Consider the following 288,358-nt stretch of genomic DNA (forward strand, 5'->3'; position numbering starts at 1 on the left):
AAAGTTGACAACTCTGCACATAGTGAGCAAAGTTGTCAACTTTCTGCAGTCAACTGCTCTAAACCTCCACCTCCAAACTTCATGTGGCCTTGAGATTAGCTCAACAACACTGAGTAGAGAGCTTTGTGGAATGGGTTTTCATGGCCAAGCAGCTGCATCCAAGCCTTACATCACCAAGAACAATGCAAAGCGTCAGATGCAGTGGTGTAAAGAATGCCAACACTGGACTCTAGAGCAGAGGAGACGTTTTCTCTGGAATGATGAATCATGCTTCTCCATCTGGCAATCTGATGCAAAAATCTGGATTTAGCAGTTGCCAGGTGAACAGTAGTTGTCTGACTGCACTATGCAAAGTTTAAAGTTTATTGGAGGAGGAGTTGCTTTTGGCTAATAAAGGGCTTAGCCCTTTAGTTCCAATGAGGGGAACTCTAATGCTTCAACATACCAAGACATATTGGACAATTCCATGCTCCCAACTGTGTGGGAACAGTTTGTGCTCCTGGAAGAATAGTTAAAAATTCCCAGTGCATATGTGTGTGAAGGCAGACGAGCAAATACTTTCTTGACTTGGTCTTGGTGTTGTGAATAGATATTTTGCCATTTACCACTGACTGGTCTCAGCTGTTTTAAGCTCCACAGTTTCTAAGATTGAAAGGAGCCGCTCATGTGAAGACTCGCTTCTCATCATTTTTATTAATATCCACAAGGTTATGTGCTGTGAATACATCTTACCTGGTAAGACTGGTAATCTGCTTCTGGGAGAAAATTAGGAGTAGAAACAACCTGAACTATGGCACTGCTGTTGTGTGGAAGTATATAGTACAGTTTTTTGGCTACACTAGCACAATTTTCACCCCTTCCCCAAATTTACCTCCACATGACTATGTTCACATTCAGAAATAAAAGTGCATTTGAAGGAGCAAGATTATTGCAAAATAAAAGAAGGGGCCTCAAGATGATCTTGAATATAAAATTGGCCAAATTTAAATCAGATAAGATTTTTGGATTACTCCTTGGAAAAGAGCATCCTCAACAGTTCGCTGTCCCTTTGATACACATGGCTTTTCAATTTTGTATTTATTTTTTGAGAAGGGATCTTGTATAATTATTTTCATTGATGTTTTTATGCACCCTTTAACAAGCACCATTGCTCATAAGTTCTAAATGTTCCCTGACTAAACATCACAGCCTGACATTTGAACATCAGTGAGTCATGGGGTCACAACTAATTCAGACATGTGTGGAAAAAACTGCAGAACACAGAGAAGAAATGCTGGAAAAGTTTTTAGAAAAAACAATCGCTAAAGAGAAGGCAGAGTTGGTGAGTTTTATATGTAGGTAGGCGTTAGAATCAAGTTTTGACAATGTCTTATGATGTGAAGAGAAAACCACTCATGGGACACAGATTGCACATCCTTTTTCTGGTGTCAACTACAAAGTGGTACTACAGCTGTGGCAAAAAACAAAACATCTTCTTCATTAGAAGTTTAGCCAGGGAACATAATTCAGGGAGTGATTAGACATGTTTTGCCCAGAGAAATTAGCAGCGTTATAAAGTACTTTTGATGTGGCAGCGTGGAACCAACAGGATCTAACGCCCAGCTACAGATCAGTAAGATGTTAAGGTCATCAGGTTTGGTATCAGATATGCAGTGAATTTAACAAAGTCAAGAAAACAAGAAGATACTTTATTTATGTGATAAACCTGGTTTACCTGGAAACATGTGAAAAGGTAATTGCTCTTTAAGTCCAAGTTTTTGTGATAATAGGCTTTTATATCACCGTTCAAGTATGAAGGTTTTTAAAAAAAATCAGATGCCAAAGAGCAGATTTAAGTCTTTCTGGCGTGTTTCAGATCATTGTCTTGCTGCATGATTCAACTGTAGAAAATGGCTTAGTGTGGTTCATTGGAGTAATAAAGCCGTAGAAATTACTTTGTAACCTTTTCCAGACTGATGGATGTCACTAACTTTGTTTCCCATCTATTCTTGGGTGTCTTTAGATTGTGGCACGTATATTTTTGGCATGCAGACTGGGGCAGCCAGGGATTAAACCATCAACCTTCCAATTAGTATGTCTGTGTAGGTTCTTAGTGATCCAGACCTATTCTTCAATTATACAAACTTTGAATAATCAGGATCCTGCAACAGAAAACATTCCCTTTAAAAGCCAGAAGGGAAAGAAAAGGAACACACACATTCAAAGAAAGCTCTTAAAACATGTGGTTACCCCAACTGGGCTTTCATCAAATCAGCAAAGATGCACAAGAAAGAAGGTCAGACACCAACTAGTGAGAATCACAATGACAAACAGAACAACACTGTCATTTCTTATGTAGCAGGTTTATCCGAAAAACTCAGCATAATTTGCTCATTACATGACATCCCGGTGTACTTCAGACCCAGCCACACCCTCAGAGACGAACTGTTTGATCTCAAGAGCAAAACACCCAAACATAAACTAAACACCATAGTGTATGCTGTGCAGTGCAGTAAGGAGTGCTCAGACCTCTGCACTGGAGAAACCAGACAACCACTCCATAAATGCATCACACAACACAGAAGAGCCACCATCACAGGACAAGACTGAGCTGTACATCGGCATCTAAAGGTCACTCTTTTGGGGATGTCAGTGTTCACATTTTGGACAGAGAGAACAGATGGTTTGCAAGAGGGGTGAAAGAAGCCATCTATGTCTCTCCACTATTTATGTCCACTGTGAACGACTATTCTTGAACAGAGAGGGTGGTTCACCAGACCAATTGTCTGCCACCTACAATCCAGTTTTCATATCCTTTTCCAGGTGGCTCAACTCAAACTCACATCTTGCGTCAGGTGGTCTCAGTAAGTCACATAATAGGCTGAGGCAAGGTCCCACAACGGTTTCCTCTGTTGATAATGACCTACACCTTTTTTCACACCTCGGCTCATGTGGTGAGCCAGAGGATCAATAGTGAGGGTCAACTCTCACTGGAGCTTAAATACCTGGAACAATCCACGATTTGATTTTAGAACTGAAGAAACTTCTCAGATGGGAGGTCAAATGTCTTCAAGAAACTTAAAGAAGTCCAGACACTTTCTCTCCATATTCCTTAGACTTCCAATTAGTAGATGACCTGTACTGCCTCCTGAGCTACAGCCACCCCAATGCACTGTGTATTCTGATATAGTTCTGTCAGAACCAAATTTTTCAGCAATTTAAGCTATAGTGGCTTGTCTGTTCAGTTCAATTCTTATTTATTTAAACAGCTCAAAATCACAATACAGTTGTAAGGTAGACCCTACAATAATACATACAGAGAAAAACCCAACAATCATATGGCCTCCTGTAAGCAGGCACTTTGGCGACAATGGGAGGGAAAAACTCCCTTTTAACAGAAGAAACCAAGCTCAGGGAGGGGCGGCCATATACCTTGACCGGTTGGGGTCAGAAAAGGAAGACAGGATTAAAGACATGCTGTGGAAGAGAGCCAGAGATTAATAACAAGTATAATTCAGTGTAGAGAGGTCTATTAACACATAGTGTGCGATAATGTGATTGAAGAAGAAACACTCAATGCATCACGGGAATCCCCCAGCAGCCTACACCTATTGCAGTATAACTAAGGGAGGATTCAGGGACAGCTGATCCAGCCCTAACTATATGCTTTAGCAAAAAGGAAAGTTTGAAGCCTGATCTTAAAAGTAGAGATAGTGTCTGTCTCCCGAATCCAAACTGGAAGCTGGTTCCATAGAAGAGGGGCATGAAAACTGAAGGCTCTGCCTCCTATTCTACTTTTAAATACTCTACAACAACAAGTAAGCCTGCAGTGCGAGAGTGAAGTGCTCTGATGGGGTGATATGGTACTACGAGGTCATTTGTTGGATGGACAACAGGGACCAGCCTTTGCTCCCCATGCTTGATCAATGTGCACTTCTGCAACAGCCTGATTCAAATCTGCTAAATGTCCTTTATCACATTTAGATCCCTCTGTTTTCTTTGATTTATTCAATATAGGCAACTTTATACTAAAATTACATATTTATATTAACAGAATACATTAATGACCATATTAATGAAAAAACTAAATGAAATATTCAAATGACATACTTAACATGGCTATGGCTCTAGTTGCTAGTTTATTGGTCAGCTACTAGAGACCTTGCATTGTACAATTTTCCATTAGGTGTGCCTTTCCAGAGTTTTCTTGACCAAGGATGAAATGGACTTTGGCAGCCAATGAATAATACAAATGTTACACAAACCCTTATATGGTGGAATTTTAAGGACATGGAAGATGATTCCTTTTCTCTGGTTAAGCTTTCAAAGGAATAGAGGCCGGTTGTAAAGTGCTACCTCCCTGATAAATATATGAGCTTTGTAAAAAAAAATTAAAGGACTTTCCTGGCATGGAACTGTGAACTGGTCTGTGAAGAAGGCCCAACAAACAGCCCAGAGCTCCAAGCTTCACATGACTGTGAGGCTTCACCTAAATGCTGCTTGAAGGATTAGATCCTCCCTTCCTTGGATCTTTTTCAAACTGAATGAACAAATTAATTTTGAGCCTCATGACTTTCATCTGTACAGAACTGCCCCCCCACCCCCAAAAAGCAACTAAATTTATGACAGAGACCAGTCAGTTTAGTAACTGCAACTCCTTTTGTGAAAAAGTAAAGGTCAGACTGACAATAAATTCAGACAAGACCATTTATTGTCAGAGATAGAATCAGCTTACAGGCAGCTACTTATTACTTAAGGGTAGCTTTGAGGTGTTTGCACTTTGACTTAATCTGGTCTATCACTTTATGCTCTTACCAAATTTTTCCCCTGTTTTCTGTGCAGTGACGCATGCCCTGCGCACATGCCAGTTTGAAACAGATGGGAACACCTCCACAGCATCTGCAAACTAACAAGACTGGTAACACAGAACGGCATAAAACACGAAAGTTGATTCAGAAGGCACACAATTTCAGCTTAGGTGGAAGACTGAGTAGGCTACTCCTAGGCCCATGTTTTTATTTTAAAATATAATTTTGCTGTCGTTTTAAATCCACACACTAGCAGAAATGTCATCATAGAGTAGAAAAAGAAGGTTTCAGTGAGCTACTGCACTGTGGCACAGTCCTGCAGCTACAGCACAATTTGTTTCAAGTTAATTCTACAAAGCAATGGAGATGTAAAGACTCATTGCAGCAGAATATTAATTTACTTTACTTGTAACTTTTTAATTTTCTATTGTGGACAATCAGTTTCATAACAGAACCCTGGACTGTATGGCAGGTCAGCTACATGATTTGATGACATTTAGTGGTTAAAAAGAAGAGTTCTCACTTGGCCAGGATATAAAATTAATTTGTAACAGCTACTTTTAAATACTTGATTCAATAATAACAAATAATGCTGGGTTCTAATTTAAACACAACTTTAGGGAGAACTCAGGAGAATAAGTTTAGTGCGTTGATTGAAAGTGAATGTTCAACAACAATGCAAAGTGAAGGCATAGTAGTTGGATGATCTCTCAGATGTCTCAGTAACTCATATCAGAAGATGATCCAGGAATACTGCACACATGAGAACAAACAGGAAAGGCAGAAGCAAGTGTAAAGTACAAACCCATTTAAGAGGATCGCATAACATCTTTGGAGGTTCTCCAGCATCCCTTTGTTCAACCTTGGCCTCTCTAAGAGTTCCCCCTGCACTGACATGAGTAGCACAGGGGGACAAAACCTTGCAGTCTCAGCAGCCTTCAAGCAGGAAAAGAGAAAGACCACACAGAATCAATCTCCAGCATTACTTCTTTGACCCTGGACAAAAGTGACAAAAACACAAATAGGGGTTGGAAAAGGCAATTAACAGCACATTACACTCCAAAAATTTATTAAGCTGCTCCAATAATAATCACTTTGGCTGTTTGTTTTTTTTCACTCCCCCCGGCCCAACCAATCGCAGCAGATGGCTGTCCCTTCCTGAGCCCGGTTCTGTTAGCGGTTACTTCCTTTTAGAAGGGATTTTTTCTTCCCCACTGTTGCTAAATGCTTGCTCATAGGGAATCATCTGATAGTTGGGGTGGCCAAAACTCTAGGGGAGCTAGCAATTCTACAATTACAATATTTCTACAAACAAACGAATATGGTCTTGGGTTTGCTTAAAATCCATTAGGTAATCTCTCAATATTCAAAGTGGAGCAGCAGACACCTTACCATTACATTGGTCCTTAAATCATACCTAAAACACCATGTTAAAGATAAATTCGATACAAATTGGAAATAAATTGGATATTAATTAAATAAACCTGCTTTAAGCATCAACTTATTTGTAATTCTTTATCAATATATAAATAAAGAATTACAAATTTATAAACATATAAAAATGTATCCCTTTGGGATACTAGTAGACATACCTGTGTTATAAATGATAAAATGTGTGAATGTGTGTGTGAATGGGTGGAGGACTGAACATGTAAAGAGCTTTGGGGTCCTTAGGGACTAAGTAAAGCACTATACAAATACAGGCCATTTTGCCATTTGCCTATGACAGCTAGGATAGACTCCAGCCACCCTGGCAGACTGAACTGAATTTCTTTTATTGAGTACAGAAGCTGAATTACTCTAACGTTTACCAAAGAATTGTTTTACACAAGTGCTAAACTTCAGCTTAAATCTGGCCCATGTACAAAGTTGTTATTGTAGTTCACATGTATTTGCAGTTTCCTTTCCAAGGCCTACAGGGAGGCTTCAATACAAAACACATCCAGGATATCAAGACATTGTTTCTCTTAAATGAGCTGAGAATTTTGCAAATTTATGAACACAAATCAGGTCAGATGTAACTCAGATTTCAACCGCAACCCAGAAGAGATCTTGCATATGAAGAAAGAGCTCTTATATCTTAGGTTATGTGGAAGCAGCTTTTTCATTGTTTATTTTTAAACTTTTCTACTGCTGTCCAGTAACTAACCTTTCTTCATACAGTAAGCTATGGTGGTGGATAATGACACAATAACTTGTTCATTACAGTTAAGGGAATTTTAACTGAAGAATCTATTTCATGGCTGAATCAATCTTTTATGGTGCCAGAGAGCAAATATTTGCTGGAGGATGCATTGTGTCCCTCATATCTTTTAAAAGTAGCCACAACTTGGAATCAGAACTTCTGTATTTTACGCCATCTTTGCTGTTGTAACAGTCATAACTGGCACAGGTTTTTGGACCCAAAGGCCGAACCTGAGAGAGGAACAGGTTTACTTAGCTACTGCAGTTCCCTCCTTTATTGCATACGCCACTTTCTCAGCTCAGCTACTTCAGAGGGGAACAAATGAGGAAAAGGAAACATGTTGACCTTGTGTACAAAGGTTGCATTGGCAATCAGATTGGGCTTAATGGTGATGATATAAAGGCTACTGGTTATGTGACATTGGAACACTAAAAGGTCAGAACTACTGGCCCTTTAAATCAAAAATAAGCTGTCTGACTTTGATGTGATGTATATTTTTTTATTTGATATAAAGTGACTTAACTTTAAAATCCATGGTAAAAAAAATGTTGTCTTTGGCCAACAAATGATAAAAGAATACAGACAGGCAGTACAAAATCAGGAACATGTATGTTTCCATCTGTTCCAGTTTGTCATGTTGATGTTTTAAGTGGTGGTTTAGGGAAATATTTTGCTTGTTTGAAGGTTGAGCCTTTGGCAGAGCCTTTCTTCATTAATTTTCCGGACTTTTAGAAGAACTTTTGTCACCGTTGCACAACAACACATTAATAACGGTAAGGTGCAGAGTGTGTTGATGCATGCTGAATCATCCAGGTAAGTAAATCCCAAAAGGTTGATGTAGGGTTTAAAAACACTACGTCCAGATAAATCAAAAATCAACCTGTTGGGATGTAAGGTGTAAAATGTATCTGGTGTTGTGAGAAGCTATGAATCCACCCCGACCAATTAACACAGACAGGGATTTCTATAAATATATTCTGAAGTCTGTTGTTGCTCATAATGGCTCAAGTTATCCCTGAGGGATAATGGCCATTAGAGGTCGCTGTCACTTTGGTTATTTGAAGGTATATTTGGACTTCAGACACAAGGCCACAAAATTGTAGAAAAACCATGACTTGTAACAGTAAATATCAGTGAGTTGAAAGTAACGTACACTGAGGATCAGGATACTTAAACTCTGTGGTGAGCAAGAATTTTAGTATCTACAGTCTTCTTTTGTAAATCCAGACATGGTGATCCTGGGAAGCTTAAACATCTGACTCTAGTAAAACTAACAGTCATTTTGAATATTATTTATTATTATTATTATTATTATTATTATTATTATTATTAACAACAACAACAACAACAACAATAATAATAATAATAATAATAATAATAATGAGTGTTAATACTGTACCTGCATGGAATGAGCTCTGCTCTCTGTGCCTCTGCCTTCTGTTACCTGTATACATAAAAAAGAACTCAAAGGTAATATGGAAAGGTTATTATTAAACATAGTATTTCCTTTTTTTAGTCTGCTTTCCAGGCTTCTCATCTAAGCAGTAATTTGAAATAATTTCAGTTAATTTTAAGTTTTTGCTTAATCACATGTTCTTGTTTATTAAATTGAATTTATTATCTCTGATATTTGGACAGGTCCCCCTAAGTGACAGCATTTTAGATGTTTTCCAGATTTTATTTTATTTTTTTAATTAAAATTGAGCTTGTTCAGGTAGAATATAGAGAGAAAATGTAGAGCATGTCTTTAAATGACACGATACTAGTTTGTGTCATTGTTACAGTTTATAGCCACAGCAGTTGATAGATTACACCTGGCTCATTAAACAACGGAGAGAATAAAAGCCTCTTGGAGTTGAGCATAGTCGTGTGGCTCAGATAGTGTGATGAAAGCCTAATTTCCATATGCTATTTGCACTTCACACAGCACCTTTAAAGCCCACTGCTCATTGTGGCAGTGATCCAGGCTGTACTCTAGTCTTTACAGAGGCCAAAATGGCCGTTGAACATCAAGAAAGTAGACCTTACTTTGCATCTATGTGACAGCAATGTCACTGTCAGAGACACTGATATGCTGGTGCTTGACATGCCACATGCTTCTGCCTGCTTTCTGGTTGGAACAAGTGATGCATGTTTTTCCTGGTTAAACTGTTGTGACAACTGTCTGTCTACAGTTCAGTTTTTTTATCTACAAGTTTGACCTGAGTGATAACGTAGTGTCAACCACAATGCTGCGAATGTTTACTTGGGTGTAATTGTAGTTTAATCCATCAGGCTATAAATTTCATACTGTTTCTGACATGATGGCTTAGATGAGTTGCTTGACCGTTTACTTTAAGCGATCATAAGTGACAGGTGAGTTTCCACTTCTGCCAGTTTTATTGAGTTGGGGGTGTGGCTTTTGAAGATTGGCTATGGCAACTCGCACCATTGGCTCTATTATCCAGTAGACTTGAAAACATGTTTAGCCTTGTGGGGTACCTCAGGGATCTGTCTTGGGTCCAATTCTCTTTTTACTTTATATATTCCCCCTAGGCCAAATTATTAGGCAAATTCTCTTCCACTGTTTTTACGCTCTACAGACTCCATTGATTCTTTTAAAAAGCAGCTGAAGACATTTTTATAGATACGTTTTCAACTAATTAGTTGTTTTTATGTTGTATTTTATTGTTTTACATCGTTAGGTGTTATATTTTCATTCTTTGTATTGTGAAGTACTTTGTGATTTTCATCTGTGAAAAGGGCAATATAAATAAACTTTACTTACTTACTTACAAATGATTATCTATTGAAAATAGCACACTAGTCTATTTGGCCAAATCCCAGTCTGGGCCCCACACCTCTCCCTTAACACAGCAGGGGTATGAACCATACTCTAGTGTGGAACAATATCTATGCACCGACATATATAAAGACTGCTAATAAATACAATTACATAATTATTGAACTGATTATGACACTCCTTTAAAGAAAAGTTTTGAAAGTTGCCAAAATGTTTTAGTGAAATTAAACAGATTTTGTGAAACACACAAAATTGTTACATATGTCCTTTAAAAAGGAAGATTTGACTATTTTTTCTACAAGTATAGCATCCCAAAGTTAATTCAGCTGTGGATTTGTCAGACCTGAATCATTTGCTTAAACCTCACTGATCTCAGCAGGAAACTGGGCTGAACAGCAGCCAAAGTTTCGAATGGGAATCGTGGGAAACAGCGTAAATAAGGATAAGAGTGACGCACAGGAATATGTTAAATAAAAATGACTTTAAATCACTTGTATTTGTCATCCTACCAGAGGCTATTAACAAAACCTCCTCCTCAAGGAGGTGTGGGGGTCCTTGCAGACCTTGAGGTAGAATTAGCTATGAGGCATGATGGATGGCTTGTGAGCAAGGCAGGCTGAGTCAGTTGAATTTAAAACTGCCATTGACGGAATCGTTATATGAAAAAGTGTGAATCATGCTGAATTCAGAAGTCTTGGAAATTAGTCAGGATTCTTTAATGGCAGTCTTGGTGACTTGGCAGACCACCAGCACGTCATTTAAACAGTGAACTCATATTTCAGAAGGGATATGAATGCACGGGTGTGAGTCACGTGATGATGTACCCCCCAACACACACACACACACACACACACACACACACACACACACACACACACAGGGTGGTGGATTCCTCTCGTCTTATTGCGCAGCATGATACTGCAGCTCCGCAACAGCTCCACACGCCAACCCACCTTGAAACGCTCCCTCCACTGCTGCATTCATGCTGTCCAAGAAAAATGGGAAGATGTAATTAATTACCTTTAAAAAGCTAAAATCAGGAAGTCATCGTTTTGTTCATAAGCACCGATTCCGTCGACTTGCAAAAATTCAGAGTCACGCATAATACAGTCAAAGAGCAGTAAACGCCTTAAAGAAACAGGATTGGTTTCCATCCATTATAAAGGGTAACCACCTGTTGGGTTGTTTCTGTCTGCGGATGTCTGACGTGGTTTTGAATAATAAGTTTTTCCCTTCAGTTTTATCATTGAGATGCTGCACTTACCATATCGGATGGTTTGCCTCTAACTCTATTACAAGTGACCAACATAATATTATTTTCTCCGATACATGCCATTACAGCTGTTAATGTAAGTTCATTCGCACTGAAACAAACAAACCACAAAAAGCCAGCGACGAGCAGCTATTCCTGGGCGCTCCACCGAGCAGAGGTGCAGAACCTCCGAGCCTCACCACATGCCAGGAACGCATCACTCCAACTCGGAAAACGACAGCGCAGGTAACCAATCGGCGTCCGGAGCCCACCCACACCCTTCAATGAAACGGGTGTGGAGGCGGGCTCGTGGATATCTAAAGGCTCGGGCTTGGTTTCACAGCGTCGCCTGCTCTCGTCCCATTGGCGCAGGTGATCCAACTCAGGATGCGAGTGGAGAGCGGAGGAGAGGGGAAGAGAGAGGGGGAAGCGCCGATGGAAAAGTGTCCAGGGCTCGGTTAACAAGAAGACAAGGATACCGGCCCGCTTCAGTTTGTCCTGGGGCACCCGGCGATGAGAGATTCACCGAAAGGGGCACTTTGAGATATGATGAGATTTATTTCTGGTCGGCAATAGTACTATGATTTGGTATGTGGCCACTTTGATAGCAAGTGTATTCAGCACCCGAGGAACGGCCGCTCAAGGTGAGTCGAAGTGCAGTGTGTGTGTCTTTGCTCAAGTTTTCACTTTGGCACGTTCAAACTATGAAACGGCTTTTTATGCTTTTCTTATTAGCTCACTCTGACTGTGTCGGCTCTATGGGAAAATGTCAAAACAAGTTCATACGTGTGTTCATCACCTGAGTGGGTAAAGGATAAGGGACCGGTCCACCGTTAAAAGAAAAAAAAAAAGGAGGAGGATAAAACCTGGTTTAAACATGCTTATTCCTGCCGTAATGTATCTCGGGAATTTGTGGTTATCATTGATAAATGGCACTGCCGAAGTTGTGACGTTTTTGGCTCCAGAGTGACAGATTTTGCAGTCTATTTGGGTTGGCATATTCCTCCCGAGACGCGTGAGTTTGGGCTCTCGCAGCTGTAGCAGCCTGTCTCACTGAGCTCCACGCCGGTCTGCAGCTGCTGAAATCTGAAGGCAGATGTGATTAGTATGGTGCGCTGGTGTAGATGTCATTATAATGCTATGAATGGATTAACCTCTTCCTGGGGAGCGGCTGAAGCTCAGTTGTGGCGGACATTGTCCGCTAGAGGGAGAACTTTGACATTTAGGGGAATTCACACGGTTGTCGTCACTCTTCAGGCTGCTTTTCACGCACTAATGACAAGTTGTGATGACTTCAGATTTCTTGGCTTGTTGACGTCATGGGTGAAAGATCATAACCTTTCCATGGGGCGCTGAGGGACGTCTTCTGAGAGGGTTAAGTGTAGCTGTTACCAAGCTTTATATTCAGAGAGCACATCAGTGTAGGAGGCAGTCTTTTGGTCAAAAAAGGACAAAAAACAGTGAAAAATTATAATTTTCTTAAAGCTAAGTTGACATATTGCTACAGTTTGTTCTGCCTTATCAGCGCTCCAAAGCTTGAGAGTATTCACATAGCACATTGTTACTGTTTGTTCAGTCTGATCAACTCTCCAAAGCTCAAAAGTATCCACATAGCTGTCTGTGAACCAGTTAATTAATTGTCTGAGCTTTAATTCTATATGGCATCATTTCCTTGCCACATATAATTCAGTGGTCTGAAAGTGTGTCATGGAGTCTGAGTCTGTCTCACATCAATGATGTCATGCACAGGGAGGGATATGGCAGGCAAGCAAAGCTGCAATAGCGCTTTAACCTTAAAAATCCCCCACTCATCTTGGAGAGAGAGGAGAGATGCAGGCGACTGGGACAGCATATGTGCTTCGGCATGATTAAATGATAAGGAAGGGATTCTGTCAGCGAGCTGTCCACCACTGTGTTTCAGACTTTTGACACAACAGACACTTGCAGGTTTTTTATTATGTTTATTTTTGCTCACATCATTCTGGCATGTGAGACAGGGCTCCGCTAGCTCCACTGCAAACAGTTATGTAATATGCAGCCTAAAAAGGATACACTTAAGCATCGCCTGCCAAAGGAAGGAGACTTAGAGCGATGTTTTTAAGCGGCTTCCCCAAGCTATTCAATGTCTGGGACAGCTGGCGACTTGTAGAAGGAGGAGCGATGGTGACTGGACTCGCGTTTTGTAAAGACGTCCCCCTTAGGAAGTCTGTCAGGTTATGCATCTGATCCTTGTGCTGTGACGGAGCTCTGCAGCATCCATTTTTGAGCACACAGGCACACTCACTGAGACAAACGGCCCAGCTGGTAGAAGCGGCGCAGGGCAGCATCCTTGCATCAGAGCGCTGCTGTCCCAAGCTGGCGGCTGGCAAGTGGCTCGACTTTCGCCATGTGATAACCTTGGACTTGAACCATTCTCCCTCTCTTTCTCTCCAGCCTTCCTTCCTCTTATTTCATCCTTCCCTTCCCAACATTCTCCCTCCTCTCACTTATCCTGTCTGACTCAGGTTCTCGTCGCCTCCTCTTCCTGCTTTCTCTCTGTACATTTGCTCTGTCGTCTTCCTCTTCCATGCACTCAGATGAACTCGCTCCCCTCCAGGTTTCTAGAGGTCTCTCTCAGCATGGCCGGGTAGCCGAGGGATAGCAACATGGTGGGTTGTGTTAATGGAGGCTCAGGGCACCCTCTGCAGCGACTGTCTGCTGTCATTCACACACACACACACACACCATATGCACACATGTCAACGTTCTACTATCCCCTTGGGGAGCAGTGTGTCTTTAACCAGGATCTGAACATATGCCAACTAACAGGCTGTCTCCCCCAGACTAATAAGCTGTGTGATAAATGCCACTCAATTGCTACATAAATACACACATGCTACGACATGCCAAGAGGGCTGGATAGGAGGTGGGAAGTAGGGGCTGTTTGCTTTGTAAAAAGAGAATTTCCCTGTGCAGTTTTTACCACTTCATGTAATATTCAATTTCACTCATACGTTGATTACTGTGTGCTATTTCAAGCCTTGAGGAGCATTACTGTAGACATGACCTATGTGTAAATAACAGAAGAAGGATGTTGTGCATCCTTAAAGTGCTTGAAAACTTAACCTTAAAAAGAGGCAGCCAACCCTTATCCTACTCCTCACCCTGACCCTAGGTGTGACCTAGGTACCTAGATGCCCCTTTTCTATGACATCATACCCATCATACTCTGAAACAGAGTGTTTAGAGCAGTCTGAAGCTCGTGCTTAAGATCCACAGGGATGCATGCATTCATGGTAAAAATTTTGATAGTGTCGCCACTGCCGAAAGTAATTTTCCATTAATTTGAAACGTAAAAAGTAAAAAACAAATCAAAAAAGTGAGACAAAGACAAAGTTTGTGCCACTGCTAAAGCTTTTAGCCACAGCTACACACTGAGCTAAAATTTGAAACTTTGTTATTTGCTCATGTTTAATATGAGCATCTGTCAATTGAGCAGGACACACATGAGAAAAAAAATAAGGAGAAGCGTAATAGGTCCACTTTTAAGAATGCTTTCATCATTTTTCATGATCTGTGTAGACTGGTTCTAACTCTGATGTGTTTGTGCTCTGTTCAGTTCTTTTGGACTGCTGAGAAAATAAACAGTGTGACCCAATAAACCCACAAACACAGAGACTTGGTTCAGTTTACATTTGGCTTAAAAACTAAGTAAATAAGCCAGCTGCTTTTGCAATAAGCATCCGGGTTATTTTAGCATGAATGTACCGTTGGTGAATCCTGAGGTAGCAATAATTAGCACTTATACACAGTGTATCACTGTAAGTGCTAAATGAATATGAAGATCTTAACGTGATCAGTCAGTAGCAGTTGAAAATGTCTGTGTTTGTGTCCTCTGTGTGCTCTGTCAATTCATTAAGTCCACTAAAAATACAGCGTGAGCCCACAGTAATAATAGCACAACAATCCTGCCCAAGACGTCTCTTTTTCCTTGCATCGGTACCTGTTTGTCATTCTTCAGAACCTGTAATGGATTTGGAGTCTACAGTAATAACATAGTAATAAAGCTCTTAATCACATATCTAGTTGTGCAGGCACCCGTAGAACTTTTTTTATTCATCTTTCTCCATCTCCTGCATTTTTCTTCTGGTCTTTTGTCTCGATCCTTGAATTGGGCAGAGATAGTCAACCCCAGAATGGTTTGTAAAAAAGTTGTGAAAATTGGTGCAATTGCCAATGGATGATATCCTCAGGGATGGATGTGTGGCGAAGTGATTGGCTGTGGCTCACCACCATTTTTCATGTAATTTCCAGTTAATGGCAATCATTATTATGATATTTATAAATAATTGAATCTTCATCACTGTAGTTTCATGTTGCTCAGATACCTGCTCTCTTTGAAAGGAACTTGTCCAACAATCACACTGATCATCTTCTTCAACCTTCAAACAGTAGAACCAGAAGTATGTTTCTGTCTTCTAGTTTGATTTTAAAATCGAATGCACATTTGCAGAGATGCTTATTATAACTGTTGGTCTGTCGGGAAAAAAAGGAGCAAGCTAGGTCAATTTCATGACTGTTTAGTTGATGCTCTTCCACTTATGCTCTGCTATGCTAAACGTAAGTTTTTCATCATCTTACACTGATCTGTAAATGTCTCTTTGTAAAGTGAGAATTAAACTCCTAGTATGTATGCATGCTAGTAAGCGAGCGATGTCGTGCTTTTTGTTTGAGGCAAACATGATAGTGGGTGTAAAGCGCTCCCTTAACTACTGTTGCATCACCCCCATGTCAAGGGTCTCAATGATTGGAACCCACTCAGGGGGACAACAGGAGGAGTGAGTGATTGCTGTTGTGTGTCACCATCACATCGGAGTGTGATAATGTGAGAAAAAGTAATGGACATAGTATGCTTTTTTTTTTTAATGGTCCCAGTTAGTATATCCACATGGAAACACATGGAAAAGCAAACAAATCTTAAAATTAAGGCTTCAAGTTTAAATTAGGGCAAATTTTAGTCATGATCACAATTTTGGCTTCACGTAATCAATATGATCGAGCAACAATGAAAATGTGTGCTCCGCCAATAGAATGCAAAGCAAAAGCAAGTCATGCGCTCCCTCAATCACTGCCTGATGATGTGCCTGCATGTGCCAATCACAGCTGTCCCTGCACCCTGCAGTGTGAAGTTTTCTGGGCTGTCTCTGTGAGTACCACTGTACAAAAGAAAAAAATCAAATGCCTGGGACAGCAGAAGGTAAAGAGCTTTTTCCTCAAAAAGGATCATCTTCCATTGTTTGAAAATACTTTGAATATTTAGAAGTGATGTTACCCAAGAAAAAAAACCATCCACCTCACAAAGATACAGCAGGGAAAACACACGAGTGAGACATGGTGGATACACAGATGGACCAGCAACTACAATGACAGAAGACGCGATTTAAATACACACAGAGAAACACAGGGAGATTACACACAGGTGGTGGACACAGCAGGGAGTAATTAACGAGACGAGACAAGGGAGGTAAAACTGAACACACTCACATGAGACGCAGACCTTCACAATAAAACAGGAAACAAGAAAACACTACACAAGGACGCAGACACGACACTGAGAGACAGACAGAATATAACACATGGAACTCAATGCTAAACATGAGACACAACCAAAGAACAATCCATAAACATGAATAAAAAGAACATAGAATTCAAATAATAACCAACAAATCACAAAGGTAACAAAACGATCATTCATGAGCAAACCAAAACATAATAAACTTGGAACGCCGGGTTGAACCGACCCAGAACCGTGACACCTTTGTTACGCCGCAGTTTGCCAAACCTGCTGGGGGTTTCCCATGAAGTCTTTCTTCTACACTCAGCTTTTTTTTCATTCGCTATGTGTTTATACAGTACACCACTGCATTTAATAAATAGTCATTATTAATCTCTGGCTCGCTTCTCGTTTTTCCACCGCTGTGAATTGGGAGTTTTTCCTTCTCGCTGTTTCCAAAGCTCTTGCTCATAGGGGGTCATCTGGTCTGCACCAGCTGTTCTCAGTCAAATCTTGCAGGATGCATATACAGAGGCCTCTATGGTAGATTCAGTGAAATGAGATTCATCTGGGCCTAAGTTGTGTTACTGACTGAGTGATGTTGTCAGAGCATGTGTATTTTGGGCAAAACTGAGCTGGCACAGAGCGCTGCTGCCTAATTAATTGAACTCACAAACTTTCCTGGTATCCCAGTTTTTTGATGATCCCTACAATATGATCACTTAATGAGCAGTCTCGCTGTAAGTGGGTGGCTGCTTGGCAAAAATAAAGCTGCTGACCAAGAAATGGGAGACTCGTGTCTCATTTGCAGCGTGAATTTAAATCCTGCGGGTGTTCAGCATTTTCTAATTGAAGGACTTGTGTTTTCTGAGTGGGCTGAGAGTTGCTTTTCATTAGGAATGTTCAGATCCGACCTCTTATTGATCCGATTACTGACGTTAATGACCTAATTTCTACACATGCAGTATAAATTGATAGATCACCTGTTCGCATCTTTTCTTATTGTTGGCATTATAAACAGCTTCTTTCATTTATGCAATGTACACTCTAAATACAGAATTTTAGAGTCACATCGAAAAGGGTGAAATATGAATTTACTCTATATTAATAGTCCAGCAAACTAGTTAGTAAATTACTTAATGCAGAGAGTTCTGAGACATAGCGGTGGGCATCACAGACTCAAAACCAAAAGCAGGGGCATTTTCCATCCTTTTCCAATGAGCTACTGTCAGTGATGACATGCTTCCTAACTGAAAGTGTGAATTTCCTGAAACAAGGTGCCAACAGCAGCATCATTCAGTAATAGTGACATAGCATTATATCCCATGACACAGCATAAGTCAAATAGTGTTTACAAATATCCTAGTTAGTGTTTTCCCTGTAAAATGTGAGTAAAAGTATAATATAACTCCTTAACACTTTAACAATAACTAAAGCGCTCTAACCATGTAACTATGCAGGAGCTGCATTTGGGTTGCGCATCATCAGCTGCATGTATTTCCTCCTCGCTAGCCTGGTAGTACTCAACAGTGTTTTTGCCTCAAGTGGTGAAAAAAGCTTGTTGTCTCCACATTTAGCAGCAGCAGTTGTCTTGTATATTTTGTAAAGCATTGTGCGTTATTGGTGGTTGCTGAAGTGGATCCCTTTTTAAGTAATAAATCATCATAGCAAAAGCTGATACGGGACTCTCAGACGTGCCGAGGCTTGAGTTGTTGTAATGCACACCAGGGAATACAAATGCATGGTGTTGCTATAGCAATGATATCACGATATGACACTTTTATATCACATAAAAATGTATACTATAATGTGTATTACTGCAGGGATATGATATGGCACAGCCCAGCTGAGAGGACTGTAACCTACATGTCAAAATAAGGCCCTATGTGTCATTTTAGGTCAGTTTTTACCTGAATATTTGTTGCTTCACTGTGCTCATCAATGCATGGCACAGTCAGGTTTGCCTCCACAGTACTGCATGTTAACAATGTAGCAAAAGGGAAAAGCAAAGGTACATGCAAACAATTATAGCTGAAGTGGGAAACTGAGATGATATCTTTTTCAAGGCTTTTGTGTTATTTTAAAGCTTTAATATGGTAGCAAAGATATGGAGTCATGGAACGGGAACAGAAGCTTCAGAAAGTCTTTGAAGCAAACATTTAGTTTCCTTGAGCCAAATCTCAGTGTGGTTTCATCTTTGCACCCAGATTCATTCTGAAGGCTAGACTCAGCAGCATGGTAAAGTACATGACTGTTTCTTTTCTTTCTTTCTTTTTTTTTAACACAGAATTCTCTTAGCAAATAAATTTGCTTATAAAACATTTGGCCACCACTATTTGACTTTAATCAATTCATCAAAATTCCAATTGCTGTCATTTTCAGGATCTTGAGAAAAGGTCCTGTAAGTTGCCCGCATGGTATACTTCCTGCAACAAGGCTAAAGGCTAATAAATGGTTAGTGAGGACTGTATGAGGCATACAGTGTAAATTAAAATGTACATGTATGCTCTTGTTTTGAATATTTTTTCCCAGTGTGCCCATTATTCAACAAAGGAACAATTCATAAATCATCGTCTTGCATCTTTTTCAGCATTATGTACTGGGTCTATATCAATATGGGTGTCAGTCTCAGAGAGGCCAATAATAGCTGATAATAGTAAATCACCAGTATGTGAATGTAGGTGTGAGTCAGAAGATGCACAGACTGAGCTGTGTGCATGAAAATGGCTCTCTGATGCTAAACACTCAACTTTCTAAAGGTCATGCATCCTGTTAAAATGAGAATGTATCTTAGTGCATAAAAAAAGACGCAGTTTAAAGTTGGCACTTGTCAGTGGATATTTTTAGACTGAATTTTCTGCCTGCCAGCTTCATGTCGAGTTAATGTTCTCAGGCATGTGGTCGTACTCTTTGAAGCTGGATCATTGTCACTCTGGTTTACAGCTATGGACTACCCCCTTGTAAACTTTATCCAGCATTTATTTAAATGTTAGTTTGGCTAGGATGAAAGCAGGTTTTCCTTCTTCATCTTGAACTGAAACACAATAGTAAGAAATACTAATCACATTATTAGGTCCCTGTGATGCCAAAGACCTATAGGATACTGCAAAAGAAATCACATCAGGAGTTTTTCAGTGGAGTTGCCTGTACATGTAAGTCCATCCATCTATCCATCTTCTTCCGCTTTATCCGGGGCCGGGTCGCGGGGGCAGCAGCCTAAGCAGAGAAGCCCAGACCTCCCTCTCCCCAGCCACCTCCTACAGCTTATACGGGGGAACACCAAGGCATTCCCAGGCCAGCCGAGAGATGTAATCTCTCCAGTGTGTCCTGGGTCTGCCCCGGGGCCTCCTCCTGGTGGGACATGCCCGGAACACCTCACCCAGGAGGCGCCCAGAAAGCATCCTTGTCAGATTCCCGAACCACCTCAGCTGGCTCCTTTCGATGTGGAGCAGCAGCGGCTCTACTCTGAGCCCCTCCCGGATGGCCGAACTTCTCACCCTATCTCTAAGGGAGAGGCCAGCCACCCTTCGGAGGAAGCTCATTTCCGCCGCTTGTATCCGCGATCTCGTTCTTTCGGTCACTACCCACAGCTCGTGGCCATAGGTGAGGGTAGGGACGTAGATCGACCGGTAAATTGAGAGCTTCGCTTTTACCAAGACTGTACATTAAGTAATGCATAAAAAATGTATTATGCCACCACCCAGTATCACAGCTTCCCTAAATTAACAGCTTTGGTATGTTTATTTTTCTATAATGGTAAATTGATCCGTTTGTTTAAACTCCTTAATTAATTTGAATTAATTATAATTATTGTTGTTATCAAGTGCTTTTTAAATTTACTGTTTAAAAAAAAGCTGATAAAATAGTATAGCAATATAATTATTTTTGATGAAGTGCAATCTAACGCAGCTCATGGTGAGATTTTTTATAAACTCTTAACTTTAAATCGCATTCTGTTTCACGTGTAAATGCACTGAGCTGCTACTATTTGATTGGTTTATGGTTAATGGGCAGTTGATCAGGTGCACAGGTCTAATAAAGTGGCGGACATGCACAGTATATTGTGCTTTCACCACATACAGACACCTTTCATTTACATAGAGCTTAATGGAAAGTAGCACTCTTGTTGCTTGGGGCAAATGGCACACTTCATAAAAGTCACCAACCTTTAGATGTCAATCAGCTTGTTATTTGGGCCAAGGAGCAGTGACTGACAGCTGCCGTCGTTCCCCCTGAGCTCCCAGCAGCTTCCATTTGGGTTCAGTGAACCCGTCCACTGAGGGTACACAGCCACACGAACTGATGGAAAAGATTGTGCGCTTTATGTGTAGTTGTAAATCGTTTCAGATCCCTGTCAGGTTTGCAGTATGTAAGCAGAACCTCCAGTGCAAGGACAGCACATTTCTGTTTCAGCTCAGTTATCAAAGAAAAGCACCTGATAAACTGACAAATAAAAATAAAAATCAACCCAAAATATTTTAGTTTAGTTCATTTTTGTCTATTCAGTGCAGACACAGTATCAGTGAGACATGAGAGAAGTGGAGCACAGGACAGAAAACACTTTGGGACAAATTTGGCTTCATTTTTGTGCAGTGTATACAGTCTATGGGATAAATAGGCAGAAGTTAATATAATTCATCTTTGGTTTTAGATGAATAAAACTTTATGAACTGTCAAAGACATCCAAGAAGGACCTGTATCCCCCAAATATACATTTACCTGCAGAGAAACTCAGATATCAATATAGTTATCAAGTTTGCCATGATTTTAGGGAGACTGAACTGGGAATGTTTCATATGCACACACTAGTGTTGACTTTCACACCTTTAGTAGCTTTAATAAGCTTGGAATACGTTTATAGTGCTGAAATTGGGACAGGAACAGCTGATTTTCTCTCAGGCTCAGCTGCAAGTGTTTTTCTATTGCACTTGGATTTGTGTGTCCCGTCACTCAGTGTCCTGGGTTTACCACTAATTCTATGTGGGGGATGACAGAGTTTGCTTATCTAGTATTGACTTCCTGTATAATGTTAACTATATATCACTCCTGAAAGAAGCTTGAAAGCTGGCAGAGAAGGATGTTTGAGTCCATCGGCGTAGTTCATAAAATAAAGACACTATCTCACTAAATGTTGTTTGACTCCCACAATGATAACTGCTCTGTTTCACTCCAGACATGCTCCCTTCTAAGTACCTCACAGGTACTCCTCAGATGTGTGACAATAAAAGAAAGTATGGCTATCACAGATAAGCTTGCGCGTGGTATACTGTTCATGATAAAGCTTTTGACTTGGAGCAGCTTTGTAGCACATCTCTGAAAGCCATTGTTCTCCTGTATGTGCACTGAATACACTGTACCAGTGTCTTCTTGCTGACTCATCTTAAAGCTGTCCTGCTAATAATTACCACAGTTCTTCTGCTGCAGTCACGGTACACAAAGTGAGCAATCACAATATACTGCCACTGACCCTTTTGCACGGGATCGTTGGATAAAAACACGAGTACACAACTTGGTATTGGTTTAGTTGTGTGCTATATTTAGAACATGTTCACCACTTCACTTGAACTCAGGTTATTACGTGCCACCAGGCTGAAATTTTTACAAAGCTTGGACTTTCTTTGTTTATTGTTGTTAGTCATTAGTCATTTATGTAGCTTTGTGTGACTTGTGGATCCAGACTAACAAATAAAAAACAACACAAAGTAGACTGTCCTGTTTTCTGTCACTTAAATATTAGTTGATTAATTAAATATATTTATATTTGTATGAACACAAAGCTAACAGCACAGAGCAAAGATGAAAACCAGCACAAAGAGACTTTGAAGCGATTGCCGCAGTGATTCTGCTGCAGCAACATGAACAGGTAGAAACAGAGTCTGCAGCCTGACTTCTCATCCGTTTGTTAGCTGTTGAAGTTCAGGGTTTGGCTGCTGAGCTTTGGCCTGCATCCACTCAGCTAACCTCACTCTGGGTTTTAGCATAGCATGAGTATAATGTGGTTGTTTTTGTTCTGGATACACGTTTGTGCAATAAAATGTAAAAAAAGAAAAGAAAGAAAAAAAGACTGTGCCAATATTCCTCCTCAGACACAAGAAATAAAATCAGCCAATTGTAGGAACTGAAATACTCAGAACCAGTTCTTTACAAAAACCGGTTCTGACCCTTACCAGTTTCATTAGATGGTTTATTTTACCAAAAGATTCAGGCAGTCTCGGAGGCTTGTGTCACTGTCACTGTGGACACACCAATCATTTCTGTGGAAAGACCTTAGCATCAATCTACCACCATCTTTATTCGGGGGTTTCGGTACCTGACAGCAGAAATGATGAAGCCCATCAGATGAAGGGGAAAGACACCTTTTGTCTGATAGGTGAAAGTCGTCTTTCCCTTTGATGAAGCAGTGCTGTGGATTGATTTGAACTTCTTCAGGTGTCCTTCTGCTTGGAGGACTGAAATAAATGTATACCAAAACCCTGGCCGTACACATACCTATCAAAGTGAATTTTCCAACCGCCAATCAAATCACAAGACGGCGTAAAATCAAATTAACTGCCCTACATTGGAGGTGTTCTTGGTCTCTCTTCCTCCTACTTTGCTGGGGACTTTGCTGTCTGCAGACTTTCATTTTCTTTTTTCTGTTATGTCCCTGAGATTATAGGCGTCATTAGCGCTTTGTCCACAGCTGCATGAGTTTGCAGTGGGGTATATGGATGGGCAGATGTACACAGTATAAGGGAGCTCCTGATGGGCAAAAGAACCGTTTTGTTATCAGTGTGTTTTGAGACACTTTGAAAGACAAAGTTTGGGAGCAGAAAAATGAGACCTGCCTCACAAAGTGGATTATCAGTTTTCTCTGTAGCCATCAAGACATTACATAGTTGTCTCTTGCAAACCTGTCACATCCTTCAGCCTCATAAGGTTACTGTGACACTCCACTAAATGATCCTGACAATGTTTAATGTTTGTAATCAATGCATTTTGCGAGGAAAGCCTTCACTTGAGTTAACACTGTTTTTCCTGATCTGCTTAGAGATCTCAGTGTGCATGGTGCACTGGTTCTTTACCTTACACCCCCTGCTAGTTTTACAGACACAAACTTGTGTATGCTGTGAGGGAGAGGAAGTGGTTAGATGGATGAGTGGATAACTTCTACTCATTTTATCAGACAGAGCAGTGCGGCTCATTTGAAGTCAAATACTGTATAGTGTGTTTCTCTGAAAATAAGCTGAATATCAGTGCTGATTTGGAACGGAGCATGTCTAAAAACCATCCTTCATACCAATCCCATTTTCATTTGGGGGCTTTTTATTGCAGCAGTGTGGTTTTTGGTAATGGCTTCCTGCTAACATACATCTTGGTGAGTCCGTATACTCTCTCTGAATCCTGTACTCCATATCACATTTGCCCACCCCCACCATCCTGGCTTCCTCCCCTGTCTCATTTTACAGCGTGGCCTACTGATGCAGCACAGTCAGCTTCCTCCACGCTGACTTCTCTAGACCCATTAAACATTTATTGGATAGGGCCATAAGATACCTCAGTTGTGCTGCCTCACATCTTCACCCTGATACTTATGTGCATTCTAGAGGCATTATTTGACATGGGCCCTGTATAAAATGTATATAACAGGCAAACTGACTACATGCTAGATATGACACGTGACACATCAGCCCTTCACTGCTCCATGGCAACAGTGTTGGTGTATATGGATTGATGGAACTTGACGTGGATCCAAAAAACAAATCAGTAGCTGTAAAATTCAAGATGTAGTTCTCAATTGAAGCAAACTGCTGTTCTGCCTTTCTGGAGTTTTTCCTTCCCACTTTTGCCCAGTGGCTGGTCCGATTGTTGGGTCTTTACCCAAACAACTTGCCTCTTTGATCTTCTGTAGAGGTGAAACATTTCTTCCCATCACAGTCAAATCATTTAAGAAACAATTCTCTCACAGACTGGATCAATCAAGAGCTCTCACAAGATGCTTTGTGTTGATTACTGAAATATAGTACACAACGCAAGGGCAGCTCGGAGAGATGGTCGTCCTTTATTATACCGTTCATTCATATGCAGAGATTGAAAGAATGAAAGGCAGTGAGCTTTTTAGAGAGATGGAGAGAAGAGCTACCTGTGTGCAGAGCAGTGAGAGAACCCTCTGGACCTAAGGTGGGCAGGGAATAGCTGTCATGTCTAAATAGAGACATATAAAGCAGCTGGCACTGTATCTCCTCTACCACCAGACAAAATGTGTTTACTGTGAACATTTGATGGGCACGTTTCGCAGACAATGCAGGATTTGTTTGCTGCATCTTTCAGGAATCCTGGATTATTATCTAACTGGAGTACGTTGTTGCAAATGTTGTATTTGTATTTTTCCTAAATTATCCATTCATAATTTTTGTGTGTAAAATCACAAGACTAAGGGAAAGAAAAAGTTAAAGGTGATTCTTACAGTGATCCTAATGACACGACCTTGTCAGAGCAGCGACAGCCACGCATAACTGCTGAGTAAGCAGGTGCACACATGTGAAGGAGCGACACAGGTGAACAAACTGGAGCTTTAAGCTGGCATTTCGGCAGCTGTACATGAGTACCGTCTATGTGTGGGGGAAATGTTTTCACTTATCTGATGTATCGCAGGGATTATGGAAGTATATGAGATCACACTATTTTTTTTTTAATTGGTAGTGAGTGCTTTTATTTAAATCTTGCCCTTAACTACTTCTTGGCAAGCGTGCTGCTAGCGTCAGTTTCCAGTATGTGGGTCAGCTCAGTGTAATTAAGACAGTCAACATCTGAAACAGATGATGAGACCCAATGTACTCCAGTGGTGTTGTCATCATAGCAGGCCATGTAATGTTGAGCTTGAAAGTCTGTTTTTGCCTTAATGTGTGTTTTTGATTGTAAAAGAGTTTATTTCAGTGATTTGGTTCAATGTAATGTAGCACAACATCACTGTAGTGCTATCTGGATGCTATGAAACTAATTACTAATTGTTTGGTGGGTCAGACAGAAGAGTGGGTTGTATATATACACACAGCAAGAGGAAGCAGTTTAGATAAATATTTAACTTGTTTAAGCTCTGGAATAAACAAACTTGTTACCGAGCAGATTTTCAACTGCTTTGGTTGTCTCCTGCTTTGACTCCTAACACAGACTTTTGTAGGTTTCAGTTACGATACGGGTCCTGACCAAGTGCCAGCACCTGGCAAGAAGAAATAATAATGTGTTGGAACCAGTGTTGCTGTTGTTGCTCAAAAAAAAACCTAATTTATTACACACAACTCTTTAATTTGTAAAGAGTAATGTGTATCTTTATTTATTTATTTACCCACTGCACTATGTGGAGTGCAGTGGGTCTGGGTGGTGTTGCTCCGTCCAAAGCAAATTTCTTCAAAGGGAGACAAAGAAAGACACTTTGACTAATGTAGAGGATCAAATCTGTCACCAAGGCCATTTACTGCACGCCTTCCCCAGTACTTTCAACTGTCCTGTCCTCTTGCCACTATCCATGGCTGTAAGAAGTACTCCCTGTCATAAAGGGAAAACATTACAGCACTCCCTGCCAAGTGCAAAAGATAAAAATGTAAAAACCATGAATTTAGGATGTTAAATTTGTGAATACAATACATAGCATTTCATATGGAGAATAAGAAGGGCGAAAGCAGATCGTTGAGTGAAACAGATGAACCAGAACTGGTTTGTAAAAATGCTGCAACTTCAGTGGTGGAACTGGTTTAGCTTTCATCCGTCAGATACACAACAAAGCACTATTTTTGGTAGCGCATGCTAGCGGGCCGTCGTTATTACCGTGTTTTTTGGAAAATACGTCACACTTAAAATCAATCCTTTGATTTTTCTGAAAGTCGACAGTGGCCCTTATAATCCCGTGTGCCTTATGTATGAATTCTGGTTGTGTTTACTGACCTCGAAACGATTTTATGTACACGGCGCTCAAAAATCTGTCAAATGTTTTAGCACGACTTTGCTAAGCTACGAACCCACACCGCTTGATGGATTGTCGGAGCATTACGGCTATCGTAGGCAGGAGCCTCGCGGAGTGATACATACTGCGCTTCAACATAATGTTACCGTATTGTGTGTGTATAACCTCTTTTTAAGTTTTGTGGATATTATACATGGTTATGCTGAGGATACGTCGGCCAATTTCCACTGGAAATGCCTTTTGGTTAAACTGTCAGCAAGGAATTTGCATTTGAACTGTTACATTTTACAACTTTAATGCACAGAAAAAACAGCTGCTTGTTTAAGTGAAAATACATTGATGGGTTTTTTTTGCACTAATAAAGTTGTGGAGTTGTAAAGTATTTTGTCTAGTGTCAATTATATCGTCATTTATATCGTTATCGCAAATTTTCAAATGTATATCGTGATAAATATTTTTGGTCATATCGCCCTGCTCTAGTCTGGAGCTCAGGCTCACTTGGCTTATGTATTTTAGCAGGACAGTGACTGGAAAGACACCAGCAACAGCACCTCTGAATGACCCGAAACAAAACAAAAAACCATATTAAAAGCAGGACAATCAAAACAACCCCCACCACCCGAAAAACAGAAAGGTTTTGGAATGGGCCAGTCAATTGATTGTGATGTTTTGCCATGACCTCAAACACTGTTTATTCTCAAAAACCTTCCAGTGTGGCTGAATTAAAACGTTTCTGTTAAGAAGAGTGGGCCAAAATTCCCCCACAGTGATGTGAAACATTTATTGCCAGTTATTGCAAATGCTTAATTGCAGTTCTTGTTGCCAAGTGTGGCGAAACCAGTTATTAAGTGTAGGGGACAATCACTTTTTCACAAAGGTGCAGGTAGGTCTGTTTTTTTCCCTTAATATATTAAATCCTTCTTTAAAAACTGCGTTTTCTATTTACTCTGGTTATCTTTGTGTAATATTTAACCTGAAATGTAATATTGGGAAAAACACAGCACCGTATAAGCTGAGTGCTGTTGATTCGCATTCACCTCTAAAACTAGCTTAATGCTCAGTGCTTACACCAGGCCTTAGTGTAATCTTCAGCAGCAGCCAAAAAGAACAGCGAGTGGTTTTGGAGCAGCAGGGCCTCCAGGTTATGTAATGTTAATACAGGGAGAATACACTGAAAAAAGCAGGTTGGATGCAGGTCTGATGATGCTCAGGATCTATTATTACTAAAATCTTTGTCTGTGTGGCCTTGTTGCTCCTGACTTGCTGCAAGAAGTTAATGTGACATCACACAGAGTTACTGAACAGTATGCATCACAGCCGATGAGACCCAATGCACTCCAGTGGTGTTGTCATCATAGCATAATTTTCTCTGATAATAGAAAAAATATATTTTGTTTTATTTAAAGAAGGAAAGAAAACTTACATTTGTGTTTATGTATGCAGTTCAAAGATAGAAACATCTGTTGTGTTGGCCCATCAGCCGGCGTTAAATTGCAGAGGACACCAAGCTCCGGTCAGAGCTGTCGCTACCAGCAGGTGATAAGTGGCTCCCCACACTCCCTAGCAGATCGTTACATGGAGAAACCTTTGGAATACAAGCATGCTGATCCACACAGGTGTGCACACAGGTGTACACATGGGTGTTCACAGACGCGGACTACACCTTTCTTGGCTGTTGCCTCAAAGCACATTGTGCGCTGTCTATCTTGCGTGCGGCACAATATCGTTTATTATTTAGTATCTACTGTTATCTACTGCTAGCTAGTTTATTGTGATGGTGCTGTTTTTTTATTATGTTGCTCTTTTTTTGTTTGCTTTCTCTTCTGTTTTTTTTCTCCATACAGCTGATCCAGGTGTTCTGTTTGTTTTTCTTTCTTTCTTCCCCTTTCTCACCGTCTCTTCTCCCCTCTGGTTTTCTTTCTCTCCCTCTCTTTCTTTCATTCTCTCTCCCTGTCCTGTCCCCCAGTCATGTCTGTCCCGTTTGTAGCAACCGAAAATAAAAACCATAATTATAATAAAGGTCAATCAAATGGACCAATATGGCAAGGCCATGATGATCCACTTGGTAAAATAAATCTGCTTGGCATCTTTCTTGGCCTTAAGACAACAATTCTGATGGCTAAAGATCCAAACGGGACAACAAAAAAATAAATAAATAAAAAAAATAATTTCTGCTACTGCACAGAGAATTAGGAGTTTAATGCGATAAAAGGGATTTACAAAGCAGGATTAACAAGTTTGTTTCACATTCAGAGTGATTGTTTTTGAAAGGGCCTATATCACAAGGATATTTGACTTTGGAGTTTTGTGCACTATCATGGTTCAGAGAGCCTAAAATTACTAATCCTAGATAATTGGCACAACGCTGGTTATCACCTGCTTCGATCGTGAGAGGAGTACAAAACTGCTGTTAGTAAGATGTCCTACATATAGAATGCTCAGCATTTCCAACAGTTCGGTGACCTTTTGTCTGATGAATAGCCAACTGTTGTAAAGTGTAGCTTTGGTACATAGTTAGCAGACTGTTCAGGCCACTCCACCCCACAAAACTGTGTCCACACTACAATCAAACAACAGTGTACAGTAAGCATGCTTTTGGCTATGTTATGTGAGTAAGAATTTACTGATTAAAGATAAAAAACATAATCAATATATATTCAAGTTACAGTACTGTTACTTTTTTGGAGTAACTAATGGAGTCAAAATACAAATTACTGTTACTGTAGACTCATGTCAGCTAAAGAAATCCACTGTAGATGATCATATCTGAAAAAGATTATATCCTATCATTCACCAGGACAGTTTTCCTCCTCTTCATCGTTCAAATGTCAGTCTCACAAACTTATCTGGATTTGTTACATTAATATCATCAAATCACAACAACAGCCGCCTCAAGGCGCTTTATATTGCAAGGTAAAATCCCAACAATAATACAGAGAAAATCCCCAACAATCAGAAAGGGAAGAGGGAAACTATACCTGCTGATCCTACTTCTACTTCTGGTAAATATATAAGCTCATGCTGATTGCGAAGGCACAAACATGTGAACTGAACATAAAATGAACTGAACTGAATTAAAATGTAAAGAAACACAGTAGTATTTCAATGAAGTGGGCAGTGAGGCTCATGTGATATTGTAGACAGCTGTTTAGCTCTGTCTTTATACTCCATGTGCATCTGTGAAAGTGTCATCTGAAAAATGAGAGCTGCTAACTGGCATGACATGATTGTCTTTGTCATTTGCCTTTCTTGTTGTCCGTCAGAACATGGACAGAATGAGTTCTACCAACTTTATGTTGACAATGTGTCATATTTCTATGGAGAAAAAGTTGTTTTATCATAATTATCTTTATCGTTTTATTGCCCAGCCGTAGTAGATATAGCTAGAGCAGCTTTTTAATGACAGCAAAGCGTTTCTGGTGTAGACTATTAGTAAATCTCTAAGCTGTAAGGATTTCTAAAAAGCTGATGACACTCAAGGCAATATAGGGAAGGTCTGGGGTAAACCAAACAAATCTGCGTTTGGAGATGGCTGGTGGGGTGTCACTGGCTGCAGTAAAGAGAAAACCTGATCAAACTTAAAGCATGAAAACTTTAAAGCTACACATCGACAGCATATATGTTGCCTAAATCGGTTTTACATTTTAAATGTGGTTTCCTAATAGTAAATTACAGTAGAATTCAAACATCTTGCAATTAAGTAACATGTTCTGAGTCACACAGGAGCAGTGCTGGTCATTTTGTGTATTTTGCGTGTTTTGTCACACTTCTGTGAGCTTTGGTAACGGGACTGGTTCTTATGTAGGGCTTTTCTACTATACCTGAGCACTTAAAGCACTTTATACAACATGCCTCATTCACCCATTCACACAAGCTCCCTTTTCAATGATCAAGTGCTTTCTAACATTCACACATGGAGTATCTTGCCAAAGGATATTTGGCATGCAGACTGGAGCAGCCATTGATTGAACCACCAGTCTTCTGATTATTAGGTGACCTGCTCTACCTCTACCACTCCCCCTCATTCCTTCGCTGTAAGACTGATATTGTTTTAAGTAATTATTAAAGTATTTGTAGGCTTCAAGAGCTGCATTTATTTTATTTTTTTGTATTTTCATGTGGGGATTTGCTAATTATGGGAGAAGCCCACACGCACTACTGCTGTGTGGGCTGATACACAAGAGCAGGGGTGTCGAATTTATTTGAATCCGTTCCCTGGGCCCTGGCTCCGGAGAAATACCTGGATTCAGATTGGTGTTTGCAAAATGTAGACTCATAACGACTACACCTGTTACACAGCACTTTCGACATTCCTTACATCTGTCTGAGAGGAAATGTCTGACTTTGTTTGAGGAGTTGTCTTAGATGTGGATGCTGAACAGTGTCTTTAACCTGCCTAAGTGTTAATTTCCTACCAAAAACACGGTGGGCTGAAATACATATGTACTTCCTCCAGTGGTGGAATGTGATCCTGACCTGTTTAAAGTTACTTAAAGAGAAAAAGAGTGGAACATGTAACACATGCTGATAGCTGAATAGATGCAAAAATGTCTGTGTATCCCTCTCTTGATGAGAATACACTGCTTCACTTCATTTAGGTTTGTGCCAGGATTAACTTGGGAGTTTTCCATCATTACCCTCCTGAAACAGCAGTTTGATCAGAGAGTTTACATCTTCCCAAACAAAATTGCACCAAAGATCTAGGTTTGCCAGAGGTTGATCACACATTGCAGGCACGAAAACAACAGACAATACAGAAATTATAGCGTAAAGAAATCTGGGGTTTACATAATGAACGTGGTGTTTTCACGATCTGCCTGCTGAAATAGAGACTTGTTTATTAAATTGTCAGTATTTAAAGAGTGAAATAGTCATAGAGCTGTTTGCCCTTGCTTCTTTATGAACATTCTTTAACTTGAATGTCTGCTGATCTACCCTCAGCTGTTTGGCCTTAATTCCTGACGGTCAGCAGGAGGTAAGAGGCTTAAACACACTTCTTTGTCCTCTTCACAGACACTTCACAGACAAATCTATGGACCATTTTATATCCATCTTGCTGTTCCTTGCACAAATGGCACTGTACAAAAAAATTTGCTGTCAAACTGACGTCATGGCTGCTGCTAGCTGCGACTTCAGCTGGCTGTGCAAAAAATAATAACTGCGTGCATAAGTTTGAATTTATTTTGGATTTTCTCTAATCCACACAGGGTTGTATAGGTATAAATAGTATACTCACACTAACATTGCTAAGCGATATTTGGTTAACTGATGTAACTTAGCAAGTTACGCCTCGACCTGATGTCTTTGCAGCCAAAGACTTCAGGTCGAGATGGGATTCTGGTTGGATGTTTCACCAATAGAACTGAGAAAGTTCGATTAAACTGGTTGGTTTCATGTTATCGACCTGGCTTTTAGGTGTAGTCCACAAATTTTCAATAAGGCTGTGATCGGGCTTTGGGAAAGTCAACCCAGAAGCTTAATGTTAGCCTGCTTTAGCTACTCTAAAACCAGTTTTGATGTGTGTTTGGGATCATTGTCCGGCTGAAATGCCTAATTGTGTCCATGTTTCAACCATCTGTTTTATTTGAAGTGAAGTTGAAGAACTTGGAAATCGTCCTCCTTCTTTAGGATTCCCACCCTCTATGATGTTTGACAGTCGCTATAGTGTTTTTAACTACTCCAAACATACTTTCTGTCATTGTTGCCAAACAGTCATTTTCTCGTCAGATAATAAAACCTTTGTCCAGAAGGGATTTGACTTGTCCATTTAGGCAGTCGCACATTGTAGTTGAGCTTGAACTGATGATCTTGGAATCAACACATGACATGCATCAGCGCATCAGTGCCAGGAAAAGTGGACTGGATTTAAAGACATTTTGTAAATGGGAGCCTCATAATCAAAAAAGCTGGCTGAAAGTCTTTGCCAGGTGTGGTCACTTTAACCGGTGGCTTCGGTTGTTTGCGTGGACTGAAAGCAGTATGTATTTGGGATTAAAAGCTTGTCGTAGTCAAACTCGTCAAGCTTTAGGCAATATAAATACTTTCTGCAACACATTCAGTTCATGGTGAACCAGATGCTGCTGCATGCACACTGGAAAGATATTTAAATTCAAATGATGAGGGATGAGAGCCCAAGACCCAGAATTAGGTCAAGTCTCCCATCCTTTGGTAGCATTAGTGTTTTAAGCCACCCTTGTGTATCGGAGGGTTGGAGCACAAGCTGACAAACACCAATGAGCTATGCTTTTCCCCTTAGCTTGTAGATATGACTTTGCAATTGCAGATTTCAGTTTTCCTCCTTTTCCTACATCTTTCTTCCAGTACACAGATTTAGACTGCATTGTTCTTCACTGTTCCTTTCACAACAAATACACTGCAGTTCACATGGTTGTGCACACTTAACTTTATTGTTTTGTGTTTGATGTCAAGCTCTTGTCTGCTCCTATGTTTTGGGTTTTGAAGACATTTCGATACTGTTTTAAAATTTTAACATATTTGTTGGGCATCTAAGGAAAAATATTAAGAGTTAATATACACTATTTGTAAATGCTATTTTAAATGCCACTACCACCAAATAACAATAATAATAATAGAGAGCAATAAAGGATGCATGGGTTTGTACTTTACTCCATCTAACACTTAAGAGTGGGACCACGCCACCAAACACGCTCCTTGCGGTTCTCATCTATATAGGCTCCCCCAGTCCGATAAGCTGTTTATTCTTGTTTACATGCCCCGCCCTACCTCCCCTTATCAATTCTTTATCTTCTTCACTTCTGTTTAGTACATGGGGATCTGCCAGGTCCCTTCGAGGCCTTCCCCAACCAGCAGCTCAATTTATGTCCAAGCCATTCACCTTTACCTACAAAAACACTGTCAAACATAAAATGAGGACGTGAGCCCAGCGAGTGAAATATATATTATATATATATCTTATATCTTCTAACTGACATCCAACCCGTTGGCCATATGCACAGACGACAATCAACATCTCCCCTTCATTTTACAACTTCAAACTCATTTCTCGACCCATGCACCAAAGCTCCCGATGCACAGTTTTTACATGGATGTTAATCTGCACTCTGCAGTTTTTGATTTTGCAGAGTGTTGGCGACTTCTTCTTTGTGTGGTATGCCATTTCATCACTGAGTTACTTCTCAGTTCATCCACACTGCAATAATACCACTTAGAGTTGATGGTGGAATATCTAAAGACATTTTATGAACTGACTTGTTGCAACAGTGGCATCCTATTGAAGTGCTACTCTTAAATTCCTGCGAATTCAGTGAGTTCTGTTGTAGCCATTGGTGGAATATTATATCCCTTGTTGTACAATATGTGCTCCACACTAAATTCTGCCCAAAATGCTTAATTAATTATTTTAATAACATGTAAAATTTGTTCCAAAATTCAATGCAAAAGGTTAAATTTAATGTAATCTGGTCAAATTAAATTTACAGCTTATAGCAAGCACTTTGAATAAATAAACCTTTGATTTGATATATTTCAGTTCCATTGTACTCAAAATAATTGCTTCATGTTTATTAAGGGTTTCTGAGTGTGGGCTTATGGGCTGACTGGCATGATTAATAATGCTTCCATTCATTTCACAGGACTGTCATTTTATTACCACCACAGTATGCTAAGTTCAACTTTCAAATATGATTCAGAAAGAAGGTGCAAGCATAATAGGATGTAGCTAAAAAGAGTTTACGTTGTACTGTGTACAACATTATGTAGACACTTGGAAGGGTGGACAGTTGCTGCTGTTGTGGCAGCGCCAGGAACAAACCAAGGGGAACAGCTGAGAGGCCTGAGTATGCTCACTGTCATCAGAGTTTCAGCTCAGATACTACAGTGTTGAGAATGCATTATTCTTGTATTGTTTATTTATTGCACCTCAGTGATTTTTTTATGCATGGATTCTTTTGTCACCATGTATAAATATAGAAATATAGAAATGTTCCTTTCTGTGAGACTTCATTGTGGCGATAAACCTATTTGTAGTGTCACAGTGTATCATACTGTTAAATGATCTCCAGGAAAAAACAGTTAACCTTTGACTGTCACTTTGCTGTGTACTGGAATATGAACCAGAGAACACCTGTAACACACATATGTTACATTTAGTTTTTTTGCTTTCTTTGCAACTGCAGAAAGAAATTGAATTAAAATGAGTTTAGAAATAATTACATTGAGAATGTCATGCAAGTAATAGGAAGAAAGAAGTGTGCTCTTACAAACTTGTATTTTCCACTGGATTCTGTTTGTAGTACATGGGCAACCTCCAGAGCTAAAAAACTGCAGTTCCTCTTGGTGCCATTGGAGGCTAAATCCAGCTCCCATTCGCTTCTCTATTATAATACCCCACTTTACAGCATTAAAAAGCATGTTTACTGCCTGGTGCAAAAAGCCGTATTGGCCTCTGTGGATAGTTTGCCCCATCATGAAAACTGTTGTTGCAGTGATTTTTTTTTTAAACGTTTATTTATTGTTTTGCAGAACTCATCCATCTGGATACTGGAGTTAGAAACTGACATAGATAGCTGGAACAACTCTATGCCTGCTCGCTTCAATAAATCTTTCCCAAAGCTGCCCTCACTTCCTCCTTCCTATTTCGCTGTACTTACTAGTTCACTAACTGATTTCCATCTGTCCTCCTCTAACTCTCATTTTCTACATTCACCAGCTCCTCAAAGTGCTTCTTCTCAATGCGCTATCTTCACTCATTAGTCCTTTTTTTTAATCACTATCCTTAATCAGTGTAACCTGCTGCACATCCTTTCCTGCCCAATCTCGCTTGCAGTCACCTATCACTTTTAGGTCGCACTTTTTGCATGAAATGTGCACCACCTGTGTGCAACTTTCTCCACTCTTATAAGTCATCCTTTGTTCCTTCGTCTTCTTGAAGTACGTGTTCACCACAGCCATTTAATCCTTTTTTTTTGTTTTTGGGAAATCCACTACTGTCTGGCCTTCTGCATTTCTCTTCTTAGCACCATACCTTTCCAGAACCTCGTTATCACCCCGGTTCTGTTCACCTACACCTCCACTGAAATCTTCTCCAGTCAGAAATCTCTCCTCAAGGAGACACTATCATTTCATCCACAAGTCCTCCTCCTCTTCAGCAAGGTCCAACCTCTGGGGCATATGCACTGACAACATTAAGCATCATAACTTTATTGTCCAACTTCAAACTGAATATCCTGTCTGTCCCTCTATTCACCTACTCCATTTCTCTTCTTGTCTACACCATGGTAGAACTGCTTGAACCCATCTCCAATAATACTGGGATTACTTTCCCACTATATCTACCTTCCTTCTCCCCGTCATATCAGCCACCTCTCTCCTTGTACCAATCATAGTCTACCTACATTTTCCTTAGTCACATTGAAATAAAAAAACAAAACAGTTCACCTTTGTAAGTGATCAGTCAACGTCAGAGTTCTTTGAGATTAGAATAAACATGTACACTTTGCTGACTTGTTGTGTCACCCTTCATTAAACACTATACTTTATAATCTGATTGTGGCTTTGAAGCAACTTACTGTACTCAAGCGTTACAGTCCTCCTGGCAACAATACCCTGAACCCTCCCTTTTTGTTCCACCCTGCCTACACTCTTGGAGCTGTGTGTATGTATGTGTATGCACACCTCAGTGGTTTTACCTTGCCACAGTATCCTCCCCTGGGTCTTTGATTGTAAATGAGCTAAACCCTTACGGTGGTGGTGGGGATTTAACTCACTGTCTGTCTCTTGCTCCTCTCTGTCTCATCAGTTATAAACAGTGAAGTCATACCTTCCAAGGGGGCTGTTTTGTGCTATCTGTGATGATGTCACCAGCAGCCAATCAACACATAGCACTGCTAGAGGTAGTGCGTGTGCAGATGTGTGTGTGTTAGCGAGGGGGTGGGGTTGCAGAGGTGTGGGGTGCACCAATAGGAAAATCACACTCGCTCAGTTATTAGCCAGTTCTTCCAACAAGCATGAGAACACACATCAAACCACGAATCCACAGGCTGCTTCTGATACACACTGACTGCCTCTCAGTCGTGCTGTATAAAGATACTCTGTATGTAGCACATGAATGTGTTATTTAATGCATTCTATGGGAAATGAAAGGCCTATCCTGGTAATAAATCACTCAATGAGATACCCCACGCTGTTTAGGGAAGCCTAGCTCTCCTCATATTTGTTGATTTACATTTCACTTTGTGTTTTATATTTCATTAGTCTGACAGTAACGATTAGGTCTAATTATATGATAAATATCATCTGTTCAGTGCTAAACTTACACAATTAATTGCTTTTCGTAGTGACCTCAGTTCAAGGTGACTGTGGAAGCTTTGCGTGCTTCCCTCCTCCAGCCTTAATATGCATTTGAAAGCTCAGGCTGTTGGCTGAAGACTTAATTTGGGTTAACGCTGTTGAGAATTTATAGCTGGTCTTGAATGAATATTCAATTACTAGATCAATGTGATTTGTTTTGGTGTGTTGCACAACAAACACACATATTGGTAACTGCAAACTAGAGAGGTCTTCAGTCTGATGATGGGGCTGAAGCAGAAAGCATCCTTTTAATATCTGTGTGTTTTTTGCGAGCTGTTTGCCCCGACCTTTTCTTTACTGTTGCACTCGGCACCACTGTCGAAGGAGAGGTGGGCTCATGTGTTATCATTCTGCTTCTGATTCACACGTTCATATTTCTTCTTCTGTTTCCATCGTGACATCTTTCTCCCCCCAAAGAAAGCAACAGAAGGTCAAACTTTTTTGCCAACGTGTCCTTTTCCACATTATTCCACATTGTGCTGCATTGAACAGCTTTGTGGAGATATTTATTTCTTCATTATTTTAATTTTAGCCTGGAAATACAGCTCACTCTCTGCTTGTTTCCACTAACAGTACTTGCACTTCATGATAAATACTCAGCACCTCTGCATGAAACACATTGGTGAATGGTTTCAGGTAAATATGATAAAGCACAGGGCAGCACAGTGGTTAACACTGTTGCCTCACAGCAAGAAGGTCCTGAGTTCAATTCCACCATCAGGTCAGCAGGGTCTTTCTGTGTGGAGTTTGCATGTTCTCCCCGTGTTTGCGTGGGTTCCCTCCGGGTACTCCGGCTTCCTCCCACAGTCCAAAAACATGCAGCTTGTGGGGATAGGTTAATTGAAAAATCTAAATTGCCCATAGGTATGAATGCACAATTTAGAGTGAATGTGAGTGCGAATGGTTGTCCCTCCCTGTGTGTTAGCCCTGCGACAGACTGGCGACCTGTCCAGGGTGTACCCCGCCTCTTGCCCTATGACAACTGGGATAGGCTCCAGCACCCCCTGCTACCCTGAAAAGGATAAGCGGAAGCGAATACATGGATGATAAAGCACAGTTATAATCAGTTGTAATCTTTGGTATTTACAACATATAGAGAGTCTTTACTATAGTCCTTTGTAGGACTACTTTTAAATTAACTAAAAAATGAATAGTGCTGGTGTGGGACCAGGTTGAGCTTTAGGTTGAGACAGTGTATCCACTCACCAAATCACTGGTTTCTAAATATTTCAGCAGTTGATGCTTCAGCTCACAGTAATAACAGTGACTGCATTTTTTTTTTATCAGTGTCTGAAAATATTTTTGCTGACTCACATTTGTAGTAGGTCTTTCTACAGAATACAGTACTAACACTAGTGAGCTGTCCCTTGATTATTTGTACATAGTAGATAAAATCCTGTTGGTTCCATGTGCTCACATTGCCTTCCACTGTTTGATTTCAATAATTAGAAGCGCTACGGGCAGCAGGCTATCAACTGTGCGCAGTAGATTGTGTTTGCCTGCCCGGCTTCCTTACTGGCCACAGAGGAATGAGCAGTGAGTACATCTGATTAGCTGTATTGACTGGTAAAATGCTACCACACCGGGTTTCCGCTCATAAAACCAAGCTACTTGGTAATTAGCCTGGGATCAATGTGAGCGCCTAGCCCACAGACACACAGACTGACTCGGACTGCTCCGGTCCTGAGTGAACAGAGCGAATGCTTAAAGAAAAACCTTAAAGGACCGGGCATTATCGAGCATCAGGGACATTACTGTCACATCACCTCTTTCATGTTTTTGTCTGTTCACATTCTGTCAGTTGAAAAAGATTCTCACAAGATAAATCACATTCATGTGTCTGAAAGCGCTGTTAATCTTGCTGTTATCAACCACCCAGTGGCGTTGGTTGTGTATTGGATTTGCCACCGGTGGTCTTTGCATCTCGAGTGATGGAATTTTTAGCTGAGCCCAGGTTTGTGTTATCACACAAAAACACTCACTTCCTGGGTGGAACTCTGTTTCTAAACAGCTTTTTGCTACATTTCTTGCTAATCTCAACCATCTCTGTCGTGGCGTTTCTGTTAAACCACTGGAATGAGCTTAGCAGGCACCTTTGTTGTTTACTTCAAACTGGCTGATGTCACGATAGCCTCCAGATTGAGAACTTTGTCAGTCAAATGAGCTGGTTGAGACAGATCATCATTAGCCTATTATGGAGCGGAGCGACATTTTTTTTTTTTTTTTTTTTTAAACGAACAGTTGTATTAGAACCAAAACAGGACCATTCAAAATAACAGAAAACTAGAGTTAAGCACAGAACATATGGGGAAAAAAATACTACTATAAACAACTATATCAAGGAACAATGTTGATAGCAGAAAAAAACTAAAGTCTAATAGATACTACTAGAGCCATGACAGCTACTGAGCATCTAACTGCCATGGCTGCCTGAGCTGTAACACTTGCATAAGTTTTGGGCTGTTACATTGTTGTGACAAATAGTGTGCAGGTAGACTATGTTTTATAAATGATCTGGGGCCTGTAGTATGAAGAAAGCTCAGTATATCAATGACTGTTTTTTTCCTTATCTGGCTAAAGGGCAAGTATGAGGAGTTAAAGTGTCTAATAAACTGAAAAACAAGAAGGTATATAAAAGGCTACAATAACTAAACAACTGAAACACATACAGCCTGACCTGTTGTTTTAGAGACAAGTGTAGAAATCTTTGTTGATTTATATGCCAACAGCTATCACATGGACATGTTAATATCCATCTTGGAACCTATCAATGGTGCCATAGTGGAGAAAGGCAGGGTACACCCTAGACCAGCAGTCCACAACCTTTTTTGCACCACAGACCGGTTTGATGTCAGGCAACATTTTCACAGACTGGCCTTTAAGGTGTCACGGATAAATACAACAAAATAAAATGATATGACTGAGACAAAAACGGTGGTATTTTGTAAATATAATAATAAATGCGTCTTTACTGTGTAATCGTGTAACTTTATTAGCAGCGTCCTCCTGAAATGCGCCAACAACATTGAGAGTAACGTCCTCCTCTCTGGCCCTTAATGCTCTCTGATCGCTATGGTAACATGTAAATATTTCTTTCAAAATAAGAGACATGAGTACAACACGGGAAAAGACCCAGGGAAACCGAGTTAACGATAAAAACCATACATTTCACACCTGAGCCTCAACTCTCACGGCCTGGTACCAAATGACTCACGGACCATTACAGATCCCTAGACAGTTCACTAGTCTATAGCAGAGCTAATAAAGAGATAGCTAACCATTCACACCTTTGAACAATTTATAATCATCAGGTAACGCGACTCCACTAAGGGCATTTCCTTGGACTGTGGGAGGAGGCTGTAGTACCCATGCAGACACAGGGAAAACATACAAACTCCACATATAAAAAGTTCTCAGATCGTGGATCTAATTCCAAAGTGGAACTTTACACTCTGTCGGTGTGTAAGCTGGATTCTTACCTGTAACTGTTACCTGTTACTGTTTCCACAGGTGCCCACGGAGTGCGAGAGGAGCCCCAGTTTGTGACAGCACGTGCAGGAGAAAACGTCATCCTGGGATGCGACGTTTCACATCCCTTGAACGGCCAGCCCTATGTGGTGGAGTGGTTCAAGTATGGAATGCCCATCCCTTTCTTCATCAACTTTCGCTTCTACCCTCCTCATGTGGACCCGGAATATGCTGGTAAGATAGTGATTACAGTGAAATTGAGACATCAGTCAGTTGACACCAAGCTAAATCCAGGATTTCACTGACCTGAATGGGTTCACATTTGTTTGATGTTTGGCCACAGACATGAGTTGAATGAGAGGTGAGAGGGATTTTCCCTTGCTTTTGTTTGATTTCATTCCTCTGATCATTACATTGCAGAAATAATTCCCCCTCGTTTGACTTAAATTATTCATCCATTTGTCTCTTATATGATTAAATGGGAGTTTTCCAGGCTGAGAAGGAGTCGGCAGCCATGAATATTTTGGGAACTATAAATAGATTTCCACTTTTTTAGATAGTGGTGGTGAGAGTTATCTCATAAAGTTATCTCAGTGTTTTGTTCTAGAACACAGACAGTTGTACGTAGGCTACGTGAGAAAAAACTGACATTTCGATCTGAGAAATGTGTAAACTAATTAGGAAAGGAGGCAATTAGTGCTGACGTTAGCTAAAATCATAGTGGTTTCTTTCATTTAGACTACCTGATTATTCCAAATTGAAATTTCTGTGTAAAGGGAAATTAACTAAATAAAATGAAGTTTTGCAACATGTCAAGTAAACACTTGTATTATTGGAAGTTTTCTGAAACTTTTCAACTGCAGCTCTCCTGACTTTGTAACAGAATTTAATGTTACATCTATTTAAGTCCCGTGAACATGGAGAGAATTTGTAACCTTTTAAAACCAGCTCTGGTGACAGTTTTGGTGATGTGGCCTGATTTGGTACAAGTACCTCCAGGGAGTAAAGGGTTTAATAATAACTATATGTTTTTCAATGATTATACAGGTCTGCAAAAAAAACCTTTTTTTTTTTTTTTTTTGCAAAACATGAGGAGTTTACAATAAAAAAGCACAACAGCGATGAAAAAAAAGTCAATATTTTATTACAATTAACCATGCATAATCTTTCTTATAATTGAACAAAGAAACAAAAAACAATTCCTTCATGATATATTTAACACTACATGTTCACTCTTTTTGTCTGAGAAAACTTTCTCTCCTCCTTTCGCTTTATTTCCTTTGAGTCTCACACTTAGAAATATTAAATTAATGTTAGAAATCATTATTGGATATGGTTTTTTGACTCAAGTATAGGATACCAGATTTCAGTTTAAAAGGGGAAATTGTACGCTTAATTAAACTAAAAACCTGAGTTTTGCAAGAAAATCTGACGTGATGGAATTTTAAAAATATTTTTCTTGTTTTCAGTGAAACAGTCAAAAAGTCCTATGCAGTTTTTTGGTTGCAGACCTGTGCTATTCACATGTAGTTGTTACCACGAGTATGTTAGAACTCCACAGAGCCCTTTGTCCCCCTGTGTCCACAGTAGAGTGTGCATGGGTGTCTCCAACAATGTATTGTTTGTGAAAAACAGTCATATCGATTAAAAACATGTTTAATATAATGACAAACAATTAACATAGTAGATACAAGTCTACAGATCTGCATCAGATGCAGTGAAAGGTTTCTTTTTAAAGTGTCCTTAACATTCCTTATTCTACCCGTCTCAGGCTGCAGGAGGGGAAAAAAGTAAGATAGACTTGAAGATTGTAGTAAATGTACAGAAGCTTTGTGCAATCTTTCTGTATCCTCATACACTTTGTCTTAACTGATTAGTGTGTGCTAATTCACACTAATGAGACGAGTATCATAAAATATGAAATATTGATTAAATATGTATCCCACACACCTAAATACTACATCTCACTAGCTAATACTTTAACCTTTGTCATGTTTCTTTAATTTTACTACTTCAATTAAGCATGAAATATGAATATGCACCCAGCATATAATAGAAACTTTGTTTCCAAATTATAAACTACTTCTACTGTATATTCTTCTTGCTATATGCAAGTAAACAGACTGATTCTTATAGAGCGCTTTTCTTCATACAGCATGCTACATTCACTTCCTTCTATGCGTTTAAGTTCTTACTAACTAACATTTACACTGCAACGGATGCACTGGAGAGCATCTCATCCAAGGATACTTGGCATGCAGACTGGGGGAGCCAGGGATTGAACCACTAACCTTCTAATCAGTAGATGACCTGCTCTACCTCCCGAGCTACAGCCACCCTGTGTTTAAGTGGAATATGCTGTACTCCAAATGGCAGTAAAGTTCTTAAATATACCCAAGACTGGCAAACGAAAGTCAAACAAAAATTCTAGCCTTAATAGATGTATGATATCTCCCTTCATCAGGTGACACAGTGTCTTGTATGGAGTTAACTTTACTGGAGCTTTAGAGTGTGCTACCGAGACAAGGGGCTGAAGTGGCTGCAAAAAACTATCAGTAAAAGTCTTTCAGGAGAAGCATCTGTGCAGTCATCTGTTCTTTTCCGACCCTGTTTTCCAAGCCTTTGGGCAAAAGGTTTGTTACACCTAACACATTTAAGTCAGTGTAATACAATTCATTTTTATTTATATGTCAACAAATCACTAGAGCAATCGCCTCAAAACAACATGTATTGAATATATTTATATTGTAATAGATAGAAAACCCAAACTATCAAAAGACCCCCTCTGAGCAAGTACTTGGCAACAGTGGGAATGAAAAACACCCCAATAACAGGAAGAAACCTCCAGCAGAACCTGGCTGGATGGACGGCTATCTGGGACAACAGGCTGGGGGTGATGGGAGAAAGACAGAATAAAAGACACTATAGAAGAGAGCCAGCGATTAAAATTCTGGTGCCGTATTGGAGAAGTTCAAGACCAAAGTGGAATGAATTCTGCATAACACTCCCAATTTCCTTAATTGGTAGATTAATTACAGTTAAAATGATTTGCCTCCCTCAATTGTTATACGTTTTTCAAAACTTAGCAATTCATCTTAGTTGAATGTTATAATTCTTTCATTTATTTGGAATTACAAAACTCAAAGGATATAAAAGAGTCGCCTGTGTAAGTGCAAAACAAGTGGAAGGCTGGCTCTACGAGACTTTGTGTGTTATAAGTTAACAAGTATCTCCTACTGGCTAGAGAGTCACCACCTGGTTGGACACAAAGAAAAAGGATTGGCAATCACACTCTCTTGGCACTATTGCAATGTTATCCTATTTGTCTCAAAACCTTCAGTGATGGATGGAGCCTGTATAACCAAGGTGTGTTTGCAGTCATCCTGCAGCTTCAAGAGAAAAACAGCTTGCCAAAGCCAGATTTCTATAGACATCGGAAGGTCAGACACTCAGTAAAGCCATAGCTTAATAATTTAGAAAAAGCAGTGAGACAGATAAATATGGATGGTCTCAAAAAGACTGAAAGAGAGCTGGGAAGAGAAAGGGGGCTAGATAATGTTAAGATATGACTAAAGTTAAAGTTGAACATTTTAAAAGTCTATTTAAAAGTGAAGTTGAATAGAATCACCTATATGTGATAAATAAATAAATCAGAGGCAAATCTGTTTCATTGCTGCATCACATGTGCCAAATGTGAGGACTTTTGACTGGGAATATTTTCCTTGTTTTCAAAGATTTTAAAAGCCAAATAAGACTGAATCCTCTTCTGATCATCACCTCCTGTCTTATGGCCTCCTCTGTGCAAAAAACCTTATGCTTTTCTTCTGGGAAAAAAGGATGTTCCAATTTTTAACATCAGGATAGCAACAATGAGAAAACAGACTGGAGGACTTTGAACAGATTTAGCATCTTTAATATAAAGAGAACAAAACTTCACTGCCTTTAATGCAGCTTGAGGATTTGAGTTGATAGGGAGGGGTGTGGGGGGCAGTGATGTGGGGACTTTGTTAAACAATTGTTCATAGACTGTCCAGTTAAAAACTGAAACATTAATTTCAACTGAAAGGTTCTATATTTTTCATTATATATGCTTCATAATAAAGGTATTTGAAGCAAGAAGACTGGCACTGAGATAACTTGGTTTACTGATGATGATGTAGGCTGACATCAATTGCTTATTGTGATTTTTATTATGTAGTTAAATGTCATGGCCAAAGCATCAGACATACAGAGGCTTACATTGTTTCCTTTTTAGATTGGGACAGTTGCTAAATGGTTGATACATTTGGCTGACCCCAGGGGCGGTCTTTCCTACACGTCCCTCTGTCCTGCCTTCTGAAACAAGCATTGTGCTAGTTTCTTTTTATATACTAAAACAAAGGAAAAAATTGAGTGATAGAATGTTTTTTCTTGTAGATCTTCAGAATTGAATTTATGGACATATAATGATAATTATGCAATAGAAATTGCAGCTTAAACTAGGTAGAGAGAGAGACCAATAAAGAAATACAAGGAAGTGGTTATAAATTACAGTGTTCTCATGGATGATCTCTAAATCTTTTTCCCATGAGAATATTTCCATGCATGCATTTGTCCACTTTCTTCTACTTATCAGGGTAACCGTGGGGCTGGAGCCTATCTAAGGTGAGACAAGGCAAGAGGCAAAGCACACCCTGAACCCAGTCTGTCACAGAGCTAACACATAGAGACAGACAACAATTCATGCCTAAAGCCAATTTAGAAAAATGATGTAATCTAACAAGTATGTCTTTGACTGTGGGAGGAAGCCAGAGTATCGAGAGAGAACACATCATTCACAGGAAACTTCATACAAAAAGGCCTCATTGAGCTGGTGGAACTGAATCAAGGACCTTCTTGTTGTGAGGGTACAGTGCTGACCTCCGAAGCCCCGAGATATCATGGGTCAAAGTTTTGTAGAATGTTTCCGGTACACATGGGAATCTGTAGGATGGAGATATGGATGAAAGATCAATAAGCAAACTGAAAGATCATTTAACAAACCACAAATAATAATTAGTTTATTATCTCTCTCTTTCTCTCCCTCTATGTATATCCTATATATAGGATAATATAAGAGTGTCAAGTTAGCCCCTTATTCCATTTTATTTAACTTAAGGTAACTTGAGTTAAAAAAAAAAGAAAGAAAATTATACATTTTTTAAAATTCATTCCTTTTTTATTATTTAAAATGCTTCCATAGACTCTCGTCGTCTTCTATGTAGGCAACAGAGAGAACTGAACTGAAGCTGTCCTGGCAAACCTGGCAGGCTCGCATTGAGTGATATAATGTCTGGTGATAGTAGAAACAAACAGAGGTTTTGTTCAGTGTCCACGTACCATAGAAATGATAGAAAGTTGGGGTAAAAGAGGATCTGTACAGAAATAACAGTAGAAAAAAGATCAACATGTTTTCTTTTCTCCAAGATTTTCCGTTGAAGGCTCTATTCTTGTATTTAATGGACAGATATGAGCGTAGTATTGATTTTACACCTGCAGCGGTAACAAGGGATCTTGCAGTACCAAAAGCGACCTCATACCAAGTTGAAAATGTGGACCCAAGGCCAGTCCTCTAATCTTATCAAAGTTAATGCCAATCATCATGACTGGAGCTGTGATAGACTGCCATGTGGTGATTGTATGAAACTGATAAAAGAGACAAGAAGTAGGAATAGATTGAGTTAACAAGATAGGATTAGAGGAACAGCTGGACCTCTGTCATTATTACAACGAATCAAAGTCCTGCTGGCTGCTGCTTTTGCTGTCTTCAAAACATTCCTTTTTTATATGTTCATTGCATTGTTGTGGGTGTAGTTTAGGCTCTATTTACTATGTGCCCATAAGATGATTTAACATTCATTTGAATCTCAATGGTGAGCTGTAGACAACATGTTACGCTGTTAAAAATAGTGCTGTCTTCGTGCTGTTGTTAACCACGAGTCAATGCATTTATAACGTAGTTCAATAACTACATTTTCACTGCACACTGAGAACAATCTGTATTTAAAGCCTGCTTCTTTTAAAGTTGCAGTAGTTTTTAGTAACTTTATCACACAAGTACAAAGAGCAAGTGAGAAGCAATGCGGGGGAAAGAATGCAGAGAATCTCTGTATTGATTTGGAGACACCATTCGTTATAAGGCGGACAAATGGAAACATTTCAGAAAAATGTGTCTACTTATGCCCTCACAGCATAAATGATCCATGTCAGTCCCACTCTAAAAGGTCAAGGGTTCAAAGGTTTCCTTTGTTTGCTGTGTTATTTAGCTCTTGTTGTTATGTTAGCTTGCACAGGTGTAGTACTTGTTTCTGGCTGAAACTGTTTGAAATGCTTAATTGCAGCTTTCTGGAATGTCTCCTGAAATGTATGGCTTTTATGAGGAAACCCACAGTGACTACTGTGTGTGATAAGGACATAACTGCTACTGAAAACAGTTAGTGAAGTGTGGATAGAAAACATGGCCAGAGAGAGCACAGTTTTCTTTTAAATGCCACCAAAATCCTCTAGTGACTCTTCATTTGAGTGTGTAGTAATGCTTCAAGGTATGTTGGAATAAATCAGGAATACAAATGACTCCGGCTTCTCTATGACCGCAGTAAAATCTTCCTCTTGTCACCTGTTGAGATTTTTATGGCAGCAATATAAATGAACTACTGGCCTTAGGCAAGTAAATCTACCACCACAGATCTCTTTAATTTTTAGAATATGTATATTCTCAAATAAAAAAAATGGGAGTCAAGTAAAATCTCGATCTCTGATGATGGTTGAAGGTGGGTTCTATACTAACAATGAACTCAGATCCAAGCAGTTCATTTCAATAACACGAGATCCTCGAAAATAAGCACCTGAGTGAGATTTACTTAATGAGAGATAGCTGAAGGACCTTCTTTCTGTGCAGCAACAGTGCTAACCACCAACAATAGAAAAATGAAATATCGCGATAGAATATGGGTAAAACGCGCATGCGCAGTGCCTTTGTTTTCATACGCACACGTCGGAAAAAGCATGGCGGCGACGGAGAAAGAGGAGGGCGAAAGCAAACCGTTGAATGAAATGGATGAACCAGAATTGGTTTGTAAAAATGTTGCAGCTTCAGTGGTGGAACTGGTTTAGCTTTCATCCGTCAGATACACAACAAAGCACTATTTTTGGTAGAGCATGCTAGCGGGCCGTCGGTATTACCGTGTTGTTTGGAAAATACGGCGCACTTAAAATCAATCCTTTGATTTTTCTGAAAGTCGACAGTGTCCCTTATAATCCCGTGTGCCTTATGTATGAATTCTGTTTGTGACCTCGAAACGATTTTATGTGCACGGCGCTCAAAAATCTGTCAAATGTTTCAGTACGACTTTGCTAAGATACGAAGCCGCACCGCTTGATGGATTGTCGGAGCGTTACGGCTATCGTAGGCAGGAGCCTCGCGGAGTGATACGTACTGTGCTTCAACATAATGTTACCGTATTGTGTGTGTATAACCTCTTTTTAAGTTTTGTGGATATTATACATGGTTATGCTGAGGATATGTCGGCCAATTTCCACTGGAAATGCCTTTTGGTTAAACTATCAGCGAGGAATTTGCATTTGCACTGTTAAATTTTTATATAACTTTAATACACATAAAAACAGCTGCTTGTTTAAGTGAAAATACATTGATGTTTTTTTTTTCCACTAATAAAGTTGTGGAGTTGTAAAGTATTTTGTCTAGTGTCAATTATATCGTCAGTTATATCGTTATCGCAAATTTTCAAATGTATATCGTGATAAATATTTTTGGTCATATCGTCCTGCTCTACTGCCCACTAATATTTGGTTAAATGTTGATAAGCAGATTACACCTGGACCATATGTTTTTGGTAGTACTCAACAAGATTCTAGCATTATTCCATCTGGATTTTAGACTCTTCTTGGCTGATTTGATATTAGTTAGTTAGTTAGTTAGTTAGTTTTCTGGCAGGAACTTGACTTCTAAGCATAGTTCACACATTTTCAGTAGGGTTCTGTTCAGGGCTTTGGGAAGCCCATTCCAGAGACTTAATGTTGGCCTACTTAACTATTCCAAAACCAGTTTCTTTGTGCTACTGGGATCATTGTCCTCTTGGAACAGCCAATGTCAAATTGAATCCAGTTGTTTATTAGAAGTGAAGTTGAGGACTTTGGAGGTTGTCCTCCTTCTTTGCTATTTCATCCACATGCAACTGTACAACTGGCAGCAAAACTATGGCGTTATTTTTGTGCCACTACTCTGAGTGCACGTAAAACAAATTTGCAGGTGCAAGTGTTGCATTTAGTGGAGAAATTAATTTTGAGCGAAGAAAAGCTGAATTTGAGTGAACAAAACTCATAGCTGCGTGCAAAAAATGTATTTCAGTGTTTGCTATTATCCACACACACACAATAGCAGCCCCTCTCGCTCAGTTTTTGCATTTGCGCTCGCTCGCAATGTGTTGCTCGCGCTCTCAACATTTCTGCCTGTGCACGTTCAACTCTTTCTGTACACTGTTATATTTGTGCCACAAAACCAGCCAATCACAGACTTGGATGCAAAAAACTCTGATTGGATGATTTGGTCTCCAATCATCTCGAAATGATGAAATGCAATATCTCAGAATCCATTTCGTCCAAAGCTCAAACGAGGCAGTGGCGGAGGAACACAGAGTGGCAGAGTTTCATGCGAGAATGGTGCTGTGTAAACTTCAAATATCTGCTTGATTTATCAAGACATCACATATTTGCAAAAGTGGTCTAACATTTTTTTTTAAATAAATTTCTGCTCAAAATGCAACACTTGCACCTGCAATTTTTTTTTTACATGCGCTTAGAATAGTGGCACAAAAATAACGTCATACAAAACAACACCAGAGCTGATTTACATGGCGTTTCCATGATTGGTATTTGCGACTCATGAATCTGGTAAAGTTGACTAACTCGTATGTCACTGGTGTTGGAAACTTAGCTAACATCAAGTTTGTTTTAATATAGCTTCATGAGTCAAACTTTTATAATTGGAAAGCATGTCCCAGCTATCTTCTTGAAATTTTTCCGCTGTGGCATTTTCAAGCATTTGATATTTTATTTTGAAATCAGTCACTACACATATATAATCTGTAAGGATTTGTAAGTGTTTGAAAAGCTTACTAACTTCTAAAATCTATATAGATAAAATCTGTTAATCCTGGTGCCAGTTTATATTGTAAGCTTATTGCAGATTGATTAACATACATAGGATGAGTGAGGGAAGGACTATGTTTTCAATATAACTTTGCTAGGAAGTTAAGAAGAAAGAAATAACCCATCTTTCTATTTCATATTAAAATCCTAAAAAATGTAAATTCATTAAAAGCAATGTCCAATAGAGTAACCTGGAATTTACCTGCTAACCGTGTTCTCCATTAACTACTGAAATATTGTTCCTCGTGGTTTTTGACATGTGATTTACCTTCACAGGTTACACCCGATTGCCACTTTGGGTTCTCCCTCAGACTATTTTTGCCTGAGAGGCAACCAGGCTGGAATTAAAAGATTTCACAGGAAAATTCCACTTCCTCTCTCACTCCATCACTGCTTCCCAGGCCATAAGAGAGCAAAACCTAATTAGACAATTCTGCCTTAAAATAATCAGAAGTACTTTTATACATGGTTTGCTGCTTAAATATGCAGGGGCTGGGTGTACTACTGCAAACCATGGCCCTGTGGAGGCATGGAGTTCCTCGTTACTGTTTCAGAAGACAATCTGCCAGAGCAGGGTTGCATGGTGATGACATCATCCATGCATCAAATGTAAAAGCCTGGCATAAAGATGGCTCTGATAAAAACATGCTTCAGCCACAGTAAGGCCTCTGTATGGCACCATTATTCTCTTTTGAATGAACAAAGTGTTCATCGTCTTCACTAGAAGTGTTCGTCTTCTAGTGTAGTCAGCCGGATGTCCTGTGCATGCTTTACACTTTAACCATGAGTCTGATTTGACATTTCTGCGCATGTAGTGAAAATTAAGGATTTTGTATCTGACAAACACAAGAAAAATCAGGGAAGTGGTTGGCACTGTGGTGAATGTGCCTGAGTATAACTCATTTAAATATACACTATATGTAGGATATAAATTGCAACAGAATAACCAGATAGTTTTTCTACATGACACCATTAAGACTCATTGCCATGGCATAAATCACCTTACTCAACTTTCCTCTCTTTTGTTACAGTTTACCTTTTATTGTTGTGTTCCACAAGTGTAAAAACTATATATGTATGTCATGTTAGTCATACCTTACTGTATGGGGGTTGTTAAATTGCACTGACTCTGTAAATACTGCACATAATGAAGAAAATGTTGCATAATACATCTTATATAATTCACTTTGGTTACTTTAGTTAACATGAAAGTAGACCGTGCACTATATAGGGACATAGAGTAGACAGAATTTTAATTGCATTAATCTTGCTTAATTAACCTAATTTCTGCTCTGCTTTAAAAGGTTTGGCAGCAGTTTAAAAACATCTAAATATTAATTTTTTAATGAGGATCTTTTGAAAATGACAGCTCACACTGAGTTTGATTTATCCCCAAATTGCTGCATTCATTATTAATTACCAGAAATTATTAAGAAGTTTGTAACTCACTTTAATTGGCAGGACAAATCTACATTTTGTACATATTTGTAAAAATTACCAAAATATTTAGCACCATGACCTGTTAATAATAATTCTACACATGACAGAGTGCCAAAGATTGCACAAAAAGCATCATGCCACAAACTTTGATATTCCTCAAAGAAAAACAAATGTTGCAAATGTTCTGGACTTTTTTTCCCCGTGCAAGTTACCAGCATTAAAGCTGAGTTTTAAATTAATTCCCCTTCTCCTGAATCCAGACTGGAGCCTATGCCAGCTGTGATAGGGCGAGAGGCAGGCTGGATAGGATGCCAGTCTGTAACAGGGCTAACACTGAGAGATAGCCATTTTACGGGCAACGCCATGCATGTCTTTGGACTGTGGGAGAACGCCAGAGTACCCAGAGAGAACACACACAGACAAGAAGAGGACATAAACAGAAGTCTACAAACAAACACCCCAGACTAGGTTTGAACCCAGGACCTTCTCATTGTGAGGTGACAGGGCTAAACACCATACCACTGTGCTAAGGCTGAAGCGCAATGAGGTCATGAGGAATTGTATCAGAGATTGAGCTATTTGAAATGTCTTTCAAAAGGGTGAAATACACAAAGAGAGCTTGGATTGGACAATGCTACTGCAACTTATTTTATTTGAGTGAAACATTTATGTAAATGACAGGCAGAGAGTTGCAAGAGCTAAGAGGTGTAATGCAAGGAGTAGAGGTATTTGAGTTTAAAGCTATATAGTAGATGAGATTAAATAGCAGCACAAGTGAAATGGAAGAGTTACAATTGAGACCTGCTCATCTGTACCACTGACAATGGTACTAACATAAAGACCGAAGGTGGAGCTGGAGGCAGCAGAGCTGAAGATGCTAAGATTGGGATTGAGCGGGGTTGACAGGATTAGAAATGAGTACATGAGAAGAAGAGCTCACGATCTGATAACAAAGTTAGTGCAAGGTGGAGCTGGTGTGCAGAAGAGAAGTAGTGGATATATTGGACAAAGGATGTTGAATATGGAGAGACCAGGCAGGAGGAACAGAGAAAGGCCACAGAGAAGATTCATGGATGTAGTGAAGGTGTCATGACGCGCTGTGAGGCCAGCAGGATAGGACCCAAAATGCAGGACTGAGACAGAATTAAACTTGAAGGCAGCTTTATTGGTGGGTTTACAGATAACAAGACTAAAACTGAGAAGACACTAGGCTGGCAGAACACACAGCATTGAGAGAGATCATGACAAGGAACAGAAGGAAATGCAGACAATAAATACACACAGTGAATCAGGGCAAAGAGGAAACACTTGGGGGATACAGCTGGACATAATCTAACTGACGAGACAGGGGAAGCAAAACTGAACATGATGCACACAGGACATGTGACTATCAGAATAAAACAGGAAGTAGGAAAAAGAGACGCAGACTCAGACACACAGCTTGACGTGGGAATACAATAGCAGACACATGGCAGACGGACATGACAAAGCTGAAAGAATGAGAGAGCCAGGAAGCTGAGACAACAGAGAGTGAGCTGGAGAGTTAGGGACAAGTAAGACAGAGAGGGAGACAGATGCAGAGAGGGAGCGAGAAGGGAACAGAAAAAGAGCGTCATTATAGACAACACACCGGGGATGAAGGGGAGGACACAGCAAGGAGAGACTAAGACAGAGCGGGCACAGAAGGGAACGAAATTAAACAAGAACTAGAAACATAACAAAACCCAAAGACTCTCCAAACTAAACTTTAGTATCTCAATAATCTGCAAGAAATGAACAAAAGACTAAGCAAACTTAAAACCCAGAAGATGGATATGAAGAGTGCTGATGTGCCAAATGAATGAATGATTGAATGAGTGAATACCTGCTTGGGATGATTTTGGAGAGTGTGTGAAAATGTCAGACAGACTAAAATTTGATCTATTTTACATTTTCAAAACTTGCTTAACAGTTTGTAAGCAAATGAAAATATTTCAGCTGTCAAAAAATGTGGAAACCGTACAAGTCAGTTTTTGTGAAGAAAGCGCATGTCTTTGTGACACTCTGCAATCAAATGAAAGGAGCACGTTCATAGTGCAGATCCAGTAGAAGGAGGTGACTCCCAACATCTGGGAGCTGGCTGAAAACTGGCAATTTAGTGGGAGCAACAATTTTAGCTGTGCCTGTAAGTGATAGACACAGCTATCGCACTTGTTGCTCTGCTTCCATGTTATTTTGCAGATTAACAGTGCTTTAGTATCTTTGTTTAGAAATGGCTCTAAACTAAAGTATAGAGAACGTCAGTGTCAGCACTATGTGATCCCTGCATATTTATATCTGAGTCGTTCAAAGGCTGATGTTGCTTTAACATTCATTCGGTGTTCCTCTTCTCTCTTCTCTTCATTCACCTCTCACCTTCTTTCCTTTCCTTCATTTTCCTTATGAAATTCAATCCAACCATCCTTCTCGCCTCCGTGTCCTCTTCCCGCTTCGCCTCTTGGCCAGGCCGGGCCAGTCTGCATGGCAAGTCCTCCCTGCGGATAGAGGATGTGCGTTCAGACGACCACGGCTGGTATGAGTGTAAGGTGCTGATGTTGGAGCAGCAGTATGACACCTTCCACAACGGCAGCTGGGTGCATCTAACTGTTAACGGTAAGAAGCATCTGACATCATGCATTATTCAGGCGGTTCAGTGTAAAGCCCGTGTGAAACAATAACTGAATAGACAGTACAAGTACAAAGTCATACCTTTGTTGTGTATGTGTGAAATATTATTACCTTCTTATATAGACTTTTTGACAGTCTTTGAAGGAATTGCGCTACACTTGTCGATGGAAATCCAAGATTTCAAATTGTTCTTGAGCTGAAGAAAGATGCACACTTAACACAAATTGATACAAATGACTGTCTCTTGACATTCACAAACTCAAACTCAAAGGCAGACAAAGTAACAAAAATGATTCTGCTTTTCTTTATGTCTCAGAAATAAAACAAACAGGTTTAACATAAAAATATGAAAACATTTCTAAAGAGATGCACACTTAATACAAAGACATGTAAAAGAAAATACCAAAGACAGGCAAAGCAAACTGGAACTAAGACTCACATAAAAAACGACTGAAAAAGGCACAATGCAGTCAAAACAACTATGACAAAAGTACAGAGGTACAATGAGACACAAATGGATGAAATGGAAAAACAAATTGAGCAGAAATAGAAACAAACTGAATAGATCAACCCTCAAAGATGCAAAATAATGAATGCAAATCGATAAGTCTTTTAGATTATTATTTCTTAGCCTGTGGATGCACTGAACACATAAAAGAGTGTTTGCATAACAGATGCTGAAATGCCTAATAATGTAGATTCTGTGAATAGGCTGCATGTGCTACATCAACACAAGTGTTAGATGTAAACCTAATAAAGTATTGTAGTACTGTAAACAGGCCACTTTGAAGATATCAATTTTAAATCTTTTATTTTAAAGGTACAGTCAGTCATTCTATTTGATTAGTTCATAGAAGAAAAGATCATATTGTCCCCAAAAATATACCAATAATAGGCATCGGTCGCTCTCAGGAGCTCAGTGAACTCCAGCATGATACTGTGGTAGGATGTGACCTGTGCAACAAGTCCAGTCCTTGCTACTAAATATTCCACAGTCATTTGGTAGAGATATTTTGTGATATTATAAAAATCACAAAACGAGGTCTGTGGATGCTGAGGCACAGAGTTTAAAATCCAGCAAGAAACTTTTTGATGGCTACCAAAAACATCTGGTCAAGGTGACACTTAGCCTGATGTTAGTGAGGGTGTGTGTTTGTACTTTAGACTGTGTTTGTCCTTTTGATCATGTGTGGATTAAAAAAAATCCAAAATAAATGTTATGTTGTGCAGCAATTCTTGTTTTTTAGTCATTAAAGATGTCTGCTTTACAGTTAAAAGAAAATCATTAAAAGCCATTCCTCCAATCATTAGGAGGATGCGTACTCGTATTAATTCCTACTTCTAATTACTTCATGATATATTTTTGTTCTGGTTACAGCCTAATATATACATATGCAGTCCCTTGTTACGTTAATATATATACATATTTATGCACTGATCTATAATTATTTAACGACAACTATCTAAACATATCCATGCATTCTCTTCCACTTATCCTTATCAGGGTTACGGGTGGGGCTAGAGCCAATCCCAGCTGCTATATTTAACATCCTACCTCATCTATATGTTAAAAAACTCAGAAAAGCAGGGCTATGCATTGATTAAAAAAAAAAAAAAGAGGTATATAATATATCGCCTCTCGCCCTATGACAGCTGGGATAGGCTCCAGCGCCCCCCGCGACCCTGAAAAGGATAAGCGGAAGCGAATGGATGGATGGATGGATGGATGGATAATATATAATTAGATATATTAAAAATAAATCAAATCACAGCTGAAAGACAGGGTGAAGGTGGTGTATTAGCAAAACAGCTGGTTAAACTTTGTAAATTTATTCAACCAAGTGATTTCTCAGCTTCTCAACTATTTTGAAAGTTCTGGCTGAGCCTGCAGTAGATCAACTTGCTTGTTTTATTAAAGCAGAGATTGTAGGAGCCGAAGCCATCTGTCCATTATCAGGGTTTTCTTTCCTCACGTGCTAATGGAATTAATGAAAACGTTCTGACATTGCACTTTAACTATTCTACATTAAACATGTTGGCCAAGATGACCAGTAAGAGAAAACCTATTTGTTACAATGATAATTCACAGAAGCTCCTTTTCTTTCTAATGCTAGCTCTGTTTCCACAGCATTGTTAATTTTGACACAAATTTTGATGTAGTTTTAATAGTGTTTTTGCTAACATGTTATTTAGGTGCAATCATAATTTAATAATTTAATCATCTAAATTCTTTTAGTTTCAGTCTAGTCAACTAAATTGCACAAGCCTGTCACAGACAAAACTAAAGTTGATTCAGCTGAATAAAAATATAACGTCTTAGCTTGTCGTGTTTTTACTGATAGTTCCTGCACACGTTTCATAAAGCGTCTCATTTCCCTTGACATTAAATATATAATGTGTCCATATGTTTTCTCTTCTTCCCAAGCACCGATATTTTGTCATGTTTTTGTGAGAAATGGGGAGCATTGGCATTAGCTAAGAGTTGTGACCACAATTTGGCAATAATATAAAGAATAGTTGCAAACAGGTGAGAAACCTTATGACTGTGGTGTTTAAGATCATTATGGAAACACATTTTCACTTTGATTTTAACTGATGTCTCTTTTAATTTTTTATACTAGGCAAGCACCGCCTTGCTTGTCCTGATGGAACGCCACTGGGGTGGATGTGAAAAATGTGTGGGGAACGTTAGAGCATATGTGTTCAAATACCCAGGTTTAAAAAACACATGAATTCCCTGAGCTCCGATACTAGTTATTATCAAAATGCATTGTGCAAAATATTAAGCTAGCAAACTCTCATTTTTGTTTATGTCTGTTTCCATAATGATTAGTCCTTCCCCTTTTTAAGATGGATTTAGCAGTGCTTAGCCTAATGGTGGAGGGAAAAATAATCTAATAGCAGGGAAACGTAGGGCTGGCACTGAACACTTCAAAAGATAAACACTGCAGAAGGTTGCAGGGTTTTGCTAATTATAAGCAATTGAGTAAGCAACTTGATAATATTGCTGAATCAGATTTTCGGTCACATAGCCAGTAAATACATATGTCAAATGTACTGTGCAATAGACATTACATCTCAAATAATATGTAATGAACATTGTGGTGAGAATAAGGCACGGCGGGACCACAGATCATCATTCAGAGCCATCTTTATTGCCCTACTCACCACAACAACACCACACACACCTGAGTCCCCGTGTTTTAACCCAGCGGGCGTGATTACGGGCAGACCACGCCCCACCACAAACATTTTTACAAATGAAGATTTTAGGGTAAAAAAAATTGATTGCACAGCACTTTCTATATCTGTGTCTCTGCTGCCTGTAGTAGCCATAGAGCATCACTAAAATACAGTTCTGCTATAATTCATAGTCTAACAAATCAGTCAGAATTTGCAGAGCTGATATGATTCTTTAGACTACTAGTTTCACCTAGGCAACAGTCCAGAAACCATACATATCCTTCTGTGTCACAAAGATGTAATAGAAAAAAGTTCTCACATTTGAGAAACAGGAGATGTTCTGTTTTCTACTTGTCTAAAGTGATTTGATTTCAGCCATTTGAAAGAGTTAAAACATAAAGCTGTACTGTGATTGTTAATGTTAATGTTGTGGTTCAACTGACAGTATTTGTGGTTTCTGATTGGTTACACTGTGGCTCTTTTGTAAGAACTTGACTTGAAAAAGTTGTGCAGAGCACTGCGTCCCCTCTTGTACATGCAGTGTCACAGATTTGCTGCACTTCTAGAAAAGAATACCTGCGCACAAACCAAGCTGAGTGTTAACACTCACAGGGCTTCACAGATGAGAATATTCTTGCCTTCATGTGGCAGTTCTAGCACTCGTCAACTCACTTAATCAGACAGCATATGAAGATGCTTGTTGCTGTGGTAACAGACAGATCAGATACGGTCCTGCAGCCCCTGTCCCCCACCCCCCAAGTTCAGTCTCATCAGCGTTGCGTTTGTTTTGTCTCGGTTCTTCATCCTCTTTCCCAGCAGTGTTTAGAAGCCTCAGGAACCACACGGCTCCGATCATCGCTGTAGTCAGACAGTCAGTGGTGTACAGGGGACAGCTGACAAGCATGCCAGTTTTCCAGAATATATTGCTAAAACTAAGCTTCACAAAACGGATGTGCTGAAGTTGACTTTGTTACATTTTCTTAGACAGAAAATTTATTAAAGTGGTCAAGCTGTTTGAAAATGAAGTGCTTTTAATGTGTTGAATATACTGCTGAATATGTTACAGTGTTTCCTTTGTTTTTCCACTAAGAAGAAAAAGATAAAGCAGTTTAGGTGTAGCCAGTATTTGTGGAGGTCGTTATGACAACAGTCTTATACAAAAAAAGCCAGGTTATTTTAAAAATAGTACCATGCTATGTGTTATTATGGTATGTGGCTAAAATACCCTGGAAGTTAGAAACACTGACAGAAGACTAATTTCTGCAAAAGTGAGTATACCGAACATTGGTATGTAAGCATGCAGTCACTAGAAGTTGGATGGTGCCTTCGGTGTTTAGACTTCCTAGGGAAGGATATAAGTAGGGAAGGGAATTGATAAGAATTTAGCGATTCTGATTCTATCAACATCAGTTATTGATTCTATTCTTTATGGATTGTTTTACTGATTCTCACTGGGTTCTCGTTGGCTCTGCTTTGAGAGTTACAACCATCACTAAGCAGCATATCAAAGAGATTACATTCATTAAATTATGCTGTGTAGGCAAATGTCTGTACATGTTGGAGGTATTTCCTCTCTTTGTTGTGATCAGTGTTGGGGTGGTTACTCAGAAAAAGTAATGAATTACAAATACGACACAGAACACTTTTCTTTAAAGTAATGCTGTACGTTGCTTAATTACTCAAAGGAGAAGGTCATTTGTTACACTGTTTGTTACATTACTTCCACATTTCTGTAATATGACCTGAAATGCATCATCTCATAATGTTAACGTATAGCAACACAAATCCCTCGCCTAATGAGGACACACATACAGGATCTGTCTCTCAGTAATTAGGTGTGAACACACGGCAAAGATAAAAACTAGCATAAAGGGACTTCAAAGCGATCGCCACAGTGATTCTACTTTAGAAACGTGATCACGTAGAAACATAGTCTGACTGCTCAGCAGTTTGTTACACGTTGAAGTTCAGGGTCTGGCTGTTGGGCTGCGGTCGGCATTCACTCAGCTTTAACATCACTCTGGGTTCTTAGCTAGCTTAGCATTAGCATGCTGTCTGTGCAGATGATTGCAAAGAGCAGAAGTTGTGTTAGCAACATAATGCAGTTTCTGTTCTGGCTGGAGTTTTCACTTTACCATTGCACTGTTGTCATTTTGTGCAATAAAAACAAATATTTAAAGTATTGTAAATATCCATGCTGTGGACTGTGCCACTATTTTCCTCCTCCAGCACATCCACTGAAATCATCTGATAGTAGCACAAGTGCAAGTAGAACCAAGTAATTGAACTACCCGGAACAGGTTCTCTGCAGGAACTGGTCCTCGATTCCCATCAAATACAGTTTTTCTCTATATGCACTCTTGTAATAACTTAACTAACAATTATTGTTGTAGTGTTGATATCTTTAATTAGTTTAAATACCACTCAAAAGACTTTTTGCTTTGCCATTCAGAATAGCCTGATGTGATTAAAAATACAGCAACTGAATTATTATTCATATTTTTAATCTGTTAAGTTGCCGTGCTAGCCAATGTGTGAACACGAGCTAATAGCTTGAAAAATAAGACCTTCCTTTACTTTTGTGGTTGCCTTTTACAGTCATTGGACTGATGTACTATATAAAGGATGTGGAACAGCATTTCCATGCAAATCCAAAGGATCTGAAATTCATGCTCACTCCTGAGAGCTCTGCCTCAAAGCCACTGCAAAAACAGTAAACAATTGCTTTTTCATATAGGGCGAGATACTTTTAGCTTTTTTCCTTAGTAAATAAAGTTAATTACCATCACTTCTCCACCACCTTAAAATATGTTAGGTAAATACGCATAAAGAAAAATAAATAGGAAATGTGAAGATTGGCCCAAATAGTTTATTTGTTCAATGTAGCTGAGTGGTATACACTGACATAATTATGGTCCATTTCTAATTCACATCAAAGAAGTAATATTAGTTTTATTAGTAATGATCTGAAACATTGCTTCATTTATATTTTTTCAGGAAAACCTTTTTTTTCTCCACCCATACCTTTCTTATCATCTCTGTTTCTTTAAATTAAATATTGTTCGAAAAACCCAGCTGCACTTGAGAGGTCAAAGTGCTTTAAACAACATCATTCATCCAAGCACTTTATTTATATGCTTAAGTGCTTTCTATCTAAAATTCAGACACACTCGTGCACTGAACAGACAGCAACTTTGGGTTCAGTATCTTCCCCGAGGATACTAAGGCATGGCTGTAGCAGCCAGGGGTTGAACCACCAACCTTCTGACTAGAAGGGGACCTGCTCTACCTGCTAAGGAATTGCTAGCCTTTAAAAGTAAAGTATTTTTACATAAATTGTTATGATGTTTGATTTAGTAACGCAATAATGTGGGTCCATCAGACCTGCTAATATTGGCTAAATAGCAAAAATATGAACACAATACAGAGGTTAAGTAAAACATTTGATTTTGTCATTAGAGGCTCAGGCTCAAATACAGGCACAGCTTTTCTTTGGTTTATAGCAGAGGTCCCCAACCCCCGAGTCACAGACCGACACCGGGCCACGAGAGTTGAAGATCACGTGTGAAATTTATGTTTTTATTTTTTATCGTTTTTATCATTAACTCTGTTTCCCTGGGTCTTTTCCTGTGTATTATGATTAAATTTTCTTTTTGTTGGTGCCGGTACTGGTTTTATTTTGTTGCATTTATCTGCAACACCTTAAAGGCCTGTCCGTGAAAATAGTCGGACATAAATCGGTCTGTGGTGCAAAAAAGTTTGGGGACCGCTGGTTTATAGTAAATGCAAATCTTCTGACCATCCAACTAAGAAGACACATAGTCAACCCAAAAAACTTAATTAGACAGTGAAGCTGATTGAAGAAGGGTTTTAAGTGTGACCAGTAACTTTATGAAGAACACTCGGGGGGCTTGGTGCTATACTGACCATCTAGATGAAGCAGAACTTCTAATTATAGTTCTTCTGTTTGCACTCAACCTCTCACTGCCAAACATCTGTAGTTTTTGGTTTTCACACTGTGGCCTTCAGTGCCAGCAGGACTGGCACATTAAGACAGAAGTGCTGTTTCTAGATTTCTGGTGAGATGCAAAAAGACAAGTTCCGTAAAATTGCCTCCTTCATTCCTGTGAACTTCTGTCACTTGAGATCGGCATTCCTGAAAGAGTGTATGAGTGGAGACATGAGACATGAGCTGCAAGATGGGAAGTGTTGGTAAAATCAGTTTAATAAGTATGCAAGTTTCTGCTTGAATGATTAAGTGAAATTCTAGGTTACCTAGCAGGGAAAAACATTACCTTGCTTGTATTAAGGCTTTTTTCCAATTAGAAGATTTAAAGTCCTGCACTCTTTGGTCCTTTCAGTCATGGTGAAGCCCAAATGCAGATAAGGTGATACCAAAAAAATAAAATAAAAAAAGGTTCAAATGTTATAGGGTTGGTCTTCAATGCCTCCATCTTGAAAAAGCACACCATTCTGCAGCAGCACTTTGCAGTGCATGCTACATGCCAGACCCAGTATCTCTATTTTTTTGTCTAATGGAGTCTTTCTTATTTTTTTGCTCTTCTTTATCTCTGCCTGTTTGTCCCTCCTTAGTTTTGACATGTCTTTTCCTTTCTCGTCTGTGTGCCAGTTTGCACCCTCGCACAAGCTTTTCAGCACTTCTTAAGGTCCTTGAGGAAAACAGAATGAAGGGGTCACTGTTCCTCCTCCCTGTCAAAAAGCAGATGCACACATGATTACTGGCCAGTGGAGTGTCCTAACCACTCAGACAAAATGCAGCATTAAAAATTGACTCATAGATAGCTACTGTAGTCAGTATACCAATTAGTTATTATAGTAATTAGTTATTGTTAGTGGTTATTGTTAGAAGAGGTAAAACAGTTTATTACACTGCTGTGCCATTTATATTGCATATTGAAATTGATTTGCAACTTACAGCCTTTAAATTTCACTGCTTGTCAGTCGTAGGATTTGTTTACAAAAACAGTTTGTTGACTTTCATCCTGTTTCGCTCCACAATGATATTTGAACAGCATCCTGCTGGACTGCATTGCAGAGCATGGTTGACCTGTGACTACCTCCCTCTTACTAATGCTCTAAAGCACCCCTGCAGAAATAACAGAAAAAGTTGTAATGGGGTAAATGCTCTGTTTCTCCACTGCTCAAACAAAAAACACAACTAAGAACACACAAATATTTTAGAAATGTGTCAAAAAAAATTGCTTAAAACTAAAAATGATTTTTAAATAACAATCTGAATACATGTTTCTGAATTTGTTGGGGACCGCTGCCTTAAGTGATATTATTTTCACGTACTAGTGTATATTACTGTATTTTCATACACACAAGTAAAGCCCAAATTAAAGCGACTGACAGGTTGAGCAAATAACAGCACTGGCAATGAGATTCATGTGTACCTAGCTTAGGTAGCAACTTTGAGTGCCAGCTGCAGTATCCAGCAGTCTTCCATAGCAGTACAGTTGGTCTTATCCACCCTTTATTTTAACCAGTAGTAAGACAACTAGTTACAAGGAAATACAGCTATATAATGAGGTCGGAAGTCTGCGTTTCCATAACTGTAAAATCGGTCTTAGCTGTGTGGCATGGTAAAATGTGAGACGTGGAATTAGCACTATGGCCTGGCTCATAGCTGCAGATGGAATAACATGCTAGAGATTACACATGTAAGCAGATCAGCTTGAGTCCTAAGGTGATTAGATTGAGAATATCAAAAAAGGAATTATGCTCAAACAAAATCTGCATTGAATCATTGACAGCGATATTGACATGTGCACTCGGATAGACTGTAATTGGCATGAGTTCAGTGGGGGCAGGGCAGTTGTAACACAGCTTAACTGTATTTCTGTTGGAGTATGGTGCCAGTTGTCTTGTATGATCATCCCTCCTTATATTCTAGCCAGCAACGGAGCTAAAGAGGATTTTAAAAAATGGTATTAACCAAATGCACCATGTCAGGCACACTGATGTTTAATTCTTAAAAAACAAAAATCACACTTATCAAAACTCTGAAAGGAAGGGTTTTTTTTAAGAGTTTATCTTGCTCAGATGGCTTAGCTGTGTTAAAATATTAATTTATCAACTGTCACTACACTTACTTAATTTAATAAATCATTGTTACTGCAGAAACTGTCAAATCTGCATCTCACTTTTTAACTGAAAGCATTAATACTTTTAAACTGTTCATGCATTTATAGCACTCTTATGAGTGTGTGAGCGTGTTATCTTTCTTGGTATGTCTACCAAATAAGATTTAGAAACTATGACAGCAATTACAGCTTCTCTGTTTTTAAGTCTTGGTCGATCCTCAGTAAGTACCTGTGAAAAGCTATATTCGAGTCTCAACAGCAAGTATACGTGTTGTGTAAGGTTTGGCCTGGGCTTTGGGTGGGCCCCTCATTGACAATCAGACTTTTCTTAAAGCCAAACCTGGTTTTCGTTTGCCCTGAAGGCAGGATTTACGGTGTGCTTCTCAAATGTTTATCCTCCTGGGAGGACTTCTGAAGCTCTGTTAGAGCCATCATTCAGGGCAAGTTTGGATACACAGTTTGATCAGACATCCAAGAAGTTTGGTGCCTTCAAATGTCTTTGACAGTTATCGGGGTCACTGTTCTCCTAGGAACACTTTTATACACAAGCCTTGTCCCAATTTGTCCAAGTTCATTTGCTGACTTCTACAGTAAGTTCTGTGGACTTCATTAATTGGGTTTTGAGACTCTAAATGTGTTTGCTAATGAGACATTTCTAGTTTTAACATTTAGATGTTTTTTTGTAAATGTATTCATCTCCTAATGATAAGGTATTAGGAGATCTGGGAGAAAACTTCCTATTGTCAAGCTGCTCCCAGTCTGCTTCAAGTCTGCAAAAAGTAAAGAGGTCTGCATTCTGAGATAAAACAGAGGTTTAGAGATCAGAACGCCACTAAATGTAAACAGATTTCTCTGAAATACAGTATCACATTTTTTCCCAACTTAACTAACCCTAATCCTTAGTCTGACAGCTAACAATGCAGAATTCTGATGTGTACTGATCTTTGTACAGCAGGTCTTTAGTTGTTTCTTTTCTCTTCCTGTTCATTCCCCAGTTCTTGTTTTTGCTGTGGTAAGCACTCAGTTGGGACTTAAAAAGCAAAAAATATAATTCATATTTGTCATTAGGGTCAAATGCATTAGGATTTTAAAGGATCCTTATAAAAGTTCAGAAGCCGTAAAACTGTAAAAGCTGAAGGAGACAGAAATATGGAAAAAGTGACCGAAAAGACGAACAGTTATTTTGCCGTCTGCCCGCTTTAATCTGCAGTAATGGATTTCTAACTGTAAAAATATTGTGCTTTAAAAACTGTATGTTTATATCTCTGAATTCAGTTAACTGTGTAATGACAAAATGTCAGCTTTGTTGCAGTTTATTTATTTATTTGTAAAACTTAAAGAAGATTACCCAAATAAATACAAAATACCCTGTTTAGGATCATTCCAAAGCATCTCCATGCTAGTGTCCCAGTGCTGTCAACGACTTTGTTTCTCATTTGTTCTTGAGTCTCTTTAGAGCCTATTTCACTTTGTATTTAAGTGATTCGACAGATCTGTCAGTAATCAGGGCTGTGTGTGGCTAGTGCAATTACTTTTTCACATAAGACCAGGTAGATTTACATATTTTTTTCCCTTAATACATGGAAATAAATCTGCATTTTGTACTTACTCAGGCAATCTTTGTCCAACAACAACTTAGAAATTCTTAAATTGTTTTTAAACAGTTCCATGAAAAAGTACTTTCCCCTGTCTTGATTTCTGACTTTTCACCACCACGTTCACTGGTAGCCACTGATTTTATATGACTTTTATTACATCACAATGGATTATTTCTATTCATTCTGTAAAAGAAGGTAGCAGCTAGAGAAAATAGCAGCTATGCAGGTTTTTCTTTGTTTTATTGTGTATGTTTCCTACCTTTATTAATTTTATTGTTCATATTTCCTTTCCAACCTCTGCTCTGTCTCTTCAGCCCCCCCAACTTTCACAGATACACCACCTCAGTACGTGGAGGCCAAGGAGGGGGGGAGCATCACTTTGACCTGTATAGCCTTTGGGAATCCCAAACCCTCAGTCAGCTGGTTGCGGGAAGGTAGTCTCATGGTCAGCAGTGCCAAGTATAAGGTAAATACTTTATATTCGTATCAGCTGTTTATTAAATATGTTACTATAGTCATGCTATGTTTAGACTAACAGTTGCAGGCACTGAGACCACTGTGTTTGTACGAAGCATCTGGCCTCATCATGCAAAGTCTACCAGCAAGGTGCCGACTCGACAGTTAAATATGTAAAAGTTTACTTGTTAGCAAACTGTTGCTTCTTTACACCAGTAGCTGATACGGGGCTACACCATCTTTTAGTTTCAAGTTTTAGTACAATCTGATATTGAATGTTTTTGTAGCTCCACATTTGGTCTCTACCAGTTTTGAGTGAGTGGGGTCTTTCACTTAGCTCAGTTTTCTTAGCATCATATATAAACAAGGAAAAAATGCCAAGGGATACTTCCACAGATGTCTAGTCTTGTAGTCTTAATCATCAGAGCAGAATTCAGAAGTCTAGTGAATATTGCAGACGTTATGGTTTTCTCCCACATGTTCTCTTCACTGTGAGTGTTTGTGTGTAGGGGGGCATGGAGCACACTGGCTGAGAGATGGTGAGAAGAGAAGCTAGTGTCACTCAAGTTGATGGCATCTCATTAGCCTGCAATAAAAGCTTCCCAACAAGCAAAGATGATCAGAAAGGTTGGATGGCAGGGAGCTTAGTGCTGGCTTGCAGGTCTGCTGGAGAGGAATAACATTTAAAACCTCTCTGGTGAAAGTCTGTTGCTGCCTTGAACGTCTCACATTGGTCACTTAAAAGATGTTTTGAGCTGTAACAGCATCTCGGGTCAGGCTGTTGTGACTTAACTTCTCAGGTTGAATAAATGCGTTCGCAGTCTTTAGATTGAGAGATCTACGTTTGAAATGGCAACATTCAATTAACAGACAACTCCTCAGCTTGACTCCTTGTTTCCTTACTACTTTCAACAATCAGAGATTATAAGATTCACTGTGTGTTCCAGCACTGGGAGTTTTTCTCAGTAACAATTATTCCATTCACACATAATGTAACAGAACTTTTATTTTCATTTAAAAAGAAGCCTTTTGTGATCGTTTTGTTGCTGTACAGTAATGAATCCTGCAAGAAGAACGGGAATGACTCCCTCAGTTTAGATCAATTATTTAGGTGACTGAGCTTTGTTCACAGGAGAGTTATACATATAAATTTGTCCCTCTCTCAGGCAGCAGCTTTCTCCCAAGTTTGTCACGATACTTTGGGCTGTTATAGACTGATAACAACCGTAAACCATGAGCATGTGCTAACACAAAGATGTGGGAGAGATTTTAATCTGAATAACAATTTGGTTTTGATATGAGTGGCTGCACTCTGATCTGATTTAGGAGAAAAATCTCTGAAGACAGATCTGGATGGTGAGCAGTGCTTTAATTTAACAAAATAAGTGGTAATGTGGTGTTGTTTGGGTTTCCACTGTGGAAATGGGCTGTTAGATGAAACTCCCAGGGATGGTTGCGGTTGCCTAGATTTCCAGCAGGTGGAGGGGTGCCAAAAATTAGGATATGCTCTCAACTCAAGTCAGCGATTCAGTAGGTTTTATGCAAGACAGCGACGATCTGGAAAAAATAAAGTCATTTTCCAAAAATGGGTTCTGCAGTTATTGCGTCTGATTTACTGACCCTTTTATTTGGTGTTCTGTTATTGCTAAGGTCATTGAGTGTCTGCCCCAAATAAAAAACTTTCACACTGATATTTTCTGTCTTCATGTGGGTCCTCAGATGTCTAACTAAGGAAGCACATAAAATGAAGCTGTATGTGGTCAGGAACCTGGATATTACAGGAATCATACAGGGATATGGGAATAACAAACATGCAATAAATAACAGGGATTGGTCTGCAAGTAGACATACTACCTGGCAGATGATGTTGATTGCAGGCATTTTTTGTTATAACAAACAACTTGCTGCCCTCTGGCCAGGTCTCATTCAGAAAAGACTTTTCACCTGGAAAAATCATTTTTTTCAGAGAGTGTTTCATTTTTTGGATTAACCCATGATTCTATTTTTGTTCTTGGTGACCGCTGAAGTTAAAGTTAATTTAGATAGAAGTTCAAATTAACTGCTCAAGTAAGTGCTTGGAGGCATTTGTAAATGGTTGCCAATTAGCAAGACTTGCTTCTATAAGAGGTTTGGCTGTAAAGGGAAATGTTTAACAGCCACACTGCATAACACAACATACTGCTCGAAGGACTTAAACCTAGCAGACCGAGTCAAAATCAAAGGAAGCTACTTTTTGATCTCGAATGGGTCTAACTCCTTGGCACTTTCACGACCAAATTCAAAGACTTTGATTGATTAGTTGCTTTTAACACTTAGGATTGTCTTGTTTCTGTACTGCGATATAGCACCAAATGACATCAACAGTCGCCTAAAGGCGCTTTATATTGTAAGGTAGACCCTACAATAGTACTTTCAGAGAAAAACCCAACAATCATATGACCCCCTATGAGCAAGCACTTTGGCGACAGTGGGAAGGAAAAACTCCCTTTTAACAGGAAGAAACCTCCGGCAGAACCAGGCTCAGGGAGGGGGCTCATTACAACAAAACTATTTGTCTTCTGGGTTTTATTCAGTACTGACGTTTAAAGTTACATGTTTGTGTGTGCGCTCAGGTGTCCGATGGGAGTTTGACGGTGCTATCCATCACCCGGGAAGATCGGGGGGCCTACATGTGTCGAGCCTTCAGCCCCCAGGGAGAGGCTATTCACACCACACGGCTGCTAGTACAAGGTAAGGAATTTTAAGGATTTCCAATATTGCATCTTCATTCTGTCCTGTGGTCCTTCCCTTGGTGATTTCATTAGGAGTTATGAAAAGTAGATGTTTTTTTTGTATTTTACAGTTTTACAGGGAATGTTTTTAAATAGACGAGTCCAAACATCTCACACCAAAATGAAAGTCAGTCATAATTGTTAAACTTGGTAACATTTTAGGATGTGGAAATATTAGAAACATTGTGGCTCCATAGTGTAGTGGTTTACACATTTGTCTAAAAAGATCCCTGATTTAGTCTTTAAAGAAAACCCAAATCCCATTTAGGGTTGCGTTAGGAAGGGCATGTGGTGTGAAAATCATCCAAATCACACACGCAGAGCTTCCTGCTGAAGCGACTCTTTGGGAACAAGGGAGCAGCCAAAAGTAAAAGTCATCAGTATAACATTGAAGTAGATTAGTGTCAGTGGTAACCAATTTACATAAAAGGTCAGATTTGCTTGAGCCGTGTCCTCCCCGGAAAGCAACATTTAGATTATACTTAGGTAGATTTGTGGCTCCTCCATCTGCTAATTCAAGTTTCAAGTTCAAGACTAACTAGCACAGTAGGGAAATATGGATTCAGAGCTAAGTGACATATCAGGACATTCTAAACAACGATGAGTTTTCTCAGCATAGACCAAACCTGACTAGACTCAAGAGAGCAGGTCATGAAGCTCTAAAACACTGGAAATTGGATCAGCTGTGCCTACAGTATTGGGAAGACAAAAGCGAGCACACCATCAGAATACAAATGATAAGGATGTTTGTAGAATTATTACACAAATGTATCTTTTCAGCCAAATTGTTAGGATGGACTTGCCATTGGTGATGAATCATTTTTCAATAAATTTAGAGCCAGATTGAAGTAAAACTTGCAACTTCACACTGACAAACATCTGTTAGCTCTAGCATATTTTAAAAGTTCACTGAGAAGTGTCAGAACAGGATTTATTAGGCAGTATCAGACATGGGGAATATGCTCCTGCAAGATTGTGATTTGTGATTTTTCCTTTTTTTTTTTGAGAGAAAACATCAGTGTCACACTGTGAGACACTTTCAGTCCAAAAGCACACGTCCCCCTCCGTTACCTGTCACACACAGAAACTAAGCACATTGCAAAACCAGCCAAATTTGTTGGTCATTCATCTCAGAGCCTAAACCTCTGCACCATTTTCTATGCAAAACCATCCCCCACAGCAACAGACAGATAACAGCATACCTTCTGAGCTAACAGTGAGTGTCTATTTGGGTATATTAAACACTTGCATGCTTTGCTTTTCAGTGCTGTTTATGACACATACTTGCCATGTTGATCCTTTCACAATTTCATTGTCATTCTGGGTTGTTTTCTCCTGTCACTGCATATTAGTAGATCATCACATCGCGCAGAAAACTATGGTACATATACTTCTTTTGCTAAAAATAGCACCATTCCATCAGGGAAGCAGGATCAATCCATTTCTGTGGGTATGTGGGGGTAAATGTGGTATCAGCAGGTGGAGTTTGGATGGGCTCCCATAATGGCCAATCACGTCAGCTCCCTTTACTGCCTTTGAAATGCAGCACATGGTTTAATGATGGTCAGTCTATGGCTGCTTTGCTGGAGAAAACTGCTCTGCTCTCATAGATGCAGAGGCATAGCACAAATACATTACGTTGAGAATTTAAAAATATGACTTTGGGGCAGACAGATCTATTATTGAATTTAATTCTCTGTCTGGTTTTAAAGATAAAGTGATATTACTTTATAGAGGCTGGTGTTTTAACTGTGAGTTTGTGATCACGTCAGTGTTTGAATATTGATACATTTCAATGTGTGTAGATTCTACTGGAGAGAGCAGCAACTAAAGAAAGATGAGAATTTCTAGGTTCACTATGTTTAACACGTTGCTTCAGAAATAATCACATAAGTAAATAGCATGTTACCAGATAATATGCAAATATTATAATATCATAATTCAGTTTGCTGACGTGAAAACATATCAGATCACTGTGGCACATCCCCTCTTGTTTTCACTGGTCTCTAAACATCTGGAAACTGAGGCGAGTTGTTGGACTTTTGGGAAAGGAATGTTGCCCCATTCTTGCGTGATAGAGGATTCTAACTCCTCAACACTCCTGGGTCATCTTTGTCATATTTTTCATTTCACGATGCACAAAAACCGTTCAATTGGTGAGACGTCCGGACTACGGGGAGGTCAGTTTGTACCCTGGCTCTTCCACTACAAATCCATGCTCCTGTAATAGATGAAGTATAGTTTTGCATTGTCTTGCAGAAATATAGGAGGTCTCCCAGAAAAGCTGTAATCTGGATGGGCGTATATATTGCTCTAAAACCTGTCTAAACTTTTCAGCATTGATGGTGCCTTTGCAGTTATGGAAGTTGCTCAATTCACTTATGCACATGTTTCTTCATGTACTCGATGCATGGCGTTTGAACTGAGCCCTGATAACAAGCTGGATGGTCCCTCTCCTCTTTTATTCAGGACATTTGGCATGCATGTTCTCCAACAAAAACTCTACATTTCAATTTGTCTGACGAGAGAACTGTTTTTCACTTTGCCTAAGTCCATTTTTAATCGAGTTTGGTTTCTGAAGTTCAAGTTTCTGGATCATGTTCACATATAAGGTCTTCTTTTCACGAAAGACCTTTAACCCTATATTCATGGATGGCACACCAAACCGAGAACACATACAATGATTTCTGGCAGTGTTTCTGATCCCAGTTAGTTATTTCAATCACAGAATCATATATGATCTTAATGCAGTCCTGTCTGCTACTTTTTCAGCTAATTAGCTTTAGTAGCTAGCTACAAAGGTCAATAGGCCAATAGAACTGCATCCCTGCATTGCAATATGGCTTTAATATTTAGACGAAGTAGGTTTTTAAAGCCATGGCTGGAAACTTGAATACGCAAGCAGAACATGAGTAATGATACGCCTGATACTCAACTGTTGATATATACTGAGCACTTGGAAAGCGTGTCTTCTGCCCACCTTTTTGTGCAAACTCACTGACATAACACAAACATGAACTATAGCATACATACATCCACAGACGACTTCTCTCCAACCCACAGGACTGAAAGTATCAGTTGTGAATGTTTATGTAACAGACACCACAGACCTCCCACCCAACCCAACCAAGGGCCCGCGCCCATGCCCTAAAAGTTCACAGCTGTTTTAGGTATTTTGATGTTAAGGTCAAACAGTGACATCTAAATTTGCATTTTGCCGAGATAATTGAGCAGTATCATGCTGCAGGATTAGCAGACATTTTTCTATTCACTGAGACATGCTGCTAGCATTGCTAATAATGTAAAAGTTTGCCCTAATTTAAAATGTGTTCATCTAAATCGGTCTTCTGCCTGGTGTAAAACAGTCACAACCTTTTTGATAGCAGCTGGCTGCTCCCTCAAGCATGCTATCACTTTCATATGAACACACCAGGCTGAGCAGAATTTAAATAGTGTATGATGCAGCAGTGTGTTTAGGAGTGAGACTAGAAAGACAATGCTTAAATTAGTTCAGGGACGTCTTACAAGTACATGGTACATCAGGAGCATGTGAGCTAAGATAAAGAAATAAGAATGAGTGGATGCTTTTTTTTGACTCATGCTCTAAATTAAACGTCAACTTCTGTATCTAAAGCAATTCGTCTGTCTCAGTCCAGGCTCCACCACAAAATCATCAAATATAAACCAAAGGAATCAGTAATTGTCTCTGATGTCTTCCATCATACACACGTCACTTCTCAATGTCGCTGGTATTTTTCTTCTGGAAATGAAAAGTAAATATCCTTTAAATGTGTGACTTTGCAGCAACTTCAGAGGTGATTTGTCTGACCAAAGAGGAAAAATAATAACACTCTAACCACAGCATCCCAGGTCATATAAGTTAAAGATCACTTCCCAACAGTTGAATGGACATGATCTGACCACTACTGAACTGAGGAAATTGAAACTTGATCTCTAATTGAACCATTTTCATTGACTACACACACAGGGAGTGAAGAAAATGAGTGAAGAAGAAATGCTTATTGCAACATAGGAAGCCCCCAACAGCCTAGACCTATTGCAGAGTAACTAAAGGAGGATTCAGATTCACCTGGTCCAGCCCTAACTATATGCTTTATCAAAAAGGAAGGTTTTAAGCCTAATCTTAAAAGTAGAGAGAGCGTGCCTCTCTAATCCAAATTGGGAGCTGGTTCTGCAGTAGAGCGACCTCATGCTGAAGGCTTTGCTTCCCATTCTACTTTTAAAAACTCTGGGAACAACAAGTAAGCCAAAGTATTCTGTTAGGATAATAAGGCACTATGATGATGTGACGATATGACTGATTATTGAAGATTTTGTATGCGTTTTAAATCCAATTCTGGATTTAACAAGAAGCAACTAAACAGAAGTTACAATGTCCCAATTGGTTCTCTTGCTGCAGAATTCTGGGTCAGTTGAAGAGTTTTCAGGGATCCTTTAGAACAATCTAATACGAAATTATACTAGTTAAGTCTCAAAGTAATAAATGCATAAACTAGCTTTCCAGCATCACTCTGAAAAATGATGTTTCTACTTTTAGCCATATGTTGGAAAGAAATGGAGGTAGTCCTGCATATTTGCTTATTGTGCATGTTGAACTACTCCAGGATTCTTCATAATATTACTGGAGGCCTTGGCTTCATGCTGTTCTAGTTCACTTCCCACATAGCTAAACCTATATCATTAACAGCCTATATATGAGCCAGTATACTTGGCTTGTGAGTAACCTGTTGATGGCATAGGCCCTACTACACCAACAACTCGTTTACCTTTCCAGTTGATTTTTCCCCCACTAGAGACCCCAGCGACTGTAGTAAAATGTATTCCAGGGACCAAAAAACACTAAAGTATATTTGAAACTGCTGGATAGGGATAGCATAGATTTGATAAGACTGGAATTCAAATCGGAATTCAAATCATAAGGGAACCTCTTAGTTCCCTTATAGCCTCTGACGGTGAAGTCATCTCTGTGCTCTGAATGTTCAGTGTCATTGATCCCAATATTTTACTATAGAGAACACACTGTTGATATTAAATGAATTGTGCTGCAGTGGCTTGAATTGTATCTACCTGATAAGATTCAAATTTGTGCATGTAAGTGTCTTCTTCATATACTAAACTCAGTCGTGGAGTTCCACAGGGTTCTATAGTTGGACCAATACTTTTTACATTATACTACCCTTAGGCAATATTAACAGAAATCACTGCATATGTTTTCATTGTTATGCTGATGATACGCATCATTATTTATCTATGAAGCCAGATCTCACCCCAACCGGTCGCGGCAGATGACCGCCCCTGGTTCTGCCGGAGGTTTCTTCCTGTTAAAAGGGAGTTTTTCCTTCCCACTGTCGCCAAAGTGCTTGCTCATAGGGGTCATATGATTGTTGGGTTTTTCTCTGTATCTATGAAGCGCCTGGAGGCGACTTTTGTTGTGATTTGGCGCTATATAAATAAAATTGAATTGAATTGAATTGAATTGAATAGATGACCCAAATCATCTTAAAGGCACTAAAGGCATGAATGAGTGGATGAACTCTAATTTCCTACTTCTGATGTCAGAGGCTAATGTACCTGGTCCCCAAAATGTTAAAGAACATCATACTTATTCTGAGTGTTACTACCTTTATGCAAATCTTTCTTTAAGGTGTTTATTTTTCTTTTTTTGACTTATAGATCAACATATAAGTGCACAGGTGTGGTCAGAGATCTGTAAACATAACTGTACAAAACATACAAATAGAATTATTTCACAGTTACTATGATATTATGATTTGTGCATTATTGACACAGCTCTCACCAATACAGCGTTCTTGTGACAGTCCTACTTTGGACCCGAAGATCCCAGATGGTTTTGTGTAACAAATTATCTGAACAAAGAAAAGGACAAAGAAAAAGCACAAATATTGAACAGTGAACAGGATATTACTGATAAGTTTCTCATGGGCCCCTATGAGAAACTAGATCTTGGTTACCGTTAGACTTTTTTTATCAAGTGCACTATGTTACGTTGCAACAATTGTTGTGTATTTTTCATGAAAGGTTGTATAGACATTCAAGTTCATTTAATGAACAACTATAATGACTTTTTTCTAAACTTTATAGAATTCTTAGTTTCTGAATTGGCAGACTCTGCATAAAAAGTTTGCAAAATCAAATATGCAGAACTATCTGCTATGATGACCCCTTATGACTAACTGAACAACTGAATATATGTGTTTTACATTATAGAATTTTTAGTTCCTGAATAAATTTTATGGTATGAAATAGTAACAATTATATGCTAACTGATGAAGGTATGTTTGTGGTTTCTAAAACATCAGAAAAGGACCCTGACTTCTGTAATTGTTCAGATTAACTCCTCTGAGTGTGACTTTACAGATGGAAATGAGTGGCTAACAGACAACATTATGTTATCTTGTTTTTAATATTTTATACTGACCTCATGCGTTCATCAAATCTGTTGGATGAAATGGGTTTTCTCACCTCATATGGTGGTTGTTAGTAGTTTTTATTTATCACAAAACAGGCAGGCACAATGTTCACAGAGATCACGTTTCTCTTTGTGACTAAGCACCAAAACACGGGCCGAGTGATTGTCTGACCCATCCTGTATAATTTATGGTAGAGATGGATTAATAGAAGCCCTCCTGGAAAGCCACTGAGCAGCAGATCAGCTAAAAGACTCCTGTGCCAACAAATCTCCAGCACTCAGCTGGTTCCAAATAGGGCGTGTTGGCACCCACACAAACAGACACTCACTCACACACCCCCACTCAAACACCAACAACACAGTGAGCCAGCACAGGCCTAATCGTGGTTGTCCTGCTAAGGGCCTGGCAGATGGAAATGCTGTGCCTGTTAAAGGATCAGGCTGTGGGCTACAGATCAGAACTAACATATGAGACTAGCAGTTTTAAGTTGCGACACTGGCTCTGAGTGTGTCTGTGTGTTTGCGTGTGTGTGCGCATGTTGGTGATATTCTTTAAAGTCCATCCTTGTATGAAGCCAAGTTATGAACAAAGTGGAAATTCATTCATAAGTGTGTGTGTACACGTGCATCATTAGGAGAAAGTCAAAGGTTATTCCAAAGCAGCTGTTATAGTGTAGATGCTGGGGTGGGGTGGGGTCTCCTTTGTCTGTATTTGATGGTCTGTGTAATATTAGTAGGTTGATTTTAGGGTTTTCATATTACAGGGATTTCAAAGAGAAGGGTTAATTTGCTGGCAAGGTACTGTTCTGTTTCTTCAGCTCTGTCAGCCACTGTCTGTACTCTTTGCAATATAAAGCGCACCTATCAAATGAAATTAATATACTATTATTATGATTGCATTATGCTGCATTATACTATGAATGTGTTACTAAACGTAAAGTTACATAAACAATAAATTGTATTTTCCAGCAAGCAATAGCTCATACTGCTGAAGCTTACAGATCCAATAGAAATGGTTGAAAGAGTCCTTACAGTGCATGTGAAGTGAACAAATAATACATGAATAATTTTTCAGCTGAAATAAAAATACATGTTTTACTAAGAATAATGATGTGTAAAGTAATTCTGCCAAACTACAGGTCGGTTCATGTGTCAGCTTCTCTTTTCTAGAGAAAATAAATAATTTAATTCAGTTTCATTTTTATAATGTCAAATCACATGAACAGTCGCCTTGAGGCGTTTCATGTTGTAAGGTATATAGGTATATAATAATAACTACAATAATGAAGAAGTAGTTTTACTGCAGGTTTTACAATCCCTCATAAACACAAAATAAACTCCATTATTCTGATTCTTTGTGACAGATTTCCAGTTCATTGGGAAACTATGTCAATTAGCTGTTTTGTTTTGCATGAATAAAAAACATAATTAGCCCTGCGTATTGTGGCTCATCAGCAAATAAAGGTGCTCACGTGGGACTGCTGGCAAGTTTCTTTCATTACTCCATTAACCTTTAGTAAATTCTTTGTCTCTATGTAGTTATTTAAAGAGAAAATTCTCTTCAGCATTCAATTCAGTTGCCTTCAGCTTTTTGTCACTTCAGACAAAGTCGACATATTTAAATGAGGTCTTCTACATTAAATGACCCCAGACTTTTTACATTTACATCACATCTTGTTTTGAGTAATATTGTCACATTTTTAAGGACTCATAATAATAAATAACAAATCCTACTACCTACTCCACACCACTACTACTACTATCTAGCAGAAAGCAGTAAATACTGTATTTGCAGATAAAACAGTGTGATTATAGATCTGGTTATGGTCAGAGGGAGGAAATGATTGCAAATCGCAGTGTGACTACATCCATGCTTGCAACGAGGATCCATCTGGCACAGCAAGGATCACTCAATAAATTTTCATAATCCTTCACTGAGTGCAAAATAAGTATGTGACATGGCTCTGAGGTCTGCAGTGACATTAAGAATTCAGAGTAGAGGTGGTGGTGTTAATCCATGCATTAGAGTCTACGGCCAGAAATGTCCCAATGTGACCCCAAACCAGCGCATGCCAACTAATTCCTACATAATCAATATTTGTTCTGTAGACATATGATATATGATTCATGCTTTGTGGTTTTAAGTGCCAGTTAAAAAACTGTAACTGCAGCCTTGGTCAATCCTTAAGTCTTTAATGTGTCTGATGCACATGTTAAATCATCATTACATAAATGCCTATTTCTACATTTCGGCATGACAACTCACAATTCAGTGGACAGGAATGGAATTTTCAGATGTGAAATGTCCTTGATGAGGGTCTCGTGACATTAAAAAGTCAGCTGGGAACAGATTTGAGTTGACACATAATTAGTTTGTATTAATTTCAGCATTTTACTGGTAGCTTCCTTGAAAATGCATTGCGGCTGCTGCCACACCAATTAATTTTCACGAGGAGCAGAACAAGGTGAACTGTTTTTGGTCACAAATTGAACCTGCCTAATTCATTAAGTTGCATGAATGTTTCTCCCACTGTCTGGTGTGAGAATTCAGAAGAGGACAGTTTGTCCAGCCACAGTGAGAAAGTATTTCTGATGAACTAACAACCCAAACCGTGCTTCCCAGACCGTTTTTCTTTGAACCTTAAAAAAAGGCTTACACATTAGAGGTATATTTAACAAAGACAAGACCAACTGTACACTCCTTAAGGAGAAAGAAACTTTTCTATATCCAACAACAAAAAGTTACTCAGTCTGTAGAAAACATGTCTAACTGCGTGTATCAGGACTGGGATGGAAGTGCTTCAAAACTTCCCTTAGAATTCTCCAGTTTTTATGTTTTCAATATCAAACTGCACGCAGTCATGAGCCAAATACAGCCATATGCACACAACAGAAGTAACTCTTAATAGCAAAATCGTCTAATTTAACTTTGCAAAAAGTAACAACGTGTCATCCCAAAAGGTTGATTCTTTCTATCTGGACCTAGCGTGGAAAGCGAAGAAATCATCACTTATCCAAGTGACTTCTTCAGTCTCAGCTGACTGCAGGTTTCCCCAACTTTATAAACACTACAATTGCATAATGACTGAAACCAACCCACTGAATGAACAAAGGGCTGTGAGGTCAGTTCCTTGATCATTAATATATAAATTGTCACGACCATTGATCAACAACCACTGATGAAAACCCACTGAAACGTTTCTCCCACTGAGAACGTCCAGAATGAACAGAATCAACCTTTTGGGATTTACCTACCTGGATAATTAAGCAAGAATCAAGACAACAAATTGTCATATTTTTGCATTTACCAGAACCAGGGAGCAGACTCAGACCACAGTTAAGAGGTTCAAAAGATTTATTCACAGAACAAAAAAGATTAACGATACGCAAGTGTAATGGGGAACTGGGAATGGTGCTGTCAGACAAACTCTGGAGGTTTATGAAAGTAGGGAAATAGATAGCGAAACTGCAACTGCAGTTGATCTGTGGATTTAAAATTTTCAAACTGTGGAAAACCAAGAATTATGGGAGGGTGAGAGAAAAACAAAAAATGAGTTCTAGGGCGAGCAAAGAGATTCCCAAATGTTGACTGAATTGCTCATCCATCGAGCAGGTCCATGGTTGCCAGTGCAGTCTTGACATCCCTTCCCAGGCGCTTAAATCCTAATTCCTACCTTGCCTCATGTGACCTCAAAAGGTCACATGATGGGGTAGGGCAAGGTCCTACAGTCGCTTCACCCTTTAGCCCTGGTGATGGTAATGACCCACCACTGGCTCATCTTACATGTTCAGTGGGTCAGTGAACCTCAGGAGTAACTCCAAAGAGAACAACCCACACTAGGGGTTAAATACCCGGGACTCCCTATGATTTGTTTGAAGGACTGAAGAAGCCTCTCGGGTGAAAGATGAAACAGCTACACTAACCTAAAAGGTCCAGTTGGCTTTTTTAAGATTCTCTGAACTGAACCCGTCAGCAGCTGGCTGCATCATCAGTGTTTTGAAAGTGACCAGTCACATTTGGACCTTCTAAAGGTTAGACTGATTTCTGTGACCAGAATGATCAGAATTTAGCTTTGAGAGCAGAGTTGCCTTTTCATTCTAGAAAAACAGATGTCCTGTCAAGCAAAATATCATACATGATAAGTGTTTATTAGAGCTGCCAATGAAAATATTTAGCCTTGTGTTTGTTTAACTGATTCTGTGTGTTTCCCCACCAGGCCCTCCGTTTATTATATCACCACCGGAGAACATTACAGTGAACATCTCACAGGACGCCTTCTTCACCTGCCAGGCAGAGGCCTACCCTCGCAACCTAACCTACACATGGTTCTGGGAAGAGGACAACGTCTTCTTCAAGAAGTAAAGTTATGATCGGGTTCATTACTGTTTGCTCTATCACTCACCTACTTGTACAGTCTGTGCTGTGTTGTTGTTGTGGTGATATTCAGCACAACAACTTCTTAAATTGACTTGCAACAGACTCATTGTCACCTCTCAGTCGTAAAAGGCCAACGTTGTGTCACCTTGCCGGGCAGGCGGGCAGCATGGGTAGCCGAGTTTGTGAATACAATAAATCGTAGGCCATGTAGAATTTTGAAATTCATAACATAGGTGCATATAATCTCAGATGAGTTTAAAACTTAGTGACCTTGAGCTAACAGTCAAGGTCAGAGGTCAAGTTTTCTGAAAAACTTGTGAATCCAGAACTTTCACATTCATGCCATAGGTGCATCTACCAGCCATCAAGAGTTGTGTATGGAGGTGTCTAAGTTAGATGAAAAGGTAGAAGTAATAGATGGTCAAAAGCTAGCATGAAAGTTAGAGAGGAAATACCTCCTTTTTTTAACTGAGCAGCTAAACACGTCCGCATCTTTGAGCAGAATTTAACGTGACTTTTTGACTACGCTCTTCTCAAAGATAACCCTTTAAGATTAGGAGACTTAAGGTTTTAGGCATTAGACATGAAAATATTTGATACCTTTGCATTGCAGAACTAAAACCCCTTACTCTATGCTCAGTGGATAAATAATGAATAACTACCAAAACAACAGGCTAGTGTTTTCTCATGTCACGCTTGTACATGACAGCTTTCATAACATAGCAGCAGAATTCTTCAATAATTGATGAAACTGATTATTTATTAAGAGATTTACTCAGAGGCGAGTGTGCCTTGTGCCTGTAATTAAACAAGGCTTCAATGACGAAGTAAGTTTTACAATCCAGCAGCATTTTAGCTTGTGAGAAGGCTGAGCGCTTGTCTTTCACATCGTTAAACTTTTGAACTTGCTGCTGTTTTCTAACAGTATTGTCACTTCCTGTTGTGCATTAGATTATAGATAGATAGATAATACTGCTCCAGCACTTATTTTTGTAACTGCCTTCTCACACCATAAAAATTCGTTGTTGAGAAATTCAGAAAAGTTTGTATTTTATGTCCAACAGCTTTAGTTTTAAGACACCCATGACTCATGCAAATATTTTTATTTATTTCTATAACTACGTGTACAGATCATTAACCTCCTAGGACCTGGCGTCCACATATGTGGACATCACATTTTGGGTTATTTAGACCAAAATACTAAATTTTGCTCTACAAGGGCCTGATATCCACTTACGAGGACATTATACTGCTACTGTTCTATCAAAAATTTTAACGAATATCCTCATATGTGGCTCTGATTTTTCATAAAAACAAAAATAAGGTAAAAAAAAATCTGCTAATTCTTTGTTTTTACATTCATCGGGCCCCAATATGCCCAAATATCAAAGAGAAATTAAAATTGCATGCCGTGGAAGAGTTCGGGTCTTAGGAGGTTAAAGGAAAAAAAGTATATGAGAAAACTTACATGAGTATACAGACAGACGTATCTGTGGCCAAAGGTTCATTTTAGTTGCTTGAAGTTAAGTCAGGTTTATAATTCACATTCCCACTTGCATCACATTACATCAAAACTGCTTTAGTGCACTGTTTTTGAAGAAGACAGAGTTTACAGGGGTAAAGGCAGTACTATTACCATTAAAAGCCTGATCACATTTTTCAGTTTTTCTGACATAGTGTGGAGCCTTCCTTATTTTTCAGAGGAATTATAGGTTAAGACTAAAACAAGTCTCCTCATTTGCTGTTGAAAAGTTATTTAACACTTTGAAGATAGTACCCTAACCTTATTCAGTCAGAATATGGGTTTTTAGCTTTTCTCTGCAAGTCTTTGCAATCAGAATAAGAGAAAATAGACATTTGAACTAATATGAATGCAAAAACTCTTATTTACATAGAAATCCTTGTTAGAAATAGAAATAAAAAAATTGACAAGTGCAGCTGATGGTGTGTTCTCTAATGGTGTTTGTCACAAACAGCATTGCAGGTTAAAAAAAAAAAAAAAGAGTATTGCAAATCTGTACAAACCATAAGACTTCTGCAACAATTTCCTTTTGACAGGCAGGACCAAAGTAATGATGTTCAGCCATAATACACAATGCCAAGAAGAAAACTACACACAGCACATCGGTACTATCTGTAAGCATGGTGGTGGAGATTGTTGATTTGGGCCTGTTTTGTTTAGCCACAGTTTTGCGTGATGATATTGTAACAACCGTGGGTTAGTGGAGCTAAACTGGCTATACTGCTCACTAGCTAAAACGGCTAGCGGGGCGCTAGCGGCTATCGCTACACTTCACAGCGAGTGGAGAGCGCTCGTGCCTCATACACCGCACGACCCCGAGCGTCTCAGCAGCAGACTGATAATCCCCAAATGATCCAGCAGGAGGCAGTAGTGGTTCACACCAGTCATTTATTTGCCGTATTTTTTCACACAACGTAACACTGCTGACACCGAACCCCTATCACGCTCCCACCACATAGAGTCGCGGTGTCAGCCAACTATGCCAATTCACCCCCCTCCACAGAACACACATCAACTTCACTGTGGCTTACATTAACATAACACTAACACAACATGCAAATCAACACATATGAACTAGCAGAACGATAGAAAACACAGAGACAACACAATACCCAGAATGCACCTGGCTAACAACCCCAGCCAGGTCATTACACAGCCCCCTCCCAAAAAGGTTTAGTGTCCCCACAACCTTAACTGTCCACAATGTAGTCCAGCAAATGTCCGGGCCGGCGTCGAGTACGCTTCGGCCTCGACTGGGAATCCATGGCGCCCCCCTCCGGGCCGGGCGTAGGGGGCGAGGAGTCCCCAGGCTGCACACCAGCCTGCGGGTTGGGGGCAAGCGGATGGTATGGCGCCAGCCGGTCCTTGTGTAGCACCACCCGCCTTCCCCGCCCCGGCATCCGGACTCTGAAGACCACCTCCGACAGCTGCTCCAGGATTTCGCCCGGGCCTTGCCAGTGGCTCATGAGCTTGGGGGTCAGCCCCCGCTTCCTCTGGGGGCAGAACACCCAGACCCGATCTCCGGCCCCCAGCATAGGACCGTGCGCACGGGTATCATACGCCCGTTTCTGGCGGGCCCCGGCTCCCTCCAATGTCCGTCTTGCCAGTTGATGCACCGTGTGCAACCGCTCCCTGAGCCGCCGGAAGTAGTCCATCTCTGGTCCACCAGCAATCTCCGGCTCAGGGGGCGCTCCGAACACCAAGTCCACCGGGGTCCGGAGCTCCCTTCCGAACATCAACGCCGCAGGAGTACACTGACTTGACTCCTGCACTGCTGTTCGATATGCCCACAAAACAAGGGGCAGGTGTTGGTCCCAGTCCCTCTGATGTTGGCTGGTCAGGATGGCCAGCTGGGTGGCCAACGTGCGGTTGAACCGCTCAACCAGACCATCGCTCTGAGGATGGAGGGGGGTGGTCCTCGTTTTTCTCACCCCCAGCCTCCGACACACTTCTCCCAGCACCTGGCTCTCAAAGTTCCTCCCTTGGTCGCTATGGAGCTCCTCCGGTACACCAAACCGTGTGAACATCTCATCCACCAGAGTCCGCGCCGTCGTCACCGCACTCTGGTCCGGCACCGCGTACGCCTCTGGCCACTTTGAGAAATAATCCATCGCGACCAGGACATACCGGTTGCCGGCATCAGTCACAGGGAATGGACCCAGGATATCCACTCCAATCCGCTCCATTGGCGCCCCAACTAGGTATTGCTGCAATGGGGCATGGGAGCGCTGGCTGGGACCTTTCAGCGCCGTGCAGTCGTCACAGCAGTGGACGTGGATCTCCACGTCCTGACGACACCCCGGCCAGTAGAACCGCCGTCTCAGCCGTCGCAACGTCTTGCCATTCCCAAAATGGCCAGTACCTGCAGCCCCATGGACCCAGCGGAGGACCTCAGGCCGCAAGGCCCGGGGAACCAGGAGCTGGAGTATGTCGCCTCCCCCGTCTGGCGCTCGCCACCGCCGGTAGATTACACCGCCATGGAGCTCCAGGCTGTTCCACTGGGAGTACAGCGACTTTGTCTCGGGCCCTTGGGAAGACACGGCGGACCAGTCTGGCCGTGTCCCTGCCTCCATCCAGTCCCTCACCATCTCCAGCGCTGGATCGCTCACCTGGTGCTGCTGTAGCTCCGCCGCGGTGAAAGGTTCCTGCCCTTCACCCACACCCTCAGGTTCTGCTGCTGCCGATGTCGGACCCCGGTCCAGCTCCTCCATGCGCCTGCAGTACCGGCACTCATCCGCAGAACAGGGGCGCCTGGACAGGGCGTCAGCGTTGGCGTGTTGCCGCCCTGGTCGGTGCTGGGCCTCAAAGTCGTACTCTTGTAGTATTTCCAGCCACCGGGCCACCTGACCCTCTGGCTGGCGAAAGTTCAGCATCCAGGTTAGGCTGGCGTGGTCTGTCCTGAGCAGGAACTTAGTGCCCAGGAGGTAAGGTCGGAAGTGACGAACCGCCAGGACCACAGCCAACAGCTCACGCCGGGTAACACAGTAATTCCTCTCGGCCCGGCTGAGGCTGCAGCTGTAGTATGCCACCACTCGCTCCTCAGCCTCTCCCCTCTGGGAGAGCACCGCTCCGACCCCCACGTTGCTGGCGTCGGTGTCCAAAATGAAAGGCTGGCTGGGGTCAGGATACGCCAAGACCAGGGCACTCACAAGGGCAGTTTTCAGCTGCTCGAAAGCCGTTGCACAGCCCTCCGTCCAACCAAACCGCTGACCCTTGTTTGTCAACTGATGCAAGGGGCTAGCGACGGTGGCAAAGTCTTTTACAAACCTCCTGTAATAGGAGGCCAGCCCCAGGAAGCTTCGTAGCTCGGCGACGTTCGATGGGGTAGGCCAGTCCCCCACAGCAACCACCTTCTCGGGGTCAGTAGCCACCCCCTGTTCGCTCACCACATGTCCCAGGAACTTCACCTGGCGAGCAAGAAGGTTGCACTTGGCCGGGTTCAGCTTTAGTCCGGCCCCGCGGATGGCAGTCAGAACCTCTCGTAGGTTGGCCACGGCCTGTTCAAAGTCCTTAGCATGAGTCAGCAAGTCATCCAAATAGACCACGCAGCGGGCATGGGGAATGTCTTTGAGGACCCTTTCCATTAACCTTTCGAACGTGGCTGGTGCATTGCATAGTCCAAAAGGCATCACCTTAAACTGCCACAGTCCTTGCCCTATGGTGAATGCAGTCTTGGGCCGCGCCTCGGCAGCGAGCTCCACCTGCCAGTACCCACTGCGGAGGTCTAGCGAGCTGAACCAACTGGACCCAGCGATGTAATCCAGTGCGTCATCGATGCGAGGTAACGGGTAAGAGTCCTTGCGGGTGACCGCGTTCAGACGCCTGTAGTCCACACAAGGGCGCCACCCCCCTGTTTTCTTCCGCACCATAACCATAGGTGCGGCCCATGGACTATCCGAGGGTTCAATGACGTCATTAGCTGCCATCTCTTTTATCAGTCCCTCGGCAGCTTGGCGTTTGGCGAGGGGCAGGCGGTGGGGCCGCAGCCGGATTGGAGCAGCTGCTCCAGTGTCTATAGTGTGTTGCACCAGGCCCGTCCTTGTGCAGTCCTCTTCCCTGGCGGCGAAAGTGTCCATAAACTCTGCCAAGAGGCTCTGCAACTGCTGCTGCTGCGTCGCACTGAGGTGCACCCCACTTCGCCGCCCAAGCTCCTCTACTGCCGCGACAGTCTCAGGTGACGGGGAGACTGCCGAGCTAGGCGGCGACTCTGGCTGCGGGATGTTGGCCCTGCTTACGTCCACCCCCTGGGTCCTCTTCCGCACCCTTGCCGCCCTCGGCCCCTGGCTGTGGCATGGAGCTGCGGGGCGTAAGGGCTTTGGGGGTGCTGGTGGGGTGGGGGTCTGTCCCTGGCTACCGCGGCCCACTTGAAGCTGCACGGTCTCAGCACCAAGGTGGATGGCAACTCCCGGTACATCGACCCGTGCCCCCCAGTGGGCCAGCAAGTCCAGTCCAACAATGCACTCGTCTGTTATGTCGGCAAGCCAGAACTCATGGTTCACACTGTTCGTTCCCACCACCACCTGCAGAGTCTTTTTCCCCGGCATCACGGTCTTTTCTCCTGTGACAGTGTACAACGCTGTGTGAGTAGGGGTCCAGTCTTTTGGCAATGAGCCACCCGTCTCCGGGAGCACCCCCCTTCGCAGCAAGCAGATGGTGGACCCCGTGTCTACCAGGGCCCGGCAAGACCGTCCATCAACTATACAGTCCAGGTACAGTCCACGGGTGGACCCACAGCAGCCCACCACGGGATGAGTGTCATGGAGAGGGTTTAACGATTGGGGTGGGGGTTCCCTCACTGTCCCACCCCGTGGCCGTTTCCCGTCGGTGATGTCACTCGGCTCCGAGGACTAGGTGCGGGACAGTTCCGGGCGAGGTGACCAGGTTCCCCGCACCGATAACAGCAGTCCGTCCGGCGCCTCCGACGTGGAACTGCCTCTGATTGGGCTCGTCTGGCCTCCTCCTCCTCATCCGACTGGGACGCGTTCATCTCTCGCTCGACCATCCTGGCCGATCGTCGGGTCCCTGGCTCGCCCCGCAGCACCTCCTCAGCCCGCTCAGCCTCCCTCAGTGCCTCCTCCAGGTCTCGGGGGGATGACAGCCGGACATGCTGTCGCAGCCTCTCCGGTGTGAGGCCCCTCAGGAAGGCGTGGAGACCCAGCTCCTCTCGTGCCGCTCCTGGGAATGTCGGGTAGCCCCGTCGGGCATAGAGGCGGACATCCGCAGCAAAGGACCCCAGGCTCTCTCCTTCACGTCGGCGTCGGCAAGCCAGCTCCTCCCTGCTCTGTTCGGCTGGTGGTCTCTGTCCAAACCGTCTGCCGAGCGCCGTGGTCAAGGCCCGGAGGTCGCGCTGCTCCTCTGGGGGCAGGTCCAGCAGAACCTGGAGCGCTGGGCCCTCCAGTGCAAGCGCCAGGTGGGTGGCAGTCTCTTCTTGACCCCACCCGTTGTGAGTGGCAGCCAGCGTGACTTGGGCCAGATACGGCTCCAGCTGCGTCGCCCCAGTGTAGTGCTGTAGCTTAGCAGCCGTCCTGCCAGGAAGCTGTGGTGCGGCCCCAGGGATCCCCTCCCGTCGCAGGGAGAGCAGGGGGTGGCTGTTCCGGGGCGCGCTGTGGCCCTCTGGCCGCCCCAGCTCGGGTCTTCTCCGCTGGGTCTCGGCAGCCATGCTTTCCAGAAGCGAGCTGTTGTCTCGGATTACGCGCTCTAATTCGCCTATGGTCGGCTCCATAGTGTCTGCTAGACACTCATGAATCCCACTTCTGACACCAATTGTAACGACCGTGGGTTAGTGGAGCTAAACTGGCTATACTGCTCACTAGCTAAAACGGCTAGCGGGGCGCTAGCGGCTATCGCTACACTTCACAGCGAGTGGAGAGCGCTCGTGCCTCATACACCGCACGACCCCGAGCGTCTCAGCAGCAGACTGATAATCCCCAAATGATCCAGCAGGAGGCAGTAGTGGTTCACACCAGTCATTTATTTGCCGTATTTTTTTCACACAACGTAACACTGCTGACACCGAACCCCTATCACGCTCCCACCACATAGAGTCGCGGTGTCAGCCAACTATGCCAATTCACCCCCCTCCACAGAACACACATCAACTTCACTGTGGCTTACATTAACATAACACTAACACAACATGCAAATCAACACATATGAACTAGCAGAACGATAGAAAACACAGAGACAACACAATACCCAGAATGCACCTGGCTAACAACCCCAGCCAGGTCATTACAATATCTTACAGTCACTGAGTTGACTAGAATAAACTCTGTGTACCAAAGTATTCTGGAATCAAATGATAAGACATGCAAAAAATGTTTGTTTCCATTTTTAATTTGGACACAAGAGCTTTTACAAATGCAATATCAAGTTTTACTTTAAAAGCTTTATGCGTACTAGATAGCCCAGAAGTTGGATAACCAAAAGCAGAATGACATTTAAATCTACCTTGTTGGTTTCTTTCCTGTCCCATCCTGTCATGTACTCTGTGTGGAAGGCAGGATTGGACCCAAACACAGTCCCACAGACAAAGATTTAAACACAAAAAACCTCAGCATTATTGCTGGAACAAGTTAATACAGAACTGAACTGTAAAACCTAGGAACGAACTATGAACAGAACACAGTGTGAGGGAGATTACGACGACGAGCATAGGAAGACGCAGACACCAAATACAAGAGGGAACACGGCTGGCACTAATTACACTGACGAAACGGGGAAGAGCAAAACAGAACACACACCGATGAGAGACTATGGCTGTGTCCCAATTCAGGGTCTGCACGCTTGAAGTACGCGCACTACGCGCACTACGTACGGTGTGTACTATAAGTACGAGAAGTGCGGAAGTGAGAGGCTTGTGAAATGGGACGGTCTAGCCTTCGTCGCGCTTTTCAGGTTGCCTAGCAACCATGATACTAACCGCGAGTAACGTTACATACAGCTTTGTTTGACAGAAATGAAGGAGAAACAAATGTTTTGTTAGTCATGCATTTTCGTCATGACATCACTTTGATTAGTTGAGTATCTGAGGCTGAGACCACGGGACCGTAAAACATGATTGTTGGGCTTCATTTCTGTGCTGAACAGTCATTTCAAGATTAGTCAGTAAATAACAATTAGTTGTTCATGAGACTAAAATCATCCCACTGTGGTAATGCAAATATAATATGGCCAATATTATAGTATTGTCAGATTATTATGATATATATATATAGGCTTTAAAACCAAGTTAACGCTGAAAGTACAAACATCACTAATGTCACACAACTTTGCCGACATGTGGCCAATAGTAATGTTTTAATGTTCTTCATTATTAAACATTCGCACATAAATAAGTGACATCATATTCAGTACTTTGACAGTTCACTCTTCGGCCGCTCCCTTCTGCCGTATTTTGCGGCAAAATTATCCACACCCACCGCCGCGCTATGAATTGTGGGATATATGGGACCATGAAGCGTGCACCGCACCACGCTTGATATTTGGGGAAATCGACGGCGCATTTGGAGTACGCATTTGAAGTACACTTCGGATTGGGACAGCCGTCGTCGCGTGGCGGTGACGTAATCGCACTTAAAATGCGTACTTCAAGCGTGCAGACCCTGAATTGGGACACAGCCTATCAAAGCAAAACAGGAAGAACGCAGACTGAGTAGGACAGGGGTGTCCAACTCCAGGCATCAAGGTCAGTGTCCTGCAGGTTTTAGAAATCCTCCTGGGTCAGCACACCTGAATCAAATGATTAGTTCATTACCAGGCCTCTGGAAAACTTCAAGACATGTTGAGGAGGTCATTTAGCCATTTAAATCAAGGAGCAAGGACACGTCTAAAACCTGCAGGACACCGGCCCTTGAGGCCTGGAGTTGGACACCCCTGGACTGTGGGAACAGACAGATGCATATGAAGACTGACTGGGGAGGAATCACAAAGGCAAACCAAGACTAGAAATACAGAATAAACACAGGATATAATCATACTGGGCAAAGAAATATAAAATACACAGAGAACCTAATAAATAAAAAAGACTCAAAGAACCAAAAGACAAGAAACTCAAAATGCTGGGTGAGAATAACCCAGGACTGTGATACATCCTGTATTTTCCCACTCTCTCTTTCTCCTCGCTCCTCTTTTTTCCACCTTTAATGTCTAATAGAAGCGAAACAACTGAAAATTGAGAAAAATAAAAAAACAACCTCCAAACACCTTTTGGATGACAAAAAGGATTATGGTTGGATGAAGGGGCAGCTGAGAAATCTGCAGCACTGTGTCTGACGCTAAGCTAAGCATGAACCCGGACCTCTGTGATCCCCTTCTTCCCTTCTGGCACAGAGTTACAAACTGAATGGTTTATAGAGTTTTTGTCTGAAATATACGATGTGGTACTGGCATCAATAAATCCCTCAACCTCACACTTACGGTAAATTATTTTGTGCTGTAGGGTAGTAAGTAACAAGCATGGGGAAGTACATGCTCCTGTGATTTCCAGCTACCTTTGAAGCCTGTAGACTTATAGTTCCTCTGCAACCAGCTGTGAATCATGACTCAAGCTACATGTTACACACAAGTCAAAGTTACATATCCGCTGGGAAATAAGCAAAAAAGAGCAAGTTAAATATAGAGGTTAAATACAGGGGTCTTATATCATCAATGAATGACCAACATATATGTGTATCTGTCAATAATGTCATTGACAAACGTTCCTCAACTGGCGTGTAAAGCTTCAGTGTGGAAGATTGCTACAGTGGACTAACTACTACCGCAGCCACGACTTCTGAGAGACAAGCTGGAGCTATCGGGAGTGGACCACCACATGTCCCACTGGATACTGGACTACCTCACAGAACGTCCACAGTATGTGAGGTCACATAGCTGTGTCTCTGATATGCTGGTCTGCAGTACGGGGGCCCCACAGGGAACTGTGCTGGCACCGTTCCTCTTCACCCTCTACACTGCAGACTTCTCCATCAACTCCCCACGCTGCCACCTACTGAAGTTCTCTGACGACTCTGCCATAGTCGGCCTCATCACAGGTGAGGAGGACTCAGAGTACAGACAGTGGACTCTGGACTTTGTAGACTGGTGTCAGCAGAACCGCCTGCTGATCAACGCCGGGAAAACGAAGGAGTTGGTGGTGGACTTCCGGAGACGCAGACCCACCACACTGACACCGGTGAACATCCAGGGAGTGGATAGGTACCTGGGTGGTCACCTGAATAATAAACTGGACTGGAGCCACAACACCGATGAACTTTACAGGAAGGGTCAGAGCAGACTCTACCTGCTGAGGCGGCTGAGGTCATTTGGAGTCCAGGGAGCGCTTTTAAAGACCTTCTATGACTCTGTGGTGGCATCTCTCATTTTTTTACAGTGTTGTATGTTGGAGCAGCAGTTTATCAGCAGCTGAGAGGAAGACCTTGGATAAACTCATCAGGAAGGCCAGCTCTGTTCTGGGATGCACCCTGGACCCAGTGCAGGTGGTGGGAGACAGAAGGACTCTGGCCAAAATAACATCTCTGATGGACAGAGTCTCCCACCCCATGCATGTAAATGTTGCTGAACTGCAGAGCTCCTTCAGTGACAGACTGCTGCATCCTCGATGCATGAAGGAGCGTTTCCGCAGGTCCTTCCTCCCTGCAGCTGTCAGACTGTACAATCAACACTGCTCCCAACAATCATAGATGTTTACATCTGCGCTGTAACTGCAATAATTTAATCAACCGATTCGCACTACAACCTGGGTTTGCCTCTTATCTGTAGTTAATTTAATTTAATAACTGTACAGTACTCTGTTTATAGTAACTATTGTCCTTAATGTAAATATGTTTGTATATGTGTCTTTCTGGCTGCTGTTACAACCAAATTTCCCCTTGTGGGACAATTAAAGGATTATTCTATTCTATTCTAACTGAGTCTTATGTTGGACCAGAACCTGGATTATAGTGAAATGCCAGCCCTCTTTTGTAGTCAGATGACCTAATGTCAGATAAAGCACGGCTGATTGATCATTTCCCTTTTCTTCATCTTTACAGTGACCTAAAGCGCAGAGTCAGTATTCTCATAGACGGCTCCCTAATAATTGCCCACGTCAAGCCAGAAGATGCTGGGAAATACACGTGTGCTCCAAGCAACAGCCTGGGCCGACCACCGACTGCCTCTGCCTACCTAACAGTGCAATGTGAGTGCCCTGTCTCTCTTTTTTTTTACTTTCTACATAGCAGTGGTGTGTGCTCTAGTCTGAGGTGCTGCTAAATGAACATTTCTGCAGCAGGATGAAATCTTGCTTATCCTTTCCTGGGGCAGCACCCATGAGAGACAGTTTCATCACAGCTTTTGATGGTTGTTGCAACTTTTTCTGCATTTTGCAGAAGCTTTCAATTGCATTTAATAAAAATTTTACACACTGAATGACTTTCATGTCTTAACTCTTTCAGTCAATATGATCCATATCCCAGGTTCAGTGTATTATTTTCCTTGATATCCGCTGTATCACCTTGCTGGCACCTATGGGCAATTTAGAATCACCAGTTAACCTAACTCCTCTAACTGCATGCTTTTGGGGTGTGGGAGGAAGCCTTTCTGTGTGTACAGTAGTCTGCATGCTCTCCCTGGCCAGCTAGCATCCAGTCTAACTCAGGACCTTTTTGCTGTGGGGTAATAAGGCCAACCACCACACATACTGCCTGAGCTTATAATGAGATGCTGTTTTTATCACCAGCTTGCTGTCAGCTTTCCGCAGATACAGTAGAAGGATTACTTGTCCAATCAGGAATAAAATACCGAGTTTATGTCCATTTGATTGCATTAGAGCTCTGACTTCAGTTCAGGAGACGAGGCTTCAGGTAAAGAGGAAGAGAATGAGAAGGAGATGAGCGAGGTGAGATCAGTGATAGTGGAGTCAGATGAAGAAGAGGAGAACAAGAAAAGGAAGAAGTGATGATATAAATGTACAGTTTTGGCTGATTAACTTCTTGTTATTGATTATCATGACTTGAATATAACTAATAGTTATAGTGATTAACAGCATTTACTAGGTTGACCAACACTCAGAACAATGGGCAAGTCCAAGGAGCACTGTACCATCTGCTAAGCAAATCCGATCCGAAAAAGTAGGACGACCTCCAAATTCTTCAACTTCCCCTCAAAAGCTAGATAAATGAAAGTTGGACATATTTGGATGTTTTATATCATGGCATTGATGACATTCGGTATTAAATTGGTAAATATATACAACTGTGGTTCTGTGGGGGAAAGAGTCAAATAAAGCATAAAACCCTCCAAAAAGGCACAACACTAAGACAGTGCAGAGGTCCAGTGCACTGACTATAATAAGTGGAGGGACCAATGGCCTTTGTGGGGTCACCAACACAGGGGCCACACTCCTAACTACAGTATCTAGATGGACGGATAAATATTTAGAAAAAATTGCCACCTGTAGAGATGTAAGGAAGGAGTAAATTATTTATAGAGGCCAAACCTGTGTTTTAATGCTATTAAGTCGATCATTTTTTCTTGGAAGCATGGGGTTCAATAGAAGAACTGCAGTTTTTGGTTTGGCTTCATCAGCCCTGAATATTCTCCATGAAGAAAGATTCACTTTATCGTTGTTCAGCGTCACTGACCCCGAATTGTCAAACAATGGGTATGAGTCCATACCCATTCCAGGTTGGTCAGTTGATAAAAGTTGCTATCAAACCACCAGAAATTAATAAATGCTAAAAAGACTTAGGTCGAGTAAGACAGGTCGAGTAATAGAGCATTAGAGGCAGTGTGAGAAAACTTCAATAGATTAAACTTCCTGACAACTTCTTTTTTTTATTCAACACCTGTAACATTCACATGATTGATTGTAACTTATGTAGGTTTGAGAAAAATGTAGGATAGGTGATTACCTTTGATTTAATTTTTAATAGATTTTCCTCATTTGCTGCATTCACATGGAAAAGCTTTGGAAAAAATCTTCCAGTCTTGTAAAGTGCACATATTGGATGTGGGTAAGACAAAGCCGAATACTAACATGAGCCCTAGAACCTACAACTCATTGTAACTCCTCATCACTCTGCGTTGTTAAGAGGGGACACCAGTTTCTGTCCATCTGAGCTTGAGTCAAACCGGACACAGCTGTGAAACTGTGTGTCCAGAAATCAACTGAAATGCTCTGCACCGTGGAATCACTTTGGACACTCGACTAGTCTCCCGCCTAACTCTGTTCCACTTCTCATCCAAACATATAATCCCATGCAAACACCGGTTTTGCCTCTCAAATATACTTTTCTGTTTTATTTTGCTTCTGGTTGCTTTCTGCCCACATCCTCCCTTTTCTCCCCTTCTCTTCCCTCACTACTTCTTCTGATTTGTACCCATTTATGAATATTTATTCATATGCACACCAGCACGTCTCTGTCTCTCCCTTCCCCATCTTCATGATTATTACTGCCTCCTCATTTCTCTGTCCCATCATAAAACACTCTATCAGTCCATCAGTCACTCCCAGCTTGAGCCACTAAATAAAAGCATCTGGCTTTTATTTGCATGTCTCAGGACGAGCACTGAGAGCTCGGCCTTGTCTGCTGGTGACCGGCCATCAGCAGTAGTCAAGGCAACAGACAATTTGAATTCCCTCACTCTCCCGCTTTGTTAGATTGTGGTGTGTGTCTGTGTGTGTGTGTGTGTGTGTGTGTGTGTGTGTGTGTGTGTGTGTGTGTGTGTGAGAGAGAGAGAGAGAGAGAGAGAGAGAGAGAGAGAGAGAGAGAGAGAACAGAGGTAGGCAACAGCAGTCACAAGAGGGAGGGAGCAGTGAGAGGAGAGGGGATTACATCATTGCTGTAGGACCACTTTTCTGTTTGACTGCAGAGGGCTCTCTCTTTTCTTTCTTTCCTCTTATTCTCACCTCATCCTTTTTTATCTCTCTCTATCAATCCTCAACCACTCTCCCTATTTATGTCATTATTCTTTTTCATGTCTTATTTGGTTTAAATCTCTCTCCTCAGCTGTCTGTGTCTTTCTCCCCGAAGCGTTTGCCAGGGAATAACTTCCCCCAAAGCATCTTATAGTGGGAACCAGCGTGTCGTGAGCGATAGGCTGTCTCAGAGCTATATTTAGAAACTTGACTGTGGTGCCAGTGGCAGTGCTGCTCTGGGCTCTTTGTGGCAGAATGACGGTCGGCCAGAGGTTTGGACTTTAGAGGACAACTACTGTAGTACAAAGTTGTTTTGGTGACACGTCTCTTTTTCTCCCTCTCTCACCTGTGTTCTTTCCCACGCTCAGCCTCACTCGCCCTTCTCTCCATCGCTCTGCAGATAGCACTCCTCCCACTCACACCATCTCTCCTCCTTATCACCCAGTGCTTACTGTGAAGCTTTCCTCCCTGACCTCATTCAGACATTACACTATTCTCAACCCTTTACTATTCCAGATTGAATAAGTTTTGCTTCCCTTTCCCTCCATCAGTCATCCTTTCTGTCCCAAAGAAACCAAGGGGCTGAGCTTGTTCATCATAGCAAATCCCTATTATTTGAGAGTTAAAATTGAGAGGGGACATCTGGAAGGATGTCTGCTAAAGTAGAGACGATCAATTAACCTTGAACTAATCCGAGCTGCTCTGAATGATTGAATGAGGTAGTTTATGTGTCACATGATGTCACAGGAATTTTTGATTTTGCCTGTAACTAACTGTGACTACAAATACATTTGAAAATCACAACAACTTTCATCTGACTTAGTAATATTTAGGTAAGGTTTGAGACTATTTAAAGTTACTGGATACATTATAAGAAAAATGAACATATTAACATGTCATGCTGTTATGTTATTGCTTGAGCACAGAGGTTCAAGATTGTTTCAGGTATGTGGTGGCACCTGTATCACAATTAGCATGTAATTTGTTCAGTTCTCTGACGAGACGAGCAGTGACGATCATGTTGAATTGAGTCGTTAATGAAGGTGTAATGTTTTGAAACTGTGTGTGTGTGTGTGTGTAGCAAACATCTAGCGTAAAGTGACAAAAGCTTGTAAAACCTTGCTTTGGTTGCCAAACTGTTTTAGAATTTATCAAAGTTGCCTTATAATTCAATACTTTTTTATGTTTCCGTGACCACTGAAAGAATATTGAAGCTCCATTCCTCATTCAGCCCAATAGGGGCTTCAAACTAACTGTTTAAATCTAGGTTAGTATCAAAGTACTTGACCTCTGAGAAGTCAGGTACTTTTTTCACTCATTTTCAGCCCAGTCCTTGTATCTGATCATTGTCAGAGAAATGTCTATTTGCTTGTTAAGCCATTTAACACTGACCTATGAATAATTTAAGGATAAAGAACGCAACTAATTCAATAAATATATTAGTTTTTTGTCTACACATAACAACCTATCAAAGATCTAACTTTTAATCGAATTTTTAGGCACTTTTTTATGTAAACATGCATAATTTCTTCCTATATTTTTAGCTAAATCTACATGAAATGCCAAAGTTAAGGCAATCATAAAATAGTATTATTCCACCAAAAAGATGCTGTGTGGCATGTCCTTAAAAACCTTAAGAAAACTGCTCAAGTGAAGCACAAAGATAGTAACAGTCAATCTACAGCATAGGGACAGTGTCTGAAAGTGTCCTTAAGAATATTTAAAAATCCACCAAGGACCTGACACATGCCCCCAGAGCTACATCTGACCCTTTCGTTGATCCAGCTACTGATACCTCATCAGAAACGGTCTCAGGAGAAGGGTTGCTGTCAAGAAGCCATTCTTAAGAAAGGGAAAGGCTGAGGTATGTCAAATTACATAAGAACTGCACCGAAAATCAGTGGCAACAGGTTTTATGTTTATAAATTTTTGGTTCAAATTATCATCAGTTGGTACATTGAGCGTCACAGCTATAAAACACAGTGGAGGAGCTGTCCTTTGGTGCTACATCTCAACCATATGCTGTAGCTGTAGCTTCTAAATACTAACTAAGCAGAGGCAGATGCGATGGTAGTATGATTTTTCTCACCTTTGGAAGACGTGGACCTAACATAGCATATTTCCCCAAATTCCTAAAATGTACCTTTACACATCAGACAGTGTTATGAAGAGCAAAGTCATCAACTACTTGTGATGGATGAATTAGCAAACAGACAGAATAGTAAACTTGTAATTTCCATGTACAGTCTGACATTTTGTCCAGCCTAATCAATTTCCATGGAAGATGCGATTTTGTGTAATTTAATCACTAGAAACCAATGCATCCATCTGAATCTAAAGTCATGTCAAGTCAACAGTGATGCCGTCCCTACATGTAAGCTTTGACAGATTGGAAAAAAGACAAGTAAAAGCATGTTATTAGTATTAATATTGTGTAGTAGATGTGCCTCAGGGGAGCTGAAAACATCAAACGGCAGAAAATAGCAGATCGTACTGACATTCATTTTCCAAACAATACTTTTTAGGAAAAGAAAAGTTTTAGATTCTGAATATAATGAAGGTGCAGAGGTGTCTGACAATAACCAGGATTCACCAGACCAGATGTTCTTCATATACATAACTGGATTCATTTATTAATTTTATTTTGTCATTATTTCAATTATTTTGATGATGAGCCCACATTCTGTGAACAGTGCCCTCTCTGTTTCTCTGCACATCTACTAGAACAACTAACAGGCATTGCGCTGCCACAAAGTGATGGTTTAGCATGTGGGTTATTCTCTCTTTGTGTTTTTTTTTTACCAGATCCTGCCCGTGTGGTAAACATGCCATCAGTCATCTACGCAGCCATTGGTCTGCCTGGCTTCATTCGCTGTCCTGTAGATGCCAACCCCCCTGTAACTCTGGTTAAGTGGAAAAAAGATGGCCTCCCTCTGCGGATAGATAAGGTGAGCCGGCGCTTTGCTGCTTTTGTCCCTTTCTTCCACTTTTCCTAACTTTAGTCTGGAAATGAATGCTTCATTCCTGCTGTTGTGATTACATTTTTCACATTGATTGTTTTACTTTAAGTGCACTTCTCTGTTTCTTACTCAAGAGAAGAGATTCAGGATTTTTTAAATCATATTTACTGACAACCATCACACTGGTAATCTGTCTACTCCTTCTTATCCGCTGAGCACAATTTCTCCATCCTTAGTACCCTGGTTGGAGTCAAATGGAAGATGGGAGCATCCGTGTGGCAGAGGTGACGGAGGACTCTCTTGGCACCTATACCTGCATGCCTTACAATGCCCTGGGTTCCATGGGATGGTCGCCTCCTGCTCCCCTGGTGCTAAAGGTACATATATTTAGGCCACATATGTGAATACTCAGCACTTCCCTCTTCTGGCATTTAAAGGTTTACTGATAGGACTTACTGAAGTCTGAAAGGTGTGGATTTGTTTTCTCATTTGCAGACAGTTTACTGTATATTGCAACATTTTTTATTTATTTGAAATACAGGAACTATTTAGAACACTTCAGATTAAATGAATAATATACATAAACCTTTCCAAGCTTTCCACTTTTTTGACAACTGCAACATGATGTTAATTTGCCCAGTTCAATAAATCTCACCCTGAATACGAAGGGCACAAGCATCCATCTGTCTCCAGGATTAAATGCAACTTCACTCATGTGTACTCTTCAGTGAAGACAGCTCTTCTCAATTTCTTTCTGGGCAGGACCCTCCCAAATTCTCAGTGGTTCCTGGAGGGGTGTACAGGCAGGAGGCTGGAAGAGAACTGGTCATCCCCTGTGAAGCAGAGGGAGACCCTTTTCCCAACATCACATGGAGGAAGGTAAAACCCCTTGCACATCATACATCCTCCCTACATGTGCACAGCCTGTCCACTGAATCTCATGTGTAAGGCAGCTCATTAGTCGGTGCTTCTTGTTGTGTTATGTCACATTCTCTGTTTTCCACTGAGGAACCTTCATTTCTAAAATCACTGTCTGTAGTGGATGCTCCGATTTTAATTTCACTGTACTGTATGTCATTGTAGCATTTTTAATCACATTTTAATGATGTCTATAAAAAATGCAATCAGGGAACATATTAGATTCTCTCAATTCTTTTCTTAATCATGGGGTGTGTTTAATCCTGCTTACTGACTACTGTATGATTAGCTATTGTTTCTGTCTCTCATTTACTGAACACACATTTTATCATTTTGTATTGTTGCAGATGTCAGATGGTAGGTTGGGCTTTTTAGTAGCTGTTAAACTACTGGTTGTTTTTGGGTTGTTTTTTTTTAAGCGTACATTTTGTATGACACATGCCAATGCACTGTTTTCTTTATCTTTTGCATTGGCTGGCTCTATCTTTCCATGCTCCGGGTGGATTGCAGGTAGGGAAGCCCAGTAAAAGCAAGCACAATGTTCTGCCCCGAGGCAGCTTACAGTTGAAGTCACTCACAAAGGAGGACCATGGGGAGTGGGAGTGTGTCGCCACCAATGTTGCCACGAGCATCACTGCCAGCACGCACGTCCAAGTCATAGGTACCTGAATACATAAATGCACAAACACATATAGATATGTAGACGCACACGTACAAATATCAAATTCTCTTTCTTTAGCAACTATAGTGTTAGCTGTAGACCAAGGCCTCTTTCCCCAGCAGCTTCTAATTTCTTACTGCCAAACTTTTAATTTTATGTTGCAGATTAAGATTAGTTGGCAATATTGTAGCAACTCTGAAGGAAAAGACTAAAAATGGTTATTTAGAGCCAGAACTGACTACATTTAAATTGATGGTAGTGGGGAGGGAGGGTTGATCTAACTGATTATTAGAATACTAAATGCTAAGTTACTAGCTAACTGTAGCTAACTAGCTTAGAAAGTAACATTTTGTTATGTGTTAGAGATTCTTGAACTGTTGGTTGAAATCTATAATTAATAACTAGAAAATGCATTTTCTGAAGAAACTGCTGTGTGAATGCTAACCTCAACTCATTTCATTGCTGTTTTTCAATTCGGAGCTTATAGTTGCAATTCTCACACGTCTTTACAAAAGACGCAGGGGAACTTTTTCTTTAAACGATGCAATACAGAGCAACAAAATCACACACTTCTGAACTGTTTTGCTCACTAATTAGTTATAACTTGTCAAATTCCAAGAGCAGTCATTGGTCTTGTTTGCCTTGGCCTATTTGTCTTGGCCTTTGTTCTTGCTGACCACTGTGCCTCATTTATGGATGTAAGCCAGTCAAATCAGCAGAATACAATGGCTGTATCCCACTGGCTCCAAATTATTTTCCTGGTTTTTTTGGCTCAAGTATAACAAGTAAACAATACATTGAGCCATTTTACTGGTAGTATTTACTATGCAGGTAAAATTTTACATTACTGGACCCAACTCAGCTCACAATAAGTTTGTTTGACAGGTAAAATAAATGTAGGGTACCACAGCAGGGCAACTCGGTGACTAATGTGCCCTTTTAAAAATTGCTTCCCCTCTCTGCAGGCACAAGCCCCCACGCCCCCACCAATGTCCATGTGGCTGCGTTCTCCACTTTGGCCAATGTGTCTTGGGAAGCAGGATATAATGGAGGTTTCCAGCAGACATTCTCAGTCTGGTATGGCCATGTGTGAGTCATCCTAGCATGCTTTGCTTCCTGCTTTTTCTTCTTCCAATGTGTCCTCTGTTATTTCTGAAAATGTCTTTTCCAGGGTTGTGTTCAGAACAGTTGTGAAAACGTAGAGATGGAAAATACATGGAGTTCCAGTGTCTGTGAGTTTTCATCTCTGCTCTTGGGGTTTTCTTGAGGAACGCAATAAAAACAATAACAAAAAATACAGCAACTAAACTGAACTCAACCCAGACTTCTCTGTTCTGCTGCTGCTGCTGCTGCTGCTGCTGCTGCTTTGCCACTGCTTGACTAGGGAAAAGGCCTGGGTTAAAAATATGTGTTCAGTCTCACAAGATTTTAGCCATGGCAGGTACTGTTACATTTTGAATCACAATAATTTCTTTTCTTATATTCTTATATTTTCTTACATCTGAGATGTCCAAAATGTATAATGCAGTACAAAGTGAGTTGATGATGTGCTGCTAATCCTGGGTTGTTAAAGTCTACATGTTAAAGTCTATGGTGTTTAAACTTCTTTAGGGAACATGTGGTACTATTTTAACCCAGGTCTGCAAGGGAACCATTTGCATTTTGGATGATCGATGTGAACACTGTGTAGTTATTAGATGTCAAAGAAACTCCGGTAGACTGAAGTAGATTTTTTTTTAAATCCAGTACTATAGAGCAGCGGTCCCCAACCTTTTTTGCGCCACGGACCGGTTTATGCCCGACAATAGTTTCACGGACCGGCCTTTAAGGTGTCGCGGATAAATACAACAAAATAAAACTAGTACCGGTACCGAAAAAAAGAAGATTTATTCATAACACACGTGAAAAGACCCAGGAAAACCGAGTAAACGATAAAAACGATAACAAAATAACGCTGAAAACCGATAAAAACCCTGAAAACCATACATTTCACACCTGAGCCTCAACTCTCGCGGCCCGGTACCAAACGACTCACGGACTGGTACCAGTCCGAGGCCCGGGGGTTGGGGACCGCTGCTATAGAGTATTAATAGCTCAGCTGAACAAAATGTATTGAAAACATAATGACAAAAAATTGATACAGACGAAATAATTCACTCTGGTAGTTGCTCAAGATGCATCTCTACTTTATGAAGTACAGTTATTGTCAAACTAGAGATGCACGTAAGACACGAATGTCTTAAATTTCACCACTTAAATAGTGAAAGACATAAAGCGAGCATCAGATATAGTGCTGCTGCCAAAAACTAGCCTTGCTTATCAGAGTAGCAGTGGTGCCCTCTCCAGTTCTATGGTTCTAGTTTAAACGGTTCTATATCAAACTATTACCTGAAAATTATGATTTCATTTTAATGTCTGAATTGAAAGAATAGTTTGTTAAACAGGTTAATTAGTTTCATTAGAGAAATGCACCTATGAGACTGGTCATTCCCTAAAATGAAGGCTATAAGTCACCTATCAGCTCTTCACCCGTTTCACAAAAACTACTCAAGATATACAAAAATTCAGTGAGTGATTTAGGCAAAATTCAGGAAAGGTCTCATGGTCTTTTTACAGTAATGCACCATGTTTTTGATATTATTGTCTGGAGGATGGTATAGTATCTTTATCTGGCAGTTTAGCAAGACTGTATTATGTGTTCAGCTTTTGAGTCTCTTCTGCTGGCACACGTTAAATCACTGTAAAAGAAAAAAACTGTAACATTCAGCTGTGCTTTTTATAGACAAAGTCAATACCACATGAAGTCTCTAATTAGGTGAGATAGTGCAATTTAGAATAATCCCTCTTAAGCAATTTTCCAGTCATTACACACGAGTTTGGGAGCATATTCACTGAAAAATAAATAAGACAGTCAAGGAAAATGTAGTGCTTTATTCCATATTCCATACAACCAGCTCTAATTTGAAGGGATTCCTCATATTTGTGGATTTCTTTATAGCACAGTGTTTACAACATTAAACACGAGAGTACTACTTGTACTTGCCACAAATCACACAATATGCAAGTAAAGATTATTAGGGATCATTAGCTTAAACATCAGCAGTATTGCTGGTGTGAAGTTCATTTGATATTTACGATGCCGTGTTCACATCCACAGGATCAGGCTCGACTAAATTAAGCCCCACATGCTCTCCGCAACCCATCATACTTTAGTAACACAGTGATGAGACCAGAGAGCAGCACAGATATAAAAACAAGGAGGCAGCTGCTTCAATTAATATTAATTAATCTTCATACTGACAACAAGCATCAGATCCCTCTATACTTCTGCTGTCATTTAAAAGGGTCTTTAAACCTTTCCACTACAGCTGATACACTTACTGATTGTTTAAAGCACTTTAGGGTACTAGTATAGGTCCAAACATCAGCACAGAGATGATTCTGAAAACCCTAAGTGGACACTGTTTTGCTGCATTCATGCAAGTCTAAACCCTGCCAGACAAAGGTGGAAGTTGTTCAAATAAGATCTGGAAATGAAACATTTTTTTGTGGGTTCACTTACAGTGCTGTGATATTTCTGCCCTTCCCCTTGACATACCTATGTGTTTAAGTTCATCAAACTAATTTTAATATTAGGCAAAGAAAGCCTGAGTAAATACAAAATGCAGTTTTTCTGTAAAAGGCTGATGGGGCGGGTGACGTGGACACCCAAGTTTGTGAATGTCATAACTCGAAAACGAAGTGATGTAGGAGCTTCAGTTTAAGTGAATCTACAGAAAATCTCATAGGAAACCGTGACCATTGAGAAGGAAGTGACTTAGGACTAGAAATTGATACCAGAAATCTTGGATGAGTTCAAATCTCAGTGACTTTGACCTCAAGGTTAGGTTTCAGAGGTCAAGTTTTCTGAAAATCTTATGAATGCAATAACTTAAGAACAAAGTAGGATCTTTAAAATTGATACCATATGTGCACCTACTAGGAGGCTAGGAGGAGGAGTACCATTGGCTGCCACCAGTATTTTTTTAATAATGATTTCATTTATTAAGGGAAAAAAATGATTGTTCCATTGATGTCCTTCCTGGATCACCTCTCCCCACAAACCGTCTCTATGGACGAGCCAAACGAAGTAATGGAAAAATACATCTAATAATAATAATGGATTGCATTTATATAGCGCTTTTCGAGACCCTCAAAGCGCTTTACAATTCCACTATTCATTCACACACTGGTGGAGGCAAACCACAGTTGTAGCCACAGCTGCCTTGGGGCAGATTGACAGAAGCGAGGCTGCCATATCATGCCATCGGCCCCTCTGGCCATCACCAGTAGGTGAAGTGTCTTGCCCAAGGACACAATGACTGAGACTGTCTGAGCCGGGACTCAAGCCGGCAACCTTCCGATCACAAGACGAAGTGCCAACTCTTGAGCCACGATCGCCCCTGAATCTATCATTCATTGGCATCATCTGTGCCTAATTCTATCCCCCTGGATGTGGATTTGTCTTCTAAGCGGCCATATGACTGACTCCCGTCACGCTACGTGGCATGTATTCTTTGCTAGAGTTCCAAGTTTCCAAGTATGAGCCCATTCGTGCATCGTTGGACTCCTTGCCCTGGAGATTGAGTCTTTTTTGAGCCTTGGGTTTTGTAGCCGGTCTGTCTCCTTCGTCAGGTAACACCATAGTGCCACTGACCATAGTCAATCAGTGTTCCAAGGCTGCCTATTTTGTTTCATTAGTGACTGCTCAATTACTTACTGACCATGTGTGTTCTGTCACCACTGAATTCCTTAGGATATTGTCTCTGATCTTGGCTCACAGTTCACCTCTAGAGTCTGGAGGGCTGGAATTGGTGCAATTGGTGTCTAGGTTAGTTTCTCTTCTGGTTTCCAATCTCAGACAGACTGAAAAGATTAACCAGGAACTGGAAGTGGACCCTCTGTGAGTAGTGCACTTGTAGCTTGCAACTTCCCTGGCTAGAGTATGCTCACAACTACATGACCTCCATGTTTACAGGTCTCTCTTCAAGGTGTCCCTCAGTCACCAGCTATCACTGGTCCCATCTCAGGAAGGTGAGCTCTGTTCCATCTGTTTAGCATCACCTTTGTCGCTGTCTTTAGTTAAAGAGAGCAACCCAAGCAGTCTTGCTTAGAACATAGAGACCAAGTGACTGGGTAGCCGTCATCTTTTGGCACCTGCGTACCTTCCAGGTCAAAAAGTCAGGTTGTCTTCAAAAGTATGAAATTATGATGAATCTAAAAAACTGTCTTTCAACTACACTACAAAAAGGAGATCATAATCAACCCTGTCACTGTCTCTTTGAAACTGCCTAAGACCCAAAACTCATTAGCTGAAACCTGTCTGTTTCAGTCCTCTGTGCCCTTTTTCCAATCCCCCCCCCTTCCCCTCCCCACCTACCTGGGTGATTGGGAGTTATTGATTGGGGTTATGTGCAAGACAAAAGACACAGGGTTCCATGGTCTGCCATTTTGGATCCCTCACTGGTCAAGGGGTTCCATCAAAAGTATTCCAAAAACCCAGTATGTCACTAAGAGGCTCCTATTAAGCAGGCGGTGTTACGGCCGAGTAGCCGGCGTGTTGTGGTGTGGAGCCATTATTGAGGCAGATGAAACACATGAAAACAAACGAGAAAATAAACAGAACGAGAACTAACAAAACCTAGAGTGGGAGTAACTAAAACATGAAACCTGAAAATGCTGAAAACAATGAACCACGGAGACGTCAGGAGGTAAACCGATGAATTCACAATGAACAAAGGGAGACAGAGAACATAAATACACAGAACGGTAACGAGGGAAGTGGAAACACAGCTGACACAAATGAACATAATGCCACAGGGGACGCAAAACTACACACGCTGAACATGGAACGCAAGACTGTCAAAATAAAACAGGAAACATAGTGAGATATAGACTGTGACAACAGGAGCCTGAGAGAGGGATCGAGAGGGGACACTTGACAGAGGGAGCGAGACATGACGGGCATGGGAGACATGGAACAAAACACGTGGAGGAAAACATGTAAACAGGAAGAGGAGACGAGACACTTCGACCAGACAACATGGAAACAATTATAACTAAACATAGCAGCAAATACAAAGATAAACTCAACACTAAATAATAGAAAACTAAAAAATTACAACACAAAGAAACCATAACCCCAAAAGCTGGGTCAAATGACCTAGAACCATGACAGATGGTATTGGCACGGTCTCCTGGTGCTCCTGTGTGCCATTTCTGTCCGTTTCTTCTCCTTTGTGGGTTTTTTTTTTTTTGCTCTCCCTGTCTCCTTTCAGTGTGTGCGTGGGTTTACTCTGTTTGTTTCAGAGGCGGGATTCCTCTGGGTTTTCTCACCCTCCTGGTTTTTCACACCTGGAAGTTGTTGCCAATCAACCCACCTGTGTGGAACGTTAACCCATCTGATACTTAAGGCTCAGATGGGTTGCTAGATTGTTGGAGTTACTGAAGTAGCATTGTCTGGCTTCTGTGTGTTCACTGTGTTTGACTGGAATGGCTTAGATTCTAAGTGCACAGAGGAAAGCTGGGTTTGTTCTAAGCCTTAGAACAAACCCAGCTTTCCTCTGTGCACTCTTTCAGTCTTGAGAAACCTTCAGAGAGAGAACCTGGAAGTGAGTCATCTGTAAAATTAGAGAGAGAGAATTAAGTGGACTATCTCCCTGCCAGACTGCCCATTCCACTCTGACAATAAAGCGCTATACAAATACAGACCATTTACAATACCCTGCTCCATGCTTGCTGTAAATCTGCTAAACTTTTGCTTCAGTGTCTCACATCTGAGTGTGAGCCTTGACATACTGCAAATGTTTAGTTGCAATTCAATTCAGTTCAGTTTTATTTAGATATCGCCAAATCACAACAACAGTTGCCTTGAGGCACTTTGTATTGTAAGGTAAAGGCCCTACAACAATACAGAGAAAACCCCAACCAACTGATGACTCACTATGAACAAGCGCTTTGTCGACAGTAAGAAGGAAAAACTCCCTTTTAACAGGAAGAAACCTCCAGCAGAACCATGCTCAGGAAGGGGCGGCCATATGCCGCGACCAGATTGAGTTCTTGCTATGAAGGAAGACACAAGCAGTTATTAGGCTTAGGGGGCAATTACTTTAAATTTAGGGCCTGGTAGGTTTGGATAGCATTTCTCCTCAATAATCATTTTAAATTCGCATTTTGTATTTACTCGAGTTATTCTTGTCTAATATTAAAATTTGCTCAATGATCTCAAATGTGTAAGGCCCCATAGGTCTCTCAGGTTTTTCCTCTTCTTTATACATTCCCTTATGTCATTTCCGTCAGCTTCAGCAAGCACCTCCAAACATTTGTCATTTGAGATGATGATTGTTGTTATCCCATTGATAAAAACTACAAAATCAAGAAGTGGGCAAATACTTCTTGACAGCACTGTAAGGTGGACTGACAGAAACTGCAAAACAGTTTTGTGGTCTGCATGACCGCAGGGGAGTTATGGAAATTATGCAGACCTCATCCTGCAAGGCTAAAATAGAGACCATGATGTCACTGTCATACAGTTTATAATTTGCAATTGCAGTGCTATGTATTAGTTACCATGGGTGAATTTTCCTCTGTGGATAAACCATTAACACTGAATGATATGTACAGGTTTTGGAGCAGCATTTATTTTCACCCAAAAAAGGAGACCTTAAATTACAGTACTGAGCAGCTGAGATCCTACAACAAGCAAGAATGAGACTTTAAAATCATAACAATTATGCTCCTATGTTCTTAAATGTTTACCATTGGTAAAAGAAGAAATGATGCTACACAGTGCTAAACGTGGGCCTAGTTTAACTGTTTTAAATGTGTTGCTGTCATCAGGTACAAAATAAGCATATATTTTTCAACATGTAGACACATTTCAAGATTTTAATATGTTGCTTCTGTTGTATTTTAACCACATAGCATTTATTTAAAAATATATTCACTTAAATATAAATTATTTATAAATTTGTATACTATGATGTTATTTTCATTTCTCACAGTGTTTCAGCTTTTTTTTGGAAACGAGGTCGTAGTTAATGTGTTAAAGAAAGTTACTTCATTTCTTGGTACCTGAGAGCTGATTGTAAAGTTTTATTATGGCAGTGCTTTAGACTGAAGGTTGTTGCTGTTTTTGTTTGCGCACAGTTGTCTGCTTGATTTGATTGATGAGGCACAGCTGAATGTGTGGCATGGGCAAACAGCAAACTGCAAAGCTGAGCTCGGCATGGGCTTAATACCATCAAGTCAAAACTGTGTTGTGAACAATGAAATAAAATATGTGGTACATTCAATTCAATTCAGATCCATACAATTAACCTATGCAATGTTGAATTTAGGTTTGAGATCAAATAGATTACATTATGATAAATCATTATAATGCGCTACACTGTGTGATGAAACTTGTGCTGAGAAAAGACTTGAATATAGTTGTAACTGTTGTAAATAAATGTCCATTTTGTCCGAAAGATTTAAAAAAAGTCTCCCTCTCACCTCCTGATTTATTTCTTCAATATTTTTCCTGTCTGTGTACCTGCATCTCATCATGACTCCTGTGCAGGCTGAAGAGGGAGCGTTTAGGTCCGTATGACTGGCTTTCCATACCTGTGCCTGGAGGCCACGACTGGATGGTGGTGCCCGGCTTAGAGCCAGAGACAACATACCAGTTTAGCATCCTGGCCCAAAACAAGCTTGGCACAGGCCCCTTCAGCGAGGTTGTCACTGTGAACACACTAGGTGAGTACACCCACTACTGCTTAACCAGGAGGAAAGGATCCAATAATAAAACAGCTTTGGCAGGCAAGTAGAGAGAGCTGCAAAAAACACTGAACTAAGAAAAATCATCCGGACATGTTTTTCATGTCATGTAAGTGTTAGAAAAGTAGTAGGCTATTTTAAATTATATTGATCTTAATTTGCATTCTAATATTTATCATTAAAAGGCACAAAAAGGCACTTCTTATGTTCTTCCAATTAAACATCACACTACAGTAGTAGAGAAGTAATTTCAGGAGGATCTGTGCTGTAAATAAAGTCTAACAAGTTAACAACTCACACATCGGCTCCGGGGAGGCCAAACAACACTCTCTGTGTGAGTGCTGGTCGTGTGATCTTTCACAGACTAAAGGAATAGTGATATCTTTGCATTTTCATGTCACCTTTATTCATGAAATGTTGGTTTAAATGTTTAAATGGTTTTTTTCATTTAAGAATTAGTTTAATTTTCCCAGAATACTTTTGTCTCAGTGAATAATAAAGTGAATTGCTGGCAAGTTAGTTAAAATGAATATGAAGTGAGGTACATAGTTATTATTACCTCTTATCTTCCGAAGCTGAGTTGAAACTGAATTTAAAAAAAATGCTACTGTGTCTTCTATACACAGAAAACAGCCAACTCCCCATCATTTCAAATAAAAACACTAGTGTGATATATTTAGTACCATATTTAACCATCATGTGCAAAGAAACATTTTAATCGAAACACAGTCAGGATCAGTTTTGTGTCGTTACACCAATACATAGAACTAACTTCTAGTATCTCATAGACCTGAAGGTTACACCAACAATCACCAGCTCAGTGGTTCATTTGCTGACCTTTGTTTACTTTTAAACTTTTTAAATCTAAATGACAATCAGCTTATAGTGGCGTCTTTGGAAAAAGTAGAACTAATAGATATTTTGGAAACATCTTTATTCACGTTTTTACCACCGAAGTTAGTGAACGAGTTTGAAAGAATGGGTGTAAATATTTTAACGAATAAATTGGTAGGTCAAAATGTTTACAAATGCTGGTTACATTTTCATATGTAAGCTACAATTCTAAATAACATTCATTTGATTGGATGTAAAGCCTTTACTTTATTTTTCACCTGATCATATGAGCGTACGAGGCACTCAAATTAAGAGAGATAATAAACACAAAATTTCAAAGATTATGATCTATGAAAAAGAAATCTGTCTGTTAGATTTGCCAAATGTTCCACAATCAGATGTTTGCTAACTTGCTAGTTTTGTGTCTTTAAAAGTTTTGTTAAATGAACAGAGTGAACTGTTATTAGTGCAGGTGTGGATCAGGTAGTAGGTCGCCTAGTAGGTCTTCCAGTTGAAAGTGAATTGATCCCCGGCTCCTGCACTCCAGGATTCAAAGTATCCTTGAGCAGTATACTGAACCGTATTACCCCCTGGTCATCTGCTGGAGTGTGGGTGGTTAAAGTAGGTATAGATAAATAGACAATTGAATAGAAAAGTGCTGTATAACTACCAGTCTAGTTTAATTCTTTCTTGTTCACGATTAACCACTTCATAAATTCAAGTCAAAAAATTTACGTCTTAGATGGTCCAACAAAAGTTACTTTTAACCCAGATTAACTTAAAATACAATAAAAACAAAATGTATGAATTTACATTAATGCTAAAAGATAATCTGAGTCAAAATTCCTCTGTAATGTATGCAGTGCAACCGCTCAAATAGCAGTTTAGCAAGGCTGGATTAAATTTAGCATACCTTAAAGATGAAAATGCTGTAAGGGTGCTAGCAAAAAATGCTAAGTTGTGACTGACATATATGCTACCAGAATAAAATGCTTATAAATGTGGTGTATGTGGTGGCTTTGATATAATGCATCACCATTATTGTCACAGTTAGATTTAAATGTGTGATAGTGTCAGTGTGTAAAGGGGAGCTGATTCACTTTTATCCTGCCAATGGACACTTGCTACTTGCTCAAGATAACTGAATCTTTAACAGACATTTTCAACTCTAAAATGCTCTTCCAGTATTTCCCACAAGTACCCCTGAACCATTGGTGCTGCTTACCCCACCACGGTGCCTCACAGCCAATCGCACGCAGCAGGGAGTCCTGCTCACCTGGATTCCGCCTGCCAATCACACAGCACCTATCCAGCATTATGTCATGGAGTTTCGCCTGGGGGAGCGATGGGAGGTCTTGGACGACAGCATTCCTGCAGGGGAGACAGAGTTGGTTGCCCGAGATCTCATCCAGGTAAAAGCCTGAATACAAAATGGAAGTTTAAAACCAGACTTACGTCTTTCCAAGCTAAGAGGTTGCTTGAGACATGGAGGAAGGTTAAAGACCTTAACCTCCTGGGACCTGGCGTGCACATATGGCATCACATTTTGGGTTGTCTTGACCACAGTACTAAATTTTGCTCTTTCAGATGGCTTTCAAAGGAGCCATATTGCTCAAACGGGAACAATTGTTCTTTCTCATTTTGTTTTTGTACCCGGGGAAAATGCTGCTGTCTTCAGACACCAAATAAAGAGTTTTGCACATCATTACTCAATTGTGACTTTATAGTGTTCTATAGAACAAAGAGAATTGCAAAGAGAAATTAAAAATGCATGCCATGAAAGAGTTCGGGTCTTAGGAGGTTAAAGTTTTGTTTTATGGCACAGCAGTTATTCACCAACACCAACAAGAAAGAAATATTCTCCAGCATATCTCAGAGACCTCACAGTACAGCTTGGGATTTTTAGTGTTTCCAAAAGCAAAATGGGATGTAGCCTTGAGATATCAATGAGATATCAATGTAATCTTTTGAGGAAACCAGCTCCTATTTCAATTTCATTGACTAGTAATTTTCATCATAGTTTTGCTGATAAAAACAAGACGATAACTAAATAAAAATAAATGCACAAGGACAAAAATGATGACGAAAGGCACTGACACTTTCATTAACAAATAAAAACAAGATGAAAATATTCTGAAGAGACAAGATCCATCCATCCATCCATCTTCATCCGCTTTATCCGAGGCCGGGTCGCGGGGGCAGCAGCCTAAGCAGAGAGGCCCAGACCTCCCTCTCCCCAGCCACCTCCTCCAGCTTATACGGGGGAGCACCAAGGCGTTCCCAGGCCAGCCGAGAGATATAATCTCTCCAGCGTGTCCTGGGTCTGCCCCGGGGCCTCCTCCCGGTGGGACATGCCCGGAACACCTCACCTAGGAGGCGCCCAGGAAGCATCCTTGTCAGATGCCCGAACCACCTCAGCTGGCTCCTTTCGATGTGGAGCAGCAGCGGCTCTACTCTGAGCCCCTCCCGGATGGCCGAGCTTCTCACCCTATCTCTAAGGGAGAGGCCAGCCACTCTTCGGAGGAAGCTCATTTCCGCCGCTTGTATTCGCGATCTCGTTCTTTCGGTCACTACCCACAGCTCGTGGCCATAGGTGAGGGTAGGGACGTAGATCGACTGGTAAATTGAGAGCTTCGCTTTTACACTCAGCTCCCTCTTCACCACGACGGACCGGTGGACAAGATCCAATCACAAGTAATTAACTGTGGAGAAAGGTGGAACGAGCTTGCAGGTGATCCAATCAGAAGTAGTCTCCTCGTACAGTAAGGTTTGATCTGCTGCTGAGAAACAGGGCGGGAGAGGACTTTCAGCTGGCTCCCATGCTCCCTGTTTCACATAAAAAACAAACAAAACATTAACGCTTGAGAGGAAGAGAAGAGTAGACATGTGGAGACATTTCACTTTCGATGTTAAGGTAAATAAGATGCTTTGTAAACCATGCGGAGCAACTAGTACCAGCTAATAATATAATATAATAGAATAATAGAATAATATCTGTATTAGTCTAATATAATCTTATAATCTTATGATCAAACTATGCTAAAAATAAAAGAATTGAAATACCTAAATTATGACTAAATAATTGAATCTCAACAAAAAAAAAATTCTATTATATTTTTTGAGACATTATTTTCTATTTATGTCTGTTATTTAGGTTTCCATTTTGCTTTTGTTCTTCTATAATATTTGAAGCTTTTGTCTAGTCAGAACTAAGATTTTTGTTTATTATTTATAGCAGAGGTGTGGACTCGAGTCACATGACTTGGACTCGAGTCAGACTCGAGTCATTAATTTTATGACTTTAGACTTGACTTGAAAAAATGTTCTAAGACTTGTGACTTGACTTGGACTTTTACACCAATGACCTGGGACTTGAATTGGACTTGAACCGGTTTACTTGAAAAGACTTGATATTTTACCCCAAATATAAAATTTAACATGCATATTATATAGAGATTGAAAATGTGACGTCATTCACGGGTAGAACCGCAAAGGATTCTGGGAACTCGTGGCAAGCGGTACTAGCGCACGCAGGCTTTCAATTAAAATCAGTTACACAGCGATAAAAAGAAACACAAAAATGGCAAGAAGCCGTTGTATGATTAACTGCAATAGCCGGTCGCATGACAGCCACGGGAAGCCGACGGGTAAAGAGATCGGTTGTTATCGGATTACGTTGTTGAAGAGAAATTGTTCGAGCCATGTTTCCGAAGTAACAAAGAGGCGACGGATGGCCTGGATTGCAGCCATTCAAAGATCAAATATAACGTCCCAGAACACTCCAGCTCACAGGTTAGTCTGCTCCAAGCATTTACACAAAGGTCAGTCTGCTGTTGTAGTTAATACGTCATTTTCATAACATAATTAGTGATATAGGTTACAAGCAAGTCTGGCGCTGAACAGAAATTGTCGCGCTATGCTCCTTTGTTTATTGTGCATAAATAGTGAATTGTCCTGACACAATATTGTGTTTCGCTTCTGTTATTATGGTACATTGACAAAAACATATACTTTTATTCACAGGATAAAACAGGTTTTTTGTATCACTAATTGCCCAGTACGATTACAGCATACAGTATTATTGTCACTGCTACATTTCTGTGATGGGTACCAGAAATTATTTCCACTACTGATTAATTACCGTTGAGCTCAAAGGTCCTATTAATAAACGGTTAAGGAATGTGTATTTATGACGACGATTTGTGAGACTGGTAAACTTATGATACGTACGATGGTCTTTCGTTCTACACGGTGCATTTCAAGGTCCTGCACCCATCCGTCGGTAAACTGTACCTGGGCTTGTTGCAGTGACCTGAAGTTACTAAACTTCATGAGTGTATGCACTCACTCCAAGAACCGTATGATTATAAATATGCATATAAATATGCTACGATGAGATAGCTGACTTCATCTAACTAGCAAATGTTTTCCAGGCTACGTTGGTGATGCAGTTTTTTTTAAAAATGATATTTAAAAAAAAATATCATCATATGATATTTTTGTCATGCGATTTTAAAGCCGGTCCTACAACCGCATCCAAGAATAACATCTCAGAACTGTCGGTGAAAATTATTCTTGGAGCTAGGTTTAATTGAGCTGCATTTTAAAGAGGTGCAATTTCACAATTTGTGTATATTTTCTAAGTTCACTATTTTGTCATGTGTTGAGAAAAACACAGATTTAAAAATTACATGGTCTAATATTTACATTTAGCATAACTGCAACATGCTTTTTTTCGTTTTTTTTTTTAAAGACTCGAAAGGACTTGAAATTCAAAGTTTCAGACTTGTGACTTGACTCGGACTTTTACACCAGTGACTTGAGACTCGACTCTGACTTGCCTGACATTACTTGAGACTTGACTTGAGACTTGAGGATAAAGACTTGAGACTTACTTGAGACTTGCAAAACAATGACTTGGTCCCACCTCTGATTTATACCTATGTTAATTTTTTTTAAATACCTTATATCATCATGAAGGAGTAAAAAGGGCCCTTTAAGCTTGACAGAGCTGAGAAACACATTGAATCCGATGAAAAAAAATAACTAATAGAATTTTTTCCCACAATGCCCAGCAACAGGGTGGTGAGACAGTAGCCTTCTCAGAGTAGGCTTCACACTTTCCTTTTTGACAAAGCTCATAGTTAGGACTGGATCAAGTAATCCTGAACCATCCCTTAGTTAGGTTGCTATAGGCCTATGTTGCCAGGGTGGCTTCTGAAGATCCCCTGTCGTAGCCAGCTTGGTTGTCATAGTAACAACACAGGTATGCACAGCTGACTTGGCTCGCTATCTGTCTGTGCAAGTTTTACTGTGGGGTAAACATAAATTGTCTTTTTCCTTAGTTCATTTGGCACACACACAAACACACACACACACACACACACACACACATGCTTCTACCTATGTGGGTATGTAAGGGTCATGCATGAGCATGAAAATAATAAGAATGGAATACGTTGTGTCATTATAATTTATTAATTTATGCTTTTTAATAGAACACAGTACATTTCCTAGAGACATTATAACAAATGGTATATCACTGTTGATGGATGTTGCTTTTTTCGCAGCATTTCAACTCTTCCGCCTGTCTGCTAATACTCCTGCCACGACACTTTCAAACGTCTTTCTTTAATCTAACCACCACTTCCAGCTCTATGCAGATGCTTTTATCTCTACTTCCATTGCACAGCAAACACCCACACATACTCTTCTCTCCAGCTCTCAGTCTCACAGATGCACACATCACACCTAGCTTGTGTAACTTTTCTGTTGGAAATTCACTGCATTTTTTAGGTCATGGGACCAGAATGGAAGCTCTCTTTGGTTCCTCACATATGTGTATATGTTTTAAAGTGGACATTTGCTGCACCGCAACTAAATCTTCAATCTGTTCTCACAACTGAGCTGACAACTCAGTGCACTGCATATTTATGTGCTAATAACTGGCTTGTAAATAATTAACTAGACGGCTGTTAGAACACTGCAGCTGATCTTGATGAAACTTTGTAAATGGTTAATAAACACTGTGCAGTGCATCTGTGCACATGATTGGATGGACTGGTGTAATGTTGTAGCTGATTTTTACATATACAAGTTATACAAGTTTTTTGTAGCCCAAAATAAATTTAAGTAGCCCGAATAAAAAAGAGAGCAATTTTTTGATTGATGATTTGTTTCCTGTTTTGTTTCTGTTACAATATTATACAAGTATAATATTGTACTTAATATTATACTTATACAAGTATAATATTGTAACGGAAACAAAACATTAATCAAAAAATTGTTGAAACACAAATTACAACATTGTATAAAAATTATAATCATCAACTCAAATACTTGGTTCTAATTGAACAGAAATTTCTATGAACTTGTAAGAACTGTGTAGGACATGAATCAGTCTGTGTCAGATCCTGAATTTGAAATTTCCACTGAAGTCACGGGTAAGAGGCAAGTGGAACCAAGATCGAGGCCATTTGCTTTTTGAAGTTTGCAAAGACTGCTAAATTGTGCCAGTGGTAGTTCACTCTTTGCAACATAGTAGCTGTTCTAAACAGATTTTCAGGTTTATTTTTAGTATGTTATTTGCAATTGGTGTTATTTTTCGGGGAAAGATATTGCAGACTGAGCAATAATGCAATTCTTGCATTTCTCGTGGATTCTAAAATGACTGGTCCCAGTAACAAAGGCGCTTGTCGACTCAGAAATCGAGGGAAAACCAACAACACACCCAGCAGAACATTATGTTATTTACACGGGTGCACATAAGTGGTCCGCGTGTGTGCATTCGCTGTCAAAATAAAAGACGCACACCAGATAAGAAGTTGCAACGCGCGTTTGCGTCCATACAGGGAGTGCAGAATTATTAGGCAAGTTGTATTTTTGAGGAATAATTTTATTATTGAACAACAACCATGTTCTCAATGAACCCAAAAAACTCATTAATATCAAAGCTGAATGTTTTTGGAAGTAGTTTTTAGTTTGTTTTTAGTTTTAGCTATTTTAGGGGGATATCTGTGTGTGCAGGTGACTATTACTGTGCATAATTATTAGGCAACTTAACAAAAAACAAATATATACCCATTTCAATGATTTATTTTTACCAGTGAAACCAATATAACATCTCCACATTCACAAATATACATTTCTGACATTCAAAAACAAAACAAAAACAAATCAGCGACCAATATAGCCACCTTTCTTTGCAAGGACACTCAAAAGCCTGCCATCCATGGATTCTGTCAGTGTTTTGATCTGTTCACCATCAACATTGCGTGCAGCAGCAACCACAGCCTCCCAGACACTGTTCAGAGAGGTGTACTGTTTTCCCTCCTTGTAAATCTCACATTTGATGATGGACCACAGGTTCTCAATGGGGTTCAGATCAGGTGAACAAGGAGGCCATGTCATTAGTTTTTCTTCTTTTATACCCTTTCTTGCCAGCCACGCTGTGGAGTACTTGGACGCGTGTGATGGAGCATTGTCCTGCATGAAAATCATGTTTTTCTTGAAGGATGCAGACTTCTTCCTGTACCACTGCTTGAAGAAGGTGTCTTCCAGAAACTGGCAGTAGGACTGGGAGTTGAGCTTGACTCCATCCTCAACCCGAAAAGGCCCCACAAGCTCATCTTTGATGATACCAGCCCAAACCAGTACTCCACCTCCACCTTGCTGGCGTCTGAGTCGGACTGGAGCTCTCTGCCCTTTACCAATCCAGCCACGGGCCCATCCATCTGGCCCATCAAGACTCACTCTCATTTCATCAGTCCATAAAACCTTAGAAAAACCAGTCTTGAGATATTTCTTGGCCCAGTCTTGACGTTTCAGCTTGTGTGTCTTGTTCAGTGGTGGTCGTCTTTCAGCCTTTCTTACCTTGGCCATGTCTCTGAGTATTGCACACCTTGTGCTTTTGGGCACTCCAGTGATGTTGCAGCTCTGAAATATGGCCAAACTGGTGGCAAGTGGCATCTTGGCAGCTGCACGCTTGACTTTTCTCAGTTCATGGGCAGTTATTTTGCGCCTTGGTTTTTCCACACGCTTCTTGCGACCCTGTTGACCATTTTGAATGAAACGCTTGATTGTTCGATGATCACGCTTCAGAAGCTTTGCAATTTTGAGACTGCTGCATCCCTCTGCAAGATATCTCACTATTTTTGACTTTTCTGAGCCTGTCAAGTCCTTCTTTTGACCCATTTTGCCAAAGGAAAGGACGTTGCCTAATAATTATGCACACCTGATATAGGGTGTTGATGTCATTAGACCACACCCCTTCTCATTACAGAGATGCACATCACCTAATATGCTTAATTGGTAGTAGGCTTTCGAGCCTATACAGCTTGGAGTAAGACAACATGCATGAAGAGGATGATGTGGACAAAATACTCATTTGCCTAATAATTCTGCACTCCCTGTACAAAAGGCAGTGTTTTTGTCCACTAGAGTGGGATTTTCACATGGGTTTTGCAGCACAGATTCAGCAGACTTTTTCAGTCAGAGAATAAAAGTTTCAGTTATTATAAAATCAAAGGTCTAACCTGCCCAGAAAAGTCACATGGGTCAACGTGTGTTTCATAGAAAAGCTGTTTGCCCCCTTTGTGGCTTCCTCTTTCTTTCTTTGACACACTCGTCTTTTCAAAATGTTTTAATTCAGCCACATGAATGGTCTGCTGAGGTCATGCGAAAGCATTTCCAGCATCTCAAAAATCCAGACTTGGACTAGGCCACTCCAACTTCATACCATTGTTTGATATTATAATTTGTTGATATCTGAAACTTATATAGATATATTCATATGTTGTAGCAACACTGAATTCTGACTGGTAGCCTACATTTATTCCACTTACATGGTTAGAGCTTTTATGTTTTCACAATTTTTTTTCTATGTGTTTTACTAATTTCTCTAACATCAACAATTTTGGGAAAATATTGCATGCTGTCTGTAGTCCTGAAACATGAAAAACAATGAGAAATCTGAATCTGATTCAGGTGAGTATTTGATGAATATCATGTACATTTTTGTTGGTGTGAAATATGATGTGAAACTTTATGCCTCTTATATCTAAGGAAGAGCTTTTTAAATCCCTGTGTGACGTCTTGAGAATAGCAAGAGGACAAAAAGAAAGGTTGAAAGAAGGTTTGTTGTAGCATGCATTAGTTACTTCTTCGAGTTGGTGGATATGGTTTCCTAAAACAAATTAAAAGGCATATGTTCTGATAATGCTGATTCAGAAGAAAAAAATCTGTCCCTTTAACTACATTCTTTTCACTCCGATGCCAATTTCTTACAGCAATTATTCTGAGCGCAAAATATAGGTTAAGGAACCACTATTCAGCAGTAGTTCACCAATGCTCCAGTAGCCCATAAAAGACTACAAAGGCTACGTTCACACTGCAGGTGAAAGTGCTTCGACCCATATCCGATCATGGTATGACAGTGTGAACGGCACAAATCCGATATTTTCAAATCCGATCTGGGTCACTTTCGTATGTGGTGCTGAATCTGAAACATATCTGATGTTTTAGAAAGCGACTGCTGTTTGTCGCATTAAATCCGTCTTTTACGTCACTGACACGACAGACGCCAATTATCAGCGCCAGAGAAGCACCAGAGAAGACATCGTGAACGCTTCCTGGCCATCCCGTGTAGATGTCAGTGAAACTGTTGGGAAGATAACGTTGGAGAAACGTCAACATTTTATTTGTACTGTATAATCTGCAGATTCTGACAGAACTCTGCAGCTATCCTTTGAAGCACCGCTCCTCTCTTAAACAGCAATAAGGATCATTATTAGGCCATATGTAAATAACAAAATAACTTTATAACTTCAATCAAAATTGGGAAACGTAAACACTGTCAAACAATACTAGGTCTAAACAGAGCGCGTTGCGTGTGACGTCTTCTTTTGCGCATGCGGGCCGCTTTGAGGGTTCACACTAGAGCGCGTTTGCTGTCGCATTTTATTTGTAGTGTGAACAACCAGACAAAAAAATCGGATTTGATCAAAAAGTCGGAATTGAGCATCAAGACCTGCAGTGTGAACGTAGCCAAAGTCACAGAGGGACCCAGGATACATGGGAAGCAACTTGGGGTCTCACAGAGAGCAAATATTAATGTTCATGAGTACAGTTTCAGGAGTACTCTGAACAACAGTGATGTGTATGACAAGGAGAAATTAATAAAAAGAACATAGATGCAGTTTACTAAAGATCATGTGAACAAACCAGAAAGTCTTTAGTTTAAAATGACAGACTTTCCTCAGTACATAAGCCTCTCTGCCACAGAATGGTGAAAGATGTGGCAGAAAGGCTCTGCCGGGGGTTTCTTCCTGTTAAAGGAGAGTTTTTCATTCCTACTGTTGCCCACTGTCCATCCTAACAGGCTCAGGGGAGAGGTAGCAATCTGATGCAAGGGGAGGGGAGGAAGACAGGATAAAAGACATGCTGTGGAAGAGAGCCCGAGTTTAATAGTAACTAATGATTAAATGCAAAGTGGTGCATAAACACCTGATTCAGCCCTAACTATATGCTTTGTCAAAACGTAAAGTTTTAAGCCTAACCTTGAAAGTAGAGAAGAGTCCGTGTCTCCCGAATCCAAACTGGGAGCTGGGTGCTGCTATATTTTGGATCAAATGAAAGCTTTGCATGAGGTTTTTAGGACATCCTGATAATAAGGAATTACAATAGTCCAGCTTAGAAGTAATAAAAACAGTAACTAGTTTTTCAGCGTTACTCTGAAACAGGATGTTTCTAATTTTAAAAATATTGTGCAAATGCCATAAGCATTGCAAAGAAGGCAGTCCCACATATTTGTTTAATATGCACACTGAAGAACATATCCTGGTTAAGGAAACAACTCCATAATTTCTCACGTTGTTACTGGAGGCCAAGGTAATGCCATCCACAGTGGTTAGACACCATGTTTCTAAAATGTTTAGGACTGAGTACATTAACCTCAGTTTCAACTGAATTTAGAAGCAGAAAATTAGGGGTCATTCAGTCATTCTTTCTGTCTGGTGTTTGTTATCTGTGAATCTTAAATTGAAAGCACTAACGTATAGAAAAAAGGTGAATGACGCAAGTTTTTTGAGTACAAGTGCTTTGAGTACACAGGCAGAATTAAAAAGTGCTCTATTACAACCAGTTCATATACCAAAACAAACATTGGCCTGTAATAAGCTAAGATAGCTGGGTCAAGTGATGACGTTTAAAGTAATGATTTAACTACTCCCACCTTAAAGGTCTGTGGTACCTAGACTGATCACATTTAGGATTGAATGAATTGATTAATGGTAGGACTTCTTGGAGCAGTCTTGAAGGGATGAGATCTAATAGACACTCTTCTGATTTGTTGCCTGATACTTTTACATTATAGGCCCTTCTTGTAGTCTCAAGTCTTAATCTTAGTCAATTTTAAATTTGAAAACAGAAAATCTGAATGAATCTGATGAAGTCAACAGAACTACATCATCTGCAAAAAGCAGAGATCCTATTCTGTCTGTAGCTCTGAAAGCGGACAGCCTCCTCACCGAGGCTATCTTGGGATCCTGTCCATGAATCAAGAACAGGATTGGAGACAAGGGGGAACCCTGAAAGATTCCAACACCCAATGAAAATGTGCTTGAATTTGTGACACGGATCCAGACACAGCTCTCACATTGGTTATATAACTTAATGGTCATGAAGTCTGGGTAAATGACTAAAAGTTTGAGTTTGTTCTGTAGCGTGACCAGGCTCAGGCTTAGAGATTTGGGAAAGCAGCTCCGACATCCAGAGGAATCTCGGAGTAGAGCTGCTGCTCCTGTGTGGCAACATAGCCAGCTTTGGATAAGTGGAAGATAATGGATGGATGGATGAATTGAATGGAATGGAATGTCCTGTACAAATGAAGAAACATTAAAGAAGAGTAGGTCAAAATTCCTCTGATGAAATCATACGGAAAGCAATTACTTCAAGTATCCTGCTAAAGGTGGATTTTGTTAAATAAATAATGACAGTATATTGGAGTTTTGTTCATCTGAGTTGTATTTCCAAAGTTTCCAAAGCCTTGGACTGTTGTAGCTTGGTGGTCTTTGGAGATGCCAGTGGAATTTTACAGGTTCAGGCTTACTGAACATTTCTGATAACATAATCTCTTTTTTGTCTCAGGAGGCATGGTATGAGTTCCGCGTCATGGCCATCATGGATGACATGATCAGCGAGCCTAGTAACGTAGTTGGAGTGTCCAGCACAGGTGAGGCATTAGATCATTTAAAATGTTAGAATTTCATTTGTGGCCATGACTAACAGATGAAATGTGAATATGTATATAGAGCTATTATGTGTAAGAACCCTACATTATCCAGTATGTATAGAAGAATAATGAAGCTTAGAGAAGAAGAATGATAGATAAAGCTGCTCAGTGAGTTTCAACCCAACAACTAGCTGCAAACTGCATATTTAACCTCAGGCTAGCCTAACATCTCTGAGCTGAAGAGGGGTGGTAGATGTATTGCACACTCAGCAACACCAACTTTACATTTTACCCACTCAGCACTATTCATTTTAAGCTCGCTTTAACATGGACACTCCTTTGTAGCATCCTGAGGAGGATGACATCATCTTCCTGTCTGCTTCTCCACTGATTGTACTGGGTGGCTTCCTGATTTTAAAAAAAGCCAGCTTTGTTTGGCTGTAAAAAAAAAAAAAAAGACTGTGTTTTGGGTCTGAAATTAAACTATTCATATATGATGGCACTCCTCTACAGAGGTCACTGAGTACACTCCGTTTAGTAGGAACAGCTGCCGGTAACATTTATAGACCAGATTTTCACTTGTTTTTGGAAGTACTCTGCTTCCCCCCTCTGGTAAAACTGGGAACCACGCTGTACGATGATCAAATGCTTCTGCTCATTTCTCTGTTGATATGGAATTTATTTGACTGTTTTCCTTAAATTTTGTCCAACGTGATGTGGATACACTCTGTCCTTTCAAACATGACAAAGGTGATTTGGATAGCTGAGCAGTGATTCACTGATCAGGTGTTCCTGCATTAATACTTTGTATTTTGCTAATCATACATCATCTGTAGCACATAAACTACTCTCACAAGTTCTTAACAGAAGCTGACCCATTGTACCTCCTGGTTTCACTGAGAGATAACTGAACCAACTCCTTCAACTGAGGACAGTTGTAGAAATTTGTAAATCCACAACCAGACATCATAGCTGCACAGCAGAAACATTGTCCTCTTTGTTGCATTGGCTGGCTTTTAATTATAGTAATGCCATTATTTTAATTACAGTTAAATATTAATTAGTATTATTATAACAGAGTTTTTGCTCACACAAACAAAAGCACAAGCTTCTTAGATGGACTCTATTATACAGCAGGACATATGATTTGTCAGGTAATTCAATTAAAATCTTCCGACAAGCACCAACAACACGAGGAGTGTAGAGCGTTGAGGCCTAGGCCAGCTATCAGCTACAGCTGCCTCTGTCGGCACACGTGTCAATTATAAAGAAAATTAATCTGCTGTACAGTAACTGTGAAGGCGGAACGCTTTATAATGCAGCAAAATGTAAAACGTTAACATAGAGGTCTAATGGATTGACTCATTTTGGTGTCTGGCACTTCAACAGACTCTTACAGGTCTTGTTGGTCTGCTAGGTGGAGCCTCCATATATAAAAGGTGGATATAACTACTTTGGTGTGACCCATTGGTTACCCATCTTGTGCAACTGAATGTCACCAACAAGTGGATCTAACTAAGAAACACTGTTAGAAGAAACCCTGCTTTGTCCTCTTCTTTACTCTAATAGTTCAGAATTTATGAAATGACCAAAAGGAAACTAGCGAGCTTATTTTGCAGCCAGAGGAGTTGCCCCCTGCTGGCCAGTAAAATGAATGTCTGTGTAAGGTACAGTGTGAGAGACAGCAGCAACCAGCTTCTTTACCTGAGAATGTCTCGTGTACTGTAGAGTTTAAATATTTGTAACCATTTCTTCCTTCTTTCCTCTTCAACTTAATTCTGGCAAGTAACATTCTTCAATATTAGTAATAAATATAAACTAGTCTTCTTGTCCACATTTCATGAACTCACTGTCAAACTTTTACTTCCTGCCTGAAGTTTTTATTAACATTTTGTGTTTTTTCAAACTCTGCATTTGATCTTCCTCTGCCCTCTGGCTCTGAACACATGAAACATTTATAAAATTACAGTTTTTGGTTACAAAAAACACACAAGGGATAACAACATATGTGATGGAGTTTCTCATCTACTTCCCACTCAGAGATGATTTAGGGAACTTCGGAAATGTAAGGAGCACTAATGTAAACCAATTACTGATTACTGTGTAAAAGTCAATCACACGTTTCATACTAACAAAATTTATTTATACATTTTTTTGACCCTGTTCAGCAGACACTAAGCTAATTGAATTTCATCAGACACAAGATTTTCTTTTTTGTCTAAGCCAGTCTAACCACATTAGTTAACCACGCAATCAATCAAAACAGTGCATGAATTACATTACCTTCTATGTAGTTCTGAATAGGAGGAAAAGTTAGCATTCTGCTTAGTCATTGTGACATGCACCCTGCAGAAGACATATGCAGCAGTAAAGGTCAGCTTGAATATATTTGAATTTTATTGGACAGGACAGAATGTTTTTGGAGGCTCTTCTACAGGAACACAGAAACGAGTGAACTCTGCAGCTCTAATTTTGCAGATGAAGCTGCCAGAAAACAGCAGAAAGTCCTGGTTTAGTTTTAATCAAAGAGCAGGGACAGTGTGCTCTTTACCAGTAAACTCACATCTGTGTGGTATATCTCATAGTAAATATCAGTCTCTGTTTTGGAGCCACAAATTGAATGCTGAGTATAGCATTAATATAAAGGATGGCCATGTCAAAAGTTCAGTGAGCAAAGAAAAATTGGTATATGTTCCTCTGCTGTGATGTTTCCTCACGGTCTGCATACCTGGAGTATAGGGCTCTGTTTCTGTCATGAATTTGCTGTTCGACTTCATTATGCTTTTGTCTCCCTCTCTCTTCCCCCTCAGATTTCTTTCCTCCTCCAGAGTTGGTGGAGGAGCGTGGACTGGCACGGCCTGTGGTGGCTGGTATTGTGGCCACCATCTGCTTCTTGGCAGCAGCTGTCCTTTTCAGTACCATGGCTGCCTGCTTTGTCAACAAGCAGCGGCGGAGAAAACTCAAGAGGAAAAGAGGTGAGGGGAAACTTGTTATATTTAATATATATATTTAACTTCCCACATTCACTAAGCTAATCCTAAAAACCTGAAACATGTCAGCTGCTTAACTTGTGGAGGTTCTGCAGCAACCATTGTATCATCATGCATAAACATTCTGGATAGTACTTCTTATTCTTTGATTTTATTTTCCCATCTCGCTTGTTTTCTTTCTAGTATTGTTTTATTTCTAATTTCTTCACACTCCTTTTTGCTACATGTTTATGCTCTTAACTAATCAAACATAAACAAAAGTGCTTTAAGGAGCTAAGATTTAATGGTGGTGACTATGTTGGTGCATGTTTTATGTATATTAAAACATGTGTTATTTGTTAAAAACTAAAGACAACAACAACATACAATTAAAAATTTTAATAATTATAGATTCTGAAAGTCAGAAAGCATCCATCCATCCATCTTCCGCTTATCCGTGGCCGGGTGGCGGGGGGAGCAGCCTAAGCAGAGAGCACAGGGGGGAGCCCAGACCTCCCCCTCCCCACCCACCACCTCCAGCTTGTCCGGGGAAACACCAAGGCGTTCCCGGGCCAGCTGAGAGATATAATCCCCGCAGCATGTCCTGGGTCTGCCCTGGGGCCTCCTCCTGGTGCGACACCATAAACACCTCACCCAGGAGGCATCCTTGTCAGATGCCCAAACCACCTTTCGATGTGGAGGAGCAGTGGCTCTACTCTGAGCCCCTCCTGGATGGCCAAACTCCCCACCCTGCCTCTAAGGGAGTAGCCCTAACCCTAACCCTTCAGAGAAACCTCATTTCTGCCGCTTGTATGTCATTCTTCCAGTCACTGCCCACAGCTCATGACCATAGTTGAGGGTAGGGATGTATATTGACCAGTAAATTGAGAACTTCGCTTTTATGCTCAGCTCTCACTTCACCTTGATGAACTGGTAAAACTTCCGCAACACTGAAGCCGCAGCACCAATCTGTCTGTCGATCTCCCGCTCCCTTCTCCCGTCACTCGTGAACAAGATCCCAAGATCTTGATCTTAAACTCCTCCACTTGGAGCAACCTGGCATAGACTTTCTCACCCTTCGGTCCCCGTTCTTAAAGATAGGAACCACCGCCCCGGTCTGTCAGTCCAGAGGTAACGCCCCTGATCTCCACGCAACATTGTACAGGCATGTCAACCAAGACAGCCCTATAACATCCAGAGCCTTTAGGAACTCAGGGTGAACCTCCTCCACCCCAGGGGCTCTGCCACCAAGGAGTTGTTTCACTGTCTCAATGACCTCGTCCCCAGAAATAGGTGAGTGTTTCCCCTCCCCAGACTCTGCTTCCTCCATGGAAGACGTACCAGTGGGATTAAGGAGGTCCTTAAAGTATTCCTTCCACTGTCCAACAATGTTCTCAGTCTAAGTCAGCAGCGCTCCACCCGCAATATCATCTTGTTTCTGATCCATTCATCTGAATGTTGCAGCAGAAATTCACTCATGGACCTGATAATGTTTTTCCAATCTTCTATTTTCCAATTTTAGTAAGCCTATTCAAATTGTAGCCTTAGTTTCCTGTTTTTGCTGATAAGGCTGGCACCTGGTGTGGTCTCTGCTGCTATAACCCATCCACTTCAAGGTTTGATACACTGAGTATGCAGAGATGTTCTTCTGCATACCTTGGTTGTAGCAAGCTGGTATTTGAATTACCATCAACTCAAAAGAGTGTTGCTATTCTCCCCTGATCTCTGACATCAATGATACATTTTTGTTCAGAGAACTGCTTCTTACTTGATATTTTCTCTTTTTTGGAATATTCAATTCAATTTTATTTATACAACGCCAAATCACAACAACACTCACTTCAAGGCGCTTTATATGGTAAGGTAGACCTTACAATAATACATACAGAGAAAAACCCAACAATCATATGACCCCCTATGAGCAAGCACTTTGGCGACAGTGGGAAGAAAAAATTCCCTTTTAACAGGAAGAAACCTCCGGCAGAACCAGGCTCAGGGAGGGGCGGGGCCATCTACCATGACCGGTTGGGGTGACAGAAGGAAGACAGGATAAAGACATGCTGTGTTTACTCTCTGTAAACCCTAGAAATGGTTCTGTGAGAAAATCCCAGTAGATGGTAGTAGAGGTACCAACAACTATTCCACTTTCAAAGTAACTTAAATCAGCTTTCTTCCCCATTCAGATGCTTGGTTTGAACTTTAGCATTTATCATGTCTACATGCCTAAGTGCAAATCATTTTTGCCAAGTGACTGGCTAATTAGATATTTGCATGAGTGAGCAGATGAACGGGTGTTCCTAAATATAAACATTGCATTTTACAAAAAAACAAGGTTAGAACACCCTTTTAAGTTGTTAAAAGAATAGTTTTTCATTGATTTGAATATATTTATGGAATTACACATTATTTGTTGCTGTACTCGTTTTTCTCTTTTTTTGTGATCTGCTGCTTTATGCTGCCATCATAGCCATCAAAAGCTAAAAGTGATAGATTCTTAGCTGCAGTCAGTCATTATATTTATGTTGATGTTTTTAAGCCTCTGTTGCATTTTACTGCTGTTCTGTCGCTCACGTTCAAATCCTGCTCCAAGCCCTGCAGCAGCCATTCTAATGTTGCCTTTGGTGAGTCTAGTTTTATAAGCCTTTTATGTAAATGTGTTGGGTCAGACACGTTTATCGTGAATGGCAAAACGATATTTTCCACATTATGAATCTTAATATTGAGGCTCGGCTGAAAATAAATAGGAATAAAAACAGCTCATTGGACTACTTCAAATGACCTTGCCTTTATTTGTACAGCTTCTAAGTGAAGTGCTTGTTTTCTCCCTCCCCTACCAGTGTATTTACAGTTTACAGTGTTTTGTTTTTTGTTCCCTATCTTCCAGACCCCCCTCTTTCAATAACTCACTGCAGAAAAAGCCTGGAAACTCCGTAAGTACATCTGTGCCACACAAATATATTGCTGTACTACAAAACAACAACAACAACAAAACCTCACAAAACAAATTGATTTAACAAAGAAAATCAAATAGTAGTACACGTTATATTACTGTTTTAAATACAATGTAATATCTAATAAATTGTAAACTTGTAAATATCGAATAAATTGTGTGGAATAATATTAAGAAGGTTATCCACTATGGTAAATGGACCGTTTCTTACATAGCACTCTTCTACTCTATCTGAACACTTAAAGCGCTTTACACAATTAATTAATTCACCCATTCACACAAGCACTGTTTCTAAGCTGTTAGTGCCTATCTAACATTCATACACAGTCACACTCCGATGGATGCATCGGAGAGCAACATGGGGTATCAAGTATCCTTGCCCAAGGATATTTGGCATGCAGACTAGGGGGAAGCCAGGAATCAAACCACCAACCTTCCAATCAGTGGATGACCTGCTCTACCGCCTGAGCTACAGCCTCCCTATCAGTGCATCCTGTACTAGCAGTAACATGTGTACTAAAAACTCTGACAGACATGAACATGTACTACAGGTACCTAAATGATAACTTCAAAGCATCACTGTTGACTGTCCATCTTAATTTTGAATATTTGTTTTGTGTGTGTGTGTGTGTGTGTGTGTGTGTGTGTGTGTGTGTGTGTGTGTGTGTGTGTGTGTGTGTGTGTGTGTGTGTGTGTTCATTACTCCCTCAGAAAGCTGTTTTTTCTACATAAACTTCACTGTATTGACATCTTCTGTTGGTTTCTCATATTGCATTGTGAGAATCTTTCCAGCTTTCCAATACTTACTGTAGAGTCATATTAGTTGAGACAGGAACTCAACTACACCTAATGCTCACTCTAAAAAAGACAGTTTGCCCCTTCATAACACCTGTAAAGGGCATGATTTTTATTTTTTTGTATTTGAACTTTATTAATTTAGGAGCATGATAAGTGGATCCAGACACGCTGTAGTTGCTAACTGTTTGCTAAGCTTCACCCTAGCCACATGGAGTCTCTGAGCTGGACGTCTGGACTATTTGTGCTGTTGGTGGCTTTTGGAGCATTGTTGATCGAATACCTGACAAACAGCATGGCTTGCTCTGTGACACAGCCCATCCATGTTGTCTGTGCTACACTTTAAAAATTCAGTTTAGTCCAAGGCCTCAGACAGGGTGGGGGAGGATATTTACAGACAATCACTGTTAGCTTTTATAGTTTCATGTGAGAATATTAAAGAGTATGAAATCTGATTACACTCTAAAAACAAATGTTTAAGCTCAACAAAAAATGACGCAACAGCTTCCATGGATATTTCTGAGTTATGAAAACTTATGTTGAAATTATGTTGAACCCACAAACTATATTACGTTAAGAGAATGAACTTTTCCTCTATAATCAGAAGTAATTTTAACTACCCCTTACTTAATAATTGGTAGCTTAAAATCTATTTTTTAAGCTGTGTAATCATAAAATGATGTTACACCAACAACTTTTTTCACATTATTTGAAAGTATTGTATGGTGTCATTAGGTTGTTGATTTTCTTCTTCATCATTATTATTTTAGCTTTTTCTTGTTTTTGTAATTTTAACTGCTTTCAAGAAATAAATGAATTCAACATTTAAGGATTTTATTTGTAACTTTCAACGCTTTATATTTAAACACTGAAAATAAATCAGATTATACTTTCACCCTAACTGAATCTTACTGAATCTAGATCATCAGTGGACTTATTGTTTATTTATTTTTATACAGACATGAATGAAAATTAGGATACATTAATAAGAATGAGACAAAATTATGGTATCATAACACAAAACATAATCACACGACATAGACAACATGTTCTATGACCAATTTGGCTGCTTGACCTAAAAAGATTTCTAACAACATATTTTACTTGCTTTACGAGCGGTTCACTGTGTTGGTCTAATTATAATGTTCTAGTTTATGCTGTAAAAAATAGGCAATATGTGCATTCCCTTTATGTTGGGCCACTGATATGGGTGTGACATTTGTAAATCCATTTCATTTTTATTCAAGATGCTGAATTATTTACACCAAACTGCATGAAAAGGTCCTCTTCCTTCTCTCCCGGGTTGAGTCGATGGGTACCTCTCTGCGTACTTTGAGAGTATTGTGCAATTTAAGAAAAAGTAGATAAAGTATCAAAATGATTAATACATTATATAGGTGGCTGCAAACAAACTGCATTCTGAAGTTAGCCAAAGCCTAAATAATTATCATACCTCAAGAAGCAAGATTCTCAGTCCTTTAGCTCCTCCCCTTCATCAAACCCCATCCATTAGTTTTGGGGTACAATGGTCAAGTTTAGCCAAAAGATTAGATTCAAGACTTACAGTGGTTACTCTCTTGAACTCTTTTTTTAAATCTGTACACCACACATACAGAAAAATGCTATAAGACAATTTGAGGATTATTACAAACAATTGTCAGGCTTTACAAATATTTTCTTTAAAAGGAACCTGTTATTTATAAAGCATTAAATTTAAGTTTGCTTAAAACTGATAATCCACAAAAATCAATTTCATATATATTTTTAAAAAATATTAAATGATGTTTATGTATACACAAAATGCCTATGTAAAGACTTAATGACAAAGAGATTCACATAGTCTGTGCCAGGGTGATACAACCAGAATCATATTAACAATATTTCATAAAACTTGATGTGTTTAAAAAAAGTAATAAGGATAGATGCAGCTCTTAAGACCAAGAACAGTACTTACTGTATTGCTGTATTGCAATAGTAACCAAAACAATTTAAAATGTAACATCATGTATAGCATACAAAAAATAAAATAAATGAGGCAAACAGAAACTCTACAGCTATCCTTCTCACAGAAGTATTCACCGTTAATAATAATAATAATAATAATAATAATAATAATAATAATAATAAACTATTTCCTCAGCTGTATGAGCATAACATCAGAAACAAATCCACTACGGGTCATAACACTTACTAGCACAAATGCATTGCTTTAGTAGAACTGTTATTTGTAAATAAAATGTTACTTACATTAAAATCTCTTTAACATCAGCATACAAGACCTCCGTGCAACACAGTCTTAATATGTGAATTTGGTAGGGCATGTTAACTGGGTAGGAGATGGACCTTGAAATCAGAGGTTACAGTGAAGAAAAATGAAGTTATCTATCCAATTTCATTAAGAAACTACAAATTGAATTTTGTTTTAAACCCTTTTAATTTCAAATTACATACAAAGTTAAGTTGATATAATTACCAAAATTATTAAGTCAACACACCCCAACAAAATAAAGTTTTCAATTTAGAAGATTTATCTTAATCAATAAATTAGAGAATTTTTCTCTTGCAGCCATGCATTTAAGTGGTGGTAACGGGTCTGATGAATTACTTTTTAGAGTGCAACAAAGAAACTGTAGAAAAACGTCAGTAAACCTCCCATGTACAGAATTTAAAAATCTGCTTACATAAAACAGAGACTTCCTTTCTCTTTGGGAGGGAGAGGTTAGGAGTAATACATTGATCAAGTTGAACATCAGGTAAAAAAGCCAGACTTTAATTGCAGTTTTTCTAAGCTTATTTCCCCAAATACATTTATATACTAGGATCATAGATTTTCCCTTTAACACCATGAGGAGGTCTGTAGGGGAGTTTCTAAAATCTAAATACTATACGTTTTTTGTTTGGCATACATTTTCTTTCATTAAAAAGTGAAAGGCATTTCTATGATGTTTTGGGAGTATGTTTGATTCACTGGCTGGAATGTTTGTCAAGGAATTTTTCAGATTACTTAAGTAACCGCTGACACAGCTGTCATGCTAGTTAATAAAGTCTGATTTTTCCCTGCTCTTGTAAATGGGAGAAATCTGCACCAGATTTGAAGTGAACATCCTGAGTGTAATACAACTGTATTAAAATATCCCAAAAGTATTGTAGAGGACCATGGTCGAATGCATGCTTGCTATACACATGTGGATGCTTGCAAATTACCATACAATAACATGTATAGCCTAATATTTCACCATTTCAAGGCAATAAGATGGTGCAGTGTGGAAAGGTCTCGTTTAATGAAATGTTTTTTGGTTTTTTTTGCTTTGTCCTTTTGTGCTTTTTCAGCCTCTTGTGTCTGAAGTGGGAAATGTGAGGAAATGAAACTATGGCAGGAAACCCTCTTTTTGCTCTCGCATAGTTTTTCTTATCTTTACGCTTTTTCTGTGAAATTTTACGTTGAGTTATTCTCCAACTCATTAATGCTTCTCATCCCTAAGCTGCTGAACAGGAACGAGCTTTTTCTTTCATTTTTTTCTGTTCCTTTTTGGTTGCCCTCTCTCTCATTGCCAGGCTTCCTGTTTACTTCCATATGCTCCTCACTTCTTACTGTCTGATCTCCCCACCTCTGCAGGAGTCCACTTAGCCTCATTCCCAGCATTGAGCCCTACTGGGAGGGGCTGGACGCAAGCAGGTACAGGTCCCAGTGTTATGGTCCTCAGTGAGTGTGCAAACCATTGTCCCTTTGTTCTTGCACACTATATACCCTCCTTCACGTTGGTTCAGCACCTCAGACTCTTGACCCGTCTGCATGCTTCTGGACAACTACAATCAGGCAACAACAATACTGGTCGTAGTCTTTCGTTCATGAGCGGTAAAGGAGCTTCATTTGAATCTCTGGGGGAAAATGAGAATATATTATTCAGGATAGAAGAAGTAGATAATGGGACTCTTTTTCATGTGTCACAGTGAATGAATCACAATTATCTTTCATTATATTGCTCTATATTACTGCTATACTCATATTACTGTCCTTTATTTTTTTAGATTTATTGCAGTTACTGAGGGAGTTTGTAGTTTTTTGGAGAGAACAGCTAACCTTTTCCTTCTGCCTCCAGTCTTCTTGCTAAGTTAGGCTCACTCCTTGGCCAGAGTATACTTGCAGAGTAATTGCAATCTTCTTATTTAATGAAGGCCAGCGCTTAGACCCTGTTATAGAAGTACAATACATACATGTAATGACCACTCATTATTAAAATGGTGATTCATTCAGTGAAAAATTTAGTCCAAGGCAACTGATCTTTTAAAATTCTTTATATTGGGAACTTGATATTCCTGATGTTTTAAATGTAAGACATATACAGTCTCGATCAAAAGTTTAAGACCAATTGAAAAATGGCAAAAAATCATATTTTGCATGTCTGGCTCTTAACAAGTTTCCAAGTAGAGCTTCAGCATGCAACAAGAAGAAATGGGATTGAGACGAAACATTTTTTGAGCATGTAATCTATAGAAAACTACGCTTAAACTGAAACAGGTTGTTTTGCAGCTGATCACCTCCAAAAGAACCCCCGTAATCCCCCCAAAACAGAAATCAAAGTTCCAAGCATAAACCCAGTAATGAGTAGCTCCACCGTTATTGTTGATCACTTCAAAAATGTGTTGCAGCATGCTTGATGCAAGTGAGTGGGAACATTTCTCCAAGTGGTGAAGACAGCCACACGAAGGGTATCTACTGTCTTCCACTGAAGGAAAAAGCACCCCAGACCATTGTAGTGCCCCCTCCACTGTGGCGCGTAGAAAACATCTCAGGTGACATCTGGTTGTCATGCCAGTAACAATGGAAACCATCAGGACCATCAAGGTTAAATTTGTTCTCATCAGAGAATAAAACTTTCTTCCACCTTTCAGTGTCTCGTGTTTGGTGCTCTCTTGCGAAGTCCAAGCAGTCAGTTCTGTGGTGTTCAAGTATAACGCTACAGAACTTTGGAGCCTTTGAAGACGTTTTTTTGTTTTTGAACCCCTTCAGTCTCAGACGCAGTCTGATGGTTATGGGGCTGCAGTCGGCACCAGTAACTGCCTTAATTTGGGTTGAGGATCGTCCAGAGTCTTGATGAACAGCCAGCTGGATCCTCCTGGTCAGTGTTGGTGAATTTCTTTTGTGTCTTCCACTTGACCCTCAGGATCATTTAAGAAATTCCAAATGATTGTCTTACTGCGTCCCACCTCAGCAGCGATGGCGCGCTGTGAGAGACCCTGCTTATGCAGTTTAACAACCCGACCATATTCAGTTTTTTTGCCTTGAATGTCATGACAGTGTGACTACCTGACAGAAAATGACAATGAATCCAGATTTTTGCACAGATTTGGCCTTTTAAAGGCATGTGGTCCTAAACTTTTGATCTGCTGGAGAACAGCCTGTTTCAGTTTAAGAGTTGTTTTCAATAAATTGCCTGCTCAAAAAACTGTTTTGTCTCACTCCCATTTCTCCTTGTTGCATGTTGAAGCTCCACTTGGAACCTTTTTTTCAAGTGGTCTTAAACTTCTGATCGGGACTCTATGTTGCTCAGTTATGTGAATTGTATGTCCAAGTCTTGTAGGCCTTCTTTAATGACAAAATAAACCATTGTTGAAAAATTAAGTGCAGTGGCTGGTAATAAGGAGGTACACCTCTGCTGAAGTGTTTCAGGAAAATAAGATGCACTAAGCATTGTCCTGGGGCAACAACAGCTTCTTGCAACCTTCAGAAAATCTCAGTCTAGATGTGGATGAACTATTTTAAATGTTTGTTTTCAAACTCACTGCAAGTAAAACAGAAATTAGCCCTGGCTCTATCCAAACCACTTTATATGTTAAAATAGACAGACACAGACTTTTGGAAACTTTGACACAGGCACCCATGTTTTCTTCTTGATTGTGTCTTTTAGTAACTCTTTTGATTTCCTTAACTTGTCCTGCCATTGACTCTTCTAAGAAGTAACCTTCTGCTTAACACCAGCTCATGGCTTTCTACAATTTGCAAATGGTCATGTAATTTCACTCACTTTTTTTGCCTTGTGACTGTGGACGGGCTATATTTCTAAAGCTCTGTTAAACTAATGTGAAAATGTATTGATGAAGACAGGTCTCATCGCCTGCATATCCATAAGCTGTGGAGTTGTGAAGCTGTGGATAATGATCTATTTAGGAGATTCATCCATTACTTCTAACTGCTGAGTTTCCAGAAGCCTAAACAAACCAGTTTGTACTATAAGGATAAATATGTCAGTAACTAATATGTTCAATTCGATTTAATTCAGTTCAGTTTAATTTACAATATATAGTGCCAAATCAAACAACAGTTGCCTCAAGATGCTTTATATTGTAAAGTAAAGACCCGACAATAATACAAAGAAAACAGAGAAACCCCCAACAATCATATGATGCTCTTTGAGCAAGCACTTTGGCAACAGTAGGAAGGAAAATCTTTTAACAGGAAGAAACCTCCGGCAGAAACAAGCTCGGAGAGGCAGCCACGACTGGTTGGGGTGAAGGGAGAAAGACGAGTTAAAGATGGGAGAGAGCCAGAGCCTGAAAGCTTAAGGCTCTACTTCATATTCTACTTTCAAATACGCTAGGAACAACAACTAAGGCTGTACTCTGAGAATGAAGTGCTCTAATGGGTTGAAACAATACTAAAAGGTCATTAAGATGCGCCTGATTATTCAAAACCTTGTATATAATGAGAAGGATTTAAATTCAATTCTGGATTTAGCAGGAAGCCAATATAGGATAAGTATGCTGTCTCTTTCTAGTCCCTAATAAGTATCTTCTCTCTTGCAAGAGAGGCAGGGAGCTTATATTCAAACCACAGTGTATACAAACCTGCCATAATCATATAAGGAACTGCAGCAGCATTACACCTATGTAGGTCTGATAACAGATTTATGAATGTTATCAGCAATATTTGTTACCATAACAACAACTAACTTCTACTAAATTTTATATAGTTTTCAACAAATATTGCTTGCAAGAAATAATACCTAACAAAGATCCTGGTTCATCAGAGACACCATCTTTCACATAGTTTAGAAATACAATGTTGTTGTCTACACAAATTTCTGATTAGGTGTTATTGTAATGATAAACAAATTGTTGTTACATTTAATGAGAAGTCCTCATGACTTCAAATAGCAGATGGTATTTTTCAGTGAAGGTAGCTACTGAAACCTGGTACCTTTAACATGTATTGCATGTGACATTGCCTACTATACTGTTTATTTAGGTTATAACAAACAGATCTGCTATAAATGACTTTTATCACTAAATAAAGGGATTGTGGTTTCAAAGAAATTGTGGTTTCATTTCCTTTTTCCTATAGCGCTCTAGTACTAATTTCTAACAAGAATTTGGCTAGAAAGACTTTGATAACATCAAAGTGTCTTGTTATATACAAGCACAAGTTATATACTGTAACTCGTAATCTTTTAAAAGTTTTGAATTTGGTCAAGACCTCTCAGATATCATATAGAAGGATAGATACCAAAATTGTTCAAACACTTGCAAAATTGGCACAAAATAGTATGTATCCCAACTAGTGGGATACCCTTCACTGGGTATGGTGATTGAATTATCCTTTCAGTTAGTTTTGACAAATGTGGCTAATCATTCACTCCACGCTCTGATATTCTTAATTTTCTATATATGTCATCAATCAAAGTCTCTCCTTTCTCATAAATCAGTCATAGCTCTACCATACTAGAGCTTTAACAGTGTTGGTCAGTACAGCCACTTCATACTTGTTACTACAGTGTTGCTCAAAATTTATTACTAACCGATAACCATTGGGTTTTACAAACAGCTCTCTGTTTCTAATATCAGGTGAAATTATTTATTTATTATTTATTTATTTAGTTTTGGGGTATCATGTTTCTTTGGTTTTTTTGTGCTCCTGACAGTGCTTTGTAATGGGAAAATGTGACGTCATACTGCAATGGAATTCAACTTTTGAATGAATGAAATTTTCATTGGTAGTAAAATTGTACCGTACACGTACTGGTTTGCCTTTAACTTTAGGAAATGATAATGATGAAGTAGAGCTAAAGTATCAGGTGTAAAGTGGGGGATGATATAGAGGGAATGAAAGAAGGTAAAATGCAGTAATATGGCATATGATATAAGCATTCTGCAACTAAGGCATCCCATTATAAGACTAAATGTTAAACCGCTTTTAAAACCAATAACATAAACAGTTATAAATCTAACAAATTACAGATAACTACTAGTAGTTCTTGGGTCCGGTACACAGTCTTTTACTGCAATGGTTAAAACTGGTCTATGCACATGCCTTCAGGGAAGACATATTGAGTGTTCGTGTGGGTACCAATAAACCAGTTTGTTGTTGTCAGAATTATGCATGAATTTAATGATTTTGTGTATTGTACAGTTTAGTTGATATCCCCTTCTTGTGTGCACTTTAATTACTGCTTTGGAAACAAACATTTGTCTTATGTCATCAAACCTCTACATCTACACTCCATTCACTTTTACTTTTGAAAAAAAAGTCACGATGTGTCCAGTATTGTCAAGATGTTTTTTCACTTACCAAATTCATATGAAACTTGATGGAGAAGTGGAACGCTGACAAAGGAAGAAACTGTTACATTTTGGTTTGACTTACTTTAAAATTGTGGGATAAAGCTTTAGTCTCGTCGGAGGAGTGCCTTCTCTGAGTTTGAAAGTTTGCGTATTTGTTGTTCTAGTTTAACTGCCTAAAAATAAACAGGAAATGTATCTTGCTGAATTTCTGTTTGCTAATGATTCATGATCACTGCTTTGACTTAGAACTTGGAATCCTGTAAATGGGGTCTAGTTTTTCTTTCTTTAATCCATGTTTTGTTCTGGTGTAGTTGGATTCATCTCCAGCACCATCAGTAAACTGTTATTTTGTAAAGAAGTACCATTTTAAATGATCACTTCATCTGTATTGTTTTCCACAGGTCATCTTCAGGAAAGGTGAGCCCAGAGAGCATTCGTTCAAAGGCATCTCCATCAGAATCATCTGAAGATAGTCATGACCAGCGTGGAAAAAAACCACCCCCAAGTCCAGGGAAGAAGGAGGAATTATCTCTATACAAAAAGACCAAAAGAGCAATAACAAGCAAGAAATACAGCATCCCCAAGCATGAAGCTGAAGCAACAACACCCATTGAACTCATCAGTCGAGGCCCAGATGGACGTTTTGTTATAGATCCTACAGACAGAGAAATGTCTGTCAAACCCCGGCGAATTGAGGGCTTCCCATTTGTGGAAGAATCAGACCTATATCCTGAATTCCGACAGTCAGATGAAGAGAATGATGACGCTAGGGCTCTTCCACCAGTTATGCCCCCCTTGCGGCCTCACCAGATCTCCCCTATCTCCAGTCAGGAATCCTACCTGCAACCTCCAGCCTACAGCTCTCATTTCCACAGGCCCTTCGAAGGTATGACCATCATGGAGAGCAGTCGGCTCCAGGCCACTGGGCAGATCCGAGGCTCTCTCCACCACAGGGCTTTTTATGGCTATCTAGGTCCTCCTGGAGATCATGATCCTCCACCTCCTTTTTACATGCCAGATACCAGCCCACTTAGCTCTGTCATGTCCTCCCCTCCATACCTTGCTGAGGGTCCTTTTGGCCACGCTATGATTCCTGAAGAAATGGGAGAAAGTGATTTTCCGCAATATGCTGTCTCTGGTTTTCCACTTCCACTGACCCTCACCTCTTCCATTCGTTCTCCAGAGATTTGGCAGGGATTGGATTTTACCTTTGCAAGTTTGGAGGGACCCCAGTTCATTTTTCCACCACATCAACCTTTGCATCTCCGCCACGATTCTCCCTATCCCCCTCCACCTCATGTTCTTCCCCTTAGTGCTATCCAGACCTCCTCTCTTCCAATGCCCACTTATCCAGCTGTCCTGCCACTGGAGGCCCCAAAGAGCCACTCAAGCAAGTCTCCCAGCAAGGCCAGGCCTCATGGCTCCCCAGCCAAGCATTTAGCTATGCAAGAGGCACATTTAGGGCAGCTAAGACACACAAGCCATGGAATGGGTGTGCCGGTTTTGCCTTACACCGATCCAATGGCCCATATTGTTCCTAGCACATTCAGTAGCTTGGACACACGATGGTTTGAAACCACTCCTCATTTCAGTCCCAGACATGCTCGTAGGATGGATCCTGGCATGCATCAGGTGGTTCTTCAGCCCTCTCGCCTCTCACCCCTCACCCAAAGCCCCCTTAGCTCTCATGAGGGCTCCCCAGAGATAGTAGTTCGTCCCAGGCCACGTCCCGGCATTGTCCAACCTACTATACCTTCAGAGATGTCTGAGATTACCCTCCTCCCTCCTTCCACAGCCAGCTTCTCAAGAAGATCTTCTCCCTCCTCCTCACCTGCTCAAGCCCAGGGTAGCAGGAGAACAAGCCCCAGCTACCATTCCCACATGGCCTTTGCCACCTCTGCAACCAGCTACCCAGCTTCCCAGTCTCCATCACCCCCCATGGAAAGCAGCAACATATTTGGGCAGATGCCATCTCAAAGGAGGACTGAGGAGGAGATCCTTCCATCGGAGCCTTCTCCACCCCAGTTGTCAGCTTCAGGGTAGGTCCATAAGGATTACAGAGCGGGATACCATTTGAGTCATCTGCCCCAACCCATAATGCTTTGGTGTGTGAAGTTGCTCTGATATTTTTGTTTCTGAAGTGCTATGTACTAATCATTATTTCCTAAAGTCATCTCTGTGGCAAATTAATTTTATAGTTTAGCTTATGCTTTTTTCATTTGACTTAATGAAAATGAAAGTTGTAAGGTGGAAGGAAACCATTTTGTTCGGATTTTTTTTTTTGATTTCCTTTTTTTAAGTTTAGCTTCAATTTGGTCAGTGCTGCTTTTCATGTCAGGCATAAACTTACTCACCCACTGAATCTCTGAAGCACTGTTTCAAAATATTCACCTGGAAATGTACATCGTAAATTTTCATGTGAAAATGCTAAAAGTAAGTAAGTAAATGGTGAATTGACAAGAAAATGCATTTGCTTCACAGATTGCATTTCAGACCTTTAAGGGCTACAATCCATCTGGTTAAAAAAAAATTAAAAACCATGGCCAGTCAAATGCTTTTTTTTGGGGGGGGGGGGGGCAGGCCCCTGAAAGCCTGGTAATATGCAGACATCACCACGGGATCCCTGTTTTTCCATCTGTATTATGTTACCCTGCTTTCACCTAACAGGAGGACTCTCATAATATCCACCAAGTCAGTTCCCCAGAGAAAACACCCATTGTTATGTCCAGCTCCAAGCCTTGAAGATGCCTTTATCATGCAGAGGGATGAGTTCATCGTGGCAGGCCCTGCGGCCCATCCTCAGCCTTAGTAACTTGATTGCATGACCAATTCTCCCTTGCTGTCCAATCTTTCAGATTTTTTTTCCTACTCTACTTTCCTCCCCGATTCTATAACCCACGCCTCCCCAACTCCCTTAAACGCCTTCAGGTCATCCAGGTCTGACTACCAAGGGAAGGTTGTTGGGCAAAGTGTGTCACAGGGCCTGTCCGCTTCTCATGTACTGCAATGTCTCCATCATTATCAAGTAGGGGCAGTGTGGTGGTTCTTGATGGCTCCTGGAGTCTTACCTGCTTTGTTTTTGATTGATCTCAGCTATCTGGGCAGCGTTGTTGTGACCAGGTCCTCTACACCGCAATAGGTAAGGGTTGGATCCATGTCTGAAAGGGGGGGGTTAGCAGGTGGGACTTTTTTGATCACCTCGTCCTTTAAAGGGGAATACAAGCCTTTGAGTCTTTGAGTTGTTCCTTACTTCAGTCAACACATGTAGCTGATTTCAGTTCTTTCTTTTTTTCCCTTTATGTCAAAGTGGCTATGCATTTTAAGTTCTGCAGTCTTAAGTACATTATGCATTCTGACTGATATGCATATGCCATCTGTAAGATAATAGATCAGGTCAGAAATGTCTCACCAACATGTTTTCATGCTTGAGTTGTTTGCTAACTGACCACAATCACAAAAACGTTAACCCTGTTAATCTGTTAAGGATACCAAATCACAGATGGATATATCCTTAGTGTATATATCTCATGAAAACATTTAAAAGTTTTTATTTACGTCACTACATATAACCTTAACCAAATTACTTCAGCAAAGATCAGCTGGCACTTATACAATGCTTGATGGTCCAAGTACATTTCACTTATCCTTTCTGTTTTTTTGACACACACACCTACACACACACACACACACACACACACACACACACACACACACACACACACACACACACACACACACACACACACACACACACACATACTTTTGAAAAGCACACTCCAGCAGTAGTAATAGTTAATGTTTTTAGGCCTTTTGTACCTGAGTTGAGACAGGTCTTGCAGCCCGGGACACAGTACCATGTCGTATGCTCGAGTCCAGCTGAACTGCACGCAGCTCATGTTTTTCGGGCATGGTATGCAAAAGTCACATGAGTAAAATACACTGAACTAAGTGCATTAAAGGGGTTAAGTTCGCTTGGCTAAGTAATGGGTCAGCATCTATGAGTATGCCTTTAACCCTCATTAATGGTCACCATATTGGTTGTTGTGTGTGCAACAACTCTGATGTTTTCATAGCCCTATAGCCATTTATTTTGACATGATGCAGTCTTCCCCTGAACAATAGGTCAGCACCTCAAGAAACCCTCTACACCAGTAGTAGTATAATACTAGAAAAAGTCAAGAATCAAGCAAAGCGAAGAATTTTATTCAAAAAGTTCTCCAGAACATCTGTTCCATCTATTACAGCTTCTCCCTCTCTGTAATGTGGGAATCTTGTTCTGTTGTATCACTGAAATATACCGCTAAAGACTAAACCACTTGTCCACTTGTGTGGGGACTGCTCTTCCTCATGCCGCTGAACTCTTATTCAAGATAATTTATCTGGATTTCAGAAGTGGGGCCAAACGTCCATACATGTCCCTTCCGGTTCTCTACAAGCTGTTTGTTCTCGTTTTTGCGCCCCACCCGCACCCCCTCCCTTTTACAATGATTTAACTACTCATTAGTACATGGGGATCTGCCTGGCCCGGGAGCTGCTGCCAGTTCTCTCTGAGGCCTTCCCAAGCCACAGCCCCAATTCATGATCACATCATCTGCCATTATCTACTAGAAATGCTGTCAAACTTATGAGGATGTGGTCCCAGCCAGTGAATCAAGCTTTGTTATTAGAAATACATTTATGGGTAGCTTTTGGTAAAGATTGAACTGGGCTACAGTGGTCCCTTATTTATCGCAGGAGTTACGTTCTAAAAATAACCCGCGATAGGTGAAATCTGCGAAGTAGCCAACTTTATTTTTTAAAGTTATTATAGATGTTTTAAGGCTGTAAAACCCCTCACTACACACTTTGTACACTTTTCTCTCTTGTTTAAACACCCTCAAAGTTCAAACCTTCGTAGAAAAATAATTCCAGTATTATAGAATGAAACCAAAGATCAAACCCTGTTTTCAGGTCCAGAACATGGGAATAGAGCAGCTGCCAGAGAATTCAACATGAATTCAATGAATCAATGGTACAGAAGTAGAGGAAGCAAGAAGAATGAGTTGTTTGACTTATCTGACTGTTTTGTTTTGTTTAATGCGCCTCAACGGGCGATCGTGGCTCAAGAGTTGGGAGTTCACCTTGTAATCGGAAGGTTGCCGGTTCGACCCCAGCTTGGACAGTCTCGGTCGTTGTGTCCTTGGGCAAGACACTTCACCCGTTGCCTACTGGTGGTGGTCAGAGGGCCCGGTGGCGCCAGTGTCCGGCAGCCTCGCCTCTGTCAGTGTGCCCCAGGGTGGCCGTGGCTACAATGTAGCTTGCCATCACCAGTGTGTGAATGGGTGGATGACTGGTTGTGTAAAGCGCTTTGGGGTCCTTAGGGATTAGTAAAGCGCTATACAAATACAGGCCATTTACCATAATTCGGTGTGCTTTATGGTCCAAAAAATACGGTAACTTCTACCTTTCTTTAGCATGTCCAGAAGTCCAACTTTTTGTGCAATGGTTAGCATCGTCCTCTGCCTTTTACGTGCTACTGCAGGTGCCTTTGACGGTGCAAAACGTTTCGTCGACATTGTTGTGTTTGTTGGGGAGAAAACGTACAAACATACAGTACAGCACTTCAGAGTCACACTGCTAGCAATCGAAGATTTATGTAAATTTGACAAGTTAAACACATTACACAAGGAGACAGGAGACACGGCACGGAGGAGATTGATTGACACTGGTCTACAACTGATCAGGACATGGAACACAATGCGCTGTAAAAAAAAAAAAAAAAAAAAAAAAGCATGCAAAATTGCACACACACACAAAACAAATCCACGAAACAGCGAGGCCGCAAAAAGTGAACCGCGTTATAGCGAGGGACCACTGTATACTCAAACTGAACACTTAGAATGTTCAAAACACAACATTTAGTTTATAATAAATCACAATGTCTGCAATACTGAAGAAGAAAGATATCCAGACATACAAAGATCAGTAACTTCCACACATGTGTGTAGTTATTCAATGTCATGTGGTCATTCCAAGTGGACTTTTGTATTGGGATACCACACATTATTGTGTATGACAATGTAATCTCCTATCATATCACTTAGTGATTCCAACTAGTACATATTCTTGTCAAAAGACTTAAAAATTCAGTGATTGCTTTTGCTGAAACAAAACTAATTTTTCTATACTGGTCTTTGTGGCAGATGAGTACAAACGTGTTACGAAACTGTTCAGTTGCATGTACAGCAAGTAGTTCAGAGGTTGGCCAGGATCCATGAATTATCCATAGCCATTCACCACAGCCACAGTCATTTGAATGACTTTTTTATTAGCTGGTAGAGGAACCCAAACAGTGTGTTGATTCAATTTAGATTAAAATAGTATCAACAATGTAAAATTCCATTGGCACATAATATTGATGAATTCCCACAGCTAAGAATTCAATTTTCAGATCACAGAAACACCTCCCTCCTGCAACATGACAAGTGCAGGCCTAACTAATGCAGTCCCTCCACATTTCTTCTTACTACTCAGATAGATGTTGCTGTCCTGCCAACAGACCTGAAGGCAGGCAAGGGGATCTGGCAAGGTTTGACTAAACGTAACTTCATTAAGTGCTTCAGACTACTCTCAGTGTGCTTCGTTTGAGTCTTAAGCAGTTAACCAAGCTTGTTTATATTATTTTCCAAATACCTCACATTCCTGGTTATTTTCTGAATTGTTATAGTTTCCTTGCTCCGGGTAGTAGAACCGTCAGCAGGATTGCCTTGCAAAGATTCTGCCTTGCAAAGATCATATGCCAAAAAAAAACAAAACATATAAAACAAAAAGGAGCTTTTTCACCTTCATATAAATCACAGTGAGCAAGAATAATACATTTATCAGCAAGTTTAAAACAAAACAAAGCAAGAGCTGCAGCAGCAGGAAGAAATCTGAATCCATACTGAATCCATGATCCAGTAGTTCATGTAGTTAGCACTCATCAGCAAATAATGGCGATATCAGAATTCATTTCAAGATGTCCAGAACAAGACCTGCTTATTTTGCTTTACTCACCTTACGGTGCCCGATCCAATTATTTTTGTGCATTTTGGTATGCCTACCAGCTACCGCCAGCTGGCGTACGAAATTGTTACTCATTTTTCACTATGTCAAGAAGACAAAGCAGAGCACACTGCTAACTGCTTGGCTTTTGGGATGGATGGATTAACCATAGTTTATGTTCAGCTGTCTCTTGTGAGCTGGTTGTTTTTGTCAAATTTCTTATGTATCAGTATTGCTCAGAGTGTAGCTGTACTCTGCCTTTTTGGCCAGTTCCCAAGTTTGTCTCACCACAAGACTGAAAAAAAAGAAAAGAAATGTCAGGACCCAAAATGATCTTTTCTCAACTTACTAGCTGAAGAAGGTTGCCTATTCAGCTGGAGTCCGGATTATCAACTAGCAACCACCTGTCAGCTTCAAAGTGATGCCTGGAAAGCAAATCACTTCCTGTGTAGACTTAGTTAACAGGAATAATTTAGTTACTTAAAGTATTCCCTGTGACAAGAAAATCTGAATACCAAGGCAGTAAGGGAATTCTACTTGATAAGATGCCTTAAAACAATCAGGCTACATTAAAGGTGAAATTAAGTCCAGTTTAAAGCAATCTAATTAACCCTCAAGTCACAAAGCTATTTTAGCATCTAAATATACGAAGTAAGGACATGACCCTGACATATTGGAAACAGGACTTTTTAAAAAGTGATTTCCATTTTTTATACGTATGCTCGTTTCTTTATCTTACTGTATATTTTTTATTGTTTCTTTGCAAAAGGAGTTAAAAACAAAAATTACACCTGCACAGTTTATTTAGCATCCTCCTCTGACACTTCCCTGCAAAACAAATTGTCTTTGCTTCAATAAAAATAGAAAATAATACATTTAACATGTTATGTTTGAGGGACTGATCTATACCTAGATGGTAGTATCATTTTAACACCAAAATGTTGAACTCAGTCTATAATGCTTTGATCAACAACAATCTACAGTCCGGTAGAGCCACATTTGGGGCGTTCTTTCATATTTGATCAATTCCATTGATAGGTGCTTCATTAATTAAAAACAATCTTGTATGTAGATGTGTAATGTAGAAAATATTTTGTAAAGAAAGACTTGAAAATGTTTGGATTGCTGACATATCTGAAAGAAATTACTTATCTAATTATGGAAAAATAACAGATAATATAAAATAAAGTAATAGCAGTGAGGTTCTGTGCAAGGTGACACTGCTTTGTCTTTCAAACACAATTTGCAATACAACCTGTGCTCTGGGCACACATTGCAGATGCATCGCAGAAATATCCTGATCACCTCCTTAAGGGCCCACCTCTATGGGAAGGATTCATGTACACAATAGTGTATCAAAATAGTCAGAAATTTGATAATCTTCATGTTCTGATGTTGACAATCATTCATTTGAGCCAGTTTATCAATTTGGCATTAGCCAAATTATCTCCGTCAAAGCTTTTGCAATTGTTTTTGCAGAAAATCTTGCTACTCCAAGTATGTCTGTCATGGTTAAAAAAAAAGAACAACATCAGACTGGAGAGAAATGTAGTTAGATGGTAACACAGAGAGGGAAGAAAGTCAAAAAAGTAAAGCTGAGGGTAATGAACTACCAGAAGGCGGCATTGCAGACATCAAGGATAGCTACAAGTACCTTGGATCCTGAATGGGAACCATGAAGAGGCCACTTGGAAAGCCCCAAATACCTTCAGAGAGTAAGGCAAGTCCTGAGCAGTCTGCTGAATGGGAAGAACAAGTCCTGGCAGTCAACACGTAAGCCTTACCAGTTATCCTGCTGGGATAATAAGCCGGCAAAAGAGGAAGAGAGAACCCACTGACATCAAGACAAGAAAGTTCTTTACGATGCATAAAGGGTTTCACCCCAAGTCCAGCACCCTGAGACAATATGCTAAGCAAAAGGAAGGAGCCTGAGGACTAGTGACTGTCCAAACCACTATCCAGGATGAAGCAACAAACATTGATAAGTACATCAGGAAGATAGCCACAGCCAGTCATGTGCTTAGTGAATATCTCTGGCAGCATAAACTGAAGAATTAAGAGGAGGAAGATGGGCAGCATAATGGAAGGACAGACTCCTGCATGGTATGTTCCACAGGCAGCTAGAAGACGTGACTGACATGATTAAGATTAAATAATGTACCATGTTCTGATTCAGGGATTTCTGAAAAAATTCAAACGTACAGCTCTGCTATCACTTCCGACATAAATGAAGACAGAAAACTAAACAGCAGTGACGTTTGTAGGGTTACTGAAGTTGGACTAGCTGGTATATAATGATGTACTATGTGATCGCTAGCGACACAGCTATGTTAGCATAACATAAACACAGTGAAGCTGGAGGATGAACGCTAACTTTTTTCCACTCGATAAAAGTTAACGTGAGGGTTCCTGATGGTTAGGGAGAAATGCAATCGCATGGCAGGATGCTATAAATGGACCAAACTTCAGTCAGGAGAACAACTGAGATAATCCATCCACAATACGAGGTTAGTCATTAATTTACTGCTGCATGGGCTGGGCTGTAGTTACATCGTAAGGTTTTAAAAATTAAGCATTAAAATGAATAGTGGTAATAAAAACCAAGAGAGGCCAACAGTGATCTTTTTAGGGGCTTGTTCACATTAAATAGAACAAGATACAAAGCATGAAAACATGTTAAAACCACAACAGCCTTAATAAACGCAGAGCAGTTTAGGGTTCATACATTATACGGTTGCAGTACAGTTGTTATTATTGTCACTAGTCACATCCTGTTTATGACAGTTAAAATAAATAACATTCATATAAGAAATAAAATTGTCTCTGGTAAACTGTATATGGTGTTAAATAGGCCTGCTACTGTACTTTAATGTCGGTCATAAGGGCGGTGCTTTAAGAGCCATGTATTTTATGAGGTGGTAGTCATTGTGAAAAGTTTGAGAACCACTGAGCTAGATGAAGCTGGACTGAAAGACAGCGCAGTGGAACTAATCATGGCCACACAGGAACAAGCTCTAAGTACAAGATCGATAGAGGCTGAGGTCTAACCAAGTGTCTGTGTACAGGAACAGCTGTGCGGAGTACGGCATGGAAGTCCCGAAATTGGGACACACACCCCTGGGTGGTTGAGAATGACAGAGCGAAGATCCTGTGGGACTTCCAGATGCAGAAAAACTGCTCACGATCAACCAACCAGACAGAGAAGTGGTGGACAATCAGAGGAAGAAGGCAGCAGTAATAGATGTAGCTATACCAACTGACAGCAAAAAAGAAGACTGGACGTTTGAGAAAAACCAAGGGCTGAGAAAAGTGCTAAAGAAGGAGGGTGTGGAGGATGAAGGCAACAGTTGCCCCCGTAGTAACTGAGGGACCTGGGGCAGTGACCCCCACACTGGCCAGGTGATTCCAGCAGATCCCAGAAACAACACCTGAGGTCTCTGTCAAGAAGAGTACAGTCCTAGGAACAGCAAAGATACTGCACAGGAACCTGCAAGCTCCCAGGCATAAAGATATGTGTGTGTGTGTGTGTGTGTGTGTGTGTGTGTGTGTGTGTGTGTGTGTGTGTGTGTGTGTGTGTGTGTGTGTGTGTACATACATACCTGGGGTCATAAATGATGTCACAGAACTTTTACCCCACCAATATGCAAACTGGTGTGAAACACTATTAAAAGCTTTAACAGAAGTAGATTCATGGTAGGAAGTGTTTTGTATAATTGAGAATATAACAGACATACTTGTTACTAGTAATATGATCCCACTGCATCAGCCCAAGTTTAAGTCTAGTTAATATAAAATGAGCTAGTTCAAAATAAGCTAAGACGGACTATTTTGTTTAGCCATTTGTATTAAAATTTGATCTTCAGTTTAAATATATCTGTTATACTTGGTTGAATCATTCCATTTTTACAGGCTGGTCTTCTTCTGCCTAAAGTTGTGTATGAATTTAGAGGGTTAGCTTTTGTCCAGTGGCATGCAAAAATAATTGTTACTTTAAAAAAACCATACAGGTTGATTTTGGTGTTTTGTCTCTTTGGCACTGAGTGACTCGATAAAAACAGTGACTGCGTGGACCTTTTCTTTCCTCCGCATAGACACTGTCTGTTCTCAGATCACTTTGTAAACATGCTTTTAGCATTCTCCTCAAGCGTGACACATTCTGCCATTTCTAAATAACAGATGCTTATACTGTACGACCCCAATTGAAAATATTTTGAAGGCAATAAAATATTTTGTAAGATTGGCGTTGTGATGTCACCTGAAGCTGTGTGTCCACTGGGAGGAATAGTTGACAACTGTGTTTTCTTGTGGTTGTTTTTGTTTTTGCTTTAAAAATGAAGCAGACAGTGCTGTTGCATGTTCTTGGCAGTGATGAAATTGTTGCGCGTTTAAACTTCGGAGCTCAAAGTAATTTAAAATGTATTTTAGCTTTTAATAAAATTGCACTAGATTCCTAGAAAGTTTTTAAGAGCTATAGCGTAACGATAGCCACGACCAGCACTTCCCACGAGCATCTCTATATAAATTAGGACAAAATCCTGGTGGACACATGGCCCTAATCCTCTACATAAAGCATCTGTAGAGAGCATGAATCAATTCATCTCCTGTAAGTATACAATTGCACTTGTAAGTGGACTGCAGAACAGTTCTCACTGCCATGTGACACAAGTGCCCTGCCAAAGCAGCTTCTGCACTTCTTTTTCTTCTAAAGAACCAATGTTTTATAAAAGTGGGGCAACCAGGGAGGGTTGAGGTTCCCCTTAATCTTTGAGTTACCTGCCCAATGAAGTGCTTTTGAATGTATTCCCCTTTAAAGTCGTGTTCCATGTGCAAACTGCCATGCATGCTATCGCTAAATATTGCTCTTCCGTTTCAAAACAGAAACAATTATATGGATAAATTCTTGTTACATTTGTTGTCCTGGTGCTTCGCTTTTCTTTGGCTTATTTTTCATTATGTGACTGTTCCCAAGTAGTCATTTTCCCCTCCCGCCATCTCTCCCCCTGTCAGCATGGTGAAGCCCATTGTAGACAGTATCCATGTCTATGAACACATATTGATGATGCTTTGTTGCTCAGCTGTGATTCTTCCCCTCTACTAACAGCATTCGGTTTCTCTCTGCAGCCACGGTGGGAAGATGGCCTCTCTGTAAAGCATATTGTTTTCTGTGCCTTGAGAGAATTAAGCGCGTGCTTGTGGCAGAAATCTGGGGGCTGCCTTGTCACATGTGCCTCTGTGAATGGGAGGGAAGTGATGAACAGCTGCGAAAAATGTACTTCACACCAAGGAAACATTTGTATCTGTTATTTTCAGAGAGAAATGCCTTACTAATTAGAGTAAACATTCAAATCTGCAGACTTATGAATTGGAAAGAGCATTTAGTAATCTTCATTTTGGAAACAGTTCCTCTGAAACCAACAGTGCAAGTCTTTTTAAGTGGAACTTTTCTCACTGACCTAATCTAGCCAATGGGATCAATAGATAGCTTCAGGAGTTGTGAAATACTCTGTTTTTCTTTGGATGAAAATTGTTTGGATCAATTTGAGCAAAATATCTTCAATGCCCCAGAAATTTCAAGGTGCATAATACTTAATGAAATCTGGATTTTATTTAGTGAAAAAATTTCATAGTAAATCCAGATGATGTATAAGGTTATAGTAGTCATAATCACATGGTTTTCTTATTGCAAAGCTTGGGTAAGCCTCAATAGGTGTCTCACATTGATCCTTTGGCAATGTGCTGCACCTCTTGCTTAGCACGAGCAGTGCTGTTCTGAGATTGTGTGGGTTGTGTTGCGCTCCGTAGTGCAGAAATACAGTTCACTGACCACGTTTAGCCTGGAGTTACCCCTTTTTTCCTCTTTCTCTCTTCTTTATTCAGAAAACGTCGAGGTGCGCAGAGTGCCCTTTCAGGGTCTGAGAGGATCGATGCACTGAGATACCAACGTATTAAAAAGGCCAAGAAGATGACTATGAACAACAATAACTCCAAGACCAGAAAGAAAGCAGGTGTGAACCACCATTAAATATTTGTTCTCATTTTCTCCACTGTTGAGGTCTCTATAGTGAAATGACCTGCTGCCATTTTCAGAAGATTGTCAAGCATGGCATTTTGAAGCTCATCACCAGCTGGCATTTGGTCAGGAGCCTTTCCTGTCACATTCCAGCATCATTTTAATGTGCAGGGCAGTGCGTTAGAATACCACCTTAAAGGAGAAAGTGTAACACCCCCCCTCCAAAAATCATGAAACATTACCCCAGACAACACAAGGTCCTTAAAAATGAATTTTCTTCTTAAACTAAACTTGTAGACTTTTGACAAATGGAGGTGTTGGGAGTGTTTCCGAGTCCAAACACTCCCAAAAGCAAACAGTGAGGCATCACTGAAAACAAATTACATCCTGTTCCGTCAGATGTTGCAATCAAGATCTGCTTTTTATGAAAAGTGGGACTCAAGTGGTTGAGAAGTATGCTAGCTTATTGCTTGACCACTCGAGTTCCCTAAAAATTCAAATATTTTAACAAAAACAGAGTACAGCACAGTAATAGAGTTGAATGTTGAAGATGAAAATATATGCACCAAAAAGCCAACTGACATATCATAATTTACATTATATGGAAAAGAGTACTGGGACACCCACACATTAAACATGAGAGCTCTTTGCTTCTAGAAACTGCTGCAGTTTTTGTGCTGATGTTAATGCCAGAGGTTTGGAGTTACTGCACAGCAGAGAGTTGGTGACGTTTATGCAACAAGCTCAAAGTGTCATCTTAGGGAGCATTCTCATTGCTAGAGCCTCCTTAGCTTAGAATAGTGTAAGTCCAAACAGCATAGCATAAAATGCTTACACTGTAATAAAAAAAGGCAGGCTTTTGACCGTGTTATATGATCTGACTTAGCAGCACTTATGGCCTGGCATACGTTGTGCATGAACTTACAGGTTGTATATGGAGATATATTTTAGTTTTTAATGTTTAGTTTAAATGAGGTATAACAGATGCAGGTATAGTGGATTTTGTCGTCATTGTAAAAGTAAAAATCACTGTTTCCAGTTATTAAAATTAACTGACTGCCTGCTGGCTCAAGATTCATACTATATTACAGAAAAACTGGACTTGTGGGTGCTTCATGGAGTTGATCTACTCCTGCCCAGAAGCAAAGCATCATTTCAGGGAAAGTGTCGGAACAGCATTTCCACCTTGAGTTCTGGTGGCTATGACCTGGCTGTTCGTCTCTTTGCCTCCAGGTGTCTCCACCTCTCAGACCCAGCAGGCCTACACCTCTCAGGTACTCCAGCCCGAAGAAGCTCTCTACCTCCGCAAAAAGAAGAAACGGCCCATTCTCCATGACCCATATATTCGCTTTTCTGCTCTGCTTTACCGTCGTCCAATTCGGGAGGACCAGAAAGCTATTTTGGCTAGCATGGACAACACAGACCTAGACCATGCCACCCTCCTCTGAAAGTCACAGCTGTGCAATACAGCTCCCCTTTCCAAAATGACACTGCACTAGCTACGTCTCAGCTGAAAGAAAAAAGAATACTTTCACTAGAATTGTCGCAGTTTATTACCTACAAAGGGGAGTGGCACAAAATTTCAGCATTCAGATTTGGTTTATTCCACAGCTGCACCCCTTGGTCAGTTTAGTTTGCATTAGTAAGCATTCTGCTGTGTTCATGAATTAACCTTGACAAGTCTCAATTTCTTCAAAAAAAAGCAGATTAAGAGAATTATTATCAGAAGCCACACATATGTTTTTGTTTAAAAAAAAATCAGATTAATGCCATCTTTGATTGGAATTGTGGTTTTGAGGCATTTCCTCCCCCAAATTTTGGATTATTTGACGTCCTGCTTTGGAGACCCAAAGGCACAGCAATCTTCTGTTCTAACATCAAGTAGTATTCCATTTAAAAAAATGTTTAGAGCTCTAAAGATTTAAGTGATAACTGACACATTTGTCCAAAATTTTACTCCAGTGCAAAATCATTAACTAGAATAAATACAGCCAACCATTTTGCTGATTTTCGTAACGACTATTTTCCTACTCCAGTCTTCATATTCTTAATTTTAACATTCCCTCCAGCCTCGGGTCCTGTTTCTTGTGCTGAGCCAATCCTCTCTCCCCATCCTGCGGGTCTCCGTTTACAGCACCTTCTATAAGAACCTCTCTCCGCCAGCAGCATCTCTTATCTGCCGAGAAACTCGCCTCACAAATATGGGTGTTCTCACTTCCTACCAAGTATACCTCAGAGCACAGGACACGAGACCACACAACCACCTGGATCAGCCAGGACAACAAACTAGCCTTTTTACTCATCTTTTCATTATTGTTGCTTTTTTTATGTACCTGTTTTTATATTTGTTTCCAACTGTGCAAACACTGAACACATAGTTTTATCTGTTCAAGAAAGATTCACATCTTTACTCATCAGCTTTTTTCTGCTCTGTGCTGAATGAGCAGGAAAAGGGCTTGTGGTAAAAGGAAACAGAAACATTACCTTTAGCTTTACTGTACTCGGCCTAATCTTCACTCTGTGTAGTTTTTCACTGACAGATGGGAACCAAACAGGTCTCGTCTTCATTCCACATAATATTACAAAAAATCTGGCACCCTCAAATGTGGCTTTTTAATAACAAAAAATATTGTGATTTCTATTTAGTTTTTTATGAAGTTATACAGTTGCTCCAATTATTTTTAATTTTAATTTTAATTCCAGCTTTTTACATCTCAGAACGGTTTGCACTGGAGCAAAATCTTGTCCACGTCCTGTCTCTTCCTTTACATTTCACTTCTTCTACTTTAGTTAGCATAGAGGGCTGCAAATCCACTTCTGAAATTTATGCCAAAACAATTCAGTGAACAGAAAGAAACAACTTTAGGGATTTTGTGCCATTTCAGATACATATATATATATATATATATGAATGTATCATTTACGTGTATGTATATATATATATATATATACATACACGTGTGTGTGTGTGTGTGTGTGTGTGTATACTTACAATTTTGCTTCATATTTATTTAGGAGGGCATAAAACACTGGCTTTATTTGGCCTTAATCTTTGCCTGTTTCATTTGTGTCAAACTTTATTTAATGTTTGTTTTTTATTTGTGTTTTTTATATCTGCTTCTTTTGTCCGGTTTCTATTTATGTGCTTGTCATTTGTTGAGACTCCATCTATGCTCCAAGAAAACGCTGTGTGGCACTGAAGGTCACACACAGTGAGCCGAATGTTTTTGCTGTATTTTCACAGATTGGTTCAAATATTGATTCCACAGATTGAGAAGTGTGTTTGACATGTGATGGATTTGCTGGATGCTACGCAGCTACACGGTTCATTTTTTTAATGATTGGATGAGTAACAAAAGTGCCATAACATCAGAAACTCAGCTATATTACACAGTACACATGCTGCTTCTTGTTAAATGGTAAATGGCCTGCATTTGTATAGCGCTTTTCTAGTCCATAGGACCCCAAAGCGCTTTACACTACATTCAGTCATTCACCCATTCACACACTGGCAATGGCAAGCTACATTGTAGCCACAGCTGCCCTGGGGCGCACTGACAGAGGCGAGGCTGCCGGACACAGGCGCCACCAGGCCCTCTGACCACCACCAGTAGGCAAACATGGGGTTAGTATCTTGCCCAAGGATATTTGACATGCAGCCAGGATGCAGCCTGGGATCGAACCACCGACCTTCTGATTAGTGGCTGACCTGCTCTGCCACCTGAGCTACAGCCACCCTTGTTACATTATGGAATCCGCAGATGAGGGGTGTGTACGTTAAAACAACAACAAAAAAATCCAATCAAGCTTTTGTCGTGTGTGGATTTTTATCAATAGAAGGTGTATTCACTTGTAGGTGTCATGGTGACATGTTGCAATATGAGAACAATGGAGGTTGATTAATATGACAGTGGTGATGTGCATCTTAATCTATTTATTTCTTTATTTCTTGTGATTTTGAGCTGCTAATCCCAGCAGTCTTCTAAAATCAGACATTTTTTCAGTGACTACATTTACTTGCTTGTATAAGATATTTCCACAATAAATGCTTTCATAAAGAGCAATTTTAGATAGGCCTTCTGTAATGCAGGAGCAATTCTGGAATAGATGTGATTCTTTTTTTCATTTAGATCTATGTAATAAAACGGCTGCTGTAACTAAATCTTCTGAGTGCGTTTGTAATACATGAATAAACAAGCTAAAAGAAAAGAAAACATATAACAGAAGAGTCCTGACTTGACAGACGTTATACAAAAAAGAAAAAAGTAGAGAAGCTCCAGATAATGCACTTATTGTGGAAATAACTATGTTAATTCATACAACTTTAACCACATTTTCCACTTCCAAAGCCCAATAATAAGAGTTTTAGTCAGAATAACTTGGCTTCACACCTCCTATAGAAATTACTGGTAACATTTTGTTAACAAGACCCACTCCAATCTGTAAATTCTGTGCTGCGTTTAGGGACAAGGTCAACAAAAGTGGAAATCCTGAATGTTGTTTTTTATATTCTTTATAAAGTACAAAGGGGGCCCACCACACACAGGGACTCATCTTCTTCTTTTTGTCGCTGGTAGTAAGTTGCCAGCGGTCATTCCAGACTTAGGTAGTAACCTTCTAATGAGTTTAGCATGCCTTCAGTCGATCACTGGTATCCTCCACACTCATTGGCAGATGCTTCAGTGTCTCATCTTGAAGCTGCAAAATGTTTAACGTGGGTCCCGCCCACTTCATGTCTTGCTGAATGTTACTGGTTTTCTGTGGTGACTGGTTGCCACATCGTTGCTAGTTGCTACACGTCTGGATGCCCCTTAAGGCACGATCTTAAGGCTAAATAGCTATCTCCTCATATCTCCTCAGAGGTGATGTAGTAGTGATGGCAAACAGAAGTTCGTGAGATGCTGGGGAAACCATGAGTGATGCATCCATAAATGACTGCAAATACCACTTCCATTTCCAAAATGTGAGCAGGCTTTTGGTGCGAGTGGTGATTGGTTTCAGAATCCTGTTGAAAGAAGAACAGGGAAGTCTTCTTCCATGAAGCCCCTGTCTGAGGCATCGCAAGATTTGAAAAGCTGTATTTTGACAACAATTCAAAGGTTTAATTTGCTTTGTGCCTGTTAAATACACCACAGTTTATTTCATTTCAGCAGACCTTGGTGTGTGTGTGTGTGTCTCTCGGTGAGGGGAGGAAATATGGTGCTGTGGCAGTTTGTAGGCTGAAACAGAGAGGACTGAAACTGATTGCATGTAACACAGTGGATGAAGACCCAAGATGAATGCATAAAAAATAGCTATAATATCCTCAAAATTTGATATAGATTATTACAATTATATTTACAGTTCTAAGAAGAAACAAATGAATTAGGAGTAAAATAAATTTGTGATTGACTAAAATTGGCTTTTAAAATAATGGAATAGATTTTAGAATAGTCTTGCAGCTCCCTTTAAAGAGTTTATATCAAGGATTTAAAGGCACTTAATTTATCCAACAGGGGGCATCCTGCAACTTTCCTGTTTGCTTCACAACTTTGAAATGTCACAAATAATAAGTTAACAACCAGCTGATCCGAGCAAAGTCGGACAGAGCGTAAATCTGTAATCTGTGACTTATTGTGACTGTATAACAGATTATTTGTAATCTGTCATATTATCTCAGTAAGGACTCATAATTAACTACATATGACAAATGTTTGGAAAATCTGTTTACATTTCATATGTCTGAAAAAAGAAAACAGTCGGCTGATTTATTGAAATTTTAAAACACTTTTAAACAAATATCAATAACTGCCTTAAAAATCCTATATCAGTCGGGCTCTAGTTTAAATGCTTTTTAAGTTAAGCATTATTAATTAATGATCATTAATTAGTTAACTAATGCTATTAGGAGAATGTGAATTAACAGCCACTTTGACTTTATTTATAAAATGTTTATCTACAGTGTTTAATTTGCTGAAGTTAAACTAGGGATGGACTGTACTGGGCAATACCAGTTTGTAACCTGTATTTAAGCAGGCAACTGCTTAAAAATACCTTCAGAATAGAATAGAATAGAATAGCCCTTTATTGTTATTAGTATTAGTGACAGAGACCTCCAGAAGGAAAACCTCTTGAAGAACTGCAGATAGGACTAAAATGAAATATCAGGGTTTAAAAGATCAGCAGCATACATCCATAAACATTTCAGCATACTGTCCCCTAGGAGTCAAATATTTAATTAGATTCTGCAGAGGGTAATTTTAAAAAAGCACCTTTAAAACAAAACTGAGTTAATGTGATTGCTATCTTGTAATGTACATACTATACTGACATGTACCAGTATACTTAAATCTCTTAATGAATTATTTCTAAAATACATATATCTGAAAGCTCACTTTGCTAATTAACTAAATAGTCAACATATTGTTCTATGTTGTATTTATTTCACATCTGAAAAGAATTTTAAGTGAGCTAATGTATACAGAGGTTTCTATATTGAAATTAATTAGTCTATATATTGTAAAATGTAAAACCAGAAATTGCATATTTTAGTAATATTTGTCGATATGCATGCATGAATGAGAGCAATTTATATGTTTTCCCAATTTATGTCCATATGGAAATACACTTTAAGTAGATATAGCCAGTGTATATTTTTCAGTTTGAGAGTCAAGTCTCCCAAAGCACACACAGCAGGGTCTACTCAGTCCTCTGTATCACTTCTATAGTGGCCTGAGAACTTGATGAATATCGAGCTCATATTTCACTGACTTTGCATCTCATCCCCTACCAGTCAACCAGATTTCCACCCAGAACTTGTGTTGGAACAATGACAGCTACTTATTCAGCATGGGCAGGTTTAATACAGACTCACAGCTCTGACATCGCTGTTGTCTCAGACTTAGAATTGCATCCCACTTTTCATCCACTGATTGCATGTAGAACACGCATTTGTGTTGAGTGCATTTTTGGTTTTTGTCTTGAATAACACTCTTTCCAGACTTATTTGAATGTATCTGGTATCAGTAGGGAATGGCATAGTGGTGCAGCAGTTAGCAGTGTCACCTCAAAGAATCTAGTCTTGTGTTTGAATCCACCCTGGGGCCTTTCTGTGCAGAGGTTGGTTGTATGGTGTCTCCATGGGTTCTCTCTGTCTGTGTTAGACCTGTGACAGATTAGCAACCTGTCATTGGTGTGGTTGACATACTATACTGACATGTATACTCAGCTGTGACAGGTGCAACAGGCTGCCTGTTCAAATACATGTAGATAAAGTCACAAGAACAGCTCTTTAGCTTAGCAACTGTAGTTGTACAACTGTGTGACTTTGCATCGTTTGATCACCAAAGGTTTTAATTAGACTTAGGTGAGTGAGGATAGCTGAGAAATCTTAAAATGACCGAGGGAAAGGTCATCTATCTTGACAAAAAATTACTGTTAGCCTCTTAACTTGTCCATGTAAATAGTGTGTATTGGCAGATATAGTCTGCATGGTATAAATGATTGAGTGATGCTGACAAAAACTGGGATTTGCAACAGTGGTCTTGGTTTTAAGATAGAAGCCACAATTAAAATCTTTAGCTGAACAATCAAAATCAAACTAACTGTAAAAAGCTGTTTACTTACTTTGGTGAATAATGCAACTCAGAGAGTGCAGCAGGCAAAAACATGTGCTGTGGGTTTGAGTAGTCAAGAGGATTTAAGACTTCAGAATTGTTTCTAGATGTCCTGCTAATTAGGACAGGTAGATGTACTACCTCGGTATGTCTTTGTAAGTGTGTGTTAGGCCATGTTACCTACATGTTACTAAGTCATGTTAGCTCTGTGGAGGTATATATTTAAAAAATCTGTATTTTTGCACATGGCCATCCCTACAGTTGTAATACACCGTTTCTCCATGACAAGCTGGAAGATTAAAACCTGCAACCACAATGTCAGAGCCAATATTATCATAGTTAACTAGATGTTAACAGTTAACCCTCTGCCTTTAAACACACTAGCTAGTTCGCAGCTTTGCTAACATAGATAAATCTACAATTATTACAAAGTAATTGTAAAAACTCTAGACATCAGAGATTAGCCAATATTACTTATCAATCCAACAGCAAGAAGGCGAGCTAAGTATCTGCCTGCAACCTTTCAGACTTTCCAACATTTATTATTTTTCAGTCTCTTACTCTCTCTCTTTTCCCTTCTATAAATGTCATGTTCTTTCACATTGCTGCTGCCATTGTTTCCATATTGAGAATACAAAGGTAGTTTTGTCCTCTAGCTAGGTGAAGACCCATTGGTGGTAGTGTGTTACATTATGTTATAAAGCATTACGCGACTTTCCCAGGACAGTTATGAGAGTCTGAAGCAGTTATTTTAAGGTGCAAAAGTTGCCTGACTGTTGCATCCAGAATACATATATGCAGAAATAAATATTTTAAAGAGAAAAATACTCATAGTTTGGCAATGAAAAAAGACATTACCAAATGTGCTATTACATTTTGTAATGTAAGAAAGATTGGTAGTGTATTTTTGCACTGAATGTGGCAGTAACATCTCTCAAAAATGAGATGAAATTTGATTAACAAAATAAATTCAAAATATCAATTTGTCTTATATTAGAGATATTCCATGTATTTTATATTTTTTTATTATTTACATCATTTTCTTTTCTCTGTGTAGATCACAAACTGTACTTTGGACACACACACACACACACACACACACACACACACACACACACACACACACACACACACACAAAACCCATGCTTGATTAGTGTGTCTTTGTGAAATCATGTATTACTCAGCTCACTATACTGCTCTACATTTTGAGCCAAATATGATGATTTGCAGTTGATGGTACTGAAGCAGGAATTTCACATTTTTTAAAATCACGCATTCAAAGACACTTTTTGAGGAAAATCTCAGTACTGTATCACTCAGTCCCTGAACTGAGGAGCACCTCTTTCAGTGACCAGTCATCATATTGTTGAAGATGTTCACATTTTTAAATGCTAAAGAGGATTTTACCCCATGTGCTAAATGAGAAAGAATACCTGGTGCTAATACATGCTGCACATGTTAAAGGAAAAATGTTTGTTTACTTACAAAATAGATTTAGTTGCTAAATGCACCCAGACTCATCTTTTTCCTCATTTTCATTATTTTTTATGAGCTCAAATTTTCAGTTTATATGTAAACACTGGCATCAGTCATTGTCAGTCATTATCACAGAGGTTGCTTTGATATTGCTTTAACATCATAGCTGTGAACTGCAAACTGTTACAGTGATGAAATCCATCATACATCACTACCCTGAAAAAACAGCTCACGTCTCTGCAAAGTCTTTTTAAACATTCATTATGGGGACTACAAGCCCATAAATAAATAACATAGTCATATTTGTTAAACACTTTTGAGTACAGTTTGTTGTTGAAAAAAAGGCATCCTTTGATTGAAGAAAGGATGTACAGTAATAATAGACATGCAAACAAAAGCTACTTAAAAGCCAGCAGCAGACAGCTGCAAGTAATACATATGCAGACGTATTACTTCAGCCTGGAGTAATGTATGAAACTACATTACAAACTAAAGTGCAGAAAACAGATCACAGTTTAAGAAAAAAGTTTGTTACTACCATGTAAATAATAACTGAAATTAACATCCGTTGTCTCACGCCCTCTCAACATTATATATATATATATATATATATATATATATATATATATATATATATATATATATATATATATGCACATACATCATTGTTGTGTGTGTGTGCGTGTAGAAGAAACTACAATGCACATCGACTATATTGGCTGGGTGCGAACTGTAGTAGGGTATGCTTAGTGACACATTATAACATGATGTAACAGTGTCCATAACATACGTGAGTGATGGAAATGTTCTAAATCCTAGAAATTAGTTTAATAATAAAATAATATAGAGACAGATTATATATATATATATACACACATATATATATATATAACACACGACTATCTATATTTGGGGACAGTACTTGTTTTCAAGAATGTACAAGTCTATATTCTATTCTATTATTTTTATATCCATCTACTGCTTTATATTGTAGCGCTGCAGAATTGTACACAAAGTAGAGAATTATGTATGTTTAATTGTATACAAAACAAAAGAGAATGGTGCACCACACTGTACTGTATATCTCATTGTCTATTACACAGAGAATCTCAGAGAAGGTTGCAGCGAGCTAGTTTTTATAGTAATGTACATTTGCAAATGTACCTGTTGAATTGTTTTTGCACCTTCCACACCCCACACTGCTTATGTATTCATTATGGAGAGGAGTATTGCTCTGTGTTAGGTTAACATCATTAGACCTTTTTTTAGACCTTTTTGGCTACTGCAGTTAAACATTTTTGAATCTACTTTGGCATGAAAGAATCGGTACGGTGCTCTCTTGCAATCTTCACACATTAGAGCACAGAGATCTAATTGTAGGTTATATTTATGGAATTCACAAACTGTGCAGACTGATAATATTTGACAGTGTATATGTGTATATTTCAGTATATGTGTAACAGAAGCAGTGCTTTGTGCTGCTGTTTTGGAACTGATGTAAGGGGGGCTCCAAATGTTTGATTTTTGTTGGAAACTGAAGCATGTGCAACTTACTGAACATTCTCCTGGATTTCACACTCAAGTGGAGGTCGAGCATTGCAGCAGCTGCTAAAAGTTACTCCAGACATTCAGTTCACTGCTGTACATTGCCAAAAAGAAAAGGACAAGAAACATGTCATATACATTCTGACAACTGGTGCTATTTAAAAACATCTGTGGTGCTTTTTTTTTTTTAAGTTAGGTATTTCCTTGCTTCAGACAAAATGTAGCTACACAATCCTGTACTGTATTGCAATGTAGGTTGTTGTCTGGCCAGTCGTTTGTCCTGGTTCTCTTATATGTTCCAGGAGGTTTTCTTTGACTGCTGTTGTTTCAGGGAATACACAGATTCAATTGGAGTAACATTTGGAGTGGCAAATTTGAAAGCAAGGAAATTTAATGGGTAATTCACTCAAAAACACATCATGATGATTTTTTTTAACTGATTTTTTTTTGTGTGTGTGGAGACTTTAGAATTGTTTAAAGTTTTCTGTATTTGTGGTTGCAAATTGTATCCACACATTGTGTTTGGTGCTGAGTAAACAAACAAGGTCACCGTGACTGTCAATAGTCATCAACATCATTTAAAATCCCTGGAGAAGCATTGTTTAAGATCAAAGAATCATGCTAACTCCCAGCAGGTGCTCTTTAATGCTAGGTGGTAGGTTAAACCGATGGGGTATAATTCAACTTACCCCAAAAATCCCCATGAGAGGAGCAGCCTGTAGCATCGCTATGTTTGAAGACCAGAAAAAGCATCTAAAAAGTGTTTCCTAAAGATGCTTTTTCAACCTACTCACATACTCCTTTGGCTCATTGTGTACTAAGTTCAAACCTTTTGAAAACTTTCTTTCTTTCTCATCACAAAATGCAATACAATGTTTTATTTCTTTTAAACAGAACTGTGCTCATTGTCTTCTCTTAATTGTTCAGTCTTCCTGTGACATAAAGGAATGCTTTGAGTTACAGTGCATCTGGAAAACAACACAAACATAAGTGTGTTCATTGTTAATTACAGGAGTAGACAACTCAGTACCTCAAAATGTCTTTTCATGGAAATCTTTAGTCCAAATGTGTATTTCATCCATTTTTATGTTCCCCATCTCTGAGAAATCAGTCCTCGTGATGCTTTTTGATATTTGTTGGCACAAACACTAACAGGAATGTATGACTATTGTAATCACTGCTCACCTCCCCACTCTTCCTAAAAATTGAAGCTTTTAAAGCATCTAAATTGAACTGTCAATTTTTTGTATCTCAAATGTCTTGGTATGCTTGTTGTAGTTGTATATTCATAATGGTGTATATTACATCAGTTTTTATTTATTAAAATGTTTAAATTTTCTAACATGACTTTTGTGTTGCTGTTTTTTTCCCCCGTTTTTGTAAAATGGTACTCAGCATTTGATGTAAAAGAAAATGAAACTACAAACCAAATACATGTAAACTTCATTCTTAGAGTGATGATTAAAGGAAAGGATTCCAGAAACTGCTAAGATTTCTGTAAATAAACAGACATAGTTTGAGAAAATACTGCTTTAAACTCCTAAGACCCGAACTCTTCCATGGCATGCATTTTTAATTTCTCTTTGATATTTGGGCATATTGGGACCTGATGAATGTAAAAACAATGAATCACCAGATTTTTTTTTTTTACCTGATTTTTGTTCCTAAGAAAAATGAGATGAGGATATTCGTTTTAAATTTTGATGGAACAGTGGCAGTATGATGTCCTCGTAAGTGGATATCAGGCCCTTGTAGAGCAAAATTTAGTATTTTGGTCTAGACAACCCAAAATGTGATGTCCACATATGTGGACTCCAGGTCCTAGGAGGTTAATATTTTTGACATTTTGGCTATAAATTGCAGATTTCTTTGTAAAACACTACTTAAAAATGCATACATTACTTTTACGCTGATGATCATGCAACATGGCAGTTTTCAGTGACATTAATGGAAAGCAATTACAGTTGAAAGGGAACATTAGAGTAACTACACTTATACGTGCTACTATAGCCCATTGCCTTCAGAACTGCTGACATTACACAGTTTCTGCAGATTTGTGACTGTGGAGGCCATCTGAGTGCAGTGAACTCATTGTCATAGTCAAGAAAGCAATTTGATTTGAGCTTTGTGCCATGGTGCGCCATCCTGCTGCAAGCAGCCAGTAAAACAGTGGTGTGCAGTGGTCCTAAAAGGATGGACATGGTTGGTAGGATGTGTTATTTAATTACACAACCAGCAACAGTTTGAGCTACAGTCTGGATAGATTCATAATTTCATGTTGTCTACATCAAATTCTGACTTTCCCATCAGAATGTCACGGCAGAAATCCAGACTCATCAATCAGCATTTTCCCATCTTCTTGTTCCCAACTAAATTGTTGGTGAGGATGCAGACAACTTATACTGTACTCAGTTTTCTGTTCTTAGCTGATAAGAGTGTTTTTGCTATTATTGAAAATTAGCAACCCTACAGCTTGATATTCTCTTCTTTGTAAAAACAAACAAACAAACAACAACAATACCAACAAAAAAAACAGCAGCACAGGTAAGCATTTTTTTTTCAATATTTTATTTTAATTTTTCCAGCATAGAAAAACCCATCAACAAACAAATACAGCTCAAGAAGTAGTGGCACTGTAAAGCGCTTTGGGTGCCTTGAAAAGCGCTATATAAATCCAATCCATTATTATTATTATAACAAGTAAGCATTTTAACTGTGCATCTAGAAAGCCCAGCCGTATAGGGGCACCACAAGCCAGTGTATTCTAATGCTGGTCCCAAGCCGTGATAAATAGGGAGGGTTGTAAATTTCTGGATCGGTTGGGGACTGAGTTATCAGCCTCGACTGCAAACCGGTCCTGCTGAACAACGTGTGCTCAGAATTCTCGGGGGACAAATAAAGAACGTCCCCACTTTTTTTTCTTCCCACTGGCCCTAATCCTGTTCCGTAGGAGAGCACTGTAATCAGCATGTAAAAGTGCTGAATGCGGTCAGACTTCATCTTCTTAAATTCTCTCTAACATTTGCTCACTTTCCTCCATGGTGCAAACTTAGAAAAGAATGACAACTCACGTGACCCCACTGGTCACTACATCTGTGGTCACTGAGACATAAAAACGATATGTATCAAAACTGATTAATAAAGACAGAAAAGAAAAGCGTGTACAAACTAAGGGAAGCTCCGTTCCTTCGTAAATCCTCGAGATCCATGCCTCTCGCGAGATCACGGTTGCTTAGCAACCAATGACACAGCTCTGTTGATAGAAACCCCAGTGCTATGCTAAGGAGTTTTACCCAGAAAATATAAAGTGACTTTGACTTGGTAGCATGGAGGTAAGTTTGTCTTGAAAATGGTTTAGTCAGAGTATCACAGACGAACACTGGCTATTAAACGGCTAACTAAGGTGTGAAAAATGTCATTGTTTGACTTTTCATTAAAGCTAAGGAGAGACATTTTAGACTTAGCGCATAATAGCATAAAGCAAGTAGTGGGCTCATCTGTTGTAGAAAGGATTGTCTCAGTGTCCTCATGAGTCTGTGTAAAAAATCTCATGCACTCATATTTTATTTATAACAGAACAGAGAAAATATATCTTTTTTTTTTAGCGCAAGACATTTTACTATTTCATTAAAAATATTAGATCATTTTGAATTTGATAACAGTAACAAGTCGTAAAAAATCTGGAACAGGGCAAAAAAGGCTGAAAAAGTAAGTGGTTCTAAAAAGAAACAGCATGCAGAACATTTTTTGTAAGCAATTAAGTGAACTGGCAACAGTTCAGTAATATGACTGACTATAAAAAGAGCAGCTTAGAGAAGCAGAAGTTCTCAGAAGTAAAGATAAATATCTGTGCAAGACTGAAAACCAGTATTGGAGTCCGACAGTTTTTGGTCATTCAAGCAGTGTTTCATTAAAAAACAGCAGGACTCTGTCATGGAAATCATTGCATGGGCTCAGCAGCATTTCTCTGTGTGAGAACATAGTTTGCATAAATTGCAATTTATTTGAACTGTTCTGTGGCCAGATGAATCAAAGTTTGAAACTAGTGTTGGAAGTGCATGGACACTGCCTCGTCTTGAATAAAGAAGAGAGGGACCATCTGGCCTCTTGCTATCACTTCAAAGACCTGCATATCTGATACTATGGAGATGCATTAGTGATAGTGGAACTGGCAGCTTGCACATCTGGACAGGCATTATCAATGCTGAGAGGTATATGCACGTTTGAGAGCAACATATGCTGTCATCCAGATAATGTCTTTTCTGGGAAAGCCTTGTATATTTCAATGAGAAAATGCTGTATATCTTGCAACAGCGTGGCTTTGTAGAAGTCCTGAATTGGTTTAAGACACAGCTGTTGCCCCCAGACCCTGAAATAGTCTGACCTTCCACAAAAAGTGCCCTCCAACAGCTGAAATATTATTTCCACTTGCTTTTAGTCAGGGAGGTCTCTTGTTTGTTTGTTTGTTTTTTGTTTCTATCGAGTCAGATTTTCTTATTGGTGCTCACGCATTCCGTCCAAATCTTAACCGAGATAGTTAATTTAATTTTTAATAAAATTTGCTTGTCTTTTTATTTAAATGTGCTTTAAAATAGATGTTTACTTTGATTTTTGTTAAAGGGTTTATGATTTGTATTTGGTCTGATAAAATGACATTGCTTTAAATGTGCTTTAAATACAGTTGATTTGACTGATAGACTTACAGTTTACCTGCTGTGTTTCCAGGAGACGGGATCAACAGGAGAAGACTCTTTTGAGTCCTTGGCAGAGTTTCAGTTGGTCCTCAGTGAGCTGGTTGGTGATGCGAGCATGGACAAAATCCGGGTGGAGTATGAGAAGCTCATCCATGCGCTGAAGAAGTCAAGAGAGAACGAAAAAAGGCTAATGTCTAAATGCAGGGAGCTGAATGCAGAGATTGTGTCCACCTCAACTAAGGTGGCTGCAGCCCTGAAATTATCCCAGGAAGATGCAACAACAATAACATCACTAAAAAGGGTATGTGCCCCAAACACAAGAACTACAGCATAGTGCAGAATAGCTTATTCATTTAGGTGCTTGACCATAGCAATCATTTTCTGATCATGAGGTAACGGGTATAGAAATGTTTTGTTTTTGTTTTTTTACGTTTTCTTTATCATGTAGCTTCTGCTAAAGAAAATAATTTGCTTACATTGTAGGAGCTGGATAAAGCCTGGAAAATGGTTGATGCTGCTCATGATAAAGAGAAGAAGGACAAAGAGACAATCAGGAAACTACAAGAAGATGTTTCCAACCTAACAAAAATGGCTGAAATTCAGACTGGGTTTTCCAGGGACCAAGAACAGAAGTGTGTCTGTGGCCCATTCTTTTGACTGTACAGATGTCGGATTAAACCATTTTTAACATGTCTGTGTGTTTTTTCTTTTGGTTTTTAGTGATCTATTTAACATGATTGATGAGCTGACCAAAGAGAGGGATAAGCTGCTGACTACAGCAGAGGGTCTGAGAGAAAAACTAAACAAAGCCATTGCAACCCAGCAAGAGATAGAGGCCAAACGAGAGCGTGCCATGGAGAGTATTTCACAGGTAAAAGCATTTGTATCTAATAATGCAACACACAGCAAGGATTAGTGATTTAAACTTTGCCTGCAAAACAGAAACTCTGTTAATAATGGGTGTCTGTAATTACATATTTAAATGAATTGTAATAATTTTCAAATATGACACAGTATTACTACCCCTGAGTGTATTACCCCTGTCTCAACAAACCCCAATACACATAAACATGCACTAATGTAGTATTTTCTGGTTCTATAGATGACTTCATGCAGTTTCTATTAGCATGTTTTGGTCTCGAGGTAGGATTGCATGACCATTGACTCTGACAAACACAATAAAATTCCACTCTAACTCCAGACTACTGCTTGTTTCCTGTCTAAACCCAGCTCCAACAGGAGCTTCAGGTGCAACAGAATGAGATTTCCCGCGAGATGAGGCTGAAGGAAAAGCTGGATAAGGAGGTAAAGCAGATGCATGTCGATATGGAGGCCAGGATGGGTGAAATCAAAGTTCTGAATCTGCAAGGCCAAAAGGCTAAAGAGGAGCAGCAGAAACTGGAGCAGCAGCTAAAAGAGCTAAAAGTAAGCAAGGAAGTGGGATGGATTATATTTCTGGTGTGACATGTTCAAAAGTAACTGCTATTGTAGTTATTGTCTCAGCTAAAACCATAGGTTATTATTGCATGAATCTTTTTTGTTAGTTGTATGTTGTGTATTTTACATATTTAGATGTTGTGCTTAAAAGGAAAAAAAAATGCCTCAAATTCTTGCGAAAACTTACTTTTTCTTACTTTACAAGAATTTGTAATAATTACCTTTACAAATAAGTATAGCGAATTAGCTCCTATTTCAATTTCAAACTTCCATACTTGTTACTTCCATACAAAGTAACAGACAGTCCAAAAAAGAAGTGAGGAAGAGTGTGCAGTCAGGGCAGAGTGGGTGGAAACAAGTGCAAGGGGTGATTTGGGATAGAAAGACAGCAGCACGAGTGAAAGGGAATTTTCACAGGTTTTTAGTGAGGTTTTGTGTGGTTTTGATGCTGCCACTAAAGAAAAAGACAGGAAACTGAGCTGGAGGTGGCAGAGCAGAGTTGCAGTGACACAGCTTCTTTCTAGTATTGTCTTGATGCATCCTCAATCATCCAGGTAAGTAAATCCCAAAAGGTTGATTGTGTTCATCTGGACGCAGCGTTTTCAGTGGGAGAAACGTTTGGTCACTCATCCAAGTGACTTCTTCAGTCTCAGCTGACTGCAGGTTTCCCCAATCTTATAAACAGGACATTTGCATAATGACTGAAGCTAATGAATGAACAATGAGCTGGGGGTCAGTTCCTTGATCATTAATATGCAAATTCTCATGACCATTGATCAACAAACACTGATCAAGGTAAACTGATCATTGATCAATGGCCATGAGTCCCATTCACACAGGTGGGGAATGGTTGCAATCACAGCATTGTCAGATGGTGATAGATGTACCCTTAGGCCCCCTCCTCGATTCAGAGATGGTCTTTCCCTTTTCACGTAAATGGCCTCCTTGACTCTGTGCTCAAACCAGCGTTCCTCCTTGTCCAGGATGTGAACATCCTCATCAGTGAAAGAGTGTCCACTGGCCTGTAGGTGTACATAAACTGCGGAGTCCTGGCCTGACGAGGTTGCTCTTCTGTGTTGTGCCATCCGCTTCACCAGAGATTGTTTGGTTTCCCCGATGTATAAATCCTGGGAATCCTCCTGGCACTTAACAGCTCACACTATGTTATTCTGTTTGTGTCGAGGGACCCGATCCCTGCGGTGGACTAATTTTTGGCACACCTTGTTTTGGGATTTAAAAACTACAGAGAAAAATCTTTAGAAAAAATGTGTCTCAACTGTTCCGATACTCCTGACACATACAGGATCACTACAGGTTTTCTCTTAGGCAGCAGTTGTCCTTCCCTCCTGGATCGGCTGGAGCTTTCTTTAGCTGCCTTCCTAGGTTTGACAAATGTCCAGCTGGGATAACCACATTTACTCAGGGCCTCTTTCTAGTATTTTAGGGTCCTTACCTAAAGGTCAGGGTTTTGTGACTTGGCAATATGTGAATAAAATTGAATTGATTTGAAAGAAAGAATACATATTTGTTCTCTAACTGCAACAGATTTTGAATGAAAAGTCAACCAAGGAGTTGGAGCAGATGCAGACGAAGAACACCAAGCTGCAGCACGAGTGTGAGCAGCTGTCATCAACCAAAGAACACCTCTCCCTGCAAAATCAACAGAATATAAATGAGCTTAAGGTACACTGTTGTCCACTAATGTACACTTAAACAGTCACAACATGGTACTGTTCAGAGAGTTCATTAAGACATATCAGAATGTAGTCAGCGTCAGTGTCCTGCATGTACAATGACATATGCTGTCCATATCCCTCTTTCATCACTGTGTGTAATGTTTCAAACACCCTGCTGCCCCCACTGGTCAGATGAGAGAGGAGGAGGTGAGTCAGTTGCGTCAGGAAGTTGCCAAACAAACAAAGATGAGAGAAGCCATCCAGAAGAAGTTCCACCAGATAGAGGATCAGAAAGCTGATGTGGATGTGCAACGGGAGACCCTGAAAGCACAGATCGCTGGTCTGGAGAAAGGTAAAGGAGCTTACCTTATGACTCATGAAACACAAGCACATGACCGTCTGACATCTGCAACTTTGAAGTAGAAATTTTACAGGCGTATACTGAATAATATATAATTTTGAGGCAGTGACAGTAATCACTATGATAAAAAAACAAACAAAAAAAAAAAACTGTAAGCCAGAATGTAAGTGGCTTTTTGGTATTACGAACAAAATCCTGCAATGAAAAATCCTTTGAAGGAGTTTGGAGAACGTGTTTCTTTTGTGGCCATGGATACATATTGTATTGGTGGCTGACTTAATGAGGCCAAAAAGTAAGAAAGTGTTAAGATTGTTAGAAATGCACACAAACACCTGATCAGAACAGAGTAGAGGGATGCAGCACTAAGTGTTAGTTTGATCTACTTTTGTGTGCTACCGTCATTTTCATTAATGAGTGAGACACCACAAAGCCTTCTAAATTGCAGTGTAATTTTTCAGTGCAATTTCTAGGCCTGAGAAATGACTTCAGATGACACAGCGCCACACTCATGGAAGAAAAATGGTCAATTTTGAAATGTTCAACACAACTGACCGTGAGCAGACATCATTTAGTAATCATCACCCTTCTTCCTCTACAGATCTTGAATCTTCTCAGAAGCAAGTAGAAGCTGACAAGAAAGCCATAGAGGAGCTGATCCGAGAGAGAGACATCTTAAATAAGGTATCCGTTATAGTTTATAGTTCTGTGACACACTATCAACCAAGCTGGGACATTTTATAGGATGTGCTCATTTTGAATCTGATTACAACGTAACCTTTTTAAGCCTCTGAGGTCATAATTATAATACTGTATAATCATCCCTGCACTTCGGGAGAGCAGCATAAACCACTGCTAGTAAATGCTCCTTTGCAATATCAGACAAAAACAAATACCTGAACCCCAAATATGTATTGAGATGATTTACTATATAACATGTTTGCTTTTCACTATGGTTCACGTTCATTTACAGTGAGATGTGTCCAGTACATAAGCATGGGTATTTTGTTGGCTTTAATCTATTTTTGTGGTCTAAGGCTAATATGTATGAAAACTTCAAGTCCACTTAACTGCACTGTTAGGATTAAAACTATGATGATATAGTTTGAGTTCTGCACTTTTGACACAAATTGAAAGCTGCTGGGTCATCTCACTCGTTCTTTTATGAGCATGTTACGCCCCACTTAAAAGCAAAGTGTTGGGGGGTAACAAAGTGAAAAAGAAATGATAAACTTCCCCAAGGTAGATGTCAGTAAAACACGATTCATTACACAACACTACTTAAGCAAGTATGAACACAGGGAAGCTCTGTTCGTCAGGGTCTCCAAGGCCAAAACAACAAACAAAACACCCCCTTTCTAACTAAAAACAAACTGAGTTTTCTCTATCGAAAAACAAAAGTGCATTAGCTGAGCTCCCTGACTGGCCACAAAACAGGAGAAAATGATTGAAACAAAAATGGCAGAGAACCCCTACCTGCTTCCACTGTGGTTCACAGATATCTTAGTAAAGGCACACCCTTACTCACAAAAAAACACAACACACCAAGGTTACACCAAAGTTGTAAATTCACACACACGCAGCCGCAGATTGCTGCCCAAACCACTGCAGCTCACAGCTTGAGCAAAAAGGGGGAAGAAGACAAGGTGTGGTGGTTTGAGATGGCAGTCTGTATGCCCTGGCTGACTAGCTGTAACACACCTCAGCTGCAGCTCATGAGGCAGACCTGGAACACAGGAGAGGGAGAAAAGGCTCTCTCTCACATAGGGAGAGCCACTAGAGGTCAGCGACCGTAACACCCCCCCCACCCCCCCCCCACACACATAAAATATTACATAAAATAAAACAGACATACTTTTAACACATACCACCGAGTTCGTTAGGGAGTTTAACACTGCGTCCTGGACAGTGCACCAGCTACCACATTGTCCATACCTCTCTTATGTCTGATGTGTATGTTGTACTCTTGAGCAAGCAATGCCCAACTCATCAATCTCTGGTTGTGATTGAAGGGTTCCTTTGGACTGCACAAACGAGTCAAAGGAGCCACTACTGTCGACAAATTCCAGCAGAAACATCTGTAGTAGCCCACTAGACCCAAGAAGCGCCTGAGCTCCCGTCTTGTGGTGGACACAGGGTAGCTCAGGACAGCTTCCACCTTTGCATTTACAGGGCACTCCTGGCAGTGTCCCAGTTGCTTGCCGAGGTATGTCACTACTGCCTTGGCAAATTCACATTTTGCCAGGTTCAAGGTTAGGGAAGCCTGGGCTAAATGACCAAAAACATTCCTTAGTGTGCTAATGTGCTCAGTCCAGCACAACGAATATATCACGATATCATCCAAATACACGTTACAGTTTTTAATGCCTGCTAACACAGAGTTTATAAGCCGTTTGAAAGTGGCTGGTGCATTTCGCATACCAAATGCCATTACTGTGTACTGCAGGAAATGGTCTGGAGTAACAAAAGCTGAAATATTAGAGGCTCTACTAGTTAAAGGAACCTGCCAGTACCCTTTTAACAAATCTAATTTTGTTATGTAGGTAGGTAGGCTCTGTAAGTGTTTGGGAACTGATGAGGCCAATATTGAAATGCTTGCCAGTTCGCATAGGATTTCATAGCCCTCTCTGACCCTCTCTTTACCTCCACCATGCTCACCCTTCAAGATTACCCCTACTCCATTTTGTTTCCTATCTACATCATGGTGGGACAGTTGCATCCTCACACAATACCCTATATCAGGTTATTGTGTGAGGATGCAACTCTAGTTGATCTCTCGTTGCCTCCTAACACACCCTGTCCCCCTCCTCCCGCTTTGTCTTCAGCCAAGAGTAGCACAGTTTCCATCGGCACTGCCCAACAGCACCCGGGGCGATTTGTTGTTAACCTGGGCCCTGAGCGATCCAGTGTGGAAATCTCATTCCTGATGACACACATATATATTTGAGAAAGTTTTACACCAGATGCCCTTTCTGACACAACCCTCCCCATTAATCCAGGCTAAGAACCAGCACTAAGAGTACCCTGAATTGTGGTGCTCCTGTGGCTGGATCAGAATCATGAAGGGTTTTCATGGATGTATTTTTTTCTCTACCAAGAAGAAAGCTTTAAGCTGGATGATTGCTGTTGAGGATGTGGCATCTGAGTATTCAGATCACAGGCCAGTTTTAAAAGATTTTGTGCTCTGGGAGCTTAGCAGTGGTTCTGGATGTTGTCTATATCTCTCTTTTCTATGGATGGAGGAGTTTTACCTTGTGTTTTTTAATCTGGTGACAAAACATGCTCGATATTGATATTATTTTTCATGCAGACATTAATACACAAAATCATTTTGTTTGTAATACCAGAAGAGATTCAGTACTGGTTTCCACATTGTTGACTGTGTACACACAGGCTGACATCAAACTCAAGAACATATGTTTAAAAAAATAGTTAAACTTCTCAGTTTTTAATTCAGAATTTTTGTTATTTATTTTTTGTTGTGATAAATGTGTGATTATGATTAACTGATATAGAAGAGGTCTACAGGGTACTTGCCTCAATCACTCTTCATATTCAGTAACCAGTTGTTTCTGTATAACAGTACTAAATGAGTGTGTCTTCCTTTTGGTCCTCAGCAGCTGGAGCCTATGTTAATGCTTACTGTTTTTATGCTTGTATTCCCATGAGCAGAACTTAATCAAAGCTGTGCAGTCAACTGAGAAGCAGCAAAACCTTGTCAAGCTCCTTGAGCAGGACAAGAAAACGTTGGAGCACGAGATCAGCGGCTACCGCCTGGAGGCCCAGAAGCAGCGCAAAATCATCCAGCAGCTGGAGAAAGAGCGTGACCGCTACATCAACGAGACCAGCAACCTCATACAGAAGGCAGGTCTTGCAGGAGGAGCTAGTCTCCTGGATTAGCTTGTTCGTTTTTGGTTTTTTTTTACAAATGGGACTTTTCCTCTTTCCACAGGTACAACAAAAAATGAATGATGTAGAAGTTAGAGAAACAGAGATATTTGACTGGAAGAAGAAGGTCACTGAGGCTGCGTGCAAGCTCAAACAGCACGATAACTTGCTGGAGACTGTCGTGTCTGAAAGGAACCTCTACAGCAAAAACCTCATTGAAACTCAGGTAATAGCAAAGTGATGATGTGAATCACTGCTGGTGTCATCACTCAGCAGAGCTTAATTACACCAGGGAAAGGTTGAACACACCATATTTACAGATGTTTATATTGTAATTCCTCTTCATCTTTTCTCTTCTTCCCTTTTCTGTGTGGTCATTGTGTTCTATCTTTCTCCCTTAGGAAGAGATTGCAGAGATGAAGAGGAAGATGAAGACCATGAACAACCAGGTCACCCGACTCAGAGATGAGATCAGTGGGAAAGAGCTGGCCCTTGCCAAGGATCAACAGGAGCACAAACGCTTAGAGAAAGAAAACGAGACCCTCAAGGTACAGAAAGGTTCCACAGCGGTTCATGATGGAGTGTGGGTCTGACCTCGTCCTTATTTATCTGCTGATTTGTCTTTTTAGTAACTTGACTCTTGTGAAAATATATATTCATTTGAATCCCACCATTGCCATTCTGGATGGTTTTGCCTGTATTGTACAGTTTTCTAAAATTGATTTAATTGATTTAAATTCTTCTTTATAAATGCTTTTATAAAATAGTACAAAATGCCTTCTGCAAAATGTAACTAAAACTTTCACCAGTAGAGGGAAGTGTTTCACTAGAAAATGCTTATTACTTCAGTTGGTCAACACAGTCACTTCCAAGCTAGATGATCCTGGGTTTACACCAACTGTGTGGAGTTTCTCCCTGTGACTGTTTGGGTGGTGCTTCCATGTTTACCATACATGTGGATGGGAGCGTGAATGGTTGATTTTCTCTCTGTTGTTTGCCTGTTGTTTTTACTGTTTCTTTTTTTGGGGGGGAGGTTTGAAAACGGTTGTTTTCCACGTGCTTCAGCTGCTGTTTGTTGCACTACTCTTGACATTTTGAGCTTCCTCTCATGTTGCATTTAGGGTACAGTGGCGTTGCAGTGGAATAATTCCCTCTGTGTCTTTTGTTTATCATCCATGACATCAGTGGAAATCGTAATTGGGTGAATAAAAGATGTGAGGGAGAGTTCATAAGAAACCATGAATCTGTCTGCACTTATACTAGACCGCTAATGTAAATAATGATGTTTGCTGTGAGACAGTGCAGAGTAGAGCAGAGTGACAACAGAGAGTACCTTAAATACCCTGTGAAAAATACCACTTCAATACTGGGATTGGCATTTTAAAAAGAATGTAGCCAACCAATCACAGTTGGGAAAGTTTATTAAGAAATGGTCCCCACTCCTCTGTCCACTTTTTTGCCTTCTCACCAAACAGTTTCTACTTTAACTCTTACAATGTTCGGGATCACAGCATCTCTGAAGTTCATTTAATAAATCATAATCCTAAACATTGGTAATATAAAAACACATATTGCTAAATTGAGAGGTTTTATATCTGATATAGTGATCTAGCTTTTTTATTAGACTCAGTTGGCATCACTTCTAATCACTTGTGTTGACATTTCAGGCTGAACAGTATTTCCTGAAAATCCTGTCTTGTTCACCTATTTTTTTGATTGCCTTTAATTTTATAATGATCCACTACACAGCACTAGAGAATAAATTTCATTACAGGAGATGGCTTTCACCCACAGGTATTAAACCACTGGAGTGATTTGAATTACTCCAGTGAGTAACTGACAGATTTCAATATATACATGTAAATGGGGGGATTGCAATTATGAATTGGTGGTATATAGATAAAATTGTCTTGAACTGAATTAAATCCATGTTTGCTCCTATCTAAATTTCCTGCATTTCCTACAGGCAGAATTGCAGCTGATCAAGCTCCAGCTGGAAGAAACAAAGCAGTGTGTAGACAGCCAGAAAACAGAGCAGCAAAAACTGCAGAAGATAATATCGGATGCTGATGCTGAGCAGACCCAACAGAAGAAACAACTGGAACAGGTAAAGAAGGAGAAACATAGACGGGTAGAGAGAGACAGAAAAAGACTCTGATTATGTGTTCTCTCAAGGTGATCAGAGAGCGGGACAGCCTGGGCAAGCAGCTGCTGCATAGCAATGACGAGCGTACACTGTTGTATGAGAAGATCAGAATCCAGCAGTCAATCCTAAGCAAGGGGGACTTTCACTACAAGCAGAGGATCGAAGACATCCGCCTGCTCAAGCTGGAGATCAAGAGGCTCAGACGCAAGAAAAGCATCCTTGACAAGACTTTGCCCAACACAGAGGAGCTGAGGTAAAGGGAGGCATTTGTGGCCAATAGTGAAGAAGGAGAAGGAAGGCAAGATACAAGCATTGAGCACAAAAAGGAAAAGGAATGAGGGGACCCGCAGAGCGCAGTATTTAGAGTAAAAGAGCCAAAAGGAGTGAGATGGAAAGATTGTTAGGTAGGAATCGCTGCTGTCAAACAGTAAATTGTTTCACATAGATCCTTTAAAAAATTCCAGTATTTCTTGTGATATTTTCACAATGGATTCATTTTTAAACTCTTAATTAATAGAGTGAAGCAGTAGAATGTTGTTTTTGCCTCCAGTTTGACGGAATTTAAATGGAAATTATGTTAATATGTAATCCTGTATTTTAGGCAAGAGCTGTTTCATCTGCAGAGGCAGCTGCTCAGAGAGAGAGCAAGGAACAGCGTGCTTGAGGAGCAACTGAAGCCGATAAATATTCACAGATGGAGGCAACTAGAGGTGAATGATTTATCCTTGTGTTAGCTCGTAACTTTCATAGCACTAGCTTTTCTTTTTCACATGTTCTAAATGACTGACTTGCAGGGGAGTGACCCTGGTAAATACGAGCTCATCCGTAAGATTCAGTCCTTACAAAAGCGCCTGATCGCCAAAACCCAAGACCTTGAGGAACGTGAGCTCTTGTTGCAGGTGAACACCTGAACACTTGTTTTAAACTAACTGATCTAACTAATGATCTTCGCTTTGTACCTGCACAAGCCTCTTTGGATCATTAGTCTTTTGAAGTTTACGCATAAAAATAAGTGTGACTCACAGATGCATGGTCTTCTTTTAAGCCATGTACTTTACCCATAACTTCCTTTCTTTTAATTTTACCATGAAGGAAAAGGAGAAGCTGTATGTGGAGCTAAAGCACATTCTGGCCCGGCAGCCAGGTCCTGAGGCAGCCGAGCAGCTCCAGCAGTGTCAGTGGACCATCCGAGACAGAACCAAAAAGCTCAAGGTCTTGTGCAGAAAATTACAGATTTGTATCATTTGTTTGCGTTTACTTTTTGATATAAATAATGACTTCAATAAAATAATATATATTGTTTTAAAGTCAGAAAATTGGCACCAACATAAAAGACAGTATTTTTTAATATCTATTTTAGACAGATGGCACTGGTTTCTCACATCTCTGACAAAAATATGTTTTTCCATCTTATTTTTCAGGCACTGATAGCAGAGTTGAGGATGCTTGACTCGAAGATGAATGAGTATAAAAGTGAGAATCAAAGACTGGCCACGGAGCTAGCAAACGTTACGAAGAAATACCTAAGTGAGAAAAAGCTCCAAAGGTGAGGCTGATCTTTGTTCTAATTAAAAGCTCCAGTATATAACGCACTGAGAAAACGTTCAGCTGCTCATCCTTTCGTTCACTGTGTGTCTCCTCAGTGAGCAGAGGACAAAGATCAAGGTGGAGCACCCGGAGCTTCTGCCTCAGCTGAGCAGCAAACCCCATTTTACAGGAGGAGGTTTCAGAGTTGATAACCCTGTAAGAAGATAATTTAACTAAAACTAAAACATTCAAAATGAATAGTTCACAAATCATGACATGACCTCGCACCTGTCCATGACCTCAGTAGCATAAGGTTGACCATTTGTTGCTTTCAGTTTTATGTTCTAATATAGTATTTTTGATGTGTGTAAATCTTTGGCAAAATTCCAGCAAAACCTGTACTTAGGTCTTTAAGAGCTTGGCTCTGCAGTACACCAGCATGAATTTATTTATATTGTGCTTTGTTTAATAAGAGTGATTATGCAAATCTTAAAAGAGCAATATAGGTATGAAAGAATATTTGTACGCAGATTAGAAATAGCAGTATGGTTCTGATGGGCAATGTTCCCTCTAAGCTGCGCGCGTGTGCAATTGCGCACTGCTGGCACGGTCTCTGCGCACAGAAAATCTGCATTGCGCACAAAAAAAAATCTAACCTGAATTGAAATTAAAATTAAAACTTTAACAATTCTGTTTTGCAGTGTTAGTCAGTTAGTGACTGGCTGCTCCCGTGTGGGATTAGAACTACAGTGGGGCAAAAAAGTATTTAGTCAGCCACCGATTGTGCAAGTTCCCCCACCTAAAATGATGACAGAGGTCAGTAATTTGCACCAGAGGTACACTTCAACTGTGAGAGACAGAATGTGAAAAAAAAATCCATGAATCCACATGGTAGGATTTGTAAAGAATTTATTCGTAAATCAGGGTGGAAAATAAGTATTTGGTCAATAACAAAAATACAACTCAATACTTTGTAACATAACCTTTGTTGGCAATAACAGAGGTCAAACGTTTACTATAGGTCTTTACCAGGTTTGCACACACAGTAGCTGGTATTTTGGCCCATTCCTCCATGCAGATCTTCTCGAGAGCAGTGATGTTTTGGGGCTGTCGCCGAGCAACACGGACTTTCAACTCCCGCCACAGATTTTCTATGGGGTTGAGGTCTGGAGACTGGCTAGGCCACTCCAGGACTTTCAAATGCTTCTTACGGAGCCACTCCTTTGTTGCCCGGGCGGTGTGTTTTGGATCATTGTCACGTTGGAAGACCCAGCCTCGTTTCATCTTCAAAGTTCTCACTGATGGAAGGAGATTTTGGCTCAAAATCTCACGATACATGGCCCCATTCATTCTGTCCTTAACACGGATCAGTCGTCCTGTCCCCTTGGCAGAAAAACAGCCCCATAGCATGATGTTTCCACCCCCATGCTTCACAGTAGGTATGGTGTTCTTGGGATGCAACTCAGTATTCTTCTTCCTCCAAACACGACGAGTTGAGTTTATACCAAAAAGTTCTACTTTGGTTTCATCTGACCACATGACATTCTCCCAATCCTCTGCTGTATTATCCATGTGCTCTTTTTTTTTTTTTTTTTTTGCCTGTCCCGTTTAGCTCTTTTGCCATCAGAATTGTTGTCTAAAGGCAAAGAAAGATGCCCAACGGATTTACTTTACCAAATTGACCATCCCAGCCTTGCCGTAATGGTCCATTTGATTCACCTTTTATTGTTTATTTTATTTTCACTTACTGAATATGGGACAGACTTGACTGGGGGAAAGAAGGGGAGAAAGAAAGAGGGAAAGAGAAACAGCTGAGAAGAGGGACGGGGGAGAAGGGCAAAAAACAAAAACCAACAGAATGAGCAGAAAAAAAAAAAGAAAAAAAATGCATATATCAATCACCTGGATCACCTGCTGAGAAAGAAAAAAGAAAACAAGCAGAAGAGAACAAGAGTAATAGAATAAACAGCATCACAATGATATATGGGAATATGACAGTAAATACTAAATATTAAACATTATTGTGCAGCACATAAGATCAACAGAACACAGTGTGCTTTGAGGTAGGAGCCAAAAAGGGTGTAGTTTGTGGGTGTGATCACCCGTGTGTACACCTGTGAGCATGGACGCGCTTGTTTTTTGTTTTTTAAAAGGTTCCTTCATGTAATGATCTGCTAGAGGGTGTGGGGGGGCCACAGCCCCGTCCTCCAGGGCATGAAGCAGGTATGGAGGAGATCAAAACTCCAGACATCCAGAGGCCCCCAGAACACAAGAGACCAAGGAAGACCAACAGAGGGGCAGCCGCGCCACTGTCCCAGAAAGAGCTGAGGAGAGTCCCAGATGAGGGCTCACTCAGCAGCCGCGGAGCAGAAGCCAGGGGGAGTTGCAGTGACGCGCCCGTGAGCTTCGCCGGCAGCCAGCCGTGCCTGAGTGACCGAGCCCCAGGCCAAGAGGCCGGGGGCACCCCACCTCCGAAGTGGCCTGAGCGAGCCCCAGGCTCCAGGCCCCGATAAGCGGCCGCCAAGGAGTGAGCCGGTGTGTACCTGGACGCCCATCCCCGGACACAAAGAACCACCAACGCACCGATGTCTGAGGGAGTCCGCCACTGGCAGGGGAAGTGGTGGTGGGGGGAGATAGGCCTCCAAACCTTGGAGGGCCTGAGATGTCCCCAGAGAGGTGGCGCCTGACACCCAACCTGACATATAGACACAGACATACAGGCACACACAGACACAAACATCCATTCCCACCCTCATGCTCTCATATGCACTTACTCCACACTCAACCAACGTGGAGACAGACATAAAGAGACGCTGTACACACGATCACACTCCCCAAGCGTACTCTACGAACCGGGTCTAGGTACCCTTGCCCCTGGAGGGGGAACTGCACCCAGACCCAGGTGGTGTTACCCTTTTCCCTGCGGTGGGGGGAGGCAGACCGCCCCGACTCCGCAGCAGCAGGGAGGCCCCACACTCCAGACCGCAGTCGGACGGCCAACTCCTCCTCCTATCCCCCCCGCTCCAGCAGGTCGCAGAGAACGGGGGTGAGAGAAGACTCCAAACCTCCCTCCACCCGCTCATTGTAGTGTTGATGCATGTGTGTTCTAAGGTGCATTTAAAACCCAGGAGGGCATGGAGCTACCTGCCAGAGAGCAGCAGGTAAGCGCATGGTCCCTCCTGCTAGCCCTCAATGTCTACGTGTATTTAACCTTGTGCTCTCTGGCAAACTTCAGACGGGCCTGGACATGCACTGGCTTCAGCAGCGGAACACGTCTGGCACTGCGGGATTTGATTCCCTGCCGTTGTAGTGTGTTACTGATGGTGACCTTTGTTACTTTGGTCCCAGCTCTCTGCAGGTCATTCACCAGGTCCCCCCGTGTGGTTCTGGGATCTTTGCTCACCGTTCTCATGATCATTTTGACCCCACGGGATGAGATCTTGCGTGGAGCCCCAGATCGAGGGAGATTATCAGTGGTCTTGTATGTCTTCCATTTTCTGATGATTGCTCCCACAGTTGATTTTTTCACACCAAGCTGCTTGCCTATTGTAGATTCACTCTTCCCAGTCTGGTGCAGGTTTACAATACTTTTCCTGGTGTCCTTCGAAAGCTCTTTGGTCTTGGCCATGGCGAAGTTTGGAGTCTGACTGTTTGAGGCTGTGGACAGGTGTCTTTTATACAGATGATGAGTTCAAACAGGTGCCATTCATACAGGTAACGAGTGGGGGACAGAAAAGCTTCTTACAGAAGACGTTACAGGTCTGTGAGAGCCAGAGATTTTCCTTGTTTGAGGTGACCAAATACTTATTTTCCACCCTAATTTACGAATCAATTCTTTACAAATCCTACCATGTGGATTCATGGATTTTTTTTCACATTCTGTCTCTCACAGTTGAAGTGTACCTCTGGTGCAAATTACTGACCTCTGTCATCATTTTAGGTGGGGGAACTTGCACAATCGGTGGCTGACTAAATACTTTTTTCCCCCGCTGTATGCCACCTTATCCCAATGATGCGATTCACATTCGTATATACGCAGCTAATCAACGTCGTTGACAGGCTATGACAGCGTCCTTATGTGCCGACACCGGTGTTTTAGCTAGCAAAGCGGCGTGGCTGATGTGGAGTGAAGCCACGTTAATGACAACGTGTACAACCATTGGAGATGTGAGCCGGACAGACGGAACAATTGACAGAAAAAGTGTGGACTTTATACCAGTTTTTAAATTGTGTTGATAGGGCACGAAAAGCAGAGTTATGATAAAAATATCTGCAATGTTTGGTTTTCTTCCTGAATACTATCGTTATTTATATTTACTGCAGGAAGAAACGTAAAAACAGCGTTTTATAGGGAAAACGCTCGAAAGCACTCTCCGCCTGTGAGCAAAAACAAAACCAAAAAACCCCACCCTTTCCTATTGGTCGAAAAATGTACCATGTCGACCAATCAAAGAATGATATGGCAACATGGCATGTAGTTGTTTAGGAAAGGGGGAAGTTTTAGGAGTGACGGCGGTGTTTTGAGATGTGAGAGATTTGCGACGTTAAGCGCAAATCTTGTGTCGTTAGTGTGTAGTGTAGTCAATAGTTTTGTTGTGTGTGTCAGAACAATGAGGCGACTGCTGAATGTTACAGGTGTTACAGCAGTGATACATCTCCTGTTGTCAGACCTGCAGGTATCAGGCTGTTGTTCTCCTTCATCTCATAGTGGACAGAAATTAGTTTTGGAGTGACACAAATAATTTGTGTGGCATCAAATGTGATGCAGAACAGCTGATTGTTCTGTAAATAGTTTGAAATGTTTATTTAAAAAAACACCTTGGCTGCATTTTTAGGTAAACAGCTGCAAAAAACTTTGTTGTTTGCAAAACTCAGTTACTTTTTTGAAGAAGTAACTATATAATTAATTGCCCAACATTGGTCATTATATACTGTATTTTGCAGACAGAGAGTTACAGGACTCTCCCAGACCACAGACTCATACTCATAATACAAGTCAGAGCTTTATACAAAACAATAAATAAAAAAAGAAAGTTGTGTTTTCAAAATTGGAGTTCAAGTTATTTTTACTTACAATAGTGTTAACATGCTACACAGGTCATGAACAAGATTTTTTTTACATTTTCATTGTAAGTGGGCTAAAGCAGTTAATTAAAAGTAGTCTAACATAAATGTAAACGCTGTAATTTGATTATTTTAATAAACCATGTAACCTGGATGGATTCGATGCTGGCGTGACCACAGTGCACACGTCTAATGTTGCTCACAGTGGTCCAAGTGTCCGCTCAGGGAGTTTGTGTGTTCGCTCAGACACATGAAAAATTAGAGGGAACATTGCTGATGGGCACCAAACAACTTTAGGGTTTATTTATGAAGCACACTATACCTCCCAATAATATATATCTGATGGATATAATGATCCAATCTAACAATTTGTACATGATTGTATGAATGGAAAAGAATAAAGAATCCCGTGTGTTCAGTTTTCACAGCCACAGCATCAGCACAGCTCCATCTGGGCTTCACTGCTTCTCCATTTGACCATTAAACTATACATCAACCACTACAGATTGCTCAGGCAGTAAAACATTCAGTTTCTTCATTTTTAAAATAAGAGAATAATGTGAACATTACTCATGTGTTTTGCAGTGTTCTGATGTGTGTGCTATCTAATCGAGTTCATGATTGTTAAATGTTGTGCTATTCTGAGTCTTGATCTTTCTGGGCTCTGCCATAGATCTATGCTAACCAGATGTTGACTCATCTGTCTGTAAAGGAACTTGCATACATATAAAATGTTTTAATATAAATGCTTTCTTTCGTTCAAACCTCCGTCTTTCACACATTCACTCAGCAGCAGTTTTTGCTTCTAGTTAGTTAGTTTATTGCCATCTAAAGCATTTTAAAAAGACTTCACATTCTGTTTAACAATACAAGCATTAAAAAATTTGTCAAATGTAGTGTTCAGAATCTGTTCAGAATATTGTACTGGAAGCCTATTTTCATGAGATTTAATAAAAAAAGACTTTTATCGCGTTGTCATACCTGATATTAAAAGCTACAGATCTCAGTGTTGCCAAATCCCACTGTAACCCCAGACTGTACTCATTTTTCTGTTTAGGTGTGAAGTCATCCTCTTCCATGTAGGCAACAGAAAATACTTTACCTGTTGCCTGTTTCTACTTTGAGTACATTTCAGAGTCTGTACTTTTTCACTTTTACTCGAGTAAAAAAAGTATTTCAACTTTTACTACAGTATTTTTTAACACAAGTATCTGTACTTCTGTCTGTATTTTTTATTTTTTTTTTATTTTTACCTCGGATCATTCAGTTATAAAACGTGAAACATTTCAGTAAGTTAATATGATATCCCTGTCATCTCCACAAGATGTCAGCAAAATACTCACCACAGTGCATTCCATCTACCAAATTACTTAGACATGATTTTATAGTTTTCTTTGCCAGGAATAAAAGAAAATATATATTTAAACTAGAAGGACAGTCAGGAGGAGGATTGTTTGTGAATAAGCTATTTTAAAGACTGTGATCTCATTTCCCATGCTCCTACTCTCCACCAAGTTTCCTAAAATTTGGCTTGGTGGTTACATATAATCCTACTAACAAACAAGCGAAAAAACATACCACTTCATTGGCTCATGCCTTATCAGAAGAAAAAATCTATTATAAATAGAACATACATGTATTTGTTTTCAGCACAGCAACCCAAATGATACCATGTGATCATTATAAGTGCGAGCACAATTATAGGTGCAACCCTTAAAGAAACAGACGTTTTCTGGTGGGACAGTATTACATGTGGCCCTAAAATAAATAATCAGTACATTTTTATAGCAGCTTGGGCACACAGTGTGCAGCAAGTCATGATAATTTAACTGAGTTCGTGTGAAAGTCCTGTGAAAGCTACAGCTGTTTGTTGACGATTCTTCGTGGGTTGAAGGTGTGTTCATCACTGAGGCGTGATAGCAACATGTTTACGTGGAATAACACAGGAACACGCACTCTTTTATACGTTGTGCATTTATTATCCCCATTTTCAAATAAAATACTTTTATTTGTGTAGTAGTTCATGACTATTTGCACACAAATTCCTCCACCCTTGTTTAGCATATATATATATATATATATATATATATATATGGAGTTATTCCTCTTCCAGTGCTGTTACAGTATAACCATGGCAACCAGTCTGGACTGTGTGAGCTGTGTTGCTGTAGTACTGCGAGGCCTCTGACAGGACATGTCTTCTTTCTTCCTTTTTTTCTCTTTTTCGCTTGAAGAAGCAGCTGCTCACGCAGGCTAATGAAGATGGTGTGTGCAGGCTTTTGTTGGCTTGTTGCAGTGCGCATGCTGATTTTACACTGCACGCCTGTGAGCAGGCCAGGGCAGCACCTCCTATGTATTGACGTCATACGCAACACTCCTCTCTGCCTGTGACTGCTGAAGCTGCCAGTTTCAGTTCTAGGATATTATTCATTAACATTTTTTCATTTGTATGGTTGTCACCAAATACAAAATGAAAATATTCATGAAGTGCTGGGTTGCAGGAAAAATGTCCAAATAATATCACAGCATCACTGTTTAAAATAAGTGGGAAAACACACAGAGCATGCACAGAACTCTCTCTGGTTGCTAATTTTCTGTGAAACCTTTAATAAGTCTAGTCCTCTCATGTATTGCTCAGAGCTGGATGTTCCTGGCCGAAGTGAAGATCTTGTTTTGATATTTGGAAACTTGAGCATCAGAGTGTGACAGTAACATACAAACTGTTATGTGAGTGCACATGTTCATACTGGCCCAGATGGACCTTTCTGAAAGGTCTAAACCTTGACCACAGAGTCGAAAGTAGGGATTAACTGGATTTAAATCACAGGCTTGGATGAAAAAGGCATCACATTGTTTATTACTGCTGCCAAATATGAGAAAATGCATCCTTTAAGGAAAAACATGAGGTCATTTTAAGTTTCTTTTTCAAATAAACTTTGGCTGGGAGAAGATGGTTTCTGTATCCTGTTCAATTTGACTTCTTATTCTGAAATTTTTCAACATTTTGTAGATGCATTTTGTAGATTATACCCAGTCATGTTACATGGTATTAACTCATCTAGTTACAAAGCTGTTTCTTTTTAGCACCACTTGCTAATGAGCTAATAGTAACAAACAGTAAAATCTCTCAGTTCAAACATTTCATATGTTTTCTATGTTCTAAAGTAAACAGGTTTGGGTTTAACAGATTTGTAAATCTTGTTTTTGTTTGTGTCTTACATAGTATTCCAACTCTTTGGAATGCTATGTAAACTTTTTGGAGATAGGTAAGTTGTGAACCAGGTTTCTTTGAGCTTCCTAGTTTATCTCAGTATTCCTGCCTTCTTGTGTTCAGGCAGACTTACAAACCCAAAAAGATATGTGTACCATAATTTAAACATATGCAGAAATTCTTGTGAAACCCTGAGCTACTCAAAGATAAATTCATATTTTAACAGGCAGATTGTTTCCCCCTAATCTTCCTTTTGGAACAACTCAAAAGGGGACTGAAGATAAATCTGACTTGTATATGTGAGAAAACATGAGAAAACCTAAGAGTGCCACTGGTTTATATTCCAGTATATGAATCATTACCTTGTGTCTATCTCTGCATTTTCCTTTGCATTTCCATCATCATTTAAAAAACAAAGCATGTTTTTATGATGTTTTTTGTATATATGTATATATCTATAAATTAATTTTAAGCTATATTTTCCTCTCTGTGTGTTCAGGTCTATGGCAGAATGTCAAAGCAGACAACAAAAGAAAAGATGCTCACACTGTGTGTACACAGTGGGCTACCTCGCTACAAGCATCATCTCCTACCAAAGCCCCTTGCCTCCCCTCCTTCCTACTTCATGAATATTAGGGAATTAATGCTGGCAGGCAGGGAGAGCAGGAAGGGGCTGGGACAAAGAGAGAAAGAGAGGTTAGTGAGGGAAGCAAGCGTGGGGAAAGGGAGGGTGAGGAGAGCTGATATCGTCACAGGACCTGGCAGTGCGCAGGCTCTGAATGAGCTGGGTTGGCTGCCTATTGATTGGAAAACAACGGGCTATAGGAGGACAGATAAGGGTGTCTGTGGGCTAACGGGTGAGGGTAGGGATACAGACCAAAGCTCACACTACACTTCACCTCCCTGAATTCTCCTCTCGCTCTGTTTTTTCACCCTGGAATGAATGCGACTGCTGCTGCTCATCTCTGGGTTTTGCTGTGAAGGGAGGTGCCTGTTCTTCTTCTCTGAGAAGATCCTGCCTACACACCACGCCAGGACAAAAACGGCTCCTCTAACCACAGGTAATCTGTCTTCTTGTCTGCACTCTAATCCCGATGTCTGTTCTTCCAGTCCTTCCCGTTATTCCGGACCCTCGTTTGCATCTTGCTACCATCTTTGCCTTGTAACCATGGTTTCCTCTCTTCTCTCCCTCCCCCATTACCTCTTTTTTTCCCCTTCCTCTGATGAGCTGATGACATGCACTTGCTTGATTTCCATTTCTGTCATGGCAGTAAATATTGATTTAAAAAGGAATCCTTTTCAGTTTATGTGGGACAAAATCACATTGATATGACTTTTTTTATAAGCTTAAAACAATGATTGCTGTAAAAGATGTGACATTTTATTCTATATTCTTAATACACCACAGCCTATTATTTTTAAAAGCACTTAACAAGGCATCATTTGAAAATGCTCAAATGAATTGAGCAAAAGAATGAGGATAAAAGAATTCTTTAGAAAAAAAGAGCAAGGGAGCTGCTCTTTGATTTGTCTGATTCAGCAGTTGCTACTCAAAAATAGAATTAGAGATTTGGTTCCATTGCATTAAATGACCTCTGATGAGTTCAGGCAGTTGGCACTTCCATGCACACCTGAGACCACTACCACTCTCTGTGAAGGTCACATACAAAAAAAGCTGACACACAGATACAGGTACCTGCACATCTCTAACAGCTCCATCTCTATACTGTCACCATTTTTAAGGATGCTGTAAACTCCCACCTTTCCTGTGCCATGGCAAAATATTCCACATCCAGCTTAAACTGACCCAGCAGTAAGCAGAAAGGCTACTGCATGATGGGACGAGTGTTCTTAAGAAATTTAATTTGCAATTTTTGTTCTTAGCCTGCCAGATTTTCAAGCAGCAGTTCATCAATTCCTCCTACAAAGAGTCCCCACGGCGAGGTTTGAGTCAGCCACTAATTTCCATGTCTGTGCTCCTTATTTGGGAGACCAGATCCACCTAATTTGGCCTATTGACAGACACAAGTTGTCAGTCACCATTACATGTGTATGTGTTTGTCTTCTACTGCAGTGTGGACTGAAACAAGAGTTAAGACCATTAATGGGAGATCACTAACAAACAAAGTAAGCGAGCTACACAGTGAGGAGAGTAAGAAAGTAAGGGAGAGATTCTGAAAGACGATATCCGGCTGCAGCACTTTGCTGAGTGCAGCGATGAGAAGGAAGAGGCTCGAACAAGCTTGTTTTTAAATGGACTTCTCTGTACTTACCCATTTACGCCAGGCCACAGTCCAGCAAAGCACAAAGGAGCTAAATTAGTCCTCACTGCTGTCTGACACTGCGTCAGGCAGCCTGAGCAAAGCACAACTTGTCAGAAAAGATGTACTCCAGCACTGACTGTCAGCACCCTTCACTCTCTCTGGTTTTATTAAATTAAATCACATACACATACTATTTTTAATTAACATTTATCAGTGTATACTGGTTTTACTCTTCAGTTAAGTTAACTGAAGTATGATATTTATTTATATATTTTTACTACGAACTGTGTAAACAGTAACAGTAATTCACCAATTTAAATAGATAAATTCTATTAATCTTTTCCACATTTTGGTATCAAGTTTGACACTAGGCACCAACTCTGGAACATAAGCTAAACCACAAACTAATGGAATAAACTTTTGAATATAAGAATCTGAGAACTAATTTCTCAAAGGGAACATTTAACATACCTCATCCTGTAAGTTTTCTCTGTTCTTCTGAAGCTAAGCTTAATTTCACAGGAAAAAATGAAACATACCAAGGTAAATACCGTATTTTTCGGACTTTAAGGCACACGGAATTATAACAAAACGTGACTGAAATCTGCTTCGTAAGCATGTCTCTTAACAGGTGCCATTTTGGGGTCCTTATACAGATACCACAATATTATGTTCTCGCACAGTACGTATTACTCTGCGAGGCTGACTACCGTAGCCGTAATGCTCCGACAATCCATCAAGCGGTGCAGCTTCGTAGCTTACCAAAGTCGTACTAAAACATTTTGACATATTTTTCCATGCCGTGTACCACATAAAATCGGTTCGAGGTCAGTAAGCACAACCAGAATTAATACATGAGGCACCCTGTCGATTTTTGAGAAAATTAAAGAATTTTAAGTGCGCCTTATAGTCTGAAAAATACGGTACTATAATAAAACAATCAACACAAAAAAGCTGCAATTTGAAACTCTAATGGTCACTTGTGTTTTAGTAAAATTTTACCAATAAATTTGTTTATTTTCTAAAACATTTTGAAATACTGCTCTGAAGTCTGAAGTAAAAGCGTTATGATAGTGTTAAAAAATGATCCTTACCTATATGTTTGTACCACTACTGGAACATGAGTCAGTCCATCTGAATGAGAAGAACGTCTTCAGGTAACATTTATTGTGAACAAACGATACATTGATAGTTAATTAGTTTAGTTAATTAACAGAAAATGAAATGTATCAATATTATATGGATCCTTATATTGTATGTCTATAGTAGCAGTATAGTATGTGTTTATTTGGGGTGCAACGATACACAAAATTCACGGTTCGGTTCGATTCAATACTTTGGTGTCACAGTTCGATATTTTTTCGATACAAAAAAATGTTCATGCCTTTTTAATTTGTCATTTATTAAAATTATAAATATATATTTTAACTCAAAAGTACAGTTTTTAAATTTCATGTTGCTGAAACAACAAAATAATAAAAAAAATTAATCTATCTGATCGAGAAATCACTCTTTGGAAAAGAGAGTTTATTACAGAGAAATGTCTCTTTCCAAAATAAAAGCTATACTATACGCTTCTTCTGGGCTATACTCTCAGCAGCATATTAAACATATCAGGTCCCCATAAGGAGAATCATGTGCTAACGGCTGTCTAAATGACTCGGGTAAAGTTTGTAGCATGCATGCTTGTTGTTTTTGTCTGCTTCCACTTGTCTTTGCACTAGGATGATGTCGGCGTAAATGTGCAGTCATATTCGTTGTGTTCCCACTAGTGCTGTCAGCGTTAATCTCGTTAAAATGACATTAACGCCATAACGCGGCAAATCTCCGTTAATGAGTTAACTCGGATCGTCCGTTGCGTGGGGCTGGATGGTGTCAACAGGTTAACAAGCTAACTGCGCTAGCGTACTAGTTCCCACCAATTGAGCATTGCGTGGCACATCCGACATACTGTTTGACTTTTGTCCATGACGCGCTTACCATCAGGGTTATGCTTCACATGAAAACCAAAATAGTTCCAAAGGCCAGATCTGAATGAGGGTGGGGGAGGTTCAGTTTGCCATGTTGCAACGAGCTTAGCTTCTGTCTTGCTAGCTTGCGCTTCGCTCAGTGGATCTGCGCTCGACAGTGCAGCCTAGGCGGAGTAGTCGAACGCAGATCCACTGAGCGCTCAACACAGACAGCATCATCAGAAGAAAAGTTGATCGAATAAATAAAACATTTTGTATTGTTCGATAAATATGCATACCGAACCGAAAGCACTGTATCGAACGGTTCAATATCGATACGAGTATTGTTGCACCCCTAGTGTTTATGTATGCTATCTCAACCTGATTGGTTAGGTTTAGGTAATAAAAAGCATGGTTATGTCCAGGAAAGGTTGTGGTGTGGGTTAAAATTGCTCTTAAACAACCATTAAAAAATAATAATCAGCTGAAATGTATGGAATCAAAGGTTTGGGTTTGTTTTTTTAATTCAAATAATTAATCATTAAGGAAAATGTGCTTGGTATAAACTGAATAGACACCAATGATTTGCCAGATTCCATTAAATATTTTACAGTTCAATTATGTAATAAAACTGCATGGAAAATGTTCATGTAATCCAAAATTATTTTTTCAGTATTTTTTCAGTGTATATCAAGCAAAGCTTTGACCAACACAAAAATAGCACGATTATAATATACAATGTACTTTGTCAAATGGTTCTATAATTTCATGTCCCAGAATATTGAAGCGCTCATCAGTTAAATCATTGTTGGTGTACTTAATTAACTGGTTTACCAGTAAAGCAAACTGGTTCGGTCCCCCCTGGGACCTGGTCCCCTTCTGGCACACCTACCTCTATCTCCTCTTTGTCTAGACGTGCTGGTGTCATTCCACATGAGGACAGAGAGGCATGATTTATGCTAGACCAGATAAATCCTTCTGGGACACTGGTTAATAAAGCAGATGGGGACAGATGGAAATCACGAAAAACCTTTGTGCTGTGACTGACCAGGTCTTTTCTTTAAACACATTTGTGGCCTTGGCTTATTAAGCAACATATGCTCAAACTTAAAATGTCTTGAATTTAAAAGCCCTTCAAAATTCAGCAAAATCAGTTCATTAAATGCTGCATGACTCTGTTTCCTGCAGGACTCAGACATTAACTTGATAGGGGACACTATGGAAGCCCCTCTTGTGTGCTTAGATGAGGAGTTTGAGGACCTCCGGCCCTGTAGGATGGATGAGATGGACCAAAGCCTCATCAACGACTCCTACTCCACCACCACCACCGTCCCCCTGGCCTCCATCACCCGTGAGGAGTTCTCTGAACTGGAAAACTTCTCTGAGATGATGAGCTTCAAGTCAATGGAGGACCTGGTAAATGAGTTTGACGAGAAGCTCAATGTGTGCTTCCACAATTACAACACCAAGACGGAGGGCCTGGCGCCCATACGCAACCAGTCACACAATCAGGAGGACGAGGAGCGACTGCAAGATGAAGAGTAAGTGACACAATATCTGAAGCAAGGTTTACTTATTGGAATCTTTCAGTCTTTAGTCATCTGTTACTGTGTATTTCCAAACAGCTGTGGTAATAAAGGATGTGACACTGTTCAGTGTGTAAACTATAACGAACCCAGAACAATTTGAGCTTAACTTGAGGCACCAATTCTAAACCCAGCTAAAATCCCTTTAAAAACAGAAAAAAAATAAAGTCAGTTTCTGTTACTGCAGATACAGTCTACAAGGGTTTGTTTTATTTGGAATTATCGTAAAAAAAATAATGTTTGAGTGAAAAAGTTATTAATCTATATTCTGTCTTTAAATTTTCTGTCCCTTGGTGAACCTGCAGGATCTCTGCTACAGTTATGTTGACATAGAAAGTATATGAAAGAACATTTTTAGAAACATGCCTAGTCCCCTAAAGAAATACAGGAGGTAGAATATCAACAGACATAAAAAAAAGAACAGCCTTTCATGTTAATCAGTTAGCAATATGCTCATTATGCTTCCATTTACAACACACACACTGGAGGCTGAAACGACTTGGCAGCCTGGAACAAAAGCCAAAACATTTCCACACACAGACCACAACATCCCCAAACATGCAGTCAATCAGCACTGTGACCCCACCCTCCCCACCTCCACCATGTCAGGCTGCATGCTGAATTATTCAGCGTGCAGCGTCGTACGCCTCAGTTGGCTTTGGCTCTGTCCCAGTCTCTGCCTCTCCTCTGACTGCCAGAGCCTCCTCCTCTTGCTAGCAGCTTCTGAGGCGTTCTCTGAATCATGCTAAATATAGCTTGACTGTAGGTGTGACAGCAGAGTTTTTTGGAAAGGATTATATGACTTTGAGCAATGATTAATTTCTGGTGAGAAAGGTGAGCTTTTATTGGTTAATAAAGCTCTGAGTGAGTACAGAGCAGAGTGAAAGGCAGTGGGTGGATTGATACACTAGTGTCATAAATAAGGAAACCATAAGAAATACATTTCAATCAGACATACATGAGTGTTCCATGTTCCTCAGAAGAGTTTGTCCCATGAAGAGGTGGTACTGGTGTTAATGAAACTGGAAGGTTTGCGTTTTGTTATGTCACACAGGAGCAAACAGGAGAAGCTGACACACCAACAAAACTAATCACCAGTCTAAATCTGCAGCTTGGTTGAAAACCCTATGTGGCATATTTTGGAGTAATCCCTGCAGTCCCTGATCTGAAACTCAGCTTTGAGTGAATCTGTCAAGCTGATGGAGAGCTAGAAATTTAAACAGAATGATTCCTGTTGTGTGGCTGCAGGCCAGGAAACACAGCAGGACAGCGTTGGAACATGGACCTCCACTCCCTGTAGGCCAGATGACCAACCATGTGTTATAAACACAGAACGTGCTCTTCATGTGCTGCTCTGGTTTCTGATGTGGTTGTGACTGGTTACGTTGGCTTTACTGCATTTCAATTCTTCAGTTTTATTTATAGGAAAAAGCATCACATAAGAAGACTGGTACCACTTGAAGTGTTATATAAAGCTACAGCCACCAGTCAGCTAGCTAGACTCAGTGTGTAACCAGGCTGAAATAGTAAAAAATGTTCTTACTAGCACTGCCCTTGGCACATACTCATCTGTGATATTAGTGCAGTACTAAATGCAGTAATCCCATCTGGATTTGAAAGCATGTGCGACTAGCTCAAGGCTGTTAAAGAAAGGAAAGATTAGATAAAAATCTTATATAGAATAAGATACTGTATCCTGTAACAATATATTAGAATAGAATAGAATAGAATAGAATTATCCTTTAATTGTCCCACAAGGGGAAATTTGGTTGTAACAGCAGCCAGAAAGACACATATATAACAAACAGTACACAGGACACAGAACAGAAATATACACATTTTTTCTTACACATTTACATTAAGGACAATAGTTACTATAAACAGAGTATTGTACAGTTATTAAATTAAATAAAATTAACAACAGATAAGAGGCAAACCCAGGTTGTAGTGTAAATCGGTTGATTAAATTATTGTAGTTAAAGCGCAGATGTAAACATCTATGATTGTTGTTTTGATTGTACAGTCTGACAGCTGCAGGGAGGAAGGACCTGCGGAAACGCTCCTTCATGCATCGAGGATATTGGTTATATTAGTTAGTTAGTTAAAATCTGGTATCCTGAAGGGGTGCACAGTATATTTTGTTGGTCAGAAGGTCCTTAATACTGTATAACAGAATAGAAATCCAACAGTTAGAAAATACAGTACAGTGCAAGTTACAGCATGTTGCCTGAACACTTACAGTACACTACTCTACAGTGTGATTGTGGTGTGTTGTTGACACTTCTAAGCAGTTTTTTTCCCCTGTATTCTGATTTAAGCTCTTTAGTTTTAAAGCAATACCAATGCACTTGAAATCACTTTGTAGCGTACTGCCACATTAATATAAAAAGGCAAACTCTGCGACCAGAGCTGTTAATGATCCTGCAAATTAGAATCGCATTGGCAACAAATATACCTCTGAAAACCCAGAGAGGTGCCATCAGGCTTTGTTAACTTTTAGGAAAACTAGAACTAATCTTTGGCCTGGTGTGAGCAGCCATGACACACAGGCATGACTGGTGAGGTAAGCTGCCAGCTCAATGGAGTCCACTGTGTAAGCAGGCAGAGGCAGTGCCACTGGGAGCAGGGAAACAGGCCTCAGCCAACCTCTGAGTGACACACACACACACACACACACACACACACACACACACACACACACACACACACACACACACACACACACACACACACACACACACACACACACACACAAGCTCAGACACAAAGGACACTTCTCTCCCAGTTTTTACTTCACTCTGCCTCAGACAGACGCTGGGAGAGTTGGAGAACACTTTGTACAATGATGTGAGGAACTTTATCTAAATCTCTGCTGCGGATACCGTTTAACACGTAGTAAGCTGCACTTCTTTTCTATTGTGCACTGCTGCCCTGCAGCCCTGAACTCCACCACAATGAAATATTGACTGAGTTGAAGAATGCTGAACATAGGGCTGAGTACATGGCTTTTTACAATCAGAAAAACAAATCTATTGAGGGCAAAAGCTGAGGGCAAAAATTTTGTCTTTATACTTCTTTTTGATATTTGCTTGAGTAGGTTTGCATTTTGACATGGGTCTGTGTTGTTTTGCAGTGTGTGGGATGCTCTAACTGACAACTACATCGCCACCTGGGACGGCACCGACTCGGAAGGAATCAACGGCAATATCTCTGACCAGGAGGTACATTTCATGCCACGCCTTCATGTTTAGTTTAAATCTAATTAATATAATATAATATACATGTAGGAATAGCTTTGCACTATTTATATGCAAATTTTTATTCTCATCAATAGTAAAAAAGCACCTTGAGATGACTCTTGCTGTAAATTAGTATTAAATATAAACGAATACACTGAACTGATAGCAAACTATTCTGATGAGCATCCTTAGCACTGTGGTGTAATGTGGGTGCTGAATGAATGGGAAGCTCATTCTCTGGTCCACTCTAATGTTTGTTTACACATTTCATCCTTACATGAACACGTCTGACCCAGAAAATTCACCTCACAGTCAAATATTTACATGTTGGTCTATTCGCTTGCTATGAATGGTTAACTACATTCACTAATTTCTGTGTTTGTAAGGATAATCATGATGCTTTTCTTAAAGACAAATGCTGTGTGTCATTATTTTCCATCTCGATGTGCTAAAATGAATTGTATGACTAGTTTCTGCTCCTGTAAAATTCATTTCATGCTGACAATTGAAAGCATGCCTGACCACTCGTGACTGGTCTGGCATTCAGCTAAGCTCTGCCTCCTCCTCCTCTGTTTCCTTGATTGCCTGTCAGATTCAGCTGGACAGCAGACACTTAGTGTTCTACGCCATGTTTGGACTGGTGAAGGCCAGAGGAGCTGTGGTTATCACAGGAGCAGAGGGTGGCTGTGGAAATGTATCACATTCATGCCTTCAAGCTAAAAGTTTTATACCTAGAGAGACACAAAATATTTAACATATGACAGCTTCCTGTGAGGACAATCTTTTCTCTGCATTTATACCTCTGATTGTTTCTCCTGCCACACTTTTTAAATATTATAAAAATGTGGTTCTATTTAACTCGAAATGAGTTGAGCCACAAAATAGATTTTCCTTTTGTAACATGGATATTTATCACTTTCTCATTATTGTATCAGCATGGAGGAACGGATAAACTGTTAAATGCTAAGTTGATAATAAAACGTATGGTAACAGTGCTTAATTAAAAAAATGTTTGGTACATGCACCATCATATGTGATCATGCTATCTATTTGCTCAATAGCACCACAGACAAAGTATAGCTGAGGCTTAATGGAAACCCATAAGTTTTGAACGTTGCTAGAGCAGCCATGATCAAAGTCAAGAGCGCTGCAGCCAACTTAAAAATCAGAAAATTCATCTTCAATAAAAGTTCAAGAGAAAGTGATGTATTTCTCAAATGTTATTTGAAAAATATAAAAACATAGGCTGTTTCACTATAGCTTGCTAATGCTCAGTCATAGTGACCCATCTGCCACTGGGACACAAACGTCAATACAAGAGCATCAAATTTAGGTCAGGCTAATGAGTAATATCACAAACTAACCAGCTCCTATTCGAATGTTTTATTCACTTTTTATATCGATAAATACATTTATAAAAAAATATTTAACTCAATATACTTGCGAGTCATTTCAAACTGTTCTGTTAGTGCTGTAGCCCATCTACAGTACCTTTGTGGACCACCAGAGGTGATTCATGTATCACTAACGTAAAAGGTCCAGGAAACGTTGTGAGGAGTAAAGATATTTCACAAAAATATCTCCTCCTGTGGATCCTGCTCACAGTTCAGGTTCAGGAGACAGACACCCTCTCTCTAGCCTCCTCCTTCAATTCCACACGTAAACAGGATGCAGTCTATTTACATGCTTTTAAAAATGGAATGAGTAAGTGGTTTTTAAAATGTGATAGTAATGTAACAGTAAATTATGTAAAACCTTTTAAATATTTAAACATCAGACTTAGAAATGAACTCAAGTGGCCAGTTGGGGTCTGGGCTGGAGGGCTGCTCTCCTGATGTGGGGACCAGGATGGTCTGCTTGTCTCCACCCCAGACTGAAGGGGAGGCATCTCCTGAATCTGGGGGCTGATTGCCTATCTGGGGGTTATTGGTGTTTGGACCTGGGAGTATAAAGTGTGTGTACGGCATCCATTTCTGTGTGTCTCCAAAGAGGGTGTGTGTCTGCCTGTTTGTCTATGTGTACATGTCACCCTCCCCCTCTCTCTTAGAACATCTCAGGCTCCCTCAGGTGTGGGGGCCTATTTCCCCCTGACACATTCCCTGCCAGTGACTGTTGCCCCCATCTGCTGGTGCATTGGTACTTCTCGGTATCTGGGTCTGGATGCTTGGTTCTGTACTGGCTTGTTCCTGGTGGCTGCTTGGTGGGACCTGGGCCCCCTGGATTTGTCTGCTCTTGGTGGGGGTTGGGGTGTCCTTGGGTCTCGGGCTTGGTCTGCTCCGGTGTAGCCAGTGGAGTCTGTGAGCTTGTCGCTGCAGTCACCTGGGGCGTCTGCACTGTGGCTGCTGGGTGACCCCTCCCCAGGGCTCTCCTTTGCTCTTCTCTGAGTGGGAACTGCGGTTGTCCCTGTGGTGGTCCACCTGGGGCTCTCACGCTCTGGAGGGCCTCTACATTTCTGGGGCCCAGGTCTACTGCTTCAGGTCCTGGGGGATGGGGCTGAGCTCCTGACACCCATTATTAAACATTAAATGGAGAAACTTTATGAACACAAGCACGCTCACGCAGACTACTCTACTTGCCAAAGTGAATCTGTCTACCATTTTTTGCTGGACAGAGCAGGGAAAAAATGAACACAACTCCTGAATGAGCTGTCATTCAAACACACCAATTGATTTTTTTTTTTTTTTTGAATGTGTATTTTCATCAATTACTCCAATGCAAAGACATCAGCATTTGACTCTTGCTGGCATCCTCACCACAGTAATCTGTTGGCATAATTTATCATTTGCAGATTCATGAAAAAGAGGAGGAGGAGATGAATGAGAAGAACGACAATGCCAACTGCCTGAATGAAGAACCTCTTATCACAGCAGATCAGGTCTGAGTGTGTGTGTGTAAAAATCAAGTGAACGGCAAATTTTTTGTGACCAACACGTTTCAGCTTGTGGCCTTCATCAGCGTCATGCCTTCATCAGCGTCATTGCAAAATGTCAAACAGTTTGTGTTTAAATAAAAAACAGGAAACAGAAAAAATCCAAGTGGACCAATCACACCTTCACAAATAAACAAGTTGACCAATTAAATTTAACGAGGTGGTACTGGCTAATTGGCTAATTGGTTAAGCCACAGCCCAAATAGATTCTGGACTGAACCACTATTAAAAGGGGGACACCCCCAAAATGTCTTAAAGTAATACATACTCAAAATTACACAGAAAAATGCAAATAAGTTAAAATAAAAATAAGTACATTAACATTAAAAGAGGGAGAAACAATAACAAAATCTAGTTAAAAACACAGAAACACAAAAGTAAAGTCCACAGAAACTCATTAATAGATAAATCCTCAGTCATGCTTGTAGGGTGTAAACTCTTTAAACAGATTGGTCAGCTTGTTTATTTGTGAATCCCTCCATTTCTGTGTTCAAGGTCATTGAGGAGATAGTTGAAATGATGGAGAATTCTCCAGATCCTGGTGAAACTGAGGAGGATGAGGAGGAAGAGGTCAGTCACTCCTCCTCCAGGACCAATCTGTCCCTGCTAGAAGAGATCAGGCAGCTGTCACAGGCTTCAAACAACAACTGCTCCTATGAAGGTAAAGCTGTGAATAATCCATGTTTCTGGTTATTTCTTATTTTCATTTGACTTATGCAATGTCCTGACTGAGCTGTTTTAACTAATTTATTCTAATGCTATCGTTCAGGATTACCTCGTAGACTAGATATAATAGACTAGACTTCATAACAAGTGCATATTTTCTGTTAAGTAGCATGTCAGAAATGTGATAATTTCCTATTAAAGTCATCCTTTAGGTCAAAATTAAGGTACATACCTCAAGATAGTAATAAAATACCAAAGGTGTGACTCTTATTTGGTATTATCATCAGTTAAAGCTAAAAACTATAATCACCCTTTTCATAAAAGCTCCAACATGAATCCATTTAAACCTAACGCAAAGATACAATGTTCAGGGAAAAATAAGTCTCAAATACAACTATAACTATCCATCTGTGTACATTAGTTATCTCATTTAGTTAGTTTGAAGATGAGAGTTTAAGAGGTCAATAACTTTTCTTTACAACTAAAAACTGTAAATAATAATTAGTTAACCTTCTTAAAGAAACATCAACAGAAACAGCATTAAACATGCAGCACATGCGCATCTGTGCAGGGATTATCAGCTATGTCAGTTAGCATTACCAAGCTAACTTTAGCAAACATGAAATTTTGGCTGCACTGAGAAATCACCATATTAAAAACAAAGTAAAATGGTGGTTGTACAATAAATTAAGCCACCCACAACACTAAATGAGTAAAATAAACCTTTCTTTTTTGGCTGCTATATCTAAATGTTGCTTCCATATTTTAGTGGTTTTCAGCTACTTTTACGCTATTTGTACTTCTACTTTTCCACCATTGAGAAGAGCACTCAAAAGGTTACAGATACAGATAGATATTTGGAGTCAAAAGCCTTTTTATATAGTTTAGATTCACAGTTGCAATGTAATGACAAAAAAATTGCCCCGTGACTGACACGATATGTGTGTCATAATATGAACACCCTGCACAATAATCACCTTGCAAATTGGTCACATGTACCAAAGTGGTGGAAACACCTCATGTTTAACCCTGTAAGACCTACCATAGAACCAAGGCCGCAAGAGCTTACTTTATATTTTTACATGCTGTAGTGCCATTTTTGGGAGTATTTCAAGTTGCTATGCATCAATACAACTGTTATAGCCCATATTTTAATAATATGTATGCATTAAGTCCATAGTAACTACATAAATTGCAAAAAAGTGCATTTTTTTATGCAATTTTTGAAAAGCTATATGTGGAAGGAAACTCCTCTGGTTTCATATACAAAAAAAATTATTGCGCTAGCTTACACGGTTCCGTTCTACAGGGATTTAAAAATAGTTACGCAAAACCATGAAGAAACCAGCTGTTTTGTTCACATTGTCTTCTTTTTTAAAATAACTGGCTAACACTCTCTAACACCATTCTTTTTTTCTCGGGAATTTTACTATATGAAACAAGTAAATACTGTACAGTGGACGAATACATGAATACATGGATCAAAGACAAACGTGTTTTTTAGGAAATTAAGTATTTAATAATGCTGATAAAATTATTTTTTTCAAGTATCTGGGGGAAGTGTATACTAATTAAAGAGCCTTGGTCTTATTGTGAAATTTAATTGCAGTTAGAGAGATTTAAATAATAATAAAAATAAAAATAATAATTTCAAAATCGATATTCACTCATGTATTCATTTTGTTATTTCACAATTCTTTTTTAAATGGTGGAGACTTTACGTGCAGTAAATGGACGTTATGGCACTATATCTAGTGTGGGTGTAATATAATATTATTTTCTGCCTCAACATGCATTTTACATGATCAAATTTGTAATTCAAAAAAACTTCCCAGTTGAGCTAAAGCATTACAGTATGAGCAGCCACAGACAACGTCTTTAGGCATCTGCGATGTAATATAATGATTACACTGTACCAGCTGCATTGTCAGAAATGTTTCTCCCAAGCTGCTGTTTTGTTTGTGTTCTTTTTACAAAATACTGATTGCACTTCCTTCCTTTATACGCTGAGCTATCATCAGGGACTGCTCATTATGTTATTCATACAACAGTACCTTATTCATATAGCAAAATTACCCTGGGCCGCATTAGTATACATTACTGGTAATTAATACTGTCACAGTGGCACCGATTCCCAATAGTCAGACTATTCAAAGAATATTATTTTACTGTTAGCATCCTGCTTAACTCTAATGATTCCCACAACCTTTCTGCTCTCAAATCCATCCTGCAGGCCTGAGCCTGATGCCCAGCTCAGCGCTTGTTGAGCTGCTGCACCGGGTGGAAGTCGCCATCCGTGAGTACTCAGAGGAGCTCGTCAGCCAGTTGGCTCGTCGTGATGAGCTGGAGTTTGAGAAAGAGGTGAAGAACACATTCATCACGGCACTAATGGAGGTGCAGAACAGGCAGAAGGAGCAACGAGACAGCAGCAAACGCAGACGTCGGGACAAGGCCATGAGCCTGCAGGGGGGAGGGACAGTGCCTGTGAATGGAGGCAACGATAGCTCCACAGGCCAGAAGACAGGGACCATGCTTGTTAAGGTGGGTAATGGTGCTAATCTCAAATATTAACAATATGAGGCATTTTATGAATGTGCAGATTTCTTTTTTAAACTTTTCACTATAAATTACAGGAAGGTAAAACAAGAATGCCTGCAAGCTCTTCCTTTCCCCATCCTCTTTAACTGTTAGTATAATGGATATCTAAAGGCCATTAGCCTCTAAATTATCTTCCAGGAAAGATTATAAAGTGGCTGTGACCCATCATCTATGTACAGTAACTGCCCAGTGCAGTCCTATCCAGCAAAAGAGAAACTGCCTAATGGATTTCCTCTCCATTCGATGTAGCAGCAGTCTGAGTGCTGTGAGTCTGGCTCTTGGTACCTTACTCTCTGTTACTGAACTAATATGAGCATACCGATGGCTTAAGGAAGTGGATGCAATATATACAATAAATTGCACAATGATACCATGCTGAAATCTGCTGAAGAATAATTTAAAAAATGAATTTTGTCATATGAATTGGTAGTTTGTAATAATGGTCACTATATCTTTGTATGTGTGTGTGTCCTACAGCGTTTCAGCATGGAGGGAATTTCCAACATTCTACAAACAGGCATCAGACAGACATTTGGAAGCACAGGGAATGACAAGCAGGTAAGGTTTAAATGTTTTAAATAAAAAACAAAAAAACCCAAACAAACATGCACAGATGAGCCAACCCATTATGAATACTCACAGATGGAGCAAATTATATAATGACATATTTAGGCGTTCTCGTTTCATTAGACGGTAAGTGAACAGTTGGTTCTTGTAGTCAGCCGTGAGTGTAAGGCGACTGGCCATCCTTAAGCGTAAGGATGGCCAGTCGGCTGTGTCAGAGAACCTCCTGAAACTAGAAAGCCTGTTAGATGCCTCTGGTGAACAGCTGCAACCACCAGCTGGAACCAGCTACATGGTTTTGACTTTTCAAGGTTCACTGGTGCAAAGAAAATAAAGGCTACCTTAGCTGGCCTGAACTCAGCTAATGCACTGTGGAAAGAAGACCAGCAGGTGTAAGGGTGAAGATCTCCAACTGTATACTGTATGTTGACAGAGGTTTTCTCGGTACTTAGATTGGTTTGCAATGATGGACGGTTCAGATTCAAAGTTTGGTGTTCTTAGAGCTATACTGCAAAACAGGAGCCGGACTAATCCTGGTGACTTCAGGCTTAATCCAGTATTTCAGTAGTACGAAGGTGGCTGACGTCATGCCAGGGCACATCTCCATGACTTAACAGAATTTCATGATATTTTGTCAAAAGTAGCTTGACAAATTGATACTACTCTCATGTTACTTGTAATGTAAAGCTACAAGTAACTCACTAGCTTGATTGCACTTTGGTTGAACAAAATTCTAATTTAAACAAACAAACAAAAAAGTCTAATTTAAAAGAAAAGAAAAAGAGAGAAATGTAATCCTTCAGATTAACAGAGGCTACTTATTACTCTCTTATTAGTCTGAGAAAGCCTTCTGAACCTTTATTCTGTTTCAGTACCTAAACACGGTTATTCCATATGAGAAGAAAAGCACCCCTCCATCTGTTGATGACCTGCAGATGCTCACAAAGAGTAAGACCACACCAGAACATCTGTAATAGAGCCAAATAAAAGGCAGAAGTAGTACATTCAGCCTTGTTGTCTGCTTTTTTCATGCAGTACTCTATGCCATGAAGGAGGACAGTGAGAAGGTGCCTACACTGCTGACCGACTACATCTTAAAAGGTAAATGCAAACACAGTCTTCTACTCACTTTTGTAGCGTTTTACACAGCACAGTGGAAAACAGGGGCATTTTCTGTTCTTGAAATATTGCCTGTCTGAACTTCTTGGATGTTGGAAACTATATCAAGGCAGTTTGTTCTGTCTTCCTCTTCAGTCCTGTGTCCTACCTAAAGCGCCACCAAGCCAGAGGCAGCAGTGTGATGGAAACTTCCTTCTCCAAGGGCATTTCTGACCTTACTTTCCTCTGGTTCAAGCTGCATGACCTCCCCTCTTTTACCATTACCAACTATGGATCCTCACCATCAACATTATCATATTCACCTCAACTACAACTACTGCCTTTCGCTGAGCTCACTTCCTCCCTTCCCTGCGCATCAAACTCAGGCCACAAAACGGTGACCATCTGAATAACAAGTGGAACAGCCGATTCCCACTTTTAACAGACTTCACTTATGGAGCATGACATAATGACCATAACACCACTTTGGTACAGTGATAGCGTTATTACTGCTTTCTTTTCCTTCATTACTTTACTTTCTCTTGTTTTTAATTCTAACAGAATTTCATTGATTTTTGAAATCATAAAATGACCTCTTAACCAGTGATGGTTTTGTACATTGATTCTTTTCATAAGGACTACACTGTCAGAAAAATTAAACTACATACTGCATCCACACACGTCTTCGTATGGTTTCTGATTAAAAAAGTGATTAATCTGAATACAAAAGCCATGCACTTTTATCTGCCAACTTAGCACTGTTACTCCGTGTACAGGAGCGGAAACAATACTATTACGGGTGCAGTGCAGTGAATTACAAAGCTTTTTTTCTTTACTTTTTGCTTTTTGCTAATTATCCAGTGCTCTTCTGACTTATTTCTAATTTCTTTTTACGTGTATCTAAATATTTGATATGGACTCTGTTTATTTTGTACTTTTATTTACTGTGTCATCAGAGTGACAGGTATCTGTGCATTCATCCCTATCCAACTACATGGAGATATATCAGTGGATATCATCCCCCGATGAAAGAAGCTCATTTCAACAGAGTTGTGCATATTAGCATATTTATGACTTCCTTTGTGTCATGTAGGTGAATGTTACATCGCTAATTGCAAATTCTAATAAACATTCTACCCCAGTTGTGTGTTCATTTGCTTCTGTTTTGCATTTAGTATGATCACTCCTGATAAATTACACAAGTTTTTTTTCTTTTTCTTTTTTCATTTGAATCTATTCTTTGGAAACTTTGACTTTTACAAGTTATCAAAAAAGACAGACAAAAATGTTTATTTCCTCAGGACTACTGTGTGAGTGCAATTTTGACTGGGGATACACATGTAGTTTCTAATATTCCAGTCCAATAATATATATCCTAATATTCCAATATGTCTGGATGTGTTTCAACAGCTGCCAAATGGCCAAGATGCTTTTAGAAGCTCTTATGTTTCTGTAATGTGTCTAAAATTTGGCAAAGACTTTTTTTTGAGAAGGATCTTTATCGGATGCTGATAATACCTACATTTAGAAAAAAACAGGAATTCAGTGCACAATGTTCCTGCTCACTGCAAATTTATTGTGACTAAAGAGATTATTTAAAAATGATTATTATTTGTTTCAAAACAAAAAAAATTCTCACTTTCCATGAAAACAAACTCTACAATTATAAGTATTTTATCATATTTCTGCCCTATATTAAACAAACACAGATTTATTGAGGACAGTATAAATCAGGCTTACACAATTCAGCCATACGCCACATCTGTGAAATAGTAAGATCTTGCTCAAGCTCTGTCATGATAGGAGGCAATAAGACGCAGGGTTTATTCAGCACGGACTACTTTTATTGAACTGTAGCACCAGTGTACGTGGCTACATCAATTTTCCAAAAACATACAGTGTTCCAGCGACCTCTAGTGGCCGGCCCCATAGTAGCCTTACTAGTACAAGAAAAATAAATCTCACAACATCTTCCCCTTTAACAAAAGTACTTTAAATATAAAACAGTGTTGTCAGAACGTACGACATCACAGGGGTAGACTACCCTCAGTCCTGATAAGGTATTATTCTGCCCTTAGAACATAGAAAGGAGATAGTCCTCAGTCTCCCTTTGGAGCATCCCTTTGGCAAACCGTGTCCCTATTGACTGGACTGGGCAACAATGTCTTTTCGAGTACTGCAATCGTTTGCCAGGGGCCATTGGGCAGAGGAGTAGTCACGAGGGGTTCCCGTCGCTGTGTAGGCTTGTGCTCTCTGCAAAAGTTGCATGATCTCACCTTGTGTGTCATTTGAAGTCCAATGGTGGGCCACCACACTGTTGATCTTGCACGCTCTCTACATTTAGTTAGTCCTTGGTGGCCTTCATGTAATTGGTCAAGGACACTGGGTCTGAGTGCTGTGGGAATTACAATGCGATCGTGGTAGAGCACTAGACCGTCTGATTCTGAAAGGTGGCTTCTGGCTGCATAGAAGCCTTGCAGTGATGAACTCTTTGCCATTCTCAAAGGCCACCCTTGTCTGATGAAAATGATTGCTTTTTGAAGCTCTGGGTCCATCTGTGTAGCACTGTGAATTTCCTCCAACTTATGTGACTTGATAGGTTTGCTTGTCACTACGTTGCTCACATATACCTTGACCCGGCTGTCTGTCTCGAACTGATAGCATCCACATGCAGTGGATGTCTGGAGAGTGCGTCCGCCACCACTAACTGTTTACCGAGAACATGCTCAGCAGTGACACTGAATCACATCAGTCGCATCAGCAGTCTCTGACATCTCAGTGGTGTTTGGTCAAGGTCGTATGAGTTGATCAAAGGCACCAAGGGCTTATGGTCAGTTTGTACACATACATGACCCATGCCTTGGATGTAGCGGGAAAAACGTTCACAGGCCCAGACAGATGCTAAACACTCTTTTTCAATCTGTGAATATCTTTTCTCTGCATCTGTGAGAGTGCGAGAACAAAAAGCAACAGGCCAAAACTCCCCGTCATGGTCCTGTAACAGTGCAGCATGCAGGCCATAGCTGCTTGGACCTGTTGAGCTTAAGGCCTGATGCTTTGATTGTCAGTAATACTGCATCTAAGCGTTGGTCATGCTCCTCTTTCTTAGCCCCGAAAACCAGTATGTCGTCCATCACAATGACAGTCCCATCTAGGCCCTTGAGCAAAGTGCTCATGAGCCGCTGGAAGATCTCGGGTGCTGTTATGCCAAATGGCAGACGCCTGAAGCAAAACCTGCCCATGGGAGTTATGAACGTGGTCAGTTTTTGGCAGCTGGGGTCCAGTGGAATTTGCCAGAACTCACTGGAGGCATCCAAAGTGGAGAAAACTTTGGGGCGATCGTGACTCAAAGAGTTGGGAGTTCGGCTTGTGACCGGAAGGTTGCCGGTTTGAACCCTGGCTCGGACAGACTCGGTCGTTGTGTCCTTGGGCAAGACACTTCACCTGCCGCCTACTGGTGGTGGTCAGAGGGGCCGATGGCGCGATATGGCAGCCTCGCTTCTGTCAGTCTGCCCCAAGGCAACAGTGGTTGTGTGACTGGAGGAGCTATTGGCTTTTGCGGTATGTAACTTACTTTGTTAACTTACATTACAGCAAATTTATGCATTTTGTCCACGTGTTTATTTTTCTGTTTTGCAGCTGGTCTGAAGGCTGGTGTTTATTCTCTGCTGCAATTAAACATGACTTGCGGTGAAGCTCTATGGAGTGGCTCGATGGACAAAAACATAAATATTACACATGTGGCCCAGAGAAAGAAGACTCGCGTTGTGAGTTTGCTAACCCTGATGTTTCCCTGCACATCAAGGATTGCTGTTAAAGCAGAATTGAAGTGTACTGTTCAAACACAGGGATTTTAAGTGGCACCATAGTGGGTTAAAACAAACAAACAAACATAAAAAAAAGGCATGTCGGTTTTTCCTGTGACTTTCATATTGTGGACAGTTAGAGCAAGGAATGCCAATTTCTCATGGTGAATCTTCAAAGACAGAGCAGAGTGGGTCTGCTTCAGTGGCACACTGATCAGGTAATGAAAGCTGAACTTGTGTGAATTTCACTCTGGGTCTGTAAAAACTCAGATGAGCAATGTTCTGCCTGTAAAACATTGGTTTGATGTGTAAGTAACTAATCCACACCAGGATTATTTATAATAAAAGCATTTTTTTTTTTAAATTGTGGATTTACTACTTTTCCTTGATTATTAAAGGACTACAACACCCAAACTAGTCATTACCTTTGCTTTAATTTTTTCTTTTTTTTTATTATAGCGAAAGTAGTCTTCAGGAAAAGTTCTCCAGGCTTCTTGAAGGACATTCAATTCAGTTCAATTCAAGTCAAGTCAAGTCAAGTCAAGTTGGCTTTATTGTCACTTCAACCATATACAGTTTAACAGTACACAGTGAGGCGAAACAACGTTCCTCCAGGAACCAAGGTGCTACATGCAACATAAATTTACAACATAATTTAACAGAAAACTCTAAACTAGCTAACTAAGAGGCCTAGTTAGCTGGCTAGCAGAGACAAGACAGACTGACCTAACATAAATTACAACATAAATTAACAAAAAACTATCTAACTATCTAAGGATGACTTTTTTTTTTTTGTTATCAGACAGCAGACAACAAAGTGCACGTGCAAATGTGCAAACAAGAGCAGCAAGTGACAGTGTGACAAAAAAAAAAACACAACGTAACATAATAATAAGGTTTTGTGATGATGAGTTGAGGTAGTGGAGGAACAGTAAACATTCCTTAGTGTAGCAGCAAAAATTAGGAAGTGCAGAAGTTAGTGCAGAAAGTCCAGTAATAATATTGTGCAAAAGACCATTTACAGGTTGGTGTGTGCGATGGTTTGGTGGTGTAGGTCAGTGTGTTTGTGCTTGTGTTGATTAGTCAGTCCAGTCTCAATGTTTTGAGGTAGTTGAGTTAAGCTGAGTGATAATGTTAGTGTGTGTGTATGTGTGTGTGTGCGTGTTTATCAGTCAGTCCCTTTTTGCTGAGGAGACGGATGGCTTGTGGAAAAAAGCTGTTGCACAGTCTGGATGTGTGTGCCCGAATGCTTCGGTACCTTTTTCCAGATGGCAGGAGTGTGAAGAGTGTGTGAGAGGGGTGTGTCCGATCAGCCACAATGCTGGTGGCTTTGCGAATGTATCGTGTGGTGTAGATGTCCTCAATAGAGGGGAGAGAGACCCCGATGATCTTCTCTGCTGTTCCCACTATCCGCTGTAGGGTCTTGCGGTCTGATATGGCACAGTTCCCAAACCAGACAGTGATGCAGCCGCCCAGGATGCTCTCGATAGTTCCTCTATAGAAGGTGGTCAGGATCGGTGGTGGAAGCCGGGCCTTTCTCAGTCTTCTCAGAAAGAAGAGACGCTGTTGGGCTTTCTTGTGCAGGGAGCTGGTGTTGAGGGACCAGCCGAGGGCCGTCTCCAGGTGGACGCCCAGGAATTTGGTGCTGTCGACGATCTCCACAGAGGAGCCGTTGATGCTCATCGGTGAGTGGTCGCCTCGTGTCCACCTAAAGTCAACAACCATCTCTTTTGTCTTGTCAACATTCAGAGACAGGTTGTTGTCTTTACACCAGTCCGTTAGTCTCTGCACTTCCTCTCTGTACGCTGACTCGTCGTTCTTGCTAATGAGACCCACCACGGTCGTGTCATCAGCGAACTTAATGATGTGATTTGAACTATGTGTTGCTACACAGTCATGAGTCAGCAGTGTGAACAATTCAATTCAATTCAATTCAATTCAATTTTATTTATATTGCACCAAATCACAACAACAGTCGCCTCACAGAGCTTTATATTGTACAGTAGATCGTACAATAATAGATACAGAGAAAAACCCAACAATCAACAATATGACCCCCTATGAGCAAGCACTTTGGCGACAGTGGGAAGGAAAAACTCCCTTTTAACAGGAAGAAACCTCCGGCAGAACCAGACTCAGGGAGGGGCGGTCATCTGCTGCGACCGGTTGGGGTGAGAAGGAAGACAGGATAAAGACATGCATTCAAAGCTCTTCTTTTGGATGTTGGCTGCCTTTCCTTCCCTTCTCTGTCAAGATGATCCCACTATTCACTAATGTTGAGGTCCAGGGTTTGGGGAGGCCAATACACAACTGATAGCATTCCATAATGTGTTTTTCTATTTGAAGATGGTGGTGTTGTAAATGCTATTGTATAATTACGTTAGCACAATGGTGATAGGAAGGCCCCAACCCCGCCTTCCTAATGTGGGAGCCAACCAATAGGACCACTCCCTCCATGTCTGCGACCAGTGAGACCACAATCATCACCATCTAACAAGGTACCAGTGATATGAGACACATATGTTGCTTTCCACTTGTATGCACAATCATATTGGGTCACGGGTGGTATATGGGAAGTCTGGTAAACAGGTCCCTGGTGGCAGGAAACTAAGTCCGTGGGTCAGAGGGGGCCAGCCGAGATTCAGTCTCTGAGCATGTTACATGTAGGACACTGGGTTCTGTGTTCCCTCTGTTTAGTTTCTGCCCATGTGTTCCTTCTGTTCTCTGTCTGTTACTGTGTCTCTGAGTCCAGTCTGTGCATTTCCTGTTTTATTTTGAAGGTCTGTGTCTTATGTCAGTGTGTTCAGTTTTGTGCTCTCCCTGTCTCGTCTGTGTAATCAGTGTCAGCCGTGTCTCCCAGCTGTGTCCTTTCAGTCCTGTTCACCTCTTGTATTTAGTGTCTGAGTCTCACCCTGCTCGTCGTTGCGTCGTTCTTCATTCTACTCTGTTTTTTCTGTTTGCCCGGTTTCCTGTCTGTTGCTTTCCCAGTTTAGTTAGTTTTCTGTTCAATCGGCAAACTCCCAATAAAGACGGGTGTTTTGACTTCACATTTGCCTCTGTGAGTCCTGCTCTTGGGTTCCTGCCTGCCTTCACACAGCCATGACATTTTCTTCTTTTTTTTCCTGTTATTTATCTTCCTTCGTTGAGTCTCTGTTTCCTCCTTTTCTGCTTTTCTGCTTTGCAGTTTTTCACTTTTTCCTTTTTATTTGTTTCCTGTCTTTGTTCCTGCTGCTTTTATTGGAAGCAAGCTCCTCTGCAGAAAGAAACGCAATGTAGGACACATGTAGCTTTGGAAGATGGGTGCAACATTGACTGTCCAGCTCAGCTCAAAATTCAGTGTTTAGACATTTTCCTAGCTCTCCCATCTTCTTCTTCTTCATCCTCCTCCTCCCTTGGTCTCCTCCTCGAACCGTCTGGTACTGGGTTGGGGGGCAATTGCACAGGAGCATCCTGGCCATTGTCTCCATCGTCATCTGTGTCACTATCAGGAACACTTTCAGTGTCGCTCTCAGATCCCTCATCTTCCCACCACCTGATTTCATCAATAATTGGATCTTCTTCTGCTACATTATTGTACACGGGTTGTTCTATTTCTAGAGGTGGATTTCTTTCTGTGTAATCTCCTGCTCCCATCTCTGCTCTATTAATGACCAATGGTCGTTCTATCTGTTGGGGTGGATTTCTTTCTATGTTATCTCCTACTCCCATCTCTGCTCCATTAATGACCAAGGGTCCTTCTATTTCCTGGGGTGGATTTCTTTCAATGCCATCGCCTACTCCCATCTCTGCTCTAAAATTTTCCCAGGGTCCTGCTATTTCCTGGGGAGGATTTATTTCGATGCCTCCTGCCGGAACATCAACTGCCTCCTCTTGTTGTGGCAGTTGATTATCAACTAAACCACGCAACTGATTGATTTCAATCCAGGGGAACATCCTGTCAACTGCTCTAAGATTTCCCTGTTGCAGCAGTGCCAAAAGCAGCTCATTGACTGCTAGTCCTAAACCAACATGGTTTTGTTCACCATCGTCATGGTTTTGTGAGCCGTCTCCTCTATCCATTTTTTGAAAACAGTCTGCTTTAATAGACTGGAGGAAACTGGTCGGTACAGCTGTCAAACTTTAGCTGATTGGTACAGAACTTTTAAAATGTCCTTGAAAAAGAGTTTAAATCTCTTTAGGAAACTGTTTAAAAACACGAAGCAAATGTGAACTAATCGCAACTGATTGCTGTGAGGAACACTGCGAACTAACGGCTATTTAAAGATTTTCAGATCAAAGTCAAGATTTTGATTGGTTGTGGTTTGAGCTGACTTTTGTGACGTCATCGAATTTGGTTCATTGTGATGACGGTCAACGTTCTGCTGATGAAAAAATGTCGCCGGTGACTGAAACTTTTACAGGAGAAGCATTTCCCACAAAGCCTTGAATGAATTATAGTGACAGAAAGAAAGAAAGAAAGAAAGAAAGAAAGAAAGAAACAGCAACAACTACTAAACAGAATTTTTGCACGTTTAAAATCACCATGGCAATGCGCATGCGCATATTCTCCTGCACGCAACGGGCTTTGGAGTTGACGTAACGCCGCAATGCATTGTGGGAGCACCAGGCCACGAATCAAAACAAACACACTGTAGCTCAAAATGAAAAGGACGGTGTAGAGACAGTTTGTGTCCACATGCAAAGAGACGGTACTTGCAAAAAGTAGCGTGCATCGGAAATGTGGACCCGTATGAAAGTGGAGTAGAAACCCTGAAGACCAAACCGCTGTTGACTTAGCATGATCTGTTCTCGTACCTTGTCTGTAAAGTCAGCGCATACACGGCGCACCAATTTCGCCGTTATAAATCTCTGGAGGCGCACATCCAATTCACCAAGGACTGGGTGCAATTGTGAGTACGCCGTCATTCAAACCAAGTGAAGTCAGCTTGAGTACTACGAGTAAAATGCGTTTGATTTCCCTCCGAACATTCAGATTAGTGCAGCATAAATTCATTCATGAGGGGAAATTACAGTGAGAACATGTGGAAGCTCTGTTAGATGGATGCCATAGTGAGTTCAGTGCACTGATGTGACATTGTCCTGAAGGATTTAGTTATTCTCTATGGTTAATGAAATTACACTAATTAATTCATATTTATTATAAATAATCCTAATTACACATCTTGCTTCCGTGTTTGTGTGCTGTGTCACTAAATACATTTTAGTGACACATTTTATTTTAGTTTTATACATTGATTAATGACCTGCAGAATCGCCTTATCATATTAAGTGTCCACAATTGTCACTTAAAGTCGAACTTTATGCTTTCTCACTCTTGAAAGTGATTACATCCTTGCATTACATACTTAAGTTTTTTGCTGATAGGTTTCTAAAAAGAAACATGCAGATTTAAAATATAACATGCAGCTTTCTATATATGGATACATAAAAACACTTTAGTTGTTACATTTATGATTAATGTATTTGAACGTAGACACAACACATTTGTGTCAGCCTTGGCTTATTAAAGTTCGTGTCTTGAACTTTGCCTGTGTGTGTTTCAGGTACTGCACTCTCAAAGACTGAATCAACCAGCATTGCAGCCATGGGTCATTGTGAGCATCACAGGGAAGGTTGAAGCCGCCCACTGCAGCTGTATGGCCGGAGTCGCGGAGACCTGCACCCATGTCTCTGCTCTTCTGTTTAAAGTAGAAGCAACAGTGTGGATCTGTGGCACAAGGACTGTTACAGATGAACCTGCATACTTGATTTTGCTGGGTAATATGACCAAGATACAGCCAGAGGTTGGCCATAAGATAGACTTCTCCTCTTCAGCTGCCCAAAAAAAGGCTCTCAATCAAAACATAAACAGACCATCTGTAGTGACAGGTAAAAGAAGCCGTCCTCAAAACAGAAAAATTCACAGGCACAGACGGTATCCACGCGCCTTCACGTCTGCAGTGCCCGGTGGTGCTTTCCGTGGCTCGTTACAAACGATGTGACATATATGAAGTCGTTCGTGTATTTAATATCGTACTAGGCAGATTTACTGCATTACCATTTACTACACATTTACCTGTGTATGGCTATTGTCAGTACATGTTGCTCATTGTAAACTTTCTTTAAGTGTGTAACATTCACAATGATACTGTTGATGGTAACGTGTATGATTCCAGCGTACCTGACAGGGACTATTGACTTTTTGTACACAGTTGATTATGTAAAGCCCCTTGCATTGGATTCATAATCAAGTTCACTGATTGACTACCCTGCAGTGCTGTTTTCCTGTATTCCTGTTTCATCCACTTTAATGAAGTGTCCTGTGTTATAGTAACAGTGAGTTGTGGATTCACTTAATGAATGCCTAAGTTGGGCTTTAATCTGCCTTAGACTTACTGATCTTCTTTGAATCAGCACCACAATAATCGTAAGGGCACTGACAAAACATACAAGTATAAATAAATAAAATCTATAGAAAGAGAAATATGTTTGATATGTTTTTATTAAGTTGCACACAAATAGCATTCTCTGCCAACAGGCTCAGAAGACAAAACTATGTAGAAACTGTGGAGGCAAACTTCTTTTCTCATGTAGTAATCACATGTTTAATCATATCACATTAGTTATAGTAATATCACTTTCTCACTTTACTATAGTAAGAGCACTCCCATCACCAGTTTACATGCATGTGGAATGTTAACACAGTGAGGCCATTGTAATGGGAGACGTTAAATAGATAGTGGGATGATCCTAGTGTTTCACTGGGATGCTCTCTCCACATTGCAATGTGTTTATTAAACCCACTTCAAATCAAGCTCACTGGGTGTGTTGCAGGTTATTGTTAAAATTTCCATAACAAAACACATAACAGACCGGAACCACAGAAGCAATGTGTACAAGCAGGTGGCAAACACAAGTTTTTGAAGTATTTGTACAACACATGCCTCTGCAACAGCTTCAGTGTTTCCTGGAATTGATTCGGAAACAATAACAAAGCTAATATCTATCTGTTATGACAGTCAAATTTCTCCCAAATAGTCTTGGTTGAGGTCGAGTGACTGTGAAAGGTATATGATCACAACATTTTCATAATGAACTATTCAGTGACCCCTCTTCAAATATTTTGTCACAGGACAAACATAATCTCTCATAGCATCTTTGTCGTGATTTTACAACTCTTTGACCTTTGACAAGTGGACCCTAACATGGCAGCAAAGTGCAACAATGTCTCTTCGTGTGCGGGTCAAGAGTTCACGGTATGCATTTAATTTCTTGCATGTCTGTAAATGACTAGTACAATGGTATAAATAATCCTTCACATTTTCCAGTATAAAAGTGGAAAATATATATAAATATAAAATAAATATATAATATAAAATATAAATATAAAATAAATATATTACATCGTCTCATCGGGGCAACCTAAAAGACTCCTTTTATGGCTAGTCTTTGCACATCATAATAACACAGAAGAGAAGAAAGCAATTCATTCTCGATTGCTCTTAATTTCAGGGGATTTTCCAACCTGTTTTGGTTCAAAAGAGCCAAAGGAAAATCCTCATCAATGTTAGAGTGACAACTACATGCTTTTATTGCATGTGCACTGATAATGCTTACTGTCCTGTCATTGTAAGTCAGTCAAAATACATAAATAACACGTTGTGATCATACTGAAGACCACAGACGGCAGTCCAGGCATCAGGTGAGATAAAGGAGCTGGAGACATCACCTGATAAAGAAAAAAAGAGAAATGGAAAAGAGAAGTCTCCTTTATTGCACATTTTTCACCAATCACAAGCCTCTTCTCCCCCCTTCTGCCACCCTAGACTTTTGACCAATCACCGATCAGGATGAATTGCATTACTGGCTGATAAGGATACGTTGAAGAGGATGGATGGATAATAAAGCAACATGAGCATAAATGAAAGCAAAAATATTATGCAAGCATCAAGGCACAAAGGAATTTCAATTGGCTTACAAAATAGAAGCCAGAACAGCGCAGCTAATATTACGTAACTTTAGGTGGCACAGAAGGAAATCCTGTGCTCTAAACAACGGAAACAGTTAAGGGAGATGAGACAGAAAAAGAGGGGACACACACACACACACACACACACACACACACACACACACAAAGGTACACAGAGGACAATGACACAGGGGGAACCTAACCTAGACTTATTTGCACATGTGTGACTTTCTTAGTCTCAGACAATTTGCATGTTAATGATCAAGGAACTGACCTCACAGCCGATTGTTTGTCAGTGGTGCTAGTTTCAGTCATTGTGGAAATGTACTGTTTAAAAGGTTGGGGAAACCTGTAGCCAGCTGAGACTGAAGAAGTGACTTGGTTGAGTGACAAAATGTTTCTCCCACTGAAAACGCTACGTTGAGATTTACAGAGTCAATCTTTTGGGATCTTATAAGGACATTTTAAAAACTTACTCAGCATGGTTGTTTTTTGTGGGTTTTCCTTTTTGCTTGTTTAAGAGAATAGTAATTGTATTTTGTTCATTTCATGAAGAATATAATCTCTGCTAACAATGTAGCTGCGATTGACTGGTGTTCCCTGAATGCCTCACATACAGCTCCAGGACATTCAGCCAAGAGTCACTGATCCAACTTCAAGATTTAAATCCCGGATAAGCACATCTGGTGTTTAAGACTTTGCTGCTTCCCTGTTGACTACTGTAATTTGTTACTTTCAGGATTTCCTAAAAAACAAAGCAAAAATGACAGGGAACAGAAAGGGAGAGCATTTTTCTCCTACACTGGCTCCTCTGCACTGGATCCCTCTTAAATACAGGACTGAATATAAAATACTATTTTTACTTCTAGAGTCTAATTTTTTTACATGACACTGTGCACTTCAGGACTTTCAAATATGAAGTTTTTTTTGTTTTTTTTTAGAGTCAAACAGGAACTTGTACTTAGTCATGTTACTCCTGAGTGATCTTATGAAGTGATGATTTTCATCCATGTAACCTGACAAACATTATTGTTGTTTTGGTTAATTTTCACACACAGCTAAAGCTTTGAGCACTTTCCTAGTTTCTACTCACTCCGTTATGTGCTTCCATGTTTCATTTGAACTTCTTTGGTCCATCCACATAAATCCATCCATAAACACGAATCGATTCTGAATTTTCCTGTACCAGAAAGAGATCTGATGAAGGAGGAGCAGAGGGGAAAAGCTCTTCATTTATGTAAGGCTTTTCTCTGTTTTTGCACTTTTTTCTTTCAGTTGTAAATCAGTGTGAGTTTCTCCAGCAGGCTTGCTTCTTTCCTCCTCGTCTCCCATCCAGTACAACATGGTAGGCTGAACCTCACTGGGATTTATGTAGCACCTCTACAGCCTCATTCTAGAAAATTCATACACAATAACATTCACAGCTGTTTATTGCTGTATAAAGACTATGCAGAAGCAGAAGGTACTGGCTCATCAAACTCTCAACAGCAATAATGTAGACATATGAAGTTGGTGGGATTGTTGCAAAGCAAACAATCAGGCTGTGAAGTGTTTTAGCTTTATGGATATCAAAGGGTTGCTCAGTGAATCGACCAATAAAATCTGACACCTTGTGGACAGATGATACCATTACAGCTGATAGAATCACCGGGTTTGTTCTTTTTAGGGGTTATTTTTATGCCTCCAGTGTAACAGTGTGAGCTGTGTTGAAGTACTGCGGGTTCAGTAGAGGTCTCAGGACACCAGTCCTCGAGGCCTGGAGTTGCCCACCCCTGCTATAGAGGATGCATAGGTCTGATCTTGGAAAAACGAAATGTGTTTGGCAAAAAGATGAAGAATCTTTTTCAGTTCACACAGAAAGCTCTGATCCCAGGATGTTTTTAAGGGATTGTCATACTTTTGACATCATTGTATTTGCTGATTATTCATCAGTTTTGCATCTGTTCCCTCTGTCCTCTCCATGCTGACCTCCTACTTCCTGTCCATCTCTCCACCTCAGCTATCTACTCAATTCCTCTGCTATCCTGGTTTGTGTGTTTACGTGTGTGTGCTTGTTTTTGTGCAGCAGCGGGACTTAGTGGAGATTTTCTGCCTGTTGGTTCCACACTTCCACACGCCTGTGATGACATTGTCCTGAACCGCTACTTAAAGGAGTGGCTGGTCCTCTCTTGGTGCTGGATTGTTTAATGACAGATCCTTGTCAGCTTTTTTCTAACAAAAACGCCAAAGGAAAACCCTGTGTCCTTTCAAGCTCAGTCATCAATCCTTCCTTCCTTCTACAAGCTTGCCAAGAAGACAAAATTGGTAAAACTTGGAAAACAAGAATAAAACAAAACTCACAAACAGCTGATCTTTTTAAATTTTAATTGAAAATATAATACAAGGCATTTTCAATGAACATAAATATGGAAGATACAAGTGCACACTGCACATTATTGTCTACAGTTTAGGCCGTCTGTATAAATAAGCATATTTGTTTGGCCACCAATTTGTCCACAGCAGTTATACAATCCACACTGGTTTATAACTCAGTGTGATAGTGAGCACTTCTTTCACTTTTCTTAATGTGCTTTTTATACATGTACAATATAAAAATAAAGGCTTGCGTTGAATACATTTGAATGTCCATAATGTACACTTTTAAAGGACACAGAGTCTTAAATGCACAGCAAACAGATTTCCTCTTTTCTTTCAACTTCCCTCATGAAATCTTGACTTTAGTCTTGAGCTTATATTCTCAAGTGGTTTGCATGAGATGCTTTTACAGTATGTTTTCCTTCAACCTCATCAGCCTTCATCTCAGAATGTCATGTAAATAATTGTAAAAATATCTGTGCACATTAACCAAAAGCTTAAATAACAAACATATGCTCCAGTGTAATTACACTACAGCAGAATATGACCACACTTTCTTCTCTTTTCCAAATCGAAATCATATTCAGTAACAACAGACATTACAAATAGCGCTAATGTGTAAAAACATAATAAATAGTTTTAGTTCTTAACTAATGAAAAGAAGTTCTGGAATCATTCAGTGTATTAAAATGACCTTAGCTATTTGGATACATTCTTACAAATGTGATTTTTACAAAACAGTGCCTCCCTCACAGCAGTTTTTATTCAAAATATGTCCACACGTTTTGGAAATGGAAAATAGTTTCTGAACCAAATCTAGTTTATTTGTTTCAGATTAGAAGCAAACTGAAACACATTTGTTAACTTCCAAGGTGCATAAAGAAAGTCTAAAGAGGTCGAGATTGCAGGAATATCTGTAGTGCAAGACTGATGGTCCTGCAATAATGTTGATGGAGTCTTTAGGTTTTTAGCCAAAAACTCCATCAGCTTAAATGAAACTTGATAAAATGGCTCAAATTTGCTGACCTAACAATGCATCTCGAGGCTTCTTAACAGACTTTCGTGCGCTTTACGCTTGTTAACATTTCCCCAAATATTTCTAAGTAGAATGTGAATACTTGATATACTCAAGTAAAGAAACTATAGAAATTTGTCAAATTTGTGCTACATAACTGTATATCCACAATTTTTTTCCAAGGAGTTTAAATACATAAGTACTGAAGTGTGGTGGACCATTTTGAAAGGAGACCTGCCTTATGGTTCTAATCCTGATGTGATGCATAGTGGTGCTCTGCTGCTAGCTGATATATTTGGTGGCCTCTTTTTGATCTTCAGTTCAATTCAATTTTATTTATACAGCAAATCACAGTTGCCTCAAGGCGCTTTATATTGTAAGGTGGACCCTACAATAATACGGAGAAATAATACAAAGAAAGTCATATTATTGTTAGTTGCCCAACAGTAATATGACCCGCTTTGGCAACAGTGGGAAGGAAAAACTCCCTTTTAACAGGAATAATCCTCCAGCAGAACCAGGCTCAGGGAAGGGCGGCAATCTACCGCGACTGGTTGGGTTGTGGCAGATGGCCGGTTGTATATTTTTTCAGTTTCTTGATCCACTACTGGTCAAAGAAGGTGGCTCCTACTCCCTCTTGTTAAAAGCGAGAGCTTTATCCTCACTGTGCGGGACTGTGTGATCACCGGGTGTCTTTCTCTAATGCTATAAGCTCTTTGCGCCAGTCTAGAAGAACAGGTCCAAATAATGAATGTATGTAATGAATTTATGCTGATGACGCAGATGATGACTAAGTTACAAAAGAATGCCAACACAAAGTGGTAATAAAGGCAAACACGTCCCCTGTTTCTGTTGTCCATAAAGGCTGCACTCAACAACGTGCTACCAATTACCCCCCAAAATTCACATATTTACAATTTGAATGCTGCAGGCAACTTTAAATTATTAGTTATTAGCTATTAGCAGTGATGGGAATAACGGCATTACTTTTTTCAGTAATGAGTAATCTAACTAATTACTATTCCTATCGTTACAACGCCGTTACAGTTACTAACAAGAAAATGCGCTCCGTTACTATTTTTCAACAAACAGACGATTGAAGCTGTGTTCAGCTTACTGCATCTTATATCAGTTGCATGGAAGTAGCTGTAAGTAATGTGGACGCTACAGCGTTAAGTAGCTGCGCGCGCTCCCGCGGACGGTAATCATGATCACTGTCTAACAAAAAAGAGAGAGAGAGAGAGAGTTTTGTGACGTTTAGCGTGTTTGGAGTGTGTAGTTAGTGTGTAGTGTTGTGGATAGTTTTGTGTTGTGTGTCAGAACAATGAGGCGACTGCTGTCTCCAGGTAGAAACAGGAGTGATACACCTGCTGCTGTCAGACCTGCAGGTATCAGGCTGTGATGTTCTCCTTTATAGTGGACAGAAATTGTGTTTTTGGAGTGGCACAAATAATTTGTGTTGCATCTTATTGAATGCAGAACAACTGATTGTTCTGTAAATCGTTTGAAATGGTTATTTAAAAAATCAAGGTAAAAGGTAAATGGATGCAAATAACGTTGTTGTTTGCAAAACTTGTGCATAGGATTTTAAAATTGACAATTTATATTTGCATTTAAAGTTATGAAATATAATTCATTAAACATGTTTGTTGTTGTTACAGTAAAAAATATAACTTTTTCTACTCTGATTTTATGTTTTTTGTCTGATTTTAGATCAATTGTGTTAATACAGTATGTCAAAATGAAAACATAACTGGAAATTCAGACACGTGAGGTTGTGCTGAAAAGAATGATAACAAGTAAACAGTTTTTAAAGGTGAAATGTAGAGGTCAAATCAGAAGTGGTTAAAATGGCCAATTATACCCTGGACCCCAGAGGGTTAAACATTTTTATAAAGTAACGCAATAGTTACTTTTAAAGTAATTAATTACTTTTAGAATATTGTAACTCAGTTACTAACAGTTACTTTTTTGAAGAAGTAACTAGTAACTATAATTAATTACCTTTTCAAAGTAACTTCCCCAACACTGGTTATTAGTACTAGTCAAGAATATAAGCAAATTTACTGTTCTGCAGTCCTAAACAGCTCAGTATTATCAGAAGCTTTTGCTCATCTGTATTTAAAGAAGTGAGTTTAAAAGCATTTTGAAAGCAAGTTGAAAACCCAACAGAAGCAAAGCCAAGAAAAAGGATTAGGATACTTTGCAAGGGCAAACTTTATCACACAACACATTATGTTGTCTTTTGATGTCTGGTGCTGAAATAGAGTTAATAATACATAGATTAAACCCAGTGTTTATGAGCAACATTCTCCTTCTTAAACAGTAATGACCTATGAGTCCTTCAGGTAGTTTCTCTAAATAAAGACAATGGATAAAGTGTAGCATGCTGGTGCTCTTTTTTTTCTGTCCGTGAGATTAGCACACACAGCGTTCCAGCTGCGGTTAGTAAATGGCAGGAGGAAAACAGTTTGGAAGAAATTACATTTAAAAATCTAAATATGAAAAATGAAAACATTAAAATCCATAAAGTAGAAAAGATGATACTGGACAAATGTATGAAAATCATATCTATACATAGTTTCAAATGTGTACAGTGCATACAGAGTACAAAAGAACTATAAGTAAGTATTCTTAAAGGAAGTAAACAGTGTGTCTGAGAGCTTGTTGGCATCAGTAAATGACCTTTCATTTTGAATTCTTTGCTAAATATTAAAGTCCCTTTGAAAAATCAGCAATTGATCCTTTGTGAGAGTATTCCCTTAGCTCATGCTAGACTAGAGATCCGGCCTGGTTCTGTGCAGGAACCATAATGGGCACGCCTCCCATTCGGGTGATGTTGGAGGCCATGATGGTGGAGGTGGGTAGTGGTGGCGGGGAGGGAGCGGTCTGGAGCTGCAGCCGAGGCTGGTTGTACGTTTGCGGCAGCGCCTGTGCCTGAGGCAACTGGGTGTAGCGCTCGGGTCTGGGCATGGAACCGCCATTGCTGCCGGCCTCGGGGGACAATGGCTGTTCACGTGGCAGGGTGGTGTTGTTGTTGTAGCTGTAATGGGTGGGAGTGGAGGCCCCTTGGTGGCGGGACGGTCTATAGCCGGCATTGCTGCCTGTGGCGGTGATGATGGATGCAGTGTCTGAGGGGGGGCGCTGTGGATACTGCTGCAGGTGGTGGTGGTGGTTGTTGTGGTGATGGGAGGACTCTTTGTGGTGTGGGCTGGAGGCGATGGAGGACAGGGTGCCATTCTTGGAGATGATGTCAGAACCCATGCCGCTCTTAGCCCATGACACACGCTTGGGAGCCTGAGCATCCTCCCTGTAGACATCGAGGTGCAGGATTACTTATTTGTGGCGTGTAGATTACTTTTAGAAATGCATAATTAGTTCACAGTAACACTGAAATGGAGTACTTCATTAAATCTTGAAACTATGGTAATTTGTTTCTGCTATCACAGGATATGAAAATTCAATCTGAAAAACAGGCTTCTTAAACAGGTGTGATAGAATCACTTTAGTTTGAGAAATGTGCAAGATCAAAATGTGCATTCCTGTGCAATTGGTACATGTCAAAAGTAAAACCTGGGTCATCTGCAAAGGACTAAAATGAATTTGATTCAAAGCAGCAGCAACAAGAACTTCATCTACCAACGCTGCCACTTATGACTTGCCTGAACTGACACTGTTTAGCACTGTGGCAAAAGGGTCCTGGTTCAGATCTGCTGGCCAGCTGAGATGCTGTTACGAATTTTAAATGATAAAATTCTGCTTGCATTTAAGCCACACTGACTCACTTGATTTCATTGGCCAAGTCATCCTCGTTGTTTCTTCTCCTTATCACGAAGACAAAAGCGAGGCACACAAAAAGGAGGAAGATGAAGCCAGCCACTGAGCCAACTGTGGCACCAACAATCACCCCCACTTTATTGGCTGGAATTAAAGAACATACAATTACTATCTCAAAGAATTTAAAAACACTTTTATTACCTCATTTCGTGTAGAATCAATAGTACTTGTACAGCACTGACTAGAAAAGCAGATTAATGTTTTATATTCGAGTCATGTAAAGATGTCCTTTCTGTTTGACATAGACATGGACTAATCAGGTGACCAGTTGTGCTGTGGCCTAGCAAATCAGTTTTAAGCTACAATTCAGTTTCATTTATATAGGGACAAATCACAACAGCTGTTGCCTCAAGGCGCTTTATATTGTAATGTAAAGACACTACAATAATGCTGCGATGTTGATCACTAATTTACCGCTGTCCATTGTTTTCAGGCTTCTGCAACATTATATATTCCCAGGACGCTAGGTTGTGTTGGGCATGGTTGACTGTCCAGACTCATGTTAAAGTAAGACAAATTCAGCCAACTTTGACAAAAGTATAATTTTCTTAGCTGCTGAATAGAAAAGTCAGCTAAGCTAATGGTTACAATGTAAAATGTCACAGCCCTATGCTAGCAACTTTAAACATGTCTGGCAAACAGGGTTTGTTTTTTACTTTGAATCTGTGTAAGTCATGAGTGATAGGGGTTTATAATGATACTTTTGCTAAATTATTGTATATTTGTAATATTTTAATATATATGTAAGAAAGTTCGCTGCATATTCATTTAGTTTTCTTATGACGTGTCAGCAGTCATAAGAAATTAGTAGGATATGATCGTGTCCAACAGAAATAATTAATTACATCGATGCTCGCTGTTCATGCTTGATAATAGTGTATCTGAATGTGTGGTCCATAACTATTTTTCATCACTTATTTTTATTAATAAACCATAACCAGGGTTACACTTGCTGCGTACAGTTGGTAATGTGCAGGTCGATTGCGCAGCTCTTTTCTGCCACCGTGTTGCTGGCTGTGCACACGTATTTCCCCGACATGTTGCTGCTCAGGTTGTTCAGCTTCAGAGTGCCAGTCTTCTCATCTAACACAGCAGTTTACATGGAAAAGACAGTCAAACACACATGAAGACACATTATTTCACATGTATAACAGTTCTCAAAGATGTGCTAAGTGACAATCCCAAAAGACGGTGTGCAGGCTGCTTTTTCTATCAATAATTCACATTTATAGCAAACAATGACTCTTTGTTTTTTCGCTGTGCACTCACTGAGCATGGGTGAGAAGAAGACCTCAGAGGTGGGGCTGGTTTTCTTCCACTTGTACAAAGGAATAGGTTTCCCAGAGCTGGACATGCAGATCAGAGTAACATTTCCTTTTACCTCTGGCTTCCCTGTCATAGAGCACTTCGGAACAGAAGGAGGGACTGAGGGGAGAGGATTATGTAATGTTTTATTACAAGACTTTCTGTTTTACTGTTTCACAGTGAATCTGAGAAGTACAGCTGTGCAACGGGTGAATTTCCCTTACCTTTCACATCCAGGGTAACCGTTTCAGTAATACCATCATTAACAATCTGAAAGATGTAGCTTCCTGAATCGGACTCCCGGGTGTTGTTGATGTAGAACGACACATCTGATGATGGCATCTGATGTAGGAAACCGACACGGCCCTTAAACTGTCCGTCAAACACCTTCACCTCGTTGTCGGTGTAGGAGATGATCTGGACAGAAGGACAGAAAGCAAGCGTCACATGAAACAAAAAGAAGATTAAAAAAAGGGTTTTTTTTGGGGTCTTTTAATACATAAAAGAAAGCACACGAAGAAGTAGTTGTGCATAACAGATATCACTGACCTGTGTCACTGACATCCAGGTCAGGGATGTAATGGACTTTGTATTTATCCAAAACATTTCCAGAGATTTATTTGCTAAATGTCCAAGTGCAAGACTTTAAAGAAAAGAAAGTTTCACTAACACTGGTAAAATCAGCAGTGCTTACAGAGGAAAGTTCAGGACATCTTCAACAACTCACCTTAGTATCACTGACATTGGACAGAAGTTAGCTTCACTGACTCATCAACCTTTACTGGACTCTACACAAAGTTTTACAGCCTCCTCCAAAGCAACTACACATGACGCATATCGGCAGGTGAGGTAAACAGTGCACGGCGGACTCACAGCCCACACTTTAAAAAGGTACGTTCTCAGTTTAAACATTGGACATGTTTTCTATGTTCAGTTGTGAATAAAATTAAATCTAACCTTCACATTTCCACCTATAAGGCCAAATTAAACAGTAATATTAATGTTCTTGAACCTGATCTATAAATTTTCAGCTCTCATTCTCTGCAATTTAATTAACACAAATTATGCAGCTCTGTATTGTTAGATAAATACTACATTCTAACGAATATGGCTCTTGTACAATAAAAAACAAAACACAACAAAAGAAGCCTGATATAAAACCTAGTTCCAGCATATGTATCTCTGCAGTGGAAGGGGCTGAAATACAGTATAAATAGAACGGTTCAAGGCAGCTGCATCATTTACAGTAAAAAGTAAAGATGTTCTTAGATTAAAATCTGTTTTCTTTGAGTAATCTAGTCACCTGATGGTCTGGACCTTGATCACTTGCTGTAACTGATGGAACCTTGAATTCTGCTTTATACCAGAGAATCCTGAAGGAAAATCTCCTGCCATCAGCTTGTATTCTGAAGTTCAATTACATTTGAGTTATGCACCAGGAAAGTGATCCAGAACATAGCAGCAAAAGAAAAAAACTTAAATCTGATTGAGATGCTTTGGCAAGACCTTAAACAGACCGTTTATTCTCAAAAGCCCTCCAATGTGAAAGAATTAAAGCATTCTGCAAAGAAGAGTGGGCCAAAATCACTCCACAGTGATCTAAAAGCATCATCGCCTGTTACCTTAAAGGTAAGAACGGTGAGGAGCAAAAACTGTCTGTTTAAGAGAGAAGATGAACTGAGGGGCTGCACCAAGAACTCATGCATTGGTATTTATGATTACTTTCAACTACAAATGATGCCAAGCAACTCTAATAGCATTCAAAAACAAAACCAAGAGCTGGAAAAGGCACAATAGGTTCTTGTCAATTATTTTCTCCATATTACTATTATTATATTATGCATAGGAAACATATATTAGCAGTTTGGAAAAAATATCACTTTGTCAAATTTTAGTTACTTACATAATTAGTACCATACCACCCCATTAGAGCACTTTGCTCTCAGACTGTAGGCTTACTTGTTGTTCCTAGTTCATTTAAAAGTAGAATGGGAGGAAGAGCCTTCAGTTTTCAGGCCCCGCTTCTGTGGAACCAGATTTGGATTGGGGAGACAGACACTATCTCTACTTTTAAAATTAGGATTCAGAGTTTCCTTCTTGCTAAAGTAGTACAGTTAGGGCGTGATCAGGTGACCCTGAGTTATGCTGAGGCTGCTGGAGGATTCCCATGATGCACTGAGTATTTCTTCTTCAGTCACCTTTCTCGCTCAATATTATTTCTAGTTATTAACCTCTGTCTCACTTCCACAGCATGTCTTATCCTGTTTTCCTTCTCTCACCCCAACTGGTCGCAGCAGATGGCCCCGCCCCTCCCTGAGCCTGGTCCTGCCGCAGGTTTCTTCCTGTTAAAACTGAGTTTTTACTTCCCACTGTTGCCAAAGTGCTTGCTCATAGGGGGTCATATGATTGTTGGGTTTTTCTCTCTATTATTGTACGATCTACCTTACACTATAAAGTGACTTGAGGTGACTGTTGTTGTGATTTGGTGCTGTATAAATAAAATACAATAGAATTGAACAATTTGTCAGAGGGGAATTGCTCACTTTATCTTGTCTAAACACATACGACTCTGAATAGATTGCAGTTAAGTTTTGTTCTTTTATCAGTGAAAATGTTTTTACATTTAATGAATGTTTCTTCCTGTAAAGAGTAAAGTAAGGTGAGACACTAAGGGAAATAATAAAAAAAAAAACCTGTATCCTTTCCCTTCCTGAGTTCTCTTTCTTCCCCTAAATCTATTTGATTGTGATCCTCTTTTTGGATCATCTATCTGCACAGCACAGTAGTATTAGAAACCTTTAAGTCTTTTCTTGTCTTGGCTTGATATATATTAGACTTAAGTGTAATTGTTTCCTTACCATCTTCATCTGGCTGGTGTTAGGCATCAAAAAGTTCCAGGCGATACTCTTGGAATTTGGGTTGCCGCCAGTGTACCGGGCCTGCAGCTCCACATACTGACCCTCGATCACTTCTCCATTTTTCAGGGGTATTAAAAAGTTGGCCCATATGCCTGGATGAAGGAAGAAAGGGAAAAAACACACTGTAAAAATCACAGTTTTTTATTACTTTTATACACCACTGTACATGTAATCAATAATTGTAATCTCTATATTAATTTCTATTGTTAATCTCTGTCTCTCAGACAGTGTGTCTTTTGTCTGCCCCCCTCACAGCCAACCAGACGTGGTAGAAGAAGAAGCCGTCGCTCCCAGAGCAGAGGCTTCTTCCTATTAAAAGAGGTTTTTTTCTTCCCACTGTCACCAAGTGCTTGCTCCAGTTGCTAGAATGTTCTATGTAATACCGCAGGGTTTATCCTACAGTATAAACTGCCTTAATGTTGTGATTCAATTGAATTGAATTCTGACTCTGAATACATTACCTGTACAGTTGAAGGTGCAGCAGGAAACCTGTTTGGATTGTTCTTTGTTTCTCATGCCTGTTTCATGTTTGATGTCATATTTTTTATAATAAAAAGGTTATAAGCAGAATGATATTATAAGATTAATGAGGATCTGCTTAGCTTCTTTTTAATAATTGCCATTGAAGAAAAAAGTTTGCTTCAAGGACATTATTAAAACCGTATCCATGATTTTATATGCATGCGGCTCTTCTTACACAGTTTATAATGTTACATTACCACAGATGTTATCACAGATGAACTTGTGCGTTATTTGGATTTAACGCAATAGTGATAATGAAATCAAGCTGAATAGAGAGAGCACTATCACAGTGAAATGTAATGTTTATTTAAGACCACAGAGAGGCAGCAGAGAGCCAAAACACATCTGCAGCACACACGACCAAATCAGAAAAAAACAAGGTTTTCGCTTACATATTTATATGTGACACGTTTTTATTAGTTAAAGTGTTCATTTAAGTAGAGGCTATAAACCCCAGTCACCAACTGTGCATAATTTGTGTTTACTGTATTCAAAGGTTTTCTCAGGGGAATGTCAGTCTCTCCTACAAAATGAGGGTGGTTTGAATCATGGAATTAGTCAACAGAAACCACATATCTCACCTTTTTTTCTCAGGGACCCATAACAGAGAAATGCAGAAAGTATGTGAACCCAATATAAATTAACACACACACACACACACACACACACACACACACACACACACACACACACACTGGAGCATGACTTTTTGACAGTGGTCAAAAAGTATCAAATGGACAAGTGCTTGTCCATTTGATACTGTTGACCACAGTATTTTACTAAAGCGATTTAAACACACTGTTAGTATTAAAGGAATTGTACTGGAGTGGTTTGAATCAAGAGTACTAAGTGGACTTTTCCCATATTAGCTGCTCTTCATTGGCTATCAGGCCGCTCTCCTGTGGAACTAGCTCCCAGTTTAGATGAAGAGCATATGTGCACTCTAATTTTGAAATACACTTAAAACCTTCCTTTTTGATAAAGCTTTTAGTTAGGACTGTATCAGCTGAGTCTGAACCTTCCCTTATTTATGCTGCAAAGGTTAGGCTGCTGAGGGCGCTTTACGTTTCTTCTTCACACATCTCTTTCCACTCTCTGTGTGTTTATACAACACTATTGTATTTAATAACTGGGAACTCTCTTCTCTTCTCTTTCCCCTTGCCCATGACTTATCTCAATGGATGGCTGTCCCTCCATGAGCCTGGTTGTATCCGAGGTCTTTCCTGGTAAAAAGGAGATTTTCCTTCCCACTGTCACCAAGTGCTTGCTCACAGGGCACAGAGTGATTGTAGGGGCTTTACCTTATAATATAAATTGCCATGAGGCTGTTGTGAATTGTCACGAGGACACGAGCACCTGGAACATGGCTGCCAAGTCTAAAGTGCACTGTATGTTTGTGTGTATTGATTAGAACCATGGCATGTTCAATTCAATTCAGTTTCATTTATATAGCAACAAATCACATCAGCAGTTGTTTATGTTGAAATTTGAAAGGCGTAGGCACATTATAAAAATTGACAGGACAAACATTCTTCATACCCCACATTATAGTTTCAAAAAGACATTTGAAACAAGCTGTTTATACACGAATAAAAGTCATGCATTATGGATTAGCTTTCTTCACTGCACAGCAGTACCTTCCTGCTAATTAGTACCATTATTTAGATGCCACAGTTGTTACCGCAACAAAACTATTTACATGTAAAGGAAGTGATGTAATCAAGTCCAATCAACAAGAGGCTTCCCAAGCAAACTATTACCTGAAACAACTCACTATTTCTGTGGTGGCTAAATATTCAAAGCAGAGGGGTGGAGGTCAAGGCACGTGACTTGTAGTTATTAAAATCCTAACAATTGAAATAGTTTTAATCAGAAAAAAATATTGATTGTAGGTTTTTTATACAGCATTGTGCAATGATGTACTGAATATCTGGGCTTTTTTAAGGTCAATTAACTGCATTATGGCTACTCTGGAGCAACAGAAACACAAAACTAACAAACAGATAATATTAAAAAACAGCACTATGATGTTGTGGATGTCAAATGTTTAATTAGAACTACTGTTAATCAATAACTGCCATTATTGCAACTGCACAATCAAATGAATTCTCAGAAAATTCATTTGAATTTTGAATTGTTTCTCAAAAAAATATTTGAGAACGGAAAAACAGACTTTTAATGCAACTAGACTGCTGATGATAAAAACAAAATAAAGCCAACCAGGTTTGTTTCTGTAGTGGACACAGAGTTGCTTATTTCATTACAGTATTTAGCTTTTCTATTTTCAACAGACAGTCTCTGGCACTGAGCAAGGAGCGCCCCCCTGTGGCCAAAAGCTATAGAAATTTACACAGTTGAAACCCATTATAAGCTGAATTATTCTAAATTTATAGCATTTAAAGCTCAATTTAAAGCATCACAGATTTGGCAAAATATCTTGTTGGATTTGGACTTGTTGGACTAATGAACATCTCTTGTGCTTTATTGCTTCTCCAGCTCTAAATTATACAGGTGAAACGTGAATGGCAACAATGCACCATGTAAAGAGATCTCTATAGAGAGGAGGTGTAGGTATCAGTTTCTCAGTCACTGTGGAGATGGAGTAGATAAGTGACAGTGATGAGAGAATGTGTGGGCTATGCTCCTTTGGGAACATTGCTTCTAACAAAGAATCACACTAGTGAAGCCATAAGATAGACTAAATAAGGGAAGATGTGGAAGGTTAGCGTAAGAATAAATGTTGCTAAAAACGGTGAAAGGAGAAAACAAGGAGAAGCAGAGATCCATTGTGTCAATGGCTCTTTAGGCCATAAGAAGATTTGGTGCAGCAGTGAGATAGGCCTGTTGTTTGTAGAGGTGCTGACTGATGGATGGTTGGATCAGTGGACATGTAGAGATGACAGAAATAGGCTTAAATATAAATGCAATGAGTCACTGTGGAGTGGCTCTCTGATGATTGCTATAAGCTTAAAGGGAGCCCAATGAGAGGCTGCTGCATGTCTCACAGATTGGATGAAGGGAAGGAAGAGAAACGGAGACTCTCTGGGATGAAGAAGATTTTACTAAAGCTAAAACAGCAACAAGAGATCTTGAAATGTTTATATTTAGAATAGATGTAAAACTAGATCAGAGAATAGTGTGCCCATGCAGAAATTGTTCTATTTGACACAAATTAGAAACTCCAGCAATGGATAAGTTCACTTTTTAAGCCAAGAAGTTTGGGAAAACACCTAGCCGGAATCCTTTCAAATCTTTGCGGTAAGACTCTGGAATACAAGACTTCCCAACAGGGATGACCCAGACACAAACATTTCAGTGGGGGAAAACAGGCCAAATTTTCAGCTCCTCATTAGTGTGGATGAGCTGCGCTTCATGATTTAGTCTGATCACATGGGCATTTTTTCCCCATCAAAATCTTGCCAAGTGCTGCTTTAAGAAGATTTTCTGACAGAAATCCTTCCTGATTCCAATGAGAGCATACTACATTGAAAAAAAAGATGAAACATGTATAGAAAAAAAAACTTGGCAGAAAAAATAGAGAAATGAACAAGGCCACTGAGATTTACTCTTAAAGTGGTCAGTGAGGCATAATCTTTCCCTCTGTGGCAGGTCTGAAATCTATTCTGCTCGCTTCATGACAATTACTTTTAAATATTCCTTGGTGACTGATGGCAGGGCAGATGGGAGCGAGTTCACTGAAGGGCGTAATGAGGACTGGATAGGTCTCGCTGGATCTAATAGGGCTATTTCACTAAGTCTGATATAACAAGGTGTTTTATGGTTAGCTGGAGAAGCTTTTATTCATCTCTCTCTTTCAAAGTAACAGTTTCTTCACTATATGTAGAAATACCACTTTGGAAGCTGGATATGGAGTTGACAGACTTAATTACAGGGTAGATTTGAATTGGAAAAAAAGTGGGAGTTACACTGTTGTCCCCCAGTGTAATAAGTGCTATAGTTCTGTAGTACTTGCAAAGCTGGTGATAACCACACTGAAAGGGTAAAAACTATCAAGAATAGTGAACTGTGCAAAATGTCCTTCCAACCATTCTTGATACCACTACAGAAACCTAATTTCAGAATAACAAGAAGAAGACAAAACTAGAACGTCTGGGTTGTTAGAGTTGCTAGTTAGGGGAGAGACTCTTCTCTAAGAAGAACATGGGAGAAGGTCTGCAAACAATGAGACTTCCAGAAAAATGTCCCTTGGACAGATGAAATGAAAGTGAAGCTACTGGGTGCCAGTTTAGCTCAGTGGGTGAGCAGGTAACCACATGGCCAGAAAACAGGGACCCAGTGTAGGTCAAGTTACTTGAAAAAATTAGTTACTGATTACTTCCCCCCAAAAGCAATCCCGTTACTTTACTGATTACTTATTTTCAAAAGTAATTAATTACTTAGTTATTTAGTTACTTTTTAAAAACACGATTTACAACCTGAAGAGGTGATAAAGAAATAGATCTTTCAGCCCAATTCTACTTTTTCTTCAGAATCCATCATACAAAATGTAATCAAATGGAAAAGTCTCTTTTTAAAGCTTGTTTTATTAGTTTTAATCTTTTAACTTTATGCATCAAGCAAAAATTAAATTATATGCAACATTCTGACTAGAAGAAATTTGTTTAACATTTAAACCTATTTTCTGCACATTCGAGCACATAAAAGAAAAATTTTTTTGTGTTCACACGCAGTCTTTCAAATAAATGCAAGTGAACCACAGCAAAAAATAAATAAATAAATAAAAGACTCAGCGGTCCTGTTGCTCTATTTTCACCTGTATAGCAGGCAGATGCTTGCCCTGGTACAGGTGAGCTGCAGCGGTCAGTGGAAGAATCCGCGAGTTTGTCTGTGAATTTCCCATTCCGTGGTAGCGCACTCGGTGCTTGCTCGGAAGTTTAGGGGTTTTTTCGCTGTAAAGCGAAGTTTTCCTCCCACGCAGGGAACAGCGTACGCTAATATTTTTTGTCACTTTTTACGGAATCAAACTCAAAGTAAGGTCAGTACTTCCACGCTTTAAACGCTGCACGCTCATACTCTCTGCCGCACCCGTTATATTATCCATTGTTGATCTGCACACAGGAGTTGCCACGAACGTCGCACTCGCTTACGTCATTGTCATGAGACCTTTTTTGCAATAGTAATCCCTTACTTTAGTCGTTACTTGAAAAAAGTAATCGGATTACAGTACCGCGTTACTGCCCATCTCTGCTGATGACCCTTTGCTTTGTTGAGTGAACCATGAACTCTGTATACCAAAGTGTTCTACAATCCAAACTGGGAGCTGAGAGGCCTCCCATTCTACTTTTGAAAACTCAAAAGCAGAACAGGAGTCACTAATTTAGATTACAATGTAATCTCAGAGCCAGAGTTGTTGCTTTGATGAAAATACTGTGCTATGCTCAAGTTCCTGTGTGTGCTAATTGGATAATTACAGGAAACCCTTCGGACTGATCCCTGTTTACTTCAGCAGACCTCAGTGTAGATAAAGCGGAAACCATGCTTTGATGAGGATGACCTTAACTAACGTATTTCATGCTGAAAAGATGGGTGGAGCGGGTCGTTTGCTTCCTGTCAGCATCTTATCAGCTGCTTTGGTTAAAATGTTAAAGCAAGTGAGCTACAGAATAAAAAAGATATGGTGTCAAACATAAGTGATGTCTCTGTTGCAATATTACCATCAAATACATCTCTTAATGTCTAACTTGGAGAAATAGCTAATTTAAGAGATTTGAGAATAAGAAGAAAGAGCACATGATCTTGGATGAAGATGACAGTGTGGCAATGATGTCTCCATGGAGCACCACTGCCACTGAACCCTGTCTCTGGAGGATGGGTGGAGATGCAATGACGTGCTCTTTCTCATGGAGATAAACCTCCCCTGATAAGGCTTGGACCACTTTCTGTAGATCTGAGGCTGGATTGGTGGTTCCTGTATCTATAAAGTAGGAGGAAAACTCTTAAAGATCAACAGAACCAGATGGTCTGGGTCCTGATGACCAAAGGTCATCCTGTGAAAATCCTTCATGTTTGCCTTGCCCGATAAAATGAATAAAACCAAAACAAAAAAACAACAACAAAAAAAAAAACCCCAGCGGACAATTACCTGCAGAATTGCTGCATTCACATTTGAAAAAGTCCCCAAGTTCATCTTAGTACCTGTTGTTTAACAGATGTCTAAATACTGGCCTGTAGGTTGTTTTGGATACCTGCATCAGAAAATGTCCTGATGCTTTGACCATAAGTTGTTGCTGTTCACACTTGACACATAACAATACCACTAACGTCTACTACAAGACTTTTGGCTTATCCAGTGTATTAATATTTGATAGTTGCAGATTTTTTGGGTCCTTTAAGAAAAGAAAATCAAAAAAGCAGAACTGGGCAGTGTGCACTGTACCTGGCCATGAAGAAATGCTATAGAAGACAGCAATAACTCACTAATTCACAAGGCTTGCAACAAACCAGTAGACAACTATTGTATCAGTATTCCCAGTGCTTTTAAACTTGAAATAATGCTTTGACATCATACCACGGTAATTACAGATACTGCTTCAGTTTTAGCTCTGAAGATGTGGTACAGTATGCTTAGCTAGACAGAAAGATGTGTTTTTTTCCACCGTCCACAAATATAGTCTGGCTAGTTCCACTGAGATCCACAGTCTGTGCAACATTAACAGCACATTTACGGACAAAAAGAACAAAAGCACCATGAATAATTGATTAGAGATGAGATGAGAAGAAAGACAGAAACAGTGGCACTGTCCAAGCATCTTATTTAATCTTTTAACATAAATTAAGAGGAAATTTAAGGAAGAAACTGAAAACTAACTTCAAGCTGAGAGTTTTTTTTTAATCAAGGTGAAGATGTCCAGTATCCTCAAAACATCTGAAAAAATCCATCAAAGTCTAAGGTTATTCATAGCAAAAATGTTCTCTCTTTCCCAAACTATCATTTTGCTGTAATCTCCACACATATGCAGAAATAATCCAGAACTTTTTTTCTGATTCTCACTCCACAGCCCATCGAGTCCTCATAAAAATAGAAGTCCAAGTTTTAACACACACACACACACATACACACACACACATACACACATTCAAATTCTTGTGGGGACATCTGATTGACATAGTACTTTCCTTAGCCGCTCACCCTAGCCATCAAAAATGAATGCCTAACCCTAAACCAAAACCTAATTGTAATCCTGACACTAAAACCACATTATGAGTCACAAAAATGCCTTCAAACTTGCAGCGATCAGGATTTTGGGCCCTATAACGGCTATAAAGCTGTTGGTCCCCACAAGTATAGTAAACGTCCAATTTTTGGTCCCCACAAACACATCTAAACAGGCATGCACACACACACACACACACACACACACACAAACACACACACACACACACACACACACACACACGCACACACACACACACACACACAGAACTTCTCATTCACACAACGGGCTCAGGGCCAAAGTCTGGGGCAGAGCTCATCTTCTGATAACTGCGAGACTGCCATTCCTCACAGGATAATTAAAGGAGAAACACAATGTTAGGACTGCTGCAGAGAGGAATGTGTCGTCTCCTTCTTTCAACCGCCAAACTACCAAACTGCCACTCAAAAGCTGGATGCCCTGAGAGTGACAGAAGAGAGCAGGACAAAGGCAGCTGCTTAATTGGTAGAACAGAGATAGCGAAAGGCCGGGAGGGTTTATGTTTATGCCTTCAACCTACCAAAAATACGTATCCATTATCCCGGTCTCTTCCAGTCTGCTAAAGAGCTACAAACACATCTGGGGATGCAAAGTGAATGCTTATTCAGCCTGTGGGCTGACTGCTAATTACAAAGAGACACAGCTGATATGTTCTTCCGCCGTCCTTGCACATTGTCCTTGAGAGCCGAACCAATTAACATCTGGAAGAAGTGATTGCTCATTGTAACTTGGCAGCAGTGGAGATGGTAGACATGCTTGTCATGTTTGGGTACGGATAACATTTTCATCACCAGCAACTTTTAGCCAATCAGATGTGCCCTTACATGTTTCCCTTCTGATATGATTTTGTTTCATAAACAATCCTTCTGGTGGCTAATGGAAAATGAATCAGAAGCTGGTTGTAACAAGTCATATCTCTCCTAAGGGCAGTATGTCAGTCTGCCAAAAGAATTCCCTAATACAAGCATAATACTGTCATATTTATGCAAAATGTAAAGAATTTAAATTCAAATGTCAATCAAAATCATCTATAAATTTAAATGTATTTATCTATTTACCAATTCACCATTGTCTCTAATTAGGCCAGTAGTAAAAAGGCAGAGTAGTAGCTGTACCTGTTGTTTAACAGATGTCTAAAATACTGGCCTGCAGGTTGTTTTGGATACCTGCATCAGAAAATGTCCTGATGCTTTGACCATAAGTTGTTGCTGTTCACGCTTGACACATCAGCTAAATGTGTATGAAGAGTCTCAGCTGTACTGTGTATGTATGCCAGCACACTTACCCTGATGTCAACATGATAACCATTATACCAGCTAAATGTCAGCAGATGTTACTGGTCATTTGCATAAAAGAATTCTAGTGATCCGGTTTCTGCCTTTACATCTGGAACCCTTACGTTTTACTCTATCATCATTTATCCAGTGGATTTACACCATATTCACACACTGCGTTTGATCAATTCGGTTCGATTCTACATCAGAACTGAAGGAACTTTGCTTTTATTCATGTGACAGATACACAAACCAGCAACTGTCAACAACAAATACAACTAATGCAAGTGATTGCCTACATATAATATATGATAATAGTAATAATAGAATGTAGGAACAGGGTAGGGTCATCCATCCATCCATCCATCCATCATCTTCTTAACTACTTCTTTGACTTAAGGTTAAAAGTGGTAGTTCCCAGCTTTCATTGGGCAAACGTGCGGGTACAGTCTCAACAGGTCACCAGTCTGTTACACGGCTGTGATACATGTGATGGAAAAATGAACGATCTGCACCTTGACTTCCGCGTGGAGTTTGCATGTTCCCCATGTGTCTGTCAGTCTCACATAGTGCCAAAGACATACCTGTTTTAGGGCAGCCTGTGATTTTTAAATTGGTACAACCTTCATTCCAAAAAAGTGAGGATGTTGTGTAAAATGTAAATAAAAACAAATTGCAAGGGTTTTCAAATCTCATAAATCTGTATTTATACACAATGGAAAACATTTCAAATGTCAAAAAAATGGCTTAATCTGCAAAATTTGACCGTTTTCATTTGCTCACTTTAAATTTGATATTAGCAACACATCTCAAAAAAGTTGCGATGGGGCGAGTTTAGATTCGTTTTGACCAGAGCACCCCTAAAAACAGCAGTCTACTAATAATAACATATTTTAGTATATTATTTTATGGAATCATTTTCAAATGTTATATTTTCTTGTATGTTTACAACAGTACGTGATAGAATGTAAACAGGTTTTATGTGTTGTTGAGGTCATGATGTTACAGTGCGCTCACACAGAGGCTGGTTTCTCATTAATAGCAATGAAAAGGCTTTGGTGGCTGCGGCAGAAAGAACACGCACAGGTATTTTCATGACACAAATTAGTGATGTAGATTTAAAACACACTTTAACTGGAATATAGCAAAAATTCAAACTGTTCTGATAATGTAGGGATGTTTCCATGACTGCTTTCTTTTATTTGTTCACAAAATAGCCTGAAAAACATTAGCTAATGTAGCTTAAATCACTAGAGATTATTAGCTAATTTTAGCCTTCTGATCCACTAGTCTGCTGGTATCCCACCAGTTACCAGCCAAGGAGCTGATGTACTGGTAAAAATTCTGGTCAAAGAGGGGTGAAGTGTTTGTTTACAGTACAGCTGCAGATCCAAGCGACCATAAGTCTTGTCTATGTTACTTGTCTATAATGAATGCAAATCTGTGATTCTAAACATTTAAAGATTTGAGATTGTTGCAATTCGTGTCTTAAAAAATGAAAAATATTCACATAAAAATATGAAGATAGCAACATACTAACCCCAAGTTGCTCTGTGATACATCCATCACAGTATGAATGTGAGTGAATGTCAGATACTAAGCACAAAAAGTTTTGTATGAATGAGTGTGAATGGGTGAACGAGGCAAGTTGTATAAAGCGCTTTGCGTGCTCAGTAAAAAAGTGCTGCATAAGAACCAGTCCATAAATGACTTTCTGACTAACAACTTCATGCTAAAAGTATTTTACTATTCACAAATTGTCATTGTTGTAATTTCCAATGTAAAATTATTTAATTTTTATATTTTTCTATCAAATATGCGACTTTGCAGGATGGCTGGACTTTTTCATATTTTAGCTAGCCAATACTCAGACTTTATTATTAAGCTCCTTGAGATGACTGTTGTTGTGACTGGCGCAACTCTACAGATCCTATTTCATTTTTATTGTAAGAAAGACCAGTGAAAATGTCAAGCTCTAAATTTAATAGTCTAAATAAAAAGAGATAAATGTTGCCTCAGATTTCGATGTGCAAAAAAAGGCCAGAAAATGGGTCAACAGACCATTTACAAAAACAACAAAAATTTACATCTTGAAATTTAGACACACACACAGACAGACAACTCTCACCTTCAATTCACCCAATCATTGTAATCCCAGTATCCTGCACATCACATAGTGACATAAGACATAATTCGCCTGTTCTAATGTTATGAGGCAGTGCTTATTTTGCATTGTGGTGTGCAGGTTTTTGAAAGCAGCTAGGCCTTTAACAAGAATAGTGGCAGCTCTGGTTAATTTGAAGCTTCCTTCCATCTGATCAAAGCATCGTGGGAATGGCCACGGAGGAAAAATTACGAAATAATGCCAATGGCATGAGCTTTAAGCTCTTATTAAACATATGCACATAAAAAAAAAGGCAGTCTCATCAGTCTGAAAGAGTGCTTCTTATCTGGTGACAGAAAACAATGGAACTCCAATTCCCCTGCAGGTTTGGACAAAAAAGAGGAAAAGGAGCAAGGAGTAAAATGACTGCACTGTCTTTGATTAAAACGACTGTAGAACTGAATAAGCCTTTATAGAAAAATGACCCTTTACGGAAGAAGAGGGGAAAGTTCTCATCATCTGCTATATATACACTATATACTATATATACATCTATAAAAATCACAGACAGCCCCTCGCATACAACCTCTGCACACAAGCGCACGCGCGCGCACACACACACACACACACACACACACACACACACACACACACACACACACACACTTCCTCTGCATTGTGTGGATGACGGCAGGGAGGAAAAAGCTGGGCGTCCTGATAGCGCTGTGACGTAGCTATATTCCAGGATTAGTCTGTTTGTCTTGGTAGGCAGCATTAAAGTGAAGTCCAGTATTCGGGGTCAGACAGGAAGTTGTCCACACAGAGACACCAACAGCCTTTAACACACTCTCAGCTGCTGGACTACTCCCACATTTGACTCACTGACCTTTTCTTAAGGGTAGCATATGCTATTTTACAAAGAATAATAGAAAAAACTCTTACGGCTCAACTGTTACTGTTTATATAAAAGCTTGTATTTTTTATATTTGATACAATACATTTATTGTTATAGCTCTAAACAATTATTTGCTTTCCAAGAAATGCTACTGCAGTATTTCAATAATTAAACATGCCTTTCTCCACACAACGTAGGCAATGTTAGGACCTTTGTCCTTCTCTGACTCCCTGAGCGTACAGCTGGATGAAATACAGACAAGTACATATGCCTAGCAAACAGCTTTTCCCCCTTTACTGTTATTATGTGAACCAAGAGTAGAAACTTACTGATTGAATAAGTTTTTAACATAAACACCCATATGGAAAAGATATATATAAATCTTATAAAGTTTGTATCTGTCTTGTGTGAAACTTGTATGAAAAGCATACAAGAGTGAAAATGGATATAAGATCCATTGAAAAATTATATAAATGAAACTTGTATGTTTTGGATTCTTACTAAAACAATATATGAAAGTAATGAGAAAGTGGCCACTTTCATGAGTAAATCATATAAGCCTTACATGATTCACTATATGAAGTAGGCCAAATGTGATGCAAGTTTTTTCGATTTCTTTTCCATATGGGCATGTCACAGTGATATCAGGTAATTTGCCACTTGCTTGCTATCTAAATAGCTAAATTTGGAATGATGGCAATTTCCAGAAATACACCACATAGATAAGCTAAGCTAAGATGATAAATGCAGATTTCAGGACAATCCCAGAGAAAAAGAAACCTATGGGCAAATTTCCATCCGTACACTAACAGTCAATTGCAAGTTACAATACAGTAAGCATTAATCTAAGATCCATAAGTCCATGTGAAACGTGTGCTGTACATAACAAATTAGGAGTTAGCATGTCACGTAAGCTGCCATCTGCACTGATAAACAGACCTTGGTTTGTATTTGACTGTGGTGCCTCCCTGGGTTAATCAGTGTCACTTTGAAAAATGCACACGCGCCAGGTGGCATTTCCTGTGTTTATATTCAGCTCTGGGCAGCAGGACACAGAACTGTCATTAGTTTTCTTGGAATCAGGCTTATTTCTCTGGGAAAACACGTGATTATGATGTGATTCTCGCAAGATTCTGGTGATTGTGTTTCTGGATGCCATTGAAAGGATTTGGCGGCCTGGCTGGAAGCATAAACACATAAAAAGTAAGGACAGTAACACGAGCGCCAACAGACATGTGCATGTTTCTCAACTACATGCTACATGCTGCGATAACACAGCAGCCTTCAGCTGCTGTGTTATCGCAGCACTTGATCCATAATGCATTTCTGTTGATGCCGGCTGAGCACGGAGCTCTAAACCAGCACAAAGTGAAGTGAAACTGATTAGATATGTTGATCATCAACAAAAAGGTTTTACTCTTATGAAATGCTTTGATCAGGAATCAGCTGACCTTTGGGGGAGAGCGGGCTGCACAGCGATATGCTGTAAAAGACACAGGAGCAGAAGAAAGACTAGGATATGGGGGACATGAAAGCAACTTGTCTGGCACTGAAGGAGCGGACACGGTCCATAATGACGCCATTTGGTCCTCCCATGGTGCAATGCACACCCTGCATTAGAACTGCCTCCCTGCTCTCAGAACTAGCAGTGGCAGATGCTGATGTTTGCATGGTTAGGTGTGTGTGTGTGTGTGTGTGTTTGCATGCTAGAGAGACAAAACCACCTGTTTCATTAGTGAGCAAAAGCCCAATCAGGTGTGTGCAGTAAAGACACATGTTCTTCATTGCAGTCTGATTCTAATCATCACGATTGGCTCATTCTTGCAGGCTCATTAAATTTCCCAAAGGATTTTGAGATTCTGACAGTTTCCTCTTATTAGGATTCACAGCTTCTATCTTGCTTATTTTAAGTGTTGCTCATCTTTTAAGATGTAACTATTTGGTGTTGGAAACGGGTTTGGGTTTTTCCATAATTTAGAGCGTAGTCTTGCACACCCTTGAAAGAAGCGAGGAAGGAGAGAGGAAAGGACGGCGCTCTGAATCGACGATAAGGGCTCTGCAGGAAGAGAGCAAGAGGCATTCATCTTGTTTTGACACAAAGATATCGCAGTGATGTGGATGGGGGGAGGGGCAACTGACGCTTAATAATGCTAACTGAAGATGTCAAAGAACTTGCTAGGAGAAAATCATAGATGGGTTTCTGGTATTGAGTGTATGTTCTGGATTATCCCATTATTTTGGACAACATATGGAGAACATAATGATATAATAACATAATGAACTCTGGTGATTGGACGAGAGACTGAGAGAAAGCATTAGAGAGACACACCCACCTGTTTAAATTGAACGGCCTTTATTAAGGGCATTTAGTTTAAAGCTTATTTTGTGTAATTTTTGTCAAAATGAGCATACCAAAATCCCAGTAACCTATGCAAGGTGCTAGCACAGCTGTTTCATGCTAACAGCACCTTTGTAAAGAACAAGGAGAGCCATGACTGATAGGTGTTCATTCAGATGTGCTGTATATCTACCGTGTCAACATAAAATATATAATAATATGTTAAGGCACGCCCAGCATCCTCAAAAACATCCTGTCTTCCCGTCTTACAGAAGACATTGTATATCCTAATTAGCAAGTACACAATCCCAGAGAGAACACAGAGGGGGGGGCAGGGCATCAGAAACAAAGAGGCAGGAAGTGACAGGCAAAGTTCACTGTCCCCAGAGGAAACACTCATTTTGCTCTTTATCCCTTCCAACCTAAATGCAACTGAAACATCTTTTTTGTTTTTGCACAAGATGTTGAAAGTTGAAAATCCATCCTCAGAATAAGAAAAGCACCTGATGATTGAGGCAATAAGCACAATAAACAAGTGTTACTGGGTTATTTGCTGAGTACAGTGAGAGGACAGAGGAGTAACAGTCCCCTGGGTATTCAAGCTATCAAAGAGCCACTTGTGGATAGATTATTTAGAGAGACATCCGTCTGATAAAGTAAGTCTCTGAACTGGGAGGAAATGTTTATGGAAAAATAGCAGTTTGCTCAGTGTCAGCTCTGTGCTGGCAGAGAACCAGGAACAATGACCAAAGATAGAAATTTCATACAGAAATATGTGACTGGACATCTAGAGCACATGGTATCCTTCCTTACAGCTTGGCCACAGATTTAATTTAGTTTAGCTCCTCTTATTCTTATGACAAACATAATGGAGAGCTTTGCATTGTTGCTGGGATTAAACACAACCTCATTTTAAGCTCATTTTCTTCAGTCAGGTTCTGAGCAAGTACTCCGTATTGTCTGCTTGCCTTAAACCTGGGGCAGAAGTGCTATCTATTTGCATTTTACCCCAACTGGCTTTGGAAGTGACAGTAAAGAACCAACTTTTAATGTAATGGAAAACATGATCTGATGTGTTCCTCATTCAGAGGATTCAGTATTGATTTCACCTTCAGGCCACAAGTATAAAGTTCACTTCACTCATCTGGGAACACTACTGGAAAGAGATTAATGCGGACACCAGAAACAGAAGTGAACAACTAAACAGTGCTTTTGATTCTGAGGCACATTTTGAGTGTTATTATTTTAAAATACTTCTTTACCTGTCAACATTTCCAAGTCTTCAGCCCCTTACTGGCCCCTTACTCCAGATATGCTGAGGGACAAAATACTCGCTCTATCATGGCTCAAAAACATATGCTGTATATAAAAGATGGATGTTGTTATTAATCTCTCACTGTCTTCCACAGCATGTCTTTATCCTGCCTTTCTTCTCTCACCCCAACCGGTTGCAGCAGATGGCCCCACCCCTCCCTGAGCCTGGTTCTGCCGGAGATTTCTTCCTGTTAATTAAAAGGGAGTTTTTCCTTCCCACTGTTGTCAAAGTGCTTGCTCATAGGAAGTCATATGATTGTTGGGTTTTTCTCTGTATGTACTATTGTAGGGTCTACCTTACAATATAAAGCACTTTGAGGCAACTGATGTTGTGATTTGATGCTTTATAAATAAAACTGAATTGAATTGAATTGCCACTGCAATGACACTAAATGGTTAGTAGAGTCCTGTTGTGTTAAAACTGTTAGCACACAATCTTTGTCTATGTTTGACTTAGAAAAAGAGGCATCCTGCACGCTCATAGGATCGAGACACAAGACTGGCCTAGCCTCCCAAAAAAATAATAAAAAATAACTGACAAAATAAATCTGATGAACTTTAAACTAGCAGCTGAGACATTAGGAAAGTGTTTACTAAGGTCCTAGTAAAGTGCTGTTTTCCTTTTATACAACTGGACTTCTTGTAACCAGAGGAATCATCTGCTGTTTGCCATGAGAAAGAATGAGAGAATATTTCTTTTGATCCTGATTCTAATGGTGACACCTACATGAAAATTTGCATTGATTTGAAACAGCTTTTTCTCACTGTAATTTACATCATGTTTGATTTTTTTCAGGTTGTCTTGATAAACTGAAGATGTATTGAGTGCTTCAACAGGCACCCTACATTATTATTAGCATGCATTATTATCATTATTATTATTATTGTTACGTCTAAGCTGGCAGCTGGACAGGGTAACTAGTTATTGTGCAGTTTAAGATTTTAAAACATTAAACACAAGATGAGTTTATAAAATATAACAAAATTCAGACAGCAAATGTTGGAGATAATAATGATTGGAGTGGGCTTTTCCAATGTGTTGATGCCCATCTTTAATGGACCCAGCAAATGTCTTGTTAAACTATGGGAATCATATGCTGTGGCCTTTGCTGTTACCAGATCTCAACCCAAATAATGTGTCAGGCTGTGCTCTCCACCAGCACCAGCAAACTTTCAGACTGGCACTCTTAGTTCGTACTGTATTGCAGTTTTGCAGTTGGCCTCACTTCATAAGGCGTTTTACTCAAATAAAGGATATCAAGATTCTCAAAGCTAGGCAACCCCCCCCCCCCCCCCCCCCCCCCCCCCAAAATAAAAAAACAAACAAATCAGAATCGCATTTTTAAGCTGCCAGTCTTGTTTAGAAACAGTAAATCACACTCATGAAAATCCAGACATGGACTGAATTTGCTCATGTTGCCTTTTGCTTCAGTCAGTCTTCAGCTGGGCGATGTTATCATTGTGTCCAGAGGATTTTGCGGTTGTCAGAAATAATTCTGGCAATGAACATAAAACTGAACTATCTTGACAGATGCTGTCTGAAGTTTGAGCCTGAAAACACTGTTTGTCTTTCACTGTTTGTCATTCAGTGACTGAGTTCAGGAGAGGTTTGGACTCATATACCATTATCATTCCTTAAAACAGGAAACACGTGTATAATAATAGCGATGGTGTCTTGCATGTGGCTGCCATGACCTGCTGGGGGGTGGTGGGCCATCATTTCTGCTATAACAGCAGTTTGTGAATCTATTACAAAATGATCTCACTGAATGAACCTATATTTATACTAAAATTATTGTTGTAGCTAGAGAGATTATAATTATGCTATAGCCACTATTACTGCCATAAAGCCAGTCATTACTGGCACTAATGGCCCTGCATACATAAGTGACACTGATCACAGTATATAGCACTATAGTATTCAATTATTTTAAATTGGCTATGTTTATGTATAGTTACCCCACATGTGTATGAGGACAGATGTGTTTCCATGGTAGATTTTCTTCTCATCGCTGCTGCACTCAGAGTTGATTGGGTAAGATGGGAAAGCAGCAAGGGCCCCTTGGTAAGTCTCAACACTCATAATCCCATCAATGTTCAAAAGCAGTGCTCGTGGTAAGACTCTCCAAAGAGACATACACATCTGGAGCTCGAGCAGATGGATGGCAGCATCTGGCAGACAGCATACACATCCAAACAGTACACTGACATCCACCTGCTAACACGTGGAACTGACTAAACATTACAACATAAATCTTTTGAAACATTCAAATATTAATAAATGTTGTATATGTACTACTGCCATCATAGTAAGATTTAAAGGTATCAGTGCAGATTTTTGTGGATAGAAATGACTCCAATTTGTTGGCAGACTATAAACACCGCTCTCACATGCAGCATCAGTAACATTAAACCTTTAGAGCCAGGTTTATTAAACAGAGAAAAATTGCAATCCCCAAACAGCACTGGTGTTTCCTCCATATATTTTGTGCCTTGAGTAAGGAACTGAAAATTACTGCAAAACTCTGAAAAAAAGAGCAGACAAAAGATAATATCTGCTGAGGTCTCACCAGGTAATGTTAAGGGTGAATCTGATGTCCATTGTAAGGAAACTCTCTAAAAGGTTAGGTTTCCAAGCTCAGAACAAAGGATTAATAGGCCAAAGCTTGTGGCCTGTGCAACAAAACCGGAAACTTGGACCAACAGGTGACCCGTGAGGTTATGTGAGAGCTGCTATGATGTGATCTTTTCTGTCAGCATGAGCAGATGTCCTGCCTGCTGTGTGCTGAACACATAGACAGTGACTGTGACAACAACACTGAGCTGCAGGAGGCAAAATGTGAATGGCTTTCTGCTAAATTAGTCTCTTTTGTTGAATGAAACATGACTGTATCTTTACTTAAACATCATTACAAAAAAAATGGAACTAATTCTGGATACATTCATTATTTAGCTAAAGGGGTTATTAGGATATTTTCACAACTGCAATAATTCATAGATGTGTATTATTTTTAAATACTGACTCATACTGCTGCACTGATGCAACTTTTAATTCCATTTTGGGATCAGTACTGAAGCTATCAGGCACTCAGTTTTACTGTCCCCTGTGATTCATGTATTGTCTTGTAGGACAACGTTAAACGCATCAGAATCTGGTTTTCTGCCAGTATTGCTAGCCTGACACTTGCCTGACCTAAGGCGGGGCACACCCTGGACCGAGCGCCAGCCTGTCGCAGGGCTAATAATTATTTCATGCTTAAAAAAAGAATCAAATCTGAGATTACTCCAATACTGTCTGCCTCACACAGTATGCAAGCATTAACTAATGCACATATTCTTGAGGAAACTTCCAGACTAATTTGCATTTTCTGATTTTTTCAGAGAAGCCAGAGCTGTCAGTGTGAGCTCTGCAGTAAATAATATTGGATTTATTTCTAAACAACATAAATAAATGTACATATACCAGCATATTGAACAGAAAGCACATCTATAAACCAGATTTCCATGTTTCATGTTTTTTCTTCTGCATCTTTTGAAAGGGAAAAATATATTTTTGAAAAGTGAACAAAGTCGTCACACAGCAGCACTCCCTTCACTTCTCTTTTACAGCTCATGCTTCGTTATGGAGTAAAAAGGGGAGGAGGGGTAACAAAGTCAGTGCTGTTCCTTTGCAAGTAAGAGTCTCATTGTGTGTACCGCCTGCTCTGTTACCCAGAGTCCCTCAGGACAGTAGACAGTGGGGTCAAACTTCAGTTACTAAGCACCTGTATGCTTGTGCAAAAGGTAAAAATGAAACACAGAGAGAGAGAGCTTCAAATGCTCTTCCTCTCTTCCTCTCTCTCTCTTTCTACGAGTGAGCCCCTCTTCCCCCTCACCAGCAGGGATATAGATGTAGGAGGATGGGACGTGCTCACTTAATCAGCTGCTTTAACAAACCCTTTCTCACTGAGCCTCTGCCAGGTTCATTGCTGAAGCCTTGGTGCACCTTAATAATATGCATCAAGCACAAAAGGTTACAACTTATTGATCCATGCTCACTAAGTATCTGAGGCCACTCTGACATAGTATGAGCAGCAGACTTGAGTCGCTTCTTCACATGCTCCACCCCATGCTCAGCGTGGATATTCTCCACACTGAGACTGCTTTTCACCCACAAACCTCAGTCTTTGTACTGAAGTGTGGAGAAGCCATTATTCATTTTGGTGGCAAGCTGTTATCAGTGGGATTGATCTCTGTGGGGTGGAATTGGTGCTGGATGGCGTAGAGAGCAATGACAGGAAGGAAGAACGTACTGGAAGGCCTTATCTGGAAGCGCCAGGCTGCTGTGACGGGAAGTGGAATGTCAGGAGGGGAAAGAGGAACTAGGCTCAGATGTAATGCACAAACACACAAACAAAGCGTTCACATAGTTGTTCCTGACTAATCGCCAATGAAAGTGAGACAGACAACCTCCATCTTTCTTCTGACTGTGATTTCAATGTAATTCCTCTACTTTGGACTTTTTTCTTCCCGCTCTTTCTTTCTATTTCGCTCTGTCGTTATCAGCTGGTTTCAAACTGAATGGAGAAACAAATAGTGAAACTGAAGCATTATAGTGATCGAGGTCTAATAAATGAAAAATGGACTGGAACATATATAGTAGAAGAGTTTGCAATATAATGAACTCAAGCAGGCAAGAATAATATACAGAGAACCCAACTGGTGCAGAAAAGCAAGAGCTATACTAAAACTGTGGTGTTTTATGTTTTTAATACAACATGCGAGCTAAAGCTTTTTCCTCACTTTTGCAGCATATCGATAAGATACGGTTGAACTGTGTTTTTGAATCAGTGACCTTCTGTCATATTTCTCTAAATAATAAAACATGTTCTATGGTTTCATCTTCCCCACTATAGTCACATTTCACTGTATGGTGTTTCCTCATAAATAATGTCCCAGCAAACATGTTTGCTGGGATTGTGTTGCTGAGACATCCACTGAACAAACTAATATGATCCTAATATGTTATTAACCTACCCCACTAAGTATGTAATTAAAGAAACCTTCAATCAGTTTTTATGGATGAAAGATTCCATCAGCAGTACACAGTAAAAATCACAGTTTTCTATCTTATCAGCTTCTAACGTCTCTCTTTTTTTCCTATCGTGGTGTAAATCGACCTAATGATGCGTACATTTAAGGCAAATAAGTCAATCTTCCAGGTGAAGGGCCTTCACAGACCAGTGTAGATTCTGATAGCTTCCATTTCTGCAACAGCTTTTACAGATAAGTTTACCAGTCACCAGAAGACAAACCAGTGACAGAACAAAAACCAATTACTGTCTTGTTCATTCAGTTATGACGCTTTGTTAAAGAGCACTGAGACACTGCAGCAGTTCTTTTCACGCCCATCTTTTACAAAACATGGCCTCAAAACACTTTAAACAACTTGTCTAAATCCCTTCCCATCTTAATCCAGGTTATTTGGCTGTGAAGCATACTGTACACTGGCAGCTTTCACAGCAGCAGTGGCATGAAGCTGGAAACACACACGCACAGATGAAAGATGCTCACGCATAAACACACACATACCTCTCAGTGACACCCCAGCATTTGTTGGCATTTGTGCCTGTGTGCTGGGCTGTCACTTGCTGTGTGTGAAATAATGCATGGACTCCAGAGCACGGCCACTTTCTCCCTCTCATTCTCTCGAGTGGCCTGACAGTGAGGACCAGCTTTGTCACATCAACCAGCTCAAAATTTTAAAACCTCTTCCTTCCCCCAAACCTGAAGCCACCACTCTGAAGATGGGACCTGTTAATGGACCCGCTGGGTTCTTAAAGCGCCATTTCCAAACTCCAGTAAAACAAAGTACAGAGGGACTAAAACAGAGAGGGTTAAAGTAGACACCACGACAGCAATCTGTGAACACATACTGCAATTTGTGCTGACGGAGCAGGAACGACAATGATGCCTGACAGCACCATGTGATGAAAATAACAACCACCATGCATAATGCAAGACACTCTCCTTCCACTGAACCAAGCACTCGAGACTCAACAGGATGTCGCTGTCCCTTCTTCTAAAAAAGCCATCGATGTTCAGAGGCTTCACAGTTTGTGCATCCTCTCCTCACATTGTCCAGAACCACCAGAGCCCTGTTGGGAGGAGGGGCTTTAATTATGTGATGAGTGGAGGTGATAGTGATATCCTGCGGCAGACTCGAAAGTCAGTTGTTTGCGCTTGATCTGCTCAAGCATGGCGGGCATTGCTTTGCTCCACTGTTAAACAAACAAATCGCCAACAAGGACAAACAGGATGTAGACACATGGCTGCCACAGCCACGAGATAGGACCCTGTGATTTAAAGTATGCACTACATCCAGGCTTCAAACATGTACACTCGTCTTAGCAGTTAGAGAGAGTTTCCTGTGTTAAAGGATAAAATTCAAGTCAAATCCCTGGTTTTTAGAAAAATATGTTTGATCAACCTGGAAGCGTGTTGAATGAATCTATAAGATGCCAAATTATATTCTGACAAGATCAGCACTATTTAAGTGCTATTCTTCTCTCATTATTGACACATACAAAAGCCACTATGGAGATATGGAAAACATATAATATGAGAAAGTTTAAGAATTAAGTGTTAAATCCCTTTCGATTAAGCATAAGAAATGTAGCATAGCTAGCCCATAGCTGCACTACACACAGTTCTTTGTTCTGATTTTGTGTTTTATTTGATTTTTGGATTCAGTTTGTCTTTTGTCAGTTTTCTATTTTGTTTTTCATCCAATTTTGTATATATGGTCTAACACAGCGGCCCCCAACCCCCAGGCCACAGACCAGTACCGGTCCATGAGTTGTTGGGTACTGGGTCCCGATAGTTGAAGCTTGGATGTGAAATTTATGGTTTTCAGGGTTTTTATCGTTAACTCTATTTCCCTGGGTCTTTTCCCGTGTTGTAGTTGTGCGTCTTATTTTGAAAGAATTATTCACACGTTACCATAGTGACCAGAGAGTGTTACGGGGCAGAGAGGAGGATGTTACTTTCAATGTTGTTGGCGCATTTCAGGAGGGCGCTGCTAATAAAGTTGCACAATTACACAGTGAATTCGCGTTTATTATTAGATTTACAAAATACCACAGTTTTTGTCTCGGTCGTATCATTTTATTTTGTTGTATTTATCCACGACACCTTAAAGGCCGGTCCGTGAAAATATTGTCTGACATTAAACTGGTGCATGGTGCAAAAAACAGTTGGGAACACTGGTCTAGCAGAACTTATATATTTCTTAATTTCTTATTTATTTCTTTAGCCCTTGCACAAGGACTGAGTGGTACTGAGGAATACTTCCAGTAGTGTGAACACATCTAAAAGAAAGAGAGCTTTGGATCTGTTAGCTCAGTTAGCTCATATATAGTGTGGACAGAGACCAACAGTGGTTGTTTTCCTTAAATGTTTTCTGCAACATACATCACATGGATGAAGAAAAACATTTCTTATCCAACTACAAGTTGATTCTGTTCATCTGGACGTAGCGTTTTTCAAACGTACTGAAAAGATCCAGATGAACAGAAGCAACTTTTGGGGATTTACTTACCTGGACGATTGAGCATGCATCAAGACCTAATCCAACTACACTTTAAAAATGGTAAATTACTACTTCTATAGCTTTGGTAAAGTATATTCCAAAGTTCCACAGATACAATCTGCTGCTTATCTAGCACATCGCTTTCTCTGCATGAACAAAGAGAAAAAAATGGTCAGCATATTTGGCTAATATGTCCTTCGTGTAGAGCAAATGTTTGGAGCCTAACAAAAGGCTGCTCCAGTTGTTCTTAGAGCTTACCCAAACTGGGTTAGAAGAGCAGGCAAACACAAGCATCTGATGAAGTCATAGAAAGCCAACTACACACACGGCCCATGGTGAAGTGTGTGTACTTTGATGTGTGCAAGTATGCGAAGATGACTGCAGCCTGTTAGCAACTCCAGCCCTGCACCGGGGCTTGAAACAAATGTGCTGGGTCCAGGTGAAAAGACTGTGATTTAAACAGACACGAGGCAGCCATGACTCCGGGGGACTAAGGCAAAGCATAAAGTCCAAGGTGCTACTGCTGGCTGGAAAAGAGCTCTTATGTAAGGAAGTTCATCCTGTCCTCTGTAGTGGCACACACATATCTTTGAGATTTTAATAAGCCATATGTCAAATGGTTATCTCTACTTTGAACCCCATCAATTGTCATTAAAGACCAGCAGAGTCAGTTAAGCTGAGGTGAGCAGCTGACAGGAGACTTGTTTGTTATCACCCACAACCAATAAATCTAATACAGTGTACCAGAGGTGTGTATGTGCATGTATTCATATGTATTCATTGTGGGGACCAAAAATGGGAAGTTTACTATACTTATGGGGACCAACAGCCCTTATGTGAACTAATATCCTGGTCCCCACAAGTTTAAAGGCATTTTTGAGACTCAAAATGTAGTTTTAGTGTCAGGATTACAATTGGGTTATGGCTATGGTTAGGGTAAGGGTAAGCATTATGTCAATTAGATGACCCCACGAGATATGAGTGTGTGTGTGTGTGTGAGGTGAGAGCTGGCATGAGCCTGCATGCCTGCTTGTGAGGCAAGTCATTGCTGATTACACCACGTACAGAAGCCTCACTGGACTGTTTCTGCCTTTACGGGTGCCTGACCTACCTGCTCTGATCAGGTTTCATTGTGCCGGACTGCTCACGGGACTGGAACTACTCGTTTTAGTTTAGGTCTTCTCTGGATGGTAATGCCTGCTGTCTCAGAGCCTTTACAGCTCAGTGGTCAGAGTAAAACTTTTCCTACATGCCTTCTCAGATGCAGTAAACAAACAAACAAATAAATAAAGATTAATTTGTACAGAACATAACTATTTGTTCTCGTATCTCACTTTGAGAGGTGCGAACAGCCTCTCTGTCTCTTGCTCCTAAGGCTGATATAGTAACAGTAAAGGCACATTTTGTCGCAAAGATGGGGACGATGTAATCGTGGAAATTATAAAAAATTCATCATAGGATAAATGTGATCTCTCAGATCTGCTCTGTATTATTTGCAGACAGTTTTCTCTCTGCAGGGACAAGAAGACTCGAGCAATGCCACTGGGCCCTGTCCCCGCAAGGTTCATCAGTCAGCATCTTATTAATTCATTTAATTTCATTATTATTATTCTGAATATATACCAGATTACTTGGGTAACTGTTTTTCTATAAAACAAAATGTCAGAAAACACCCATTTAATTCTCATTTTACATTTAATACGTTGGCTTTTTTAAATGTAAAATGCCTCACTAACTTGAGAACAGCTGTAGATCAATTTTCCTCTAAATGAACCACATAACCAAGTCATTCATGTTACAGTAGCAACCTGTTACTGGTATTTTGCAAGCTGTTATACTGGTTTCAAAGGGGAAAAAAAAGATTTTGTGCTTACAAAATGTGTCCACAGACAAACGTAGAGACACATAGCAGCATGCTCATGTTACTTAATCTGCCAATGACATTTGAGCGCATGCTGTGGTATGTTTTAACTGACACTATAAATAATGTCACCTGGTTGCATGTCACACACACACGCGCGCACACACACACGCGCGCGCACACACACACACACACACACACACACACACACACACACACACACACACACACACACACACAGCTGTCTGGTCAAGTACTTGTGTTTTGTCCGCCTTTCAGATTAAAGCTACCAGGCTAATTTGCTGCTATGTCACAATTCCTACATAATCCGGCTCTAATCCTCACTGACTCGATTAAACCACCAAATCTCCAGCTCAGTATCTGGCCCTATCAGCTGCACTCTTCATTTGTACTCACTTTCTCCTTCACCCTCTCCCTTCTCTCTTGTCCCATGCCCTTCCCTCCACCTCTTGACTCTAAACACAATCTTCCTTATCTTTCTTTGTCTCATCTACCTTTTTCTCGTCAAGCCACTCGCTTATTCTCTGGTCTTCTTTTAAACTCTCGTTCTATCTTAGCATACCCAAGAAGCTTTTGTCACATCCTTCTTGTGGCTCAGGTAAAATGTGATCCATGTTTTATTGATTTTCTGGTGAAAATCAATGAAACACGTTTTTGGCCATAACTCCGTTCATAGGTAAACTATCGCCGCATTTCACCAAAAATGCCCAATTTGATAAAATGATATAAAGGTCAAGTCTGGATAGACATCTGTGTTAACCTCAGCAGATCAAACTTATTCCTTTTTCAACTTTGATGTTCAAGTTTTGTAATATGCTATAGAAAAATCATACAAAAGACCGTGGGTAAGTACCAGAGAGAACACTGAAATCAGACAGCGTCCTCTGGGAAGAAGTGAGTGGATGGCCAAAGGAAGATTATCCGCTGCCAGAGATCATCTTTGATCATCTCCCTCCTGATATGCATGCTGGATAAGAGCATTCCCGTACTTATTTTTTTGCATTTACAAGCCTCTCGATTCGTTGATTACCATTCAGTGTAAAGAGATGTTTCACCATTATTTGAATGCAAAGGTATTATGTTACACTACATTCCTGTATTGTACCTTAAAATAATCAAGGTACCAAAATGTTATGTTGTTTTTACTGTGTGTTAATACTTGGCTTGATTTTTAGCTGCAATTATTATTCCTTATTTTGATATACAGAAAAATCCTCCTAATTGATTTACCTAATCTAAACCTTTTAGAATGGTCTTGTAGAGCCTATGTTTAAATGTAAGTACCACATCAGCTGTCCTGTCAGTAAGTGCAACCACCTTCACTGTAGTTTTTTCATGGTCGAACCATAGCAGGCTCAAAAAGGCTCCTTTTAACAGCAAAAGTATCTACAAGAATAAATCTGCAGTGGACTTAGAAAAAAATCTTTCTTTTTTGGTTTTAAATGTCTGAACAACTTGTTATCCATTCATTTTCTTAACCACCTATTCCAAGCGTGTCCAACTCCAGGCCTAGGGCCGGTGTCCTGCAAGTTTTAGATGTATCCTTGTTCTAACACAGCTGATTTAAATGGCTAAATGATCTCCTCAACATGTCTCGAAGTTCTCCAGAGGCCTGGTAATGAACTAATCATTTGATTCAGGTGTGTTGACCCAGGGTGAGATCTAACACCTGCAGGACACTGGCCCTTGAGGCCTGGAGTTGGACACCCCTGAGCTATTCAATACAGGGTTTTGATGGAACTGGAGCCACAGAGAATGCACACAGGCCCAGGGAGAATATACAAACTCCACACAAAAAGTTCCCAGCTGGCTTGAACACTCGACCCTCTTGCTGTGAAAAGACAGCAAGAAAACCAAGCAAAGAAACAAATGAAAAAACGGAAATTATGAAGAGATCGGCGAACAGTAGGGCTGAACGATTATGGAAGATAATCTAATTGCGATTTTTTGCCCCAATATTGCGATTGCGATTCAATTCAATTCAATTCAATTCAATTCAATTTTATTTATATAGCGCCAAATCACAACAAAAGTCGCCTCAAGGCGCGATGCGATACGCGATTATTTTTTAAGGTCTTTGTCTTCTGTATTATTAAACAAAGACAAGCAATACATCATATAGTATGGCCAATACTATATTACATTAATTTTAAACTGTTCTTTCCTGGAAGACAGACCTCTGTTATGATGACATGAGGTGATGCATGAATTGATGACTGACATTTTTATTTAACTTCTTCAATCACAACAGTATATTTGAACATACACAATAGTTTATTTTTAGCTTACAAACATCTGAGCATAAAGTGCTGACAAGGAACCCTGGTGTAAACATTAAAATGAAAGTCAGTGCAATGTGCAGATTGCAGAAATATACATAAAAAAAATCAGTGGCTTTACCACACTCAGTTTTTCGACATCTGTGAACTACTAGACAGTCATTAAATTAAAAAATAATATTAAATAAATAAAACTAATAAATAAAAAATGCACACATCTTACTGATCTCTGCAGTCAGTAACATTACACATAAAGTGCAAACATAATAGCAATTGTATAAACACACACACAAACACGCCTTTAAATTAAAACTGGCTGAACATCTTGATTATCTGCAGTAAGTAACAGCAACACAGCACAAACTAAAGTGCACAATGAGTATGGCTCAGCTAGCCATAATCATCCTAGCTCACAGGTTTTTTGCTAGGAAGACCAGCATATCTACTTTTGCTGGCTTTAAGGATGAGTGAGTGCAGGTCACTATATTCCCTCCAGTGCTGAACAGATGCTCTGAGGGGGCACTTGTGGCTGGCACACACAGATATTTGCGGGCCATCTTGCACAGTCGTGGAAAGTGAATGTTGTGCACCTTCCACCAGGCTAAGGGATCATCCTCTCCGTCAATGACAGGGGTCAACAGGTAACTATTCAACTCTGCCTCCACGACATCTTCAAGTGGCAGAGGCAAAGCTGAAGAGGCCGCACTGGTCCTCAGACGGTCGGGTAGGCCGGAAGTAAACGGCCGTGAAATTGGACGGTCTAGCCTTCTGATTAGCGTCACCGCTGTCTCGGTGGAGTTTAATAAACTCGGCCGTCTGCTTCTTGCTATCTAAAATATAACCAGACACTGGTGTAAATTCTCGACTGTCTCATACTTCTGTTTAATAAGTTTTCTGTTTGACGTTTAGTCAGCTGTGTGAAAACCAAGGAGGAACCCACCCGGGGGATTAATAAAGTTTTATTTTATCTAATCTAATAACTTTAATCTCAGCCAAACCGATTTACTTACGAACAAACAAAACACTGAAAAAAGCCCAACAATAACATTTTTAGGTTGTCTAAGTGACTTATATATTACGTTTAACCCGAGCAGCGAAACTCCGCGGTGAAAAATATTGAAAAAAGTTAAAAGTTTATTTTGTGACCCAGAAAGATTAGTATGAGTAATTTTAAAACTTAGTAGAGGCCGCCATTGTTGGAAACTGGAGTTTGGCTGGACCGTGCTATGAATTCTGGAATATGGTAGGCCACGAAGGACACACCCGACCCATCCTTCAAATTCGGGGAAAAGGAGGACGCATTTGTCGGCTACATTCGGAGGAGTCTACGAATTTGGACAGCCTTCGGCGCGTCGCTGTGACGTAATCGGTCTACAAATGCGGCCTCAGGAGGATGCAGCCCATGAATTTGGACATGTCCAGAGTATAATCGCAGCCTTTGCGGTTAGAAAATTGCACTTGATCATGTCGCGATATTATCGCAAATGCGATATATCGTTCAGCCCTAGCGAACAGTCAAAGGTCCTTGTAGAAAAGTTTCTCTAAAACCTCAGAGTTCATTTCCAAAGCCATGCTAAATTAATCACACAGACACACATTTGCAGTTTCAACTATTTACATAACCCATTCATCAAACACCAAGCAGAAGATAAATGAGCCCTCTGTTAGTGATAACAATCAAAGATTAAAATTCTGTGTGTAAGTGTACAAGTTTGTGTCTGTTCACTCATGTTACACGAAGCTCTTCAGTACAGCAGAAAAAAACAGGGTTCAAATCTTATCACACGCTCTGCACGCTGCTGGTACTGTACCAGTTATTGATTGCATAACTGTAGTTCTAAACTACGCTGGAAAAACATAAACAAACGTTTGATGAAGGGAAGTCTAATCACCATCTATCCTGATGAAAGCACCAGACATTCTTTCTTTATAGAGACTTTGTATCTGCAGGGATCTGCACGTTTACATCAGCGCTATTTAAATCACAAATAACGATTTGTAATTCATTTGTAATCTCTGAAATGTTGTGATACCAGTTGTAAAAAAAGCCCTCTTTTTAGGGCCACAACAGTACTGTCAGATGTATTATCTGCGAGCTTTACAAGCATTAACTCACATGGCCTTTAATGACCAAGAAAAGTACTAAAGCCAGCAAATTATGAAACGTTGAACCGAGGGAGCAATGGCGGTGGAGGCAAACCGAGAAAGGAAAAAAAAAATGTGGTTGACACTTGACAGCTTGGGTCTATTTTTAACACGGGGAAGAGGTAAAAGGCAGATGAGCGACAAGTTTTGGCGGTTAAGGGGGGTTCTGATCATTTCTCCTGTGCCTTGCTGTGTGAAGTCTTGCTCACTGACAGGCGGTGACAGGAGGGGGAGATGAGACAGAAGCTTGTATTCCTCTGTGGGTTTCACATGCATGCCAAAGCTGCTATTAAATGGAATCTGTAAAGTTATTCTCCTGATGATTGCGATTGTGGAGGAGGCGCACCGGGAGCGGAGCGGGGGGAAAAAACTTGAGACAGCGATTACGGATCAGACGAGGCTTGCCTTTCGTGCTCCCAGAGGGTGTGTGTTAAAGCAAGTCAGCACGAGCGCGCCGATGGAGGGGGCGTAGGGATATATGGATCTGCCACCGCGATTAAACCGTTCGCATCCAAGGAATTGGCAGGAGTCTCACGGGAGCTGGGAGGGGGTGTCCGACAACATTAGGGAAGAATGAACGTGTTTCAGCATAGGGCTGGAACACATGTTGCTTCCAAATGAGGATTTTCATTTCACATGACAGTGTGGTGATGCCGTTTTATAAGGCTTTTGTAAATAAATAAAGCCATGTATGTGCACAGAGCATATACTCTAAGTCAATTGAGTGTGCCTACTGATGTCTACTGCTGAGTCAATTCTTTATAACTGTGCCAGACTGGCGACCTGTCCAGGGTGTACCCCGCATCACGGAAGAGAATGGATGGATGGATGGTCTTATAGCGCAAAATAAGGACACCACAATGTTAGAGAAAACCCCAACAATCTATAGATCCCTTTAGATTGTTGGGTGAAGACAGTGAAGACAGTGAAGAGGAAGAACTCTCTTTTAAATGAAAGAGAGAAGGATCATGAAGGGACATATATCTGCCACAACCAGCTGGAGCTGAAGAGAAGACAGAAAAGAGGTGCAGAGAGACCAAGCACAAAAGACAGGACAAAACAAAAACTACAGGAGAGAGTAAGACAAAGAGTAAACAACATGTGAAAGTGGCATAAAAATGGAAAGTCCCATAATAAGATGGTTAACTAAGTGATGATTCTGAGTAATCTGATCCATCCCTTATTATGAGCTTTATCAAAAAGCTGAAAGCGCTATCGATCTGTCTCCTGAAACCAAACAGGAAAAGGCCCTGATAGTTGAAAACTGTGCATTTCACTTCACTTTAGGTGCCCAATGTAAGTCTGCACTCTGAAGTGTTCTGCTGGGATAATATGGAGCTATATAACAATTTAAATACAGAAAGATAGCATCAAGAGGTCAATTGCCTACCTAATGTAGATTTGCAATTGCTTCAGGACACCAATGCATACATCCACATAAACAATCCTGAAACTGAAAATATGTGCACAAAAAGTGAGCACTCTGCCTAATTACTCTAATGTCTGAAGTTAATGGACTCTCACGGATGGCTGGCCTCAGGAAATCAGTGAACATAATGACCAGTCACTAATGAATGCTCCAAACATCAATGATACTCAGCTGAAAGGCTTTTTGTCTGTTGGCATGTTCTAAAAAAACAGACCCAGCAGTGTGAAAGACCGAGATTTCTGTCGCTTTGTGGTTCATGTAGCAAACACTTCCAAATTCCCAGTTGTGAAATCGAGTCAGCAAAAAGCTAAACTGCCTCCAACCTGGATTTAATCCTGATAGATCCTGTTTAGCATTCGGATCAGAGACTTCCACCTCTTCAAAAAATGTGAAGAGGTGATTATATGATACATTATTCCATGGGTCTGTTGTACTGTACTTCACAGAGTGCTCCTGTATACGGATACATGAGATCTATGAAGGAGTTGTAGATGCAGTGTGTGGAGAATTCTCAGGAATACACTGCATACTATAACAGTCAGTATTTCCTCTGCACTTTCCTGTCTCATAGCTACACGTCGGTTTATATACCATTGTACTTAGTCTGGAGAAAATAGAGCTTACGTCACACATTCTCTGCAACAGAACGGAACTAGCCTTTCAAAGGACCATAGATCCTTTTCTATTTTCACACTTAACAATGGTTGCATGTGAGGACAGCTGGACATGAGCGACTGATATCAGGTCATCGTAAGATTTACCAAAAGCAAAGGGAATGCTTTGGAAATACTAGAAGCAAAGGGATCACCACAAGGAAAGGAATACTATTATTTGTTCCAAATACAATAACCCCCTCAATCGTTTACTCCAAACACGTGTTAACAGAACCCCCTAGCTGGAGCAATTAGGGATACTGTCCTAACATAAGAAATGATCTAATAATAACAACGTGAAACTTCCCAAACATAAAAAGGAGGAGGTGACATGGATGGGTTGATAAAACTTTAACAAAGCAGTAAGTAGTTCATTTCCACTTTAAGCTGTCTTCTTAATTACATCTTAGGCCTGTCACTATCATTAAGAAGATAAATATCCCATAATCCAAATGACAAATATAATGAGCTCTCCTTAAACTTAACAATCACCACTGATGATTTGTATCAGAGTGTAGGGACACACACACATCTGGTCTTGTGGATTAGAGCACTTTGTCCTATAGACAACTTCACTGGGTCCATGTGCTCGTTTGAGGTTTGACAGCGTTTTAGTTGATAAAGGTGAATGGCTTGGACATGAATTGTTCTGCAGTTTGGAGAAGGCTTCGAAGAGGACTGGCGGCAGCTTCCGGGCCTGGCCGCCATGTACTAAATACTTCAATTAAGGAATTAAGAATTAAGTTAAAGAATTGAAAAGGGCAGGAAGGGAGGGGCATGTAAACAAGAACAAACAGCTTGTAGAGCTGCGGGAACATATATAGATGAGAAGGGGAAGGAATGTGTTTGGAGGCGTGGTCCCGCTCCCAAAATTCAGATACTTTATGACCAGTTAAGGAATCAAAGTGACATTATTATGTGTAAACTGACGATGGCATTTTTCACTGTATTCAATTCAATCCAATAATATTTATACTACATAGACAAGAACAGTTGCCTCAAGGTGCTTTATGATATAAGGTAAAGACCCTACAATAATACAGAGAAACAACAATCAGATGGCTTCTTATGACCACGCACTTGGCGACAGTGGGGAAGAAGAACTCCCCTTTAACAGGGAAACAGGGAGAAACGGACAAAAGACAATAGAGAGGCAGAGATTATAATAACTAATGATTAAATGTTGGGAAGCCCCCAGCAGCAAACACAGACATTTAAACTCCTTTAGCCTGCAGCTGCACAAATCAGAGTTGCATATGCACTGCCACTCTGCAACCCTTCTCTACTTCAGGTCCTCTGGCTTTATGCTGTTTATGACATAATCTGTGTTATATCTGTCACTGATATCACTGATGCCTGACAGTGGATTTGACTGAATTAGAGTTTGAGCAATTAGAGCACTTTGGCCTTAGAGCAATTTGATGGCAGCAACCATGTTTTCTCATGTTTTCTCAGAGGGCTGTTGTCACTTGGACTGAAAATGAAGAAAACGAAATCCAATTATGACAGTATTGGCAGAGATCCCCTTACACTGTCAAAAAACCCCAAACTTTATTAGCAGCGAAAAACATGTGTGTGAGGAGGTGCCAAGATAGAATAAGATATGGTCACGGTGCAGAGGATATTTTTTTTAATGAACAGCAATTATATTGTATATGGTGGAGCGTGGTGAGGTCTGGGGAAGATGGGGGTGTGGGGGGTTGCTGCACCACTGAGCTATTATCGGAGATAATGACATCAACTGAGCTCTCTCCTGAGTGTAGCTGTGTGTGACAGAAAAATTGATAAGAGCTTATAATTATGCACCACCCAGGGAGAAGAGGAGCTGTGGAAAAAGAAGAAAAACACAGGGAGATATGGAATGAGTAACAATTTAAAGAAAAGGAGAGTAAATCCAGAAAAGTGCGAGGCTAAGAAGTGCAGATGCAGGTCTGAATATAAATCCTTACACAGAAAGTATTACAGATAGAGTTATGCAGAAACACTAAAAGCACTAAGTAAAAGAATGGAGGAGGAATATATATATACATATATAATATGTACAAAAACACACACACACGTACATGTACACTACACAGACATCTTAAGCCCCTCACTCTAATCCTCCCGGCTGACCCGAGACACTGATGCTGATGAGATGCTCGAGCTGCAGGCCTCAGGAGAGATGTGATGAAGAAGAAGAAGAGGAAAAGAGGAGGAGGAGGACTAGACAACAAGATGAAAAGGAAAAGGGCAAGAAGAGAGAGGAGGGGGAGGAAGATTTAATCATGCTGATAGACACAGTGGTCTGTGATGAAAAAACTATTGAAATCTTAAGGACAATAAAGGAGATCCATAAGGTAAGAATTTACTCTTGCTCTGTCAGTGACTAGTAACGTCAAGCGCCTTCGGGTGGCTGTTGTTTTGATGTGGTCCTATATTTAAAAAAATCTAAACTGAGGTGAATAAAGCTGTTGTTAATGACTCGACGTGAGGTGGTGATTGGGCAGAAAAACATTTTATGAGATGACAGGGGGTGCTGCCCTCTGGAATGTCACAGACGAGCCAGTGATGTTCGTGGTTACAGGACTTAAGGGACTGCAATGACGGAAAAGCTCCGCTTACATTGGTCCTTCATGAACAGCTTCTATATCTGTCTGTCAAATAAAAGCTGAGCTGTAGGTGTGCTCAGAACACTGCTGTAGCTTTGGGATGTGTTGGGAAGGCAAATTCAGTTAATTTCAACCACAAACTTAGAATAAATGTCCGTGTAGAAGACAAGCAGAACTGTGACATGAAGGGGCCTAAGTTATTTATTCTCTGAGTGTCTTTTTATAGATAAATCTTACAATGCATACATTATTAAACCTTACTGACAGAAATGTTGATTATTGGCCAATTATTATTTTTAATAATAATTTTATTGTTATTGTTATTTCAATTCCACCATCAGGTTGAGGTCTTTCTGGGTGGAGTTTGCATGTTTGCATGGGTTCTCTCTGGGTACTCCAGCTTTCTCCCACGGTCCAAAGATGTGCTGTTGATGGGATTAGGTTAATTGGAAATTTTAAATTGCCCTTAGGTATGAATGTGAGTGCAAATGGTTTTCTGTGTCTATATGTTAGCCCTGCGACAGACTGGCGACCTGTCCAGGGTGTACCCTGCCTCTCGCCCTAAGACAGCTGGGACAGGCTCCAGCCTCCCTCGTGACCCTGAAAAGGATAGGCGGAAGAGAATGGATGGATGGATGGAATATATGTCTTATCTTTTTACCTTAATTATCAATGATTAACTAAGCGTTATTAGTCCTCTTAGGAAAAAACAAAAAAACCATGCTTCCCAAAGGTATGTGGAAATCCGTTTTTCTTATACTGTCGACACAATCTTCATCCTGTAAAACCACTGAAATAGATCTGAAATTGTCAGCTCCTTAATGCTTTTGGTGGTCTTGGAGTACAGGAGCAAATCATAGCATTCGTTCACACAGTGTTGATCATTACTGAAACCTTTCTTAATGTACCTTTCATCACAACGTCAGAGAATTGAAGTTCACAGCAATCCAACAATACACATGGCTGTGTGTGCCACTGGCAATGAAGCAGCATGCTGCTATATGCACCATACGAAGGTAAGGGCTGAAAGTCTCTCCACTCTGTTAACACGGTTTTCCTAGATTACTGTGTTTATTTATTGTTATATCTATTTTTTTCTTCTTCTTTTTTTAAAGGCATTACTGTGTTAAGCAGCCCAACCATAAATTCCCAGATTATTCTTAAGCAGAATTGCAGTCTCTTTTTGTATGTTTTTATGTGCTATCTAAAGTCGACGGCTCTGATTCTCGGGTGCTGATACATTTAATTGTAGGAAAAGTAGGAAATTAGCAGATGACAGAGGATTATGAAGAGTCACGCTAACTAAAAAATAGCACCGAACATCAGACTGATGAATGACATTTAATCCTGAGAGGCGTCTGAAGAGACACGGGACATAAACCCTACCTGTTCCTCCCACTCTCTCTCTAACAGAACCTCTTTGCTTTTTCTGCCTCGCTGAGAACACGAGTCCAACCTCTGATGGCCTGAAGGCTCCAGCTTAATAATGTGACTATAATGGCTTTTTCCACATAGCTGCCAGTGCCACCTCTTACACAATTACTCCATCTGACTTCCACTGAGACACTGCAATTATGTCTTTGATAAAGCTGGAGAAATTGTTCTCTTCACACAGGTGTCAGTGTCAGCATCTGCAAAAAACGGCCATTCCCTGTCTGTCCACATGCTCTGTGTGTTCTGTAGTTCTAACGTCATTGATCAAGACACACGCTGGTTACTTTATTGTAATCTACATGCTAGTATGTATCAAATGATATCATGAGAAAATTATACATTTTTGTTTTTTAAATGCAATATATGGTAAAGCCCTGTGATAGGCTAGTACCTCTCACCTTACACCTGCTGGGATATGCTCCAGTCCCCCTGTGACCTCGAATTAGATACATGTTTAAGAAAACATATAAAACGTATGGTTGAAAAATTGTTAACGGCTTTTCGGGGTATATGTGTAGGGCTGCTCAACGGAGCAAAGAGGCAAGCAGGTTGAGCTGCACTGTGTCCTACACGGTAATATAGCTCAATCTCTTCACGTCACATACCAGACACGCTTTCCCACTTTGTTGGTCTATTCAAGCTGCAAATTTTTTCATCTCTTCATCAGTTTTCCCTGCCTGCTATTTCAACCCCTGCACCACCCGCAGAATCCATGTGTAGGTATATTTACTCATCGCTCTCACAACTGTAAATCTGCGGGAGGAGATTCATTTAGAGCCTTGACACCAAACTATATTTTGCTGCATAAGAAATCATTTCAAAAGTTACTTGTCAGACTGAAATACCATTAATATGTCCCAACTGATGTCACAGATCAGTGCAACAGCATATTTCAATAGATTTTTAATGGGTCATATCATCCAAAATTAACATCTTTCTTTCTTACTACACCTCTACCTGCTATTGCAGTGCTGAAAATAAATGTCAGTGCTGACATTTAAACACTGCTGCCATCAGAATTTCAAGAGTTTAAAAAATGTAATCACGTTAGTTACTCTTTTTTTAACTTTAATTAATAAACATACAAACCTCATTAATTTGCACTAGTCTTATTTCATATGTGTACGCGACACACTGCTGCAGGTTTTGCTAGTTTCTCCTATCATCCTATCATCAGTCTGATCACAACTCCTTTTACTCACACACGACATGAGGACTGCCCTGGTTGCTGTATGAGCTTTTCAGTTTGTGGTTAAATTAAAAAGCGCTGGAAGAATTCAAATAAAAGCTGCTGGGCTAGCTCGACTTCTGAACTGCTGTGCCTTTGTTGTTAGCTTCCTCCATGATGAGGAAGCTAGCTCTCCTGTTAGCAACCAGTGATGTGCTCCTGATACATGCTGTAGCAGAGTTCTTGTGTGTGTCACAGGCATCAAACGAGTTCATATTTGAAAATGATGAAGTCTATTCACTTAATAAAGTAATCATTGAGTGTGCGTATGACCTGCCATAATACTTGAAGAAAAAAAACCTAGGATTATGTCCAGGATTATGACTCTGTGAAGTTGTTAGAGTATCAACCTCTAACCCTCACCCTCATTTAGAATAACTTGACATGGTATATCTCATCTAAGCCCATGCCTTCACTACCATCTGTGAGCTGCTTTATTGACTTCTGCTTTAGTTTTTCTCAAGGACGGGTGAAGGAAATGTGCGATTGTTGACAAATTCTGGTTGCAACATCTGTTAGCAGCACTGGAAGCAAGATGCATGTGTTCACTAAAGTGGCTGGAGTCAAGGCTCTTCTTACTCCAACCCCGGTGGGTTGAGTTGTTGTTGAAAATGTTTTGTGGAATTTAGCGAAACTTACAAGCCTGAAATGAAAATTCTGACAATCTGGACAAGAGCCAGATATTCCAATTAGCAGTGTCTGTGAAAGACTTAATTATTAGTTAACAGTTAGTGGTTACCATAAAAGGGCTATTTACATCAGACTGCTGATGCACTGGTAATAGAGCAAAGGATTCAGACTGGCCTTAAGAACCACCTGATAAGCCTCCTGCGGCTCCCTCAGCTGTAAATAGTCATTAGCTAGTATACTGTCAAAGCCTGGCCACATCACAGGCAACCCTGAATTAAACAGTGGGTATAAGGCTGACACTGCAGTCTGCAATGTGTGTTTAATTCCACAGTATATAATGTTCTTAAGACCCCATAAAACCAACATAACTCCTCCACGCCTTACATTTATGTATAAACATAGAGGGCTGCAAAGGGTCATAAATGTTTGAATGCAAATATCAGCTGGGAATAACAGCCCAAATCAAAAACAACAATATGTTTACTGTCCAGATAAGATTTCTATCAGAATTTGCATGAATGTTCTCAAAAAACAAACAAAGAAAAAAAACAATCAACACCCCCAAAGAGCCACTATGTCCAGGTTTCTGGTCAAGAAAGAATGAAGGGGAGGGACAGACAGAAAAAGAAAGACAAAATAAAGAAGCACGAGCGTCTGTGCCTTTAAGAGTCCCCAGGCCAGAGCTGATCGTTGGGAAAGTCACCAAGTGATTTTCTCATGACCCCAGAGAGGAGGCCTTCTTCCTTCTGGGTCCATGGATGGAGAAGAGATGTCACTGAAAACCCACAAAAGGGGCACTTGCCACATACAGTAAAAGTCACGGCTGGCACCATGTCTCATTGTACATCTGTCATCTAACTGCTATTTCCATGTTCTCGGTGAAAAATTCCTCTATTACATCCACACATTTCCAAGTAACATTACACAGGCCTAGTTGTGTTACTCTTTTGTCTCTTTCCCACAGTTTATCCCATATTGAGACTAAAAATAAGAATGTTTGTATGGACTTATAAATAGTAGTAACTCAGTGAATGTGGGGCACGAGTTGCAAATCATCAAACCTCCAGTGGCTGGACTGAGCATGGTCTTTACAGGTCAATGCAGCGCTTAAAAATGCAGCCAGCACTGCAGTGCTCCACATGCTTCAATCACGTCACTAATCCTGTGAATGGGCCTAATTACTGCAATATAATTAGATTAAGGTGTTTGCATGACCCCAGACTTAATTGCAGTATGAGACTGGGATTGATGTATCAATGTGAGATTGTCTGTCTGAAGTGAATGTTAACATCTCTCATTCAGACAAAGACCAGAAAAATAATCTTGCAGACGTGCTAAATGACCACTAAGAGAAGAAGAACGTGAATGAAACCAAAGATTTAGAGAATGATAACTGCCGTTGGAGTCATTGTATTACACATTACATCTCTTAAACAGGCGTATATTACATAGTTAGTCCCTGGAGAAAGTAATTTGTTAAACTACTCTCTACACTACTTTGTCATTACTCAGCTGTAGCCTGATTGCTCATTACATTGATCAGGTCTCGCTGCAGGGTTGGGGTGTCAGAAAGTGATTTCCAAAGTTTCCGTTCATTTTTCTTTGCTTATAATGGCAAATAGACTATAGTCAACAGGATTTATGAAGGGGTTACATATAAAATAAAGAAATGACCTTTCTTTATGACGTGCATTATATTAAATCCAGCCTTTTTTCCAGCGCCTTAAAATGTCTTTATGGAAATGTGATGTTATAGTTGCTGCTGCCCTCTTGGGAAGATCTCTTAAAAACGCACAACAGCTTTAATGTCACACTGGGTTGTGCGCTAGCGTTGTGTTAGCATGTTCTTTGTGCAGATGTGCAGACTTCAAACTTTTTTAACATGACTTCTTTGAATTTCAGTAGATAATAACATGCTGAATGATCACAAAGAAGATATGAAATAAGAACAAACACAGTGAAAACAACTACAGGGAAAGAAAAGAAGCACATTGTGGCTTTTTTGGGATTTCATATATTATGCTGTGAGATTGAATCTGAACTAATCTCCACTCCGGTTCTTGTCCTTCTGGGCTTTGTACAGGGTACAAGTGAGTGTAAATATAAAAGATTACAAGGCACACTTGCACACTTGCACAGACTGACAACTGGACAACAAACTATCTCACTAAAGAGGAAAGAGTGCACTGCTGTATGTATGTCATTATGTACCGATAAATCCCTCAATCTTCCCCCCTGAAATCAAAATTGCACCAGTTGCTGGGGACACATACGTGAGGAGCGCAGCCTTCAAACCCTTGTAATCCCGGCTCAGAGTTGAAAAGGGGCTTTGCTGCACATCTATTTGGTTTTATTCTAAAAAACAGGCAATTACAGATAAGGCCATAGTTGTACGCTGGAGAAACTGCATTGAATAGCTCGGCTTTTTCATCTTCTTAGAGTTAAAAACATATTTTGGAATTAAGCGCTAATGTGGTAAAAAATAGCGTGTGAAACTTCAACCTACCACATGTCAAGTGTGCTAGTATACCAAGCTTCAATACCTATTATCTTCTAAAGCAGGAAAGCTCATAGCCAAGAGTGACTCTATGTTAAAATAAGACATGCTACTATTAATAATTATCGCAGCACTCTCACTTAATATTATAAATCACTGACAGTCATCAGCGGTGAGGACACCGCTGCCTCACCTCCCAACAGAGCATTTTGAAGCTTGTATGGGTTGACCTTGTTAAATAACTAGCGTCCATCACAGGACACACCTGGAAAACAAATGAAGATGTGCGCTCTTGCCAGATGGTGTGTCCAGAATGCAAGATTAATTGTACAGCGGCTGCTGAAGAGATAAGGCATAGCTCATACATCGCCGCCGCTGGTCTTTGATAAGTGACGTCAAGCTTCAAGATTATTGTGTGTGCTTATGTAAATCCGGTGCTAGAACACGGTGCTGGGACGAGCTAAAACAGCAACTCTTTCAGTTACAATACCTTCATTTTACGATCATATTAGCCAACAATCTGACTTTAAAGTTTTATTCTTCAGAATCTGTGTCTGCACCCCTCACCAGGATGCCTTGATAACATGAACGCAGGGGCGTGAACCACATACTTCTTGGAATAAAACGCTAAATACACACGACAAGGACTTTTAGTGGTAAGACTGATATGACACCAGGAAAAGATTAAACTCTGCCAACTGACACAGCTTACCTCAGAAAAAGACAAAGGGCAAATTAAGCAATTAGACACGAGTGAATAATTAGGCACAGTGCTTGATGAACCTAAGCTAATATAATCAAATTAGCTGACCCAAACACAACTTCACTGAGACAATGTTAATGAGTTTGTGTGACTGAGAAGAACTGTTCATGCTAGCAAAGCTTAATATAAAAAGATACAACTGCTGGGTGGTAGCACAGAAGGTAAGTGTCACGTTTAATTAGGAAAGGTAACACTGAATTAAACAGAGGACAACACTGAAGTTCAGCACTGTGCCACAATGGTAAAGCTGACTATGTGCAGCTGTTTCAGATGGTCTTACTACTACTAATGTCTGTGTGTGTGTGTGTGTGTGTGTGTGTGTGTGTGTGTGTGTGTGTGTGTGTGTGTGTGTGTGTGTGTGTGTGTGTGTGTGTGTGTTGGAAGTTTACTATACTTGTGGGGACCAACAGCCCTTATGGGGACCCAAATCCTGGTTCCCACAAGTTTGAAGGCATTTTTGAGACTCAAAATGTGGAATTAGTGTCAGGGTTAAAATTGGGTTATGGTTAGGTTTAGGGTAAGGGTCAGGGTTAGGCATTTATTTTTGATGGTTAGGGTTAGGGTAAGCAGCTAGGGAAAGCATTATGTCAATGAGCTGTCCCCACGAGGATAGCAACACCAGAAATGTGTGTGTGTGTGTGTGTGTGTGTGTGTGTGTGTGTGTGTGTGTGTGTGTGTGTGTGTGTGTGTGTGTGTGTCACTTGTTTCTACCTGAAGTGGAGCAGAAGAACACAGCATCTCATGAGCTGAGTTTTGTCTACCTGGCAGGTCATTGTTTTCCCAGAGGTAAATGTGCCTAGTCTAGACTTCTTTAACCATTTGAGGTCTAAGTTGCCACTGGTGATGATCTTAACCATAACGCCAAATCTACCCACAGGCAATCAGAATATGTAACGTTTGGTTTTATTAAATGCTCTTAGAAACTGGGGAACAAAGAAAACAATCACTGCAGCTTACACACATGAAAACTATTTACATTTTACAAGTTTTACCCTTCTCCAAAGTACAGGGTTAGAATGGATAAGAGGTTGCCAACTATAATAGCAGTGAAAAAAAAAAGAGTGAAAAATTCTAAACCTTCCTAGATCATCCTTCTGAGTGTGAAGTCAGGCCTTCTGCTATGATGTAGGACAACCAAATGCAGTCCAGTCTCAACCTGCGATGATTCGTCATTGGCCAAAAGCGTGAACTGGCACCAAAATCTATGGTGCAGCAGGACAATCAATTAAGCATTTGTTTTTAGGGGGCAGCACAGCGGTTTTCCTGCTGTGTTCCTCACAGCAGGAAAATTCTGGGTTTAAATCTACCTTTTTCTGTGGAGTTGTGGGTACTCCCGCTTCCTCCCACAGGAAGGAAGCCAGTTAGTTTGGGTGAAATGGTGATTCTAAAGTTCCATAGGTGTGAGTGTGGACTATTTTCTGTCTCTCTGTGTCGGCCCTGTGAGAGACTGGCAACCTGTGCATGTACCCCGCCTCTCACCCTATGGCAGCTGGGATAGATTCCAAACATGGCGAATTGTGCCCTCGAGATGACATTTGAAATGCAGCGACTGTTTCGGAAATCTTAAATAAATAGATTTTCACACAAAAAGGCAGTCCTTCTGAGAAAATGGGTCAAACAACAATACGTGTGCGACAGCAGTCGCCAGGCTTCTGACAAGGAAGAATAATAAGCATGAAATCGTTTTTAGAAACAAGTTATTTACCCGACGTGGTCACAGAACACGGTCAGAACATTCTGTGAAAAAGATAATTTATACATCAACATGTGGTAACTCGTAAAGATTACAGGGAGACAGAAAAGGACAATATTCTGTTCATTAAGGTTTCCTCCTTTTAGAGGAGTAGCAGAATTTCAAATCGTTCATCACACATGGTGACTCCTGCGTTTTTCTGTTGGTGAGAATTTTTCGCACGTAACTTTTTCACTCTTATGAGTACATCATGCAGTCATAGTGCAAACACACTCAAAAAAGAGCAAGTATGGAAGTGAAGTCATATGTTTTTGACATATCCTCAATCACTCAGCAGCTGCTTGCGAGTCTGATAACATTCTCCACTGCGCTGGACTGAACTGAACCACCATGTTGTTTGTAGGAGGAGGTTTGCTCACTTCCTGCTCTAACGCACACATCTGGGATTCAAAGAGCTCACAGTTTTCCTGTTGCCACCGGGTGCTATTCATGAACATTTCCTCTCTGTGTCTTGACTGCTCAGTGTTTTCAGGACACACCTGCAGGGCGATTGATGGTGAGGTCAAGGTCAGCTACTGTGCTCATACAGTATCTTCCTGTTGTCCTGTGACCCTGAATCATAGCCTGCTGATAAAATTGGTTGCCAGACATTGCTTGCAGTCACCCCTTACAATGACTTAATTCACTGTCTCATCGCAGTGAACCTAGATGGTGCAAAATGGAAGTGTTACTCAGGTAATACTCCCTCAGAGAGAAACTACCTCAATGACAGGGAATGTGACTGTTTTGGCAACAGCACTGAAAAGCACACATAAGCTACGGGCAGCTGAGAACAAATTCAGGCAAAGTGTGTATCTCTCACTGGCTTTCATGTCTCACAGAGCAATATGAAAGTCAGCACCCAGACTCTTGGAAGTGACAGGCGCTCACCTGGAGCAGATGGGGCTCTACAACTTAAATAGATGTTTCCAGTTTCTCCATATGAGAGTGGAGTGGAGCATGTGAGCAGTCCAAAAACTGAGTGTTTGACTCTTTCATTGCTGACACTGAATAAAAAAAATCATTTCAGTCATTGCTGAGGGTTAAATTGAGACAAGAGGGACGATAAAATGATGATTCAAAATTCATGAGCTCATGAACGTCCAGCAGTTCCTTGTTGCTTTTCAAGGAGAATGACTATTAAATCAGTAGTGCCTTTATATGAACTCTAGTAGGTCTCCGAATTAGAAGGAACTGCACAAAACTCAAGAAATATTAATATTCTCTTGAAATGCAGAAAAAAAAGAAAAAAAATACTCCCTTCTAGGTGCAGCCATTAGTTCTTTTTTTACTGGAATTAATCATTTAAAAACTTCTTGCTCCCCAAAACGTTTGCAGAATACTCGTGCAGCTGTACCGTGGCCCAATTTCTAAATCAAAGAGAGGGAAAAGTAGGCTGCTTGTACTGTACAGCTATCAGTGAAAGTAGGAGTTTAATACATTGCTAGAGAGAGTGACGGCTGAGCCAGTGTTGCAGCAGCTATAAAGGGATTATTCTTCCCTGGAAGACATAATCATGTGTAACACACTTGTTTCAAATCCTGTGAAAAACAAACAGGTGTTTCAGCTTCAAATCCAGCCCTTCATCCTCTGGCACACATACAGCAAAGAACCCCCAGAAGCAGACCCTGCTGTCATTTCTGTCATTAGTTACAGGTTCCTGATTATGACTCATGTCAGCACAGCGTGGTCGGACTTCAGTAAATCCCACATTCTAATGTACACTATGTTGCTTTGATATTTAATATCTATCAATGTAGCTGCCATCACCAGTGTGTGAATGTGTGCGTGAATGGGTGGATGACTGGATGTGTAAAGCGCTTTGGGGTCCGTAGGGACTAGTAAAGCGCTATATAAATACAGGCCATTTACCATTTAATGCTAACAGGATGGATGCAAATGTGATGTTAGTCGCATTATTTTAAGATCTGAAATACAAAGTGATAACCACTGTTTGCGTGTGTGTATGCTTCTGGAAATGTGAACAAACAAGGAAACACAACAGAAGGCATTTATATAAGGCAGGTGAAGAAGCTGACCTGTGAGCGCGCACTGAAAGGTAAAGTAGAGCAGGGGAAGTTTCCTCGAAGTAGTGCTGGAGGCTCCCATGGCTGATGTACACACTTCTCAGTTGTCAACGTCCTTCACCAGGCTTTATGTGAGCACTCCGCCTCAGGCAAATAAAGCTCTTCAAGTCTGCTCAGCGGGCTTCCCACTATCTCCACGCGCTGGCCGAGGAAGGTAAGGTAGGGGACACTTCAGGTGAGGAAGTGTGGAAAGGGTCTTATCTCACTGACGCACGGATCCCCTTTTCTGACTTGGTGGAGCGATGCGAATATTAAAGTGGAGTGAAAACTGGATTGGCAACGACACCAAAGGTCATCCGAGACTCTTCTTGTCCTCCTTTTAACATCTAGAATTCCCTGCTTATCGACACGGCGGCGAGTGGGTTATAACTCTGCAAGTTGTCATCCCGAGACCTTTCCTACGAGAGAGAGAGAGACGTGCCACCTCCACAGTAGAGCTGTAGAGTCAGTCGAGCGCAATTTCCGGAAGCCTCCAACAAAATAAGGTCCGTGAAAGACTGCCTTAGACGATGTCTTTTATTTTGAAAACAAAAATGTTCCACCTTTATTATTTTACTGTCTGTAAAATTAAGCTTGACGCAGTTTCGCTAGTTCTCAGGTTCAGTAGGGGGCAGGTGTACGAATGTGTGTGTGTGTGTGTGTGTGTGTGTGTGTGTGTGTGTGTGTGTGTGTGTGTGTGTGTGTGTGTGTGTGTGTGTGTGTGTGTGTTTCTTCACTTCATTTCTACACTTTGCTAATAACGAATTGGATAATTACTCAGACTTCGTGGGTTACTGATAACAAGCCGCTGAATCAAACAAAGTGGCGATGAGTAAATGAAAAACTGGATCACTTATCAGTCTTTCCAAAACCCTTACAGTATGCTTTTAATTATTAGTTATTAGTAGTTATTATTATTAATCGCTGGAACAATAGTGAGCAGTATAGATGTATTGAGCCAGGCCTGATGGAAGAGCACATGTACCTGGGCTAGATGATACCGGCCTCTATAGTCACTCAACCAAGAGCACGACTCCCCATCTCTGCTGTTGTGGACTCTGCAACATGCACTATTCCTACTACCAGTGTCATTGAAATTAACAAACCAATATGGCACTGTGACTGTGATCTTAGAGCACATGGGTATAAAATCAAGGATGTGTGCAGAAGCATAGAGAAAAAGGCTGGAAACCAAATTCCGGGAAGCTCCTAAAGATGTTAGTTTGGTAACTGAGGGCAGCTGGGCGTTATGACAGACAGGTATTGGATGAAAACAAGGTACAACATTATATCCAAAACTGCGACTGGAGAGATGGTCAGGCACAGGGCTCACAGCTCTTGCCACTAGGCTGAAGAGATATACCAGAGAAGCACAATGGCAGACCCACACAGAGATGAAATGAGCAATACAAGAAGAACATCTGGGAGAAAGACGTGTCACACCATCAACACCAGTGGCTGATGGACCTAAGAGCAGACCACAGCAACTTCCCAGAACAAGCCAGTGAACGTCACAAATACAGACATCCAACAATGTCTGAATTTGCTGGACAGCACCATGACCATACTGCTTGGAGAAGCCAATGGCACGCTATGATTTCATATGTAATAAACCAAAGCAAATAACAACAAAAAAATAAAAAACTGCATTACTTCCTTCACTACTGAGTCCTTGAATTTTCATTTAAAAAATACAAATAGGAACATAAACAGTTTTAAACTGCACTACAGCTCAAGATTTTCTAACAATCAGCCTGTTTTCAACCCCCCACATCTAAAGCTCCATCCTTTTCCCTCACCTCCACTTTAAAATCTCCAGTCTTCAGTTCCTGTTCTATCATGTGTGAAGAGGCATGGTTCTGAGAGCAGAGAAACAGACTCGACACGGCTTGACGTGAATTCCCAAGGTGAGCTCACCATCCTGTTGCAAAAAGAAAGACTGACCTGTCCTCTCCGAGGTGGTCAGACCTCTTTATTTCATTTCCTGAGGTTGCCCAGTTGCCTCAGCAACAAGGGTGAGGCTAATGCAGGCAGACTGCTCAATTATGAGAGGTGAACAGGGGTTGCTCACGTGATTAAATCTAAAGAAGCAGTGTCCAAATTTTGTGGGGATGAGATTTTGTTGTGTTGTTGTAAACTGCATCTGGGCCTCCAGCTCAAATCCACAGCATTCAGGCAAAAGCTGTCAAAACATGCTGTTTTGTATTTAGGAGCAAAAATCAGTGAGGCTCATGCTGCATTCTTGGCCAGGCTTCTAACTCGAACGGCTACAAGGAGCTGGTCAAACGGTAAACAAACCTGACACCTGGAGGCCAAACATATTGCTCACTCCAATTAACGACCTATAACGAGACATGAAAGAAATTTCCTTCCTCCTGTTATCAGTTTAGTTTTTCTTTAAGCCCATCAAAACATATCCTGTACATATCCTATCTCAATCCACTCCACACTTAATCAAACCCAAAGAAATAAAACAGCAAGCAACATGAAAACTGATTTATACCAATGTCGTCAAGGTTTTGTATGTATTTGTTCGGAAGTATTTGGAATGGTACAAATTTTCTGTTTTGTTCTTTGGTAATAGGAGCAAAGAGCTGCTCAACTGAATGTGCTGCAGAGAACCTGAAGAACACACACACAAAAACATATGACTGTCCAACATCTTTTATGTGTTCATACATAATCCCACTGTAATGGTTTATTATATATATTTAGATACAAATACATTCTGCAGTGATCTGACCTCTTAAGTTTAATAGATTTGATACATACAGTTTTGTAAAGTTTGACTTTTGATACTTTTTTTGGTCTAAATAAATTGCACAAAACATTTTAAGCAATAAATTGCAAAAAAGAAAGAGTGTAACAATTATGATACAAATTAAAAACTTGTATATGCAAATTTATATTTAATTAATTTAAAAATAAATGGCCGAAGGTTTAATAGATTATTATTATTATTTCATGGTTCAGGCTTTACAGGGTAAATATTCCTATCTAACAGCTAACAGTACATTTAGCAGCTATCCATGGAAAGAACCAGAAAGAGAAACAATACTAGATTCATGTTCAAGAGGAACATTACTAACATCTCAAGCGTAATGCATTCGATTATAACTATAAAGGTGGCGATGTTGTTTGTTTTTGGTCATGTAACAGGTCAAAACATAGTCATGGCCTGGATGATTTGGAGCCTTTCTGCACAAATCATAAAATTATTAAAAAGATAATTTTAAAAAAACCAACTCTTTATTAGTAACTTTATTATTATTTGAACATGAAACACTGCTCTGATTTCGATATTGTTTCAGATATTTGGACACTGAAAAATCTCTAGATATTTGTCCTAGTTTCAAATGCTGCTTTCCAAAAGGTCAGTGGCATTGTCCCTTTGCATACACGTCAAGTATAGAGTACAGTGTCAGTTGTTGTTTGGTCTCCTTCAGCATTTTAGTCCACACCTGTGTCACTAATTTTATGTCATCACATGTTTATACTGTTTGTAAGCAGGCTACACTTCATGTCAATTCTCAGGGATGCAAAATTACCATCAGGTGTACCCTACACTGTGTTGTTTTGCAGTGGTAGCTTGCTATGGCCATCTGCTGGCCTCATGGGGGAATGACATGTTTAGTCTGAGCATGCCTAACTGCTTTCACTTTCCCTTCCATTGCAAAATACACTGACCTGATGAACAAAAAGTGCACTGAGAGGGTTTCTCCAGTTCATCCTGAAGGAAAGTTGTCCAGGGATGCCCAGGTTGCAGTGGTTGCACTGTTGCCTTGCTGAAAGAAGGCCCTTGGTTTGAACCCATGTATGTTCTCCGGATTAGTTGTGTCTGGGTGCTTCAGCTTCCACCTACAGCTGGTTTAGGTTAACTAGTGATTCTGTTTATCTGTTCATGTTATTGCTGTGACAGACTCTCACCCTGTTTATTCATTGAAAACATACTTGAGATTTATGCATGAGCTCATTGCCTTGTCATTCTTTGTCTTTACATACACTTTATACCTGCAAACCTCTTCAAATATGAATCACCAGTAGCAGCACCAGTATTTTCTTCTAATAGCATATGTGTGGTGTACGCAAGGTACTGACCTAAAGCTCAACACACACACACACATCAGCAAAACCTCCATTCTCACTGTGTGGCAAATGACAGTGAGTGTCCACTTTATTGTTTTTCAAACATGTAAACATACAAGACAGTGACTTTGAAACAATCACATACAGGACATGGTGTCAACCAATAAAATAGAAAATATCATATTCATCTTTATATACTGTATACCCAAACAAATGAACACTGCAAGGTTGCTAAAGCCAGAATTTTCTTTATATATATATAAATGAATATTACATTTCATTTACATCAGTTCACAATGGAATTACCTGTTGTTTCTTTTCTACACAGTCCTTTCCTGGCACATTGCACATACCCTCAGAAATCCTGTTCAGAAAGGATTATTGGTCAAGGATCAGTTACCCTCTTCAGCTTATAGTCTTATAGCTGTGCCTGGTTTAAACCTGCAAGCGAGCACACTTCACAAACACAGGCACCATTTAGTTTTGCAAAAAGCAGAATGTGGGAGGTGCTAATAACTTCTCAGTATGATCTGAAGAGTGTCTAATTATCCACAAGGATATGGCTGCAGACAGAGATGCTCCAGGTACTGCGCAGTGTCTTACACTCCTGTTAAAATGGTGTATGATGCATCTGCTGCTTAGTTCAGTCAGTAGGGGCGGTTCAGTTAAAGAACGATATCAGGGAATTTCTATATTTTACTACTACTTTTCCAATGGTGTCTTTAATTTCTAAACATTACAATCAAGAAAAATATTTATGAGGCAAAGAGACAACACATTAATCAGTGGTTCAGTCTTTGTTCCACTGTCAATAATATCAAATAAACTTGGTAGCAAACATGCCTGGTGAGAAGACCTCTAATGGAAATCAGTCAAATTTACATGTTGTAAGATTTTTGATTTTTTAAAAGCCAATTTTTTGGATTCATCAGTCAAAAAATATTTAGTGCTATTAGAGCATATTGTTTGGAAAGGTAAGGGTGCATTGATGGATTATCTTGCTAATATTTACTCTTCGTTTCTGACCTGAAATTTTAACCGAAGCATCCCGACCTGCAGCCCTCTTACATGTGCAAAATTAAGGCATAACTCCACCAATAATCACTCTGAGACACTTTCGTGTCCACACTGTGACAGTCAAATAAAAGGCAGTTTCAGAATAAATACACACTATGGTCCTTTTGCTGCCATTTTTGCTACATCCTACTGAGGTAGACAGATGCATACTGCAATAGTCACCTTGCCAACCAAACATTCCCTGATGAGGCAATATGTATCTACACTGGAAAAGCAGCAGATCCTTAAATAGTGCACCTCAGCCTAAAAAACACAGTACACACACTTCTTGTATTGTTTTTCCCTGTAACAGGTTAGGCATACGTGTCTGTACATTATGTTTCCTGTATTGTATACTGTTCCTTTTAGACTTGATAAAAAAAATTTCAACTTGAGGCAACTGAAACACAAACGAACAAGTAAATCAGACTCATCTGCAGAAAATCACCTGCACATATTTTAGTGATACACAATAATTTTGACTTCTACTTTCAAACACATTAAACTTTTTCAGGTATGATCATTTGTGGCATTTATTTGTCAAACAAAATAAATAAATGTAGACCATTGTATTCGTGACATGTGCAAGCTGTCGCTGTCAACCAAACTGCTCTAAATAATCAGCCTCACAGAGATGCCAGTAAGAGTGGAAATGTTTCATTTGGGCATCGTGGGCGCACAGTTCTGGCTGAGAGAACAGAAGTGCCACACTTTTTGTTTGTGAGGGGCAGCCAATCAGGAGAAAGTAAGACGAAGGTATGAGGAATAAAGGTGTTTGTTTCTGACAGTGGATGAGCTGCACCAAGGACCAGTATAAGATCAAGGCCCTTTTTGAAGAGCTGCCCTGGTCCTACAGTCAGAGCAGAACAGGTCCCCTTTAAAAAAACAACAACATTTTATCTCCCTGGTCACCTTTCACAATTTTTAGACAATTCACTAGATCATAGTTTGAAAATCCACCGATAATCATAAAACTTCCACATCCATGCTTTATTACAGACACCTTTCCTGCTGCCGTATTGGCTGTATAAGTTAGTTATAACAGTACAAATCTGAAACAGTGAGGAGTGGTTAAAACGTTTCTTTGTTGTTGTATTTTAAGGAATAGCCAACAGCAGTTTCCAGGCACTCCACCAGGGAGCCTGCAGAGAGGAAGTCCAGCTCCACCTCAATAAATTTGATGTAAATGGCACAACGCTCAGGTGAGTCTTCACCTGCCTCGTCCGTCTGACTCGTTCCAGCGTTGTGACAGTTCTCCTGCAGGAACCGCGTCACGGCGGAGGGCTCACCATGGACATAGTGTTTGCCAGAGCCCTGAAAGTGCTGAAAGAGACACTGCTGTATGGTCCTGTCCTCAGCTATGCCCAGGTAGCAGTAAGTGACTTTAGCCCCAGTCCTGTCACCACGCTCTACTCCTTCTCCATGAAGCTGGCTTTGAGCCCCATTCTCTAACCCACTCTGAGGTAAGCTGTGGTCTTCACTGTCACCCGGGGAAGAGGTCTGAGCAGTGCCATGAGAAGGCGACGCTGCCTCGTAGCCAATAGCGTATAGTCCATACGCCTTGGGAATGTCCCCAGGAAGGAGGTAGTGGGATGTGCCTCTGCTGCAGCTCGTCACCTTTGACTGGGACACACGGACCCAGTCCACCTCCATGTGCAGCTCAAGGCAACGCGCCTCGCTGATGGTAATGTCCAAAAACTTGTAGTAGACATTCTTCCAGTTCATCTTCTGAACTTTGGTCATGATGATGCGGCCTTCAGGCTTCTCTGGGTTGAAGTACTCACGCAGCCGTTTACCAAGCGGCACCTGTGAGCTGATTTCAGCATAGTGGTAACGCACGTGCTCACGCCAGCGCGTGTTGTACCCCACAGCAAAGATGGCCAGCTTGTTGGAGAGGTGTAGCCGGGAAAACTCAGTCCACGTCTGAAAGTGCTCCCACTTCAGCTGCACAGACTCAAGAATATGGATCACTGTCTGCATTGTGTCCCTTTTTCTGTGTGTAATATCAAAAAGCAGTGATGTCAGCTTTTGAGAGGTTATGCAGATTTTATAAACACCAACATAATCTGAGTTGCATTTACAAGGATGGATAAGTCTTGATTCTCGTTGACTTACTGTGTTTGTTCTGACAGCTCCGCTTGGATCTGTAGGACTCTGTGTTTAGGCAACTGGATTTCGTCTGGTAGGAAAAAGCACAAATCTGAGTTCAAAACCACCTGCTGTGTCGTATATTTTTTGGATGTCATCCGCTAGCTAACACCAAACTCACCGGTCTCCATGTCTCCCTCCTGGAATGCCGAGTCCAGCACCTGGTTGCACCAGTCCTCCTGTGAGAAGTCTTCCAGGGTGCTACCATCAGACTCCATCTCCTGATACAGCCCACTGCTGTTGATGAGCACAGGGGCACAGCTCTGGGAGTCCCAGCCTCCCTGACCGAACACCTTCTCCAGCTGCTCGATAGTGTAGCTGCTCTTCCTTTTACCGATGCCGTGCTCCTTCACACGGCTGTAGCAGCGCCGCAGCGTCTGTTTGTAAAAGGAGGATGAACACATCTTTCACAATTAAGAACATTTTTACAATTTTTACGCTTCTTTACATTGTTACCAAAAGCTGACATAGTCAGTAGGTAAGTTTTTTGTATCTGTGTAGCAATTATTTCTCCTAAATGCATTCTTAAAACACCACCTGTTGCTTTAAGGGTAATGAATAATCTAGTTTGGTTAAATGCACAGAACAATAAGTACACGCTTATTTAAGAAATCACACTTTTTACTGCTCTTTAAGTTAATTCACAACACTGTGATGACAAATGCTGTGGTGCTGGTTACACCTATGCCTGGCCCTGAAAGGTGCAGCTCATACCTAGCTGCCTCCTTCACCACCTGCCTCTCCTACCCTCAGCAAGATGCCTAATCCAGCCACAACACGGTCAGCCCTCATCGGTCTCCAAGGCAGAGACAGATCTTATCATATGCCGAAACAACAACAAAAACAAAACAATGCAAAACAGCACTTTTGATGATGAAACATCAACATTTTGAACTGAAATGAAACCAAAAAGAAAAAATCCAGCACCACCATTTAAATGGAGATTACATCGAAATTTGAACGACACTGCCTGCATCCACTTTATCAGGTTTTTATCGCATACCAATGTGATGTATGCGTTTACGTCAACAAATCAAAATCACTGTGTATGTAAACGGACAAAAAGGTTAGCGCTTTAAATGTATCTGTGAAAAACAAAAAACCCTGCGATTATGATTGCACTGTAGCAGTCGAAAACCCAATACAATTTCATTATTTAAAAATCCAATATGCCGGTATACCACCATATATATATATTATATATACACCATATATTTTCTTCTTTCATACACACAAAACATAAACTGACTTTGTTATACGGAATCATTTGTTTACTCATTTACACTCTGCCCTGTTCCAAACAGCTGGCTGTCTTCCAAATAGGTGTTTACAAACAGGGAAGTTCTACAGTGCCATCTGGTGGACAAACTATACAACACCAACGCTCAGATTTGAAGGACGTGTCTCTGTCTCTTTTCTTTTTAAATTGACTTTTTTCTTTTTGCCTTTTTAAAGACTGCAAATATTAGCAAACAGCTAACATTTGCTGTTTCAAGAAATAATAATAATTATAAAAACATTTGCTGTTAACATCTACCTGCCGATAAATCCATTGGGTTCTACTAGAGTGTTCCCACAGGCCATGTTAACATGGACAAAAACCTGTCCAGAAAACTAGAGTTCCCTGCAGCTTTCCAAAAATAGAAATTTACTTTTGTTTGAATGAGTCTGACTGAATGTAAGTACCCTAGAACAACCAATCTGAGAACAGCATTAATTTCCATACGCACGATTCACAGTAAAGTGGGTACCCAGAGACTCTAGAAAGTGAATGATATATTTTGGCGACTTCAAGTCTCCATGGGTGAAATAACTGCATGTGATGCAAAGTTGGTGGGACCCGTGTTCAACTTTCAGGCGAGCGACTGAAGAGACAACCAGTGAGAGTGAAGAATACCGTTGATTGACATATGACCTGCTAGTAAATACATTAGAGGGTCACTTAGGCAACTGGAGCCTGGAATGGCCACAAGTGAACCGCTGTTTTATTAAACTGAGCATGGCAGGAGCTGACTTCCTGTCTAGTTATGCAAAGTTTTGCTTATCACACATGTTGGCCAAGGTGCTTAACAAGAATAAGCCCATCTGTGATGATGAGGAGGGCTTGTTTACTTCCTAATGGTAGCCACACAAAGCATAGATGGAAGCTGATCTCAGAGCAGTTTAAAGCAGAGCCAGCGGCAGCTTGTCCAGTATGTTAATCTCAGTAATGACACAACAATAACATTTAATAATGGTGCAGCAGATGGTGCAAATAAAATTTGATTGAATAAACTAATGACATGAATCAATATAAATTGCAATATTAATAACTGGAAAATATTATTATCACTTTACAGTTTGTTAACAGTAATATAACACTTGACTGAGTTTCTATTTAACATATATGAGTGATGATCATTATAAAGTGTTAAGGACCTTTCTAATGACTTGTGTGCAACATTCATCTGTGTGTCTGTTACAGGAAGTCAGATGAATAAATCAAAGGGAACTGACTTCACTCTAATAAAGGATATCATTTCTGATAATTGAAGTGGTTATAAACAGAAGATGCACAATAACAGGCATGACAGCCGCAATTAGCCTCCTGTACATGTGAGGGAGGCGGGATGAGTGCAGCCATGTCCACAGAGCGCAGAAACAACACGTTAAAATATGATTGAACTTGTTTATCTGCGTGTGAGCCACACTGTAGATTAACAGGTAGCAGCTCCACCTCAGTGTCACAGCTACAGGTCCAGGTGCTGGTGATGGAGGGTTAGTATGTGATGTTAAAGCTATTGTTGCATCCTCTGAAGCTCATTTACCTTCATCCTCTCCCTGCACTGGGACGGGGTCCTCTCGTATCCCAGCTCCGACAAGGCTCTGGACACCCGTTCGTACATGGCAGGACCGGGGGCCTTACCAGAGAACACGGTGCCGGCGACCTCCAGCTGCTGCATCCTCGCCTCCGTCAGCCTCTCGTTACCCCACACCGCGATGAGGGCGTTTGTCTCGGAGGGCGTCCACGACATCCCTCGGCAAGCCGTGAAGCTGTTGGAGGAGGATGAGGCCGTGTTCCGGCCCGCAGCCCCCGAGCTCACGTTCAAAGGCGAGAAGCGGTTTGGCGTCGAGGGATTAGAGTGATATTGATTACTGTCACTCAAATCCTCCGATTCAGGGGATGGCACCTCGGTTTTCGGTACCTTTAACGGCGTCGATATCTCTGGAGAATGCTCTGTGTTACTGGACGCCGCCATGTTGCCTCTGTTGCTAAGGGGAGGGAAAGTGACGTCCGGCTTGGAAAAAAGCACGGCGTGGATCCTGGAGGGATTATGTAGTCTAAACCAGTTTCTCATTGCACTCAGTTATTGCATTTGTGTTGCTATCTCACTGATGAAGAACTACAATTAATAAAAAATGATATCCAACAGGATTTACAAGCAAAATATCCACATTTGATGGAAAGATGAAAAAAAATGATGGATTGCATTTATATAGCGCTTTACAATACCACTATTCATTCACTCTCACATTCACACACTGGTGGAGGCAAGCTACAGTTGTAGCCACAGCTGCCCTCGGGCAGACTGACAGAAGTGAGGCTGCCATATCGCGCCATCGGCCCCTCTGGCCAACGCCAGTAGGATAAAGTGTCTTGCCCAAGGACACAACAACCAGGACAGAGGGGGATCGAACCGGCAACTTTCTAGTTACAGATGAGGTTCCCAACCCCCTGAACCACCGTCGCATAACAGTACGAATAATAATCGTCAAATATGAGACCAGTTCAGTTCAATTCAATTCGATTTTTACAGCGCCAAATCACAACAACAGTCGCCTCAAGGCACTTTATATTGTAAGGTTGACCCTATGATAATACATACAGAGGAAAAACCCAACAATCATATGACCCCCTATGAGCAAACACTTTGGGAACAGTGGGAAGGAAAAACTCCCTTTTAACAGGAAGAAACCTCCGGCAGAACCAGGCTCGGAGAGCGCGGCCATCTGCCGGACCGGTTGGGAGGACAGAAGGAAGACAGCTCTCTTCCACATGCTGTGGAAGAGAGCCAGAGATTAATAACAAGCAGGGGGGTCCTGGCCTGTTTGGTGCCCTGGGCGAGCACTCCCTCTCTCCCCTCCACCAACACACACACACACACACACACACATTAAAGATTGTACATTATACTGTACACCATACTGAATTTAACCAGATAAATATTTTAGATAGTGTGTGTGTGTGTGTGTGTGTGTGTGAGAGAGAGAGAGAGAGAGAGAGAGAGTAGAGCATGCAAATGGTTAACAAACAGCCATCATACATTGAGAATAGCAGACAAATCAACATTACACATCTTCCAATTAATGGCTAATTAATATTATGCTGTCTACAGTCTGTTACAGTTTTCCCAATCCCTACTAATAAATGTTATGTTATCTTTTTTCAGGATACAAAATACCTGCCGTTATCCAAAGACACATCTGCTTACCTGTATCTTTTGCTTGTTTCTCCTCTTCTTTTCTCTTTTTTTCTAAACTGAGGATCTGATGGCTTTGACCTTTCCTTGTCCATCTTCCATCAGTATTTTTGCACTCCAGTATCAACACCCAACCCCACAACATAAATTAATAGACTAATAGACCTTCACCTTGTATAGGGTTTTTTCTTCTTCTGGGATTTCACACAGAAACATAATTAATACATAACGTGTTTGGATTGACAATATTATGAATGTGCAGTGTATGGAAGCAGCACCAGCAGTCTACACCTAGACCAATGAATGCTGAAGTGTGCATGGTGGCTCACGGCGTGAAGTGTGAAAGAACCTGCTAGTCATCAATTATTTTAACTTGTATTATTTAAGAAGGAAATGGCCCTCAAATAGAGACCACGATGTCACGGTGATATCACGGTTTTAGTTCTTTGGTGTTAGTGGTTTGGGTTTGTTATGCTGCCAGACAAGAATGCATTTGGTCCATATGGACTGCTGGTATCATCTAAAGCTAGCAAGCATGGTTAACAACTTGCATCCATGCCCTCCCACTGAACTTTTTGGGGGATTTCCTTCGTCTTTGGAAGTAATAGAGGCCACCCAAACACCTGAAATATCAATGGAAAGCCCAGGATGTCCTCTATTTAGTACATCAGGACTCATAAGTTAAAAGATAAAGACCAAAAACAAATCTCCATTTCAGAGGACATAAACGAATAGGCTGTTTTTCAGGAGGATATTACCTACAGCTGCAAATGCACATATCAGATAAACTAAAAAAACATTCAGTTAAAACAAATGCACGCACTTGTATGGTCGGTACTAAACAGTCAGCAATAATACTTACAAAAATGATAAAAGATAACAATTCTGTTAAAAATGATCTAGACATCAAAAACAGCTCAAACACAGCTGATAGATCCAGTCCCCTGGCTGTTAGACTAGCTGTGTCAAACATAAGGCCACAGGAAGCAGAAGTGGCCTAGCAAACACTCTAATTTAGCCTTACTGAATGGCTTTGGGAGTAAAGGAGAGCATAAATATAAGATTTTTAACTGTGACTTAATTGACCTGCACAAGGCTTCATTCATACTACACTAAAGTAGTAAAGTAAGTGATAGACAATTAAATAACAGAAAAGATTTTTCACAGTTTTTTTGTTTTGTTTTTTTAAATAATGGGACTGTAGTAGAAAAAATTGGACTTTTTCTGTGAAACAAACAATTTTCTGTTTCGTAATTACAAGACAGTCTGGGCAAAGAGCTACCAGAAGTAAATTTTAAACATTTTCTTCTTACAATTTAAGCCCGTAGAGCCAGTCTGACACATTTATTTCATCATGCAGAAAAAAAATGCATGCATTGTTAAAATTACACTTTTTTTCTTATACTAATTAATCATAGGGATTAAATGTGCAGTTTCACTGGTCTGACTCATGGAAGGCCAAAATCAGCTGTACGTGGCCCGTGATGAAATATATTTAGAGGAGTCGCAGCTTCCTTAGTGACTTCATCAATTCTGGAGATGCTGATTGGTGTTGGGATTAAATAATTTGCAGTGCCTCAATAATGCTATGCCACCACCATTTTGAGATCCGCGACAATGTGTCATGCAGGAGGCATCTCCCTTCTAGAAGTAATAAAGTGTTAAATTTTCTACTGAGCAGTGTTTTGTCTTCCATCGGATGCCTCTGAGGAATCAAAAGAACTCGGTGAAGTGTTGATATTTACAATTGGGGGCTTGTCCAGGATTCCGATAGGAGGCTAAGGAAGACAGATTGGGTGCGATCTGGGAGCTCAACCAGCAAAGCGAACAGAGAACCGGGTCATTTTGAAATAAAGCACCACCTGTTAAACCAAAATGTGCACTTTTGAGCTTATCTAAATTGGCTGTTCACCAAGTTGATTGAATTCTCAGTGTCAATTTGCTGCAGTAGACAAAGAGGCGATGTGTGATCATCATCCGTCCCAGTGCGTTAGAGCGACTAAATTGGGGTGTAATAAGCCGAGTAAACAAATAGGCTGTTGCTGAAAGTAAGAGAGTAAGAGTAACAAGCCTTCTAGGACTTTGTGTTGGCTGTAGTGTTTAACAAAAAAACTCTGACACATGTCATCAGTGTCTGCTTTTAAATCTTTATTAAAGACTCATTCATATTATACGCTTTTTTTTGTTCTTTAAAAAATACATTTTTTGATATTCTTTGGTTAACAACATTCAGTTCTTTTAGATTTTTATGTTAATTTTAAGTTGTTCATCACTATAATAATCACATTGTATCTTATTTTGACATTCCACATGTCTTTATTAGCCTTTTTTAACTGATTTGCTGGTTTTGATAAGTACTATACAATAAACCTTATCAGTTTTAAAATTACATTAATATTTTAAGTATCTTGTGAACATGAAGTTAATAAGGTGCAGAGTCCAATTTGATCCAATGCAAAACTATATTTCCCATTCAGGAAGTGTTTGTCCCAGCATAAACTGACAATAAAACACATCACAGAGACTTTTGCTCATTTTCAGTTCAGTTTGTAAATATAGTCACCAAGGTTTGGAAAAGAGTTTAATACAGCAGACTAAAATGGTCTCAGTAGCAAAAAGTGAAAACACAATAGTGATTTTTTTAAAACTGAAATTTAAACTTTAGTTTAGCTGTTATGGTCTGTTTCTTCACATCTCCAAAGCAGGTCACATTTTTACAATATCCTTTGACTGTATTCACACAGACTTTGACACTAAACATTTTTCCTGGGAAGTGTGTCCTGTGCAAACTGTCTTTCGAGATCTGTACACATGGTTTGAATAATTTGGAGAAATGAAATCTCCTACAAGACTCATGTGCATGCACATCTATTTTCTGAAGGCTTGAAAGCATTTTAGATCTTGGTATGGCAACAGCACACCCTGTGTTAGAGGTTTAGATTCCAACAGTCACTCTTTGAGATAAGGTTTTACAGTGGGGCAAAAAAGTATTTAGTCAGCCACCGATTGTGCAAGTTCCCCCACTTAAAATGATGACAGAGGTCAGTAATTTGCACCAGAGGTACACTTCAACTGTGAGAGACAGAATGTGAAAAAAAAATCCATGAATCCACATGGTAGGATTTGTAAAGAATTTATTCGTAAATCAGGGTGGAAAATAAGTATTTGGTCAATAACAAAAATACAACTCAATACTTTGTAACATAACCTTTGTTGGCAATAACAGAGGTCAAACGTTTACTATAGGTCTTTACCAGGTTTGCACACACAGTAGCTGGTATTTTGGCCCATTCCTCCATGCAGATCTTCTCGAGAGCAGTGATGTTTTGGGGCTGTCGCCGAGCAACACGGACTTTCAACTCCCGCCACAGATTTTCTATGGGGTTGAGGTCTGGAGACTGGCTAGGCCACTCCAGGACTTTCAAATGCTTCTTACTCCTTTGTTGCCCGGGCGGTGTGTTTTGGATCATTGTCATGTTGGAAGACCCAGCCTCGTTTCATCTTCAAAGTTCTCACTGATGGAAGGAGGTTTTGGCTCAAAATCTCACGATACATGGCCCCATTCATTCTGTCCTTAACACGGATCAGTCGTCCTGTCCCCTTGGCAGAAAAACAGCCCCATAGCATGATGTTTCCACCCCCATGCTTCACAGTAGGTATGGTGTTCTTGGGATGCAACTCAGTATTCTTCTTCCTCCAAACACGACGAGTTGAGTTTATACCAAAAAGTTCTACTTTGGTTTCATCTGACCACATGACATTCTCCCAATCCTCTGCTGTATCATCCATGTGCTCTCTGGCAAACTTCAGACGGGCCTGGACATGCACTGGCTTCAGCAGCGGAACACGTCTGGCACTGCGGGATTTGATTCCCTGCCGTTGTAGTGTGTTACTGATGGTGACCTTTGTTACTTTGGTCCCAGCTCTCTGCAGGTCATTCACCAGGTCCCCCCGTGTGGTTCTGGGATCTTTGCTCACCGTTCTCATGATCATTTTGACCCCACGGGATGAGATCTCGCGTGGAGCCCCAGATCGAGGGAGATTATCAGTGGTCTTGTATGTCTTCCATTTTCTGATGATTGCTCCCACAGTTGATTTTTTCACACCAAGCTGCTTGCCTATTGTAGATTCACTCTTCCCAGTCTGGTGCAGGTCTACAATACTTTTCCTGGTGTCCTTCGAAAGCTCTTTGGTCTTGGCCATGGCGGAGTTTGGAGTCTGACTGTTTGAGGCTGTGGACAGGTGTCTTTTATACAGATGATGAGTTCAAACAGGTGCCATTCATACAGGTAACGAGTGGGGGACAGAAAAGCTTCTTACAGAAGACGTTACAGGTCTGTGAGAGCCAGAGATTTTCCTTGTTTGAGGTGACCAAATAATTATTTTCCACCCTAATTTACGAATAAATTCTTTACAAATCCTACCATGTGGATTCATGGATTTTTCTTTCACATTCTGTCTCTCACAGTTGAAGTGTACCTCTGGTGCAAATTACTGACCTCTGTCATCATTTTAAGTGGGGGAACTTGCACAATCGGTGGCTGACTAAGTACTTTTTTGCCCCACTGTATATTGGCACCCGAAGTTGGAACCCTCTGATATAATTTTATGGATTTGTTGATTTGCTTAGTTTGTCTCAATGACAATCTCCTTTATATTTTATGTCACTGATGAAAATGATTAAAAAAATGGTACAAATTTTATCTACACGTTCTTTCTCAGTGGATCAAGTGTTACCTAAAGTGGTTTTCCTTTATGCCAAAAAATCTCACCAGTTAGTTTCAGTAATTAATGACAGATATGTTACACAGACAGTCTATGTATCCACTGTAACAATGTTATACTTCATTATGGGCAAATGAATGTCAAAGGTAAAACTGAAGTCATTTTTAGATCTTATGCAGTATCTACTTCAAGATTTTATATTCTATATTTGTGAAAAACATCACAGCACCAAATAAACAGAGTAACAAACATAGGGACAGAGTGCCTTTTCTGCTGATCCTCACTACTGCACCCAGAGGGCAACGTGTAACATGACACAGCAGTTAGAGGGCAGTGAACAAGAATTTTTATTGGATTTTTAGAATATAATTGGTTATTTCATGGCCCCATTGATTGATTGTGGCATTATTTACTTCATCTTCTCTGTGACAGTGTTTGATTGGCTTTCTTCAGGGACTGCAGGTCATTCAGTCCAGCTCTGCCATCTGTCCAGTGCTTGGCTGTGAGTGTGTGTGTGTGTGTGTGTGTGTGTGTGTGTGTGGTCAACATAGTCCTAACCTGGCCAAAGAGATAGGTCAGGACCCTGTTTAATTTTCTTTGAATGAGGTCTGTGGACTGCTGTCTATTTAAAGGTCAGAGACAGGAAACAATCGACAGTCTAACTTTCAGTGTGAAAAAGTAGCTTCTAATAACACAACATGTCATGTTTCCTGTCAGGATAAGACGATGCGTGAAGTATCCTGGAACAATGACAATAGGTTTAGTATTTTTACTGGTTAGACTTTCTGGGAATGTAGCTCATGTTTGAACTGAAATGAAATAATATGAATTTAATATAAAAATATATACACAATTATTATGAAGCTATTTGATCACTCAAAGCACTTTAAACAACTTGCCTCATTCACCCATTTGTATTCCATGTTTTCTATCTAAGTGCTTTCTATCTAACATTCACACAGATGAATGCATCAGAGAGGACCTTGGGGTTTAGTATTTGTAGATGAGGTGCTCTACCTCCGGAGCTACAGAAAGTCCTACCCTATCCCTGTTGTAGATTAACACAGATCCCTACACAGTCTACTTGGGTGCTGTCAGCTGTGGTAGACTCTGTTGCTTACAGTATGTTCTTACGCTGCCACAATCAGAGCCTTTGTGCTGTCCTTTTCTTAACCGGGTAGGATTACTTGATGTTAGTCACTTCTGTCGATTGTACCAGAACGTTCTCACTCCCGAGGCGTAACATGTCGACGTTTTGTCACGTCCCGCGGCGTTCCTGAGGAACGCGAAAGGAGACCTTCGGCGTTCTTATGGTACGCGGCGGGTTATTGCTGGAATGCAGTGCAATGACGCTCCCGCGGTAGTAGACGTTCCAGCCCTGTATTCCAGCCCTAAACCTAACCTTATCCCTAGCCCTGACCATAACCTTATTCCTGACCTTAACCAGGACTTTAATGATGTTAAATAGCGTGTTTCTAAGCGATTTGAAGAAAGAGAGCGAACATGTGTAGGTTCAGTCCAGACGGTTCTCATATTTCCTCTTTTTCCGAGGTCGTCATTTAGGAACGTGGTGGGTAGCCGAAAACGTAATATGGTGACGATTTGTCACCTAGCGTAAAATGTTACGCTTTGGGAGTGAGAACGGGTTGATTGTACACATCCCATTCAGGGCCTTGGTCGTTCTAACTGTTCCTCATCACCAAATGCTAAAAACAATGAAAAATGTCTACTACACCATGCGTACTTCTTATACTGTATGTTTTGACCCTTGAAGGCTTTTTTCATGCTTTTACTGATCCTGGTGAACTGTTGCTCCCTTTCCTTTTCTGGCTGGACTGTCAGTCAATCAGCATTCGACCTATTCACAGTTGAGCTATGTTGGATTTTCAGAAGACTGCATAGAAGCATGTTTGTTCTGTGCAGACATCTGTAGGCTCTCTGTAGGCAAACAAAATGGACACAAGTGCAGCATCATAAAACAAGCATAAAGCCCTGTGAGTGGTCAGTAAAATTGTCTAAATGGGAATAAATTTAAATTTCTAAAGAGTAGTAGTAGAAGTATTGGCGATGTAGTATTAAAGAGAGCACAAACATTAGTATATTTCACCTCAATATGACTCACTCATCAAGACTGTTGAAAATAGTTGGAAAATGCTGAAAATAGTCCCCAGGATATGCTAGCATTATGTAATAAACAAAAGAAAAAAAAGTAACGTTGTGTGAGCTGCTCTTTAGAGGACATCTGTGAACTGCAGCTGCAGAATAAGTGAATAAGTGCACTTTTGAAAACTGGTTTTCCTTTTGCAACAAATTAATTCAGTTCAAATGTTCAGTGACACACTCTATTGGTGTGTCATTGCTAACTATTTCTCTTAGCTGAGATCTCAGTGAGAAAGCAATAATAAGAAAAGTGTGTATGCCATTGAGAGGCTGTGAAGCAGGAAGGTCAAGCCCTTTGGGGCCTCATTTGTGTTTTAATATTCCTGAAAGCACATCTGAACAAAATAGCAAGGATCTGTGTTAATCTACCATCAGGAGAGAGCCATTATATTCTGGGGACATGTACAGACATAACTTAAAGTTAATGAGATGGGACTTTATTTACACATTTCAGGACATTGACTTCACCTTTCAGTATCACCTCCTTTGTGGATGCCTAATGAATTTAAAGTCAAAATTATTTCAAACTGTAATTGATTGTTAATTCACTGGACATGATAGCAATAAAGGAGAACATTATAAGGAAATTATGTTTTTTCGTGCTATTTATTTTTAGAGTTGAACGAGATGTTTTTGTTTTCTGTCACTGCACATTTAAAACTAAACATTTTCTTGTCAATTCAGACGCATTGACCTGGCAGTTGGCTGTAAAAAAAAAAGTGTCATCCATCTGTAATTGTTCTAAACCTGGCAATTATAAAAGGAGGTAAAAAAAAATGAACTTTTATATTACTGAAGGTTGCAAGACTGATTCCCCCTTCAGTCAGGTGATGGATTTATTTTTGTCTCCATGCTCATCTTTGATTAGGCCACATCTGTTACCCATGAGCCTCAGTATTAATGAAAGTGCCAGGAATGGCCTCCAGTGTTTTGATTTAAGCGTATCTGAGTGCAGCCCTACTTACCGCTCCAAACTCATCATTTTACATGTGCTAGGTGACGTAATGATTATGAAGTTAAAGTGTGACCTGTCAGCTTAAATTTGATGGCGTTTTTACCAATCACACTATCAAATTTGCACGTGCCTGCACATCTTCTTCAGTTTACTTTCATGCCTTTGACTGACACATTCAAATATTTCAGAAAGCACTCAAGCTCAAAATTCTTAATATGGGCTGATTGTGAGACTACAACTGGCCGATGTAGCCCTCTTAGCCTTCTGCAAAAATGTAATATTCATGTATTAGGAATGGCTAAACACCTACGCTCATTATATTCCATTTTCAGGTGCTCTCATCAACCTTTTTGCATTTCAATGAGGCTCTGAAAGGATTAGGTTCAAGCTGCACTTGGCAATAATCTGAAACAACATAAAACACTGAGTACGAATACTGCAATAATAATAATACATAATAACATTTCATGTTTATTAATTAGGTGGCTTGGACTGTCTCTTTTACTGCTTTAAAACTGTGATTCAATTATGAGTGTTTGGCTTAAATACAAAATGCCGCTGTAATTGTTTCACATAACTTAATCAATTGATGGTAAAGGGGAAACATTGGGCAGTTTGATTAATGATTAAAACTAAACTAGTACCCAGTCACCAGTAAGCTCTTGCAGCACATTATGGTCTTCTATCATCACATTAGAAATTCACCCAACTTCAAAATGGTGCTAAAACAGATTTTTGTTCAGTAAAATAACAAAAATGTTCCATCCCTCTTTTTCCTAAAAAGCTCTAAGAGGAAGTCTCAGAGAAGCGTTTTCACCATCTTCATCCATTTCAGTGTCATCATCATCTCAGAGCTCCGATTGGATCCTTACCTGATAGGTGTGAAATGACCAGTGCACAGACTGCCTCAGTGACACTGATTGCAGTAGACTCACAGTCTGAAAGACACCAGTGAAAAGAAGTGCAGAAACAGAGGAAATCATGCCTCTGCCATCTGCTTTTCAGCTGACAGCAAAATCACTCTGAGAATCCATAAAAGAGAGAAATCTTTCTGAAATGAAATTTCAAGCCAAATGAAATTTACTTCATTGGTATACACTTTATAATGATTAATTATTCGAATAAACAAAAGTTTTATTTGGTAAAATCCTCCACTGTGATGTAGAACTGAGAGAGCAGAATAACAAAAAACTGGAATAATAGGAGCAGATAAAAATAAATCATATGGACGACTGATATATTGCATGTCATTAAATGTTTTATAGACATATAGTATTGCTACAGTGGAGTGCTGTAAGAGCGAATTCATTATTAGAATTATTGAAAAAAAGATATAGAAATTACTTACACAAATACTTTAAGAACACACACACACACACACACACACACACACACACACACACACACACACACACACACACACACACACACACACACAGTGAGATTCTGATCTGTTTAAGATGCATTTTTTTCTTTATTTTATTCCAACTCCACTAAAATGTTTGTCCAATCACTGACTTGAGCCGGGCTCTGGCATTTTCTAGATTACAATTATGTTGGATTCTCCCACATGTCCTCTAACAAAAGAACCCTCATGAGCCCCCCGCTGAGTCTCCTGATGCTGAAACTCAAAAGCCTCTCTCATCCAAGCCTCCCCATCAGCATTTAGCTCTTTACTTTCCTCCAGCTGGGTCCAGCTTTGCCCCAACCTTCCCAGTGGATTCCCCTATCCTGAGCTAACCTCCCCCGAGCGACAAGGGGGCCCAGGTGCCCTCACTGAATGAGACGTTGAGCTAATTTGGCTCGATGCACCCAAACACACACAGATCAGGGGCAGGGAGGGACTCTGGACATTAAACAATGTCTCATTAAGTTTGTTTGGATGTGACAGGAGACA

The 288,358-nt window shown here is 40.2% G+C and overlaps 5 protein-coding genes across 10 annotated transcripts; 3 read left to right on the forward strand and 2 right to left on the reverse strand.

Annotated features, from left to right (window-relative positions):
- The first annotated feature begins 11,382 nt into the window (after positions 1-11,382).
- Positions 11,383-159,580, forward strand: igsf9bb (immunoglobulin superfamily, member 9Bb). Of its 5 annotated transcripts, none has more exons than XM_076888916.1 (21): positions 11,383-11,650; positions 40,319-40,510; positions 53,387-53,533; positions 64,751-64,902; positions 67,505-67,622; positions 78,332-78,473; positions 90,046-90,191; positions 95,718-95,860; positions 96,109-96,249; positions 96,635-96,751; positions 97,301-97,451; positions 98,417-98,540; positions 106,051-106,226; positions 108,267-108,493; positions 119,226-119,310; positions 122,121-122,285; positions 125,164-125,209; positions 129,641-129,700; positions 134,985-136,622; positions 147,484-147,611; positions 148,850-159,580. In XM_076888916.1, exons 1-21 carry the CDS (start codon positions 11,587-11,589, stop codon positions 149,062-149,064), a joined length of 4,377 nt encoding a protein of 1,458 aa, XP_076745031.1. In that variant the 5' UTR covers positions 11,383-11,586; the 3' UTR covers positions 149,065-159,580. The 5 variants fall into 5 exon arrangements, with proteins under 5 accessions (XP_076745031.1, XP_076745032.1, XP_076745034.1 ...); XM_076888917.1 differs by having other exon boundaries at positions 98,417-98,528; XM_076888919.1 differs by lacking the exon at positions 148,850-159,580 and adding an exon at positions 137,677-137,722 and having other exon boundaries at positions 147,484-147,570.
- Positions 159,581-161,474: 1,894 nt separating this feature from the next.
- On the forward strand, positions 161,475-183,141 carry cfap58 (cilia and flagella associated protein 58). Of its 2 annotated transcripts, none has more exons than XM_004567437.2 (19): positions 161,475-161,565; positions 162,959-163,228; positions 163,411-163,559; positions 163,648-163,798; positions 164,158-164,352; positions 165,910-166,047; positions 166,233-166,392; positions 167,000-167,082; positions 170,071-170,262; positions 170,351-170,512; positions 170,688-170,834; positions 172,253-172,393; positions 172,462-172,685; positions 173,034-173,142; positions 173,227-173,331; positions 173,525-173,644; positions 173,854-173,978; positions 174,076-174,175; positions 182,734-183,141. In XM_004567437.2, exons 1-19 carry the CDS (start codon positions 161,560-161,562, stop codon positions 183,139-183,141), a joined length of 2,985 nt encoding a protein of 994 aa, XP_004567494.2. In that variant the 5' UTR covers positions 161,475-161,559. The 2 variants fall into 2 exon arrangements, with proteins under 2 accessions (XP_004567494.2, XP_076745035.1); XM_076888920.1 differs by having other exon boundaries at positions 173,531-173,644.
- On the forward strand, positions 183,140-200,268 carry fez1 (fasciculation and elongation protein zeta 1 (zygin I)). Its single transcript, XM_004567438.4, has 10 exons — positions 183,140-183,295; positions 187,636-187,988; positions 191,167-191,254; positions 194,061-194,147; positions 194,697-194,862; positions 197,101-197,408; positions 197,943-198,023; positions 198,902-198,977; positions 199,065-199,130; positions 199,284-200,268. Exons 2-10 carry the CDS (start codon positions 187,666-187,668, stop codon positions 199,298-199,300), a joined length of 1,212 nt encoding a protein of 403 aa, XP_004567495.2. The 5' UTR covers positions 183,140-183,295; positions 187,636-187,665; the 3' UTR covers positions 199,301-200,268.
- A 12,954-nt stretch (positions 200,269-213,222) lies between these two features.
- esama (endothelial cell adhesion molecule a) lies at positions 213,223-267,285 on the reverse strand. Its single transcript, XM_004567439.4, has 7 exons — positions 266,845-267,285; positions 222,252-222,403; positions 219,618-219,810; positions 219,358-219,513; positions 219,049-219,171; positions 218,037-218,172; positions 213,223-217,561 (listed from the first exon to the last, which is right to left on the reverse strand). Exons 1-7 carry the CDS (start codon positions 266,912-266,914, stop codon positions 217,024-217,026), a joined length of 1,368 nt encoding a protein of 455 aa, XP_004567496.1. The 5' UTR covers positions 266,915-267,285; the 3' UTR covers positions 213,223-217,023.
- Positions 267,286-271,010: 3,725 nt separating this feature from the next.
- msantd2 (Myb/SANT DNA binding domain containing 2) lies at positions 271,011-277,422 on the reverse strand. Its single transcript, XM_004567440.3, has 4 exons — positions 276,969-277,422; positions 274,283-274,538; positions 274,129-274,192; positions 271,011-274,006 (listed from the first exon to the last, which is right to left on the reverse strand). Exons 1-4 carry the CDS (start codon positions 277,398-277,400, stop codon positions 273,085-273,087), a joined length of 1,674 nt encoding a protein of 557 aa, XP_004567497.1. The 5' UTR covers positions 277,401-277,422; the 3' UTR covers positions 271,011-273,084.
- Positions 277,423-288,358: the final 10,936 nt, after the last annotated feature.

The sequence above is a fragment of the Maylandia zebra genome, linkage group LG10 (genome assembly GCF_041146795.1).
Source record: "Maylandia zebra isolate NMK-2024a linkage group LG10, Mzebra_GT3a, whole genome shotgun sequence".
Classification (NCBI taxonomy): domain Eukaryota; kingdom Metazoa; phylum Chordata; class Actinopteri; order Cichliformes; family Cichlidae; genus Maylandia; species Maylandia zebra.

What these genes read in the sequence shown, in the direction of transcription:
- igsf9bb (XM_076888916.1), top strand. Translation starts at nt 11,587, where the DNA reads ATGATTTGGTATGTGGCCACTTTGATAGCAAGTGTATTCAGCACCCGA. An exon ending in TGCCTACCTAACAGTGCAAT is followed by an intron (nt 90,192 to 95,717) that starts GTGAGTGCCCTG and finishes TTTTTTTACCAG; the next exon opens with ATCCTGCCCGTGTGGTAAAC. An exon ending in TCAGTCTGGTATGGCCATGT is followed by an intron (nt 98,541 to 106,050) that starts GTGAGTCATCCT and finishes ACTCCTGTGCAG; the next exon opens with GCTGAAGAGGGAGCGTTTAG.
- cfap58 (XM_004567437.2), top strand. An exon ending in CCAGCAACCTCATACAGAAG is followed by an intron (nt 170,263 to 170,350) that starts GCAGGTCTTGCA and finishes CTCTTTCCACAG; the next exon opens with GTACAACAAAAAATGAATGA. An exon ending in AAAACCTCATTGAAACTCAG is followed by an intron (nt 170,513 to 170,687) that starts GTAATAGCAAAG and finishes TTTCTCCCTTAG; the next exon opens with GAAGAGATTGCAGAGATGAA.
- fez1 (XM_004567438.4), top strand. Translation starts at nt 187,666, where the DNA reads ATGGAAGCCCCTCTTGTGTGCTTAGATGAGGAGTTTGAGGACCTCCGG. An exon ending in GCAATATCTCTGACCAGGAG is followed by an intron (nt 191,255 to 194,060) that starts GTACATTTCATG and finishes TATCATTTGCAG; the next exon opens with ATTCATGAAAAAGAGGAGGA. An exon ending in CAGGGACCATGCTTGTTAAG is followed by an intron (nt 197,409 to 197,942) that starts GTGGGTAATGGT and finishes TGTGTCCTACAG; the next exon opens with CGTTTCAGCATGGAGGGAAT.
- esama (XM_004567439.4), bottom strand. Translation starts at nt 266,914, where the DNA reads ATGGGAGCCTCCAGCACTACTTCGAGGAAACTTCCCCTGCTCTACTTT. An exon ending in CTTTCAGTGCGCGCTCACAG is followed by an intron (nt 222,404 to 266,844) that starts GTCAGCTTCTTC and finishes TCCTTCATCCAG; the next exon opens with GCATATGGGCCAACTTTTTA. An exon ending in CTTCTTCTCACCCATGCTCA is followed by an intron (nt 219,172 to 219,357) that starts GTGAGTGCACAG and finishes CTGCTGTGTTAG; the next exon opens with ATGAGAAGACTGGCACTCTG.
- msantd2 (XM_004567440.3), bottom strand. Translation starts at nt 277,400, where the DNA reads ATGGCGGCGTCCAGTAACACAGAGCATTCTCCAGAGATATCGACGCCG. An exon ending in AGTGCAGGGAGAGGATGAAG is followed by an intron (nt 274,539 to 276,968) that starts GTAAATGAGCTT and finishes TTTTACAAACAG; the next exon opens with ACGCTGCGGCGCTGCTACAG. An exon ending in GGAGGGAGACATGGAGACCG is followed by an intron (nt 274,193 to 274,282) that starts GTGAGTTTGGTG and finishes TTTTCCTACCAG; the next exon opens with ACGAAATCCAGTTGCCTAAA.